Genomic DNA, 288,358 nt, shown 5'->3' on the forward strand with positions numbered 1-288,358 from the left:
TGGAGGCAGGACCCTTGAGAGTGATTAAGTTTAGATGAGGTCATGAGGATGGACCCCTGTGATGGCATTAGTATCCTTGTAAGAAGAGGAAGAGACAGCAGGATACAGTGGGAAGGTGGCCATCTGCAAGCCTGGAAGAGAGCTCTCACCAGCAACCGAACCTGCAGGCCCCTTGATACCAGACTTCCCAGCCTCTAGAAGTGTGAGAAATAGCTGTTGTCTAAGCCACCCAGGTGTTCTGTGATGGCAGCCTGAGCAGACTAAGACATGTATTTTAGTTAGCACGTTCTTAATTTAAATATTTAACATATATTTTAGTGAGCACTTACTTTCCATCTCCCTCACTAGATTGTGAGCCACATGAGGGCAGGAGCCAGCTCTGTCTTATCCACTGCCGGTTACCTGGCACCTAGCTGGGAATGCAGGAGTGGTAGTTGGTCAAAAAACCACGTGGAATGGATGGATGCGGAGGCCCATGACTCAGATATAGTCCCTGTCCTGTCCTCACAGGGTAGTGGGACATTGAAGGCAAATGGACACTTTCGATTATTATAACCTGAGTTACTATTTCTTGAGTAGCGTATGATGCCCCAGGCACTTTCCATATTTCAGCTCTCAAAATAACTTGATAAGGTAGGTCTTTTTTCTTTTACAAAAGAGGAAGCAGTAGGAGGGAATGGAAATGGCTCCCCCAAGACCCACTTAGAGGGAATCCCATCTTCAAACTCAGGCCCGTTTCTCCAGCACCTCTGCAGGGCTCCCACCTGTGAACATTTGTGCTCTCCCTTCTCTTCGTGCCTCAAGGTCAAGCTTTTCTGATTTTCTTAACTGAAAACTAGAGGAGATAGAAAACATTGATTTTTTTGGTAGAATTGGTACATAAAGAGGTTTGTATTTTAGTTGGTCACATGAGCTTTGTCTTCAGAATACCTGCCACAATTGGTTTCTTCCTGAGTGAACGAAGGTGGCGCTGAGCTGAGGGCAGTAAGTGGGGAAGAGGCTGAGTGAGCCCCCACTTCCCCCGAGCTGTTCTGACTGCCACCGTGGGTGAGCTGGTGGGACATGGAATGAGCCTGTGCTGAAAGTCAAGGAGGGTGGAGAGGCAGGTGGACTGGCCATCTGAGGATGGTGTGACCACATTCTCCTCTCACACCTCTGAGGAGTGGCCCGGGAGACTCTTCCACCACCAGCTCCCTGAGGAGATGTTCCAGAAAGCCTGAAGCCCATCTTCTCAGGCCCTCAAGCTCCTTAGAAGGGGATCAGCTGTGGAGGGAGGGGGCTGGGCTGTGGCAGCCTGTCTTCTGGCTGTGGGACCACTCTGCTGGAAGGTTCCAGGATTTGAACTCACCAGGGGGTTCTCTGGCACTGGAGCTGAGGTGGTTTCCATGCTCTGAGTTCCTCAGTGGTCTCCTGTGGAGAAGTGGAGAAAAAAGAGACCTACCATGCTGAGTCCTTGGCTCCTCAGCTGAACCTTCCCCCTCATGAAATTTGATTTGCTGAGGAAGTACCTTTAAGCAATGAGGTAGTAGAATCTTTTGCATTCTGCTTTGGCTCCCATATCCATTCAGAACCTGCAGACCAGGCTCTGGGGCACACTGATGATGTAGGGGCCCTCCATGCTGGATGGGTAAGCAGAGACACAGAGTGCAGGTTAACTTGAATCTCCATGCAGCGGTGGTTGAGACACCCTCCTCTCAATTACTAGAAGGCTTACAATCACCTTGAATTGCTGTTACTCCTGTGGAGTGGAGGAGGGGACTTAATCAGAATCACCTGGGGAGATTTTCGCCAAACACATTTGCAAACTCTGCTTACCTCCCCCACCAAAAGGGAATCCAAAAGGAAGAGATAGCAGCAGGCATGGGTATTTGTACTTTTTTTAAAATTGAAGTATAGTCAGTTTACAATGTTCTGTCAATTTCTGGTGTACAGCATAGTGTTTCAGTCATACATGTACATACATATGTTTCTTTTCATATTTTTTCATTATAGGTTAGTATAAGATATTGACTATAGTTCGCTGTGCTATACAGAAAAAACTTGTTTTGTTTATCTATTTTATATATAGTAGCTAGTGTCTGCAAATCTGGAACTCCCAATTTATCCCTTCCCATCCCCTCTGCCCTCTGGGAACGATACTTCTGATGTGCCCATCTCTTCCTGAGACCGGTGGTCCTCCCTGACAATGGGAAGCTCCTGGAGGGAAGGCCTTGTCTTAAGTGTCTACAGGTTAGGAGGTGGAGTGTCTGATTCACTGGGTATTTGTTGAATAGACGGATGAAGCAGATGGTAGTGGAGAGATAAGAACGAATCTTCTGGACAGAAAGGCCTGGGCCTTGGAATGTCAGGAGGCCGGAGGCTTCACAGTCAATACGTGTTTATTGAGTATGTTTAAAGGTGAGCCTGGCCATCTTCAGCCATCTTGCCATCGACCCTCTATCAATAAATATAAATACTGTTTTGCCCTTGACCTCAAGAGTTAAAATAATAAATAGCTTAATTGGTCATCATTAATTCCACTTTGAATTTATTATGGGTAAACGTGGCCTTGAGAAGAATCGCTCCCACGCTCAGCCCATGCATTTTATGCCGAGCCTCCCAAAGGTGCGCGGGTAGTAAAACAAATAGAATCGGCCTCCCACCTCCACCCTCCCATCGATAGCGCATTTGCTTTTGAGTCCAGGCAAATGGCCATTTGCAAGGTTGGATGAGTAGTTAAGCCACGCAGGCACAATGTAATATGACAGTATTCTTCATGGTAATATTGTTCTTCTCCTCATTACATTTGAATATAGATTGCCAGGGCTCAATGCGTCCAAACTTGCTCTCTATTTGTGAGCTGAGGAGTTCATCAGACAAGGTGAAGCCCACATGTGCTTCCTGGAAATTATTAGCTCATTTGTAAGCCTAAACAAAATCACAGCTATTGTCTCTAAGAACTTAATTTGCCAAGGCTCTTTTCTTCCTATCCTTAATTATGTATATATTTATAGACTTGAGCCACCTGCCTGCTCAGTGCTCGTGGATAACCGTATCTCTTATGTGCCACTTAATGGCTCAGGGCGCTTCCTTTATACTCTGCTTCAAACTCTACATTTAAATATCTGTACTCAGCTCAGCTTCTGAGGGTTAAAACATTTTTTTCTCCACTTCCTTAGAAAGCTGCGAACAAGCCTTTTAGCATTTTATCTGGACCAAACAGTAGTGGTTTTACACAAGAAACGAGAACTCTATAAGTAAATCTATGTATTTATATGACTAAAGTGCATTATAAAAAGAAGCAATAAATCCAGTCTTCTACATAAAAGGAATTAGATTTTCCAGTTTACCCCTGCACTGGGATTAATAAAATGTGCAACAAATAGCTGATGGAATGATCCATTTGAAGTTTGTAAAGGCATCTTGGGAAGCTGGCAGGAGTAGCCTTTTTATTTTTATTTTTTCAGAAAAAAAGGATGCCTGTTAATTTTTTTATTCAGTCTTGTTCCTGAATGACTGTTTTAAAATGAGCTAAGAGACTGTTACCTGCCCATTTCTGCATGACTGAGCAAATTCACCCGCAAATCCAAGTTTCTCTTCATTTCCATCACTATACATCTCCAAATTACAGAGAATTCATTCCTGAGCTGGAGAGGTGCCAGAAGTTTCTCATCTAGCTGTCTGTGGTCTGCCTTTTTCTTTCCCCTCTTTGAGGCTTTCTGATGCCTAGAGTGAGCTCAACTGAAAGGTTTCCAGCCTCACACTCGCCTTGCATTCCCCCACAGTCACACCGAGCTCTGGGATTCTGAGGAAGACCGTGTGCCAGCATCCTATTCACAATCTCCTTTTACCTGCAGGTGTTCCAGAAACTTCAAAATGCGTCTGGTAATGTATTTGCTCCTCTAAACATGCCACTTTGGCATGCATTATTTGCAGCTGCTTATTATTTTTTTTAAAAAATATGTCTTCTGAGTAACATGCATGCTAAATTGTCAAAGGGGGCTTGTAGGACAGTGTAAGCTTAATTACTGGTCTAGGTGTGCGTTTGTGTGTCCTTGTTAACATAGGCTTGTTTGCATAAATATGTATTATTTATGTATACATTTGTCTGCACAGGAAGATTTCACTACAGGAATCTCATTGAAAGCACTACTTTTTATGTACATCCAGGTTTTCTAATCAGATCTGTAAACATCTCACACAGCAGCAAGTAGAAGAAAAATACATTTTTTATTCATGCAAACGGCGTGTTTTAGGCACCTCTTTGAAAAACCTTCCTTTCATTCTTAAAAAAGGTGTGTGTGTGTGTAGGGAGTGTTGATTTTTGAAAATTTGGAGAGGAGTTATCTTGCGGCTGCATGAGAATTTCTACCCCATGTTACCTGCCTTCTTGAAACTCAGTAATCACTGAGGGAAAGAGCTGTGGTTCTGCTTCAGAGTAACCCCACGGGGACGTTGAGCCGCAGTGTTCAGCAGGCATTTTAGATATTCTAAATACAAGTGCTTGAATAATAAGTAGATGGGGTAGATTTGCTATCGCCGAGTCCTGCTATGTTTCCTGGTTTGTAGAAATCATGTTCACACCGTACATTTAGGGTGTGCATGCGTTTATCAGACTCTAGTAAAGCAGCATGAGAGTGTGGGCTCATAAATCACATTATTTATTTGCCAGTGTTGGGTGCTAGATTCTAAAATTAAGAAATTATTTAGCAATTAATAATACATTCAGCATCCCTTGTCTCATTGGGTGAGATTTACATCCTGGGGACTTGCTCTCCTAGTTATAGAGACAAATGATTTAAGGTTCAGACTTAATTGCTATTTCAAATCCTTAAGCTAGAAAGATGCCTACAGTACTTTATTTAAAAGACTTATTTTGAAAAATGTGTATATATATTTCTAACTGTGGCAGTTAGCTAATTATAACTCTAATGTGCTGTATATTTAAGATAAACAACTTCTCTTGAGTATTGCTCACTTGTGTAGTAAGAATTTGCTTTCTAGTCTTCATTTTATAATAATTTTACTTTGCATTCTTTCCTTGCTTTTTGAGAGATCAATTATTACTAACTGTTGTGAAGATAAGAAAATAATGAAGCAACTCAGAGTTCACAAAGAAAATTACATTGAATTAGCAGTTTCCTGAGAAATTAATGAAACAGATTTTTCTCAAGTGGGTTTTCTGAATGTGCAGTAGGTCTTGATATTTGAAAATGGAAACAGCTTAAATGTAAACTTAAGTAGAACAGGTTAGGATAGTGTTAATGCCTCACTATTTAAAATGAGGTAGTAAGTAGGTTAATTATTTTATATTGCTATTAATTACTTTTGCTTCAAGATATTGATTATAAAACAAATTAATTTTGATTTTCTTTGAATTTAGATGATTATAAACTTTGATAAAATAGTTTACTGAATTATAAACAATAAAAATGTGTATTCTTGAAAATCAGTGTGAAACTGTTTTTACTTCTTAGTGTTTGAGATCTAACAGTTTATCACTTACAGAGCTATATACTTATAGAGGATTAGGTGTATTTCCAAAAAAATTACATTAACTTTTATGCTGATTTTTATCAGCCACGTTTAATTGATAATTACTCAAAGCAGTACAGTGAAAATGCATTTCAGTATGTATGAATGGTTCCCTGAAAGGGCATATTATATTGGGAGCCATTAAAAACCTGTGCTGGCTATTAATATTATACTCATGCATTGCTCTGTGTGTAACTGATTTTATTTTAGGTACTATTCATTTCCAATTTTTAAATACACCTAATATTGTGACCTGTTTGAGTAGGACTCTTGCCTTTGTGAATAACTTGATGCAGGTTTCAAATTGAATATATATAGGATGACTGAAGATTTAGTAGTACTTTTTTGGTATATTACAGTATGCATTTATGCACACATACAAATATTAAGCTATGTAAAAACATCCACTGCATTCAACCACACTACAAAACAGTTTCATCTTACTTTTGAAGTTGGTTATTTTGTTTGAAGTCAGTTTCATAGGTGTAAAAAAAAGGTTTTATTTTTCTGAGTTTCTATGGCACTGCGTGGTAACAGGAAAATGCTCAGTGCCATTTTGTAGGGAATATTGTATGTACCAAACAGTGAGAGGAAAGCATGCTGCGTTCGCCATCTGTCTCTAATTATGATTTCTTACTGGCTTTTAGATGTATTATAGATCAGGCCTTTATTTTATAGAATAGATTTATATTACCTGCAATACCTAAAATGATTGTAAAACACTGGCTCCATACAATAGTTACTCCATTGTATGACTCAGGTTGTCTTAAGAAACATTTCATTTTTTAAGGCTCACATATAGGAAGAGGCTATAAAAATATAATTTATGGACTGACCATGCGTCCACAGCTGAAACATTCATCCTCTAAGTAAGCATTTACTGGGCATCACTTTGCCAAGCCACCTCCTAGCCTCGAGTAAATGGGTGAGTCGGGGAGGGGAGGTCTGTCTAAAGAAAGAGGAGATGCTGTTCCTGCTATTTTGTTATTAACGATTATTTATGAAAGCACAGATACCTTCAACATGGTTTGAGAATTACCTTTTGGGGAGGAAACTACCTTGTTTCAAAATGCTTTCATTCTGAGATTTTCCAGTAGAGATCACAGTTGGGGTGGGTAGGGCAGGCCATCAAGGAGAAGGTGAGTTCTCAACCAAGTTTTGAAGGAGGTTATTAGCAGCAACTGATAAAATGGAGAGAAATAGGCATTTTGGGTGGATGGAAAAGAAATATGGGAAGAAACAAATCATGGTAGGAGACAGAAAGGAGATGATATTATATGAGGAGAAAAGGAACCATGTTAGGAGAAATGGCAAAAGAAATAAAAAAAAAATTACAGGGTTGGGTTTGAAACAGTTTTAATTAACCTTCATTAGCCTTATTATATCCTTACTGGAAAATTCTCTGAGTAAGTGAACATTTCTATTTCATTGTATCCATCAACCTCTGTAAAACAGCATTTCAAAGTTTATGCAATAATGTTAATTAATGTTTCTTGAGCATTTACTGTGGGCCAGGCACTATGCTAAATACTTCAAATGCATTATCTCATGTATTCCTCATTTATTCATTAAAATCTTCTTTCTGTTTGTGAAGAAATGGAAGGAGTGAGAAGTTTCATAACTTGTTGAAGGTTAGGGTCGGAAGTGGATGAGCTGGGATTTGAACCCAGACTCTGAAACCCAGCCTTCTAACCACTGCATGATGGGGCCACTTCAGCTTATCACTTCATCTCTAGCTCCAGGTCCAGACTGGTGTGACCAGTTGCTGACTAGATGTGTCATTTAGGTCCCCTGGGAACAGATGCTGAGGCAGAATTACTGAGTAGGTGTTTTACTGGAGGATGAAGACAAAAGGGGTAAGAAGCAGAGTTGTGCAGGGAAAGGCTTCAGAACGCAGTGCAGATCAGACACAGCGTCACCCATCTCAGTGGTGATCTCCAGAGGGAAGATTGCCTATGAGGGGAGCCCCACATTGGACAGAAATGGCCAGGCCGAGTACCCCTAACCTGCTTGGTCACTGACTGGTGGTTCCCAGGAAAGGGCAAGAACTATCTTTTGACTCAAAAGTTGGGGCAGATCCTGAATGTTCTGTAACTGGAGAAGAACTTCTTGCAGCTGGACAGCAAGTTCTTTCTAAGAGGTGTACCTCCTTGGCTGCCAAGGTGATATCTCTTCAAAATATACCATGGAAACTCAGGGTAGGCAAGCTGGGTACCCAGGGTAAAGAATTTAAGGAAGTACTCACTCTCATGGTCATGCAAGGGCGAGATGGGCACCTGACAGGGAGTACCTCCTTAATTCTGCACCCTGTGTGCTTTGCCTATCTCACTCTAGTCCCCAGAACCTCAAACTCAGGGCATTTAGAATTTTGCTCATTATCTTCCCCTCCAGAACATGCCCTTCCTTCAGTCTTCTCTCCTGGGGAGATTTAGTAACTACTTAATGGGTCCTTCCATCTCTAGTGTCTTCTACCATCCAATTCAGTCTCTCCACTGCCATAGCATCATCTGAGTTAAAAGCTACTCTAATTTATAATTCCAGTGTTGAATACTCTTCATTGGTTCCCTATAGCCTAGAGAATAAATTCCAAGCTTTTTTCTCTGGCATAGAAAGACCTTGTAGGATCCGATTGTGTGGACAGTCTGGACCCAGGGCTGGTGGAATTTCAATACTACAGCTGAGGATTAGTGGAAGTGTTTATATATATAGATATACAGAAAGGTTGTATTTAACTTTGGGGTTGAAGGGTGGATAGGAATTTGTGGAATTGAGAAGCTATTTCACATGGGAGAAGCAGAATGAAGTGATTTGAGGGTGATTAAGGGAATAGGCAATTTGACTGGAATCTTGAAAATATATAAGAGGCTAATGGGAAATATGCCTGGAAAAGTAAATCATAATTCATCAAAGAACTGTAGCTGTGGAGTTGATGGTTTCCCCTGAAGGTTTTTTGGAACAGAGAAGTGACATGATCAAAATGATCTTGTGTGCAGGTGACTGTGGTCATGGTGTAGGGGCTGCATTGGATGGACAGAGGTCAGGAGGCAGGCAGATCAATTAGAAGGGTATTTTGCTATTCCAGGCAAGAGGAAGTGAAATCTTGAACTAGGTGTGTAAAGAGTGAAAAAGATAGGGGAAAATATAAAGTAAGGGTGTACCAGGTTTCAAGATTGATTAAAGAAAGGGGTTGAGGGGAAAAGAGTAATCAAAGGGGACTTAAGAGTTTGAACTGGGTTCCAGGAGGCTGGTGTCTGGGAACCAGAAGTGGATAGGAGGAGGCTTTTGTTAAGGGAGGGCGACAAAGGTGTAAAAATCACCTGCAGGTGGACCATCTCATTTGCTTCCCCAAACGAATGACATACAAATCTTTCATTTTTATCTCATCTCAGACACGGCTTTTTCAACTCCTCAAGTTTTGCCTAAATTTTAATTCACTTTCATAGTCCCTTGAACAAAAGATTAAGGCATAGAAGACAAAATCTATGTTTATAGGCACCAACTCTTCCAGCAGAATTTAGAGTCCTTTCTCTAAATTCAACTGCAAAAATACCTTCTTTGGATCCACGCAATTTCTAGCAGCCAGGTTGAGTGAATTATTATTACTATCAGACTTCATTTTTTAAGATGTCTTGGGTTCATATACACCTGATCCCAGCCAGCGGGACCAGCCCATCTCATTGAAGGTCTTTGTTTATAGGGCAGATAGAAGTGCCAACGTTGTTATCAGGAGACACAGACATGCACTCATGGAGAAAAATCTGAAGCCGCTACCTCCCACTGCCTACCTAACAAAGGGGCAGAAGTAAATAATTTAACATAAACAGAAAAAAAGACAAAATTTCTTTGCAAGTAAAGATTCACATTAATATAGGATTGTGATGTATAATTGAAAACCCAATTTTCAGTGAAAGGGAAATAATGGCAAAGACTTAATGCTAAATAAGCTTTAGGTACAGAAATGATAGAAAAGTTTTTTAGGGATTTGCAGTGTAATATGAGAAGCTCAAAGCGAATATTTAATTGCCTTTAAAACTGAACAACATAATGGTAAAATTTGCATATTCTTCCAGGCTTACTTGTTTTATTGTATAGTGCAGGAAAACCCTTGCTGTAATATTACATTAGCATCCACAGTGTACAAAAAAGTAAACTTTTATGAATTGATCAAATTAACCTCTAAAGGCTACTAAGTGGCTGTACACAGACTGGTACCTAACAAGCTGAGATAGTCAAAAGATAAGTTCTGGTAACATGAGGCTTGTCTCTCCTTCTCTGTTCTTCTTCTTTGTTCCAGATGTAGATATAGGACAGTGTTTTCCTGACTGCATGAAACAAAGAAGCAATAAGACACTGTAGCATGAAAGGTGGGGGGGGGGTGTCTGTCTATGAGGCCTTGGGTGATTCTGTACTACACTTTCAATGTCTAGGACACCGATCTGTACTGGACAGTGTTTAATCTTCGTGACAGTCTAACGAGGTAAGTACTGTTGATTATTACTCATTTTACAGATGAGGAAACTATGGCTAGAGAGGTCCAGTAAGTTGTCCAAAGTCCCAGAGCAGCTAAGTAGCAAAGCAGATCTGATCCCAGGGCTGGAACTCTCATACACTGTGCTGGGCGTGGTGACTGTGAGTGGAGCACTGACTGGTGGGGCCTCCTACCCGGAAGCCTCTTCTCTAAGCTCTCCTCCATCTTGCTACTCTTCTTATCTCCCTTGAGTCCTTCTGTATACAGTAAGGAAATACAGTTGTCAACTCAGGAACTAGTGCCAAACTTTTTTTTTTTCTTTTGATGGACTGGTAGTGAGTTGCTCACTGAGATAAAAATAAATTGCTACCGTATTCTAGTGATGTATGTCCCTGCAGTGTGGGCATCCATCTGCTCATCCTCACCCAACTATGTCACTTTTCTTAAACAGGTTTTGTTTATATTTGGAATTGGGAGACCTAATTCTGCCCTCAGTTTTGGCCCACACTGGATAATTTGAACTCACACTTTATGAGAGAGAGCACATTGCGTATGATTAAAAGGACACGAACATTCTAGCCACACAGAACTCTAGTGAAGGAAGAACTAGCTGTGATGCAGCCCCCAGTAAGCTCTGTTCATTGACGGAGATGACTCCCACTTAGCCTCCTTATACATCTCTTCCTGAAGACCTGGTGTGGTAGAAGAAGTACAAGCTTCAGAATCAGACGTGCCTGGGTACAAATCCTCCCTCTGTCACTCGGGCAAGCCGCTTTAATATCTTTGAGGACTAGGGATAATCCTTTATATTCCTGTGAGGATAAAGTGGTGCAGTTATTGTTTCTGGCAAAGAAAAGGTGTTTAGTAAAACATGTTCAGCCATCAATAAAAGTAGGTACATAAGTGGTTAAAAGCACCTGACTCAACTCAAACTTCTAGGTGCAAATTTGAGCTCTGTCGCTTATCAGCTCAATGACATTGGGAAATGTACTTAACTTCTCTGTGCCTTAGTTTTCTTGTCTGTAAAATGGGAATGATAAAAGTGCCTTCCTCATAGAATTGGTAGCAAAATGCATGACTTAGTGTAAGTAAAACACTTAGAGCAGTGTCTGGCACACAGTAAGCCCTCCAAGAGCATTAAGCCCTCCCTTAAGCGTTTCAGTGCACTTCAACCTTGTTTCTTCTCAGAGAAACAAGCCTGGCAATTCACAGTACACTTAGAGGCAGGCATTTGCAGTTTCTTGGTATCTAAGACCTAAAGATATTTATTTTAATCCAGTGTCCACTGAATCATTGATACCATGCTCCTCAGTCTAATGATTTCTTGTGGAGTCTGTACCCATTGTTGGTGAAGATCGGGCTCTTGCATGTCAATTATAGGGGGAAGAGTAACTTGGTACAGCCACTTTTAGATGGCAGTTTGTAATGTCATCAGCATTTTAAGCGCACATCTCTTTTGACCTGTCAATTTTACTTCTAAGAATTTTCCTACAGATGTTCTCACATCATGAAGCAGAGACATGGTAGAGTCAGTCATTGGTTGCAGGAGTGTTCGTGAATATTAAAAACCTACAAACAACTAAATATATATCCAGAGAAAAGTGCTTAAATAATTTATGGTATATCCGTGCAGTGGAATACTGCAGAGGAGATTTTAAAGCTGTTAGAGCCATGCAAGCAGATATGAAAAACTGTACAAACATACTTTTAGAAGAAAATAAAAGCATCTTTCAGAGGAAACTCTGTAATATGAATGATACTGTTTGTGTTAAAAAATAGATTGATGTACATATACATCCATTTGCTTATTTAATCATTGAAAAAATTCAAGATATGTATGAGTAATTGTGAGTAGTGTTTACCAATGAGAAGTGGAAACATGCGTTGAGTAGGCATTTTTACCTTCCACTTTTTGTATATTATTTCAATTGTTTAACATGGGCATGTATTGCTTTTACAATTTAAAAAATAGTCAGGAAAAATCTCTTCTTTCTCCTACAGCCAGATATTAGTTTTTTAAAAGATTAGTCCTTCATGCAAGCATAATCCTAAGCCTTGGTATATTTTTGAATTATTGAGCCAAGTATCACCCTAAGTTAAAACAGAACGTGTATCAACTCACTGCCAAAGCTCCAATTTGCTTCCAGGGAGCAGAAACCAAAATTACTAAGGAGATTTCCTAACATCAAGTCACAGGAGAGCCTTAAGTCCTGTGGTAAAAATTCCTGTTATTTAAAAGTTCATGCACTTAGAGAGTAAACATTAAATCAAAGAGCATTAGATGGGAGAAGGGAACACGGAGTCAATAGCTTTTCCTCAGGACTTATTAAATTGAATGCTAAACATGGGGAAACATTACACAAGGGATTTTTTTACATTAAGGTTTTTCTGTATTTCTAAAGCCCCTTACTCAGTCTTTTGCAAAATGCTGTATAAAAGTTACATTGCTTTTGGGTTTTGAGGGCAGAAGTAATTTACATGCAGGGGTTAATCAAGATTCTTTGCTCGTGCTTACACATACATTGTCTCCTTTGATGCTCACAAATGAGGTATTTAGGACAAGTATTATAAAGCTCATTTTCTACATAAGGACCTGAGGTTTGGAGAGGTTAAGTGTTAATCGTAAGCCAGTCAGTGTGGAGCTGAACATGCAGGGACCCTTGATTATGTCTTCATTGTCCTTGCTACCACCAGCCAAGGGCACAGCTGCGTAACAGAATCACTCCTATGGCTGTGAAGTTGGTTTGGTATTTTCATGGAGTCTGCTTTTCTGGTTTAGGTAGACCTAGGAATGGCCCATAGAACTTTCTCCCCATGGTGAATTACAAATATGCTCATTTAAAGGGTTTAGAGACATCTAATGAAATCCAGATGGATCCACACTTCCATTTTGACTCTACCCCTTACTAGCTACATACTAGCTGTTGTTCCCTCATCTGTAAAATAGGGATAATGGTAGCATTCATCTTCCAGTGCTGCTAATAAGAGTTTAAATAAAATTATGTATGAGAATGCTTGACAGAGTGCATGGGTCACACATGAAACATAGCAAAGGGTCAATACATATAACTACAATAATAATTATTAATAATATTATAAATAAGTCAGAGTCCAGTTCAGTGCAGCAGGCAGGGCTCTGACAGAGGCCAGAGCTTTTGTCCACTTGGAGGTGACTATAGGAGCTGCATCCCAGAGTTAGAAGGAACCAATCAGTTTTTCCTTCTAAAGGAAACTTCCTTGGAACCATGAAGAACTAACTATATTCAATACCTTGTAGTAACCTATAATGAAAAAGAATATGAATATGAATAAATGTATGTATATGTATGACTGAAACGTGCTGTACACCAGAAATTGACACAACATTGGAAACTAACTATACTACAGTTAAAAAAAAGAGCTAAACATGAGCAGAAAAGTTGCCTAGAACTTCACTGAGCCTCAGTGCTCAAGCAGGCGCTTGCTCTAAAGAGATCACCCCTAGACTGAAACAGAGCCCATTGATTTTCCAGTTTATGATCCGAGTGAGATGAGATAGGTAAAAAGACCCAAATCATCCAGCACTTTTACAAAGGGACACTCACAGCGCTAAGAGAGCAACCCTAAGATCTTCTTGCCCTGGGAGTCTGTCTTTATTCTTTTAAATTTCAACTTCTTAAATCAGATTTTAGGAGAAATCCAAAAAGCCAGAGCTCAGAATGCATACAATGAATGGTGAAGGGATCTATTTGCTGTTTAGCTTAAAAGTATACTTTACTAATTCTTCGAGTTTTTACAACTTATATGTCTTTACTATGCAATAAATTTATGCTTACTACAGAAAATATACAGAATTAAAACAAAAGGAAAAAAGTCCTTGGAAAGAAGCATTATTCATATTTCTTTTGGTATATAGTTATTGAGACTTTCATAAACAAATATATTTATTTTTATAAGAACTGTAAAACACTACGCAAATAGTTTATGACCTTCCAGATCCCAGTACATTATGCATATCTTCCCATGTCAATAAGTGTTTTTTCTATACCTTCATTTTCAGTGGTTGCATAGTATTCCTTTGGATGGATTTTTTTCACAATTTAACTAACCTTCTAATGTTGAATGCTTAGGGATTTTTTTCCCTCCTGCAAGCAAAATTTTCTTGAAAAGTTCTTGTAGAAATCTTTAATTCTTTCTTTAAAATAAATTTCTAGAAGTAGAATTTTTATGTCTAAGCACATTTTTAAGGCTTTTGGTATCACATTGTCTTCCAGTTAAATTTTTACTTTTATCCTTACTATTAGTGCAAGAGTGCAGCTAGATCAATGACTATTTAAGTAAATATGACTTCTGTTCATATACTGTAAAAAGTGAATACCTTTACAGTAGCCTGTATTGCTATGTCAAGGATAAAGAGTACTTCTAGTTAATGCCAACTTCTAGTTGTGTTTTTATACTCCAAACACAATATATCCATTAGAGAGTGTGTTAATTGTATTTGGGAGATTGGTAATGATATCAGTAAAATGTGGTTCGCTTTTGAGAGAGTGTAACAGAAAATGCTGAAATAATTTGGCAAACTTACTACAAGCAGTCTTCCACTGGAGCCCATTAATTCCACCCACATGCCCTTTTCAAGGTATAAGAATAAAACAATCAAGGGCGTATAAACCCTTCCACTGTGGTTATCATCACATCAATCTTCTCTAGGGTTGAAAGTAACCCTCCCTGATCTTTTCTGTACCACACTAGGATTCGCAGTGGAAACGGTAAGATTGGAACCTTTTCAGTAGAAATTACTCGTGATGACACCAGCCTTGCTCTCAGAGTAATTCCTGCTGGAAAGAAAGCGTCTGAATTAACGTTCTAATAAACTGAGTTAGTGTTTCAGCTTGGCAAAGGATTAATCAGGGGAAGAGAAACTAACATTTATTTGGCTTCTTTATTTGACAGGCCCTTTATTATTACATTATTGCAATTAATACTCCCTATAAATGTATGGGGTACGTATTACCGTGGGCATTTTACAATGAAGGAACTGAAATTCAGTCAAATAAAGTTTCTTGCCTAAGGCTGGTGAGCTGCTGAGAGGTGGGATTTTTAACCTGGGTTTCCTGCTTTGGGAGCCTGTGCTGTTTATACTGTCCTTCTCACCAGTTACACAGCAGTCCCAACTGTTTCTCTTCTAGAATATTCGTTGTAAGCATGAATATACTTTTAGCCAACTAAACTGCAGTTTCTCTCTTAAAAAATCAATGTGTTAGGCAGACTTAGAGACTCAATTCACTTATAAATGCTATGTCAGTTAAGGTGCTTTTGTAGACCAATAGCAGAAGATCTGCACTCTTGCCTAACAAGGTATCCTGTGACAGTGGGGTTCTGGTTGTGTTCAGAGGCTCAGTCATTTCATTCGGGCCCAGGTTCTCTCCATCTTGCTGTTCTGCCATGTTCAGTGCTAGTTCATATTTGCCTTTTATGGTTGTGTGGTGACCTCAGAAGCTCAGAGCACATCTTCATAGAACGAGAACTAGAGACAGGACAATGGAATGGCTCCCTCTCCCACATCTCTTTTTTTTTTTTTTTAAGAGCAAGACAAACCACCCAGAAGATTGTCTCTTGTGCCTCATAGTCCAGAACTGTCTCGTAGGACCTTTACCAAACCAAACATTGACTTGGAACAGGCTTAGGGCAATCAAGATTCACCCCCAGACCTGGGGAGGGAGACCCTGAAACTGGAGCCAGGCTCGGTGGCAGGAAGAAGCAACTCAAAATGCTACCAACATTGCTTTTGAGAGATTTTGATATTTCTTTTCCTAAATAATTGAATTTATACTCTCAGTTCCTTTCAGTGGGAGAAGAGTATAGTATTGCTTCTCTGGAAAGTTTTATTTTTATATAACCATCATCTACAAATGAGCATGTCATTTTTTCAGTGTGGTCCACCAGGTCTTTCCCATTTCCATCACTTTTCTCTAATAAAATTATTTTTTTAAAATCCTTTACCCAAGTGTTCAGCTATTCTAATTCTTCTGTACTAGTCCTTCTAGAGCCAACTTCCTCTAACAGAGAAGAGATAGTAAAATTTTAATGGACATTGAAGATGGCTCCGATAGTACCTCTGTACTAGAGCTGGCACAATATTTTGCTTAAAAAAATCAGTGTTCTCTTACTGGGGAGCATTAAACAGAAGAAGCCTACATTTTCTATCATGAGTGAATACTCAGATTATCTCATTTCAGCAAGTTTTAAAAGCAAGTTCTTTCAGTATCATGCTTGTATTAGCACAGTTAAAACAAAAATTGAAGTGGAGGTATGTCCATCAGTTGCCAGAATAATTAGCTCAATAAAATAATTTGTTGACTTACGAGGGAAAATCAGTTAAATAATTTTTAAGTTGAATTGGCTTATTAATTAAATTGAAACAATCAATTCAGTTTGACAATGTTTATCAAGAACCTACAATGAACTAATATAGAATAAGTAATATGTGCCATAGAAAGTCTTACAACCTGGAGGAGAAGAGGAGTACACAACCAATACAGAAAAAAGGGTCTCTAATAAATTACTACATGAGATGTAGCAAAAGCATATGATAACTGTACTTAACAACAATAATAACCAGTGCACTGAACACTTATCATGACCTGGGGTATAATTTTATTATACTTTACAGGTATTAGCTCATTTAATTCTCACAACAATCTTACAAGATAAATTTTTTTGACTAGCCCCATTTTACAAATGAAAAAAAAAAACAGAGATAATAGGGAATGATAAAGAGAGTTTCATGGAGATGCAATTAATTTTGTCTAGGGAGGTGAGAAGCACATGTTTAAAGGGAAAAGATATGGAGAAATGGTGACCTTCCAAGTAGGGTTGAAGGAGGCCCAGATAAAAAGGCTTAGCAGTGGGAAAAAATGGTGTCTGCAAAAACATCTCTGAAAGATCTTTGCATGTCTGGTGTGGCTGAAGCATTGTGAGGTGGGAATAAGTGGAGGTGAAGACAAGGAAAACTGGCTGGGTTTTCTGGACCGTGTATGCAAAGATAATGAGCCAGGGCTCTGTCTGTGATTGGTCAACACCATGTAGAGTATTCAAGAAAAATAATGACATGATAAAATGTGGCTTGAAGATGATTCTGGGACAGAATGGAGAGAAACAGATTAAGGTAAGAGGCTGGAGAGAGCTAGAGTGTACAAGATTATTGCAGTGATCCAGGACTGAGATAGTAAGTCCTCGACTAGGGGAGTAGGGGAGGAGACCCACAGGGCTTGGTAACTTCTCAGTGAATAGTGATATCATTGATCAAGATGTGAGAGAAATTGGACAGTCTTAAGCAAAAACATGAACCCTGACCAAAATACATAACTTATACAAAATTTGCCTTATAATGGATCATTGACTTGAATATAAAATGTAAGACTTACCAAAATTACAGGAAAAAAACAGGAGAAAATCTTTGATACCTAGGGCTAGGTGTAGAGTTCTTACACTTGACACTAAAAGCATGATTCTTTAAAAAAAATTTAGATCTTATCAACATCAAAATTTTGTTTTATGGAAGACAAAACATCTTTTCATCAAGACTGAAAAGATCAGCTAAGGACTGGGAGAAAATATTTGCAAGCCACACATCTAAGAAAGAATTTATCTACAATACATAAAGAACTCTTAAAAATTCAAAATTCAACCATAAATAAACCAAACAGTCCAAGTGAAAAATGAGCAAAATACATAAATAGACATTTCATTGAAGGTGATATATAGTTGACAAATAAGCACATGAAAAGATATTTAACATTATTAGTAATGCAAATTAAAATGAGATATCATTACACACCTATCAGAATGGCTAAAATAAAAAGTAAAGTAGTGACAGTATCAAATGCTGATGAAGATGCCAAGAAACTGGATCACTAGTACAGTTCTGGTGAGAATGTAATATGGTACAGCTATCATGGAGTAAATATGGCAGTTCCTTACAAAACTAAACATGTGCTTACCATATAAAGCAACATTTGCATGGTTGGGCATTTCTCCCTGAAAATGAAAGCTATGCTCACACTAAAACCTTTACACAAATGTTCATAGCTTTATTCATAATAGTACAAAACTAGAAATAACCCAAATGTACTTCAGTGTGTGGCTGGTTTACAAACCTGTGGTATGTCACATCATAGAATATTCAGTCGTAAAAAGAGAACTATTGACGTACTTGATGATTTTGAGTCATCTCTGGGGAATTAAGCTGAGTGAAAAAGTCAATATCAAAAGGTTGCATACTGTATGATCTCACATAGATAGCATTCTTGAAATGACCAAATTATAGAGATGGAGAACAGATTAGTGGTTGACAGGAGTTAGAGAGGGAAGAGGGAAGAAGGTGGTTGTAGCTATAAAAGGGTAGCATGAGGGATCCTTATGACAGACCTGTATGGTATTTTGATAGGGTGGCAGTTACTCAAACATATACCTGAGATAAAATTGCATAGAACTAAATACACACATATTTACACAGTACATTTGAATTTCATGAAATATAATTAAGGAAGATGGATTGCACCAATATCAACTTCCCTGCTGTGAGATTTAGTTATGCAAGATGTTATCATTGGGAGAAAGTAGGTAAAGGTATACAAGATCTCTCTGTATTATTTCTTAAAACTGCATGTAAATCTACAATTACCTAAAAAAATAGTTTTTAAAAAATGAGGAAACTAAGGCCTCCAAGAGTAAGTCATGTTGCCAGGGCCACACAGCTGGTAACCAGAGGAATGAGTCTGTGACTCCAGAGGTTACCCTGCCTCCAGCAGTTGAGAAGAGCCCAGGGTAAAAGCAATCCCACTCCTGGGCATACATCCAGAGGGAACCCTAATTCAAAAAGACACTTGCACCCCAGTGTTCAAAGCAGCACTATTTACAATAGCCAAGACATGGAAACAGCCTAAATGTCCTTCAACAGATGACTGGATAAAGAAGATGTGGTATATTTATACAATGAAATACTATGCAGCCACAAAAATGACAACATAATGCCATTTGCAGCAACATGGATGTCCCTGGAGAATGTCATTCTAAGTGAAGTAAACCAGAAAGAGAAAGAAAAATACCATATGAGTTCGCTCATATGTGGAATCTAAAAAAAAAATAAAAAGACAAATGAACTTATATATATAAAACAGAAACAGCCTCACAGACATAGAATACAAACCTGTGGTTGCCAGGAGGGAGGGAGGTGGGAAGGGATAAACTGGAAGTTTGATATTTGAAGATACTGACTGGTGTATATAAAATAGATAAACAAGTCTATACTATATAACACAGGGAAATATATTCATTATCTTGTAGTAGCTCATGGTGAAAAAGAATATGAAAACGAATATATGTATATTTATGTATGACTGAAGTATTGTGCTATGCACTAGAAACTGACACAACATTGTAAACTGACTATAATTCAATTAAAAAAAAATAGTGGAAAAAAAAGGCATAAGCAACATGATCATTGCAAGTCTTGCCAGGAAAATAAAAACTCACAAAAGTAACAGAAACAGTAACTCCATTTTTACCCAGTTTCTATACCTTGAGCTTTAATGGGGTTTTATTCTAGTCCTGTTCCTTAGCTTTCAGATGCATGCTTGCAATGTGTAATCAAGGGAAAATGGAGACACTCCACGTGCATGAGGTTGTTGGATGGATGGATTGGTTCTTATAAGTATGTGGTCTGCAGAGCTTATCAGTAGAGCTGGTACTGGGTCTATTTACAGAGTCAGTGTTTAAGGACCAAGGGAGGGAATTAAGACTAGTGATCAGGAGACTTGGCTAGCTCTGAAATGTGGGAAGCATGCAGTGGGTGTGTCATAATGGAAGATCTGGGAGTATGAGAATGGAGTGAAGTGAAGGTCAGCTGTCAGAAAGCCAAGGTGCAAGTGGATGAAATGAGATTATTCTGGAGCTGAGTCCAGGGCTGAAGAGAGCTTGCAATGACCTTCCTTTTCACAAGGTCTGGGACAGCCAGGGCCCCAACCCTCCAAGAGACAGAGCTGAGCCTGACATAGCCCATTTGTCTGATTTAGTCTCCAGCTTCCATCTGTTATTTTTACTAAATAGGCCGATTGGAAGGAATTGATCAAATTGATCAGTTGTCTGGGTTCATGTGGGCATAACATAAAAGCCTCTCTAGCTTTTAGGGGAAAAGAATAAATATGTTTTTTTGTCTTTCTTGAGTATTCTGATTTTCCTAGTTGATTTGTATCATAATTCCTACAAACATAGCTAAAAAATTAAATTCCTAAAGGATAGTGAAAAACATTAATGGAGGAACTTTAAAAATTATATTAATAATTAATATTGACACTTAGAAACCTTAATTTGAATTTTTGCTAGTACATTTCTGAGTACTTCAGCAATGTCCTCTTTATAGTTCATCAATTTATCAGTTTTGTTACTGTAACACTAATTAAAAGGAACACTCCTGGGATAAATGGATGATTGCAGATGTAGGGTAGGGAAAATACAAGGTAAATATATAGTGCCAGAAATCTAGGCAGTTCTTTTTGATCTCAAGTGACATTGCAGAGCTATAGCAATCAAAACAGTATGGTAATGGCATAAAGACAGATACATAGATCAGTGAAACAAAATAGAGAGCCCTAAAATAAACCCATGCATATAAGTTCAATTAATTTTCAATACAAGTGCTAAGGAAACACAATGGGAAAAGAATAGCCTCTTCAATAATTGGTGTTGGGAAAACAGGATATCCACATGTTATAGAATGAAATTGGACCCCTATCTTACACCATACAGAAAATCAACTCAAAATGGATTAGTCTTGAATGTAGGACCTGAAACCAGAAACTCCTAGAAGAAAACATAATAAGTAAGTTCTTTGACATCAGTCTTGACACCAAATACAAAGGCAACAGCAAAAATAAACAAGTAAGACAACATCAAACTAAATAAATTCTGCACAGCAGGAAACAGTCAACAAAATGAAAAAAAAAACAAACCTGTAGACAGAGAAGATATTTGCAAACCATATCTCCAATAAGGGGTTTATAATCAAAATATATAAGGAACTCATACAACTCAATAGCAGAAAACCAAATAACCTGTTTTACAAATGGCAAAGGATCTAAATAGACATTTTTTCCAAAGAAGGCATGCAAATGGCCAATAAGTATATGGAAAGGTGCTGTACATCATTAATCACCAGGGAAATGAAAATCAAATCTGCAATGAGATATCACCTCACACCTCTCAAGATGGCTGTTATCAAAAAGGCAAGAGATAATAAATGTTGGCGAGGAGGCAGAGAACAGGGAACCCCTGTGGACTGTTGGTGGGAGTGTAAATTGGTATAGCCACTATGGAAAAGACTACAGAAGTTCTTCAAAAAATTAAAAATGCGACTACCGTATGATCCAGTAAATGCACTTCTGGGTATATATCCAAAGGAAATGAAATGAAGATCTTAAAGAGGTATCTGTATTCCCATGTTTACTGCAGCATTGTCCATAGATGAATGGATAAAGAAGATGGGAGAAGATATTTACATATATACAGACAGACAGACAGACACACACACACACACAATGGAATATTACTCAACCATGAGGGAGCTGGAAAATCTGCCATTTTTGACAACATGGAAGGACTTTGAGGGCATTATGTGAAGTGAAATAAGTCAGAGAGAGACAAATACTCTATGGTATCACTTATGTGTGGAATCAAAAAAAAAAAAAAGTTGAACTCAGAAACTGATAGCAGAATAGTGGTTTCCAGGGTTTGGCAGGAGAGAGTAATGGGAATAAGTTGGTCCAAGGATACAAATTTGTCAATTATACCACAGCACACCTGGAAAAAAAAAAAGGCAGCTCTTAAAAACTCCAGAAGTCATTAAACACACACATGTACACATACCAACATCCACACACAAGACAGCTTGAAGGGGCACCCTTTGGCAAAATTTGGGACAATCTGAGCATCAAAAAAATAATAACACTAAAGGATTATAACTCATTAAATAAAAAATTTTAAAGCCCATGGATCCCCAGTGATACTAAAAGGAGGAAGGAGAGGTGAGGAAAACTATTCTTCACAGAAGAATGTCAACTAATTAATGCAGAAGAAATGATGGAGTTAAACAATCACTGTTTTGAAATTTCTAATAAATTAGACAAAGATCATCAATTGATGCTAAAATCATTTTGGAAGTAAAGGACATTCTTATAATCTTAAAGTATCACCCCTCAGATGACTCAGATTATTACAAAGGGGAAAATGTGTCTGTGTGGTGGAGTGGCCCAGAGGACACCACCTTACCCAGTGTATCACCCCTGGCGTCGTCTGCTTCCTCATACGTACGAGGAATGCAACATCACCTACACAGTACTTTTTACAGAAATGTTAATTCAGAATGTAGTCCTAATGAAACAGACCTACAAATTCAGAATCCATTTTGTAAGACAGGTGTCTGCTATCTTTATAAGAGTCAGTGTCGTGAAAAACAGACAAACGAAAGGCAGTGGGACGGTTCTAGCTGGAAAAAACTGAAGAGAACCACAGCGTCCTCATGCCTGGTTGGCTGCTAGATGATCTTCCCTACCACCCACCTTGAGCAAAGACTGTGAAAGACAGATTAGAGACAACAGGACACATGTAAATGTGGACTGTATGAAAGACAGTACTGTTGAGTTAATGTGATTTGTTGCTGTAGTTGCTGTTGGGATACTTCACAGTCACCCGTCCGCACCCGCGGCTCCTGTCTCCTCAGATGCGGGGCCTTCAGTGCTCCATTTCATATAAGGGACTTGAGCATCAGCAGATTTTGGAATCCACTGGGGTCCTGGAACAAGGTCCCCCACAGATATGGAGGGATGACTGTACAGTGGTCACGTAAGGGATACCTTTATTCTTAGATACACAGTGAAGCATTTGGGGGTGAAGTGCCATGATATCTACAACTTGACTTGAAAATAACTACATTTTCTCAGACTTATGATCTGGTACAATCAGCTTAGATTTTTAGTTTAGTGGTTATTAATTTGGGGTTTCTCATTTTTCAAAGTTATAACAGTTTATTTAAAATACTTCTGTGGTAGTTTGAACTTTGCCTCCCATTTCATAAGCATTTTGGTTTCTTTCACCTTTGTACCTTCTCAGCAATGATGAAGCAACTGCCTGGATTTGTATCAGTCTCCTTCAGAATCCTCTACCTGCATCTCAGTCAGCAGGTGTGGGTTAGCATATAAGCCTGCATGGTCCTTACTGTTATTTTTTGTTTTAGGTTCTTGTGACAATTTTGCAAGAGGCAAAAAATACCTCTGTGAGGTCTTAAGTTCATGGAATTATGTTTTGGGAGATAGGATTTGATCTTGGATGGGTCAAATCATGAATGATATTTTAAAGCCATCTTCCTTATTGTCAACAGTTGGTTGGCATACATTCCTCTTCATTAGAATTGTGCTGGTACTTGTCTAGTATGCACCTGTGCAGTGGGACCAGTTGTTACAATATTGAAATACTTCCACATCACTTGGTAATAACCACTGCTCCACAAGAACTGTCACCTCCACTCTCCCATCATCTTCTCCAGAACTGTCTCCACCACCCCCACCCCCAAAATCCAGCAACCAAAGAATTAATGCTTGGCACAGCAAGGAAACTGGCTGTTGCATATTTTGAATATCTTCTTTTCCCTAGTTATTATGATAGTTCCTAGTTTCATGCCAGTCAGTTACACAATTCTTCCTGTAAAATATTCTTATACCTTAGAACTTTGCAAACTGACTATCAAAACTATTTCAAAATTATGATATCAAGTGAAAACTCGGTCTTTGTAGTTTTCTAGTTAAAATAGTAAAAGTAAATGCATATAGATAGTGTTTATATTCCTGAATGCTTGAGAGAAAACTTGACTCTTTTTGGAATATAGAGACCATCATTCAAGAGGGAAACTAAGATGGAATCAAACACAATGTGGCTGTGCATACCAGAGACACTCCATGCATGTTGGTAGATCATTCTGTAGGGAATGAGGCAATGAGGCTGTTCCGTGGGCATCAGCTACCATGCCACTGTGTTTCGTTATAATGGCAGCCTTCCCTAGTTACTGACTACTTTTTACTCCATCTTTGTCAACAGAGCTAGCGACCTCCCAGGAAATTGTCCATAGCTTTCCCCCATGATGACTTCTCCTGGACCATGGTCTCAAACCCATTTAATGTCTTCCAGACCTAGACTCTTCTTGTCTTCTAGTTCCACCAGGTATAGCCCCAAGTCTTTCTGGGATCAATACTTCCTTAATGTCAATACCCTTTGTCCCTAGCTCATGTTCAGTTAAACATTTTTTATTCTTAAGTGTAGGAGAGGCTAAACTCATTAAGTTATTTTATAGTCCAAGTGAAAATATTTCTATCCCAGTCTCCATGAGAATATCTTTCTCACTACAGTTTCATTTATGCACTATTCACACATAGCAGCTGCACGTTTTTAGCTTCTTAGATTGCCTTTTAGATTCTGGAACAAGTATCACAGCTGGCTTAAGATCTGCAGAATGGCTGTCTTTTTATGTTTTCCTGCTCTTTTGCTATGATGAGTATCATACTAGCCAGTCAAAAGCATGTTCACCTGAAACAGTTCTTTTTACAAACAAGAAATATGACTGAGTGCTGTACATCAGTTGCCAAGCTAATAAGATAATCCTCTTTTCATTTCAAAGTGTACACTCTAATCTTAAAACAGAAGTCTCCTTTTCTCTTCTCTTTGCTGCAGTCACTGGATAAAGATTCTGTTATCATAATCCTATTAAAATGTATTCACTTTTGCAGTACACCTTGATAATAGTATTTATCCTTCTAAGCACCTAGGGAGAAGAGTGATAAAAGACAAATCTATTCAAAATTTCAGGAAAAAATAGTTGCAAAGAAGAGCAGATATGTTAAAAGCTTAGAAATGAATAGCAGCTAACATCCATAGCAGGAAAGAACAATCATTAATTCATGAATTACACTTCTGTTTTGCCTCTGATTGGGAAAGATGGTAATTTTCCAATTGAAATGCCCTGTACTGATCACATGTGTCCACACTGGCAAATGTTGGCCAGACTGAATTTCCTGAGCACTGAAGTAGTTACCACTGATCCTCACCTGTGGCATTTCTAATACGTTACCCTTTATTGGCACTAATGGTTCTGAAGTTTCTAACACCGTCAAAAAATAAACAAATAATTAGCTTTGACAGGATTTGTGCAAACAGAGCCATAATTAATGAGTTGATTCTGCTGAGAACATTAGCTGTACTCAGTCTTGTAGTCTGTGTAGATACTGTGCTTTCTTCTCCTCATTGTATGGGAGCAGTTAAAAATCCTGGTGACTTCTGACATTTTTGCCTTTAATGAGGGGATCTCTCGCTCTCTCTCTCTTTTAGAAAGAACCAATAGCAGTAAAGTTTGGTCTCTATTCCTGGTGTGATCATCCTGTAAAAGCTACGTGAAAGGATCCAGCTTCATTTATGTAAAAGCTACATGAAATGATTTACCATTTCCACAGGCTTTCCTCTAAAGTTTTTTGTTTCAAATCAAAGTACATTTCCAAGCATCTCGGTATGTTACCTCTAGCACTAGGCTTTTCATTTATTTTTCACACCAGAGGTGAGGCTGTCATGTATTTGTGGTATGTTTCAGGCATATCTGTAATTCAGATCACTGAGAAAATACCCACTTTTGTTCACAAAGATTCCACCTGAAGTGACATACAAGATAGTATAAACTTAATGTTTAATATTATTAAATGTCTTCTCAGTGTAAAATGTGTACATACTTACATATTTACAGAAGATCTATACAGTGTCCATTTTATATTTTAAAGCCCTGGAGAATTACTTCTTTTGTAGGTAAATTGACTTATGCTTTCCACTCTTAGGCACTGACATGTGATTTGATAGACACTTACAAAGCTTCCTGGAAATGTGTCATATTCCATCCTGGAGGTATTTTGTGAGTAAATTAAACACAAAATGGAGTTGTAATAGCTTATGGCTTGACTTAAGGGTGTTCTAGGATCTATATTCTCTTTGACTAAAGAGCAAATATGTTTTATAGGGCAATTTAGGGCAAAAAGTCCAAACCAAACTCACCATTCTGAAATCAAACACTTATAAAACAAGTTTTGTATTTTCCTTTCCTAAGTTTAAAATTCCTTAATGCTGGTATTTCTTGTAGAAGTCTGTGAGGGATCTCCTGAGAGCTGACGTTTAATCACTCACTTGTCTGCAGTGTTTTACATCTAAGTTGTTGGTTTGCTGGGATGGATGCAGTGCTTGTTTCTCTGTATACCAGACAAGGGCACTTTAAATTCCTAGTAACTGCTGAAACTTAAATATGGAATAGACATGATTTTTCTGAGAAGGACTAATGCTGCATAGTTTTAGTTTCCTATTTTTGAAAAGGAAACCCTGCAATGATTTAATTTAATGCATATTAAAATTGCACACACCTACGTGGATTTCTATTTTTTATTATTGGAGTATAGTTGATTTACAAGAATATATTAGTTTCATGTGTGTGACATAATGATTCAATATTTTTATAGATTATACTCTGTTGAAAGTTATTACAAAATAATGGCTCTATTTCCCTGTGCTGTACAATGTATCCTTGTAGCTTATTTATTTTATACATAGTAGTTAGTACCTCTTAATTCCCTGCCCTTTTCCTCTCCTCCCGCCTCCCCTGTCCCCATTGGTAACCACTAGTTTGTATCTGTGAGTCTGTTTATGTTTTGTTATGCTCATTTGTTTTACGTATGTATGTTTTCATTTTGAGGCCAGGTTAGTGAGGCTGAGAGAGGCTCCATGCCGTCTCCATGCTTCTTGGCCTACAGGCCTCAGCAGGGGACTGGTTGGTAGGGAGTTGACAGTTTAGAAATGAATAAAGCAAATGTAGCCTGTGACCTCAGAGGGAGAGCAAGGCACAGAGGACCACTTGCGCTTCCTGAGGTGTGCGGTAAGTGTTCTCTCCTTGGCCTCCTGGTGATCCAGTCTCTGACCTTCTCCCACTCCATGCCTCCTTTCATTCCTTCCCTTTGTCCCGAGATTCAGAATTCAGAATTGAGTAATTCCCATTGCTCATTTCATTGGACACTGTTATCAATATAGTCCATGCAAGTTCCCCTTCTTGTTCTGTGAAATTATTTTCTTCTTAATCCCTGATCACCGTACTCATTTTGCCTCCTCAGGACATCCACTCAAGTGTGCTTGTATCTCCTGTTTGGTCCCCATGCTTACCACCTTGATAACACCTACTAGTATACATTCTTATGTTTCTCCTTAAGTCTAATTTAATTCAAGAAGCCATTCCTGATCTCCCCTCCAGAATATGCCTAGACTCCTTTGGGAAGTACTCAGTACTTCCTTTATTGAAACCAAGAGGATACTTATATAATGCTCTACTAGCCAGTACAGTCTCAAGGGTCTGGATCATGTCTGCTTTGCTCACTGTGGAATAGTTAACTTCTTGGTAACCAGCCCAATGTCTAGAATGTGGCAGATGCTCTATTAAAATGTTGTAGTTGATTGAATGAGCAAGAGCATCAGTGAAATCAAGACATGACCACTGAATCCAAGAAGCTCTTACTGCTCCCAATGACACAGTTAGTAGTAGCATCCCCATTTCATTGGAAGCTGAAGCTCAGAAAGATGGAAGAATTTATTAAAGTTACATGCAGATGAGTCATGGAGATGGGATTCGAACATACATCTTTGACTGTGTTTGGTGGTGTTTTAAGATTCAAAAGCCTGTTGGGACCAGTCAATGGATTTTTCTCATTGATGATTTTGCTATGATCAATAATCTCTTAACTTCTAATACGTAGCCCACATCTTCTGGAGCTGTAGGCTGAAGGGTAAGATAGTAGATTAATTCATCAGGACATCTCTGTGGAGCAGGAGCTGAGAACAGTACCACATTCTGGGCTCTGTCTTAGGAGCTGAGGACAGTAGTGGATGTAACGTGCAAACGTGCAAAATCTCTGTCACGATGGAGCTTATATTTCTCATGGGGGACACAGAGAACAAGTAAACATACCCTTTCAGGTGCTGTTAAAGGGCTTTAGGGTGATCTTGTGGCCATAGTGGATAATTTAGATTAGTTGGTCAGGACATTTGAGTAGGCGAGAATGAGAAAAAGCCAGTCACAGAAAAACCCAGAGCAAGAACATTCCAGGGGAAGGAGGAGGAAGTGTGAAGGCCGGGGCTGGGAACCAGCCTGGTGGTTTGAGGAAGAAGCAGGAGGAGGCCCCCGACGCGGCAGCTTGGAGAACCCCGGTGCAGGAGGGGAGGAAGCGAGGTGGATGGTGTCCTAGTCCATTCGGGCTGTTGTAACAGAACACCACAGCCGGGGGCGCTTATGAACAGCAGAAATTTATTGCTCACAGTTTTGGAGGCTGGAAGGCCAAGACCAGGGTGCCCGCAGGGTCAGGCTCTGGCAAGGACCCTTTTCCGTGTTGTGGACTGCCAGCTTCTCCTTGTGCGCTTATAGGACCGAAGGGTGAGAGCTCTTTGGGCCTCTTTTACAAGACAGTAATCCCCTTCATGAGGACAAACCCTCATGACATAATTACCTCCCAAAGGCCTCACTTCCCTATATCATTACCTTGCAGGTTAGAATTTCAACGTATGAATTTTTAGGTGGACACAATTCAAATTATAGCAGATGGATAGGCAGGTGACACATCACATAGGGCCTTATAGGCCACAGTAAGGACATTGTGACTGTGTCAGGAAGTCACTGGAAGGTTTTAAGCCAGGGAGTTACTTGATCTCACTTTTGTTTTAAAAAGACTCTTTGGCTGATTATGGGGGCAAATAGAGAAGAAGGAGACAGATAAGTTAGGAGACCTTTGTTAGGCCCAAGATGGTATCCATGGGAATGGTAAGAAGCGATCAGATCTGAAATGTATTTCAAAGAAGAACAAATAAGATTTGCTAGTTCACTGAACGTGAGTCTGGAGGAAGAGGGGAGGTTGGGGTGGTTGGGTGGGGGAGGTGAGAGAAAGGAAGGTTGACTTAGGGAATGATGGAGCCATTGACTGAGATGGGAGACCCTGACGAAGGGACAGATTTCAAGACAAAAGCCAGGAACTCTGTCTTGGGCATGCTTGGTTTGTGACATCTGCTGGAAATCCAGGGGCCTTGTCAAGTAGGGATGCAACCCAGGGCCCAGAGGAGAGGTTAGTCCTTGAGATATAAATGTGAGGGCTTTCTGTGTATAGATAGTCCTAAAACCTGACCCCAGGGAGTGAGGGGAGCTTGAGAGGGAGGAGGAGAAGAAGGTGGAGAATTTAGCTCCAGGTCACCCCTGCACTTGGAAGTCAGGATGAAGAGGAATGCCCAGCAAAAGAGACTGAGAGTGGCCAATGAGGTGGGAGGGGAATGAGAGTGAGAGAGAAAGTGAAGAAAGTGTTTGAAAAAGCTAGCAGTCATCTGTTCCCTATGCTGCCAAGAAGTTTCATAAAATGAGGACACTGGTCACTGGATTGGCAAAAACTGGGCTTATCAAAGACTTTCCTGAGATCCACTTCTCATAGTGTAGCTGAAAAGTGAATGTGCATGCTTTTTGTTCATTGTTTGTATTTTTATAAATCAAGTTCTGCTTTATAGGCATAAGAGAATCCTCTTACTTAGAATGACTTTCCAGAAGGGAGTCCTTTTGTGAGGTCAAATATTCTCTTTTATTGCAAATTATCACCCCCTAATTTTTCTAGGAGTTGCTATTCATACAGCAGGCATCTTTCTTTCTTTCTTTTCTTTCTCAAGTAAAACTCTCCTTTGTTTACCTGATGTACCTAACTGCTTGATATGCTTAAAGTCTAAATTTATTTTCTGAAACATTGCCATCTACCAGCTAAGGAACCTTCTGTCCAGTTTGTTTAAGCATGGTGCTCCTAAGTCTGATAGTAATATTAATTAGCTGAGAAGTAATATTAACAAGACTGGTAGCAATATTAATAATAATTTATTAAGCATTTACGATGTATCAGATGTTGTTCTAAGTGCTTTACATTTATTTACTTATTTCATCCTCATAGCAACCTATGAGCTAAGTACTGTTATTACTGCATTTTATGGATGAGGAAACTGAGACACAGAAAGAGGGTAAGCCAGTTGCCAAGGTCAGGCACCTAGTAAGTGGAGGGCTTAAGCACCCAAGGCCTCACCTTTCAAACCATCAAGATAGGTTGTCTTCATTCATTCACTCTTTCATTGGGTGCTGTTGAGGTATTGGGCACTGGTGACAGGGAAAACAGGCTTCTGCCTCCCGAGAATTTGCTGTCATCCCCAACTCCTGCTTACCATGGCTTTCCAGAATATTGTGAACTGGGAATGTGCATGTTACCTCTGTGGTTTTTCCAAAAAATTTTCTAGAAAACAACTTGATAGGCAAGGAAGGAATGTTAAAATTGGATTGATGGAGATGACATCCATCTCTAATTCAAGTTAGTGAAATGAGAACTTGTATAATATCAGTGCCTGCCAGGAACCCTGAGCAGCTGCCATTGTGATTGCTGTTTTATTTAGAGCTTGTACATATTGACAAATTGAGATTAAATTTCCTAGCTCCCCTTTTCTGTCAGCAGTGAGGATATGGAAGATCTGGTTAAAATTAATTACTTGATTTGCATGGATTTTGTTAATCACTCATTCCCTACATACATGAATATTTTCTCATCCTGTAGAATAAAATAAAAAATTTTAGATGGCAGTAAGACTAGAAGAGACAAAAGCTTAAATTTATAATAGGGTTTGCTTACTTAAATGTAAAGGCAGTTTTTTTGCCTCTTCAGTGTTAATTTTGGGGGTTGAGAGGAGTGTCTTCTTCCCTACATAAAACAGGTGATGAGGAAAGAAAGCAAAAGAGAGGGTTTTTTGGTTTGTTTGTCAGAATGCTTTGTATTCTATTTGGTTACTTACATCAAGTCTTTCAAAAAAAAAAAAAAAAGACTCAGACAATGATTTACATACATGTATTAGGCTATGAAACTCTGCTGCAGTAATTTATTGGTGAATTTCACGCCCCAAGATGGAACTCAGCAGTAAATCCCCGTCATCTTGGCCTACCCTCACATGCCTCACATGCCTGCCACTTAGTCACCGAAGCAACTATCTGAAGTTGCAAAAATATCAAATGATTATGCCATGAACCCCTTGTGTTTTATTGTTTTTTTTATTTTTGTCTTCAGATTTGTAAGAAAGCCCTATAATGAAAAATGCTATGGTTTGGCAGTCTCCACCAGGTGATAGGGGGGAGTTGGGCTGGTGTGGGAAAGGGTTTGGGATCAATCGTATTGGGTGCCTCTCAGGTCCAGGACTGTGATAGACTTTAAACACAGCATCTAATTTAATCCTCCTAGTAACTCTGTGAGGTGGGTATAATAGCTCTTAATTTACCAATGACAAGCACTGAGCTCAACCAGAAGTCTTTAGACATGGGCGTTTCTGCCTGTCTCTGGTCTTACGGCAGCCTTGAGCTGAGTGGAAGCCCAATGGAATGAATCCTGCACCTGGCACTTACTGAGTAGGTTGATGGAAACTCGTTTCCATGCCTGCTGTTTCTGTTATGATTTTTCCCTTTGGTAGGGTAGAAGGGATTAGCTCCCCCACAAAGCCCTTCTCCAACTGTGGTAATTTGAATATGCAAATCCACCCTTTCTGTAGGGCTCACTTGAGGAGAGCAGGACATTTATAAGGAAATGATCACACACTTACACAACTCAATAGAGTTAACTCTTGGTTTACTACGGAGCCTACATTAATGATACTCTCTCTCAACTAAGGAAACTGTACTTCAACTCTCAAAGAGCCAAACTTAAAAAACAGCAAATAAAATTTCTCAAAGGCCAAGAAAGCCCATAGTGCCATAGACAATTTTTAATTGTATTAACAACAACAAAAAAGATACCAGTTGTTCTTGTTGCCCATTAAAAGCTCTGTTTCCAGCAAGAGATCATATTCTCTGTTACTCTACTGATTTCTAGAGACGGACTCAAGAGTCTGTGTTTACTATAGCTGGTGTGTGTGTGTGTGTGTGTGTGTGTGTGTGTTGATTTCTAAACATGAAAGTGGGACATGTGGACTAATAAAAGATTTTGTCTAATTCGTGAATTTATTTACATGTGAACATCTTATGAAGACATTCATCACATCCACTTGATTATTTAAAATCAAAAATAAGCAAAGAAACAAAAATTCCACCTTTTCTGAGAAGGATGAAATCAGAGATTGGTATAACAAAGGTCTCTAATACATATAAACATCAATAACATAGTTTGTGTAGGAAACATCAGTCCTATCCTTTGCAACAACATTTGAGAGGGTGTTACTGTATTTCATAGTCACCCATATACATGTTGATAGAAATGTAGGACTTTAGCAGTCAGATGTGTTTTTTCTCTCTGCCTTCTACTTCATGCTTTGGCACTATCAGACTATTGATAGCCTTCCCAACAGAAGATTGGAGGGATGAAAAATACAGGCTGTGATCTTGTTCCTGGCTTGACTTGAGCTTTGCCGCTTATTAGCTGTAGGATCTTGGGCAGGTGAATCTCCCTAAGGCTCAAATTTCTCATCAGTAAAATGCAGCTAAATCTGTTGTGAAGATTAAGTGAAAGAGAAGCTCTGAAGTGTGTCTGGTATCATCCTTGTCATCACATTATACCATTTGCATTTGTTTCCTCTGCATCTTCTCCCACTTAATTTTTTTTAATTCTTATTTTTTATTAAAGTGTAGTTGATTTATAATGTTGGTTTCAGGTCTACAGCAAAGTGATTCAGTTGTGTACACACACACACACACACAATTTTTTTCAGATTCTTTTCCATTACATCTCATTACAAGAAATCGAATATAATTCCCTGTGCTCTACAGTAGGTCAGTGTCATTTATCTGTTTTCTATATAGTAATGTGTATCTGTTGGTCTTTTTTGTAGTGAACTCCTTTTCATTTTTTGAAAGCCTGTCTGGAATATCACTTCCCCTAGAAAGCCTTTTCTCACCTCCAGCCCAGATACAATGATTTGTTCCTCTTCAGTGCTCCTTCCTCCTCTTGTGCTTGATCCTGCTGTAACATTAGATGCCCTACCTTGATGGTTCTGAGCCAATCTCCTCTCCTTGTCTAGACTGTGACTATTATGAGGAGTTGTCCTTCCTTATTTGCAGTTGTGTCCCCAGCACACTACCTGGCAGACAGTGGGTGCTCCGTGGATGATTACCCAATTGAATTTCTAAAAGATAAAGGTGGTGCTGCATCTGGTGTTAAGACACCCAGGACTGTGAATCTGAGAATTGAGGGTGTTTAACAATAAATATTCTTCTCTTTACCTGCTGCATCAAGCTGAGATCTGTTTACAGACTGAAAAAAACACATCCAGTCTGGAATTGTGGTTAAAGGAATTTTATTGTGACATTAGTACACAATGGCACTGAAAAGTAAAGGACTTACATAAGAAAATGACTACATCCTTTATGACAATAGAAGAGGCTTACAGCAAACTTTGTGGATGTGGTTTTTCAAGTTATACTTTCAAATGTTTGCCCTGGGCCTCACTGCTCTTGCTGCAGACCTCCAGGCTGCTGACGCTCCTGTCCTGTGGCTTAGCCCTCACTGGGGGCTTATATGTTACTGCCACACAGCTTTGATTTACATTTATGATTTTCATATTCTACCAAGCTCTAGGACAAGCCTTTATGAATACTGGGAGTGTCCTCTAATCACTTACCAGCAGATGGATGGAGTACTTTTCATCGTAGGGCATGTTTAAGTATTAAAATGATGCTCTAACTTGGAATGACATAAAACTATCCAATAAAACTCTTTGTCTTAATTGAATTATATAGAGTATATTTCTATTTGAGCCAGCTTTGTCTTCTGATTCTATGATTTTAAATGGAAAACAATGAAAAAATAACTAAAAGTGATAAATTGACCAGAATCCCTCAAACTGATCTGGGGCTGTGTTCTGGAGGTTACAATGCATGTTCTATGAGACTCTTTAAAATTATCACCTTTTTTTTTTTCAACTATAGTCTGAAAATTGATCTAAGCATCTTCTGGGCCATCCTGTAACTGAACACTGGGCTTGTGTTCCTGCTTGTGTTGATGCCAGAATTATCCCAACTTCCTAGTCTGGGCTAAGGAGGAAGACCAGAAACTGGCCAAAAGGCAGCCCCCACACACAGTGGAATGGGTCTGCCCAGCCCAGAGAACCTGCCCATTAGCAGTCAGCACCACATGCACGTTCCCAGCGGTGACTCGGTTTTGGCAAAAGCACATAAATTTGTCACATTAAAGGAAGGCTATTAATTGGATTTTATTGGTCTTGTAGTTTTATTTGCATTTAATTTGAAAAATTTGCTCTGGTTTGATAGTTGCTTAAAAGAACAATAAAAGAGGTTTAGTTTTACATTTATACATATTTAAATAACACTATAATTTTTTAATGTAATGCAGTATTAGGTCTTGAGTTTTGCTTTTTTCTTCTAATTCTTTGAAAGCAAACCATATAATTAGTCCATTTGGAGAAATGCTAGAATGGCTCCTACTTATGATACTGATTGTATTTGGGGGGAGAGTGGGTGAGGGACCTCAGAGTCCCATGTTGTACAGCCTACTGCATACCTTAGTTGCTTACTGAACTCTTAATGACCCGACAAGAGCCCTGGGTTCTTGCTCTCATTCTGCCACCTGCTTGTTGGGCAAATGTGAGCCAGTTGCAGACTCAGTTTCCTTCCCTAACCAACTTGGTGCTTGCATTTAAGGATCTCTTTAGCGCCTTCCATCTCTAAAATTAGAGCCTACAAACCCTGCAGATTTCTGCCATTTGTTTACTCTTTGCATCACATCACCCAACCTGACCCATAAAATTGGATTTTTCTTCATCTTCTTAGACATCACTGACAACACTGCCATGCTGGAGTTCATTCAATCAATTTTCTTGAAACATGAACTCACCTTTCTTATTGGAAGTTGTAAAGTCTTTTTTTTCCCCTTGAAAGAAAAGAAATATAAAAGGAAAGCACTTAACCCAGACCTTTGGGCTTATAGAAATAATATATCCCCTTTGAAAGGACTTTAATATCTCTGACAGAGGCTGCCAGACAGAATGCTGAGGAATGGTAACTGCCCCCTCCCTCCTGCTGATCCTGGGCCCATCAGTTCTCTTAATTGGTGTGAAATCTCTCCAGCACTATGATCTACCTGGGACCTGATCCACAGCCTTGCACATACCTGTGCTGGGACCCTGAGGGAGCTGGAACAACTCAACTATGGGCAGCACAGTCAGGGTGCTTTGGAACAGACCTTGTGCTTAATGAATGGGGGAGCTTGTTTGAACAGTCTTAATATGGTCTCAATATTAGCTTCCTTAGTCTCCGGGGGTAGAACCTGCAGAGCTGGAGGGAAAATAAGAAAAAGAGGAACGCTTTCCTGATGGAGCAGAGTGGGACCACCTCCGAGGTGATCAGCTGGCCCCAACTAGAGGCCTAAGTCAACCCTCAGAAGTTCCTGAAGAAATGGCCCATTTAAGAAAATTCCTGTCTACTGTGTGATTAATTTAGGCTACTGTGTGGCAGATTGGAAAAGGGGAATGTAATCTTTTTTTAAACATTTTCTATTGAGTTATAATCATTTTACAATGTTGTGTCAAATTCCAGTGTAGAGCACGATTTTTCAGTTATACATGAACATACATATATTCATTGTCACATGTTTTTTTCGCTGTGAGCTACCACAAGATCTTGTATATATTTCCCTGTGCTATACAGTATAATCTTGTTTACCTATTCTGCATATGCCTCAGTATCTACAAATTTTGAAATCCCAGTCTGTCCCTTCCCACCCCCCGCCCCCTTCCTTTGGCAACCACAAGTTTGTATTCTATGTCTATGAGTCTGTTTGTTTTGTATTTATGTTCTTTTTTTTTTTTTTTTTTTAGATTCCACATATAAGCGATCTCATATGGTATTTTTCTTTCTCTTTCTGGCTTACTTCACTTAGAATGACATTCTCCTGGGACATCCATGTTGCTGCAAATGGCTTTATGTTGTCATTTTTGTGGCTGAATAGTATTCCATTGTATAAATATACCACATCTTCTTTATCCACTCATCTGTTGAAGGACATTTAGGCTGTTTCCATGTCTTTGCTATTGTAAATAGTGCTGCTGTGAACATTGAGGTGAAGGTGTCTTTTTGAAGTAGGGTTCCTTCTGGATATATGCCCAGGAGCAGGATTTCTGGGTCATATGGTAAGTCTATTCCTAGTCTTTTGAGGAATCTCCATACTGTTTTCCACCAGTGGCTACACCAAACTGCATTCCCACCAGCAGTGTAGGAGGGTTCAAGGGGAATGCAATCTTAATAATAACTTTTTGGTTGATGGGCTGTAGGTGAACTCAGGTTTGATTTGAAGCAAAAAACCATGCCACAAAGAAAAATGTTTATTGTTGTCATTTGGTTTAAAGAGCCCTGTGGCTCCATCTTTATTATGAGATATAGCCTTTAGAACACAAATATTTAGCAGCGCTTCTGTAAATTAAAATCTAGTTCCTCCTTAGGCTTATGATTTGAAGTCCAGTTTCTGAGCGAAGTGAGATAATTAAAAGGAAAACAGAAGTGGAAGGATGACAGATGCGGCCCGTAGCCTTGGTGAATGGAAAAGCCCCAGCTATTTGTCTTCTGCTCAGCGTAGACTGCAGATTTATCATCAGGACAGCAAACATAGTCACGGGGAGGAGAAGAAAGAGAAGTCACATATAAACCTCGTGACAGCATCTGTCACAGAGAAGCAAATGGATGTTCTTATAGGGACATTCCATTTAACGAGTTGCTTTTTATTGTCATCTGAGTTGCTTTATGTTCATTTAATAAAGCAACACTGAGCTCAAAGATAGCTCTGCCCTTAAAACACTGACAATACGAAGGGGTAGTCTTGGTACTGGATATGATGGCTGAGATAGTAATTACATTATCGGTACCTGTCAGAAGCCGGGGCCACTGAGTGGCGGGGCTGGGTGGGAAAAGCACTTAGGGATGGAAGGCTCGCAACTCTAATTAACTACTGTCGACTCAATGATGTCTGACGGTATAAACTGTACTGACTCGGTGGAGCCTGAAGTAGTGTATGAGACAAATGGCTGTAATGGGGGGAAAAGTTGAAAACATTTATTTTTATATATTGAAAAATTAAGAGGTAGCGATAGTTTAAGAATAGATGTAAATATTTGACAGCACAAGCTTGCTAGGAACAGTGGAAAGTCAGATGACACTTGTAGTTAATATTGCTTTCCACGCCATACTTGGCTGCCAGGAGTAATTTTGTTATTATTTTCTTCTCCTTGTCTCCACCCTGAAGAAAAAGAAGAAATTAGTCAGAGGTTTGTGTACTTCAGATTGACACTGGTTAATTTTCGGACCTCATTTTTAAGAGTCGAGGAGTGGCTGACACAGGCCCTGTGTTCCCTGAATGCATTGGGTTTCCGGGTGGTCTTGCCATAGAAACAGGGCGCTATATTTTCTGGGTTCTTTGGTGTGTCAATAATTCTTTTGTATTTCTCACTTATCAGTAACACAGGTTTAATTTCACGCAAGACTTCTTGTTTCTAAGTGGTTTTAAGTACTTTCTTTGGACTAAATTCTCGGCTCCTTTGCACTCTCAGCCTGATGAAAGAGGAGCCAGGTTACTGGGGAGGAAACCATGGCCTCTGCTTGGCCTTTCTGTGCACCTGTAAGCAGAAGCCCGGGACGTCGAAGCTGCTCCTGGTTTCTCAAACTGCCCAGGAAACGATACCGCTTTATCTTGGCTTTGCCATCTCCTCTCTTTTTCTGCCTCCTCCTGCTCTGTTCCTGGAGCTTAGATGAAGGTGAAGAAATTTGGCAGTAGCATCAAGCAAGGACAGGTGGTCAGGTCTCCCAGCCCCCTTCATCCTCAAGGAAGAGCATCAGTGTGTAAGTGGCCAATTCAAACCAAGAAACAGGAGACTAGGATGTGTCAACTATAAAGGTCTTTAGAGTGTTGTCAACATTGCTTTGCTCCCTGGAGTCTGTAGAGCATAATTGTTTTTAAAAATTGAACAATATGATCCTCTTTCTACTCGAAATCTTACACAAAACATCAATACGAGCCTTCCCCACCTTCCCCTATGTAGCCTTGTTCCTTCCAGGGTCAAGCAGAGAGAGATGGGGTTTGGGGCCCCCACTCTCATTAATCAGAGCAGCAAAGCCATCACCTGTTTTCTGTAGTGGCCTCACATGGAAGTTCTTATGTGAAAATGAGTTTTGTGGCTTAAAAATGCTTTAAAACTCCTGTCCTCGAACAATGATATCCACATTTTTTTTTTAGAATTTTGCATCCCATTCAGTAAAAAACATTTTTGAGCATAATTTCAATATAAGCATATTTGTTTATACATACAGAACTTTACTAACATACACACATTTAAAAATGGCCAAAAAGTGGTTAAATTCATTAAAAATGTGGCTAAGTAGAATCTGTAATACTTTTTTCACTGCTCCTCCGTGGATCAGCTACGTACTTGCTACAGTGCTTGCCCTCGTCCACTTTGGAGACCATTCCTGGAGTTACATTTATAGTAGGCTGGCTATTGTGATAGAAACCTCAAACGCTTGGCGACTTAACATAAAAAACAGTTCTTCTTGTGTGTTGCTGTTCTGTTCCAGCGGGTGCAGGGCTCTGCCCCCTGGGTAGGGGACCTGTGCCTCTTCCTTTGTGTGGCTCTATCATTTTCCAGGAGCTCGTCCTCCTTCATGTTCTGCTGGAGGATGGGAAAAAAGCCAGCACAGTGAATGGTGGGGAGGGTTTTATGCAACACACCACTTCCCTGTTTCACTGGCCAGGACTTGGCCACATGGACTCATCTCATGGAGAGGATGCAAAATGTACTCAGCTGTGGAATGAGGAGGAAAACAGGTTTGGTGAACATCTTCAACACTTCTACCACCAGACAGATGCTGCACTGAAAGGGAGATTCTCTTCTGCCCAGTATCCCTGGACTAGAAATCTCACTTTTACGTTTAGTTTGTTGAAGGAGGCATTTAGAGAGGTAGGTCCATGCCTGTTTTTTAAGTAGGGATTATGTTCTGCTGATTGTGACAAAAACTGGAGTGGCTAACTAAAAAGGGGTTTATTTTTTCCACTTCATTAGAAGGACAAGAGGAGGCAGACCAGGGATGGTGGAGCTGCCTGAGGGAGCCATCAGCACCCAGGCTCTTTCCACCCTCCTTTCGGTGTTCTTATCTCTGGGATTTATACTCATTGTCCCCACATGGCTGATCTTTCTCCAGACAGTTTGTTTACTTTTAAAAAAGATGAAAGACGTAAAGCAAGAAACAAAATGCAGGTGTCAGCTGAGCCCCCATTTAGCAAGCCTCCAGAGGCCCCTCCTGGTAGACTTGGCTTGTATCTTCTTGTCTGTAACTGTGTCCCAGGACCAACATGCCCAGCCATTGCCGCAGAGGAGTCTGGGAAGACTCCTTTCTACTACTTAGAAAGAAGAGAAAAATTGCTGTCTGCAGCCATTTGAGAATTCAAAAATCTCAGTCTCTTTGTAAGTCCAGCCTGGTGAAAGGAGGCTGGTATGCTACTAGGCTGAGTATATCACAGGCATAACTTATGATTTTCCTGGTTTTTTTTTTTTTTGTCTGAGTTCAAGTTGGTTGCTGAGCTCTCTTATAATTGGTGTTATAAATTAAGCCATATTTGCTTGGAGACTGAAAATTTTTACATTGTGTATTTCCTCTTAGTTAACTATTTTATAGACCTTTTGAAACACACTTTTTAGTTAACAGGAGTGCAAGCACTTAAAGCTCAGTCTTGTATTGGTTATCAGATGCTCCTGAGGCAATTGACATGTGGCAGACAGCATCAGGGCACACTGGCTCTCCATGTTCTGAGTTGCTTAATATTGAACCCTACAATAGTCCAGTTCTTCGGGAAGCATGTGTTTGGCAATAGCTTATTTTCCACAGATGTCTTCTTGTTGCACATTTAGATCATGTGCAGGACTAATAATGAAATGAAGAAATTTTTGCAACCCTTGACATTGCTACTTGGAGGCACTGTTTGATACGACTTTAGTGGCAGGGGAAAGCATGTCTCTTTTAAAGAACTGAGAATATGCTCCTTAGCAGGCTTTGAGAGATTTATGACCTTCCTCCCATTTTTTTTTCTTTCTTTGCCTTGGCTCCTAGGAAACTCAGAACCAATTTAGTGCTTATATGAATGATGTCTGATTTCAGATTCATGATTAAATTGTTTCTTTTTTTTCCCCTCTAAACAGCTTCTCATATCTTTTTATTCATTCTTAATGATCTGCTTTTGTATATGGATTTTTATCATAAGCTGCCTTTTGAAATACAGAGTAGAAATGACAAATAAATAACGTGAAAATAAATGAGGAAAATCCAGATTGTTTATTAATGTCCTGTTCTATCAAAGCCATTTCCTTTGGTAGGGAGTAATTTAGGCTGTCAGATTTGTCTTAAAGTCTTTCAATTGCAGAATGACACTTTCACTTTAGAAGTAAATAAATAAGCTACATTCTTCAATCTGTTCATCTGTCTGCATTTTAACTAGAGTTTAAATCTTGAGGGGGGTTCGCATGAATGGGTAATTACCACTGAGATGAATGGTGATGATGTTTATTATGATGATGGTTTTTCCTTTATTTGAACTTTTAGAGGGAAGCAGCATTTATCTCAGTCAGTCATCCGATTTGGAAAGGTAAGGGCATGACATTCCCCCCTTCTTTCAAAACAGTAAATTTTAAATGTGACAGGCAGTAAGTGCGTTATACTCAAGGTAATATAGCAGTGGTGCTAATGGTAAATGTAATTGAAAGAAAGTAAGTCCCAGGTGAGAGGAGAGTTCACCCCAGTCCCCTGGAATACGTGTCCCTTTTACAGACCTCCCTGCAGATGTGCAGGGTTCTGGGCACTTGTACACCGTTGGCTTCTAGGATCTGTGTGGGGTGGTCAAGGGAAGCTGCTTTTCCTGGGGGTGGTGATGGTGAGTGGATTGGAGCTTGAATGAGTGGGCTGAGCTGTCCATAGACTTGCACTGGAGGTCCTTGGTGGCACAGGGTCGTTTGGGGGTGGGAATAGGAGGAGCAGGCTGGCTGGGGCCTAGACACCAGAGTTAAGGGCTGACTCTCCCCACATCGTTGCATTCAACTGCCAAACTCCAGACAGTCTGAGAAGTGTAAATTTTAATCTTCCATCCTCAGGTTCTTTTAAGAAACCTAAAAGGACATTGGTGACAGTGGTGAGTAGCGGGGTCCCGTTGAGGGCAGAGGTTGCCTGTCTTTGAGTTGTGGGGTGAGGAAGATCTTTAAGACACATGGAATTAGAAACTCAGTCTAGACTCTTGACTTGGGCCATAAGAATGTTAGGAACAAGTCAGCCTAAAATGTTTCCTAGGTTCTACTGTACGAAGTCCAAACTCCTGCAGGTGACCTGTTGGGTCCTACACCACCGGGCACTCCAATCTCTTTACACTCTTGCCTCATCCTTTCACTAACCCTGTGTCTCAGATCTGTCTTCTCTCAGTGTTTGACTTTCCCTAAATATCACTGCCTGCCATCTGAGTCCCCAAGACAGAAAGTTAAAGTCATGCTTCATCGTTCTGGCTCCCTGCCCTTTCATTTCCAGTTTGCAACTGGGTGCTCTGGAATCCTTCCACTTCTCGTATCTTTGTGATCACCTGTGTGGTGTGATTTGCCATCATATCCATATCTATGTGGATTACTGCGGTAGCTTGACCTCCCCACATCTACTCTGACCCCATCCAATCCCAACTCTATCCTGTGGCCAGGGTGATCTCTTTGAAACTGATATCGAATTGGATTTCTCCTTTCTTGAAAGTCTGCAGTGGCTACTATGGGTAAATACTAAAGGTGTGACCCACAGGCTCCACCTGGTCTGGCCCTGCCTACCTATCCAGCCTCCAATCATCTGCCCTCCTCCTCACTCTCTACCTGCTAGTCATACTTCCCTTCTCACAGCTGCTTCCTTAATCATGTGTCCCCCAGGGCTCCATCCTTGAGCTGCCTGCTCAACTGCCACTTTCTCAGAGAAGTAAGCAGGTTCCCCTGCAACATGCCCTCATAGCACCACGTGACTTTTCATCATTGTGCTCTTCGCTGTTTGGAAGTGTATGTTCATTTGTGTGATTACTTTATTACACAAATGAACATACATATTGCTTTATTCTGTAGGTCAGGGGATGTGTTTGTTTTTGCTCAACATAGTAGCCCCAGGGTCTAGCACGGTGCTTGGCACATAGCAAGTGCTAAAAACATCCATGCTTAAATGGATGAATGAATAAATGAATGAATGACTATCCCAGTTTACTTTTCCATGAGGAAGCTGATATAAAAAGAATATGACAATAGGAGTTGTTAATATTTACTATTTATTCTGTGCTGGACACCGTTCTAAATGCTTTGCATGTATTAACTTAAGATGTGCAACATATCTACAAAATACTTTCTACTATTATCCCCAATTTTACAGATCAGGAAACTGAGGCACAAAAAAGCAAAATACCCACTTTTTTAGCATGGGCTGCACATAGGGACTTCCTTCCAAAGAGTACATTGTGGAGAAGGGGAGAAAAACTGTACCTGTATAGTGGAGAAACCTGACAGACCCGACCTCAGCCAGGTGGTCAAGGTCAACAGTCATCAACATCAGTAAGTCATACTGGTAGTATGTTCCCTTGGTGTGATGTGATGAAAATGGTGCTTTGCCACTGTGATCTTTCTCCCTAAAACACCAGCCAAATCCCAACTGAGAAACATTCTACTAAATACCTGATTAGTCCTCCTCTAAACTGTCAAGGTCATTAAAAATATGGAAAGTCTGAACAAGTGTAACAGCTAAGAGGAACCTAAGGAGACATGGAGACTAAATGTAGCGTAACGTCTTGGTTGGGATCCTGGAACAGAAACAGGACATTAGGTAGAAGCTAAGGCAGTCTGAATGAGGTATAGGTTTTCACTAATAAGAATGTATCAATATTGGTTTATTAATTGCATAAAATGAACTATACTAGTGTAGATAAGGAAAACTGGGTGCGAGGTATATGGGAACTCTCTGTTCTATATTTGAAATTTTTTGGTAGACCTAAAACTGTTCTAACATCTAAAGTTTATTTAAAAGAAAAGGTAAGGTCACAGAGCTGGCAGTGGACATAGCCAACACTCAGTCCCCTGTTACATGACCCTATTCCCTGCCCTTAACCTCTGCTCTACCATGTGAGGTGTTCCTTCAGGCTACCCTTGGAAGATAGAGCAGCACTCCTAATTCCAGGGTGCAGATTTGGCCCAGCCAGTCCAAATCTGGACCTGATTCATGGCAATAATGACACACACAGGAGACGATCTGGGGGACCTCCAGGTGTAGCAGAGCCACCGCTGTGCTGTGGGAACAATATTGTAATTAGGCTGGAGTAGGATAGGAGGCAGAGACTAATAAGAAGTGCGGGACTCATTACACTGGGCTGGTCTGATGCCACAACTATGGCAACTTCCCCAACAGCTTATGCTGAGAGAAAAGATGGGCTCATTGCTGATGCCTGCACAGCCCTTTCCTCAGTCTCCCTCTGTTGAAATCCCACCTATAAACTCTGACACCCCTGTCATCCATGAAACTATTCTGATCCTCCAGAAAAAAATTAACCGTGGCAGTGTGAAGTCAGCAGTGGAAAACATGGGTTTTAGAATAGATGGCATCCTGGCTCTGTCAGTCATGGTCATGTGACCTCAGGCCAGTTATTCAACCTCCTAGAGGCTCAGTTTGCTCCTCTAAGGAATAAGATAGAAATTCTTAGCTCTTAGGGTTGTTGTGAAGAATGAAAGTGAAAGGTGAATATGAAAGCACCTAGTTCAGTGCATTGCACATAATAGATACTAAGTAAGAATTAGTTCTTCTTCCCAGTGTCCTCTTTATGGGGTCATAGCACATTTCTGATGTCATTATTAAGCACTGGTTTTAGTCTCCCCTATTAGTTACAAGCATGACTGTGTCCCTACAAGGCTACAAACTCCTTGAAGGGGAGAAACATTTTTGATTCATCTTTATATTTCCAGTGCCTGAAACAGAGCAGGGTAGGTTCTGAACAAATGATCCATTTACATGAACTGAGTTGGCTTGAATTAAACAGAAGGCTGACTGTTTTTTAAGGGATGCTTACTTGTAAGGAATCTGATAGGATTGGATAAGCCCACCTGATGACTCCTGGGAGCTACCTGAGGCTTCCTTTCAACCTAGGTGAGAGTGTCTTGACCAACATGCATTTACTTCCATTGGTTGAGAAAGGACTTTGATCATCAACTGTTAAAAAAATGCTTCTAAACTAACACCATAAATCAACTACACTTCGGTAAAAAAATAAAATAAAATAAATGCTTCTAAGCTAACAGAGATCAGCTCCCCACTACCTTAATGTATGTATTTCTGCCTGGGCTGAAACTGCTTGGAAGGCAAAAAGCTAGGTCAAGACAAATACAGGTGATTAACAAAGGTGGGTTGGCCAGTGGTTGACGACCCCTGGCTGGAAGTCCTGGGCAGATTTGCTTGGCCACTGACCACCCTGGGCACTGGTGCTGTGTTTTTGGCCCCTGTGTGACACAGATTAGAGGGCACAAGAGGTGAGGCAAATTGGCATGATGTTGACATGCCTCTGTTAAATTGGTAACAGGGAACTTCATGCAGTTAACAAACATGTTTTGAGTGCCTGTTGCTGGCACAGCATCATCATAGACAAGTGGATGTGATATTATCCAAGCCACGGTTCATCTGGAGCCAGTTACTGCTGTCTTCATTTATCCAGTGAGTGGACAGCATTTCTGTCCTACAGAGGGAATTGTGGGCTCTGAAGAGGATACAGGCTTTAGGATTCTGGCTCCACTGACCAGCTGTGGGACCTTGGACCAGGAAGCTAGTCTCTCTGTGTCCCAGTTTATGACTGTATATTGTATCGATTCTTGCAGTGAGCACTCCTAGCACAGTGCCTGGTATAAGAAAAGCTCTCAGGAAACTGTAGTTGTTTTAAATCTTGGTAGTACTTATTCTTTTAGCCATAAAACAATCTGTTTGTGTTTCAGGACTGAACTTCCCAGTTGTATATTATTCTCAGGGTGAACATCAATTTCACATGATCTGTTTTTATTAAGGGTTTAGAAATGGAAAGACTGATTGTTCTTGAATACAGAAGGAGTAGTACATTTAGTTGTGTTAGTCAAGAAGAGGGTGGCAATTAGAGAATTTTATCAAACCTATTATCAGTAATTACAAAATATAGCTTGAACAATTATTATCAAAACTTGAAAGGAAAGTCGTATTATAGGTAGCATGCTTATTAACTCAGTGGGAATGACACTTAATTAAAAACCAGTGGGGGGCTGCCTTTGGGTTTTCTGTACAACGTGTACCAAAGATTTTGCTGCAATGCAGAAGTATAATAAATGCTTCTCATTTAATCTGGGAGTTCTGTAACTCCACAGTGCTTATTTATGTGATAAACGGTTACCATTGATCTCTCGTAAGTTATTACTGCTGTCTGTTTAAAAAGAGACTTCGGTTACTTTTATTATAGTGTATTTGAAAGGCTGTAGAGGGAAATATTGGAAATCATTGCTTCCTGGTTACCATCTTCATAAACCTGTAGGGCAACACTCAGAAAAAATTTTAATTTCATTTTGGCTGAATAAACCATAGTCTTAATGAGATGTTTCTGTTTTATTTTCAGGCAAAGGTATGTGTTAAAATTCATGGGACAAAAAACTGAGATTACCAGAGAATACAATCAAAAGAGAAATGTTGGAGCCAATGAATCTGTAATACATTATAGGACTGAAAATTAGTAATAACTGAGATTAGAATTGGTTTTGGCTATGTCTGTATATGAGGCAGAGGCATGGATAGAAATCCAGACGTAATTTCAGCTGCTTCTGTGATTTCACCTGGTGTCGACTAGAATATTCTTATCCGTCTGATAACAGAATGGAAGTCAGAAATACGTGTTTTTCCTCGTTTGTTATTTAGGAATACACAAGCAGAGTTCATAAATACTCTTCTAGAGATGCCTGTTGGAATTTCCCTTCTCAAGTGTGAGTTTTATCCGCACACCCTGCAGTCTTTGCAGTGCTGGCACATTGATCCTTTGTTTCTAGACTTAATCCGTCTTTGTTAAGTCTTGCCTGGAAGTTCTCATCTTCCAGTCCACAAACATTCTGGTCTATCCTGCCTGCCAGTGTGGCCAGACCTCTTTCCCCAAAGCTCCACTCTGACCTTATCACTTTCCCCTAGTCCCCAAACACAAAAAAGACACTGTTCTTCCCACAAGGCCTTCAGAACAGACTTCCTCTTCATGATACAGCCCATCTCACCTTTTTCTGCCTATCTGGCCCAAGCTCCTCACCGACTCCTCCATGTTCTATCCACACGGGGTTTCCTTTGTTTCCTGAACACACGTGTCCTTTCCTTTTCTGCCTCTGTGCCTTTAGTCCTCCTGCTCCTTCAGCCTGGAATATCTTCTTTCTTAACCCCATCTCCATTTGCTTATGCTCTAGCTATTTGTAAAATCAACTCACATGTTCAACAGCCCTTTTCTTTTTCACTATAATTAGAAAAATCACTAGAACAACATTGCTGATAATTTGGAAAATAGAGAAGAAAAATTTACAACAAAGTCTATGATATAACTATTAATATTTCCATTTACAATTTTGAGAGAGTTGTAGATTCTCATGCGGTACTAAGAAATAATGCACAGAGATCTCATATGCCCCTCACACACTTCCCCCCAGTGGTAACATCTTACGTAACTATAGTTCAGTATTACAACCAGGAAACTGACTCTGCTACAATCCACTGACCCTGTTAGGATTTTACCAGTTTCACATGCTCTCATTTGAATGTGTGTATCTGTGTGCACGTGTGTGCACTCACATGTGTGTTTAGTTCTATGTACTGCTAACACATGTATAGATCGGCGTGACCACCGCCAGAGTCAAGACATGGAACAGTTCCACCATCAGGATCCCTGGTGTTGCCCTTCCACAGCCACAGCCACCTCCGTCCCATGCCCCTCCCTAGCCTCTGGGAGCCACTAATCTGCTCAGCAGCTCTGAAATGATTTTGTCATTTCAAGAACGTTGTGTAATGGAGTCATACGGTAAACAGAAACCTTTAATGGGAATTTTTCAGTTGTTTGCTGGGAAGTTTTGTGATGTAAGCATCCCCTTGGTCTTCCTCGTGACATCTTCCAGACAGTCTGTGTTGCTCACGGTTCCCTTTACAACTGAGGCCCTGCGTAAACTGTGTGTGAGAGAATGCAAATTCCTGGGAATTAGCAAAAGTTCTAGGGAGAGCTTTGACTTTCAAAGACCACAGATTTGGTGGCTCTTTGAATCCATGATACCTGGGTCTCTGAGAGGCAAGAGGGGTACAGATGGCACTGTATCAAGTGTATCCTGGCAACGCCGCTTGCTAGCTATGTAAGCTCAGCTTCCTCACCCGTAAAATGGGGATGATAGCAATGTCAGCCTCCTAGCGTTGAGGAGAGGATGAAATATATATGTTGTGTACCTTCTCTGGCACAGAGTTTGAAATAAAGTAGCTCCTCAGGTGTAGACTTGATCAACAGTGATTGCAATCCCTTGCTCCTAAAGGGCTAGAGAATAGGAAATAGTTTTGCCTCACACCTTTAAGTCATATAGTCTACAGCTTTACTGGGTGATCGTTTTTAGAAGGCGCACCATTCAAATAGCAGCACTCAGTTGGCCAGATGTTTATTTTTATCTTGTTTATATATTTTTAGGGAAAAATAAAATTTAGGCTAATGATGAATGACATAGGCATATTTAAAGATTATCATAATAAATACCTATTAGTGCCTTTCTCATTTTAATGTTCACAAATTATTGATCAGCACTTGATCTCTTCTATTTTGCTGGTTTATGTGTCAGGTGGCCCCCACCCTCTATTGCTTGTTTTCTCCTTTTTGATCAAAGCCATTCATTATCGCCTACCTTTTAGAAGAAAAGTGTTAATTGCTTCTTTGATCCTTAGCTCCTTCATCTGTAAAACAGAACTCAAATCTGACTTTCTTACTGCTCAGGCTTATTCTAGGGAACAAATACAGTCAGGTATGTGAAAGAATTGGTAAATAGCAAAGGGCTTGCCAATGTGAAGTATCATGAGAGTCCTATAGAGGAGTGAGCACGTACTTGGTGCCAGACAGTCCTGGGCTCACATCCCAGCTCAGCTACCTTGTGCTGGAAGTATGACCTGGAACAAGTGACTTAGCTACTGAGAGCCTCAGTTTTCTGACCTGTCGAACAAGAATGCCATTACATATAACATGTCTGTCTTAGGGTTGTGTCCTGGCTATTTTCCAAGCCTCTTTCCTTCCTGCCCCAGTCCCTTCTCTGCTTTTCTTTGTGCCCTGGGTGTCTGATCTTGATGAATGCATCACCCAGGCTACCTTGTCAGTTGGCCACCAGTTGAATTGGCCAGTAGGAGGCACTGGCAGATCAGTTGGTGATAGGAAAGAGAGGCTGGGCATTTCTTTGCTCTCTCCTGTTTCAGTGCCTCGTCTTTGGCAAGGAGTGTGTCCCTCCTGTATCTCAGCTGCCTGGACCGCCCCTCCCTGACAGTTCCAGTTCTCACTGGGCTCCAGGAATGCTGCCTTTTCCTAGGGGGTGCTGACTGCCACCTACTGTTGCTAGTCTCTGGGTGCCTTGCTGCCCCTCATTGGCTCCCTTAATCCTGTCTGCACCTCTGTACCCTTCACTGAGGTCTGTTCCTTTGAACCAGCTGTGCTGATTATTATTCCTGCTGAGATCCCAGCTGGTACAGGTGGGAAGGGATTACATTTAAACATAAATGAATGTTATTTAGCCTTGGATCTGGCACACAAACAGGGGTTCCCAGGGTCTCATTTGTCTACATTGTTTTGCCTCATTTTTGTGCAGAGAGTAACCTCCTTATATTCCTCATGGCTTACATCCAATCCACTCTTTTACACTAAACCCACAAAAAATGGAGCGAGCCCGATCCCCTACGCAGAGATTACACTGTCACTAATTCTCCTCTGCCAGCCCTTCCAGCCAACCTATAGATCTTCACCCTCACTCCAGTTTATAAATTATGTATTTCTTGTACCAAATGCTCAAGACTGTGTTAGCCAAGCGCCTTCCTGGAGTTTTTACAGACTGCTTTTTGGTTGAGAACATTCTGTTGTTATTGCTTTAAGATTCCGCCTCAGAACCGGAAGCTACCGTGGGGTCATTTTCTTCAGCTTCCCTCCTGTATACAGTCTCCAAAACAGTCATGGCAGATGGGCACCCAGGCCATTCAAGCTCTAGGTAACTAAGGAATATGATTTGAGAAAAAAAATAAATAAAAAGAAACCCAGTCCTTTCTCCCATGATATCCAGGCATGGTTTAAGATGCTGCCATTTGAAGACTTCCCTGGTGAGATTTGTCTTCTTCACCTAAATACTTGACTGAACACCATTACTTTTACAAGTCTTTTTTCGGTGACCACAAATGATTTTTTAAAATTATATAATTTTCAGGAGGAGAAGGATTGGTGAATAATGAAGTTGTGTGGCCAGAGACAACATGTTTGTCAGTATTCATAGTGTAATTCAAGTCTGTTTCCTGCCTTTGGAGTCTTAGACCCCTGGGGCTTTAGAGATGGAAGGAGCCTTACTGACCACCAGTCTGTCCCTCCTACTTACAGATAAGGCAGTGGAGGTTCAAAGTCAGGAAATGACTTGCTCATTTGGAAAGATGTCATTTCTATTTTTTAGGGATAGTAAATTCAAAAGCATAATCTAAGTGCTGCCATTGGCCTTGGGATCCTGAGTAGAAAAACATTCCCATTTACTGACTCTTTTGGAAAGAAAAACAGAAGCTTGAGTATATTGATCCACATGGTCCTTAGTTTAAAATTAAGAAGGAAATTCTGATGTGTGTGTATGTGCATGTGCTTGCTGGTTTTTTTTTTTTTTTTCAGTAACAAGCTCTAAGAACTATAATCATTGGTTTCAGTTTCCCTACATTTATATGTATGCGTTCTTTTATTCTTTTCTTTTCCTTTAATAGCATTATCTTTGACCTATTCATGGCATTTGTTTGAATGAAAAATTATAAATTTAATTTAAAAAAGATGTACACAAGAAAGGCAGGCTTTTTTTTATTCATCAGGTATTTCTGGCACAAGGTCCGTGACACATGAGGTTCTCGGGAAAACAGAACAGATTGAGACCTGAATAATAAATCATGTGCTCCAGAATTCTTAAAGAACCCTTCAAAAATGAAATTAATAAATATTTAAACATCTCCTAAAAATAACATTATGTCAACTTCATTAAGTGTTCAATTTAGTATGTATGAAAATTTCATTATATTGGAAAACATTTGAAGGTGAAATGTTCTTTCACAGTTGCCTAAGTCTGCATGGTAATTGCCAAGAAATCATTGACATTCTAAATTAAATGAGTTTTTGAGCCAGATAATTTCAAGGTAAAATTGCAAATTAAAAAATTTCATGTTCATTTTCATTTTCCTGCAGAGAAAATTATACTTACTATGTGACATGGGTACGATATGATATTATTTATGTGATGTGGTTGGAGGCCTCCTAGACTATCAAAATATGTGGGGTCTTTGAGGGGTTTAAAGCCTGTTTCAGGGGATAACAGAGGAAGTGGGAGAACTATAGTATAGTTTGCTAGGACGAGATTCTCTGGCAGTGCCCCCTAATGTTACAAGAGTTACAAGAGTAACATTAATGGAGTGGAAGTGGGGGGCTGTGGTCACTGTTGCTATGAACAGAGTGTATTAGTTATCTACTGCTTTGTAACAGATTACTACACATTTAGCAGCTAAAAACAACACATTTATTATCTTACAACTTTTGTGAGTCGAGAATCAAGGTGTCAGTTAAATGGTTCCTCTGCTGAAGGTCCCACAGGCTGCAATCAAAGGGTCATCCAGGCTGTGTTCTCATCTGGAGCCTCAACTGGGGAAATACCTACTTCTGAGCTCATTCAAATTGTTGGCAGAATTCATTTTTTTTGGTATTGTAGGACAAGACAGAGGGTCCTGCCTCCTTTCTAGCTGTCAGCTGGAGGCTGCCCTTGGCTCTTGGAGGCAACCCACCATTCCTAGAAGCTGCCTGCAGTTCTTTGCCATGCTGGCTTTCCCAGTGCTTACTTTATCAAATCAGCAAGGAGATTCTCTAGAGTAAGTCTGAAGGCAAGAAGGAGTCATATATCATAATGTAATTATGAGGATGACATTCCATTACCTTTGCCACATTCTGTAAATTAGAAGCAAGTCATAAGTTCCTTATATATTCACGGGGAGATGACTACACAAAACTGTGAAAACCAGGAGTTGATGGTGCCACCTTAGAGTCTATTCAGCACACAGAGAATGCTAGGACTCTATTCATTTGAATGAACTGATCCAGCTTTTCTGATTAGGCGTTTAGAACAGTTCTGTTTTTGAAGAGAGTCACAGAACAAACCTAGAAGTGACCAGAACCACACTTCTATATCCTCCTTTCAGTGGCCTTTTCTAACCTTCCTGGGACCCTCTGCAGATGGCTTGCTAGCTCTCAAATGGTTAGCATTTCTACCAAAAGTGACGTACCCAAACTTGCCTTTCTCCTCTCTCAGCAACAGTCCATGCAGACGACTAGCTCCTTTCCCACCATCAAAAAATTACCCACACCTTGTTTAACTTCCTCAAGTCTCTATCAGCAGTTGGGAAAATGTTCTTATACTGTTAAATGTTGCCTTATAAGACAACACAAACCCAGAAATTCAGAGTTGATCATTTTATTTTTGTCCAATTTAGATTGCATTTCCATGCTAATAGGGGCCACACTGTGTCAGCTCAGAGTTAAAGGAATTATGGGGATTTTTGTCATCAAGGCAAATCCACTTGGAAAGATGTTTGGGTGGATTATGCCAAATGCAGGCCACAAAATTACACTTCCTGGACAGTTGGCTTGTGTTCATGGGGACAGGAACTCTGGCCAACCCCCCCTTCAAAAAAACCCAAAAGACAAAAAACAAAAAAAGATTATTTTGTGGGAATTATCTGACCTGATTGGATGTGCTTGGTTTTATGCCTTTGGCACCTGTTTTGAATGCAGCCATCTTTCAGCTGATACTTTCTCCTAGATTTTCGTGCTTACCCTTTGGGTTTGACGTTTCTTACAAAATTTCCTTGGTAGCAGCCTCTGGCCTCTCATAACTCTACTTTCCTTTCTGGAAAAAGTTTTTCTGTGTTACCCGTGCTCCTGGCATCTGGTTTCAGCCCAACCCCATCCCCTTTATTCACTTGAGATTGTAGTGACTTTACCTCAATCTGCAGCCCCATGGAGGAAATACTAGACTGTGTGGTCAAGATAGCATTGCCAGCTACTAAAACAATATTTCAGGAGCTGAATAGGGTAGGAATTTACTTCTTACTGATATAACTGGATAATACAGGTGTTCCTGGTCAGACAGCTCTCCCAGAGATGCAGTGATGCTAGGACCTAGGCTCCTTCCATGTCGTAGCTCTGCCTTCTTAAGCAGATAGCTCCCTTGATCACTGTGCTTATCTGCATCAAGCCATTGAAAGGGAAAGCTTATGAAAGATTGTGCATAAAAGGTTTTTATGGGCTAAGCAATGTCCATCGTGCCTCACTTTCACTGGCCACACCCAAATGCAGAGGAGTCTGGGAAATGTGATCCGTGTGGCTAGGGAGAAGGGAAAAACTTAGCTCGCAGTCTCTGCCATGTGGAATCTTTTGGCAACCATGAAGCTATACCCACATGTGTACTGGGAAAACTTAGTGGGCAGCACTTTTGAAAAAAGGACAATAACCAGTGGGTTTTTTAAATTGAATATTGCATTGAAACGTAGAAAACTTAGTATGTTTCAGATACTACTCTAAGTGCCTTTCAAATAATAACTCATTTAATCCTTATACAACCCTATGGAGCAGTCCTGTTATTATCCTCATTTACGGACGAGAAAACTAAGGCACAGAGTAGTTAAGTACGTTGCTCAAGGTAGTAGCACCAGAAAATGGCAAGAGTGAGGATTTCCTGGCTTCACAGCCTGTGTTTCACCGGTATGCTACACAGACTGTCCAACTTCATCCCCACTGTGATTCTTTCATCAGAATAGATTTTTTTCATTGATAAGGAGATGGGGTATCTTCCTTAGCACGGCCCTCTGAGGAAAGACAGGATTATTCCCATTTTATTGGTTGTGCAGTGCAGTTCACAGAAATTGATGAGCCTCCCCAAACCACACAACCAGAGCAGCAAATTGCTATCCCTGTGGGAGGAATTCCGCTTTGTATTGAATTCGACAGTTCTCACAGCCACATCTGGCTTTTATTGGTGGAGCTTTGAACGTGCTCCTTTTAGAGAGCATTTTGGTGCTACTTTTATAGCAAAAATGTGAATATCTGAGGCAGAAGACTTAGTTAATCCAAGAAGGGCAGGGCAGGACTATGAATTAACTTCAGTTGTTGTTCCCTTCAAGCCGTCAGGAGGTCTTCGGCATGGTGTGAATTAGCAGCGCAAGTACCAAGAATCTTTCCCCGTCAGGTAATGCCAGCAACCACTCATATCAAGGAATGCAGTAAGTGTTAGAAAATCCTTCACATGACTCAGGTTGACTTACTGTTGAAAAATAATACATAGAGCTATTGATGTGACCTTCAAACTTCTTTGTGAGTGAAGGTTACAAAGAGTATGAAAGAATATTCTACAGCAGTGATCTGACCTTTACACTTCATGTAGCAGTCAATGAACAATACCTAAAGATCTGTCTTTTAAACTTTTGCCTTGAGTTTTCAGATTTTGTCAGATTTATCATAGGACAATGATGCCTTTAAAAATGTAATACAAACAAAAAAATTTTGGACAGTATCTCTGCTTTAACGTTTTAATTATACTTGTAAAATAATTCTGTAATTTTAGCTGTTCTTAATTTTTGACTTATTGACTATCTTAGTCCATTCAGGCTGCTGTAACAAAATACCATAGACTAGGTGGCTTATGAACAACAAACATTGATTTCTCTGGAGGCTGGAAAGTCTAAGATCAAGGCATTGGCAGATTCAGTGTCCGGTGAGAGCTCTCTTTCTGGTTCATAGAAGGCTGTCTTCTTGCTATGTCCTCACACGGTGGAAGAGGAGAGAGCTCTTTGGGTCTCTTGTGAAGGCACTAATCCCATTCGTGAGGGGTCCACCTTCAGGACCTCATCGTCGCTTGAAAAGGCCTCACCTCCTAATACCATCACGTTGAGGGGTAGAATTCAACACACGAGTTTTGGGAGGATGCAAACATTCTGACAACTGATCCTTTTATTTGAATTCCAAGACCATGTACCTGTTCTCTCTGAGTTAAGTTATGAGTTTATTAGTGCCTATTTTATAAATGACAAGATTCTAACAGGTAAAAAATGATTCTGTCTTAAGAAGTCTATTTTTCATCTTTAATGCACTCAGTATAAAAAATATAATAAATCTCTTTTTAAAAAGGGGAAAGGTTTTTAAAAAACCTTTTAAGATTTTTAAAAGGAAATTGTAAACACAAAACAAATGGGCCTAGAATTTTTATTGTTCCAACAAAACCCTTTATATTTCTGCATATCTCTCATCTATACAAAAACTAGTATCTTAAGAATACTTTGAATTTGGAGGTGAATTTCATAAACATCATTCGATTTAATGTATTCACCACAGCTATGGGAAGTGAATATAATCATAATCCTGAGTAAGGATAAGATTAAGAGACAGAGGCCCCAAGATGCTCAGGGACTCGAGTGTGTTTCACCGCACGCATGGGGCAGCTTGAGGCCCCGTTTTTTCACAGGGACTCAGGGTCTGGGCTTTCCTGCCTCTTCTTCCTGCTGGCAGAGAGTTAATGTGACTGTTTTTACTAAAACATGGTCACTTAGGGTCAGTATAGGAGGGAAGAGCCTTCTGCACGTTCCCAGGAATCTGCCAGGCATTCCAGCCTCCTCAAAAAGAACGGCAACCTCATGGTAACTCTTTGTGGGCAGTGCTACTATCCTTCTTTCTATAGGTGAACCCCCTGAAACTTACAAAGATTACATGACTTACCCAAGGGTTCATGGTTAATAACAGTAAAATCAGAATTCAAGCCTCCATTCATTTAGACCAAAACTCTCTGCTTTCCCTATATGTGTTCCAAAATAAAACTTCTGTTTTAAATACTGTGTGTATGCTTAGACCTACCTATAACAGCAAATATTAGATAACTAGGATCTGGTACCTGCCTCAGGCTTACCCATTACCTGAATGAGGAGAAATTGGTCATTAGCATGGGCCTTGTGTCGAGGTTGTATGTGAGCATTGTTGGATCAGGTGGGTGTGTTCATGTCCACTTTATATTCCTTCACATCTACATCTGAGCTTTCCTGGTGGGTGGGTTCCATTGCTTTTGGATGAGACTATTCCTTTTCCTATTTAGAAATAATACCTTTTTTTTTGTATATATATATTGTTATTGAAATATAGTCAATTTACAATGCTGTGTGAATTTCTGGTGTACAGCATAAAGCTTCAGTCATACATGAACATATATATATATATTCGTTTTCATATTCCTTTTCACCACAAGTTACTACAAGACACCATTCCCTGTGCTATACAGTATGAACCCAGTGCTTATCCACTTTATATTTATTAGTATATGCAAATCTCAAACTCCCAATTTATCCCTTCTCACCTCCTTCCCCGCTGGTAACCATAAGTTTGTTTTTTTATGTCTGTGAGTCTTTCTGTTTTAAAAATAAGTTCATTTATCTACTTTTTTTAGATTCCACATGTAAGTGATATCATATGATATTTTTCTTAATCTTTCTGGCTTACTTCACTTAGAATGTCAATCTCCAGGTCCATCTATGTTGCCGCAAATGGCATTATTTCATAATTTTTTATAGCTGAGTAATACTCCATTATATAAATATACTATGGCTTCTTTATCCAGTCATCTGTTGATGGACATTTAGGTTGTTTTCATGTCTTAGCTATTGTAAATAGTGCTGCTGTGAACACTGGGGTGCATGTATCTTTTTGAGTTAAGATTCCCTCTGGACATATGCCCAGGAGTGGGATTGCTGGATCATATGGTAAGTCTGTTTTTAGTCTTTTGAGGAATCTCCATACTGTATTCTATAAGAGCTGCACCAAACTACATTCCCACCAGCAGTGTAGGAGGGTTCCCTTTTTCCCACAGCCTCTCCAGCATTTATCATTTGTGGACTTCTGAATGATGGCCATTCTGACTGGTTTGAGGTGATACTTCACTGTAGTTTTGATTTGCATTTCTCTGATAATTAGCGATATTGAGCATTTTATCATGTGCCTATTAACCATTTGTATGTCTCCATTGTGGAGTTGCTTGCTTAGGTCTTCTGCCCATTTTTGGATTGGGTTGTTTGTTTGTTATTAAGTTGTATGAGCTATTTGTATATTATGGAAATTAAGCCCTTGTTAGTCTCATCTTTTGCAAATATTTTCTCCCATTCCATAGGTTGTTGTTTTGTTTTGCTTATGGTTTCCTTAGGTGTGCAAAAGCTTGTAAGTATAATTAGGTCCCATTTGTTTATTTTTGCTCTTATTCCTATTGCCTGGGTAGACTGCCCTAGGAGAACATTGCTGAGATCTGTGTCAGATATGGAATTGATACTCTTGACCTGATACTCCATAGTTGATTTTGTGTATATATTTATTTGTAGTGTGTGTTAAGAAAAGTAATTGCAGGGTTTCTTTATAAAATAGTGATTGATTTTTATATGAGAAGCAGTTATTTGCTTCCAACAATGAGATCCTGAAAACAAGACCTAGGACTTATTTGTCACTTGGCCTAGAATTGAACAATTATCTTTTCTTTGAGATCTTGAAACAATGCCTTTATTTACTTAAGAAGCCAAACTAACATTTAAGTAAATCTATACATTTGCATTTATATCTTTATAAAATGGATTTCCCTGAGTAAGGGAAGAATATGAAATCAAGGAGCATTTTTTTTTCTTCTTTGTGTTCTGCTTAGTAAGAATGTTGGGTTCTTATTTACATTTATGCTTACTTTTATTTGTACTGACATATTGATGGAAAAGTGAATTCTGTTAGTTCTGTCAACATTTTGGTCCTGAAGTAACATAATTAAAAAAATAAATGAATTAACTATTTTTGTCTTAATTTCCTTCTTTATAGAACTATATTTGAAAACATCACAAAAATGTATTTTGTATGATGGCATATTGTTGGCCCTTTTACTGTGTGATGTGTGCCTTGAATGTATCCCAACTTCTCACTCTGGTGTCATGGACTGTTTCTTTTTCCCTGGTGTTACTAATTATATCTTCCCTATCAAGCTGCTAAATGATCCCATTTCATGAGGTCTGGCTCACTGCTGTTCCCCCCAGGCTGAAGTCTACTTGCCAAAGTCCTGCTTGGATGGCTGACTCTACTCAGCAGCTGAGGGATAACAGGTTGCCAAATGTTGGGGCAATTGCTACCAAGACCAGCAGGAGAAATGCCCTGTGAGCTTGCTAAGGAACCCAGGAACCCAGTAGCAGTGGGTGGGGATACCTGTTGCGGGTCAGCTCAGCAGAAAGGTCCTCTTTACACATACATCCCCTTGAAGCTACTGCCAACGAGGCAGGTCTTAAACAACACTTGCTGAAACTCAGTCTCACTTGGCTCTGCATGCATTGTTTTCCTATAGCTGTGTCACAGACTGTGTGGATTAGATTTGGAGGCAGCATTATGCCCATTTTACTAATGAACACATCATATCATTATCATATCATATTGTATATTATATCGTATCATATCAGACATGTTGCCTAAGTTCCACATCCAGTGGTGGACAGGGCCAGGATCAAAACTCAGGTCTTCTGACTGAGCCGCCTAAAGTCATTGTTAGAGAATGGTAGGATATAAATTAAACATTTTTAGTAGACTTTATTTTTAGAGCAGTTTTAGATTCACAGCAAAATTGAATGGAAGTATAGCTTCCCCTGCCCCTGTTCACACACGCGGCCTCGCTCAGTGTGCACGGCCCACCGGAGTGGTGCACTTGCTGCAGCCAGTGAGCCTGCATTGACACATCATCACCTGGAGTGACAGTTTACATTAGAGCTCATTCATGGTGTTGGGCATTCTGTGGGTTCTGACAAATGTATAATGAGAAGAATCCTCCATTTGTGGTACCACACAGAATAGTTGTGAATTTTTTAAAGAGTAATGAAAAAGGTCTTCTGATTCTAAGTCTAGCGACTCTTCCATGGACCGCAGCTGCGCCAGCAACATCAGGAACAGCAAAGGCAGGCCCAGAGATGGAAAGCTGTGGCTGGGCTGCAATAGAGAGGCCGCGTGCAGAGATCTGTGGGTCGCTCACTGGGTTGCTACAAACCTCTAGCATCTTCCAGATTTTGAATAACACTGTATGTAAGATATGATCACACTTTAAAAATTCTGTCCCATGTCTATAGTGCTAAATCATTAGGTGGTTTCCATAGAGACACCTCAGAGCAAAGTATGGGATGTGAAAGGAAGTGTTCAACACCGGCAGGGTTATATAGGGGTTCTCAGTGCAGGCTGTGGAATGAAAGGGCTTGAGCTTCTCTCTTGCTTCTGCCACACACTAACTGGGAAACATTAGACATATTGTTCTGCTGTCCTGTGCCTCACTTTTTTCATCTGTAAAATGAGAGTGGTGGTGCCCACCTGTGCCAGTTTCCTACGGCTGCCACAACAAAGTACCACAAACTGGGAGGCTTAAAACAATAGGAATTTATTCTCTCATGCTTCTGGAGGTTAGAAATCTGAAATCAAGGCATCAGCATGGCTATGTTCCCTCCGAAACCTGTCGGGGAAAATCCTTCCTTCCTTCTTCCTGGCTTCCAGTGGTTTGCTGGAACTCGTTGCCATCTCATGGCTTGCCACTGTACCACTTCAAACTTTGCCTTTGTCATCACTTGGCATTCTCCCCTCATGTATTTCTGTCTCTTTTCTTCTCCTCCTCTTATAAAAAAATCATATTGGATTAGGGCCCATCCTAATTAATTATAACCTCATTTCAACTTGATTACACTTCAAAAACCCTATTTCCAAATAAAGTCTAAGTCATAGGTTCTAGGAGTTAGGACTTCAACATTTTGAGGGGGTACATAATTCAACCCATAATACTCCCTCATAGATCTGATGTGATGAAATAATGTGCATGAAACTGTACGTGTTTTCCATCATCATTATCAAATCCATCCATTCAATCAGCAAATACATATTGAGGGCCCAAGAAGTGCCAGATATGGTACCAGAGGTGGAAGATAAAATTACAAATAAAACAGAGTCCCTGACCTCATCTTAGAGTCTACTTAGAAATGTAGACATCAAGTGACTATTTTACTACATGTGAAGAAGAGACACCAGGTGCCTTGGGGAAGAATAATAGAGAAATGTCAAAGAATAACACAACCTTGTAGAGGATGGCAAGGCATAAACCTGCTATCACCCCCATAAGTGACAAAAGTAGATCATGAACCTTAATGGATAAGAGCAAAACAGCTTATTAATCATGGCACATTAAACAGCATAAATTTCAGTAGAATTGCATTGTTCCCAAGTCCCAGGTGGTGATGGTGGGCCCAGATGAATGCTAAGCACCCAGTAGATTTGTGTCACAGCTGAGAAACCCATGGTCAAAGGCCCAGCACTTTTTACAGCAAGCAGTAAGCAAGCCTGCTGTTTGTCTAGAGGGACGTGCTACCTCATCTGTCTAAGATAGCCAGCTGCATAAACAATCCTGAGAAATGGTCTGGGTGAAAGCATGGTCAAGCGCTTTGCAGACTTGGTCCATTCAGGATGATACATAGGAGTGCCAGAGGTCCAGAGAGGACTGCTTTCCAACAGGGACAAGATCTCACCTGGGGATTCTAGGAAGGCTTCCGTAAGGAAATTATATTTAAGAATGGGATTGGAAAAAAAAGATCAGGGTGTTAATCAGGCAAAGGAGAATGTGGGTGAGAAGACCCTGTGCAGAGAGGAGAGCCTGAGCAGTCGGGTTGTGATATTTGGAAGTCCGGGGAGGCTGAGGGGCATCAAATGAGGAGCTGGGGACGGACAGTGAGATTGGAGAGCTGGGCAGGGCAGATCCCACAGAACCTGGTAGGACATATTAAGGATTTTGATCTGCATACAAGACTGATGGGAAACCATCAGAGAGCTCTAAGTGGTAGAAAATGGAACTGTTTATTAGAATAATAAAACTCCTCTTTAAAATGTTGACAATCAAGAAGAATTTTCTATCTGTAATTAGGACTATAAATAATGAAGTAGCTTACATCATTTGCATTAGAGCCCATATTTACTTTGAGAAATTTCTGATTAGCCAAGAGAGTAGAACAAATATTGTTAAAATATAGTAAATATTTTCAGGTAATTAAAATTGAAAATTGATATTTGAATAAATTCTCTTTACAAGTTAGAGATAAGATTTTGATAAATAAATTACCAACCAAAGTCGTATTTTCCTTCCAGATCAGCTATATGCAAAGCACAGTGATAGACCCTGCTAGAATTATTTAGATATCTCATACACTCAGATTTTAATTATATGTTAAGTCATGAATTTGTCTACTTTTATGAAATAAATTATTTATGATGACATATTAGAACATGTTCCATTGCCCTTTTATTACTTTGAATGTGTGCAGTTTAATCAGGTCCAGTTGTACCTTTTTGTTGTTGCTAAAGGAAATGAAAATGAAGGATTAAGGTCCTCCTTTAGTCTGTCTATCCTGTCTGTTCATTTGGTTGGAGTAACTCGAGGCATGGAGTAATTGACTATATTGCATTTTGCAGAGTCCTCACCAGTCATGTCTCTGCAGTCTAACTATGTTATTATTCTGTTTCCTCCATTGAACAGCTGGTTGTCACAGTTCCTTGAAATGGAGGGTAATTATTTGACTCAATTTTGTTTTTCAGTTTTCAGTCTTAGTCAAAAACCAGCGACTGCCAGTTGAACTGATCATGGTTCAGTCCATTTCCTGAGGGTTCCCAGGGATCATTCAGAGGTGAAAACTGCTTGTTATTGGTACCCCCAAGAGAACATGGGATCTAGTGTTCTTCACAGCAGGTACCCACGGCCCCAATAACTATCAGTGAGAAGGCTGTGTTGTTTAGATATTGATGATGGTAAATGCTTGAAGAGCTGGTTGTCACCTAGAGGCCATGTACTAGGGACACAGAACTTTTATTTTAGGACTTTATTGCCAAGTGATGGCTCAAAATTTGTAGTATTGGCTTTGTCACATCCTAGTGAGCCTTTTTATACTCTTAATGATTTGATCCTTACAAGTGATTTTTTAAGCTACAGACATACAGTCTGAGAGGATCCAATTATTGGATATCTCAATAATTGGATCCTCTCAGACTGTATGTCTGTGTATATATATATATATATATATATACACCTTCAATATCTATTTCTATAACTGATACATATTAGGTTTTGGTAGTTTAAGGGGCCATGTGTTTGTCATCATTGTGCCCAAAATGATTTCTGTGAAAATACAAGATTCAGTCATAGTTGAACAAACTGCTTTGGCTCTGCTATTGCTTGTATTAACCAGCAGACTTGTACAGTCATACCCATACATCAGCTCTTGGGAAAGAAAACCTGTGTTTTGGAACAAAACACTGAAGTCACCATCCTGGTGTCACATCGCCCATGGTAAGATGTGAAGAAGTCACTCATGGCATTTGGTATGCAATGCTTATAAAGCCGAGTCATGTGGCCCAGAGCAGGCTGCATTTAAAAATAAGGGCCGAAATGAAGTCTTTATTGGTATTTCTCCCATTTAAAGAAATCCAAGGACTTGTCCACACAGATTCCTAAGGTTCTTTCTATTCTTCAGTAGTCTGAACCTTCTGATGGCTTCTGACCTCCCCCTGCTCCCTGCCATCCCAGAAGAACCTCCTTTCTCATCTGTGCTGACTTTTGTCTTCATCACTCAATTCCCCTTGCTTTCACTGCGCTTTCCTGCATGCTACCTCATATCGTATTGTACACCCTCCACAGACAATTGTCATTGTTCTCAGAGAAGCAGGGTGAAGGTTAGGAGGGGAAGCTAACCTATGCATAGATGCCTAAGTGGTCTTCACAAGTTGAGGGAAGAGAAGGCTGTGAAACTCCACATGTAAATGATTACCTTCAAAATAAGTAGGAACAGGTGTTTGCTTCAAAATTCTAATCAGTCAATTCTTAATGTGTTCTATAGGAATATTGGAGCCAGGAGGTATAACAGACATCCGGGACGAAATAGATGCTGTCATAGGTGAAGTGAACCACACCAGCTTGTACATTTATTTATTCGCAGATCCAGGACCAGAACCCAAGCCTCTTGACCCTTCACTATTACTGTGATTATGCAAAATAGTTATTTGAAGAGTTTTCAGTTATGTGCAAGCACACATTAGACGTGAGGTTTTGTGTATGCAAGTGCAGGATAGCTAGCAAAACTTTGGCATGATTTGGGAATCAAAGATCTCTGATACTGACCATAGGCAGAACAATGTTGTGTTGGACAAATCCTTCAATGCACATTATCTCATGTGTCTTCACAATAACCCTGTCAGGTAAGCTGACAGATAGTATGAGCCTTATTTCACCAGTGAAATATTGAGGATCAGAGATGCTACATGACCTGTTCCTGGTCACACTGCTGGGTGGGTCACTGAGCCACAACTCACTCCGAGCTCTTTTGACCTCTGGTCTGTTTTCAGCCTTTCTGCTATATTCTATCTGTGGACACACACAATTCCTGTTGTCTCTCGTACCATTGTGTGTAATGGGTCTAACTCTGCAGGATCTTGCTATCTTCTTTGGGTAGAAAAGACAATCTTACTACCTATAGGAGAAAATAAATCAGTGGCTCTTATCATTAAAAGAAATTTCTTTATTTTAAGATAATTGGATATGAAGAAATGAATAGCTTGATTTCACATAAGGAAAATGTTTGTACTCTTTTAACTTGCTTAAATTATTTCTACCTTTTCTTCCAGCACTGCTCACAGATAGTTAAAAGTCTCTGCAGTAGGAAATCTGAGTGATCATATTCTTCTTCTTTCCTTTTTCTTTTTTTCCTTTTTGCAGCTGTCTCACTCTGAGCTTGAAGCGATGAGATCACCCTCTGGCACCTTTCATTGGTGTTACTCAGGTCAGCAGAAAGTTCTGCCTCCTCTGTGTGTCAGGAGCTTCAGTCTTTTGCTCTCTTTGAAATCTGACCTCTGAACAAGGCTGTAACATCCAGGATATAGTAGCTGAATGGATTTATTTCATATTGTTGCTATGGTGATTCCCTACCAGTATAGACAGAAAATGAAGAAGGGAAAATAGCGTGTTGAAGAGAACAGTGGAGAAGCTGGTCGGACTGCAGAGAAGCCTTGCAGGGCTGTGGCAGCATGGGTGGCCAGCCCGTCTATTCATGGGTAGAGTCATGTCTCTTTAGTTGACTGTTACTTCATCCAGAGTGATCACCTACAGCCCATTTGCTTTTGAGAAGGAGCAGTGAAGTGTTTTTGTTACCTGGGTAAAAAAATGTATCCATCAGCAGCCTTAAAATTTCCCCCTCAGTTTTTTCCCTCTTTTTTTGAGACAGGAAGCATTTTGATTCTTGAAATAACTCTCAAGGTTATGCTTTATTAAGTATGTTTTTTGCAATCATAAGGGAAAGACTTTCATCTGGAGAAAAAGTAGGTGAATCAGTCCATTTTTACTGTGTTTATTCATTCATGTCTCCAACTTTCTATCCATTCTTTCATTCAACAAATATTTTGATCCTCTATACCAGGTTCCAGATATATATGAATAAATTCAATAAATGTTAATAAATGTAGCAGGTATTTATTGGGCTTTAACTACATGCAAGACAATGTCAATATACAGGTTGAAGTAGGATGCACAGCTGAGCAGTTTGCCCTCAAAGTGATTATATCCTGGGACAGGGTGGAGATTTTAGACCCACAACCACCATAATGCAGAGTATATAGTCAACAGAGCGGTTGAGTAGCTGCCTCAAGGAAGGCTACATGAAGGAGATACTTGGGAGAAAATTAAGGGCAAGTAGGATCTTGATAGGTGTGTGGTGGTGGGAAGGGTAGAAGAATAACTGGAGGGAAATGCGTACAATTGTGATGGGAAAGGGTCAGTTACGTTGGCTTCCTCTAGCCTTGGATATTGATGATGTTTGTAGAAACACTCTTCACTATCCACTTACATTACTGGCCTTTGGAAGGTATGATCTCAACTTGAAATGTGGGAAGACTGGGGCAAAACGAAAACAAAGGTGCAAAATAAAAAAAGAACTAGGTACTAGCTCTAGCTTGAAGATATGGCAAATTGATGCCCTTGGTTTGGGTGGAGGTGCGGTTGAGAAGGCTTTGGAAGTAAACATTTGGAGCAGCTCACAGAGTGTGGAAAAAAGGAGGAGGCAGTGTCAGTGCAATAAAGTCGAATACCAAGCAGGGTACAGCCAGTCCTTTCACACCCCTAGGCACTGTTTTCCCGCCTTCCTTCCCTCTTGGAGCTCTTGCGACTTTAGATGGCAGCCTTAGGAATAAATTAAGAGAGGTGAGTTCCACTCCTTCACTTCGTAAGACAGTCTTCCCGTAACCCTGCCCTCACAGTACTGATGCCATAGACAGCGAGGGGCAAAAATCCAGAGTACATTCAGGTTCCAAGCCTGGTTCTGACACTTACTCTGTATTTAACCTCAGGCAATTCTGTGAACTTCTCAAGACTTCAGGTTTCTCATTTATTAGGATAATATAATGTCTTAGCCAAAACATTACACAGAAGCACGACGTTAGAATCAGAAAGGACTGTAATGGTTTAAAATATATTTTCAGGTACATAAATAAAAGCCTCAGACATAAAGGAAGTATGTTAATTCTCGCTTCATTAATTCAAAAGCTGTGTAATTCTGAGCACTTTGTGATTTCATCATATTTCTCACCCAGGATTAAACAGTCAAGGGCTGTCAGGTGGGCTTAGCGTCTCAGGACTTCATTACTATTAAAAATACACTTTGAAGAATTGTTATAAATAATTAAAATCAGTGTCAGCCATTAAACAAACAAAGGCCGCATCCCTGTTTTTCACATTTATGAATTCAGTAACATTCCTCACTCAACGCCAGGATTTAGCCTTGAGAAAATTCGATTCATTTTTCACGTTTGTATAATTTCCCTTTAATATGTCAATGTAGAATTTATGCTAATTTTTACTGGAGTCAAACATTCATAGCAAAATGAGGTTTCACTTGCACTCCTTTAATTTAAGGATGGGGGAGCGGACAGAAGTGCTTGTTTCAGTGAAAGGGGTGTGATTTATTTATTTGCTCCAGGAATTCGGACTGAATTTAAAATATTCATTAAGGCATAAAGACTATCATTTCCAGCAGGTTGTAAAGCATGTGATCTGCTGAACCCAAGGGCTTTACTTTTTAATCACTGCCTTTGTCCCTCCCCTTCCTCATGGTATGCCGAGCCAGAACAATAGGTTATGTTCCCACATAACAGAAAGTACAAGATCTCCAAGAACAAGTGTCAGTTTCATTAACGTTATCTGCCCTCTCTCAGAACTTAACACTCTTGTTAGGGGACTGAGCTTGACTTTGTGACCTTAGACAAATCTCAGCCAAAACTTCCCCAGCTTTTCTTCCATTTTGGTGAAGGTTAAATTAGGGGTGGGGAATTAAGGAGGGAAGTAGCATAATAATTATTGCTAGGAAATAATCACCATGATTGGATTTTTTTGTCAACTGTCTCAGTTTATTCCAAGATAAGCAATATATGAATTCTGCATGGTGTTTTGTCTCCTTAGTTTTTACATCTGCATCTCTCTCTGAAACTTACTAAAAAAGAAATGACGTAAAGTTTCTAAGGATGCTGACAATAGTGAGAGAACTGTAGAAATGCAAAATTCGTTTGTACCAGTGGTTTTCAAAATGTGGCCTCCGAACCAGCAGCACCCATAGAACTTGGAAACTTGCTCAAAATGCAAATTCTTGGGCCCCAGTCCAGACCTACTGAATCAGAATCTTTGTACCTATCCAGCCTCCCAGGTGATTCAGATACGCACAAGGTACAGCTTGAGAGCCACAGATTTACAGCATTCGATGCATTCTGATACGTTCACTTGAACTAAAATTGAATGGCATGTGACTATAGGAAAGTGAGATTACCTGGCTATATCATTATATTTATTTTATTCTTTACTTCCTATTCTTGTTTCCCATGATTCTGTGACTCTTATAACTAATCTTTAAGAAAAAATTCATTAAATTTTAATTTGAATGGTGGACACTTATTCAAGGATAAAAGAAGATGGTAGTCAAAAGTGATTAGAAACAATTATGTAACAATTATGTGGCATAGACTCTATCTGTGTCTTAGCAGGAATATAACTAACCTTAAAAATGAATGTTTTCTCTTTATTTTTGGCTGCTAGGGATCTCACAGCCAAATCTCAAGATCTAATGGTCTCCTTCCTAGTTCTCTTTTAATTTTCCACCTTTATTTTCCCTTTGCCCCAATTTCCCCACACAATGATGTTATCACTTTTAATATTTTGAAAGGTCAGATATTAAATAAACAGACTTGTTCGTTGGCATGAGTTGTATATGAATATCCCTGATACCATTTCCTTGTGTCAGTTCTCAATTTATTTACTTTATGTACAAAGTGAAAACTTCATTTGGGATGTACTTGAGAGAACCTGTAAAACATGCTTAAATATCTAGGCTCATTTTTATCTGATAACTCCCACGTACTCATCTTTCTAGTACAAAGTGATCCATTAACTTAAATACATTGAAACTGAGAAGTCCTATTTACCTCTTATAGGCACTGTCTTTCCCTAATGGCAGTGAAATTTTTCATCAAAGATTCCCTTGCCTTCAAAGTCATTCTTTTTGACATTGCAAAATCACCTCTACCTAATGGCTTTATTAACCCGTTGAGAACCAAATTGATGTAAAAGAGGGATTTTTCTTGCAAGCGCTTTTATTTAAGATGGAGAATATCATAAAATTTTCAGCTTTCAGGGAAATTCGGACGCACCGCGCCCGCTCCTTCAGGTGGTCTGACACGTTCTGACAGCAGCGCCGTCGTTAACAAAGTCAGGGTGGAGTCTGATGTCGGCCATGTAATCTGGGGCACCAAAGCCCTGTTTTATTTAACTTAGGGATGACACCTCTAACAGTTCTTAATTGTGTCAGATCTGTGCAGCAAACACAAATATTTAGGGGAGGATTCATCCTCCTGTATGTTTTGTAATGAAGCTTGTGAGCCCACTAAATAATTAAAATAAACAAATGAAGACTAATTTGCTTTTAATTTTTACCCAATCCACATTAGTTAATAATTTACAAGGTAAAAATGAATAGAAGATCAAAATGACTTCTCTTCCAGCTCCCACACTGGCAGGATCGCAGAGATTCTGCCTTATTGACTGTTCATTTGTAGTAGAAATAACCCCAGAGAAAACAGTGTTCAATGTGAACCAGGCTTTAATAAAAGGAGCAGCAGACTCCGGAGGTTTTTTCTATTTCCATATAATCCCAGGATCATTTGTCTGGAGCTGTTTTTGAATTATTCATACCAACGGTAGCTCTTTCAAATATTGCATGTGAACGGCTTCTATCGTACAGTTTCATAGGCAGTGTCTTTTTTTGCTGGCATTTTAAAAATAGAATTTTTTTCCTATTCCAGATTGCACTCAGGTGCTTCCGGGTGGGGTTGTACTAGTAAAACATTAAACATTAAGAGGCTGTATGGGGCCGATTCTAAGACTTCTCTAGGTAAAAGAGGAGAGAACTATGAGAGGAAAGTAATATTCTTGAGAAAGTGTCCTTTGTTTGGACTTAACTTTTGAACATCTCAGCGTAGTCTCCAGTGTGAGCATTGTTCAGGAGACTAGCGTTAACATTCATTGCAGTCTTAACTCAGGTCAGTTGGATTGAAGGGATTTACTCTGCTGATCCTATTGTTCTTATGCCCCATTTGGCATCAAGCTTTGAGTCTGTTTGCAGCCTTCAAAAGAAAAACAAGGCTCTTTATGGAGGCCTCCCAGGGCAAGGAGACACAGCTACCCTGTACTCCTCCTAGGTCATCTCTGCCCACCTCTCCCCTCCCTTTATAGGTCAGCCATTCCCGGGTCCTTGAAATTCTCCATCCACCAGGAAGATTCTTGGCCTCTTTTTTTTCACACTCATCACATTTGCTTAGGATGCCAGCCTACCCCACCCCTGACACCCCATTCTCCCTGTGGTAACCTCCTTCCTGCTCCTTTAGACTTAGGTTAGAGCTCATCTCCTCTTCCCCAGAACTGGTTGATGATTGCCTGGGGTGGAGAGGTTCCCCATGAGCAAACCCTAAGCCAGGGATTTGAGTGCAAGTAGCCTTTTGGGAAGTAATTCCAAGAAGGACTGGTAGGCAAGTGGGAGAGAGAGGGAAGTGAAGGAAGCCAGTGCGAGGTGTGTTATCAGCAGTTTCCCATGGGCCTGCTGGGGAACTCGGAGCCACATGGGGAGAAGCAGGTTGAAGTACATCCTCCAGTTCCCATCCATCACTGGCTGAGGGCCACTCATGGAGGCACTGAACCCCCGCCAGTTCTGGCCTGTGCAGGTCATGGGAAGAAGACTGGTAGGGGATTGCAGGTGTGTTCAGTAGGACACATAGCATATCCTGGAGCGTGAGAGCCAAGGAGCTATATGTGGGCACCAGAGCATATGTTGCATTGCCCCTGCCTTACACACACACACACACACACACACACACACTCACAGTGCTGTGCTTCTGTGCATTGAGAGTAAGAAACTGCTTCTTGCCTCTGCATCCTCTGTATCCTGCACAATGCCCAGGACACAGTAACTCTGCAGTGAACACGTGTGGAAGCAGTGAGTGTGGAACAACGGGGTGATTCTATCAGGCAGATGCACCTGCAGTTTTGATTTCTGACCTGCCTCATGGGCACACTCTGTCCATTCTCAAAGCACCTTCCCCTCTTTCCTCTGTCCCCGGTTCTCATGGTTCGGAGAGAGTCACGTCCAGTGTCCCAGAGACTACCCTGGTGCTTTCTTATTTCTACTTTTAGAGGAATGCTGCAGCCAGTCCCACCCGCACTCTCCAGTGTGCCGGCTCTGTCAGGCCGAGTGAGGTGGGAAAGTGCTGGGGGAGCTCTGTGGTGGGGTGGACATGGAATTGGTGCCAGGGTTTTAGTCCCTGTGCTGCTTTCTACCTTCCACTTCAAACACACTGGAATTGGATGGCAGATACCCCCAGAGCCCTGCTCTTTGTAAGGAACACAACCTGTCTTCCACCAAAGCAATGGGCAGGGACCCCTTTACTGGAAACAGTGATCTTAGCCTGGAGGTGTGGGGAGCCCACTCACATCCTCTGTGCCCTCCCTAAATGCCGCCTGCCCTGTGCTTTGGGCCACAGGTCCTAGATCCAGCCTACTGGGCCTGTGCCTTCTAATTGGGTCTGACTGGCTGGGCTCTGTCCTTAGAATTGCTGCAGCCACCCAGTCGTTTTCTCTCAGAGCTCATCCCCCCAGGGCGGCCAGCCTGTCTTTGTTTCGCCACCTTCCACCTGCTGTGCTGGCTGCTCTTTTACCTGCTTCCTGTATCCCCAGTCTGTCCTCTGTGGAGCTGCCTCTCCTGGGGCCACAGCCCTGAGCGAACTCCCATCAAGTCACTTAACAAAAACCCCCCAAAACAGAGGGACTCCTTCCAAATCTCAGATTCAAATTCTGTGACCTGAGGCTGTCTCCCGCCACCCCTCCCAGCCACGGATGCACCATTTCTAAGTTTGCAATCTGAGCTCACCTTGGTGAACTCTGAAGGGTTCAAAGTCCTCTGGTGCATAAGGGGGTTGGGAAGGCAAAAATGATTCCTGCCTCCAGGACCCACTGTCTGTTTAGGGAGATGGCCACCAACTGGCCCTGCTGGCAGAAGAGGATGTGAAGACCTATTCCTAGACATTGTGCAGTCACGATGTCTGTGAAATCAGGGCAAAGTGGCTGTAGGGGGGATTTTGTTGTGCTGGGAAGTAAGTGCTGAGCTGAAAAAGGCTGCTAATTCTGGCTCCCTGAGGCCCTGGTCTCCCTTTTCTGAAGAGCCCAACCTCCATAGTCGGGTTCTCTCGGCATCCTGCTGGGTTGTAAGGGAGGCTGTAGGGGACTCTTCAGGTCCCTCTAAAACCAGTTACCATGTGTCTGGACTAGGGGAGACCACGGGTAATTAAAGGCAGACTGAAAACCTGGGGTTAAATACTAGCTCAGCCATTCATTGTGTGATTTTTCCTCTTCAGACCTTGATTTCCTCACCTGTAACATGGGACGAAAGACTGCTTTTCAGTGTCACGTGAGAACTAATTCTACATACAGTTATTGCGTACTTACTGCAGTCCAGGTTGCTGTGTTAAGCTTGAGGGGAGGAGTGCACAGAAAAATTAGACACAATCTTTGTCCGCATCCCCAGTTTACATTCTACTAAGGAAGGTAGAAATGGGGACAAATAATGACACCATAGTCTGATAAATGCACCAGTGGATAAAGTGAATTAATAATTTGCTTGGAAGTTTCTGTAAGATTTATTTTTCTCCTCCTAAGTAGAAAAGGGTCTACTGCAAAGAGGTGAGATGAGGCAGTACACCACAGGACACCGACCTCTGGAGAGTTGTCAGCGTTGTTCTGTGCAAAGGCAAGTGTAATCCATACCTTACAGCTGAAGGAATTATGTTGTATCCTATAATAGGAAGTCAGATTAATAACCTTGAGTCATTATGAAAAGGTTATATTCATGTTTAAGTGTCAGAGAAGTATAGAGTATATTTTAGAACATGTTCTGTCTCCAAACATTCAAAATAATTTTTTAATTTTTAATTTTTTAGAGAATATTTGGCACATCCCCCTTCCTCCACCCCCTAGTTTGGGAATGTGGACTTCTTTTTTAGTTCTGTATCCCTAGGGCTGGCACAGTTCTGGGCACAAGACAGGTGCTTAGGAAATATTAGATGGATCAGTGAATGAAGCAAAAAAAGTGAATAAAGGCTTCAAGGTAGATAATTTAAAAGCTGAGTTTGGGTAATCTACTAGACAGTGAGGTAGAAAGAATACCAACCACGGAATGCATGGGTCTGGGAGCTAGTTGGCTCTGCCAGTTTTTAGTTACATAAATATTGCAGGCAATGAGCCACATGGTTTAGTCAGATGTAAAATAGGATGTCTGTTGCTTTATCACAGGACTGTTGTGTATGTTAGATACAATAATATTTTGATGGAGTTATGAAAAGTATATAGAATTAGATAAAACTTTCAGGGAGAAACAAAATCAAAATCTTACCATGTATCCTAAATGCATCCTGTACCAAAATCTTACGGTGCCCTTTTAATAGTAGATTAAGAAAATTTTCTGTGGATGATCTCTTAACCAGCTTTCCTTTTATCAACTCCCCAGTAACTGAAACTCTCCACTCCCTCTATAAAATATTCTGATAGATGCACACAGCACAGTGAATGTTCAGAATTACTATACCTATGACTGTCTGCTACAACAATTGAGTTGTTTGCTTGTCAAGAGTGCTGATTACTGTATCTGTTTATTCCAGTTTATTCTTTTATTCAGCATGTATTTCTAGATCATCTGCTCTGTGCTAGATATTGTTTTAAGTATTAGAGATATGGCAGGGACCAATGCTCATTGTATTCTAGTTGTATTTATTTTTGTAATTATGTAATTTAGTTAACTATTTCATCAACTAATGAAAAATAAGTGTGAAAGGAGAATGCTGGCTTTTATGAAAATGAGCAGTTATAGTGGACATCTGTCCTTTATGACCACACAAGATCTTTAAAATTTCTGTGTCTAAAGTTTCCATTTCTCTTGCCACCTGGGATCTACCAGTCAGATGCTCCTGTAAATAAAGGACATGAGACTGGATATGGGGCATCTGTTTTGCATTGTGTATGGTTCTAGGATTGGCTGTGGTGTCAGTTGCTCAGATCAGTTCTGTGATGTAATTCCAGAAAGTTTAGTTTGAGCCTACTTTTACATCTCCTCCCTCCCCAAATTCTGTATGTCTCCAAATATTTCTTAATAAATTCCTTTTCTTAATGAATCAGCCATAATGAATCCTGTTGCTTGCAACCAAGAACCCCAAGCATTACAAACCCTCTCTCCATTTCCACACTTCTTCCTCCAGGTCAATGAGACCGAGATCTCGGTAAGAAATGAAGGAGAAATTCCCTGTAAGGAGTACGAGAGGGCAGTTTCTGTAGTGGTCCTAGCTAGCTAGTGTTGCTGGCTGGTCTTCAATGAAGAACAGCAACCAATCTGTCATTTCTTCCTGCCAGACACTTAGGTAACATAGATCCCACCTGTACAACCCCAGGAACTTTACAGAAGACTACATGTACTGCCTCTGAGATCGTAACCCTGTTTTCATGTAGTCTTTCATGGTATTACAGAAAAAAAGATTTGGATACAGGACATTTTTAAACAAGATAGTTTTTATCTCAACTTTTGATATGAAAAAATAAATACTGAATTAGGCCTAATTTTAATATGTCAATTTTAATTTGCCCTTTTTAAGGATCATTGGAGAGACTGAATGACATAAGCCTTTAAAAATATACAAATCATTTGAAATTCTAGAAAACAGCTGATATTTTAGGCAAAATAAAATAATCACTAACTTCTAGCCTTATAGAGTCATCTATTACTCATTTAACCAAACTATCAATAGACAGGCACCAGACTGGCACTCAGTGAACATTTATTTACTAAGTAATTGTAGTTCATCTCTGAGATGGTGAAATTTGGCTTTTTTGGCTAGTGTTAAAATTACCCAACCTATTTTGAAAATTGAACTGTAGCCATAATATACCTGAAAGGAATGCTGGAGACACTGAACACGTGCTGTCTCACTTCTAAGTATATACACACGTTTAGCACTCTTGATGCATTTCAACAGCCTTGGATTTTATCTAATTCCCTATCTGTTTTCATCAAGTATTTCTTAAGCCCTGCTATGCGCTAGATCTTGGAGATGAGAGAAATCTAAGCCAAAGCCGGATTCTATTCTGGAGGAGCTTCTAATTTTATTGGGAAGATTGAATAGGTTTGTAAGAGATGAATAAAATGGCCAGTTCAAGTGAGTGCTGCAGAGGTGTGAAGACTTCCTGAAGGAAGTGGGCATTGATAGAGGCCCTGGGCTGGGCTTACAAGGCAGTGAAGAGTTCTAACACTAAAATAAAAGTGTGAAAACCATTGCCACAGTCAATGAAAAGACATTTAGAAAGTATAAGCCCATTCAGAGAGACTAGCAGCACACAAAGACTCACCTCCCCGCCCTGCTACCAGAAGGAGGCCAGCCAATGGCTGTTCTCCATTCTCTTTAAGTCTTTACAACCTACACTTGACTATTTTTACCAGTGGACTTGGCATTTCAAAGCAGCTGATAATCTAGCAGTCAGCTATATTTGGTTTTGTACTGTGAGGCCTGATCATTTCAGTGGCAGATTAACTTTTCTGATTGTGTTTTACTTAGTCTAATGTTAAACTTAATTTGCATTCCTTGAGCATGCAATGGTTGGACCTTTGGAGAGAAGGGGAGGAGACTGAGGATAAGAAATGAAGGGGCAAGGATTGTTGTCCAGGGAAGCTGGCTCAGGATGTGGAATTTATCACACAGCATTTGCTCTGTGGACAATCCCCTCACAGGTCATTACGATCAACTGTGGTAGGGTCAACCGACCAGGGTCGTTTTACAAATTGTGGTAGTCTTCTCAAAATAAATGTGTTTGTTAAGTGACTCCCTTGAAAATTCAAGAGTATAAGGTTTATATCTCTTGCCTCTGTCCTGCCTGTGCTTATTTCTGGTGATTGTCTTTTTCTTCTTCAGTGAAAACAAACATTAAATAATGTCTGCTCGGAGGAAGCCTCAGGCGATGTTGTCTTGTGAGTGAACATTTATCTTTATACAGTGTGAGCAATGAACTCATTCGAGCCTATTAGCAGGTGTGAGGTCAAACCATGGGGACATTCATTTAAAGGTTCTTTGAATAGGTGTTATATTCATATGGTTTTAGCTTGAGTATATGTCTCTCAGTATAGATAGAAGCACGTATAAATGTAAAAGGGAAGAATTCCCCTCTCACCGTGGTCTGCCGCCACGTGAGTCCCATGGCCCCACATACAGATAACCGCTGTTCTTAGGTTCCTGTGTGTCCTTCTGATTCTGAACAGGTACTCACAGGAAGTCTTTTTGTTCAGGGTCGTGAAACTTCTTAGTGGTGTCAGCAGCCCTCCTTCCCTGGTGCTTGTCTAGAAGGGAGGGGTCAGGAAGTCTTGACACCCTAATGTGACCTGAGGTTTGGAAAGATGCTGGCCTCAAAATCAGTGCAGAACAAGTTATATCTGTTTACAGAGGTTCTTGCCGTAGGATCCACAGGTCACAGAATTCAGGGACCTGTGAACGTGGATGAGAAAAATCACATTTTTTTTTTTTGACTAACCTCTGTCTGAAATGAAACATTTTCTTTAATGATGAATATAGGCAGAGCTACAGTAGAATTGGCAGGACCTGTGACTTTGTCACTGAATAAGTCACAGATACGACCATATCACATTATAACCATTGTAAATATTCCCAAATGTCATTGATACTTATTATTATGTTGAAATAGTGAATTTATTGATCCTCTGCTCGTGTTCTAAAATGTGTAGCCAGGGTTTATCTTAATTAGGTGTGATGAGACATACAGATGTGGAAGTATTCATAAAGGAAGAAGTTTATACCCAGATCTCTAGAAATAGAAGGCATACCACACCATGCAGGGCCATGTGGAGACAGTCCTGGATCGATTAGGTGGCAGAAGCAAGAGAGGGAAGAGTGGGGCTCAGAGCCTTCATTGGGATTTTCAAGGGAAGGAATAAATGAGATGGGGTAGGTATGCTGAGTAAGTCTGGTATTTGATAGTTTGAGTAATTTCAGCAGGCTCTGGGCTATGCAGGTGGTTCCTAGTTAACCTGTACCTGGCCCTGGGGTGATTTTGGATAAGGGGAATATTGGCTCGGTATGTGAGAATTTGTTAAAGCAGATGGTTGGGGTGTGAGCTCTGGATTGGTTGGTTTGTGTATCAGAGATGTGCCTACAGGGGAATAATTTGCTATCTCTAGGAATTAGCTAGCCCTAGGAGGGGCAGGCCCTCCAGGGTCAAGGCTCCAAATGCCACAGCATCAAAAATACAGAAAGTGAATATACTCGGTACAGCTAGCTATTTATTTAATGTGTTAATAAGAAAGCACAGGTACTACATAATCACAGTTACGCTTAAAAACATTTTAATTACTATATTTCAGTAATCAGATTCCTATGTAACCCTATGTACTTTATTTTCTATATATATGAACACTGTTCTGAGAAGGAGACCATGGTCTTCAGTGGACTACCTACCATGAGATCCATGGCTCAGAGATATTAAGCTCTGAAGAGTGATTCAGTTTCTTGCCTTACTAACTGTCCTTCATTTTCCACCTTTCTTTCTTGTGGACCTAAGTTTAGCCAAATTTAGGACCAGAACAAATTATTGTGAGAGATGCTGGCCCAGCCCACCACCACCACCCACACCTTCACCTGTTCTTGCCCCGACCTTCCCACATTGCTCCTTACACTGAATGGAGGAGGTGTTCATGATGGCTGTGCGCATGCCTGACACCATTCTCTACGTTTTTAACGTGTCATCTCAATTGACTCTTATGACAATTCTATGAAGTAGGTGTGGTTACCACCCTCATTTTCCCTTGGAGAGGAAACCAAGGTATGGAGTGCTTATAACTTGCCCCAGATACCACACCATGGTGGAGTCACGTTGAGGTTGGGTGGTGTGGCTCCAGGCCCCACGCCCTGAACACTGCCGCCATACACTGTGCTTGCGGTATGAGCATGATTGGGATCTGCGCTCCGAGTATGTGTACCAGGAAGAGGGCATTTTCTCTGACCAAGACTTCATAGTGATTAACTGTCTGAACTTACGAAAGGTTGAAAGGCAATCTGAGTGCATTTCTGGGAGTACTTAATTCTTGGGCCCAGAAGGTTCTAGGTCTATGATAATTATTCAAGTGATTTAGGAAAAAAATCTGGAAATGAATTCAACATGTGATTAAACTATGTTTGTCAATAAATTAATTGGCAAGTTAAATTCACCCAAGAGGTAACCTCTTTGAAACTTACTTTATGTGAGGGGCCATAAAATCCCAAAGTGACTGAGTCGTAGCAAAAGCTTGTTTCTGGTTTCTCTGCCAGAGCCATGATCACCACTAGCTTTTTTTTTTTTTTTTTTTTTTTTTTTTTTCCTACCATAAGAAAGGAACCTAGGTCTCAGGTTAGACTTTTTGCTTCCCTACTGACCTGCCTTTTATAGTCCTGGGTATATATAGATCAGGTGTTCATAAAGTAAGGCGTGGCGGTATCTTCTTTGCTACTGAAGTTCAGGTATATTGCTTCCTATTATTGTTTTTAAAAGTATAAGGGAAAAATAAATTAACACTGTCTCAGTCAAGCTTTGCCTTATTGTGTAAGCCTACTGCAATTAGCCTTAGGCTCAGCTACATGAAACTGAAACCCAGAATAATAGTGCATTAAATACAAGAGAGTCTTATTATCCTCTAGTCATTCCTGAGAGGTTTTGGAAGGTGTACCTCATGGTCTAACGTGGCTGTCGGAGCTCCAGCAATAACATCTTTATTCCAGGAAGTTGGATGGAAAAAGAGAAGAGAGCAAAAAGTGTCTTGCAGTAGTGTTTTAAAGGAAGTGTATTGCCACACAATAACTTGTGCTTACATCTGATTGGGCAAAATTAGGCACAAGGTCACATCGAGACAAGGGAGACTGAGAAATGTACCAAACTAAAAATTGGAGGTTTTATAGTTATGGAAGAAGGAGAAAATGGACGTAGGCATGCAGTTAGAAGCCTTTGTCATATATACTATTTGGAAAACTTCAGTATGATTTAAGCATCACTAGGGCAGCATACCATTAAGCTCAATTGCCTTATGAGATAAATAAATCTCCTGGACGTTATATGTGCAAGCCCAAATACACAGTGTGACAATAGCACATATCACAAGGTGTTAAAGTGGTGGCCCTCCCAGATGACACACCATGCTAACAGACTCTTCTGAATACAAATTCTCAGCTCAGAGACTGCCTCCAAGGGTGATAACTTCAGGTACTGCGTGACAGTGGGAAGTTTGGAGGATGTAAGTTTTTTGGGGTTAACCTTCAGATTATATCACATCAGATTATATGCAACTGCATATTCTGTCTGAATCTAAAGCTGTTTCTGTATGTTCAGTTACAACAGAAACTATACTGAAACAAGCCTTATTTTGGTAAGCCTGTGCTATTGTTAAATTTTATTAAGGTGCATTTTGTAAAATACAACATTTTTTAAAAAGGAAATGCATATATGTCTTTGGAAGTCTTTGGAATCTTGAAAATGTATTGTGCATTCATTTGAGTTACTGGCTCATTTTCCCACTTTTCTGATTTGCAAAGAAATAATTTTATTGATGTTTTTTTCCAGCAGGTGGAAATCATAACAGCATCATGCATGCAGGATGCAGTTGCTAAGCAACCATTTTCAGTGTTAAAAAAAGTCCAAACAAACCTTTCTTTTAAATGTCTGCAGCATGTGAAAAATTAGATAACTCTCAATCCAACTTTAAATGAACTCATACAACTTACAAAGATTACATCATCCCTCTTTGTTCCTACTCTTGTAACTTTCATCCACAATGCCACAGTCTTCAAAGATGCAGTTTTAGATCTGGGTCAAGCTAACTGTGGAACATAGCAAATACAGTTGGAATTCCTGCTCCACTTTCAATTGTGGCTTTGCCACTCTGACATCCATCAACATGAGGATTCTCATAATTTGTTTTTGATGTCCTTTGAGTTAAAATTATGTTAGCACAGGTCTTGGGTGCTTTGGAAAAGTGGGTTTTTTGTGGGCACTGGATTGTAACTAAACTTTACCACTAGCTCCCTTACTTCCCAAAATAAGTCAAGTGATCTGGTATAAGAGAATTATTTCAGGGATTTGGAAATACTGCCCTTCCCCACACCAAGTACAAAGACATCATTGGGGACATTTATATATATTTATCTGACCTGCTTCTATGTGAAGGCTGGAGGATGATTTCATAGGGTTGCAGGTGTATTTTGTGTGCAAAGGGAGAGCTGAATGGCCCCATCTAACCAGTCTAGTTGATTTCAAGACCCACAGAGGATCAGAATTCTTCCTGGAAGAAAGATAGAAGAATATTTTGGTATCTGAGTTGTGCTCCCCTGGCATGCCTTCCTAGAGGTCACTGGGAGTGACCCCTGGCAGGCTGGGACAGATCTGAGTGCAAAGGGACATGTGTCTAATACATGTGGACATGCTAGGGGTGATGGAAACTTACCCCCAGCCATGCCATATAATTAAATTCCATAGGAGGCGACCTGGGCATTTTCTAGTCTGGCTGGTGGTCTCGCTGCCTTTGATCAAATGATGATGTAGATACTGGCAGTAAAATCCTGGGAAGTGACAGAGTTTGTCTTTGACCCCTGTTTATTTCCTCTGCCGTGTCCCCTTCTCGAATGTCCTTAACTGACATAGTTACCTAAAATCCTAGCACAGGTATCTCTTACCATCAAAACATATGAATCCACTGGATTCAGCTTGTAAGGGATTCTCATATTTCCATAGCTCTTTATAAAAGGAGTTTTCACATTCTTCATCTCGTTTGCTTCCCACAGCAACCAGGCCGACAAGAGAAGGCCAAATCCTTTATTTACATTTCCAATAATGAAAACCACCAACTTGGAGCTGAAATTGGAACCCAGAACTTCCTACTTTCAGCTTAGGGCTCTTGCCACAAAATTGTAATTTATAATTTCTCTGATTTGCTTCTCTTTTTCAGTGGGCTCTGCTAAGTGCTTGATTAATTGATACATTAAAATAAACTGAGTTAAAGTTCCCATTGGGTCTTCTTAGCTTAAAGTGTCCTTTATAGGGAACATTTGAATCTCAATTGTGGAATATAATTCCATACTTTAAAAAAACAAATAAGGTGAGGATTTCAGGTGTCATGAATTGTTTAGAAGATGAAAGATGGTATTTCCAGGCAGAATTTTTGAATTAACCAATTCATAAGTCAATACTAATTGAGTTTCTACCATTCTTGGCGTTACAACAGGAAACCAAACAGACGTGATTCCCTACTCTCATGGGTCTTACAGCTCAGGCAGCTCACTTGTATCCACGGAATCGGTGTATTTTGTCTGTAGCTAAAACTACTTCTGATGTGAAAGCATGGACAGGAAGGGTGAGGAAGATGAGTAGATACTGGCAGTAAAATCCTTGGGTGGAGGCAGAGAACTGGCCTTTTATTTTTTCATTCTGGGACTATGCATGGCTTCAGAAAGGAGGATGATTGCAGATGGTTGCAGGGAATAGCTGGAGGGTGTCCATGCTGGCTCTGAGACCAACAACCAACCCTGATTTTTTTTTTTTAATGATCATCTACATTCAAACTTTTATTTAATATTTTTTCCAGGGGTGGTAATTAGGTTTATTTATTTATATTTAATGGAAGTACTGGGGATTGAGCCCAGGACCTCGTGCATGCTAAGCACACACCCTATCACTGAGCTATTCCCTACCCCTGACCAATCCTGCATCGAGGCCCATGGGTAGAAGTGATCTGCTATTTTGGATCTTTGATTTACCTCTTACCTTCCAGTGTGCACTGTGAGTTTGAGTGGAGAGGCCCCAGACAAAAGGAATAGAGTGGGAGTGAACTTGAGGACATTTCTTGAAGGAAGTCTTTCTAAAAACAGGAATCTGTGGAGCGCAACGACTCCTTTCGCACAATCCTCCCACAATATACGTACTGTGTAAAAGTACTAGTGATAAGTGGTTTTAAAACCTTTTTTTCAATTGTACTCGTCATGTAAATTTTTATATTAAAAACTCAGGGAAATATGACTGTGGTTGCCCCTTTCCCACAACCACTGCTGTGAAGTGATCTTAGAAATGGTTTCATTGGTCGTAGCTGCTTACACATCAGTTTTTCAAAATCACTGTATTTTGAGAGGGGATGTAAGTAACTGACTTTTTCATTACGTTTAAGTGTATTCGTTATTTCATCCATGAGATTAATAATAGTTACTCAGCCTGTCTGCTTCTCATTCTTGCATCAAACAGCTTATTTCTAACACTGAGACGGGTACTGGTGTAGCGAATAGTTTGATTCATCTTCATGGAATACTCCACATTTATTCCCATTGGTTACTACTCTTTACACAAAATATTTTGCAGTCATGTGTTAAAAACAAACAAACAAACAAACAAACAAACTAAAACCAAACCAAAGAAACAAACAAAGCAAAACCAAAGCAAAAGACACCCCCAAAATGTAGTTTGAGCCAGTGGATTGGAACAGCTGAAGTTACTCTTGCATGGGAACTGGTCTCACTGCCCAGCAGACTCTCCCAACAATCCTGATAATAATGATGGTGATTATGGTGTAATATTTGCCATTTATTTTGGCACATACTCCTACCACATGTCTCAAGGGCACGGTGGCACTGTACCAATCTTTTTTCATGCACTGTATTGAGTCCTCATATAAAGGAGATACTTTGGGTGTTCCTTTCTTATAGTTGAGGAAACCAAGGCTCAGGTGGCTAAAGAACATGTCAAAGAATGTATAAATCTTGAAGGTGAGCCAGTTTGAAGTTTATGCAGTTTTCACTGTAAAACTGAGTTTGAGCTAGTACCTCCCTATAGGAGTCTTGGCCTAATGTTCTTTCACGCTCCCAGATCCTTGCTCTTTCCTTTCCTGTTTTGACTTGACTGATGGTCTGAATCAGAGGTTGCTCCAGCTTTGGGGAGATGCTGTGGCCATCAGGGGAAGCTTGGCCAGGTTGTGAACCTCAGGTCCTCAGACATCCTTTGCCTGGTGGCAGCCTGGCCCCAAAGCCTCAGCTGTGGATTCCTCACCAGTGTTCTCTCAAAGCTCAACTTCAGAAAAAGAGCAGTGAAAGTGAAGTCATCTGTCATTTTAGTATCATCTAATATTAGCTTTCCCTTCCCAGTTAATTAAGGTGCAGTGTTTCCCTTAGTCATTCTCCTTGGCATGATTGTATTTAAATAACTTTTCTGGTCTCTCCTTATGCTTGTGGAAAGTTTTGCCTCCTTCTTTATAAGTTAGTCAGTCATTAGTAATGCACTGATTCTTTAAAACTTTTTTCTACAGATCAAAACATCCAAACTTTATCTATGTTTAAAGTCATTATTCTTGGAAATCAGTAGGTGAACAAATATAGATCATGATTAGTCTTACTAGTAATTAAAGAAACATGATAAAACCAGCAATGAGCTGCCATTTAGCACTCCCCCACCTTGAAGTCAACCAACATCTCCATCTCTGTAAATCTGTATCTGTCTGTCCATATCCATGTATCTATGTACTTTCCACTTTGTTTACATACATGACCGTGTTTGTGTGTGTATATATGTATCTCCAAGAGAAAGTGATTGGTTTAATATATCATCCCCATAGTGGAACAGTTATTAGAAATGATAGCTGTGAAAGTTGGCATCATGGAAAAGTATGTGATTTAAATCCAAATAAAAAATGTATAAATGCTATGATTCCAACCATGAATATATATAATATATATTATAGGCTGAAGATATATATATATATATATATATACACTTCCATACATATATATATAATGGCTGTATAAGTAATATATGAATATGTAATAATATATGTATGTATATTACATATATATATGTATATATATATATAATATATATATTATATATAATATATATATTATATATAATAATATATATATAATATATATATATAATAATATATATATATATTATATTATATTATATTAATATATATATATAATATATATATATAATATATTATATTATATATAATATATATATAATATATATAATACATATATAATATATATATATATATAAGACTATCGAGGCATTTGTGCACTGGAGATACTGGACACTGCTCTTATTCAAACAGATTGTTAGACAGGTGGTTCTCAAACTTTAGTATCTGTCAGTTTCATCTAGGGGGCTTGTTAAACACAGATTCCTGGACCCCATCCTGAGGATTCCGGGGTGGAGCCTGAGGATTTGTATGTCTAACAAGCTTCCAGGTGATGTTGATACAGGTCAGTCAGCATTGCTTGAGGTAGGTGGTTCTCAGCTGAGGCTACGTATCACTTGAGGGGACCTTTTCAAAAATAAAGATGCCTTTGTTCCACTCCGGACAAATCAGAACTTCTGGGACTGTGTCCCAGGGCTCACAGCAGGTTTTAGAAGCTCCATAGATGATTCTTATGTGCAGCTAAAGTTGAGGGCTGTTGCTTTTAGACCACTGGTTCTCAGTCTTGGGAGTATAGTAGAGTCACCTAGAGGCCTTGTTAAACCACAGATTGTTTGGCCCCACCCCCAGAGTTTCTGATTCAGTTAGTTTCTGACCAGAGAACTTTCATTTCTAACAAGTTCCCAGGTAATGCTGATGCTGCTTGTCCAGGGACCATCCATGGAGAGACACTGCTTTAAAGAATAGACTCTCATGATGGGTGCTGGCAGACTGAACTGTAACACTTTCACTGATTGTCACTGCAAATTGCAACATTTTTGTAAAATATTGAAGCAATATATATTAAGAATTATAAACACCTTCATGCCTTTTGAATGGGTAATTCCACTTTGGGGAATCTATCCTAAGAAGATAGACTAGATACGGAAAACGGCCATAAGTTCACAAAACTGATTTTTATAATTGTCAAATATTATCTAGCTAAAAATGTCCAAGAGAAGATGATTGGTTTAATAAGTCATGATACATCCCCATAATACAATAGTCATTAAAAATGATAGCTGTGAAAGTTGGCAACATGGAAAAGTGTTATGATTTAAATCCTCATAAAAATGTATAAATGCTGTGATTACAACCATGAAAAAGCACACATAGGAAGAAAATACCAGAAGGAAATAAACCAAAACAATATATGTCATGTCAGGATGATGGGTTTTTTTTTCTTTCATTTCCAAATTTTCTATGACTGTTTATCAGTTTTATAACTATAATTATAACTACACCACATGTAATATACATGTATATTGCATCAGATTACTCATTACCACTTCTCTTTATGATAATGTGGTTTCATCTCGGTTTGAAATAAAATTTCTAAGAATTCTGCATTTGCCTGCAGATCCTAATTGCAACTTTTCCTGACTGACAGCGCTTGCTCTCTCTCCTACAGCTCCTGTTCAGATATTTTCTGAGTGATGCTAATTACCTCAGAGGTGACACAGAAAGAGCTTAAGGATTCCTATTAGGCGGAGAGCAGCCAGAGAAAGAGGCAGGGGGCATGCTGATGTTTCCTTCTCATGATGAATGATAAAGCATTCAAGTGAAACTCATCTCTATTCACTATGCCTGCAATATCTAAAGGCTTTATAAGAAACTCCAATTATACTCTTTGGTTCTGTGCTGGTTCATCAGAGATGTTCAGGGTTATTTTCCTAAGTCACCATGTAAGCTGATATACAACAGATCAAATCCTATGACTGGGAGTATTATTTCAGGAGATTTCTCACTATAATTAAAATAGATCTAAGACTCAGATAGCCAGGGGCAGTCTTGCTTTGCAGACATTATTAAGACTAGATTACCTGCCATAAACACCACTGCCATCCTTAGGATCAGACTGTGGGCAGCCCTTAGGTTGGCACACAGAACTTAAATAGGCAAAACTGAGTATATTCTACATTTGGTCTTTTAAGTGTTTCTTAATGCTAACTTCTATTTTTCTTTTAGTTGTACTAGCCATTTTTAGTTTTTTCTCTAAGCTCTTAACATTAACACAATGTTCAGAAATGAGATGTTGGGACTCAAGATGATATCTTTAACCAAAGTGTTTTTTGGAAGGTATATTTTCTATTATTATTGTGTCGTTTATAGTAGAAATATATTTAGATCTGTAAACACATTTAACCAATTATTTGTTCACTTTGGTTCCTTTTATTCTATTACCTTCCAGGATAATTTATCTTCTTGCCAAAGCACATCTCTTCTTTCAGGGATCTGTGGGTAATAATTCTCTCTTATGCACATGAAAATAGCATCATTTCCACCCTCTCTAATTAATCAGGATAAAGAATTCTAGATTTCTCCACCAAACTCTGGAGATAGTCTCCATTGTCTTTTGCACCTCTTTTTGCTGTTGAGTTTGCCATCAAATGATTGTCATTCCTTCTGGATAATCTTTCTTTTCCTTCCACGCCTTTTTTCTGCTGATGGTCTAACGTTTTACTACAGCACGCATTGACGTGAATTCAGTTTTATTTGTTCTGCTTGTGGTTCATCTTTTCAATCGAATGCCTCATATTTTCCTCCCGTTCTACTTATCACTTACCTTCTCCTGAAAGTTCCATTAGACATATCTTGCAACTCTTCACTAAATCCTCCATAATCTTAATTTTTTCATAATCTTCATCCCTTTGTATTTCTTTGCTGTATTATCTGAAATTTCCTCAAAGTTCTAATTCATTAATTCTTTCATTGCATTTTTCTCTTTTTAAATCTGCTTGTCTACTAAGTTTTTAAAGTTTCAATTAACATATTTTTCATTTATAAAATTTTTAATTGCTCCTTTTTAAAAATCCTCCAGTTCTAGTTTTATATTCTCTTGTTTTTATTTCATAGGCTCCTGTTCATATTTTATGGTTGCTATTTTCTCCTTGACCTCTAAAGATTTTCAAAGGAAAATAATTTTCTGATTGTTCAAATATTTCTCTTTTCCTGAGTGTAAAGTCTCATTTGGTTATAGTTTTTACCTATGTTTTGTGGATAAAGATAGCTGTAAAACATTCTTTACAAAAGAAATATTTCCAATGTACACGTAAGCACAGAAGTTAGAAAAAACCACTGGTTGTGGGACACAGTATGGGCCAGTGACATGTGGTTAGTAAAAGAATTTACCAGAGATGAAGGAGGAGACAAGTAAAGGAGTTTATTAGGGGTACGCTGTCATAGACAACAGCGGGCCACACAGATGAGAGGTGTCTGTGTGAGCACCGAGGGCCAGTTGTTGGTGTGTTTCATAAGGTTGGGTCACAAGGTGCCTGATTGGCTTATGCACAAGTCCCTGATGGGTGATAGGTGAGGTAAGAGGTTTAGAGTCCATGAAGGGCGGTGAGGTTTATGACTCTGATAAAGAGGGCTGAAACAAGCCAGCCTGAGCTGTGAGATTAGGCATTACCTAGGGCTATTAGTTTGTTATGGAAAACACACCCAGTAAAGAATGTACTTTTATCTGTTGAGGGACCACAGGCAGACATCTGAGAGCCCAGGAATGGGGGTTGTTGGATTTTGATGGACATCAGTTGGCCCCACAACAGCTATATTTCCACCCCAGAAAAAAAAAAACAAAAGCTGAAACTGTATCATAAATATTTCAGATCATTTTAGAGTAATAATCATTATAGATACTTAAAATTTGTGTTTCCTGTATGCTTAAAATACATGCTTTATTTATCTTTAATTTTTTTCTCTTGCCTTATAAAGGCTGACTTCTGCCCTAAAGTTGTGGGTCATATTGATGCAGGAAAATGGATGTGGGGCGTGAGGAGGACGTTGGGCCCCTGGGACATGCCTCACCAAGTGTAGGTCCTTGGCTTCACACAGGAAAGAATTCAAGTGTGAGCCACAGTTGAGTAAAGGTAGATTTCTTTAGAGGGATACATACTGCATAGAGTATAAGGCAAGAGAAAGGTGAGGAAAGAGGTGTGGGAATTGGGTGCTCAAGTTAAAGTAGAAGTAGGTACACACTCCATAGACAGAGTGTGGGCCTTCTCCGAAGAGGAGGGAGTGAGAAAGGGGCGGCTAGGCGTGGTGTTGCCTGTTTTTATGAGCTCAGTAACTTCATACGCCTGCATGTGGGACCATTCCAACTACCCTGGGGAAGGGGCTGGGATTCCCAGGAATTGGGCCACTGCCCATTCTTTGGCCTTTTGCGGTTAGCCTTGGGGCTGTCATGGCGCCTATGGGCATGTTATTTATCACGCTGTTACAACGAGCATGTAATGAAGCTCAAGGTCCACTAGAAGTCACACCTCCTGCCAACTTAATCCTCAAGGCCAACTGGGAGTTGAATCTTCCACCATTTTGGTGTTAAATTGCTGTCATTCCTTGAGTGGCTGTGCCCTGCCCCCTTCTGTCCGGTCTCATTATTACCTATCCATACTTATCCATATTTATGCGCATATATTATTCATGATAATATTTAATATTGTTTGATATTCTTCAAAAGTTATAAAAATAGTATGTTCTATTTTTCAGTGTCCCTTTTTTTTTAATCTTAGCTATGTTTTTTAAATCTGTGTTGATGCATATAGGGCCCACATTTTTATATATATCTCACCATGTACATTATTTGGAAATCTCTCAAGAGAATATACTCAAAGTAGAATGGCTGGATCCTGAGCTGAGCTCATTATCAACTTTGCTAGATAGTGCCAAGTTGCTGTCGAAGTTGTTGCACCAATTCATACTCCCTTCCACCAGCAGTGTATGAAAATTTCCATTTCTTCACATTGTCAATTGATAATTTTATTGCTGGTTTTACTTTTTACATCAACTTTATTGAGGTATAATTTGTAGACAATAAAATTTACTAATTTTAATGTACAATTCAGTGAGTTTTAACAAATTGTATACAGTCCACTGTTATTAAGATCGAGAACACTTCCATCACCTGAAAATTCCTTCCTGTCCTTTTATGATCAATTGCCTTTCCCACCCCAGCCCCTAATAGCCACTAGTCTGCTTTCAATTATTTTATTTTTTCTAGAATTTTGCTTAGCATAATGTGTTTGAGATTTATGCAGTTTGTTGCATGTTATCAGTGTTGTATAGTCCAAGTTCCTGTGTCTGTACAGTGAGGCCAAACAACCAAAACATCAGAGTTTTGAGCCAGGAAAGATTTATTGCAGAGCCAAGCAAGGAGAGCAGGTGGCTTGTGCTCAGAAGACCTGAACTCCCCCGTGGTTTTCAGGGAAAAGTTTTTAAAGGCAAAATTTCGGGTGAGGGCTGTAGTGTGTATGACTTTCTTCTGATTGGCTGGTGGTAATAGGGCAGGGCTCTGTGAATCTTGTACTCAGCCTGAAGTTACCATCCTCCACCCAGGTGGGGCCTTAGTTCCTGTAGAAGAGCTCAAAAATATATTGTTACGTATATCCCTTGAGGAGGAGCTAGGAATCCGCTTTATCACTGCACTATTATTTCTTGACTGTGCCTCCTTAGTTTCTGCATACCTTCACTTCTGTAATTAGTAACTATTTGAATCTGCCCTTTGGAACTCAAGGAAGGTCTAGGAGGATGAAGCCTTTTTCCTACAAACAAGAAATGGGGGCATGGAAAGGCTTTGGTATCCAGGTAAGCCACACAGGATCCTGCTTGATTTCATCAATAGTCTGTTTCTTTGTATTGCTGAGTAATATTCCATGTAGATATTCTACATATTGATGGCACATTGATGGAAATTTGGGTTGGTTCCAGGTTGAGGCTATTATGAATAGAGCTACTATTTACCTACAAATCATTTACCTACAAGTCTTTGTGTGGACTGGGTTAAGACCTAGGATTAGAATTGCTGAGTTGTGTGGTAAGTACATGTTTAACTGTGTAAGAAACTGCCAAAATGTTCTTCCAGAGTAGCTGTACCATATCATTCCTACATCAGCATGTAAGAGTTCCAGTTGCTCTACATCTTCATCAACAGTTGAAATTGTGTTTTCATAAATTTAGTTATTTGGTGGGGGTGCATTTTGCTAATGACTAATGCTGTTGAGCATCTTTTCATGGACTTGTTTACACTGGTGTGTAAGCGTTGGGTGAAATTTCTGTTCAAACTTTTTGCCCATTTTAACCAAGTTGCTTCATTCCTTAATATTCAGTTGTAGGAATTCTTTATATGTTGTGAATAAAAGTCTTCAATAAGATATATATTTTGCAAATATTTTCTCCTAGTCTTTGAAACACCTTTTTATTTCTTTACACGTCTTCTAAATAGCTGAAGCTGTCTTCAATTTTTAACTTTTCTGTTTTAAATTTTTTATTATTTTTATTTTTACTATTTTGATTTTTATTGTCTATGTAAGTTTTTTTCTTTAAAAATTGATATGTCTATTTTAGAAGAATATTGATATAGAATGAATGAGTTTAAAAATATCTAATATTTAATTAGTAAATATCTAACTTATCTTATTACACTTAATAATGGTGTGCATTTATTTGAAAGTAACACTAGGTTTTGAAATTCCCCACAGATCTTGGAGATATACCTAAAATTTAACTCTCTTTAGCAATAGTCCTATATTCTAGAGTACTGTTGCCTAATAAAAATGTAATGCAGGCCACATATATAATTACATGCGAAACTTTAAATTCCCTAATAATATATTAAAAATTAAAATAGGCAAAATTAATTTTAGTAATATATTTTAACCCCAAAATATCCAAAAATGCTATCATTTCAACACATAAACAATATAAAATTAATGAGATATTTTACATTTTTTCTTTCATACACTGCTTTAGTTTAAAATTTTAAAATGTGGCACTAGCCACTTTTAAAGTGCTTTGCAGCCACACGTGGCTACGAGTGTACCATATTGGCCAGTGCAGTTTTAGAGGAAGGGCAACATTTATTTCAACTGAGTAATCTCCTATGGTGTACATAGCACTGTATGAAATGTTGATAATAAAATAGATGAGATTTAACTGTGTAGCCAGGAGAATATCAAAAAGCAATTTCAGCTTTGAAGATTTCCTGGAAACACCATTGGGTAGTTCATTAAAGCTCTATTTGTTCATTACATCCTGGAAAGTGGATATAGGTCACAAAATTGTGTTAGTGACAGGAACACTTTTACCATTAAACAGAAAACAGTGGGGAAGCTTTTGGTCAGAAACTGCACACCCAAGTTTCTTCCTCCAGGCAGAGGAATGAGTAGTTTAGCAATGTTATTTTTCAGTGACCCGTATCAATGGGGCTCCTTCTGAAGGGCCTTCAATGGTTTAATTATCACAAAATTCCTACACTATATAAGAGTCTGGGTGTGTCCTCTTCCTTCCTCCCCCTGTTCAACGGTTCACATGTGATGAATTACTGCATCACTGCATGCCCTTAGAACACCTGATGGAAAACAACAATGGACAATACCAAGCGCTGGCAAGGATGTGGAGCAGCTGGGACTCTCCTGCACTGCTGGGGAACAGAAGCTGGAGCAGTCACTCTGGAAAACAGTGTGGCAGCTTCTTATAAAATTAAATACATATTTACTACATGACCCAGCAGTGCCACTCCTAGGTGCTTATGAAACTGGACGAAAGTTCAGGCTCACACAAACCAGGGATTGTCAGGAACTAGAGGTGGGGGGAGGCCATGGTTATGAAGAAGCACAGGGGACAGGTGATAGAAGTCTTCTTTACTTTGATAGCATCCGTGGTTACACAGCTGGAGGCATTTGCCAAACTCATAGAGCCATGCACAAAAAGGAAGGACTTTTATTATACATGTTACAAAGAGAAGAGTGTATTATGTAACTGTTAAATGCTGGGACCAAAAGAGGTGCAGAGGTAAGAGAACATAAAGATGATACAATACTAGTTCATACAAGTAGTAGAATTTGACCTAGAAACCAATATTACTTCAATTCAATTCAGCGTCATCAATGCATATTGAGTGCCTAGCCTGGGTTGAGCACAGTACTTAGAGGAAGAGATGGTGAGTGACACAGCTGCGGACTGCAAGAAGCAGTGTTCTTTTTTGTGAGATATATGCAGGTGTATAATGAACATTCTTACAATTTGTGCTCCTCCTAAATGAAGGAAGTTCAGCTCTAATCATGTTTGGTGCTTTAGAGCAAATCCAAGGAAGCTATTCAGAAGGGACACCAGGCAGTAGTAGCTTTTGAAGCATTTCTTTGTTTCTCTCTCCTCTCGTAGTGGGGTTGTCAGTACCCTCAGAGTGAACTCACTGAGAGGTGGCTGATGTGAAGTAAGCGAGTGTCTTGCAACTCTCAGTAGCAGTTGGAAAAGGACCCATCAGGGAGCAAGGGCATGCTAGGGTATATCACACGTCTCTGGGACTGACAGTTCCATCCAAGCCTCGACTTGATTGACAGCCACTTAATCTTGGGTGAAGGACTTGTTACCTGGTAATGAAATGACTCACTCTGAGAACTGAAGCCATTGCAATCCTGCAATCAGCCGGAAAAGTCATTCTTCATGGGAAGGCAGCAGGAGTCCTGGCACAAGTGGATATTCAGAGACCGACAAAAGTGTTATTACCTCAATGTGCAATACCCTCTAAGTGGCTTAGGTTATACACACATATGCTGTATACCAGTTCTCTTTTTCTTCATCATCCCCTCACGTGGGACCCCTGTGTTGTACTCTGTCTCCCGTTTTCACTGTATTCTGCTCCAGTGGGAGGGAGCAGGCCTGTAAGACATTCAGGTAGAGAATAACCCCTACGTATGCATAGCACTTCATAGCTACAGAACCCCTTAATCCTCAAAACAGCTCTGTGCAGTAGTGAAGGGCAGTATTAGTATCTCCGTTGTAGAAGGAAACAAGAGCCCAGAGGAGCTGTAAGTTATGCAGGTTGCCTGACCAGAGAGGTGTGGAATCAGGTCTCAAGTTTGGGTTTTCTGATCCCTAGCCCAGCATACTTTTCCCTCTGTCATGATGCCTCATCACTAATTGTGCTGGGTTTTGGTTTAAGAGGCAGTAATATAGTTTTGTTTTGTTAAGTAGTATTCTTGAGGACAGTGCCCACGATCATCTGTAATGCAGTGTCCATGAATACAAGTTACACAACGCTGATGTGAAGTCGGGGAATTGTGTTGCTTTCCTTCTTCGATCCAGATACTGTATAGCAATTGCTTTTGTGTTGCTTGATTTGTTAGTATCAGCTCAAATGGATGGCAGCTGCCTGGATTCTGCACTTGAGAGGCCGTTCTGTAGCATTGGTTCTGAACTGTTTTTACATGGTCAGAGGTTCCCACAGAGGTGTCTGTTCCAGCCGCAGTGATCCTGGAAGTTTTACCTCCTCCATGAGTCTTCCTCCTTTCAAAGGGCTTTCAAGGAATCTAATAAACTGGTAACTGGTGGACTTGTAGCAATACCGATCTTACGGCTGTAAGTGAGATTTCCCATGATGCAGTTATTTGAGGGAAGATGGAAAAACCCTCACATGAATTTTCACTGGAATCTATGCCTGTTATTAAAATTATCATATTTTCCCATTTGAGTAAAAATATGTACTATAGGGGTGTGTTGGAGGGGGGCGGGTTGTGAGATATTTGGCCAGTATCAGCTGCTAAATGAGTTATAGTATTAATTAAACAGTACTTAATTGTATACTTCTATGAAGAGAGACTGTGATAATGGCTATAAAATAGCTACCACTTATTAAGTATTTAATAAAGATCCATCTTTAACACAGTATTTCCTTTACTCCCACAACAACCTTATGAGAAGGTTTTGAATGAGGGACTGAGACTTAGAGATAAAATAACATGTTCGACTAATGAGTGAAAGGGCCAGGATCCCAATCCAGATCTATCTCAGCTATGACTTTATGGGCAAGACAGAGCCTTTTTATTCAAGTAGATTAAGGTAAACAAGGAATCCTGATTAAGACTAAGCACGTGGAGAAATAGCAACTCTTGGCAGATATGATGGGAGCTGTAGATGTGCTTTGAGATTTGAGAAGAAGCAAAACTCTAACTGGTTGAAGGGACTAAAGGCAGAAGAGGCTTCTTGGAGGATGTGGCATCTGCAGTAAGTTTGGAAGGAAAGGTAGGACTCTTGTGGCAGACAGAGATGTTTATCTGTAGTCTGTAACAATGCTTAAATAGAAACACTGATTCTGCATTATCAGCAGAGAACAGCACATGCAAATTCTGGCTCTTGGAGTTTTATTTGAAATCCTTTCTTGACCCATGGGTCAAAACTCAGAGCTCTTCCTCTCTCCCAGTATATCTCTCTCTCTCTCTCTGTCTCTCTCTCACACAACACACTCACAATCCTAGTGATTGTGTGAACACATACACACATAGTATAATTAGTATAATATTTTAAATTATCTTCCTCAGAATATCCTTGTTCTCAGAAGAAGTACTTGAAATCAAAAGCAAAGTGACATGATGTCTGCCACTTAAAATGATTCTTCACTGCACCTGAAAAACTCTGTCTGCAGACCTTCCTGTGGTTGGTTCCTTCATGTAGTTTGAGTTTTGGCTTATGTCACCTCTTCAGAGAAAACTTCCTCATTACTCATTCTAAGTAGCCCCTGGATCATTTTCTTTACACTGATACCTTAGCCTAGCTCTTCTCAATGTTCAGGATTTGTAATCAGCTAACAGAAGCTACAGTCAAGAGCAGGTCAATAGCCCCACATGCTGTAGATACTATTTAAGGAGGCAACCACTGCTTTGGAGCAGCAGAAAATGTGCTCACCCTCTCGGCTCAGCAAATTCAGGTGGAAGGAAAGGTGACTGTTACTGTTCTATCTTACTTCCTTTTTTTCCACCAGCCTGAATTGCTAGCTATTTTTGAAAAGTTGCTTCCTGTCTAGCAAGATGCAGTTAATGGCAGAGCAGCAGATTTCTCACTCATCAATCTGAACTAGCAGGTCTAAACCAGCACAGCACTTTTGAATGTCTTGTTGGAGAAAGAAAATGAAATGTCAGGTTGGCCATCTTTGAAGGGCTTTTTGGAATCACATGGCTAGTTTTCTGAAGAGTGAAAAACAAGCCTCAGGGTGACAGTATCCCACTGTTCAGGCAAGGAGTTGTGAGGAGTCCACTGAGCTCCCCTTTGGAGTGTTGGTGTTAGGCATCCAGTCTTGTGACTGCCCCAGGGTTTCTGTTTTGAAGACACTGGATTAGACATGCTATTATAGCAGAATATTTCTTTCAGTCTAGAAAACTTAAGTCTCCAGTTAAATAAAGGCAATTTTCAGCAATTTTTTTTCTAGCAGACATTCATTGTGCTCTCATTAGACATTCGCTGGTGTGCTAAGCCCTGGGGATACAAGTGAACAAGAGAGAGGTGTTCCCTGCCGCCATGGCTGTTGAAGTCCAACTTTTTATACCTGACTGAAAACTCGGTATCAGACTCAAGTAAAGCCTGACCTTTTGACCTGTACTTAGTCTTGCCTAGAACTGGAAGGTAACTTGATTGTGACAGATTTTTTGGAAAGAAAACAGAAAATCAATCAAACCAAAAGCTGTTTTTTTAAAAAAGTAAGTAAAATTGACAAACTTCTGGCCAAACTAACAAAGAAGAAAAAAGAGAGGGCACAAATAAGCAAAATAAGAAAGGAAAATGGAGAAATTACAACAAATAACATGGAAATACAGAATATCATACGAAGATATTATGAAAAATTATGAGGGCCTATGTATGGTCTGACACTACCTCACTTTTTTTGCTCCTCTGTTTTCAAACTTAGAAACAAGCACCATGAAATTGTGAGTGTGTGTGCCCCTTTAAGTGAACGTAGCTCTTCCACAAGGCCTGCTGACTTCAGCAAGGCTGGAACCTCTCTCCGGGGGTACCCTTCCCCGCTCAGACAGGTGGCCACCACGGGCAGCACTGTGACCCGTGTATGTCCATGAGCTTGGTTACAATTTTTCATGCTGCAATTGGCAGAAACCCAAATGCAGTGTCCTCATGAACAGTCATAGCCTAGGAAGCTCAAATAATGGCGCCAGGACCTGCTTCTCAGCTTTGCTTCCTTTGGATGTGACTGTCTCTTAGCATCCCTCAATCTCATTCTCTTCACGGTAGTGAAATAACTGCTGCATGGAAGCCTCAGATTCTCACAGCCTGGTCCAGAGGAAGAGTAAAAAGGCTTTCTCTCCTAAGGCCCCGGCAAGCAGCTCCTGGAATCCTACTGCTCTGATTGGTTACCTGCCCATTTTTGAACCAATCACTGTGGCTGGGTGGGTGGGATGTTCTAATTGGCTTAAACCAGGAGAGCTCTTCACTGGACCTGGAAGGGGGACAGTCCCATCCGAGCTGGCCACTGAGGTTAAGGGAAAGGTGATTTAAAGGAAATCTGGGCACTGTTAGGAAAAGGAGGGGTTGTAGATGCCTCTGCCATTGTCATTAGTGTTTTCAGCCTTCCTTTCTTTTCTTTTTTGAAATGGGCTTAATCTTTTAGAACGGTTTTAGATTTACAGAAAAGTTGGTAAGAGTATAGGGTGTTTCCATATACGCCACACCCAGTTTCCCCTATTTTTAATACCTTACAGTCTATGGTGCATTTGTTATAATTAATAAACTAATACTGATAAATTATTAAGTAAGGCCCATATTTTACTCAGATTCTCTTATTTTTACTTATTATCCTTCATCTGTTCCTGGATCCCATTCAGGATACTATATTACAATTAGTTTTCATTCCTTCTCGGTCTCCTCTTGATTATGGCAATTTCTCAGACCTTCCTTGGTATCCCCTTCCTTCACCCTGTGATTTAAAATCAAGTGTCACCTTTATTAAATCAGTGTATCCAGCTCATAGTAGAAATTGAAGAAATTACTTGTTGGATAGTTGAATTAATAAAAGCTGACTTTTTATAATAAAGTTCATTTAATAGTTTCAGGAATTGTCCCTGTAAGAGGATTTATATTTTAAACTGGAATTTGATTTAAGCCAGAGGGGATGATACTCTAAGCATGAAATTACAGGTTTAGTTGGGGAAGGTGGTGGTAATGGGATTGGGGGAGAAGGAATTTAGCCATGGGGGACTTCTTGGCACTTCTGAATTCATATTGTAGGGGCAAGCTTATGTCAAGTCCCATGTCACGAGTAGAACTTTTATATAATAGAGGGTAGGATGCAGAAGATAGCAACTGTGGTGGGATGTTTGGGAGGGAAAATTACTAGTCAAAGATATAACTACTACAGCTAATGTGCTTCTTTCTGTCAAAGGAAATTTGGAAAGGGAAGCTGGGGCTATAGTGGATAAGAGGTGATTTTTATTTTATTGTTTATTTTGTATCTTTCATACCCTCTAGAAGATGGGGAAAAGGAATCTACATACAGTCCTATGGGGATGTTCCTATTCTCAGGAGTTCTTCAATTCAGTGCCTTCACCATCCCATGGAATGTCAAAGCCCCTGGCATGTATGTAGTCAGTGGATGGGAGTGGGAAAAATATAACTCCTCTTAACCTTACCCAGGCTCGAAAGGGACACCTATCGCATAGTGAGAACAGGTCCTGTGGCCCTACCTGGCTGGCAGCTGCTTCCCAGAACAACTTTATACTCAGGACAGGAGTGTGGATTTTGGTATACAGTTAGCTCTCCCTGACTCTGTAAGTTAAGAGGATGAAGAGGAAGGGGAGAAGGCTGAGGTCTGATCATGAGCATCTTGGTTCTAGATTGAGAATCTAGATTTTGTCCAAAGACATAATGATCAGGGGGAGGGAGCAGCAGTGGTTACCTCCCCGCCTTCCCCAGTGAGGCACCACCTGAAATTCACTGCTCAGTTTCTCTTGTTCCCCAGGCTGGGAGTCTGACACTTCCCAAGGCCCAGGGAGCAAGTGGTCATCTTGTTTTCCCTGTCATCACCAATATGAAGTGGGCGATGGGATTTATAGCTAATATAAGGCTTTTGAGTTGGTTTATTAGAGTGAGTTCATGCAGAAGCTTAGCCACATAGCCCTCCAAGCTGAAAAATAATAACACTGTAGCCTTATCTCTGCTTTTATCTGAGGCACTACAAAGCACTTTGCAAAGCCTGACAGCATCCCCCTGAGGTGACTAATATTATAGCTATTTTAACAGGGAGATTTTATCTCCGTTACAAGTTAGTATAAAGCCTTTCTGAAAACACCCTGGCCAAGGTTATAAAGTCTATTCGGGAAACAGAGGCTGTCGGGCACAAGCTCTGTTTTCTGTTCTCCCCGTCAGGGGCTGTATGGAGGTCTATGTTTTATCATTATGATGACTTTCTTGTCAGTATCTCTGGTACATTTCTCCCTACAGGAGACCAGCAGGGCCATCGAAGCCCTTTCAGATATTTTAGCAGAAAATAATTTCTCTTATGAAGCTGACATTTCCTCCCCAGAGGAATGACACTGTCCTGTTAAAATCCAGAGGGCGAGAAGAAAATCCTCCAACTTAGCTAAGTTCACACGTGAACTTATGCTGAAAGCACTGGGGGAGTTTGTTTTACAAAGCATCTTGGTAGGTGACCTTGTTTGGAAAAATCAGAATTTTGGCTCCTTTAAGCATGCTTTCTCCCTGACATGTCTCTCCTTTTGCTTTTATTAATTAGTAATTACATGCTTTGGAGGCAAATTTCCTTTAGAATCCATGCTTTGCCACTCTCATCAAGGGCAAATTTAGGGTTGAGGGAAGTTTCTCTTTTATCCATTAAGTGCAAAACCTTTATTCTCGTGCTGTAGATTTATTCCCTAAGACTCTGACATAGATACGTGCGTCAGGACACTCCTGGGAGGGTTCCCTCATCAGTCACCTGTATGAGGGAGCGAAGGAGGTAGGGTTGGGCAGAGGGAGGAGTTGAACTGTGAGGGAGTTGTAATAAAGGCCTCAGCTGGGAACTCGCGGACTAGAGTGGCCTATCAGAGTTGTCTGGAGTTGAGGTGAGAGCACCTGGCTTTTGCATCCCTGCATTATCAGCTATCGAATATGTACCGCCTGTGGGAGGTGGTGTAACTTTGAGCAAGGAGGCCTTCTTCAGCCAAGAGCAGTTCCTGGGAGGGTTCTGCTGTGTGCCACCAGTGGCCGACACGCCTGGCATCCGGGGGCTTGGGTGTCTTGCTCCTGAAGGACCACCTGGGCCATGCACCACAGCATCTGCAACAGTTCACCGCTTTCATGCTCAGATCCACTGTCTTCAAATACTAAGTTCCCCATTTGGGAACAGGCCATCAGGAATTCTGGTTAGCCTCATTCCAGGGGAGACTTACAGTAGAAGGTTAGAAGATGAACCTCAGCCGCTTCACAGCAGCTGGTCTCAGGGCCATGCTGATATGCGTCAGTTCTCTCCTCTACTATCCACCCTTCACCCTCAGTCAGCACTTCTGCAAGTCAAAGTGGCTTATTTTGTGAGGCAAACCAGAATGTCATCCCTGCAGGATCTGATTCCGTGGTTACCATGCCCTTCTTGGTCTGTGACCTCTACTTTTAACCTTCAAAATTGGGTATGAGAGTACCAAGGGACACCCCAGTAGACACTGGTCAGAGGGAAGCACTCCCTCTCTGTTGGCCAGGACCTGTGGACCTGATGAGCGTAGAGTTGTGAAGATGAGACATCATTTCCCCAAGTAAGTCACCGGGAGTAATGATAGTGTGGCCACTCCTACTTAACCCCCCTTGGTGCCAGATCCACGTGTTCTGTTGGTGGCAGACAGTACTTGAGAGCTGCCGTCTCCAAACTGAAACCTCAGTAAGCCTTCCAAAGGTCAGCGAGTCCAGCAGCTTATGGCTTGTGCAGTAAATGGCAGGAGCACTGGATCCCACACTTACACGCTCACTGCTATACTTCCTTTGCTCGAAAGTGGTTTCCTTGGTTCGGTGTGGTACTGTGTGTGATTCTATATTGGTGGACCAACCATTCTGTAAGCCCTTAAACAGTAGGGCAGGCTGAGACCCTGTGGGCAGAGAAAGCAAATCTACAGCTAGAATATGTGTCATTTCCAATCAAGATAATCACTGCCACTTTTAAATAGAAGGGGTTCAATGTAATCAGCTTACCCCTAAGTAGATGTTTGGTCTTCTCAAGGGATTGTGCCATATGGAGGACCATTGGGCTTTTTTACTGGCAGGCGGGACATTTGTCAGCAGTGAAAGCTAGGTAAGACTTGGTGCAAGGAACCCCATGCTGTTGGGCCCGTGTGTACCCTCCATCCCTGCCTCCATGGCTATCTGTTCATATGGCCATTGGCCAGAACTGGTAGGGTCCAGTGACAGAGGCTGACTGTCATCAAGTGCTTGAGTCATTCAGTCTACTTGATAGGCAAGTGGTATCAGTGTCCAGAGTCCTCAAAATGCCTCAATATTTCTCTTTCTTCATTGTATGGATACCTGAATAAATGCTCATAGATCCCTTTTGGGAAGGACTCAGGAAATATTACCATATACAGTTATTCAATTATTCTTATTAATTAATGATTACTTTCCCAGAATTTATCAAACATATGATATATTGCATCTGCCAGTACATTCTCTTCCTCTGGTATCTCTTCCAAGTTCACCACTGGTTGAAAATTTTAACAGTTGCACTTGCTAAAACTATTCATTCTTCCCCTACTAGTAGTGATAGAATCATCACTGCAGTGGGCAGATGACCTCTCTCCAAAATCCCATCTTGTAATCTCCTTGGTTGGGTCACTCTTGCACCAACTGTCTTAGCTCATATGCCCTGGAAAACAACCGTGAGATGGAGGTTCTTGTGCAGAAAATTTTTCTGGGTATGCTTTCAGGAACAGTGTCCCTGAAGGAACCACAGCAGCAGAATTGGGGAGAAAGGAAAAGTGAAACAGTGAAAAAGCTGGAACATGAGCTTCAGCTGATCCCACCAAGAACTCTGGAGTGCTGATTTCCCATCAGAGATGTCCTAAATTGATGCAAAGGAACCAGGACTTTCCACCTCTACCTCCATGGTCATTGGATGTGGATGGCCCCCAGGGGAGGGTGTGTGCGTTTCCTGAAAGCAGTTTCTTTTGGCCAAGGGCAACGCCCAGCTGTGAGCCATCAATAGCCAACTCTCTGGGCGTCAGGGAAATGAGTGCCATTGTCCTAAAAGTGCATCCAGGGAATGTACTGCAACATCCATCACACCTGGTATAGACCAGCTCAAGTCTTCTCATCAGGCCTGACACACAAAAACTGTCACAATCCCTCCCCCTCAACAATGCAAGTGAGCACCAGTCTCGTAACTCAGTGGTGTATCAGATCATCTCTCGAAAGGAAAAGAAACAACCTTTATTTTTGCTGATGGGTCCTAAGCATCAGAAAGACTAGATACCAGCTACTATCTCAGTAAACCACCCTATTGCTTGTAAAGTACAGAGTATATAGTAAAGTGCCTAGTAGAGGATAAACACTCAATAATGGCAATAAGGATAATAATAGCAAATTGTTATTAAGTGCCACTCTGTGCCAGGCACTTTTCTAAGTTCTTTTCACGTATTAATGCATTTACCCCACAAATAACCCTCTAGGATAGACAGTGATGTTATCCTAAAGCATAGAAAGGTAAGTAACTTTCTCAGATTCACACAGTTAACTGGCAGAGCTGTGATTTGAACCCAGGCCTAATTTCAGAGCCCATGCGCAAAATCAGTACGTTATTTTACTCTAATTGCTAGTAAATGGTAGCTATTATTCTTCTAACAAGCCCTTGACATACAGTAATGTTGTAAGAAAGGACTTTATTGGAATTTACATTTAGAGCTACATTTTGATGGATGGAGCCCATTTTAAAATGAGAAATTCTTTCCTTGGGAATGTGGTTCCCAAAACTGTCTTCATATTAGGATCACCTGGGTGACTTTTAAATCTCTTAACACTCAGGCCACGTGCCAAAACAGTTCAACCAGCATCTCTGGGGGGTCAGACCAGACATTAGTATTTTTGGAAGCTCTCCAGGTGATTATAATATGCAGCCACATTTGAGAACTGCTGCCCTAGGGCCCCATCTGCCTCTCTGCCCCCCCAGCAGAGCTCTACACTTGGCTTTCTTCCCTCTCCAGTGTCTTCCCAAGGGAACACATTCATTGTCCATGCCTGAGATGGCTCATGTCTCATTCTGAGATCCCATACTCACTCCTGCACTACACTTATGAAGCAGGCACAATGATTAATTCCCATTTTTCAGAGGAAATTAAGGCTCTGAGAAGTTAAGCAGCTTACTTACTCAGTATCACATAGCTAGGATCCAAACCCAGCCATTCTGGTTCTAGAGTCGGTGTGATTGGCTATTATCTTATGCCACTACTTACTGGACGTCACCATCCATTGCTTGATTCTTATGCTCCAGACTAAACCTTTTAACTTCCCCCACCTCCAACCTTCTCCCATGCCCCAGCCTCTGAAAAAGAAAACAAATATTGCCCATTCTCCTGCATTTGTTGTCTTCATGAAAGGTACCCCCAAATCAGACTCAACTTTGATGCCTCCTTTTCCTTTGGCACTCATGTACAAGTGGCCTATGAGAATGTTAGGCAGAAATGAGAAGGTGAGAATTAGAGCCTGACAAGTGGGGAGCATGGGATGTGGAAAGTTCAGTCAGATCCAAGGAGTTGGTGAAGGATAGGTAAGTATTACAGTCCAATCAACTGTTAGCTCCTGTTGATTCTGCCTCCTCAAAATCTCCTGCATCTGGCATTTCTCCATTGCTGCTACCATTGCCCTAGTTCAAACCACCATTCCCTCTCTTCTAAATGAATGCCCTGGTTATCTAACTGTTCTTTCCCACCTTCAGTCTACCTTAGACCCAGGTAAAGTGGGCTGAAACACAGCTCTGATCATGGCATCTGAGCCCACCTGGGATCAGCTAGTGAGAAGTACATTCTCAAATGTGAGAATGATTTTCGTAGGCTATTAGAAAACTTAGAAAATCATGTGACTTGCTTGATCCAACAGATTTTCTCGTTAAGGGATAGGAACTATGCAAGTGACAATCTTGGTTGTACCTTACAGACCATAGGATCCAGAGCATGGGGCACAAGCTCAGTTGCCTACGTGGGCCAGGCAGGGAATGCTGGTAAGTATGGAGCTGAGGGAGGCAGGGAGCTGAGGCAAACCCGCATTGTTTCGCCTGTGCAAAAAGCACAGCTACTGTCAACTGAGCACGTCATTACCTGGTGGTACCCCGGGCCTGGTGTGGCCAGTACTTCCCGTTTTTCTCCAGAAGCCAGAACGTGCAATATAATATTGTATCTTTTAAATGCTGGAAACCAAATAAAAAATTTTGACTAGCATAGTACTTACAGACAAATCATGCCCCTGGGCTGGTGTGTCCTGTGGCCCCCAGCTTGTAACCAGTGGTCCAGGGAAGGCTGCTTTCTCCTTTGTGTACTCTGACTCTCTGGTTGAATTGTAAACACCCTAAGGCCTTGAATTGTAAAAGTAGGTCCTGTAAATCCTAATGAAAAGTGCTCTCCAGCAATCTCCAAAATGAGCTTTATCCTATTAAACGAAGAATGTGTGGCAGAAATGGAGACATTTCCTCAATGGTTATAGGGTAACTAGATGGACTGTGAAATTTTAATCAAGTAGAAAAACATGTATACTTCACTGCACCAGCGTTTCCTCACAGAGGCAAGTTTCTATGATTCTAAACAACTGGAATGGGGAAAGGAGAAAATCATGGAATCTAACATTACTGAGCATCTAGTATATACAAAGCATGCTGCTGGGTATAATAAATACAGTATTAACTCTTCTGATAGCCTAGCGATGTAGCTGGGTGAGCACTCACTTCCCCTGGGCATGTTCTCCATGAGAGTAATAGGTTGACCTGATGATGTTAAAGGAATGATGAAAAGCTGTTAGCTTTACCGTTGAGATGTTGGTGGTTAGACTATGAGACATATGGAAAAGGTAATCTTGAGTAAAGTTTTCTTTTTCTCTTGAAAAAAAAAAAAGAGAGAGTTCAAAGACATGAAGTAACTAATCAAAGATGAAATAGCTAGTGAAGAGAGAAATCTAGGAGTTAAATACAACTCTAATGCGAAAATCTGTGTCCTTTCCACTGCACTCCACTCCACCGTTTTTCTACTTTTAACGAAAGGACTTTGAAAGTTGGGTGATACTACAGTGATCTGAATAATATTAAAAATGGAAAATTATGGAATCTCAGAGGCATAGCTCCCAGGAATTTTTGACTACCTTCTAAAACAGAGTAGAGCAAATGGATCAGTCACCCCGGAATGCTCGCTTTGGTGAGATTAAACCAACCACAGTGTATACTTTATAGAAACAGATGTAGACTACACTCTCTGGCCTCCCTTGCAGGTTGGCCAATGATTTTGACCTGTGGAACCTGAGCTGAAGAAAAGTGTACCACTTCTGGGCTCAAAAACTTAAAGATGTGTCAGTGGTCCTCACTTGTTCTTTTCCCCTTCAAGTGAGCTAGTTGTAAATGGTGGCAACTAGGACCTGGGAACTGAAGGCAGAGCACAAAGAACCCCGGGCCCTGAATTACCTCGTGAATTACCTCACCAACCAGGAACACTCACATTGGCCTGTATAAGAAATAAACTTCAGTTGAGCAGGCGACCCTTTGAGATCAATTTGTTACAACAACTGATACTACCCTAACGTAGAAATTGGTACCATGAAGTGAGTATTGCCATAAGGAGACCTAAAATATATGGTTCTAAATTTGCAATTAGGGAGTAAGGAAATAGATATTACAGGCTGGAAAGGTGGAAACTCGGTGGCAGGATATTTGGTAATGGTTTTTCTTGCTACATTAGACAAGATATTCAAGCAAAAATTGGCTGGTTTGAGACTAAAAAAGGAAGATGATATAGAGAATCCAGAAATTTAGAGCTTCACTGGTCTTGAAAAGCCAACTGCTTCTGAATTTAAACAATAAAAGGTAGGCTGAAAAAAGCATTGAGAAATAAAAGCTCACACAATTTTTGCTTTTGTTAATCAAAGGGAATCCCAACTTGTGAGTTTCCCTTCTTCTGGATGTCTGCCTCCATTTCCTGGCACAGGATTAGATCCTTTAATAAATTTTCATTTAGAATAGTCCAAGAAATGTGGAATTCCCACCGTTATTTCTGGATTTAGATGTCCAAAGTACTTCCCATTGTTACGACAGATTTAACTCTTGTGTATTGAAACAGTGTGGTAGGTAGAATAATGGCCCTCAAGGTTTCCACATCCTAATCTCTGGAACCTGTGACTAGGTCACCTTACATGGCAAAAGGGACCTTGCACGTAAGATTAAGTTAAGGACCTTGAGATCAGGAGATTATCTAGGTGGGCCTTAACTATAACAACAAAAATGCTTAAAAGAGGCATAGAAGTTGTGATGACCAAAGCAGAGAGTCAGAGTCAGAGAAAGATTTGAAAAGATGGCACACTGTTGGCTTTGATGTTGGAGGAAGGGGCCATGAACCAAGGAATGGAGGCAGCCTCTACAAGCTGGAAAAGGCAAGGAAACCGATTCTCTCCTTGTGCTTCCAGGAGGAGCATAGCTCTGCAGCACCTCGACTTTAGCCTAGGGAGACCCATTTCACACTTGTGATCTCCAGAGCTGCAAAATAGTACCTTTGTGCTGGTGTAAGCCGCTGTATTTGTGACAGTTTGTTACAGCAGCAACAGGAGCAGACAGTTTAGTTGAAGATCGTGGATGTGGCAAGAAGAGAGCTCTCCTCTGTCTTGGTTAAACGGGCTCTGAGGGCATAACTCTGACCAGTCAGTGTGAGCTGAGGAAGGGACCAGGGCCCTCAGGAGGGGGCTAGTGCTTCAGACAGTCATGGCAGAGCAGCCCTGGACCCGTGATGCTGGGTCACTGTGGTCCACAGTTAGAGCATGAATCTCTCTCAGGCAGAGACTGAGAACCTCAGAGTAGTCCAATCACAGCTGAGAGGGAAAGACACCAGAACCCAGGAGGGCAGCACAGAGTAGTGGCTAAGAACAAACGTCCTTCAGATTTTCCGGGTTCAAGCTGCTTCCCAGTGACTTTGAGGATACTAAGCCTCTCCATGCCTCAGTTTTCATCTGAAAAAGGAGAATAACTGTAATATCTGCATAAAACTGTTGTGAAGTAAATCGCTCACATGTAAACTATTATATAATAACTTATTAACTATGACTATTATTATCAACTGTAAACTATTGTGTAAGCATTAGAACACTGCCTGACACATAGTAAGTGCTCAGTGGATGTAAGCCGGTACTATTTCTTGCTCCCTAGAGGGTGAATGAATAGCACTGAGACTCATAGGTGGTTATTGGCATAGCCAGGGCCAGTATCCAGATATCTTGTCTCCTGGTTCATGAATTTTTCTACCAGTAGACAGGGTGACCTCCTGAAATACCTGGGAGAGGAGAAGCAGTTAACTGCCTAGTGGTATGCTGGGGCTATGGCGTCAGGGAGGAGGTGGGGTGACCTGGGTTAACCTGCTCCCTTGGTTTCCTCATGAGTTAGTCAGGGTTCTTCGGTTGCAACCACGGAAGCTGCTTGGGCTGATTTAAGTGAAAGGGAGCTGATGGGCAGGATTGGTAATGGTGGGGCTTTCAGAACTGATGGGAAGAGGGAACCTCAGCTGTGGTCCTTCAGCAGGAAGGGCCGGGGTGGGGTTGTGATCCCTAAGTGAATCTGATGCTTTTGTCCTGTTCCCTTGCTGAAGATTCAGAGTCCTGGAAGAGAACACCGGATTAATTGCACTCTATCCACATGCCCTTTCCTTGGCTCTGCTGGGCAGAGAGGAAAAGGATCTGGCTTCTGGCCTTCCCATCACATCAAGGCTGTGTTCAAGACTCCACCACATTTTTTTTTTACTGACTTTTCAAAAGCCTTACAGATAGATGAAGGAAGAAAGGGGAGCCTGTCTAGGCTGAATTGAGTGAAATGGCAATGTGCCTGTGAGGGAGGTGGTTAAAGAAGGACGGGGGAGGAGTTCTGTGCTCTGATGAGGATCTGCCTTGGTTTAATGACAGTTGTAGAATCTGAGTGCAGAAAGAAAGATACGTGTAAGAAAGAGGTGAAGAAGGCAATGAATTAAAAGCTAAGAAAAGTGTATCAGTGATCACAGGGAGGCCTTGAAACTGACCTATGGGGTATGAAATGAGAGAAATAGGGAACATATGTTTTTGCCAGAAGAAAAGGCAGTAATATAGAAACTGAAGAATAATAAGCTGATTACACTCAATACTTGTACACTTGGGCTTATTGTATATATATACATATAGAAGTTAATATTAATTATAACCTGATTTAATAATTTTACATCCAACAGATGTAAAAATCACTCCAGGATTCCTTTGAAAAGTGAAGATTTGGATTTTCTGTAATAGTATGATTTAGAAAAATCCAACCAAAGGTATTTTGTGTACAGTTAAACATTCTGGTGGGTAAAAATAAGATTTGGAAAAAAGTTATTAAAGTATGATTCTATGATATACTTAATGCTGGTGCACTTATGTAAGAATGCCCAGGTGATTCTTTATGGAGGTCAGTGTGTGCATGTGTGTGAAAAAACATTGCTTCAAATTGTATTCAAAACAAGTTGAACAGAGGACCAAATCTGCTGAGAGTTGAAAGTATAAAATGCCAGTATTAAGAACAAAACTACTGACAGTCGTTTTTAATCTAATTTTTTCACTCTTCTCCATGAGTGAGTGAGTCATTTATGGGCTAGGTTGGAAAGCAGAACCACTATGATCCCTGCCCTCATGGGGCTCACAGTTTGACTCACTTGGCAAGTCTATTTTCCAGTGCATAGAATGTGAGAGCATGAAATACACCACACCAGAAGCTGGGAGACGGGTTCTTCCCCAGTCCTGTGTAATTAGTGTGTGACCTTGGGCAAGTCAGTTCACTTCCAAGATCCCACTGACTTATAGGTTACTCAAAAATGTGTGTAAACATGTAAGTTCATGTTCACATTTTCCAAAGGAGAATGTCCATAGCTTCACTAGCCTCTTGAAGATCCATTTGCAACTTGAAAGACTGTTTAAAGTTCTAGTGGTTAAAAGTTATTCTCATCTATAGACTCTGGTTTTCCTTTTGGAATGTTCCAAAACAAGAATACTTGCCAGTCTGAGAGCTAGAAGGGTAGGTGAAATGATTTGATGGGTCAACATCATTTTCTGAACATGAAAACTAAGGGCCAGATGGTTTATGAAAGCAGAAGTGAGTCAAAATATGAAGACGTGATTTAACAGCAGTTGCTGTTTCCTTAGGGAGTTTCCGTCCTCTTGTCTCTGTTTCCCAGGTGCCTCTTGGGGATCCCCTCACAACCTCAGTGACAGGGTCCAACGTGCTTCTCTCTTGAAGCAGATAAGGATAAAATGGTGGCCACCCCTTAATGGTTCCTCTGGATGCTCCTGGCCCCCAACTACCAAAGCAGAGGGAGGATCTGTGATGGCGAACCAAGCAAATTGTAAATGCCCAATCACCACGCTTGTTCTGGGGCCGTGTGAGCGGCAGTGGAGCATAATTGTGCAGATTGCTGTGTGTGCCGTTTGGAAGAGGGGGAAGCCGCCTCAGTCAGCTTTCTTTTTAGCTCGATGATTACAGCTGAGCCCACAGACAAGTAACACAGATTCTTTTTGATAAGGTACAATGGGTTTTTAGTTGACTCTTAAATTTCTAACTGCTTTTTGACCCATATGTGATAGCTCTTCGAGAATCTAGCATTCTAGGAGGTGTGTCATTAACTCAGTCCCTTTCTGCTGGTTGTTTATTCTTACTCAGAAATTAAATAACTTCTGATAGTGTATGAAGGCTTTTCCTCCTTTGTTCAAGATGCAAACTTCCAACATCACCGAGCAAGTTAAAGAGGAGATTCTTCTCCCGTTTTATCTGGTTGTCTAATATAGGATTGTGTACTGAAGGGACTCAGGGCACTGGTTTGAGCAGGTCAATGACAGTGATGGAGGATGTGGTCTGGGTAGTGACTCTGCCCACTATAGTGACAAGGCACCTGCAGTTCTGTAAAGTAAGTCCACTTGTCAATTTCACAGTGGTGATGAGAGCTGGACATTCTGGGTCTTGGGTTTTCTGGTTTAGTATGTGCTCCTTTTGTCACAGCATGGCCCCAAATATCACTCAACCCTACTCATTTGCCCAGCAGTCTACCCCACCACGACCCCCTCCCTCCTAAGAGGTCTGACTCACAGCTCTGCGTCTGAAGTCTGCAGAGGACATAGCTGGATGGCTCCTCTCTGCCCCTCCATGACTGTGGCCTCAGCGGGGGTGGCTCAAAGGACGGTAGCTGGCGAGCATGGATCCCTGGGGCCCTCTCAGTTCTGGCTCTTCCTTGTGTCTCTAGATCACATTTGCTGTGGCTGGAAGTTCAAGAAGGCTTCTTCACTCTCAGGGCTGGCACCTTGCTCAGATGGCTGGAACAGTTGAGGCTGGCCGGCCATCTTTCCTGGTGGCTAGCTTGAGCTTCTTATGGGGTGGCTGGCTTCCCACCGAGCTAGAGCTCCAAGAGACAGGAAGTGGAAGCCGTGTGTCCCATCCAGAAAATGGCTCAGTGTCATTTCTGCCATACTGGCTAAAGGGCTCATAGAGCCTGCCCAGATTCAAGGGGACGGAACAACCCATGTTTCAGTGGGAAGAATGTCAGAAAATATGTGGCCATCTTCAGTCTGCTGTCATGATACATGAGCCTCTGTGTGCATAACAGGCTGGGTCCTCAGGGATTTGAGGGGACAGGATCTGTGTGTGTGTGTGTGGAGAGGAAGGGATTCCTGTTGGGCAGACTCCAGAGAGGGGCGACCAGTATGGGTGTGTGCTGGAGGTTGGAGAATCTCATGGAACAGGGAGGTTTCTGAATGGGCCTGAATAAATTCTGTGCCTCTGCGTTTGCGACATTACTGATTGCACCTGTCACCTCTGGTGTCATTGGGTGGTAAACTGATGCTCTGAAGGGTGCCAGGCCAGGCAGGTCCTTCTGTGGATCTCAGACTGAGAATTGCCAAGTGGCAGGTCTTCCTTAGCTTCCACTCTGGGCTGACTACCCTGGCCTCACACGTTTGTTTCCAGGTTGGCAGGTAGCAAACACTTCTGCACAATGTGGAGGAGTTTGGCCAACTGTAAACTTAGAGGAAATAGTCTTCAAGTCTGCCCTCACTTCTGACACCAACTACAAGTTCAGGGGGCTCCCCAAACCACTCCCAATTTTGCTAGAAGGACTCACAGAACTCACTGAAAGCTGTTATATTCATGGGTTATGGTTTATCACAAGGAAAACATACGATTAAAATCAGCCAAGGGAAGGAGTACATAGGGCAGAGACAGGGAAGTGCCAAAGGCACAGCTTCCACTGTTTGTCCCTGGTGGAGTCATGCCATGTTACTTTCCTGGCACCAGTGCATGACAGTACGCACAGAGTACTGCCAACCAGGAAAGCGCATCCAGGTCGCGGTGCTGAGAGTTTTCATTCAGGCTCCATTACATTGGCATGATTGACTAATTTCCCATGGGGTTGATCTCAGTTTCCAGGTCAACTAATACTGTGTGGCTCAAATCCTCCCACCCTAAATCACATCGATGGTCTTTTCAGAGTGGCCCGCCCCTGCTCTTATTCATATTGTTAATAATTTGGCTAGCTCAAGGACTACAGCTGAGCAAAGATTATCTCACAGGAACTGTAGACAACGGCCAAACCCCTTTTTTCAGTAAAGTTAAATTCTTTACTATACAATCTCATATAGAGAAGGCAGACAGAGGCGTGGATGGGTTTCCCTCACGTGAATACTCTGAGTGGAATCCAAGAATTAGGATGACAGTGCTTCTTTGCAGTATATGAATTCTGGCAACTTTAATGTTTCTACTTCCAAATTGTAAAATGTTTCAGGTTTTCTTTTTTTCTCCCCCCCAGTGTTCTCTATAGCCCTGCCCCCACCCCAAACCCTAGGCACCACCTTTCTTTTGTTAGAAGCATTAAGAAAATAAATGGGTGGGCAATGCCTCAGCTTCTCTCTGTTTCAAGTTTTCCTTGTTTCCTTTATCTTCTCTGTTCCCTCCTTCCCAACTGGAGGTGGGAGTGTTAGCCTGGGCCTGTCCCTCCACGCTGGAAATTCCACCCCTGACCCACTCGTCCGGATTCTTGATCCTCAGTCATTCCCGTTTTCAGTTCCAGTTTCTCATGCTCACACCCACCACCTCCCCTTCTAGCCACCATTTTCTGTGTTTTGGTAACCTTCCAGTTTTAAACTAAGACATTTCTTTTTTTCTAAATCTTTCCACTGATAGCATCACAATGACTGCAGTGGGCGTTTACGTAGTGCTGTGTGGTTTACCAAGCACTACTGCATACCATGATAGGTCCCTCGTTTCTATGTACCTAGTAGTTGTTTCCCTTTCTTTAGGTAACAACAGCCCAGTTTTGTAAAATAATATTTTCCGTATTTGGGTCTTGCTGGGACTGGCAGTGAGGATGCCTACTCTGTTCTTGCCAACGGGTTATTGTGTGACCCTGGCCAGTCAGTTAGGTGCTCCCTCCCTGAAACAGGAATCTTAGCTGAGTAATACAAGATTGAAAGTGAATAGCGTGCATTCATCCCTGTGAATGATGGAACATGTAGACCATTGGATTCTGCTACCTGCATCCCCTAACTCTGCCTTGGTCCATGCCCTTTCCCAAAACCTAATTCTTCAAGCTTTTCTCTTAATTCTATGAGCTACTCTGTATCTTTTTGATAAACTCTTCCTTTCCCCCAAAATTAGCCTGTCAGTTTCTGCTGCTAGCAACCAAAGAACCCCAATGGAATCTTGTATTTGACCTTCCATTAATCTTGTAAAGTTACATGGAAGAGGAAAACTAATATTTACCGAGTAAGTTTTCTAGTTTTAGCTACTTTAAGTAATTTAAATTCACAAAGGTTATGCACCTTGTCAATGGTCCCATGTGGCTTTATCACTTGCAAATTTCTTGACATCTGTATTTGCTGACTCCACTTTTAATTCTTGAACTCTAGTAAGTTGATTTCTCTATCTTGCTCTCTTCTAAGATCCCAAGACGTTAATCAGTGGTCACCATCATAATAAGACTTCTACTAAACTCTAGGATTGCCCTACAAAGCCCCTCAGCCCAGCAGCCTTTGTTCCACATGCAATACTAGAAGGACATTTATACATACAGTCTATTTACATGCCCTATTTTATAACTCCTTTTTGTTTTCGTGTAATAGACCTAAAGATTTAATTTCATAATATTCTGTGATTTTTCTGCAGGTTTCAGAACCTTACTTTAAAACCCAAGTGGTTACCACATTCAATTGTGTGTAGTCATGAAAAACTGTAGATTCAGGTATCATTGTTTCATTTTCCATCAAAATTTTCTTCTTATTAATAAAATATGGGAGTTAAAAGGGATGGCATTTCAAAATGAAGAGCTATGGGGAAATTCAAGATACCATTGAGATGATCAAAGAGAAAAATAAATGTCCAGTATATTATTTTGAAAAAAAAATAAGTAAAGAGATGACTTGAAAATCACTTGACGGTGGCATTGATGACTTTCAGAGCTACTGCCACTCTGGTGTCATGGGGGTAAGCAGGCCGAAAGGAGTCCTAGTCTCACTCACAGAAGTTGTAAATAAGATTTCTGATCATTCATCACAAGATGATAAGAAGGGAAGTTTACCATTTGGGGAGTATAGCAAACAAGGCTCAGAAGTTGTTTTCGAAAAGATCTATCTTTTTGGGAAAATTTGTGGTGGTTATTAGAAACCGAGCTCCATCTGGGCGATGTTGGGAGGGGTAATAACTAACTTCATTCTGAACCTTTCGGGCACTTGGAAATTGCCCTGATTTCTCCAGGATGCATCCCCATCTGAACAAGCTGAAAAACAAATGCAGCCAGGTCTTCTGACTTCATTTGTACCCGTGCTAAGAAAGCAAACACAGTTGTTCGGAGGCAATTAGGGCTGTGGTGCAGAGCACCATTATTTTAAAACTTACCCTTTAGCACAGTTGTGACAAGATAATGAACGTGCATTTGCTAGTGTGGGAGTGGAGCAACTGAGAAGGGAGGAAAAATGAGTTCATTGAGTTTTCATGCACCATCAGGTCCAGAGACCTTTCAGTGTGAAAGGGCCCTTTGTTAGTGCTTCTGGGGAACTCCTCACAGACGAAAGACTATCAGACTATTCCTCCAGGACAAGCCATGACCAGAACAACTGTGCTGTGCCTGCCTCACCCTGCCCAGCTAGTGCCACTGATGCATTGTGGCTTCCAAGCTGCTCTACCCACTTCCTTCCATCGTGAGATGGACCAGGTCGGCACTCAGCTGCCCCAGCTCATGAGCCTTCGGGACCACATACTGTCCTGTCCATTCTCTGTCCTCCACCTACAGTATTCTCTGCAGTACTCTTGGCTCCCACTGCTCTTCTCTGTGGGGAGGCCAGGCAGAAACCTAAGCCTCTTTTTCTCTGTCTCTTGGGTTTCTGATATTTTTCAGCCTCCTTCCAAGACACTTGTCCCCAAGGGCAGAATTCTTGGCCAGTGGACTGGAATCTGTTCAATTGCTAACAATCCTCACTTTGCCAGGAGGAATTCTCTTTTCTCCGACTTCTTATTTGTGGAAGGTGTTGGATTAATCAACACTGTCACTGTCCATGGTGGGTGATGTAATGGCCCCCAAAAGATACATCTGTGTCCTAACCCTGGAAACCTGTGAATGTGACTTTATTTGGAAAAATAAGGTCTTTGGTTCTTTTTTGGAAAAAGAATCATTACAGATGTAATTAAGGATCTGGGTCTCTTGAGATGAGACCATTCTGGATTAGGGAGGGCCCTAAATCCAATGACAGACGTCCTTATAAGACAGACACGAGGAGGAACAGAGAGAGAAGGCCATGTGAAGATGGGAAGATTGGTTGGAGTCATTATCAAACCAGACCTGGATTTGCTTGTCTGCGCAATAAAACCAACCCACTGACACCCGGTTGTGGTGAAGGAAAGTGCAGTGTTTACTATAAGGCAATAGCAGTTAGTGCTCAGAAAGCCCCAACTCCTCGATGGGTTTTTGCAAAGCATTTTAAAGGCCAGGTGAGAGAGGGGAGTCCTGGGGCATTTGATCAGCTTGTGCACAGTTCTCTGATTGGCCGATGGTCAGGTAACAGGGCAGTGTCACAGGGATTAATATTGTCCATTTCTTAGGCACCAGTGGGTCTGGGTGCTACTGCTCATGGTTACCCAGTAGTTAATTTCTTCCATGTGGTGGGGGTTTTAGCATCGGTAAACTCAGGAAATGTGCATCAGAAACTATTATCTGGGTACTTCAGCTTCAGAGAGGGGTTAAACCAGAGGATGTGGGGCAGGGGTCTGCCCCGGGAAGGCCCCATAGGTCGTGGTTACAGAGTTACAAGCCAAGGAATGTCTAGAGCCATCAGAAGTTGGAAGAGGCAAAGAAGGATTCTTCCCTAGAGCCTTGAGAGAGAGTGTGACTCCGCTGACACCTTGCTTTTGGCCTTCTGGTCTCCAGAACTGTGAAAGAATAAATTTCTGTTGTTTTAAGCCATCAAATTTATGGTAATTCATTATGGCAACCCTAGGAAACTAATAAGCTGTTTTTGCTTTAGCCAGGGATGGGCTTAGATGAAAATGCTCAATACTAACCTGGATTTGTACTGTAAAAGCTGGGTTTGAGGGTGATTCTTGACAGTGACCATAAAATAGATGACACAAGTGAATTCTCACTCTGAGAAGGAGAGGATTAATCTACTTCTCCCTTGGGGAGTTTATATATTAGTTGTCAGCACAAGGCTTAAACATTTTTTTAAAATGTTATGTTATTACATCATGAGTCATCTTACCTGTAAAGACAGACACGCGACAAAACAAACTGACAAAGCTAAGGAAGAGTGAGTCCAGAGCTCAGAGGGAGGGGTGGTTGAGTGGGCTGGCAAGCTGCCATGGCCTTGGGGAAGCTGTGTCTGACCAAGAGTGGGCCAGGGAGCGCTGTCTGCCCAGTGCAGACAAGAAGGGATGGATAGTCTGTAGGAAATTTTTAAAAATAATAAAAACAACTGAAAGTCAATCTGCTTTTTATTATCATCATGGGCCAACAATTAGAAATAATGTCGGTGACAAAGCGCTCTTCCCCGTAAATCTTCCATTGGTATTTTTTCCCCACTGATACGTTTTAAACAATTGCTGCAATACTGATGAATTTGACACTATATATATATATATGTACACACATATATATGTATATATATATATATGTTTCAAATGAGCACATTTTTATTACCCTTTTTTTGCCTTTTAAAAAATTATTGAAGTGTGGTTGATTTACAATGTTAGTTTCAGCTGTACAGCAAAGCAATTCAGTTATATACATATATTTATTTTTCAGATTCTTTTCCGTTATATGTTATTACAAGGAATTGAATATAGTTCCCTGTGCTATGTAGTAGGTCCTTGTTATTTATCTATTTTTTTAACATTTTTTATTGATTTATAATCATTTTACAATTTTGTGTCAAATTCCAGTGTTCAGCACAATTTTTCAGTTATTCATGGACATATACACACTCATTGTCACATTTTTTTCTCTGTGAGTTATCATAACATTTTGTGTATATTTCCCTGTGCTATACAGTGTAGTCTATTCTACAATTTTGAAATCCCAGTCTATCCCTTCCCACCCTCCACCCGCCGGTAACCACAAGTCTGTATTCTCTGTCTGTGAGTCTATTTCTGTCCTTTATTTACGCTTTGTTTTTGTTTGTTTGTTTGTTTTTGTTTTTGTTTTTGTTTTTTAGATTCCACATATGAGCGATCTCATATGGTATTTTTCTTTCTCTTTCTGGCTTACTTCACTTAGAATGACATTCTCCAGGAGCATCCATGTTGCTGCAAATGGCATTATGTTGTCGGTTTTTATGGCTGAGTAGTATTCCATTGTATAAATATACCACTTCTGCTTTATCCAGTCACCTGTTGATGGACATTTAGGCTGTTTCCACGTTTTGGCTATTGTAAATAGTGCTGCTATGAACATTGGGGTGCAGGTGTCATCTTGAAGTAGATTTCCTTCTGGATACAAGCCCAGGAGCAGGATTCCTGGGTCATATGGTAAGTCTATTCCTAGTCTTTTGAGGAATCACCACACTGTTTTCCATAGTGGCTGCACCAAACTGCATTCCCACCAGCAGTGTAGGAGGGTTCCCCTTTCTCCACAGCCTCTCCAGCATTTGTCATTTGTGGATTTTTGAATGACGGCCATTCTGACTGGTGTGAGGTGATACCTCATTGTAGTTTTGATTTGCATTTCTCTGATAATTAGTGATATGGAGCATTTTTTCATGTGCTTTTTGATCATTTGTATGTCTTCCTTGGAGAATTGCTTGTTTAGGTCTTCTGCCCATTTTTGGATTGGGTTGTTTATTTTTTTCTTATTGAGTCGTATGAGCTGCTTATATATTCTGGAGATCAAGCCTTTGTCGGTTTCACTTGCAAAAATTTTCTCCCATTCCGTAGGTTTTCTTCTTGTTTTATTTTTGGTTTCCCTTGCTGTGCAGAAGCTTGTAAGTTTCATTAGGTCCCATTTGTTTATTCTTGCTTTTATTTCTTCTAGGAGAAAATTTTTGAAATGTATGTCAGATAATGTTTTGCCTATGTTTTCCTCTAGGAGGTTTATTGTATCTTGTCTTATGTTTAAGTCTTTAATCCATTTTGAGTTGATTTTTGTATATGGTGTAAGGGAGTGTTCTAGCTTCATTGTTTTACATGCTGCTGTCCAGTTTTCCCAACACCATTTGCTGAAGAGACTGTCTTTATTCCAATGTATATTCTTGCCTCCTTTGTCAAAGATGAGTTGACCAAAAGTTTGTGGGTTCATTTCTGGGCTCTCTATTCTATTCCATTGGTCTATATGTCTGTTTTGGTACAATACCATGCTGTCTTGATGACTGTAGCTCTATAGTATTGTCTGAAGTCTGGGAGAGTTATTCCTCCAGCCTCTTTCTTTCTCTTCAGTAATGCTTTGGCAATTCTAGGTCTTTGATGGTTCCATATAAATTTTATTATGATTTTTTCTAGTTCTGTGAAATATGTCCTGGGTAATTGGATAGGGATTGCATTAAATCTGTAGATTGCCTTGGGCAGTGTGACCATTTTAACAATATTGATTCTTCCAATCCAAGAGCATGGAATATCTTTCCATTTTTTAAAGTCTTCTTTAATTTCCTTCATCAATGGTTTATAGTTTTCTGTGTATAATTCTTTCACCTCCTTGGTTAGATTTATTCCCAGATATTTTATTACTTTGGGTGCTATTTTAAAGGGGATTGTTTCTTTACTTTCTTCTTCTGTTGATTTATCGTTAGTGTAAAGAAATGCAACTGATTTTTGAACGTTAATTTTGTAACCTGCTACCTTGCTGAATTCTTCAATCAGCTCTAGTAGCTTTTGTGTGGACCTTTTAGGGTTTTCTATATATAGTAACATGTCATCAGCATATAATGACACTTTTACCTCTTCTTTTCCAATTTGGATCCCTTTTATTTCTTTCTCTTGCCTGACTGCTGTGGCTAGGACTTCCAGGACTATGTTGAATAGGAGTGGTGATAGTGGGCATCCTTGTCTTGTCCCAGATTTTAGTGGGAAGCTTTTGAGTTTTTCACCATTGAGTACTATGCTGGCTGTAGGTTTGTCATATATAGCTTTTATTATGTTGAGATATGTTCCCTCTATACCCACTTTGGCGAGAGTTTTTATCATAAATGTGTGTTGAATTTTATCAAATGCTTTTTCTGCATCGATTGAGATGATCATGTGGTTTTTGTCCTTTCTCTTGTTGATGTGATGTATTACACTGATTGATTTGCATATGTTGAACTAGCCTTGTGTACCTGGGATGAACCCCACTTGGTCATGATGTATAATCTTTTTTATGTGTTGTTGGATTCTATTTGCTAAAATTTTGGTGAGGATTTTGGCGTCTATGTTCATCAGTGATATTGGCCTATAATTCTCTTTTTTTGTAGTGTCTTTGCCTGGTTTTGGTATCAGGGTGATGGTGGCTTCATAGAATGAGTTTGGGAGTAATCCCTCCTTTTCAATTGTCTGGAAGAGTTTGAGAAGGACTGGTATGAGTTCTTCTTTGTATGTTTGGTAGAATTCCCCAGTGAAGCTGTCCGGTCCTGGACTTTTATTTGTAGGGAGGTTTTTAATTGCTATTTCTATTTCCTTTCTAGTGATCGGATTGTTCAAGTGTTCAGATTCTTCTTGATTCAGTTTTGGTGGACAGTATTTTTCCAGAAACTTGTCCATCTCCTCTAGGTTATCCAGTTTGGTTCCATATAGTTTTTCATAATATTCTCATATGATATTCTGTATTTCTATTTTGTTTGTTGTAATTTCTCCATTTTCCTTTCTTATTTTGCTAATTTGTGCTCTCTCTTTTTTCTTCTTTGTGAGTTTGGCCAGAGGTTTGTCGATTTTATTTACTTTTTCAAAAAACCAGCTTTTGGTTTGGTTGATTTTTTCTATGGTCTTGTTAATCTCTATTGTATTTAATTCCTCTCTGATCTTTATTATTTCCTTCCTTCTGCTGCTTTTTGGGGCTTTTTGTTCTTCTTTTTCTAATTCATTCAGGTGGTGGGTTAAATTGTTTATTTGAGATTGTTCTTCTTTTTTGAGGAAGGCCTGTATTGCTATAAACTTCCCTCTTAGCACTGCCTTTGCTGTGTCCCATAGGTTTTGAGTGGTTGTGCTTTCATTATCATTTGTCTCAAGGTATTTTTTAATTTCAGCTTTGATTTCCTCATTGATCCATTGTTTTTTCAATAACATATTGTTTAATCTCCATGCTTTCCTTTTTTTCTCCTTTGTTTCTCTGTTGTTGATTTCCAGTTTCATGGCATTGTGGTCAGTAAAGATGCTTGAGATAATTTCTATCTTCTTAAAATTGTTGAGGTTTCTTTTGTGCCCAAGTACATGATCAATCCTGGAAAATGTTCCATGTGCACTTGAAAAGAATGTATATCCTATTTTTTGGGGGTGTAATGCTCTGAAAATATCCACCAAATCTAGTTTTTCTATTGTAGTATTTAATTTCTCTGTTGCCTTGTTTATTTTCTGTCTGGAAGATCTGTCTAGTGATGTTAATGCAGTGTTAAAATCTCCAACTATGATTGTATTCCCATCAATATCCCCCTTTATCTCTGTTAGTAATTCTTGTATGTACTTAGGTGCTCCTATATTGGGTGCATATATATTAACGAGTGTAATATCCTCATCATGTATCACTCCTTTAATCATTATAAAATGTCCTTCTTTATCTTTCTTTATGGCCTTTGTTTTAAAGTCTATTTTGTCTGAAATCAGTACTGCAACACCTGCTTTTTTGGCTTTTCCATTTGCATGGAATATCCTTTTCCATCCTTTCACTCTCAATCTATATGTGTCCTTCTCCCTAAAGTGGGTCTCTTGTATGCAGCATATTGAAGGTTCTTGCTTTATTATCCAGTCTGCCACTCTGTGTCTTTTGACTGGAGCATTTAGTCCATTAACATTTACAGTAATTAATGATAGATGTGTGTTTATTGCCATTTTGAACTTATCTTTGCAGTTGAATTGGTATATCCTCTTTGTTCCTTTCTTCTTCCTTTTGTGGTTTGGTAATTTTCCTTTGTATTATCATGGATTTTATTTAATTTTTGTGACTCCTTTGTAAATTTTTGGCTTGTGGTTACCCTTTTTTGTAAATCTATCAACCCATTACTATAACTGTTTTTATTAAACTGATAGTAACATGATCTCAAACCCATCCTACTGTTAAAAAAATTTAAAAAAGAAAGAAAAAATATTCTATATTTCCCTGCCTCCCTCTCCCACTCTCAGTGATTTGTATGTCTTCTTTTATAATTTCATGTTTACTTTATTTGTAATTCACGAGTTATCACCTTTCCAGTTGTGTGTTTCTCATTTCTGTAGCATCCTGCTGCTTTTCTATTTAGAATAGCCCTTTCAATATTTCTTTTAGCATGGGTTTAGTGTTGCTAAACTCCTGCAGCTTTTTTTTTGTCTGTGAAACTCTTTATTTCTCCTTCTATCCTCAAGGATAGCCTTGCTGGATAAAGGATCCTAGACTGCATTTTTTTTTCATTCAGGGCTTTGAATATATCTTGCCACTCCCTTCTGGCCTGTAGTGTTTGTGTAGAGAAATCAGCTGAGAGCCTTATGGGGGTTCCCTTGTAACTTACTCTTTGCTTTTCTCTTGCTGCCTTTAGAATCATTTCTTTATCCTTGACTCTGGCCATCTTGATTATGATATGTCTTGGTGTGGGTCTATTTGGGTTCTTCCTGTTTGGGACCCTCTGAGCTTCCTGTACTTGGATATCTGATTCCTTCTTTAAGTTTGGGAAGTTTTCAGTCATGATTTCTTCAAAAACCTTTTCAATCCCCTTTGATCTTTCTTCTCCTTCTGGGACCCCTATTATGCGAAGATTGGGACGCTTTATATTATCCCATAGGTCCCTTATGCTATTTTCATTATTTTTTATTTGCTTCTCTTGTAGTTCTTCTGAATGGGTGCTTTCTATTGGCCTGTCTTCTAGATCACTAATTTGTTCCTCTGCATTATCTAGTCGGCTTTGCACAGCTATTAGATCATTCCTCATCTCTGTCAATGAGTTTACCCATTCTACTTGGCTCTTCTTTATAGCTTCAATTTCATATTTGACATATTTTATATCTCTAAACACTATCTCTTTTAATTCCTTCAGCAATTCGATCACTCCTTTTTTGAAATCTTGATCTAGTAGGCTATCGATGTCTATTTCGTTGATCTTTCTTTCAGGGGATTTCTCTTGTTCTTTTAATTGGGAAAGGTTTTTCTGCCTCTTCATCTTGCTCATACCTCTTTGGCACTGTGGTTTATGGAGTATCAGTTGTTTATTTTGGTCCTTAAAGATTTTATCTATCTGATGCCTATTTAGGAATAGAACTTAGGAAAAAAAGAAAAAAAAATAAGAGAGAGAAAATTTTAAAAGAAGGGAGAAAGAGGGTTTGAAAACGGTGTATAATGAATAATAGAAGAGTGAGTTGAAGCAGAGTATTAATCGGGTTGAGACATCCTTTTAAAACCTTTACAAAAAAAGAGGGGGGGGGGGAGATGAATAGATGTATTTGAAACCTGTGTCTAATCAATAGCAGGACATCAAAACCCAAGAGAAATAGAAATGAATTAAGAAGTAAAGATTAAGAGAGTAATAGAAAATAGAACAGGTAAAAACAGATTAAAAAAAAAGGGGGGGGGGTCAGTTTGTCGGTGTTCTCCTGGAGTCTGTGTGCTTTTACTGTGAAGTCTTTCTGTCTTCGTCCTGTTTTGGAAGCTCAGCTTGCTGTTTTCAGAGGCCCTCCGTTGGCGCCCTCTTCTGTGCTGCTCCCAGCACCTGTCGGCAAGCAGATCGCGCCTCCTCCTAACACGGGGTCAGGTGCAGCTCTCTGCTGTGGGCGGGCGGGTCGCTGCCCCTCCGGATGCCGCAGTCAGATGTTGCAGACTGGCCAGGTAGGAGGGCGGGTCGTGCCCCCTCCCAGCACCTCGGTCAGGGGCTGTGTTCCTGCCCGAAAGGCGGGGGGGGGGGGGGGCGCTCTCCCTCTACCTGCGCCGCCTGTAGTTCAGCTCTCTGTGCGGCTGCGTGCTCCGCCCTGGTCGGCGCTCCGCAGGTGGGCTTGGGGAAGACCTGTCCCTGCTCTGAGCCAAAACCCAGCTCCTTGTTTGTCTTTGTGGAGCAATTTCTCTGAGGGACCAAGATGGAAGGATCCTATCTGCCCTGTGCTGCAGGCCAGTCTCGGTCTGGCTTTTGAGGCTGCTAAGCCCTTCGGTGCGGATGCAGGTTTCGCCCCCGCCCCCGCCTGAGTGCTCAACGCGGAGGATATGGCGGCTGTGCCTGAGCCCCGCCTCTCTTCCCCCGAAAACTTTCCGCGGGTTTTCAGAGATGGGGGTGTGCACCCTTCCCCCGAGAGCACATCAACCTTGCTGTTTTATGGAGGGCCCAGGTTGTTCTGCCCTGTGCACCCACAGCCACCGCGCGCAGCCACTTGCGTTCCCCCGAGGCTGCCTCCGTGCAGCCACTTCCGTCCTCCACCTGGCTTGTGCAGCCTGGCCCTGCCCCCGCTGCCGGCCCGCGTCTCAGGCTGGGTGTTGGGGGGACGCTCTGTGCCCGTTTAACTTAGTTCTGTCAGTCAAGGGCTGCTCTGTACAGATCCGAGCCTCGGAGGCTCCCCCTCCGTCCCGCTGGCCTCTCAGTTGGAGAGGGGAGACCCAGCGAGCGAGCGCCAGTCCTCCTTTGCCGCTCCCTCCCCGCGGGACCCATCCTGCGTCCCACGTTGCTTTGCCTTTTGTTCTTTCTTTTTTCCTTTTCTCCTACCAGATTTTTGGCGTCTTTATCTTTTGAAGAGGGCGATGTTCTGTCAGAGTTCCACAGGTGCTCTGGTTGGCTGAGTGGGTCTGTAGATGTGGGTCTTGGTGTATTTGTGGGAGAGGGTGACCTGCGAGCGTCCTTCTACTCCGCCATGTTCGAGGGAGCAGAGTATTTATCTATTTTATATATAGTAGTGTATATCTGATAATCCCAAACTACTGATTTATCCCTCCCTCACTTCTTTAATAAACACTGAAGTTAATTCAGGTTATGCAGTTGAACCCTGAAAGGCAAAGTCAACTACATGTACTTGTTAGTCAGTGTATAAGCTCGGGAATTGTTTGAAGTAACTTTGGGACAGTTCATATCTTCAGCACCTGGGGCTGCATATTTCTGTCTGTAAGCAGTAAATTCATAAGAAGCATTGACAGTAGGTGGATTTTAAAGACCGAGAAACAACTAGAGTTACTTTAATTCTGTCACTCTATGTAAACACTTTGAAATTCTATTTGCAACTGAGTTTTAAAACAGTGAAATTGAGTGAAAATTGCAGGGTGTACTATTTTTGTGTGGTAAGTACAAGTTGTATTTCATACATGAATTAATTCACTGAATTTAAATATCTTTAAAATTGAGATGACTTACTTTTAAATCATGAATTGTTTCAAAAGTAAAGAACAGTGCAAGGAAATACAATTATCACTGATTAGCAAGATTTTTTTCCCTGAAAATAAATTTTATTGTATTGGGTGAAGTATTAAAAAATGACCCACCATGGGTGTCAAATATATGAGTTATGTCATTATGTGGATGAGGAAGAGCAGATGTAGAGTTTGAGGAATGAAGGGTTTTAAGTTCACTCCTCCAAATTGAAATCCTTCGCTTACAATTACCCTCATCGATTTGAACATTACTTTATCAAACATTTTAAAGCAAAAAAATTTATGTAGATAATTAGGATGAGCAGATGTCCTGGACACCTCCAGTTTAAGCCTGTTGCCCAACATCATGGTTAATGGAGCTCTCTTCCACTCTCCAGTGTGTGCCATGGGTCATCCTTTAGATGAGGGGCAAGGTGTGCCCACACAGAACAGAGTTTAAAATCTGAAATACTGTTTGTAGTCCTAAATAAATGGACATGAAGGATCCTCTATTAAGAAGAATGGCAATTGACAACTTTACTGTCAATGGTGAGTTATAAATATTGAATCACCAGTGAATAGTGAAAGGAGATTATGAGTCTGTTTAAATGGCAATGTTAAGTGAAGTAAGCCAGAAAGAGAAAGAAAAATACCATGTGATATCACTCATATGTAGAATCTAAAAAAAGAAAAAAGAAGACATGAATGAACTTATCTACAAAACAGAAACAGACTCACAGACGTAGTAAACAGTCTATGGTTACTGGAGAGGAAAGGGGGTGTGAAAGGATAAATTGAGAGTTCGAGATTTGCAAATATTAACTGGTATTTATAAAATAGATAACAAGTTTCTTCTGTATAGCACAGGGAACTATATTCAATGTCTTGTAGTAACCTATAATGAAAAAGAATATGAATATATGTATGTATGTTTGTGACTGAAACATTATCCTGTACACCAGAAATTGAAACATCGTAAACTGACTATATGGTCAAAAAAAAAACCAAAACAGTAAATTTCAACTTTCTTCACTGGTTGAGCTTGCAGATGAGGAATTTAGAAGGAAGGCACTGAGGTGGGCATCACACTTCTGTTTGTTTGCTTAAACATTTTGGAAGGGATGCCGGAGTGGTGACACACAGACTAGACAGAAGAGAGGTTTTAGAGTGAGATCTGGAAATTTTTGGAGCTGGGATCAAGTCAGGCAGAATGAAAAGGAAGACAATGGTAAGTGCTGAAGGAGGTAGAGATGTTCTTGTGGTGGACCCTGCAGTTAAAGACAGCTGGGGTTCAGTAAAAGAGTGTCTGACTATAGAAAGAATAAGTTAAATAAAAAGCATAATCTGAATTAGATACCAGATAAGACTGGGATGATGTAAGCCATGAGAGAATTTTTCCCCCGGGTAGTTGTGAGTGAAAGCCAGCATAACCATGCATGTTCCTCCATGTTTCATTGTCTTAATGCATGCCCTTTTTTAAAATTAGGGACAACCTTTCCTGTCTCATCCATTGAACAAATGCTGAGCTGTCTTTTAAAAGGCAGTGCAGTAGAGAGGTTTTAAGCACTAACTCAATCAGCACTGTCACTTTCTATCTGTGTGATCCTAGGCAAGCCAACGTCTGTGCCTCTGTCTCATCTGTAAAATGTGAGTCATGATAGTGCCTACCCTGTGGAGTTCTTGTGAAGCTGAAACGACTTACCTGTTGAGTACTTGGAATGGAACCTGGCTCCTGGAAGCACTACATAAGTGTTCGCTATTATCATTTAAAACTCAGCTCATGAAATCAGTTCCTCTTAAAAGTACTTCCTGACTCCACTTCCAGGCTGTCATGGGGAATCCTGCCGTAAGACCCTGTGCACAGCCTGTCCTATGCTGTAAGTATTTATTTCACTTTCCAACTCAGTTTAAACTCCTTCCACTAAAGATTAGGTCTAATACATGTCTACATCCCACTGCCTAGCAGAATTCTGTATGATAGTACTTACTCAATAAATATTTATTGAATAGATCAAGGAATGAATGTTGGCAATTCACCTCTCCAAGTCTCAGTCTTTGAAAGGGATTTCTTAGGGAGTTAGACATTTCTTAGAGATTTCTTAGGGAGTCTTAGTTTCTTAGGGAGAAACTAAGCCAACTTTAGTGGCAGGGGGCCCTGGAAAGAATTTACTCCTCAATGACTGAAGTCTGGCATCTGCCCTCAACACACCATTAGACCAGAGGAGTAAACCTTGCTGCTGCCACAAACAGCCTCCCATCTGCGAAAACCAGGAGACGGTTTTCAATGCTAATCTTCTTGATCATCTTTTGCCTCTTATTGGAAACTCCTAACTTGGCTTCTGTGACTCCATTTCCTCCTCCCGTTTCATTGGCTAGGGATTTTTGTTCTACTCTGTAGGTTTCTCCTCTTTAACTCGTTCTTTAAATGTTCATGTTCCTCAGAGCCATCCTTGTTCCTTTTTAATTGTCACGTGACACACTTTCCCCATCCTTCCTGTTACGACCCGCTGATTCCCAAAGTCTGTCACTATCCTTGACCGTTCCTTGAGTTGCAGAACTGCCTTCTGGACATACCCACCTAGACCTTAGACTCAGCATGACCAAAACACAAAACCGGACCTGTCATCACCTTTATCCCCATCCCCATCCCCAACCTGTTTTTTCGCTCACTCTCTCTCTTTGTCCATTCTCATTAATGACACCTGTTAATGAGTCAAAAACTTGACAATTACTATAGATAGTTCTCCCTCATTCTTTGATTAGATCTGGGAGTAGCACTAGCTGTTTGGCCTCCTGGAGATCTCTTAGCTGCATCCCATCTTCTCCAGGTCCTCACTGCCACTGACCTAGTTCAACTCTCAACATATCTTGCTTGAACTATTCCAGGATTTTCCTATTAGGGTCCTCACAGGATTCACTGGTACTGCACTATTTTTAAGTTTAGTTTTTTGGCTTGATGTTTCTAATTAAATGAGTATTTCAAATTCAGGCCTGTCACCTATCTATTACAGGCTTTGGGTCCCCATCTGTCAGTGGTCTCAATTTCTCCATGTGGCCAGAGGCAGAAGGCTGGCAGTGATTTCCCTTCACTCATTCTCCCAGCCCTAGAAGAGAGACCCTTTCCACCTTAGCAGCAGGTACAAGGCATTCACAAACACAGAAACCCACCCGTGAGGGAGGCACTAACCCAGTTTCTCTGTGCGCAGCATGATTTCAACTCTGGCGCATAGCTATTGCTGTTGTTTCCTTCTTTGTTTCTGGCAGCTGGAGCTTTTCCTTTCTTAGTTTTGAGCTTGACTATGAATCTACTATTTTCTTAAAAAGAAGTTTATCCAGCAAGTCCCTGTGTATGGAGCCAGAGTGGATATTTCTACTACATCTTCACCTGTCACACTGAAGGGAAGTCAGCTGTTAAAAGATCATTTCAAAAGGATATAAAGTAACTCTTAGACCAATCTACAAGTGAACACATGTTAAAGATTTTATGTAACTCATTAATGAGAAAATCAGCAAAGATGTTTCACCAACTCGAAGAAGCTGAAAACCACACATTACAGATCAGGAATATTGAAAACTGAATGTGCAAATGAAGGTAAAACCAACTTCTTCCGTAGTGCAGAGAGAAGTCAGTTAAACCTCTGCTGGACAGGACTGAGCCTGCAGTCTGTGGACAGGGGTCGTCTGGCACTGTTATCAGTTATCTACAATTTGCAGAGTTGTAAACCAGCTCAAAGGCAATGAACAGCTAGACAAGATGACCCAGAGGGTGTGTGGATTTAGATAAGGTGCAGTTTTCCACTGAAGCACAATTTTTCCCTACACGAGGCTGTAATTATTTGTTTTGTGTTTGTTTCAAGTTTCTCTCAGAAATAGGGGTTGGGTTTAAATTAGCGTTACACATCCAGGGCCTAGAATAATTTACGTTACTTGGAAATGACTCACTAACTACAGATGGAATGAATAAATGTTGTGTTCCATATAGATTTTCTCCCCTGCCTTAAAGAGGGAGAAATTTTGAGAGACAGAATATTTATGTATGTGTGCATGTATTTATTTATGTGTGTCATATACATGTGACTCAGAAAAGGAACTGAGAAGCTTCTGTCCTCCACTCTACTCTTTCCATAAGTCCAGGCCTTCGTGGGCACGTTCATTGCATGGGGTCCTGCGTCATCAGTGCATCACCTTGTTATAGGTGAACATCGAAGTTGTCCATCAGCTGGGTCTAATTTCCTAAGACATCTCTGCCAAAGCATTTTCCTTTTGATAAGTAATGCCAGTTCTCCTCCTAGAATACATGTAACGAAAATTCTTAATTACATTCTTTTCAGATGCTTCTGTATCTGAACTGCTTAATGGCTGCCACCCTTTAGGTCCGGCCTTATCAGGGGGATCTCAGGGGCCTTGCCAGCAGCACCGTCAGTCAGGTAATTTGCATGAATAGTGCTTTAATAAACATCCAGCCCCCTTATCACTGTTCCCTGCAGGACCCTCATTAGTCAGTAACCTAATTCAAGCTTGAAAGATTTCCTTCATGATGCCCTTTGTTTCCTTCCTATTGCCTAATTTTCTGTTCAGCAGGACATTTTTTCTGCAGCTTGTGACTTGTTTCTTGACAGACAAACATGAATTTTCTTTTCCTTCAAAATAAATGAGCACGTAAATGCACACAGCCCATGTCCCATGAATGATGTGTTCAGTTAGGCAATACAATAAAGTGTCAGAGGGGCATTATCAAAACAGCCCCTAAAGTTGCCTTTAAAAACAAAATACAGTGACTTGTGAAAATAAAAATCAGTAACTAGACTGTGCATATACGTGAAGGTAAATAGATAATCAAAACCACAAAATCAATTTAGTCTTTCAAATAATAGTTCCCATTTTACCAATTTAACAATGTGATTATCTCTCCCTTTTTTCCCAGCAAATTTGGGTTGAAATAATAATCGAAACTGGGATAGATCACTGAACAGAAATCTCTAGGAGTAATTCAAAACTCTTAAACTCTTACAGAGAGTGTGCATGATCAGGCCACTCAGAAGGCTGTCCTCTTGCTCTCTGTATGTTCCCTGCTCGACCAGTGCCTACTTCACCCACACCCTGCTCACATGGCTGACCTTCCTACATGCTTGCCCCCCGGCCCCAGCTCAGTGGTCAGAACGTCTCCACCTCGATAGCTTATCCCAGGGGCGGTGAGGTTTCCCTGGTAACTGATGAACCAACCTGACACCAATTCCCCCTGTAACTGGTAGCCTCCTCCCTGCCCCTGGGAGTGGAGACGGCTGCCTTGCCCTGCCCGCCATCTGCCACACCAGGTGAGATGTGGCTCCCGGACCTTGCTTCTGACATGTAAAATCCTGCATCCAGTAAACCACTGATGTCTCTGTTGCTGACTCTGGGCTCTTTCTATGGTCTTCAGGCTGGGCAAGCACAGGGCTTGCAGGTCTGCGGGGTGCAGCCCAACATAGTGCTAAGCCAATAATTTTCATCCCCGGCTGCATATTACCATCACTTAGGAATGTTTCAAAACATGCCGATGAACTGGTCCCATCCATAGGTGTTCTGTTTTAATGGGTTTTAAATGAGGCCTGCGAATAGGTAATTTTCAGAAGCTCCCTAGGTAATTCTAATGTGCAACCAGGGTTGAAAATCTCTAGAAATTTTGCTCAGTAGAACTTTTATAAATAACATTAAATTGTGCTTTTCTTATTGTGAGATGACCGAGTTGTCATCTAGATTTCAAGGTGGTCCTTCAAGACATTTTTCTTTAGAAAAATAAAATGATATCTTTTGTGTTTGCTGAGCAGTTACGACATGCTTGGCTGGATTTAATCATGGTCGCCTAAAAGTTTGTAAGATGTATAATTTCTGTCATGTAAGAATCAGCAGCATGGATTCCTACTCAATCTCTATTACTTAGGAACAATGATCTTCAATTTGCATATTGTATTAAAAGCAAGATTCAACTTGCAGGGTTCCAGTGAATCATGAGTTACTTCTAAGCCAGGATACTCTCCTGTACACGTCCAGTCCATCCTGCAGCAAACATCCTTTGACTTAATTCCCACTGCGCAGAACACTCTTGTCTTTTTCTCTTTTTTGCCTGCTCCGCATCACAGCTTTCTCCCCTCAATTCCTCCGTTTACCTGGCCAACTCCTTTTTGCTTTCCGGGTCTCAGCTGAGGGATTACCTTCCTTAAATAGCCTGAACGTGACTGCCTTTCCACCCCAGGTTCTGCACCCCACTGTGTGCTCCCAGAGCCTGTCCCTTGAAGCATTCACCCTGTGTCCCACTGGCCTCTTTTCTGACATGGATCCCCTGCTAGAAAACTCCTTGCTGACAAAGGCTGTGTTCTCTTCACTATCGCCACTTTGGTAGCAGTTGCTGTTCTTAATATTTTGTATAATCTATCCCGGTAAGTCTCTGAAACAATCCTATCAGGTAGTTATTGTTATTATTCCCACTTTAAACATGATGAAATGAAGCAAAAAAAGGTTAACTCGAATATTCAAATTCACACAGCTACTAAGAGGTGTTGCGGGGACTTGAACCCAGGCAGTCTGGCTCTGGAGTCTGAGTTCTTAATGAATATGCTGAGCAAACAAGTATAGCAGAATGAGTACAGAGTCATAGGGGCCTAGGGTCGGGTCAGTATGGCTCCCACTTCGGTGCGCTCTAAGTGATGATGCTGAATTATTGAGACAGTAGTCATCACATTTTCCCCAAAGAGAAGTGTGTGTGTGTGTGTGTGTGTGTGTGTGTGTGAGAGAGAGAGAGAGAGAGAAGGTGAGAGGGAAAGATTCATATTATCAGAAGTTTAAACACACAACAAAGGTGCAAGATTATGATAAGTCAATCAATGTCATGTTTGGGATGGGCCCAGGAGTCAAGTCAGACAGGTAAATATGCAATATGATGTCATAGGATTGTGTAGTGTTTTTGAACCATCTTCTCTTTATCTTTTGCATAAAAAGAGGGGGCAAGCAGTAGTGTCCTATCTACCTGTGGCTTAACTGGACCATTTGAAACACCCTAGGTGACCTCATATGGAGAAAAGGATTTGAGAGTTCAGAAGTCTCAGAATTGTTTATCTTGTCAGTGGGGTAAATAAAAAGCAGGCAGAATTCTCTGTTTCAAACCCTATTTGGGGGCTGTATGGATTGAACCTTTTTATTAGTTTACTATTGCTGCTGTAATAAATAATTATAAATGTAGTGGCTTAAAACAACACAAGTTTATTATCTTATAGACCTGATGGTCAGAAGTCTGAAATAAGTGGGTCTCACTGGGCTAAAATCAACTGTATGGAAGTTTGCATTCCTTCTGGAGACTCCAGAGGAGAATATGTTCCCACCTTCTAGAGACCGCCTGCATTCCTTGGCTTCTGGCCATGTCCTCCATCTTCAATGCCAGCAACATAGCATCATCAAATCTCTCTCTCTTACTCTGACTCTCCACCTCCCTCTTGTAAGGACCTGTGGGATTACATTAGCCCAGCTGGATAACCTAAAATAATCTCCCTATCTCAAGATCCTTACCTTAATCAAATCTGTAATGTCCCTTTTGCCATGTAAAGGAACACATTCACAGGTTCCAGGGACATCTTTTGGGGTGGGAGCATTATTCTGTCTGTTAAAACCATTAATAATCTCTAAGAAAAACGTATGTAGCCGAAGGATGTTGTTGTATCTGGTTGAGGGATAGTGTAGAAAATAAAACCAAAGGCTCAGATTTTTTTTTTTCAAACATAGAATTCAAAAAGAAACTGCTTTTTATAAGAATTGTGTTGCAGGAAGGATGGATGTAGGTCTTCCTCAGTCAGAAGCTTGGGACTACTCCATCTCAATTCCATACACATCGAAATTACTTGCCTTCTCTCCATGAGAATAGCCTAGGATGCCCCCTCCCTCCCCGCTCTGAGCAGTGACGTGTGGTCAGAAGGGAGCACAACCTCTTGACGTTCAGGAGAGACAAGACCATTTGATGCTCAGCAGAGGAGGTGAAGGGAAATTTTGCTGTCATCAATTAGCAAACTTCAAAAAGTTTATTTGAAAAAAAGAGACAATTCCAAATCTTTCAAGAGGATCACAGTGTCTTTCCAATAAAACATTAAAGAACTCTCCTTTGGTAGAGATTTTAACATTTTTCTTCTAACTGTGTTGGCTTGTATCCCTGTTGTAATGATGTGGAGGAACTGGTTTCATTAGGAGATACATGTAAGGTGGCTCATATGTCTGTATTTGAGAAGTGACTTCTGGCTGGAGCTAAAAAGGCTTCTCCATAACTCCCACTTCATGTCCAAGTCTGCAATATTCTCCTGTTGTCAGTCCCACTGGATGAGGCCGTGGGTGAGTGAAGCAGAAAGCCTCGTTAAATGGGATGCTTTTCTCTGCACTCAGCAGTGTCTCTGGAGACGTTTGACAGGTTTCTCTTTGCCCTTTGTGTTTTTGAAACTTTTCTCTAGTGAGGCATGAACAAAATCTAATGGACAAGCAGTGAGTCTACAGAGGGTCTGTTTCCATTCATTCTGTATCTCAGATTTTCATGACACGTGCTCCCCGATGTTTTCTTTTTCACTCTCACATTGTCAGATTTTAAAAGGCAGCCTCTGCAGCAGGTTAAAAATGGGAGTAAGGTTATGGGATCAAAGCCCATGCACGGTTCTCTGTACTCTCTGTATTGGACTGAATTTTGCACCTCCTCCCAGCCAAAAAAAAAAAAAATTCCTTATTGAAGCCCTGGCCCCTAATATGACTATATTTGGAGATAAGACTTTTAAAGAGGTGATTACGGTTAAATGAGGTCATAAGGTGGGGGCCCTAATCCAGTAGGACTGGTGTCCTTATAAAGAGTGGAAGAGACACCAGGGAAGTGTGCTCACAGAGAAGAGGACATGTGAGAACACAGCAAGAGGAGAAGCCTCAGGAGAAACCAACCTGCCAGGACCTTGATCTTGAACTTCCAGCCTCCAGAATTGTGGGAAAGTAAGTTTTTGTCGGTTACATCCCCCAGTCTGTGGTATTTGGCTATGGCAGCCCTAGCAAACAAATACACTCTCCTCTTTCCTGTCATGGGGGCTAGAGACACTTCAGATGGCGACTGCTCCACTGGCCTGGGCCCCCACTTCAGCACAGCAAGGACACAGCAGCCCAGCAGTGGATCCACTGTGAACATGGAACGTAGGCGAAAATGTTACCTTTGCAGTCGCAGAACACTGAGACTTGGGGGCTGTGTATCCTGGCTGCCGACGATGGTGGTTGTTGTTACTTTCACCTTCAATATTGGAAAATGAAGCTGATGGTTCAGGTGACTTGCCCAAGTTCTTCTGTCTCCTGAGCTAAGTTTCTGTTGCTGGACAAGGCTCCTACACCAGCTGTCATTTACATGTTTGGCTTGTAAGAGAAGGGAAAAAGTCTTTCCCCTCTACTCATCTTAGGTTCTCAGGCTTGGGCTCTGTGTGTTAGACTGACAAAAAGACAGATTAACGAGAGAAGAACAGACAGACATTGATTAATGCATGCACTGAACGCACAATGGGAGCAATCAGTGATGAGAAACTCAAACGGGTGGTTAGAACTTGGGCTTCATACATAGCATCTGAACAAAACAACAATATATTTTTAGAGAAGTGATAAGATGAAGGAAAAGAACTCTGAGTTTCTAGGGCAGCAAACTGAAAGCAGTAAACAGAACTAATGGACAGGACATGTTATATAGATTTTTCTGGTGGTCTCTGGGCTGACAAGGGTCTAGAATTATCTCTGGGAATTAAATTCTGTCCTTCCTGGTAGAGAGGAGAGGAGAGGTAGCGTTACAAATTGATGTCTTGCTTTTAGGCGAATAGGGGAAGGTCAGAGCTTTTCTTGTATCTGCTTCATCTCGACTGCTTTCAGCTCAAAAATCAAAATGCCAAAGTGGCATATTTTTGGGTAGCATATTCTGCTACCCTTTAGGATCTCAGAATTTGGAAACCTAATGATTCAAAGGAAAAAAAAATCTGTTATGGGGAGAATAACAGCTAGCATTTGAAAGGTAATTTGGAATAAGACAACAGAGAGCAGGTAAATTAGAAATTCTGTTAGAAACAGCAACAACAACACCTGGTTTTTATTTTTGTTTTTTTCAAGTTTCAAACAGAAGGTAATATTATTTATGATCCTGGAGCTAAAATAGGCCTGAATTCAAATGCCAACTCTTCTGTGTGACCCCAGACAAGTGCTTAACCTCTAAAAGTATTAGTTTCTTCCTCTTTAAAATTATGATGATTAAAATAGTCTCATCAGCTTGTAGGGGAGAGTTTAATTGTATCATAAATGCAAGGTTCCTGAGGTGGGGGAGATGTCCCATAGTTCCCAGACCCCTTTCCCCAACACCACAGGTGCTTAACGAGAGACCTTCAAGGGTTAAGTAATGCTTTTCTGAAAAGTTGTTTTTAAAATGGTCTCTGCAGCAGCCCTAGAATTCTGAAGGAGAGGGCCTGAAGGTGATCGTCCCTGCAGGGAATGAAGCCATTATAAATTATGACAGTTTCCTCTAAGTAGAGGCAAAACACCAGGGCTTTAAAAGACCCATAATGTCCTGTTCTACATCTCAAAGACTTCATGGAGACATGGATGTAGAATGCCTGGCAGCTTTCTGCTTGGTCCAAATGCTTCCAAGTGTTAAAAGCCCTTGCTGTCTCAATCTCTTAAGCCAGACCAAAGTAGCACATAAAAGAAGTTTTAACTCTATCCACTCTTCCAATCTGGGGGGGCATATGCTAGAGCCAGCCTCTCTGCCAGGGAGGTGACAGAACCCAAGAAAGCAGTAAAAATAAAAGAAAGAATTTTAAAATTGAACACCAAACAAGACACACAAGTGAATAAGCACACAGATAGTGCCTTGGGAGAAAAAGCAAAAAAAAAAAAAAAAAAAAAAGCTTAAAATCAAAAAGAAATGAAGGAAAAGAGAAAAAGGTTTGAGAGAATATGATGAACACTGAAGACATGCAAGGAAGATCCAACATACTCAATCCCTAAAGAAGAAACTCAAAGCTAGGCAGCCAAATAATAAAATTATAATTCATCAGGAAAACTCTCCTGAAATAAAGAAATTTTTATTTGGAAGTGCTTTGAAACTACGCTTTGAAGGAGGACCCTGTGTAACAAATACCAAGTAACAAATACCCAGACATATTCTAGCAAACTTTTTCAACTAAAAGGAAAAAGAAAAACAGCCATTGGATATCTAGGCAAGAAGAACATGAGACTTATAAGGGAAAAAAGATCATCATCAGATTTTTTACTAGTCCAAAGAAAATAGGTAACATATTTAAGATACTCAAGGAAGGAAATGTGTTCCAAAGATTTTATATACTTGGAAGCAAAACTTCCAAGTATAAAGAGCACTGTAGGGGAGGAAGGAGTCCCCTCTGCCCTCCAAGGCTTGATAACTGGGGCTATGAAATAAGCTGACAATAAGCAGATTAACAGGAGACAACTAATACAATAAATAAAAATCTATTAAATTTTAATCTTACATGCACAGGGGCAGCACAGGGGAAAAAAAGTGAGTCCTCATAAAGACAGTGAGTTTTGAGAGTTTATATACCCTCTTAATAAGGGAAGGGGAGGGGAGCTTTAGGCGACTTAGGAGGGCAGATGATTTTTAGGGAAGATGAATGGGCTCTTAGAAGAATAAGTGCAAGATAGGATAATGCGTGACAAAGTTTGGGTGTGCTGTGGACATCAAGTCTTCTCTCCAATAATGAGAGTCAATCTTCTCAGGTTGTTGAAGCTCCCAGAGAAGGGATTTATAATAGTTCGGTTCCTTTTGGAGAATCTGTCTTCAAGCAGACAAGGGGACTTCAGAGAAAGCCTCTCCCTACATTTGCTGTTTTTCAAGTGCTTTCAATTCAAAATAATCAGTATAACATAGCAGCATGTTTTGGGGTGGCATGTTCAGCTGATGGGCTGAACTCCTTCAATACGGACTCCTACGGAACTAGGGAACTTTGTTTCTACGAGGAATTTACTAGAGAAAAAGCTTCAGACAACCAAAATGACTAGAGAGACATGAGCTGACGGAATGGTGGGATGTGTTAAATACAAACTTACTGAAAAATTAAGATTAAAATAAGGATCAGAAAGAGAGACAATCGGAAAGAGCCATATGCAACAATGTAGACACAATAAAAAATTAAAAGAAGGGAGGGATAGAAAATTTAAAAATGTAAAAATCTTTATTGTTTTTAGTAATCCTAGTGGGTGGTAGCAGTCTTAGCGATGTTACAAGTGTCAGTTCTATGTGTATAGTGTAATTATGGAATGAGTAATTACGCAGTATTCTAATTCTATTACCTCCTATGTCCTTGAGAACCAGGACTTCTGTGTGGGAAATGGAAATAGAGACATTTATGAAAGAGGTTAAGTTAAAACTCTGCAGTCCTGAAATTGAATTGGAAATCTCAATGTGAGCCCATGAGGTATTTTATTATATATCCTAGCTCTGTCTGCTGAAAAGTCCTTGAAATAATGACCAGTGCAGTGATAATGAGCATTCCTACTGCCCAGATTATGATATTAAAATACCATTTCCCACTAAAAGCAATCAGGGCTTCTTGAATAAATAGCTGATTCCTGGTCTGTGGCAGGAAATGTATAAGCCTGGATTATTTTGTCAGAGCAAGTAGCCAGGAAGCTATCAGAGGACTATCAGGACTCAGGAGTCAATTGGAAGGAGTTCCCACTGCTCCAAAATGGAACAATTTGAGTTTTAATAATAAGAAAAAACAATAATAATTAAAATACCTAATATTTAATAATAAGGAAAAAACCCCATCAAACTTGTTTACGTTCATGAATTCCTACCTTGCCACATTGCAGGATGACAGAGAACCACTTCATCTTGAAAACTAAAAGAAAATAATCAGGATTTATCCTGCTTCTTCTATATCAATTTACCAGTGGGTAAGCAAATAGTAAATAAAGAAAGGTCTCTTTATAGAATTATTTTATATAATAACTACAATAAAATCATGTAATTAGCACACAATCATTTTGCAACCCACCACTCTCACTTAACAGATGTAGGCTAAGCTGTGAGCTTCAGTGGTTGCTATCATCAGAGATGTAGAGACCATCAGACCGTTATGAGCCTCCTGATGAAGGAACACTCCACTATCTAAATCTTTGCCAAAGGGATCGAACTAAAACCTGATCAAGCCTCTAGGTACAGCTGCATGCATGAACTTCACCATGAACATATAAATCAGTAAAATCCAGACTAGCAAACTCTGTAGTTCAACTTGCCTGGGTTTTTCAACAAACATATTTTTAGGAACAGAAAGAGATGGAGCAGGAATCTGTAAATGAAAAGAAATTCAAGTACACATCACATTTTTTTTAAATGGGAAAAACAAAATGTTGGCAACAGTGCAGAGAAACAGGCTAACTCATGTACCACAGTGCAACTGTAGAACACAGTCACTCTGGACAGTAGTTCAACAATCTTTTCTAAAATTAAAAATGCACTAACCATATGACCCAGAAATCGCATTCTTTGGCATTTATCCCAGAGAAATAAAAAGTTGTGTTTACACAAACATCTATACATGAATGTTCATAGCAGCTTTATTCATAATAGCCAGAAATTGGAAACAGCCTAAATGTTCTTCAATGGGTGACTGGTTACAAACTGTAATACATCTGTACCATGGCATACTACTCAACAATAAAAAGTCTGTGTATTAATACATACAACAGTGTAAATAGACCTCAAGGAAATTATGTTGTGTGATAAAGTCTCTCCAAAGGTTACATGATTTATAGATCCACTCTGGAATATTCTTGGAATAAATTATGGAAATATAAAACAGATTAATAGTTGCCAGGGGTAAGATTTGAGAGGGGCGGAGATGGTTGTGGCTATAAGGGGGTTAGTATAAGGGAAACTTGTGGTGATCTAAGAGTTCTCTGTCTTGATTGTGGTGGTGGTTACCCAAAGCTACATACATGATAAAAATTGCATAGCACTATAAACACATACACACACAAATGAGTGAGTATATAATTGATGAAATTCGAATAAGCTCTGTAAATTGTATCAATATTAATTTCTTGGTGCTTATAGTACAACTGCTATACAGGATGTTAACATTGGAGGAAAAGAGTGAATGGTGCTTGGAACCACCCTGTACATTTTTTTGCAACTTCCTGTGAATCTATAATTATCCCTCAAAAATTTTTTTAAATGGGCAAGGTTAGACAATAGTAGTTAAGAATGCACAACTGGGTGAGAAAACTAGCAAAATGTAAGAAAGTGGTTACTATATAAGTTGTGGTAAAGGTAGTTCTGGAGGGACTGCGGGAGGGAGTTGTAATCAAGATGGGTGTGTGAAGGGGCTTTGACACGTTTGGTGAAGTTGTACGTCTTGACTAAGGAGATGGTGTTAGGAATTTGCATCATAGTAATTCACCAAACTATATTTTTTGTAAAAGTGTTTGTGTGTGTGGTGTACATGTACACGTATGTGTATATTCTCTGGATGTGCTTTTGTTTGTGGAGCAGAGGAAAAGGTGAACAGGGACCATTTAAGCACACACAGTAGATTACTTTCACCTAATACCAGACAACTGCTGAAATTGGAAGGCTTAATGAGCTGGTGTAACGCTCTTAGGTTTATGTCTTTGCATCAACAGGGAAAAACCTCCAAATGATCCAGGTTTAAGTAATGGGATGCATTCTGAATTGTTAAAATTAGACTATTTTGGTAGCAATGAACATAGACAATTCCATGCTTCATCTTGAGAATGCATGTTTTTAAAGATAGCAGGAAATCCATAGTTTGGGCTGTGGTGAATTATAATCTAATGAATTTGCAATGATCATAAATTATTAAGCCACCACAAAATTGTAGCTAATTGGATTCCAAGGCCTGTTAAAGCTTATAACCATTTCCACTGATATTTTCAAGACCTTCTTACAGAGTGAGCATCTTGACTATTCTGTGTGTAGGATGGGTGAGGAAGGAATGTCAGGACTCTTTTCCCTAAAGGGAGTGTCCCAGAATGCATTTGGTCTCTCTCACCTTGCATCTGGGGAAATGCTGCAATATATTATAATGGCCTTTAAATGTGACGTGTGGTGTGAGGTGATACCTCATTGTAGTTTTGATTTGCATTTCTCTGATAATTAGTGATATTGAGCATTTTTTCATGTGCCTATTGATCATTTGTATGTCTTCCTTGGAGAATTGCTTGTTTAGGTCTTATGCCTATTTTTGGATTGTGTTGTTTGTTTTTTTCTTATTATATTATATGAGCTGCTTATGTAGTCTGGAGATCAAGCCTTTGTCGGTTTTGTCTTTTGCAAAAATTTTCTCCCATTCCGTAGGTTGTCGTTTTGTTTTATTTATGGTTTCCTTTGCTGTGCAGAAGCTTGTAAGTTTAATTAGGTACCATTTGTTTATTCTTGCTTTTATTTCTATTGCTTGGGTAGTCTGCCCGAAGAGTACATTTTTGAGATGTAAGTGAGATAATGTTTGCCTATGTTTTCTTCTAGGAGGTTTATTGTATCTTGCCTTATGTTTAGGTCTTTAATCCATTTTGAGTTGATTTTTGTACATGGTGTAAGGGAGTGTTCTAGCTTCATTGATTTACATGCTGCTGTCCAGTTTTCCCAACACCATTTGCTGAAGAGACTGTCGTTATTCCATTGTATATTCTTGCCTCCTTTGTCGAAGATGAGTTGACCAAAAGTTTGTGGGTTCATTTCTGGGCTCTCTATTCTGTTCCATTGGTCCATATGTGTGTTTTTTGTACCAATACCATGCTGTCTTGATGACTGTAGCTCTTTAGTATTGTCTGAAGTCTGGGAGAGTTATTCCTCCAGCCTCTTTGTTTTCCTTCAGTAATGCTTTGGCAATTCTAGGTCTTTTGTGGTTCCATATAAATTTTATTATGATTTGTTCTAGTTCTGTGAAATATGTCCTGGGTAATTTGGTAGGGCTGTGGAGAAAAGGGAACCCTCCTACACTGCTGGTGGGAATGCAGTTTGGTGCAGCCACTGTGGAAAACAGTATGGAGATTCCTCAAAAGACTAGGACTAGACTTACCATATGACCCAGGAATCCTGCTCCTGGGCATATATCCAGAAGGAATCCTACTTCAAAAATACACCTGCACCCCAATGTTCATAGCAGCACTATTTACAATAGCCAAGACATGGAAAGAGCCTAAATGTCCATCAACAGATGACTGGATAAAGAAGATGTGGTATATTTATACAATGGAATACTATTCAGCCATCAAATGGCAACGTAATGCCATTTGCAGCAACATGGATGTCCCAGGAGAATGTCATTCTAAGTGAAGTAAGCCAGAAAGAGAAAGAAAAATACCATATGAGATTGCTCATATGTGGAATCTAAAAAAAAAAAAAAAAGAACATAAATACAAAACAGAAACAGACTCATAGACATAGAATACAAACTTGTGGTTGCCAAGGGGGTGGAGGGTGGGCAGGAACAGATGGGATTTCAAAATTGTTGAATAGATAAACAAGATTACACTGTATAGCACAGGGAAATATATACAAGATCTTATGGTAGCTCACAGCAAAAAAAAATGTGGCAATGAATATATGTATGTTCATGTATAACTGAAAAATTGTGCTCTACACTAGAATTTGACACAACATTGTAAAATGACTGTAACTCAATAAAAAAATGTTAAAAAAATAAATAAATGTGATGTGTGGGTTCCTTGGCTGTCTCCCCACCTTAGTACTTCAAAGCTGCTTGACCGCAGAGAATGACCAGGTCCAGAGTGGACTCTAAACAAGTGCTAGCTGAATGGAGCCTATTGTGTGCAACAGGTTTTTCTCAAAGATTCTGGCTGGGAGCATTCCTCAAAGAAGATTCTACCAGATTTCCACATGGTAAAGGAGAAACATTTACCCAAAGAGTATGGTATAAATGTTTTATCAAAGAGGGAATGCATTTGCAAAAGAGCTTCCCAACACAGGTGAGAATATGGAAGCTACAGAGCAGGTGTGTATGAAGTCTAAGAACACAGTCATTGGAGAGTTCAGGGTGGAGTCCTCAATTTGCAGATTTTACAGGTACTGAGAGTGATGATTTCATATTGAATGGGGAGGGCTAAGTGATGATTAGTAAGGCAATTTAGTGGAGAAGAGAGATGTGTGGTCTCGTCACCAGGTTGGGGATGGGCGTGGAGTGAGCTGTGCAGGGGAGGTGACGACATTTGTAAGTTTAATAACCTGGAATAGCAGAGACGCCAGTCCATATTTTGTTCCAATAATTTCTTACTCTGTCTCCTCTTTTCTTCCTCGTCTTCCACCTTTAGAAAACCACCCCTTTTTCCCCTGTTTATTTCCTCTTGATTTTAAGGTAACAGTGTCATTATATCTTGAGTGTCTAAAAGATGTAACAGTAGTTCTAATAACAGGGAACTCAACTGAAGTTTAATTTCCTCTTTGGGACTTTAGTGTTCCTTCTGAACATTCTGCTGTAGCTCTTTGAAGGAGAAATATCAATTCTGACATATCTTGGTTTAGAATAAATTACTTACCAAGTTGTTCACACGCTTGTTATGAAGCAATTTGGGCAATCACTAAAATCATGAAATGTAATGGTATGAATCTAATAATGGGGAATTTCTTATACGACCAGAATAAAGTCATCTCATTGGGAATTTATTCTGGTTTTGAAAAGTGATGCTCTGTTTAGTTGCCCTTCTGTAATATTTGTCCTTCCATATGGTTTTCTCTATTCAAGAAAATTAACGGTTGACTTAGAATGGATAGTCAATGGAAGGAAGCTTTATTCTTCTGCATGATCTGCCTTTGGTGTTGCTAGCCATATGTGGTACTCAGCTGTTAGTAGTTATAATATGGAAGGAGTAAATAGGCATTCTTATTTGTAATGGTGTCATGGCTCATCACACGGCAAAGCAGATGTGGACACACCATCTTCTGTTGCCTTGTCTGTCTGCCTGCTTTGTCTCCATCTCCCTCAATAAAGGTCATCCTTATGGAGCAAGCCCCTAATCCATACCTTGGAACTTTGCATTTCAACTTCGGTGCCATTCCCACCGCCCTCTCCACTCTCTGCAGGCAGGCACGCCATTCAAGCTGGCCAGAAGGAGCCCGTGCCCCACCAGGAGCACATGGAGCCGTTCACCTCCTTTCCTTGGGCCTCTTGGGACATCAGCTTTCAGGCTCTCTTGTCACACACACAAGAGTCAGGCTTATTTCACTGATCTGCCTTCAGTCCTGAATGTCAAAATGTTTGAACCAGTTTTTGAGTAAAAACAGTCTTAGACAACTCCTTGGCTACTTAACACTCATCTTTCCTCCTCTGGTTGTTTTGGCCCTTTCAAGGGGCAGGAGGACAGGGCTGTGTCTGCTTGTCTTCTTCCCTGGCCCCCTTGTGTCCTCATCCCTAGCACAGTGCCTGACACAGATGATTATATTTTTACTAAGTCGTGAGTGACACCATGAATAAATGCAAAAGGGAGGCATGCTGACTTGCAGCACCTCTTCTTCATGTTCTTTCTCAAGTTCTGTTTTCAGTTTCATGCTTTCTGTGTTGTGGCCTCCATTTAATTACCATATGATCCAGCAATCCCATTCCTGGGAATATATCTGGAGAAAATTCTAATTTGAAAAGATACATGCACCCCAGTGTTCATAGCGGCACTATTTACAATAGCCAAGACATGGAAGCAACCTAAATGTCCATCGACAGATGACTGGATAAAGATGTGTGTGTGTGTGTGTGTGTGTGTGTGTGTGTATGTCTGTGTGTCTATATCTATATATGTATATAGAATACTACTCAGCCGTAAGAAAGAATGAAATAATGCCATTTTCAGCACCATGGATGGACCTAGAAGTTATCATACTAAGTGAAGTAAGCCAGACAGAGAAAGACAAATATCATATGATATCACTTATACGTGGAATCATTCATCTTTTAATGAATATTTATTGAATATTCCTCTTAACACCGAAGTTATTGCTGTGTCCAGAATTATGCTGGATGCTAGATTTATCATACTTGATGTACTCGTGAAGTCATAATCCAAGCCCAGAAAGTTCAGCGTCCATTGGGTCTGGTGGGCAGTCGGGTATAGAAGTAAGTTTTCCCTTCCCTAAGTATATTATGCCTTTTTCATTTGATCTCATATGGACAGATATACATGGGTTCCCCTTCCCCCTTCCACAACCAAGGAGTGCCTAAGAGAACTAGAAATAAAGTCCCACGGTGTCAAAAAGAACAATGTTACCCTTACAAGTACAGAATTTTTGGAATTGCATCCAGCATTGCTAGAAATCATACTGTTGCACACCTGCCAGCAGTCTTAATTTTAAAAACACATGATACTCACTTTCCTTCCTGACTAGGGTAGTATGTATCAAATTCTCACCCAGAAGTATTGAAAGCAGAAAATGCTTAGCATGGATATTATTGTTAGGGGATGTGGGAAGAAATAGCCATATAGAAACCTAACCTTTATATTAGGCCTTCTGTTTTCAGTTTAAAATTAACACAAACTTTGGACTTTGTTCTAAAATCATGCATTTGTTATCCATGAAGTAAAAATGAACCCCTGGAAAATGCGCCCTAATCTTAAGCTCTGTGTGCCCCTGGCCTGTTGCCTGCACACCCCAGTTTGCTAAGTTCAGAAGTAGGATTTGCAAGTTTGAAAGATACTTTAAAAGTTCAATGAAAAAAATAAATTCTACCCTTAAACGCTTAGGTGATATTAAGAAAAATAAAATACGGGCAATATAAGGGCGATGCTGAGCATAACACATTCACACAAGATTTCAGAGAAGCAACATTTACTTTGAGAGGGGGAAACTTCCAGGAAGTTTTCAAGAGAAGGCAACATTCCAGGCAGTAAGAATCTTCCTTCATATGTAAAGTGAAAATATAGCTCAGGATCTACTTTTTAGTTTCTCTGTCTCTTCCTCCCACATCTAGTCTGAGAACAGCTCACCTCACAACTTCTGATAATCTCATCCTTTTGAATTCTTTTATTTGCTGCAAGTTAGGAAACAATAAGATTAAATTTGCTAAAGAATTGTTTTCTAAAGGAAACCCTAAATGAAGACTTTACAGGTGAAATGGGTGGGTTCAGGGACTGTGGGAGGGGTGTTTGGAACTCAGAGGACCTTACATCCAGCTGTGTTCCATGTAGTGCAGTGTTTTCTGAGGGACCACTCTCCAGATAATTGAGATGATGCTGTATTATTTGAGGATAACATATGCACTATAATGCATTATTACTATTTTGTTTCTGTTTTTAAAAATATCTTCATCATTGTTTTATTTCAACTAATGCATGGACTGACTCATTCCCAGTTTTGGAATGCCCAATCTTCAGTTGGGGTTTTAATGACATGTTGATGCTCCAGGAGGTTTAAGTGGAGTGGAGCGTGGGGTAGTCAGGGAAGGGGGTTGGAGGAACAGATGGGGCCGGTCACACAGAATCTCAGTGAAATCTTGGCAGGCCCAGGGGTAAGGGCTCTATCTGCTAGGAGAGGAGAGGTGAGAAGTGTTTCAAGCAGGTGATGGACTTAAGGACGAGGTTAGCATTTGGGGTTGCTTATTCCAGCAGGTGATAAGTCCTTAACAAAGGGCAGTGGAAACAGAAAGGGTATGCTGTGGAGATGATTAGGAAGTCGAATTGGCAGAGCTGGGTGACTAATGGGAAACGGGTTTAGAGTGAGCCAGGAGAAGGTGTCGAGGTGCACACCTATGTTTTGGAGGGGCTGGAGAGAGAACACTAATAAACATTTAAGAATAATGAAAATAACAAACATACTGAGCACCTACTATGTACCCAGTGCAAGACTGAATGATTTACATGAGTTTTTAATCATCAAGTCTCATAGTAGCGCTTGGAATTTGGTACAATTAGTGTCTGCATGTTAAGGGTGATGAAACTGAGGCTCAGAGGGGTCACCCAGCCCAAGATCACACAGCTAGAATGGAGCAGAGGTGGGCACCACAGGAATGACAAGACAAGAGAGACATAATTGTAGTCTATAGTAAAACAGGCACTTAAGGAATGTCTTTATGGGTGGCTGGCAATTTATTGTATGTAAAACACTTTAAAATATGTTATTTTCGTGGATCCTCACAAAACACTGTGTAGTAGACATTGTCATCGTTTCAGAAATGATGAAAGCGAGATGCCAGGGAGTCAGTCGGTTATCTAAGGTCACACAGTGGGTAGATGGTACATCTGGTTCAGATAAGAAGTCTGAGTACTTTGCAGAGAACATTCCGACTTCTTTTTTACAGGCACCATCCGTGCTATATCGCGGCTGCTCACGCTGTTGCAGGCTCCACGTCATTCATGAGGAAAGAGTGAAGAGGATGAAGTTTAGATTCTGGAATCAGATTGCTTTGATTGGCATGCCATTTCTCCTTTAAGACCTTGGTCAAATTACTTAATCTCTTGGAGTCTGTTTTCTTATTCAGGTCATGGGAATAATGATTGCATCTTTTGCTATTTTTATGGGACTGCAGCCATAATTTTTAAAAGAGAATTTACGCAAAGTGCCTGGCACCTAGTAAAATTCAATAAACGTTAGTAGTAATAACAGTAGTTCAAAGAAATGACACACAATTAGCTGTGGAAGGAAATATTAAAATACACAAAATTGCATTTGTGGTGAACTTTTTAAAGAATTTCAGAAGTTTTAGAAAGAGCAATACTGGGGTTAGGAGATCAACAGTATTTTTAACCCTAATAATTATTTTTGTTCACGCTGGCAGTAGGGTTTATGAACAGGAAAGTTAAATGACTGGAAATGCACTTAAAGAAAAGCAGTTAGGCAACCCAATGCAACCCAGTCCTGGTGATGTCAGTATGTTCCTGAACACGGCTGGTAGTGGAGGGAGCAGAAAAGGTGAGATGGGCAGGCCTGACGTGCTGCAGAGCATGATAGGAGAGCTCTTCCCAGCATGCATTTGAGTTCCTTCATCACAGTCACTTGGTGAATGCATAAGAAATGCAAACTCGTTTTCCAATTGGACTAAACAAAAAATCTAATCTGAACAGCATTTGCTACACTGCGTTGAAGGGCATTCTAGAATCAGGTATAACTGATTTGGGAGTTATGTGTTCTGATTGCTTGCACTTTGTTTTTGTGTCCTTTGGCACAGGACACCTGGAGTTGGTGTATGGGCTTACCCTTCCACCTTTGCTATTCGGTTTGCATTCTGACACGTGTTTATTTGCTGGCTTGTATGTATACGTGTATTTGAGTTTTCTGCTTGAAATGTGGTATCTAGAATTTTTTTTCAAAAAGCAGAAATATACAAGATGCAAAAATATCTACACCCTAGTAGTTGAACCTAGTATTTCAGTCTCAGTTGAGTTTTCATGGTTGTCCTAGTGTTAAGCTGAAATAACTTTTTTTTTCATGAAAGTATAGTTGATTTACAAGCTGAAATAACAATAGAGTGACCAATTTAAAATTATTACTAATAGCGTTTTACTTTCTTATTTCCTAGATTTAGTAGAAGTGGTTAAGACTTTTTGTAATGAGTTCATTCTGTAACAGTAACCTTAGAATGCCTGTGATTTAAAACTAGCAAAAGTTCTTGAGAACATTATGCACACTTAGGGAAAGGAGAAGGGGTACACTTAAGCCTAACGGATATTTTTCAACATAACATTGGGCAGGCTTCCCCTGTCTGACAGTTCTGGGTCCACTGGGGCTTTCTAGTACAGCCGGATGGAGTTGTAGGTGCTTATTCAAATTAGGGCATGGGATGGACTTGGGTGATCAGGTTGTAAGTGTACCCTTCCAAGTTGGTACCCTCCCCCGCCATCTACTCCAGGAGACTCTTAGCAACTGAAATCATCTCAGATCCAAGGTGACCAATGACTTAAATGGTCATAATTGGATTTTCATGTAGAATGTTTCTCTTTGGCATGTGTTCAAATGAGCTCACGTGTTTGGCACCCTCAGATTTGGCCGTCAAAGGCATTTATGTCCTCATGCCTACAAACATAGCCTGGTTGGTCAAACAAGAATAAAGAATGAGCTATTACAGCAGTTCCCATGATCATATTGTATGTGTATAAGTTTGTAATTTTCACTGTGTATGAGGCAATAAATAATCATGCTACTGAGACCTTACATAGTGAGGCCAGTATCACCTCACTCAGTGATTGTCACCATAAAACCACAGCACCTCTGCATCTCATCGGACATTCAGAATGTTCTTAAAGGGCTAGAAATAGGCAAATCAAATCTCTTTTGAACTCTACTACCTCATATATGCCTCATGTGCCCATAACTTACCTGAATGAAGCCTTTAAATGAGCTGTTGATGTCCTATTAGCCATTTTTTTTTTCCTCCCAAAGAAATTCATGTTCAGCTGCAAGGTAACTGCCCTGCCTGAAATTTACAGGTCTGTCAGCCATAAAAAACATTAATGCATAATACATAAACAAAATGTATACTCTTTTTGCAAAAAACGGCAAAAAAAAAAAAAAAAAAGAGGGAGAGAGACAAAGGAGTTTAGTCTCTGCTTTCCAAAGGGAGAAAACATGAATGTTGCATTTTTATTTTTGATGCCTTTTTGCCTTTAAATGTATGAGATGACTATTAATGCCCATATTCATAGCAGGGGTAGGAGGGAAATGCAGTAAATTGTAAAGCACATTTACATTATAACAAGGCCCAGGGAAGCACTGTAATTCACACAGTTATTTCAACAGAGGTTTGGACTCCCTCCAATTTAATTTTCTGAAGTTGGGCTGTGCAGCTGGGTCATTCCTGGTCTAATCTGGGAAATGTATCTCTTAAGGCTGTGGATCAGAATGCCAGTCTCCCAGCTGTCACCAAGGAACATCATTTACAGCCACTGAGGTCCGAGGGCAGAGCATCAGAATCACTTTATGTGGACCCAGCAGCCTAGCTAGCTTCATAAATTCTGTTGCAAAGAGCAATAATCAATATTTCATGTTTAATGATGCAGGGCTAAAATTAGTATAGATTTTATGTCTTCTACTTTTCCAAATTATGCAAACATTAGTAACCCCTTTTTTAGTGCCCTTGTTACACTTCCATTAAAAAAAGGGTGATGGGGTGGTGATGGAGGAGATTGAGGAAGCCTGGTGATGTTTAACTGAATGATTGAATAGTCAAAAGGGTCAAAGTAATTTTGGCTTTTACCTTTTGTTAAATACTTACCCTTAGGTTAATACGAAATTATTCCCAGCTCAAAAATGACGTGTGTAAGTGGTACAGGCTTTGTCACCTATAGCTACACAATGAAGCAAATTGCAGATTGTGTTCACGTGTTTTAAGTTACCTTAAGTGCTCCGGGATATGCTGAGAATAAAATGGCCAGGACATAAGTTGGAAAAGTTAAAAGTTTGCCATTTAGCTGCAAGTGCACTTTAGAGAAAAAGCAATTTTGAGTGGATTTCTGATTTTAATCTTGTCCAAAGAACATACCCTGCTTGTTTAGACAGTAGAAGTAGCAGGAACAGGAAAAAAAAAAAAAAAAAAAACCAAGAAGAGTGTTTTGTTAGTGGTCAGGTTACGCGGCCGGCTAAGTGGCCGCAGAGAAGAGCTCGTCTAGCCTCTTAGCTGTACTCTCCTGTTTGTGACAGGAGAAGAACCTGCAGGATTAAAGTGGGAGGGGGAAGCCAGACACAAAAGAACAAGATCCAGAATCCACCATCCAGCGTAAGGGTTCACACCTAAGTGACTTCGGAACAGTTCTAATGACAGTGGGAAGCATGGGCTTATTTTGGCAAGCGGTCAATTATTCCCGCTAATAGTACAGCCTACAGTTCACAGGCACTCACAGCACAGATTTCATTTGGAAAAATGAGATTAAGGAATAGGGAATGCTCTCTGTCTGGGTTATACTTGAGTAATTCACTTGTACTTGCAGAGGGGCTTAGCCAGATGTCAAAAAAGTTAAATCGAGCATGGTAGAAATTGTCCCCTTACCTGGTGAGTCAAACTGAGCCAGAAAATTGAGGTTAGGCCCTTGAGTTGGGACAACTTCTCTGATAGGGAACAGCCATCAGAAAAACATGTTCTTCTGTTAATTAATGTAATTAGTTAATACTATTAATTGAATTTGTTGGATTATAGAAAATGAATTGCAAGGATAGGGCAAACAAAAGCAAACTTACGATCTTTGAGACTTATGAGCCAGAGTTCAGGGAGAAGACAGAGGACTCACTGAAGAGGGTGAAGGATGTGCCTGTGGATATGGGCAGGGTGTAGGGAGGACCACGGGGGATGGTGGAGCATCTGGGGCTAGCAAAAACTGGAAGCGAAAGAGGAGGGAAGGGAACAGTGGGAAAGAAATGTCTGGGAGGGGTGAGAAAAGGGAGCAGTTATGGGAATGTGGCAACAATGGCCAAGTGGCAGAGGCCGTCCCACGGAAGCTGTGGCCTTCAGTGACGCCAACCTGTGCTCTAGGAAGAGAGGGGAACAGAATAAATCCTCCAGCTGCTCTCTTCTGTTCCCCTCTGATCTCGTGCCAGTGCCTTCCACTGCTCAAACCCTATCCAGAGCCACAAAACTAAGAGGTTTGCTTGATAAAGTCTAATTTTGAGTCCCCTGGAGCACAGAGGAGAGTGGAGATGAGCAAAGAGTATAAATGGGAAGTCAAGGGGGACCAAGTGTCAGTTATGCAAGATGAGTAAATTCTGGAGATGTAATGTGCAACAGTGTACTTAGTTAACAGTACTGCAGTGGGAACCCGAAATGCGCTAAGAGGGTAGATCTTAGGTGTTCTCACCATACTCATACACAGAAAAAAGAAAAGAAAATGGTAGTCTTGTTACTAATTTGTCCATTTCTTTTTCTGTTTTTTGTTACATCTGGGATACCGTCTAACTCACCTGATGTAATATGCATTTTAAAAATGCCGTAACTATTACACACCTTGTTTATAGACAGATGAAATAAGTTTATTCCAACCAAAAAAAAAAATATGTGAGATGATGGATGTATTAATTAGCTTGATTGTGGCAGTATTTAACAAGGTGTACAAATGTCAAATATACACCTTAAATATGTACAATTTATAATTGTCAATTACACCTCAATAAAGCTGGAAAAATATAATGTTAAATAAAAAAGAAAGCTACAGAATGAGTAAAAAAAAAGAGAGAGTGAGTGTATCTGGAGAGACAGAGAAAAGTCACCAGAGGACATATAGTTTCTTGGGATTTGGGGGCTATTGAGCTGCTAAGATTTCTTTTCCTCTCAGTCAGATCAATGCATTCAATTCATTTATTCTACAGATATTTATTAGGTACCAACTAAATGTTTCATTGGGGGAATAGGCACCTCAAGGTGAGTGAGTCACCATCTCTGACCTCAAGGAGCTCAGTGGTGGGCCTGGGTGGGTAAGGGGCATTGCTAAAACAGGGATCACTAGGAAGCAGGATGAGGTACCAGGCCCTCATGCTAAGTTAGGAAAGGCTCCATGGAAGAGGGAAATGTGGGGGGCCTCTGAAGGAAGAATGAGAGTGGGCCGGTAGCAGAGTTGGGGACACAGCTGTCCTCGAATGTCCAGTAAGAGAGCATGGGAGTTCAGGATTGGGTGAAGTTTCATCTGGAGAGACAATCGGGCTGTGGCTGAGGTCCTGGAATCCATCTGAAAGCACCAGGCAGCTGCGTTGGTTTCTAGCAGGGAAATGGCACATTTAGATATGAAACCAGAAACAATGAAGAGTAAGGGAAGAAACCAAGGATGAGAAAGACCAATTTGTATATGTTTTTAATGGCAAATTAAAACTTTCTCAAAGAGTGAAACTCTGGGCGAAGATCCATTGAGCAAGCCAAATTCCTATCCATTTCCCAGAAAACAGGATGCAGTTTGGAACTTCCAGGCCAGTTGAATTGAAGTGCTTTTGTATAGTTAGCTTAAGTAACCAAATGATGAAATCAATCCTCCAAATTGTCAGCAGAGCAGCTGTTCAGAAAGCTCTTGTTAGTCATTGACCTTATGTTTAATATGATTTCCTAGAATGTAGACAGTTAGATTGAATAAAGTACTGCATCAAAGCCCTCCTGCCCCCTCCCCACAGCTCCCTGCAAATGAAGGAACCAAGGCAAATAGAGTAGCTGGCACGGAGTGCAAAAGCCCGCGCCTTCTTGCCCCCCAGATGCCCAGGGAAAAAGAGGAGAAGAAAACACATCACGCGCATGTGTAAGAGAAGACGGCTCAGTCTCTCTCCTAATCGTAATGCAGGGGGAGAGAAAGAGCAAGTTCACGACCTAAAAATCCACTTCTTGTTTTCAAGAATATCTAAGGATTCTTATCCACCCTATTTCCTTTCTGTGTAAAAGTAGCTTTAAACCTGACCTTTTATATGACCTGAATTTATTGCTTATGTCACTGGAGGAAGGATGGGATGTGCTGATGTACAGTGTGGTATGAAGTTGAACAAATGGGGAATGGGGATTGACCTAGGGATGGCCTAGGAGACGTGGATGTCTGGTGGGTTAGAAGCATGCTGAGACCAGTCCTGATGGTCTTTTAGGGGCGAATGAGTGATTAGTGCTAATTGGGGCTTCCTCATGACATTTCAGCAGTTTCTGATGTGAGACCAGTGGGGTGACCTCAAGGAATGGTTGTCTCCCCAGGACCAGACTTCTGTGGATCTTCCTTAAATCCTGCTGTGACTAACAAGACTGGGGACAGGCAGTCTCACCAGGAACCTGGGCCAACTTCTTTCATGTCTCTGAAGCTGAGGCAATGGGATTACGGGGACTGTGGAAGCCCGACATTCAGAGCAGGAGTGTGTGCACATTTGTGTGTATGTATGTGTCTGAGCACTGGGGCTCGGGGATGAGGTTACCAAAAGAGTTACCAAGAGACAAGAGAGGATGTTTGCTAAATGGCCAAACCCATCTCATGTCCCTTAGCGTCCGTCACGCAGCAACTGGCAAACAAAATGCTGTTAACAGAGTAAATTTGGAAGAGTGTGGATGGATCCACATAAACACATCCTTACTCTGGAAGAATAACAGGAAATATTATCTTTAGTGATGGGAAAAAAATCACACAATTCGATTGGCAGTATTGTATTTTAATTTGATCAAGAATCAAATTGTATGTTTAAGCACTTATCCATTGCAGAGCCCAGAACTCTTAATGGTGATTATCTCAATTTTGTTAACAGTTGTCCTGAAATATTATAACCCATAAGTACACGCAATCAATTTGTAAGACACTTCTTTTCTTTTTCACAGGAAGAACTGAAAAGATTGCAGAACCCTTTAAAACAAGTTAATGATGGAAAATATTTACTTGAAAAGTAAGTAAAAATACTAACAGAAATTAAGGTTGATGCTGAAAAGCTTACATTAAAAAAAAACTACTTGACAAAGACAGAAATAAATAAGTAAATTTATTTTATGATATCATTTTGGCCAGGAATGTGGCTCATTTGAGATGGATGTATGGCTAGTTGAGCTACAATACACAAGCTGTACTGATTAACAGAGTAATATGATGCCAGAAGATGTCCCTGATGGTATGTCGGAGGGCTTGCAACTAACCCTGCCCTGTCTCTGGCTTTAAATCAGTGAGGTGTATAGAAGGAAGTCAAAAAATTTGCAGAAAGCACAAGGGTAACACCAAGACTAATGGAATGAACATTTGAAACAGCACTGCAGAATGGAACGAAACTGAGCTGGAATTAAAAGCAAGAAAAAAAGAGATGAAATTGAACAAAGTTAAAAGTAAAGTCTTCCATGTAGGTTTTTAAGAAAATTGTACAATTAGAGCATGTGAAAGATGTATTCTGATTTCAGATCGTGGATAAATGCTTACAGGTTTTATCTGATATTAACATGAGACCATAGTTTTATGTGGCTTTTAAAAATATTACCACAATATTACTCTGACTAATAGGCATACGTTGTCAAGATAGAAAAAGAAAAAATGAACTACCATGAATTGAGTATGTACAAAGCACTCTACCAGTTACTGAACACTTACAGATGTTTCCCCATCGAATTCTGATCATGGCCTTTTGACGTAGGCATTATTGTTTCCATTGAACCGATGAGGAAAGAGGCTCAGAGAGCTTTCAGCACTTGTCTCACTACACTCAGCTGAGAGTGGGGAGGATGAGAATGAAGCTCAGGTTCACTGCCACCAGAGCTCCTGCTCACAACCACTCAGTCCCACTGGCAAGTCCCTGTGAGCGTCACCATGCTTGGGTCTGGGTGCCCCATTAAAACGCACTTTGACCTCCCCAGGAGCACCAGAGGAGGTCATTTAAAATTGTGAGAGTTCTGGAATCATGCGAAACTATGCTTCAAAGAGCTGAGGATGTGTAGCTTGGGGAAAAGCAACCTCAGAGGAAACATAACAGCTGTTCTTAAACATCTGAAGGAATTTTCCTGTAAAGAGGGGCTAAATTGCTCTTCTTGCTCTAGCAAGCAGAACAGGAATCAATGAGCAGGATTTATGGAGAAACAGCTTTGTGACTCAGAGAAAAAAATATGGTAAATTTTGTAAAGATTCAGCCTGCCCACCAGAGTGGACTTCTTTGTTAAGGAGTGAGCTGATACCAGAAGTACCCAAGGGGCGTGCACATGACCAGCCATCTGAGATGCTGCGGAAAGCATTCCTGAAAATGGAAGACCCTGGATTTGATTCCTCTTTCTGCTTTTTCCTGGCTTTCTGAGTCTAGAAAAATTACTTAACCACCTTGAGCCCATTTTCCCACCCTGGCTTGACAGTCTTCTTGAGCGCATGAAACGAGGCTCGCATGATAGCGTGGTGCCTTCGATGGAGCTCCTTCCCTACCCGCCTGGGGGGCTGTTTGAACCAGGCGGACTCTCAAGTTCATCCCATGTCTGTGATTCTAAGAGTTTGCCATGTTAGCACTTGAAGAACAGGTTCATTTGATCAAATGAAGTTTCTGGCTTACCTGTGGCTTTCATTTACCCTTGTTAATTTACCCTTGTTTAATTTACCTGGTTCTCATTAATATGAATAAATAAGAATAAAATAGTTTGATGTTCCTCCTCCCTCTCGCTACCACCATCGCTAGTTATATGTAAACAATAATACCTGAAGGCTTTTGGCTGAAACTGGAAAGAAGGTTTTGTGTTCTATGGTGATTAGTGTGATAATGACATTAGATCAGTGGTTCATCATCTTGACTGCACTTACAATCACCAGGGAGTTTAATAAAAATGCGCTGGCCTAAGCTCCCCCAACCCCAGACAAATCAAGTATGAATCCCTGGGGGTGAGGTCCTAGAATCAGTATTTCTTAAAAGCTTCCTTCATGTGATTCTAATGAGGATCTGGGGTTGAGAACCAGTGGTCTACATGCATTTTAGATTTTTTTTTTGGTTGTTCAGTAACCTCATTTAGCTTAATTGTCTGAAGACACACTTTCTCTGCGGTATTCGGCTCAGCTCATTTATTTATTAAATCTGGCTATGCTGTTTTTTTATTATTGATTTTAATATAGGAAGTGAACTGTAGAAGTTTTTTTTTTTTCCCCTGCTAATTGACCACAATTCTATATTAAGTCCCTCACTAACACCAACATGTATCTTTCCCAGCTCTGTGCTGACAGGAAGATATGTGAAGATTAATGGTCTACGTGTGGACTTCTGCCTCCTCCCCCTTCCTCTGTTCTTTCCCTCTGATTATCTAGAAGCCTGAGAAAGCTACAAAGCTTCTGGAAATGGCCAGTCTGCTTTGTGTGCTTATTTTTCCCAGTCCTGATTGAGGAATTCCAGGGATGGAATTTAAAGTCTTCCCTCAAAACACACAGGACTTTCATGCTTTGTCCTAGCAGTGGCTGCCAGTTGGGACAACCCTACCCACTTGCCTGGAGTTCTGAAGGTCTTCCTGGTCTGCTTCAGGACAGGCCTGTGTCCTTCAAAGCTGTCAAATTTGATTGAAAAATTGGTGTGCTTTGAGTGAGCAGATTAGGCATTTCATTACAGCTGTAGCTGACTTAGGTGCTGATGTAAATCATCTCAGCTACTTGAAATGACTGTAAGTTAAGCGATAGTGGTGTCATAGCAGTTGATCGGTTATTCCCCCTTGGAACATTACAGTTATTCTGAATGCTCAACAGGGCTTTGTGGTAGACAGTCAGTGGGAAGGGCGGGGAGGCTGCGACTCCGTTCTATTTGAGACCATATACTGGGCCACTCTGGTGCATTTGTGTTCTCTCTCTCTGTGAAGCTTGGCATGTGCCCATACAGAGAAGAGTAATTAGTCAGGCCATTAATTAGGAGGCTGCTTATGACTCTGTTGTTTTTGGTAATCATCATTAACTTCAGTAAGACCTTAGGCTGACTGCTATGCTTGGTAAATGCTGAGTCAGGCTGGGTACCCGACACACATTCTTCTGACATCGTCACTTTATTACCCACAGGCAATTATGGATAGAGTGAACGAAAGCTACCCAATTGAAACCTACATATATTCGTAGTATATAGTTTGTTGAGAATTTATACATTGTAATCCCAAATTAATAAATTTGTTAATATTATTAAAAAATTTCTCTTTGTGATGACTTGAGCCCTGTCTTTGGTTGCTATATATCAGCAGGGCCCACAACACCTCACTTGTATCTCTGTTGCCCAATTTGCTAATTTGTTATTAAGGAGTATAACTTACAGCACTTAAAGTATCCTTTTTCTAAGGCTGTTGTTCCTACAAGACTACAGAACTATAAAAATGAGACTTTCCATGCCTACCGACACTGGATTAGGTCTCTCTGTGTTTCCCCTTTAATAACATCCATCACATTTAGAATTACTTGTTCAATATCCATCTTCTTGGACCGTAAGAACAGGAACCACGTTTAGTGTTTTCACCATTGTATCCCCATGTTTTACATTATTCCTAGCCCATAGGAGACATTTACTATATCTATAAATGAGGGAATGAGGTTAAATTAATAATGGACCCTGAACACCAACAGCACAGACCAGATGAGACGGTTTTTTCCCTTGCCTCTCAGCATCCCATCTGGGCAACCACAAAGCTATCTTGGGCTGATGGCACCACCTAGTGGCCATGTGCACATACATATGATCTATCATGTTTTCCTCATCACTTGGTTATTCCTTTCTCAGGAGGAGAGAATACAGTCATTATCCTAATGATGCCTTTGCATGTTTTTTTTCTTATCTTTTCCTTTTCTTTACCATCACTGTAATACTGGTCCTCATTACCTGGCCAATTTGAATACCCACCTAAATAATTTCCTTCATTCTTCTTGCTCACTCCCACCACAAACCATTCTTAGACATCCCATTCATCACATTTTCCTGTTTCAAATGCTTTATTTCCCTGCAGCAGTGTTTTTCAAACACAATCCATTGATAGTTTCTTAAATCGATTTGATGGGTCACCACTAGCACTTAAAAAAACTGAACTATAATTGAAAATATCAGAGTTGGTGGACATTTAGGTTGCTCCCATATCTTGGCTATTGTAAATAATGCTATTATGAACATTGGGGTGCATGTATCTTTTTGAATCAGTGTTTTTGTTTTCTTTGGATTCTACTCCTTTGTTTTAATATCTTCCTCATATGTATTACCTTTTACGTCTCAACTTGTCTAATTCCTGTCCATTCTTCAAAACCCAGCACAACTGCCATCCGCTCTGTGAAGCCTTCCTTGACCACTGTAGTATCCAGTGACTGTCTTACATAAACTCATAGGAGCAGTGACCATATATTCATCATCATCTGTCTTTCTCCAGGGCAGATTCAGGCTTTGTTCATAGCGGGAGCTCTGAAAAAGTTTACAGAATGAAAGGAGGAAAGGTTCACTAGTGGTAGCACTGTAGGGAATGAATTAAGTTCTTTCTACTACTCGCTAGTTGGACGATACCAGGAGATTTGTAACACTATACTTACTTTCCCCCGAAACGGCCTAACGGTCCGCTTTCCTCTTTGCTTAAAGTAAATGACTTACATGCCTTAGATGAATGTTGAGCTGAGTGGCAGAAATCAAGAACAGTGATGTTAAAAAACAAAACAACATTTTCTTTCTATGTACAGTTATTTATCCACCACCCATCAATAGGAACTTTTAGGACCCTATTAATAAATTAAAGTGAATAAAATTGAATATATATTTGCCTTTTCAATTAAATCTAAATTGGCAGTATTATTGATGTAGATGTCAACTTTATGGGTTCAGCTATATTGAGGCATTATTTCTGTTTGTAGTCACCCGCTGGCCACGGATGTGGAGAATAATATTGAAAAATATCATCTCAATCTACAGCCCTTGGAATCAAAGGTGAAAATGTAAGTTATTTCAAAGTTTACTTTAAAGCACTTGTTTTAAAGTTCTTGCTTTCTTAATCTCTGAACTATTCTAGAATGTAGGGATACAAGAATTACACATTCATTTGTTTCACATTTATATGTTATACATTGTTTCCTCCCTGTTCTAAGCAGCAGCAAAGCCATTTGCTTCATCATTTCTTGGTTTTTCCCTTTTCGAGTAACGTTCTTCAGCTTCTACTAGCATTTCCACTGTCTCTCTTCTTAGTAACTTGTTAGTTCCACCTTGGAACAACTGGGTTATTTCTTTTACACACACTCGCACGCACACACACACATCTTTTCAACCCTGTTCCTTCTTCCTGCTTCCAGTCCAGCTCTTACCCAGTTGTTTTGGGAAAATATCTCTTCCCTTTCTTCCTCACTTCTTATCCTTTTCTTTCTTATTCTCTCTTAATAGGGCCAAATGAGAGTCCTTTTCCTCCACTACCAATGACTATTGCACAAAAATACTGCTAAATACACCTCAATATTAATAAAAGTGAAACTAGTAAGACCCAAGGTGAAACAGGTGATGTGGTATTCTAGAACAAAATAACGACCTTCTAAAACCATTACCAAGTAGGGAAGGGGCCTAACGTAATCACTGTAGATGTACTCTTAAACTGTGCTTGTTCTCTGTGATCCTTTCCCATTCATATTTCCTTCAGGGGTGCATGTAAGTATTGCCAGTGAGGGTGTGTATAATCTCTTCCTCCCGCTCTCTTAAACACACACACACACACACACACACAGAGCTTAACACTCTGAGAAGCACGTATCTGGAGAATTTAAACATGACAGCTTGGCCAGGGTCACTGATCATGTGCAAAAAGCCCAAAGAGGAATCTTTTAGAAAAGAAGTCCCCTTGAAGAAAGGCACCTGGAGGTGTACGACAAGCCGTTGCTGGATTTAGGAATTGCAACAGACATGACACAGATACACAGTATCCTGGTGGATAAAAGCAAACATTAATACACACCCCTGTAAGTCTACGTTAACCTTGGTTATCAGTAAAAAGCTTGTCTCTGAGCGAGCACATAGTGCTACCTCTCAAGGTGAAATTCAAACGTGGCTTCTGAACCAGTTGGGTCCCCTGCTAGGTCACTCTGCGTCGTACTTAGTTAAATGAATAATGAATCAGGCCCGCAAATCACTTTATATAAGCAGTGTGTCAGCCTTACTACACAAGATGTTGGTTTCCAAACATAGGTTGCCTTATCCTAGGAATTTTCTCATTAAGATAACATCCTCTTAACTGAAAAAGCGCTGGAAAGGAAAGTTGGTTGTGTGAAAAATTGGAGTGTTTAATTTGAATGCTGAAACGAAGTTAAGAACCCTCCCTGGTCTTTTTTAGTCTTCATCATCTCCAAGCTGTAGGGGCAGAGCGACAGGTGCCAGGAGGAGGAGCAAGCAAAGGAAAGCTCTCTGTGCCCGAGAGCCCAGCCAGCTCAGAGATTTTATGTGTAGCTGGTTTGATGGGGGAGTCTCAGACCAGTGAGGTGCAAACAGAATGGTTTTCTCTCTCCTAATAACTCTGAACCCCATTTCCACTCACCATAGGGGGATGAGGGAGAGAAAACTTAATCTTGTCCAATAATGGAATTTGAGTCCCATTGGAGAATTTAGTCCAGTTCAGTGACTCTTGTCTAATCTGGTTATTAAATTCTTAAATCTCATGACAGGCCGAACATCTCCTCTCCACCCATTAGACCTTTCCTACAGCTGTGCAGCTAGCTCCCCGCCTTCCCCCTCATCTCCTCTTTCCACCCTCCCCAGCTCCCCTCCCTTCCCTCTCCCTTCCTCCCCTGCTGTCACTCACCTCTCCCACCCTCTGAGTGCTGAACACCGAAGCTGCCCCAGGTTTCCTGTTGATGGTGAGCGCTTGCACCGCCAGGCAGTTCTTTCCTTAAAAACAGACCTAAGGATTGGGACTCTGTGGGAAGGGTCACTGGGTCTCCCCTGAGCCCCCACCAGTGGTGTGGGCTGCACCCCTCAATGTATCCATTGCTTTGCTGGGGCTGTCTCCCCCAGGCCGACCTTGGCATCCTCAACAGGGAGGATCTCAGCATACCCCCATCCCTGCTTCCCAGGGAACCTTCCTTAGGCCTGCGGAGCACTGGGTATGAAAGATGGGCCTTGTCCCACATTCTGGAGTCACTGTCAAACTTCACAGGCTTTCTCGTAGAGTCTTTTGTCTTCTATTAGTGGGAACCAGCTGAACACGTACCTTTACCAGGTAGAAGGCGGGGTAGGGAGAAGTGAGAGTTATGACACCACAACATCTGCTTTCCTGGAAACTCTCCAATCGCCACCCTGATGTGGGGAGAGCAGCAGGTTCCAATGAAGGTTTTCTGGACAGTCCAGCTCCTGCAAGCCCCAAGGGGGGTGCACCTTGGCAGGTCAGTCTCTGAATGTCAAAGATGAGGTAAGATGAGAACTCTTCTCAGGTGTGGGCGCCTCCACTGTGACCCTGCTGCTAGTGCGAACCTGGTCGGGGTCAGATGGGGCAGGAAAGGGTCTCGGTTGTTCCCTCACACTCAGGACAACATAAACAGGAAATATTTTGATAAGAAAGCCTAAACCTGTGTGTGGCCATGCAAGGAATCAGTGGAAAGAAGCAGAGGTCTACAGGGAAAGAACATGTGTGTTGAAGGGTGGAATCGAGAGGACATGTCGGGAAGGGTGCATTCCCTGGCTCACGAAAGCCACCGTTAAGAGGTTATTTTGAGTTTTAGACTTGGAGGATCAAAGAACTGCATCAAAGGGGTGAAAACAATCAAGATTGCACAGCTATTAATAAAAAGTCACTTTGGGGAGGTGAAAGGCAAGTTTCCTGAAGATCAAACAAAAGCAAGCCTCTTCTGTCAGAAAATTTGGTGCAAGCAAAAGTAATAGTGAAAGCACCACAACGGAGGCTGTCGTTGCGACCCTTAGACTGAAGATGGGAGTGTGCTTAAGGGCCGAGGCTGGGAGTGCGCACACACATCAAAGGGGTGCAGGCTTTAGCACCGAGGCCGGACTGCAAAGGAAGGAAACAGACCCTCCAAATCCCACCAAACCTCTGCCCTTCATGCTGGGGTCACCCCTTGCCTGTTGCCGCGAGATCTAAAGCGCATCTTTCGAATACAAACCGTCATTTAAAAGTTGCTCATTGACTCTGTGCAATCCCTCTCTTTATGTTTTAACAGTATGTATATTTTGTGATGGAACAACGTAGCGATCTTTTGGATATGAATCATCTTTTAAAAGTCTGCTCATTAAATATGTTCAATTCCTCTCCTTATTTTTTATTAACATATTTTACTTAGTGATCAAATAACATTTAGATTCTATAAGGGAGAGACAGAGACAGACAGACACACTATTGAGAAGGAAGACAATTCCCAAGAGAATTGCAAAGCTCGTTTTCAATGAAGCCTTGTTAAATTGCATTTGTTTGAGAGTAATACCTGTCAACTGTAGTCAAAAGTTTAATTAAAAAGATATGAGAGAAGTGGGATTGAGAGCACAGACTTTGGAGTTAGAGCACCCTAGGTTCAAATCCCAGCTCTGCTCCTTACCTGCTGTGTGACCTTGCAAGCACTGCTTACCTCTCTGGGCCTCAGTTACACTTCTCTATAAAATGAGAACACTAATCATGTCTTAAAGGATTGTAGTGAGCTTTCAGTGAGAAAATCCAAGGAACACATTTAGTCTAGTGTGTCTTTTCCATGCAATTGTACCTTTTCCAAATATATTTTGTGTCAAATTGGGCTACTAAAATATTGTCTGTAAAGATCCTTAGGAATCCAGTGTATCATATCAATGTATATGATTTCCATGATTTCCTTAAGTAATTATAATAATTTATCTCAGACCTCTATTTGTCAAGTTTGGGGCTAAGTGACTTAAATACTTTATCTTGACTCTGCAAGAGTTACAAAGAAGTTATTGTTATTCCCATTTTGTGCATAAGCAAAATGTAGGCCGGTAAGTTTAGTATTTTGCCCAAGGCCACAGCTAATGAGAAGTAAAACTGAACAAGAATCCATATCACTCTAAACACATTTAGTTTTGGGGAAGTCCTGGTTTAAGATAGGGATGTAGGAAGACCCTGTACCGTTTTCTCCCACGGATGCATTGAATCTACAGCTACAATTCCATATATTAAAAAAAACCCAAAACACTGGTGGAGTGACCCCTTCACATTGGGCAAACAAGAGGGAAACCACATCAAAGTGCATCGGAAAAGCTGAGACACAGTCTCTCCATAAGCCCCACCCCCGGGGTGACAGCCCACCATCCCGAGGGAACTCCAAACCCAGAGCTTTCCTCTGAGAAGCAAAAGGTTTATACCCCACATTGAGCACACCAACTTTCAAGGCTGGTACCCGAGAGACGAGCCCCCAGACCCCTGGCTTTGAAGACCAGCGGGGCTCAAGGAGATCCTAGAGGCTGTGGCGAACTGAAGATCATCCTTTAAAGGGCCCACACGCAGACTCACCCACTCCAGGGCCCAGTGCAGAAGCAACCCTTTAAAGAGTGCCCAGACTTTATGTGAAAGAAACTCATTTGCTGATTTTGAAGCGTTGGTCTGAGGGGCAGGGGCCTGCTGGCATACCCTCCAGGCCTGGGGCTGGTGGGCGCCATCGTCCCACTCTCTGTCTGGCTCCGGCTGGTGGGTGCTGTCTCTGCGCTCTCCCTCTGCTGTGCTTCACAGCACCTGTGTCTCCTGCAGGGGAGGCTCTGCACACATCTGGTGCCGCAGTTCTTATCTCTGCTGCCCTGGCCTTTGCAGCTGCCACCCAGGGGATGTCTCTTGATTGCCTGGCTCTGGAGTCCAGGGGAGTGTCATTCCTGGGTCCCATGGGACTATAGCCTCCAGACCACTGCACAGATAGCAGACTGAAGCACACCCCCTGGTATTCCTGAGAAAGAAGCCTATTTCCTTGTCCGGGAGCTTTGGCCTGAGGGTCAAGCTTCTGATTTGGCAAAGCAGGGAACAGAGGCCGGTGCGTGCAGTCTTGGAGCTTTTCCTCTGCTTCACTCCATATTGCTGGTATCTTCCAGAAAGGAGCATGTACCCTTGCATGATGCCCTGATTTTTGCGGCTGCTGCCAGGAGACACTTCTACGCTGCCTGGCTCTGGGTGGCCTGGCTCAGGGCTTACACTCGTGGGTCCTATAGGACTGTAACTAATGGAGAAAGAGGTGTTGTTGTTTTGGAGAAACAGTTCTTAAACAGCTACCACTCCCAGGGCACAGCAAGAAGCAACACACCAGGAGCTCAGAAGCTCAGTCTTTCTGTGAAAGGGTCAGGCTTCTAATTAAATGCTTCTAAGGGCCAACTGTAAGCCTTTCCTGAGACCTTGGAAGGTGGGCACTGTCTTCAAGCTCTCCCTCTGCCGCACTGCAGAGCATCAGCATCTCTTGGAGAGGACCTTTTATACGTGTCCGGTGCGCTGGTTATTGTGGCTCCCCCCCAGCAGACCCCCCTCAATCTCCTCCTGGCTGTGGAGGCCAGCAGGGCTTATGCTTGTGGTCCCACAAGACAGTATCTATTGTGTTTTTTAAAAGCTGCTGCCTGAGTGTCTGGCTTCCATTCAGCCTAAATCTAGGTGCTGCTGAAGATCCCCCCCTTTGTGGCACTGACTGGTCTTCGCACACCCTTACCTACTGGGAGTTATTAAAAGTAGAATAGGTTACTTGGATACTCAGAGATTTGAGGGACAACCAAGAGCTGGGGCAAGGTTGAATGATAAGTTTCGCCTCCTACCCAAGGCCAGCCCTTCAAGCTGAGGAGGGATGGCTGCTTCATCTAATACATAGAAACCAACACAGAGAATCAAGCAAAATGAAGGGACAGAGGAATATGCTCCCAATGAAAGAACAGGATAAAACCTTCATGAAATGGAGATAAACAAATTATCTGACAAAAAGTTCAAAATAAGAGGTCATAAATATGCTCACTGAGTTCAGAAGAATGGGTGAACACAGTGAGAACTTCAACAAAGAGATGGAAAATATAAGAAGGCACCAAGGAGAAGTCACAGAGCTGAAGAATACAGTAAACATACTTGTGTCTAACCACACCTCCTTGTGAGGTAAAACCTGTTCTTCTTTGAGCATTTATTGAGCTATTTCTGGGACATAATCTAAGGAGAATATATTGTTGGTTACCTACTTACCATATTCCTAGAATGGTAGAGAGATGATGGGCACACATGGTCATTGCCTTCCAGGGCTTCACAGTCTAGTGGAGGAAGAGGACTCATTGGAAAAGAGGTGTCTGGACCGGGCTAATCAGATACTCTTCTTTTTGAGTGGTTATTACCTCCCGGAGCTACTGATCTCTTTCATAGACTCAGTTGCCTCTGTGAGCCTCATTTCTGAAGTGCCTTCTCAGTCTTCCTAAAGAAAAGAGCCAAGACCCCAGTGGCCCAAATTCCCATCTGTGAAGGAGTCGGGGGTTGCTGACAGTTAGGGTGGTCATAGATGTTGGTGAAGAAACTGGTAGAAAGATCCAGAAGAGCATGACTCTAAGATGCTTAAGACGTACCAACAGTCAGAGTAGGGAGCTGAGGTCAGGAGTTACAAACTGAGCAGAAACTTCAGTCTGGGATGGCGGGATAGAGATACGGGCAACTGCTATGGAAAACCCGTCTGTTGCCTGCAGTGGCCCTTTCCTGGCATTTGGGAAGGTCTGTATGAAGATCCAGGGTTGCAGCCGACACCAAATCATACAAACATGACAAATCTGTTAGGGTACCTTTTAGTTGCTTGTAGAAAATGTAACTAACAGAGGCTTAAACAAATAGGGGTTCTACTTATCACTCAAGCCAAACCCACCATCTTGCTCCCTTCTCCATCTCTCCCATTTGCCAAACCATGAGGAAGGAGTGCAGTGTAATAGGGGAGACAGGGAATCTGGTCCAAGGGTTGGGTAGGTCAGTTCCCATATTGTTCCACCAAACTTGGCCAGGACTCTTTATTGCAAGTAACAGAAATTCAACTCAAACTAACTTACATATAAAAAGAGATGATATTAGATCACCCAACAGAAACCCCCAGGGGCTAATGTGCTTCAGACAAGGTCATAAGGCATCTCTGTCTCTTGTCTTCTGTAAGCTCTGCTCTCTGCATTATTGCTTCTTTCTCTCCCAGCATTGTGGCAAAGTGACCACGAACAGTCCAGGCTTACAACCTACCAATTGGAGGTCTCCAGGTGCAGGAGGGGGCTTCTTTCTCAGTAGCTTCTCATTGGCCTGGCTTGAGCCAAGTGTGCATCCATGAACCAATCACTGCCTGCTGGTTGGTCAGCCCCAGCACACGGACTGCTGTCTACAGTGGAGGGGTAGGATCTGCTCCATCCAAAGCTCCTGGGTTGAGGGTTGGTGGGTCCCCAAGGGAAAATGGGCACTGGAACCAAAAGAAGGAGTAATTAATGTTGGCCAGGCAAAGCCTACCACTGTGACAATACCAGTGCCTTCCCTCAGACCACTTGTGGGCAGGACTGAGTGGGAGAAGACAGACAGAAGGAGCTACATGTAATTAGCTATTGTTTCCCAACATACTCAGACTTGTGTCTTCTTTGATGGCATCCTCTTTTTCCCATCCTCAAATTCAGCTTACTTGGGAAATAATGTATTTTGAAATTTAAAAAATTATTTAGTAACATTTAAGAATTAGGAACTTTCACACAAACAATCCAGATGTCTGACTACTCTTGAAAAGCTGAAAGGTCTGTCACCCATCAGTTGTGCCAGGATGGGGTTCCCCCTCACAGGGGCAGGTACTGCCCAGTCTTCCCCCACCCGGGCCCCAGGCGACATCGGGATTCTTCTCCTGTCTCCACAGCCTCATCCTGCCTGGTACCCTCACTTTCATGCCTTTGCCCAAAGGTCTTCCCTCTTCCTCCCTAGCAATCTAAACCCCATCCATCCTTGAAAGCTAATTAAAGTACCAGGACTCCCTCAAGCCTCCTCTAAGCATCCCAGCCCTCAGAGAGCTCTCCCTTCTGCTCCTCTGTGTAAGGACGTCTGCTGACAGCCAGAACTGCACAGGCTGAGTCCCCAAGTAGCTGCGAATGCAGGAGGGAGCCACCTGCACCATAAAACTGACAAGGGCTTCTAGAAAGGGCAGAGGCAGGCGAGTATGCCATCCCTGAGATGAGAGAAGATAAATTGGAATTGACCTGGCAAAGAAATCAAGAAAAGTATTTTATATCATTTCTTTTGAAATAAACCTCAATACCGTATTTATAATTCAAAATATAGGAACACACACAATGTGCCTTCTTACTGCAACCAGCTTTTAAAGAATTATATTGATGCCATTGCTCGGTTTCAGAAGTGAAAATGTCAAGGTTGTTGGTGTTTAGGGTTTACCCTGCGTCCGTGAAGGTGCCTTGTGAGTAGGAATTGCAGTAAAGCTGGGGTGAATAGATGACACGTGATTCCCTTTGATTGAGGGATGAGGTGCTTCTACATTTTAATTCTGTCATACAGTAAATAGTATGTGGAGATGGTATTCTGAGAGCTAATATTAGAATCATTTAATCTGTGAACGTCACATCAGTGTAGTTAAAGGGGAGTAAGTATATGATATAAACACTTTTCTACGATTCAGAGAGTCATAAATAATAGCACAGCTCCACTGTTTAAGGAAAACAGTGTAGCAATTTAGAGTAATAGCCTAATATGACGTGACTGTCCTTTCATTTTTAACCCTTAAATTAAAAAAAAAAGAATAAAATACAATGTAATATACTTTCAACTAAGTAAAACTGTTTTCATATGTGTAGGCAAGGATAGTGAGATAACTATTCAAAAATTAAAATGACTTTAGGGAAGTGAATGGCTTATAGATGGCTTTAATACACATTTTAAAGGTATTTAATATTTTCACATTTTCTTGTCAGTTAACAAAAGTAGAGGATATCCATTCACTTGGAAGAAAAGGATATTGTCTTCTTAATCTCTGACTTAAGGAAACTGACATGTCACTGTAAAGATCCCATAGAACTAGAAGGGGAAGGTGATGCTTTAAAGGCTTTGCAAGCTTTCACTTGCGCATCCTTTTGTTTTTTAAAGGTGTCATGCTGCCCCCTGGTGTTCAACAAGCTAAAATGTAACATCTCAAATGGGGGCTACGCTTTTCATGTTTTCTGAATAATCAAGGCGATTCAAAAAGGTGGCGTTGGGGGGAGAAATACCTCGTCCTATAATCTTGTGCATATTCCATATGTTGTCAGTATTTTCTGTTTTTAAAATCACATTTAAAACGTCACATGTTTCTAAGCCCTTGATGGGCAGGTTTGCAGGCTTTAGGTGCCCTCAAGTTGCCGGGACTTGTCAGCAGGGCTCTGGGAGATGCCCGGTACTTCAGGCACTTCAGATGACATGGAAATCAGCCTCCAAAAGTTTGATACTTTCTTAATAAAATGGATCCCAGAGGAAACAACAGGATTACCAAACTCAGGCCCATAATCTTACAGGACCTTCTCTGAGGTTCTGTTTAAAATCTTTAAATCCAAGGAAAATAAATAAATATGGATGCGTTTTGAGTAGACATTGCATAAGAAAACAGTGACCACATATGACCCAAAGCAAGGTCAGGTCCTGCTTTAATGGGGCCTGCAGTGTGCATATAATTTGGAGAGCCCTTAAAGAAAAACCTAAAAAATACATCCTTTTGCAATTTTATACAAGCCACCAGAGGAGCTCCTAGAAGAGTCTGGAAGCTCTTGGCCTCTAAGTAAGGGCCCCAGAAGCTTCAGTGTCATAGATTCAGGGAAATTGGCCTCTGACATCACCAAGGTATTATTTCACTGCAGGTTCTGGACTTTTCCTTGAGCATTATAACTCACAGCGCCTTGATGAATTAGGAAATATATACAAATTCAAGAATGTGATAGCATTTATGTATTCTTTATATCCTCTGACCGCTGAGAATTGATGGTCTTTGAACCATTCTAGCCAAATGAAAATAAATCAGTTCATTTACACAGAAACATCTTTAGTGACTTTGGTTGTATGTGGAAGAATTATAGAAGATTAGAGGCTTCCAGGAGTCGAGGAGAGAGTGATGGAATCAGTGCAGTCATTTAAAACTATTTTCAAAGGCTGAATCCTGACAATCGGTTTTCATTTCCAGCTAACCCCCAGGAGAAAAGGGAGTGTGTTCCCTGATCACATGTGAAAATCTAGATGTTAATCTCAAAGATTAGAAGCTAGTCCAAATGGAAAAAAAAAGTCACTTGGCTTTCACAAAGAAGGGGTTTCTGTATCCAAATCAGAACATGGCTTTTTTGGGGGGTACTAATCACAGGAAATAAAAAACTTCCTTGGGTGAAGTCTCAAGCAGCCACCTCATCGTGGGTTACTTTAAAGTTCTGAATAGCACGTAACACTTCCAAATATTTTGTCTTCTCCATCCACTTCTTTGTTTATTTATCATACATTACCCCAGTTTCCTTCCACAGGGTGTAAAATTTGTGACCACAGGGCTCTTGCCTGTCTTGTCCCCAGAGCAGGACCCCTGCACTTGACCATGTAGACTGCGCTATCAGACATCATGGGACGCCCTTGAAGTCTGTGTGAATGGCTCCCATAGAGCTGCAGTGCCAAGGGCTGACCTTGGCACAGGATGGTCCCCCAACAGTGATGTATTGAGTGAATGAATAAGTTGTACATCAGCCTGTTTATTATTCTCACTTGAAAAAAGGATGAGAAATGGAAAGATTTTGTGTCTCATGAATCAAAGTACGTACATTCCTGGGTGCAAACTAGTTTCACTTTGATGACTCTTTCTGACTAAGTTGACTCTTGTAGACTGATTTAGCTTGGGCAAGTCTATGAAAGTCACATTAATGAAATAGAAAGTCCAAGTCTTCCGATTTCCCGTGTCACATTCTATGTGTTACAGTTTCCCTGTCCCCAAATCCAGCTTCCCAGACTCCTTGTGCTTTTCTGAGTCTATGAGCAGGGAATGACAGTGGATGCACTGTTCCCTGTTTTTTGTTTTGTTTTGTTTTTTTTGGCAGCATCCAGCGAGCATGGCGCGAGTACCTGCAGCGACAGGAGCCCCTGGAGAAGAGGAGCCCGTCCCCGCCCTCCGTGACCTCAGACAAGCTGAGCAGCTCCGTCAGCATGAACACCTTCTCAGACAGCAGCACACCCGTGAGTGCCCGTTTCCTTTTCATGACCTTGGGATGTGAGCAGGTGGTTTGTGATGGATCTGCAGGTGCTTGTTTGCTATATGTGAACCCATGGTGAGGGTTTTGTCCTCTCAAAACCAAGACACAATTCAAAAACACAAAGTGAACTTTATCAAATCTGAGGGAATTGATTGTGTTTGAAATCAACCTAAACTACTCATTTGTGTGTTGGCATTCTTCTATTACTGAGAATATCTTTCTGCCTTTCTTTACAGAGTATGCTTCTTTTAGTCTGTGTCGTTGGTAGCATTTTGAGGTGCAAATAGGATAGAAGATTAGCTTGGTTACAAGGATTTTAAAGAGAACTTTCATAGGAAGAATTGAAAGGGGTTACAAATTCAGGGGTTGCATCTCAGATGCCTACAAGACCAGGTAAGTAATCTATGTGACTGATGCTAGCTGAGTTGTGACTGGCTCACTGAATGAAGGTGTCATCTAAAGAGGCAGCCCACCTTGCCTCCTGGAAGTATGTTGCCAGGTGGTAAAGCAGAAAAAATGTTGCCAAAGGTCATTTTCTTTCTTCAGATAATGCCAGAAATCCAGATTTTTAAATGTTGGCAACCAGTAAGAAAAATTTAAATGTAAATAGACCATGCCCATGGACCGCAGTTGTCCTGGGGGCCACCAGTTTAAGAACTCGAGTATAAGGCTGAATGATGAAAGAACCTGTTGAAAGCCTTTATTTGAAAAACAATACGCAGCAACTGTGATGGGAAATAAATGATGAGGCAATTGTACTGCAGAGTTGTGTGGATTTAGCCCCTGGGATCACTTACCATAGTCACTGCAGTACTGAAAGAAGTTAGGAAATGAAGTAACTACACAGGTATATTATTTCCAAAAAAATCTTCCTTGAATACTTTGTAATCATGTTTGTTCAGTGGTGAAAAGGCTTCCCAACAGCCGAAATAACATATTCATGTTGGGATCAAGCAAAGGTTGTTTTGAAATGTTTTCAGATGATAGCGTTGCCTAGTCTTTAGGAAATGGCTTCATCTAGCTACGGATTCTAAGGAGAGGGCAGTAAGTTAAGTTTATGGCTGTGCAAATAATTGTGGCAGAAGATCTATTTTTAGCTGACAGCAGAAATTGAATACTTTAGTGAATCTGCACTTGTCAAAGACAGTTTTGTGGGGGAATGAATTGTCTTAAGGGGCCTCACTGTCACTAGAGGACGCTCATGAACCAGTTTGGAAAATGTCTGCGTTTGTTTAGTCAAGTGTATTTAACTCATGACTTGTGAGTGGAAAAGAATGTGAAAATGGAGTGTTTGGGTTGCCTTCGCTGTGAATGCCAATACAAGGTGCAAATTAAATGGCTTTGAAGACTCGATTTGAATGATGGAAACTGAATATCAAATCACTCTGCCAGTGAGTGAAAGATTTGGGTTTCCTGCTTTTGTGTCTTCTCACAGTTCCCATTGTGGACCATGTCAACCGTCCTGGGATGTCTAATGGCTTCAGTGTTGCTTTGGGTGGTTAACCTTTTGGCTTATTGGAATTCAGGATGAATCTATCTTTGCTTTATATTTATGCTGCCACACCACTTGGATTCTGACACCTCAAGTGTTTCTGTGTAAATGCACATAGTTCCCCCTTGTGGGTCCTCATGTTTATGTATAGTTTTGCTCAGCTTTGCTAATAGTTTTACCTTATTTAATTAAGCTGAGCCTCCAGGTCCCCCAATGTTTCTTACGTAAGGAGATTTCCTCCCTCAAGTGTCCCTGGCAATTTGGTTTCCCATAAGGTGTGTCCGTCCAACTGAATTGGGGGTGGTACCTGTTCCACCACCGCATCGTCGTGTCTTGACTCTGTGCTTGTGGGACAAAGGCGACTCTATTCCGTGTGTGAAAGTTTGGCTCACTCTTGATTGTCTACACACAGTGAGAATCAAAACAGACTTTCCAAAAACATTATTGGAATTAGCTTCAGAAAGAAAGCAGACCCTGCTCAGAATTCTAATAAGGTTATTGATTATAAGGACAACTTTGATATTGATGATGTCAGTGGGTGTGACACTAAATGTACAGAATAAAATATGAAAATATAAGATGTTGGGGCATTCCCAAGTCTTTTGTTTGTCAGGCAGGTAAAATACCCAGGCCATCATTGTTTAAAATTTTATGCCTAACTGTTTGGAGTTGGTATAACTAGCTAAGGTAGTTTAATCTCCCATGATTATCTGTTCGCTGAGACTTCTTTGATGAAGATCCATTCTTACATCTTTTGTTGGTCGCAGCCCCGTGAAAGGAAACTGACTCTACTCCACCTTGACGAGCCTGCCAGATGCACTGGGTTCATGTATATTCTCAAGGAACCCCAGATAGAAGACTTGCTTTTACCCCTCTCTGAAGTAGACCTCAAGTTTGTGGAGGGGATAAGGAAGACCCCTGGTCTCCCTTGGCTAAGCCTGTCACAAAGAGATGAGCTTTCTCTAATAATCAGTGAGTGCATTTGGAACTTCAGGGTTAAAAGCTTTCAGTCCATGTCAAATGTTCTCAATATGGTGTCTCCCTAGGGGGTTCTCTGGGCCTCTGGCTCCCACTAGATCCCCTCCAGCTTGCTGAACCTCAGCCCTCTTTCTCTGGGCTTCATCTATCACTGTTGCTGCCTAGACCATGGTCTGTCTTCTCTCATCTGATCAGCTGCCTGTCTCATCCCAAGTACTAACCCTCTACTAACCTCTAATGCAGCCGCAGTTGGAGGCCAGTCTGCCCTTGCCTAACCCATGGGCCTTGCCAGCTGCTTCACGAACCCTGTGCGCATAATAACTGCAATTACTGCCTATGCTAGCTGTCTGCCCCAGGCACGCGACGCATGGGAAGCCAGCAACCTGATGGGAGGAGGTGGGGGAGGAGCCCTGTGCTGAGCTGAGAATGATGCTTCTGCGTGCTCCTGCTCTCTTTAGGCTAAGCATGGTGGTTAATAAAGTCCTTAGAATATTTCTCTAAAATAAATAGCAACAGCAGTGTTTCAGTGTGAGCTCTTAAATTCATCGTCTTAATAGGAGCTGAGCACTTGTTACGTGGCGGGGACTTCGCTAATGCTTTCCGTGGATTATTTCATTTAATCCTCTCTGTGACCATATGAAAGAGGTACTGTTATTATCTCCATTTTACAGATGATGAAAATGAAACTTAAAGAGAGAACTGACTTGCCCTGGGTTACTCACTGGGCTGGAGCCTGCAGGCTTCACTATTCTGCTGTATCGTAACACTTGAAAGTAAGCCTGCATTTAGATGTGGTCAAGCCGTGAAAGAGATAATCAGTGCATTAGTGCCTTTCTAAGACTATTTTACAATTTAGTAGGTACAAACAGTGAATGAAAGAATACTCATTTGATTTTATAAACTGCCTCATTCAATGCTCTTTGATTAAAACCTCAAACCTCAGCTGCTCAGTACCAAATAAAAGAGCAACAGGAGGGAAGATGATATTAAGTTATGTTAGCAATTTGCATATTAAGTGCCCTTATACCACAGTGTATCATGTGGTAACAGAAAAATTTGTTTTGGAAATAGCAATTTTGATTAGCAACTGTTATTAGGAAATGGTGCTTGTTGGTATCAAATTGAGAAAAAAAGAATAACTCTTTTTAAAAAACCATAAGAATATTAGTTATTGCACAGAGGGAAACACTGGAAAATGCTTTGTTTATTTTTTATTAATCAATTTCATGTGACCAAATACTTACTCTTTTAGTTCCCAGCTTCAAGAAATCTGTAACTTGTCTAATAGCATATCATGGAAAGAAATTACAGACCAGTACATTGTAAACTACTAGGTTAATACCTTTTTTACAAATAATTAGCATATCCATGCAGATAAATCCAGAAAAATCTTTGGATTGTTTGGGAACATTCTCAGCCCGGTTTGGTTTGAATTGATTCTGTCTGCCTGGGCCTGCCTTCCTGGCCACACCCACTTTCTCCCATTGGTTCCCACACTATTGTGATCTGGCCTGTAGGGGGCAGCGTGGCTCATGGAATGAGGCCCTGGCTTGGTGAGAGGACCTGACGTAAAATAGCAGCTCTGCCACTGTTTTTGTGAGTCCAAGTTATAAATCACTTGAGAGGCCCTTCTTCATCTGCAAACTGGAAACAACACCCACCTCAGAGATGGATTGTTATTGCGGTGAAGACTGAATGGCACTCCATATGTAAAAGAGCACAGAGCCTGGACCCTGAAGGCTCTCAATAAATCGTCAGTTCTGAATCTGCTCTTGAAAATACTCCATGCGTTTAAAACACTGTGGGCGACTTGTGAAGAGCAGAGGTGAAATTTTTACCTAGGTTCCCACTGGGGTGAGGGGTGCAGGCACAGAGCCTGTTTCCAATTCACCAAATGAATCCATGAGAATCAGATTGTGTCCTAGAATACCTGTATTCATATATACATGTATTCATAGTATATATGTGCACATACACATGTTCTGAGATTGGAGCTGTACAAGAGTAATAAATTAAACATTTATTTTAGTGTTTGTCTTTCCTTTTAAAGCTAATTTTCAAGGTCCAAAGTTTAAGCCAGGTGCAAATACTTTTGCCTCTAAATGAGTAGCCCTCTTCTAAGAGCCCACACCCACATACAGAGTGAAAGAAAGCCTAGATTGTCCTCTCACTTCTACCTGAGAAAGAATAAATGGGAGGTTCTGCAGCGTGTCGGGGAGAACAGGGATCCGTGGCCTCACCTCTCAGGCGAGTGAGTGCAGAAAGCACCGTTCCAGCAGCTGCACAACCCCGGCCACAAGTCCTTTCTTCACTCCTGGTCAGGAGGAATTACAGTCCTTGTAATTCTTGAGCAGTTTTTGTAATTCTTAAAAATCTTGAGCAGATTCCCAAGCAGTGATCTGGGCCCCTGAAGACCCTGTTACCTCAGTTGTCCTGGAGCAAAGCCGTAGAGTCTCATATTTCTAGGCTGGCTTGAGTGGTCCTGGCTTTTAGCAAGAGTATCTGGGTAGTCAGCACCCAGCAGCACCCAGACCTTCCCAAGTACTGTGCCTGCCTGCCAAACACGGCAGGTGCACCGGTATTCAAAATGCTTAATCATCCTCAAGTTTTATTGCCCTTTTTTGAGATTTAATACCTCCAATATATCAGGAAAAATCTAGTGACTAAAGAGAGAAAGTCTTCCTGTAAAGTTGCACTTGTGTTGGGAGGAAATTCAGGCTCTGAAAAAGGATTTTCTGGGACCCCTTCCAATACTCTCTTGAGAGCTGCAAAATTATAGAGAATGTAAGCTTTGTGCTACTTAATAATTTAATAACCTAGATTTTCCAGGTCAGGGACAAGTTACAGTATTATGCCCAGCTGTTACAAATTTAGGTCCCGTGAGTTCTAATGTTTCAGCACCCAGGCTCTATCTAACATCTAGCCTTTCAGACCTCGAAATAGCACTTTTTTTTTTTAATCATTCTATTTGTCTCAGATTTTGGTTCAGAGAATACCAATAGTCATATGTCAAAAGAGAAAGCTTCTTGGTGTTTGCATAGAAGTAAATACATTTCTCTTTTCTTCTAACCACGGTCTTAGAGAACAAATGTTTTCTGTTACAAAGTTTTAGAAATTGTATAATATATTACCATATATTATATAGCCATATAATTATAACCAGTTTAAATGAATAAAATGGAATTGTATAAAAATATCTGTATACCACAAACATTTTCCTTTTTACATCTTTGAACATTGATTGATCATAAAGATTCCTCTTCCCAAATCATCCTTTTAACATAATGATTTGAGGACATTTTTCTTGATAGGTTTAAAAAATGAGCATGTTGTTTCAGTTTGGGAATTAAAAAATTTTTTTTAAGGACTGCTAACATCGAACATTTCCTGGGTTCAGAATGATATGCAACATTGACAGTTCCTTGTTTGATAACTGACTCATTCATCCACAGCAGTATACTAAATCCTCCTAAGCAGTCGCAGTCATTGACCTATGAGCACAGATGCAAAGATCTAGATATGAAGCACCTCACTCTGCACAAGGAGAGCAGAGAAAGAATTTGTTCTCTTTGCAGTTTACCTTGAGTCCAGTCTCAGCGTTTGTCCTCACGGAGGTCCTGTCCTTATTCTGCAGCTTGGGTGAGATACAGCGCTGAATCCCTAGTTTAGACCCAGAGTGCACCCTCTCCTACAAAATCCAGTTTCACCATAGCTAATCAGCATTTCACTCTTTGGATGAGTATGAAAGATGCTTTAGGATCTGAGAAGAAATTGGATGTGGCGGAACTGGCGTGAGGTCTACTATTGTATTCCTTTTGTTTCTGGAAATTTCATTGGCCTCAGCCTGTTTAGGACGTTCTTTTTGTAAACAACACATCTTTGGAGGGAAGGGGAGTTATTCACACCCATGGATTAGATCTACATCATTCTTTCACTCATTCAACAAATATCTGAGCGTCTACTTGGTGCTGGGCCTTTGGAGATAAAATGATCACCCCAATACATGTAACCTCTGTCCTTACAGAATTTTCATAATTCCCTGGTCATGGTTGGCAATTCTTGTAACAGATGTACTGGCAACTTAGAGGGGATACTCAATAACATTTCACTGATTAATCATATAAAAGGTTTAGGTGTTATTACTAACAAAAATCTGGCTGCTGAGACATCTCCTGGAGCAAAATTTCCCAAAATGTGGACCCTAGAGTACTAGTCTCATAGGGTATTGATGCTAATTAGGGGAAGAGTGAAATAAACCGGTCTGTTTACTATAGAACTTCTTAGAGCCTTACTAAGATAACGCACATTTTGAATTTGCCGGAGTCAGGGGTCACTGTTTTCTTGTTTCCCAGACTTCTTTGACCATGAGACTCATTAAGAATCACATCTTATTGGACTCCTTACTAATGCATAGAACACTTTGGGAAGTGCTAGCTATTTTAGCGTTAGTTGTTGAAGAAAGGTCCCAAGAGCTGGAGTCTCTAAGTGGCTCAGTAATAAAATTAATATGATTTGAACATTGCATTTTGAAAACTTCCAATGAAATTTTTACACATGACATCTCCTTTTTATAGGTCTCTATTTACAGCTGTATTAAGCAAATTTTACTAAGTTAGTTCACATATAAAACTTGTTATATTAACTGGCTGATGGAGTTTACATATAAAACTTGTTACATTAACTGGCTAGTAGGGTTGTCTAGTCAACAACGTAACAGTGTTGCAAGATGGGGTTTTAGGGAGTCAATAAATAACTCCTTTTCTGTTCTTGATTTGGAAACTTATTTTGAAAGGCGGAAGATTTAGGCAGAGGGATATCAAAATCTCAGCCTTATTTCCTGTCAAAGCTGTATTTGAGGGTGTAAATTGGACTTGTGGCCATTGGGCTTTCTACTAGTGAACTTTGGATTTAGGGACTTACCAATCATGAGAAGCACCGAATACTGCTGGCCTTGCCCAATGGATCTTGCAGAGAGGTGGATCCCATTAAAACTGGAGGGAGAATGAGCCTGGGATGCCTAGTTCCTTTTCCTAATTCCTCACTTAGGGTAACTCCTTCCACCTTCATGGACTGGATTAAAGGGTGGAAATCAGAGACTGGGAGTATTTCAGAAAGTGCTTCCTAATGGAAATCTGAAGAGTTGGGAAGAAGGGAGCCCTCAACATTGGACATTTCATGTAGCAACAGTTTTTGGCCTTTCATTATAGCTATCATAAATATTTTAAACTTATTTTGATTTTTATATGATTATATACTTTGTAATATATTAATTATTGCAGTTTTTTCTAAATAAGCATCACTTGGGCAGCTTTTTAAAAAAAATACAGATTTTAGAACCACAGTAGATCTTTTAAATCAGAATATCTGGGAAGAGGCCTGGGATTCTGTATTTTTAAAAAATATCTCAAGTAATCCTCATTATGGCTAAAGTATAGAAAACACCGAGTTAAGGAAATTGTAAAAAAAAAAAAATCAATTTTATTTAAGAAACTTACATGATCCTCCAGGTGATAAATATTTTTTCTGATTTTTCACTTCTATGTATTAGCGTTGTAATGATGTGCCTTGAGAAGGTGGCTAAGCAAAATTTTCCTGGTCTGATATCAAATGTCTACTATTGTTTTAATAGAATTTTCCCAGTGGCACTGGTTGTGTAGAAAATGCTGTTTTCTCATTTTAAGATTTATTGTTCTTTTCTTTCTCAAAAATATAAGTACTGTACTCATCAAGGAAGGTTTCTGTTGTTGGATCCATTGAGGTTTTTATTAAAAGAGGGTATATTCAATAGGCACTGATTAGATTAGCTTCAACTTATTCTTCACTTTGACTGTGAGGATTTTTAGTTGGTGTGAAAAGAGATTAGATGATTTAAAAGTTAGCTGACGAGACTGTCAGCTATGACTGAAAATCCTAAATTATGATATATGACTGCATAGTTGAGAAAAGGCAAAATACATTGTACAGAATGGAAATGGCTATTTATTATTATACATTCTTTAAAATAATATCTGTGTGTACTATTTATTACCAGTTACATATAGAAATTAGTTATAGTTAAAACTTTGTTTCTTTATTCAGAGCTGAAAAACATCTAGAAATAATGAGTAAAAGAAGTTTCCTACCAGTATTTGAAAACATACTCAAAACCTTTCAGAGATAGTGTTAGTAAAATTTTTTTGTCTATAAAACATTCTTCAGTTCTATTAAATAAAATGTCTCCAGTTGACAGTTGCCTTTATTTGTATTTTGTAAACTTCATGGATTGATGTTAAACAATAATGTTTTTAACTTGCTAAAAATTCTGAGAGACATTTTAGACGTAGATTCCATGTCTCTGTCATTCCTCTAGTTCCCCTCACAGCCCATCTTCACTATATTTACTACGAGTTAATGACAACTATTCATTTCCTAAAGCAGCACCAGAAGCTGATCTTAAAGAGAAATTCTGCTTCTCATGTGAGGATTACATTGATTTCCTCTTCATTGCACTGTATTGATAGGGTTAAGTATATTGATAGAAGACCACACTATTTAATGCAAGTAGATTTTCAAGGAAATCCCTTTGCCAAACACTTCACTAGAAGGACTTCATCTACATACAGCAGCAACTGTGACCTGCTTTAGAGATGACATCACTGGGTGTCATGTGGCTCTTTATACGTTTCAGCCTCAGAAAGAGATAATCTGTGAAAGCCACAAGAGCCTGATTTCTGCTGTGATAATCTTCAGTAGACAGGGGCTGGGGCTAAAGCAAGGCATACCTGTTTACACAGTGTGTGCGGTGCATTGTGGAATTCTGAGCTATATTTCGTTTTATTATTTTTTTTATCAAAAAATAGATGCAATGATAGAATGAGGTGAATTGGCTTCTTCCGACTAATGGGAGCTTGCTTTTTGCATTAAGATCAAGAACTTTTCTGGAATCCTCTGTTCTCTGAGTAGCCTTGTATTCTGTGTCTTTTTTTGAATTTGAATAAACCGACAAAAATCAGCAAACTTCATTTTCCAAAGAGCTCTCTCTCTTTTTTGTCAATACTTGAAGATTTCTGCTCCAAAATCTTCTTTGAGCTGCGTGAGCTTCGTAGTTGATAACTGAAGGGCAAAGAATCTCCTTTGTAGTATGTGTTACAGAAATTCTTCAGATAACTTCACTTGCTAACAGAGACAACTCTTATGGATTTCTTGCAAAACCAGTTCAAATAAACAACTCTTTCCTCTCAAATGGGCAAAAGTAACTCTTCAGCACCATGGAGAGGTCTGGGCAGCGAGCAACGGCATGGGACTGTGACCAGGGCAAGCAACCTGACAGTGTAAGTTTTCCAAATGCCTGTCATCTATTTTAGGTCTATCATATTTTTACATACGGGAGAGGAAACTCCAAACTCTAACCGAGGCAGTTTAAATTTAAGCTATAAAAAATATGGTCTTCATTTCAAATAAAGGATTAGTCATTTAAAAATACTAGAAAGTGTTAATATGTTGATTTGAAAAATTATTTTCTCATTGCATCGGTTGGTATGTGAATGTTTGGTGCTTTGAATGTTGATCATCTAAGTTTTTGTTTTAATTTGCCACAGAATAATTGCATTGCTGTTAGACAAAATGCTTTGGATAGCATTTTTATATACTCATTTAAATAGTTCCAAATGTACAGTTTGTTGCCTTTTGTGAAAACAGGGCTCTCTTTGGAAAGTAGTTTCTGATTTGTGCACATTGAAAGGACAGTTTTAAACTTTTTAACTGCAAATTATTCTTCACTTACAAATGAGCAAATGTCTCGGTATTCTAATGTTGATACACATAGGGGATATTTGATGACTTATGATATTTTAAATTTACTGGTATAAAATATATACAATAAAAGCCTATAGCAAGTTGCAAGTTTTATAAAAGATCCTTTTATAAAATGATTTGATATGGGCCACTGAAGAGATACTTTGAGGCATCATCGGAAATACTTAGTTTCTAAGTAGTCCAATCTTAACTGTTCAAACCAGAAATTTTAAAAATGGTTTATTTAAAAAAAAATCTTAACACCTCCTTAAAATCGTCAAAGGTGTAATGTAGTTCTATGATATTATATCACACAGCCAGTGGAGAAATGATACTTTGAATTGCTATGAAGAATGACCTCCACAGATATTTTGATTAACTATTCAAATTTGTCCAAGAGAACAGTGTCATAAAAAAAATAATTTAACAAATAATTATCTTTTCTCAAGCCAGTTAAGGAACATTTATTTATGTTGAACCATTTATTTTAAAGTCTAATAAAACTATCTTTTTATATTATTCTAATACAGAATTTATTTCCCTCAGTAGTTCTCCTCATATGTAGAAACCACTGTAAATGCAGTTTACTTAGCTAATCTTCTAATTCAAATATAACTAATTCTTTCCGTTATATATAATTTCAAGTGAATTTGATGTTGCTTCTTAACTCTTTAGTTTTGGGATATTTGATTTTTGGATAAATGGCACTTAGGTTTTGACAGTATATTTTGTGCAAAATTTTGGAGGCTGTGACTAAATTTTATATTAAGGAGATCTTATTATATATTTTTGTCAGCCTTGCTTGATAGATCTACTGATGAGTTCTTTAATTGATGTCAATATTTAAAAGAACTCTGTTTTTGAAAAGAATTAAAGGTAGATTTATGATTCTTTTAATTTAATTTCCACAAATTTGGTAATTATGCTTTGATTTTTAGAGATGAATAAGTAGGGCCTTTGACACACTGTTGAGCACATTTCTGTGATTTTAAAACTATGATTGTTCCTTTATAATAAACTGTATCCATTTTTTGCTGGTGGTAGACTTTGGACAAATCACTCTGGTTGATTAGATTGTAACATCCTAATTTAGAGGATTTGAGGTTCATGTCGTAAGATGCATTTGCTTTATATTCTGAAATGGGAGGAAATCTACCTGATTCAGAAATGTATTTTCTAGCAATCTTTGTCTCTATCTTTAAGGAATGTGATTTACTTACGATATTTTCTGAAGTGTGACATTTTATATTTCTTGCTCTTTTGCACACATTTCAGTGATGTATTTATAACAACAGCTATCTAACATATACATTTTCTTGTTGAGATATGGTTGTCTATGTATTTCTTTAACCAAAAATTGTTGCTATATGACAGACCACAAATGTGTTTTGGCTTCTGCCTTGATAGCCTTTCAATCATTGTTGAAATAGCGTAACTCATCTGAACAACAGAAAAATGTCCAGAACTATTTAGACTGTGAGCTAATTCACGTTTCTTTCTTTTTCTTTCTTTCTGCTGCTTCTTCGTCTTTTTTTAATATAACATTCTGGTGGTAGCAGATGTGTGTGAACAATCTTAAATTTAGTTGAGTGACATTTTGCTTTTCTTGCCAATGTAAAAATATGCTCGTGTTATCTCTTTTCTGTGGTCCACCCACCCTTGCAAAGGCTTTGTAACCTTTGGTTACGAAGGATTTAACGGTGTATTTACTTAAGGAAAACCACCCTAGTTAGGATGCTTTGCAGGGTGGCTGAACATAGAGGGAGCTGACTGACAGGTGTGGTTCTTACTGCTGATTTCAACCTTTTTTGTCACCAAGAGAGAGAAGCTGGTTTTGTGAAATAGTTCTTATGTCCAGGGTACTCACAGACCCACTCTGTTGCATGTCTCCATCACGGCTTTCGACCAGAAGCAGCTCTTTAGCTACAGTCCCAACAGGGACCAGTTTCAGTAGGGGAGAGCTGAAAGTGGAATGTGTTACAGGGAGTTCCCAAACGGTAGCTTCTTAGAGGAAAATGGGTGTTCCTGGGGTTATTTCAGTCAAGCAGGACCCCGACTGGCTCCCAGTGGACTCCAGGCTTGTTTCAGTATGTTTCTAGCATTATGTGTAGGGCTCAGATGACATCAGGTGCCCAAGGGCGGATCTCCAGCTTCCTAGAGCATCATCTTGGGCTGACGCTTCTGCATAGAGATTTCCATCACACGATTTTTGTCCTCATTATTTTGCTTTATTGTTAGTGTTCCTTTCCTCCCCTTGTACTCACAAGGGATGTTCCTACTTTATAGTACATGGTGGGCCTAAGTAGATATGACCTGACCAATTTGAGATTTATATTAAATGTTACTAGAGACTGTGGAGTAATCTGAACTGTTTCAGAAAACTAAACAGAGCTTAGAGACTTTCCAAGGAAAGCTGAAAGATCAGAAATATCCTCCAAATAGAAGTAAATCCGTACCATGCTTTTCTCATTTTAACATAATCTTTCAAATTCCAGTCCCTGTATATGAATCTGGCTCCTTCCTGTAAGCAAACTCAAGCCAGAGCTTGTAAAACACATCCAGGCAGCCAGTCATTGGGATGGATTCAGACCATTTCCATCTTGCCTGATTTATCCTGTGCTCCTAATTCTCATCTTACTTATGTCTTTTTCACCATCTAATCTGCACTTAGGCACTTGACACAGTACATTACACAGCACCTGAGTCCATTAATAAGACCCACCTTGATGGAAAACCCAGTTTGAATTCAACATTCGGTTGTTATCCCCGAAGCACACTTCTCCAGGATGCTGTTTTGGTGCTTGATGCATTGTGCACCACAATGGCAGGAAAGAAACATCTCTGCACCTGGAGTTTCATCTTGGGTGCACTGGAACTGATGGAACTGTACTGGGCAGATCATGGTATTGGCACAGAAAGCATGTCCTTTGACTATCCGTGATTAAGTATCTTCATATTTTTAGAACTGGTTAAAGATAGACTCAGCCTAATGATTTGAGGATAGTTAGATAAGAATGTCAAGTATCAATGCCTTAAAGCAAGTCATACACATTTACCCATATTTAACTTTTGTTGGGACTATGAAGAATATAAATACAGGCATTGTATATGGACTTCAGCACAACTATGAAGATATTTTCTGATATCTCTGTGGAGAAGATAAAAAATTGTGGGTGGAATAATAATACAAATTGGTGATTTTCTTGACTGGTTAAATAACCTTACCAAAATTGTGTTAACTAATGAATCAGAGCTAGCCTGGTGGGAAGTGTCTAGTGGTGTGTGATAAGCAGGTTTCTGTTATAAGCATTATTTTAATCAGTGATCTTAAATATAATATTTTTCCTACCTCTTACTTCATAGTTGAGGACATTTCATGCAGGAGAGGGGAAACAATTTGCCTGAGGTCAGCTAGCTGGTCAGCTGCAAAAGTGGAGCTGGAAGCCATATTTTTCTAACTCCCAAGCAAGGAAATTTCTATTGGAATATGTAGTATCCAACCCAACACTTAGCAATTAATGAAAGTTTTATGGAGAAATTTGTTTAAAATTTAAAATAAGACCAACTTTTTAAATTTTGGAGCTGTCATTCAGTGACATAGGCTTTCTCGTAAAGCAGTAAGCTTCTCGTCACCAGAAGTATGCATGCACAGACTGGATGGGCCAAGTCAGAGATGCTGTAAAGGGAATTCTGTGTTGTGGGAGGGTGAGTGTGAGTGTGTGTATGTGTGGTGATTGGACTAGATGACCTCCAAAGTCCCTTTCAACTTGAACATCAAGAGGAGACTGTGCAGTATTGTCCCATTAAAAAGAGGAAACAATAATGATTTCTTTGTTCAGCAAACATTAGGTTCATGTGCAAGGTACTGTGCAATTCTAAGAACTGATTACCCAAGTCGGACTGAGCCACCAGGAAACCACCCATTTGAGAAGGCGTGAGAAGGGGGGATATTGGGAAATGAATTAAAATTAAAAGGATGGGGACAAAAAGACCCAGGAGGGAGAGTAAGATGCATCACTTGAATCTATTTGAGAAGGAAAAAACTAGGTTAAAGGGGTAAAAACAGAACCAGAATTATACCTTATCTCTTCATTATCTCTAGCATGGAGATACTTCAATGCATGAAGAAGAAACAAAAATTTAGGGTTTATTGATCTCTAATAAATGCCACGATTCTGTTCAGGATTGCCAAATCTGTAAGAGCCTTTTTGGCCTTCATCCTTTCAACCTGTGTAGCTGTAGCTGCATAATCGACCCTTAGAGATTCTATCCTGGTTGTTATCTGTCCTCTACCTATTGGGAGGAATTCCAAAGCTGCAGACCATCAGTTCAGGGGATCAACATCAAGTCAGCCTTGCTGCTGGCCCTGCTCTGAATTTGAATCTGTCCTTCAGTAACTGGGTTTATACTACACATTGTATATTTAGGCTCTCTTGTTATAAGTAGATCCCCATTAGTATAACAGCTCAAACACAACAGAAGTTTATTTCTTGATTAGGTTTCAGTACTGGATAGTTGAGCAGGTCAGTGGGGTGGCCCTTCTTCACACAGTCTTTCAGAGAACTCAGGATGGTGTAGGCTCTGCCATCTTCAATGTGTGGGGTCCAAAGCCACACTAGAGTCAAAACTTAAAGCAAGCCAGAGAGGGAAAAGGAAATGGAGCAGCACACATAGAACGAAGCATTTAATGGGCCAGGCCTAAAGAGACACACGTCACTCAACTCGTATTATTTTTATTAAACTCAGTCACATGACGTACCTAACTTCAAGGGAGACTGGGAAATACAGTCCTATAGGATACATAAAAATAAGACAAGAAAATGGATTTTAGATAACTTAGCATTGCCTGCCATACCTGGGAGGAATTCTTCCTCTGAACCTATAGTTCCTGCTGCTGCAAAGTTAACATACACCTCCAGATCTGCTTAATGTTAATTTCTCCACAGCCTTGGCCATCGCCTATTTCGGTCTTCCAGGTTGCAAACTACAGAATCTGACCCTAGTTAATTTCAGCTAAAAATGAATTTATTAGAAAGATATCAGCTATCTCCTTGAATTAACAGGAAGATTAGAGAATCAGGCTCAGGAAACAAAGGCACTAAGGGAAATTGCGCACCTGAGGGACAACATTTTTGGAGTGCTGCTGGCCTCACAGGCCACTGGATGCAGTGGTCATAAGGAGCTCTAAAATGTGCCTTGCTTCTCTGACACACTTCCTCCAGATTCAGAGTCCTTAACGGGGCCATCCTATTGACTGGTTTAGATCATGAGTTCAAAGCCAGATTGCTAGGATGCGGAGAAGGGAAGTTTCTTGTGTAGCGGTGGGTAGAGCCCTGTTCGTTGCTGTAATTCCCATAATAGGTGGCTCAGTTGCACTAAAAAAAAAAAAAACAAAAAACGACGAAAAATCTACTGTGCTTGCTGTTGTAAGATGCCCCTAGTGCCACGTTAGATCTACTGATGACCCACGCCAGTTCTCACTGATTCCAGCTGGCCACGTGCCTAGGCTGTGCCTTATTGCTGTGCCTAGACTAGACCTCGTTGTCCCTCCTGGGATGTGTTTTGATTGCTTTTACCAGTTTACTACCCAAGCCCACTTAGCATCCTGTGTGAAACTTGCTTTTGCCCTTTTGGAGATAGCTTTTCAGGTCCTCTCCTACAGCGCTTGGCATTGTTTTGAGAACTAAATTCAGATCTGTGACCTATGTGCTAAGTCTGCATGGCTGTCGCCCAGACATTTGACCCATCTCCTGTGGGGTTTTCTCATCTGTAAAATGAATAAGTCGGCTCAATTCCCATTAGTCTCAAAGGGACGCCTAGAGGCTTAACAAGATGGTGCTTCAAGATATTTGGAACACAGGGTGGCATTATCACATTATTATTTTCACAAGCTGTTCACCTGAAGGGAGAAAATAAAGAGTGGAAATTTAATGCCAGAGAGATTTTTGGCACTTTGTCATTTCGACATTAGCTTTGAGGGCTTTTGGAATTTTGCCTGAAATTTTCAGTACCAAGCAGCTAAAAGCTCTGTTTTTCCGGACTCGTGATATTCCTGTCCCCGGGGATGGCATTACGCATTTGTGAGGGATGAGCTGTGCCAGACCCATTTTCCAGTGTGCCCCCAACAGACACAAAAAAGCAATAAACACTCTGTACATTGCTGCTCATACCCCCATTTCACACTTGGAACAGCACCTCTGACCTGTGCTGGCAGAGAAGGGATGGGAGAGGCGTGATCCACGCATGCGTGTGTGATGGACGCTCCCTGTCTGACACGCGGGTCGTTTGTGTCTGGGCAGCTTCTATTTGAGTGGTCAGATGGATCCTATTGGAGGTCCCAGAACCTTTTTAAGACTTTTCAAAATCACCCACATCACAGTTGTCTTTGAAAGAGGGCTATTGGTTATGCAAATGTCACATTTGCCAACTAAACTGAAAAGTGGGCTACTTAGAAGTACAGAGAAGTACATACTTTTAGAACTTCATTTTTATGATTTTGGAAGGAAGAGAAAGGCAAAGAAACTTTTCGGGATCCGGGGACACATTTGTTCATGTGACTGAAGTTTAAGCTTCCTGATCATGATTACATGGAGAGGTTTTACATGGTTTCCTTTATTTGGCTCAGAATCATTTCTGAATATATGGTGAAAAAGAATATGAAAATGAATATATGTATGTTCCTATGTGACTGAAGTATTGTGCTGTACACCAGAAATTGACACAGCATTGTAAACTGATTATACTTCAATAAAAATATATATTTAAAAAAACAAATACATGGGCTTCCACATATGGGTCTGAAATACATATTTATGTATATTTTAAAAGTAATTATGTGCCATCCATATATTAGAATAAAAGGTGTTAATTGAAATTGTTCAGTGCCAAGAGCTAAAAAGTACAGTTTTTGAACCTGTTTACTCTTAGTAAATATGTCTTGCATCTTCGTAAGACCAACAGACCTGGGCTTATTCAGTGACAGAAGGAAGCTACTTGCATTTTAAGACAATGTACAGTGACCACTAGTTCATCTAAAACTGTTAGGAAATGAGGTTCTGCATAAATGAAATGTACCAATAATGGCAAGTTACTATTTTTTTAAATCAATATATTTTGAATGATGTTTTTAAGATACAATATAAAATTGGCTGTTCATTTTATAGCAATATTTATTTGCTTCTATAATATGTATCTATGCTCATTTTAGAAAATATAGAGAAAGTTTAAAAAATATTTCTCACCTTTACTCCAATATTCAGAGACCACCAATTTTAATATTTTGGTGAATTTCCTTAGAATTATATACATATATGATTATATGTATATATATATATATATATATTTATCTCTTAAGAAATATTTCCAGTATTTTGAACTTTGCTTTTTAAGCTCAGTGTTTTAATTTGTCATTAGAATTCCCCAAAGTCTAATAGTTTAATGTGAATATTTGCATAATATTAAATCATATAGATGTATGAGCTGTAATTCATTGAATCATACCATTTATAGTATCAATAGTATCAACATTGGGGCGTTTATATATTTTTACATTTCTATTTCCTTCCAGGAGATTATCATAAGTAGAACAAAAATTTGTATAAAGTTTTGTTTAAGTGTCTTGATACATATCACATTTCTGGGACTGTTCTGCCAATAGTATTAATTTGATAGATTGAAAAATAGCATGTGTTTTAAATCAAATTTATTTTTTTAAGTGATTTTACGGATTTTATTTTTTAATGTCTCTAAAGTTAAATGTGGACATTATATAAATATTTTTGCCGTCAACTAAATGTCTAGATAATTGCAGTTGTCAGATAAAATTTAATTCTGCAAAAATTTGTCTTTCAAATGCATATTCTTCCCTTCTGTATCCCAGATAGCTCACTGAGTCTCAGTCCACAAAGATTTGATACATGATTCTTCACCATTTAGGATGACTGGGACCTTCTGTTTCCCACAGTATTTTTATCTTTATTTTTATTGAAGTTTAGTTAATTTACAATATTGCATGAGGTTCAGGTGTACAGCATAGTGATTCAGTTTTTTCTTTTTGCAGAGCATATTCCATTGTAGATTATTACAAGATACTGGATATAATTCCCTGTGGTATACTGTAAATCCTTGTTGCTTGTCTATTTTATGTATCATAGTTTGTATCTGTTAACCCCATACTCCTAACTTGCCCCCCCATTTCTCCCCTTCAGTAACTGTAAGTTTGTTTTCTACATTTGTGAGTCTGTTTTTGTTTTGTATAGAGGTTCATTTGTATTATATTTTTTAGATTCCAAATATAAGTGATATCGTATAGTATTTGTCTTTCTCTGTCTTATTTGTCTTATGCTGTCTGACCAGCAGTCCCACTTCTGGGTATATTTCTAGAAAAAACAGAAACTCTTAATTCAGAAAGATATATTCACCCCAATGTTCATAGCAGCACTATTTACAATAGTCAAAACATGGAAACAACCCAAGTCCCATCAACAAATGATTGGCTTAAGAAGATGTGGTACGTATTTGCAATGGAATATTGCTCAGCCATAAAAAAGAATGAGATACTGCCATTTGCAGCAACATGGATGGACCTAGAGAATACTATACTTAGTGAAATAAGTCAGGCAAATTTCTTTTTTAACCATTGTGATTTGACATTTTCACATGTTTTGTGGCTATGTTTTTGCCTACTGTTTTATTGATGTTTCATTATTTTTCTTAATTACTTCTATAAAATGAAATCTTTTTAGTGTCTCTTTCTATTTATATCATTTCCAGCTTTTTTATGATTTCATTGTAAGTTCACTTGGAATTTTGGCATGTGCTAGGAAGAGACACAGTAGTCTTATTTTATTCCCAGTAGTTAAGCCACTGCCTGAGCACCATTTACTGATCAGTTCTTTGTTCTCCACTGGTTTGTGACATGATCTTTATCACATGTTAAAATCTATCTATTAGAATCTCTTTCTGCACTATTTTCCTGGTTACATCTACCAATTCTAGGACCTGATTCAGACTGTCTTAAATATTACATTTTGATTATAGATTTTAATGTTTGGTAGAGAAATTCTTTACTTCATTTCTTTTTATGTTCTTTGTTAGTCATACTCATTCCATATAAACTTTAACATTGTGTAAACTTCCAAAAGAAATCTTTGGTGACTTTAATTGGAATTTTATCAGAGTATACACTGATATCACAAGAGTTGATATGTTTACAGATTTGTTTTTCCTCTCTAGGAGCATAGCATGGATATGGATATGGAAATAAATATCAGGAAAAGTTAGAAATTTCATTATATACATTTCCTGCTTTTCTTATTATGATTATTCTTATTACAAATCAGTTCCTTCCTTCTTTCCTCCATGTCTAAATGGATGTCACTAGAATACAGAAAGCAGTGACTTTTTTCATGTTGATTTCTATTTGTTCACATTATTGAAATCTCTTATTATTACTTAGAATTTTTTAGCTGATTCTTTTGGAGTTTCCAAGCATTGGTAAATAAAAATATTTAGTTCAGATATTTATTTATTTTTTACCACCTCCTCCTGCTATTCTTACACAAAAAGTAGTATTATATACATTATATATATATACTTTTCTGCCCCTTTCTTTTGTTTTGTTAGCATTATACCCCAGAGATACTTCACATAAGTAAGTTAAAACCTTCTGCATTCTTTTTTTTTTTTTTTTTACAGGTGTTATAGTATTTCATACTGTGTTATCCATGTTTTTCAGTTGTCTTCAGTGGGAGGAGTATTCCAGATGACTTAGTCCCCATTGCCAAAGTCAGCTGTCTTCTTTCTGGGTCTTTAGGAAAAGCATTTGTTTGGGAAGCACAGCTCCATACTCATATTCGGTGGTAGGAAGCAGCTGTTCAGTGTGGCTTCACTGGATGGTGGCAGGATCTCTTCTTACCCCACTGATTCGAACACACTAACTGAGACAGTCAGGAACATTTGAGCATAGGTAGGTGTTAGATGATACCAAAGTATAATTATTACTTTTCTTATGTGCAATGATGACATTATAGTTAGAGCATAATTATTTTAGAAAAACCTCCATGTTATTTTAGAGACCCATATTGAAATTCTAGGGGTGAAATGAGCTGATTTCTGGGATTCTCCTTAAAATAACTGAGGTGGGAGGAGAAGGAAAGGAAGAAAGGTAAAGGAAGAGAGGAGGGAGGGAGAGAGAGAGATGAAGTATAGGAAATCTGGATATTTGATCTTTGTTAAATCTAAGGATGAATAATAGGGGTTTCTTGCTATATTCTTTACTTTTTTATGTTCATATTTTTCATAAAATAGGCAATAATAGTACATTTGTAACCTGATAAATTAAACAGAGTCTTGGTTAGTTGGCTAGTCAACCAAGACAAATAACTTAGCCCTTATTATAAGTGATATGTCTCCTTTGTGTTTGCCAGTCATTCAGTACAAAGACATTAGGACTTTAGTGCTTTTAAAGGGGCATCAAATAACTATCAAGAGAGGGAGGAATTTGTTTGACAAAATCTAAGAGAAGGTGGAAACCCAGAGGGTAGAGCTCAGCATTGGCTGTAGTACATTTGTTGTAGGAATGTTACGAGGACTGATGGGTTACTGTTTGTCAAGTGCTTTTAGCAAAGCCTGGCACATGGATAAGTGCTAGCTGAATAACTAAGACAATCTTTCAATATGTTCTTGGTTAACTCTAAAGCATTATACATATTTTCTGTTTTCTTTTTTCAATATATTTTTATTTGCTTAGTGGTATATTACACAGTGTGCAGGGATTTCTGGGTATTGGCCTCCTATTTCAGTTTGGCTTTGTTTTAGGTTAATCATGGGATGTAGACAAGGTCTCTGTTCCAAGAGCACCAGCCTTTCTTGGGCTGTGCAACTTTCTCATCCTTCCTGTAGCTTCCCTTTCTGGAGTTGATTGCCAATAAAGGGCATTCACTCAATAACCATCTCATCTGATGGTACTCTCAGTACTATATGATGATGTTTGTAATCAGTAGCCCTTTGTATGAATTGGTAACAATAGCTGTTAAGCAGTCTTTCATAAGGGCTACATGATAGCCAACAATTAAAATAACTTTTCTTATTTAGTTGATTGCTTTGATATTTTGTAGATATGGCCTGTGTTGAATGGCTGCACTTTGCAGATAAACTAAAACAAATCCTAGCATTACCTTTGAAGTTCCTTCCTTGTTTGACCATTTTCTATGACCTCTTTAATAGAAAGAATGACCTCAGATCCACTGCCCAGCCATGCTCCCCATGTGTAGATGGGTACTAGGTCAGAAGGGAAAACAGCTATTCTGAAAAAAAGGCTGGTGAGATCATGCAGGAGCATCCTGAGGCCTTTGTGAACTTATCTGTGCAACCAAATCTGTTCCTTCGTTCACCTTGTTGGATGCCAGTGTTTGTGTGGAAGCCAGAAGGTGGTATAGAGGTGGGAAGGTGTTGCTGAAGTCACAGTTTTGTTTCTTGCTCTGGCCTTTGCCTATTCCAATTTGTGATATGAAACTACGCTGCAGTTCTGACAGGCCATTGTTGACAATGCCAAGTAGAATCTGTCTGGAAGAATTATAAATGAGGCAAAGAGCAGGTGGTTAATGCAAAAAAAAACTCAAACAAATAGGTGGCATGTGTCTTTTCTCCCTCCAGACCTCCTTTTCTCTGTTGTCTGGGATATCAAATTAGCTGCTGAGCTTTCTTGAAAGCCTATTATTCTCAGGATGTCATTTGGACAATTTGACTCAGTAGTTATTGGATGGAAAATAATTCTTTTTCTCTGTCTCCTTCTCTCTCTCTCTCAGAGGGAGAGAGGTAAAAGGGAAACAGAGAGAAATGTCTTTCAGATAATTATTTTCTTTAGAGGAAAATTAAAGTAACACAGGGGACTTCCAAGAACCAAATGGCACAAAGATTAGAGTTAGATACATGCTAAGAAATCAAGGTCAGAAACTACGGGGCAAGATGTTCTTGGTTTCGCCCTAATGCCAAAGAGAGTACCCTGTAGATGGCCTGTCTGTGGGGCTGTGTGATCATCCATCTTGAATGGGCCACCTGGTGCTGGACAGCGTGGACGAGTACCGGAACACTCTAGGACTTGGTTCCCACGTCTGCAGGATGAGGAGGTTGCTCATTAGGATCTTTGGGAAGTACTGCTCTGATGGCTTCATGTACTAGGGCAAGCAGCACGCTTCCCAAACCCACAGACACACAATAAACGTGGATTACTTTTATCTGACCAGCAGCAGAATGTCTGTGCATTTCCATCTCTGCATCAGCAGTACCTGGCAAACGTTGGTATCATCAGTTTGACTTGGAGTGTTCAGTGAGCTCTCACGAGCTGGCACTGCTAATGACATGCTTTTAAAACATCCCCCTTTGTATGGTGAGACCACCTTGGAAGTTGTAACTTGAGAATGCATAGGTATTTATTTATAGCCTACCTTTTGGCTGAGGTTTGAGATGATATTTTTCTTCAACAAACCTCTCAAGTGGCACACCGTGATCTATCATTTTATTTGGTTATTGTCTGCATATGCTACAGGAAGTTGAAAACTTATTCAAGTCCTGCCAAAATGTATTTACAGTATTTTTTCTGCTGCTGAGACTACCACCTTCAAAACATTTTGAAGTCTTCAGAGAGAATCAGGATTGGACTTTTCACAGAAAAAAAAAAAAAATGAGAGAGAGAGAATGAGAGATAGAATGAGAGAGACCAAGTTTTTGTCTTTACCCAGAGAAGCCTAAAGTAGATTTTAGAATCTTAAACTAATGGAATCTAGGGTGGCAACAAATCTGTTTAGCAACTTGAATTGTCCAGTCTCCAAAGGTATTTCATGCCCCTGTCCTGCAGGGGCATAAGAATTAGGCTTCTCTTATTAAGCATCGTAGAATGGATCAGAACCAAACCATTCCTGGAGGGAAAAAGGTAGTCTTCTCCTCCTTAATTACCTTATCAGAAAGTCCTTTGCCAGGCAACCTGAATTCAGGCTTTGGGGCTGGAAATGGCATATGTCCTCAGCTAGTTTCTTTCTATTACCTTCAATGATGCAAGGTAGAAGTCACGCCCCACATAAAAGAAGTGTCCCATAGGGAAGTTTACAGCTGCCTCCAGCCTGTTCCCATTCAGTTTCATTCCGGATTTCAGAATAGCACATTCAATACCTGCCCCACTTCATGTTTTTCCTTTGGTTCCTTCTGCCTCCAGCAGAGATCCTCTCCCATCCCTGCTGACATATTCACCTGGAGAGCCCTTCCTCTCCTCAGGCAAGGTCCACTTCAGGTCCCCACCTCTCAGCCTCTGAGAAGTAGCACGTAAGCCCCTTCCCTACCCCCCCCCCCGCCCTTATGGCATTTGCTTTGCACACATCTATTGCTGTGTTGCCACTGCCTTGTGTCAGCTATACAGCCAGCCCTCTGTATCCGTGGTTCTGCATCCATGGATTCAACCAACCGTGGATTGAAAATATTAGGAAAAAAGATTGTAGAAAGTTCCAAAAAGCATAGGCAACTATTTAATAGCATTTCATTGTATTAGGTATATACATAATTTAGAGATGATTTAAAGTACACTGGAGGGTATACATAGATTATTTGCAGATCCTATGCCATTTTATATAAGGAACTTGAACATCCCCAGATTTTGGTATCCACAGGGGTCCTGTAACCAGTCGCCCATGGATACTGAGGGATGACCATCTGTGCTTATGTTTTTCTTTCTAGAGGCAGATGTAGTTGCTTTTGACCTTTGTATTTCTCTTAAGATATTTATACAGAAAGATATCCTATAACTTTTTGCAATTGAATTCACTAGTATTTAGTCCTTCTTAATATTTAATGCATATTGTTCCTGTGCATGTCAATGACGGGAAGAAAAAACCAGTGAGTAAAATGAGGTTTAAATGTGAAGAGGGTAGAAACTTTAGGTATCATCAGTGTTTGCTTTTTATACCAGGTTGCACCATTATGTTTCATTGTCTCAAACCTCAATTTCCAATAATCAATAATTTCTTTCCTGAGATAGGAGCCAGAAGAGCAATGACTCTACTTGGTGCTCTAGGACAGAGATTTCCTTTCTCATTTTTAAGGGAGGTTAAGCCATCTGTTCAGCCCTGCACAGTCAGTAAGGGCTGGAACCAGAATCTGAACTCAGGGAAGTCAGGTGCCAAAGGCCTGGCTCTCCCATCACACTTTACTCATTTCCTAAACAACGACCTTAAAATATTTTTTAATAAACAACGACCTTAAAATGTTTTTTTTTAAAAAGAAAGAAACAAAGAAAAGAAACTGTGCAGACAGCCACTGCCAAAGAGAACCTACTTTTCTTTTATAATTTTGCTGCTGTATTCCAGAGATTGCAAATTCACTGTAAGTTCAAAAAGGGTGGGACTTGTTGTTTCCAATCAACTTATTGTCACTCTAGGGCCTCTCACCTTGTCAGAAATACCCTCCTGACCACCTTTTGCAAATTAGCAACCCCCTCCCCATCACCAAACTCTATCTGGTACAGAGCTTTCCTCAGCATTCATTCCCATCTGACCCACTGTGATACATTTGTCTCCTTGTTGAGTGCCTGTCTTCTCACTGGAGTGTAAGCTGCATGAGGGCAGGGACCCTCTCCTGGTTTGTTCACTGATGTTCCCCAGCATCCAGATGAGTCCTGGGCACATGCACATGGCAGGCTCCCAGTACGTATTTCTTGAATAGATCAACAAACACAGAAGAGGTAATTCTACAGCTTGCTTAACTGATTCAGAATCGGTGCTACTGACAGTTTCTCAATGACTGGGGAAATTTTTTTTCCAATTTGCTTTCTTATAGTCCAGAAGTTTCTTGCGTCTGTTCCCCCTACTACTTCCCATAACTCCTTCTCTCTTGTTTTGGCCACAGGTAATTTTGATCACAAGTCACCCATAGAGACCTAGAGACATGAATACTTGTTGCAAATCATATGTGTCACCCATGGGCTCCCCAGTGCCTTAACGGTACTACTGCATACAATTCATCACACAATTTAGAGAGTCAAGAAAAATTTTCTCCTCATTGTATAACTTTATACTCTAATAGCTTATGCTGGGAACATTTATTAGGGGCCCTTTAAGTTAGATGCAGATAGAATAATAAAGAAATGGGCGCTCTCTCCCTGCTTGCAAAGCCCCAGTCCTGTTCTTGTGGACGCGGTCTGCACCCAAAGCCACTGAAACACTTGACACTCAAAACCAAGGGTGCGGAAGCCTCCATGGAGAGCAACATAGATGTGTTTATAAAGGACCCATGACATTGAAAGACCAGTGTCAGAAATCGTGAAGGAGACTCAAAGCATAAGGAAACAAAATCTAAAAAATAAACATCAGTCTTATTAAAATAAACCTAGTTGGCCCATGCCACAGAATTACTAGAATTAAGCTATATGGGCATTTTGTTAAAGTTAATTTTGAAGACCTTTTTGAGTTTACCCCCAGGCCATCTACTCCAGTCCTCACTGCGTCTCAGTGAATGTCACTGCCAGCATCTACCAGATGCTTCAGCCAGAAACCCCAGGCTCTCTGCTTCTCTCCATTACACTCAATTACCAAATCTTACTGTGTTTTTTCATTTTTAAAACTCTACCTGGCCAGTACTCTAGGAAAAAACCTAGACTACTGCAGTAACCTCTAATTTGGTCTTCTCCCATTGTTGCAGGTTGTGTTGTGTCTTCTTCAAAACATGTTGAAGTCCTAACCCCCCTCTACCTGTGAATGTGACCTGATTTGGAAATAGGGTCTTTGCTGATGGTCAAGTTAAAATGAGGTCATTAGAGTGGGCCCAAATCCAGTATGACTGGTGTCCTTACCTAATGGGGAACTTTGGATTCAGAGACAAACACACACACAGGCCACGCAGAGATGAAGGCAGAGATCAGGGCGATGAACCTACAGGCCAAGGGACCCCTGTGGGTTGCCTGCAACGCACCAGAAGCTGGGAGACGGGCATGAAGCAGATTCTTCCTCACGGCCCTCAGGAGCAGCCAACCCTGCTGACACCTTGCTCTCAGACTTCCAGCCTCCAGAGCTGTGAAACCACACGTTTCTGCTGTTTAAGCCCCCTACGCTGTGGTTCTCTGTCATGGCCACCTTACAAAACAAAACCAGCCCTCTTCTGTTATTATCTCAGACTCTGCTTAAACTAAGAAAACATACAAGTAATGCATTCTCTTTATAAAAATTGGAACAGTTAATACCTAGCATGTATTGAAAGCGTTTTTAAAAATGTACCAGACGCTAACTGATTTACATGTGACTATTCCATTTAGTCCTTATATCAGCCCAATAATCATCTTCACTTTACAGATGAGGAAACTGAGGCACAGCAGGCTGAGTGACTTGCCTGTGCTCACATGGCTGTTATGTGAGTTGGACCCAAAACCATGTATGTGGCTGCAGAGCCTGAGTGCCCGACACAAGGCATAGCCCCTTCGTTACACCTGCGAGCGTCGTGCCCTTTCCAAGCCCTTGGAAGTAACTGCTGTCAGATTTAGTGTGTATACATTACCTGCATGTCTGTGCACATGTGTGTGTATGTATGGGTCTCTAGAATCACACATATTTTCCTATAACTTGCTTTATTTTCATTTAGTTTATCTTAAATATTTACCCATTTTAATGATATATATACACACATACACACCCTTGTGCTTGGTAGTCCACTGTACAAAGTGTGTGTTTTAAACAATATGTTGTTTTATATCATGAATGTTTAAATTTGTGTGCTAAGATGGGGGCAACAGCTTTCCATGTCCCTGGAAGGCCTTCCCAAGAGTGGTGGGAGCAGGAAGACACACATTAATGTCTGTGATGTGGGAGTTTGGGGGATGGAAGGTCAAGAGAGGGCGCGAGGTGGCTCCAGCTTGGGTGGCTGCTGGTTCCTCCAACGCTAGTTTCTGTTGAGGAGAGACTTTCAGAAGAATGTGGGCCTGGAAATTTCAGTATTTGGGATTGGTTGATTGAGTCAGTAAACTTCTCTGAGCTTTTATTGTTTTTTTATTATTTTTATTTAGAAAAGCAGAGATAGTAGTTCCTCTCCTTCCTTATCATAGGATTTCTTTGAGGAAAAAAATTAAATGACATTATAAAAACGGTTTACGGACACAATTGTTACTATGGTTATTATTATCTTTGCCTTGTTTCCAGGTGCTAGATATCAGAAATGTTGTTTTGTGGAGCCTTTGGAATACAAACCACTATATATGGGATGCTTTTTATTGGTTTCATGGGATTGTTGTAAGGAGGAAATCTGAATGTCTTCTCTTCTCTCCCGCAGCTCTTTTTTTTCCATACGTTCAGTGCATGAGTATCCTTATCACCTGTTTGTTGAAAATGCTACTATCTATCTTCTCAGGATACGAATTCTAGCAGATTTATAATGAATCAAACTTTTCGAGCTTTCTAACAGAGAGAGCATTAAATCATTATTTAATTTTAAAACACATGGTTTAGTGAATTCTTCATTGATTTTACAAACAAGATTACTTGGCTGCCTGCAGGGTGTGTGTGTGTGTCTGTGTGTGTGTGTGTGTGTGTGTGTGGACTTTGCTCTCAAAACCATCAAATTAATTTGCACAGGAAGACACACCCCTTACATTTCAGCGACTCAGATCCCCTTTTATCTGATAGTATGAGCTTCAGCTAGGACTGTTTTTCCCTTTCACCCACATGAACGTGAATTGGGAGCCTGAACAGGTGCTGCTTCTGCTTTGAGTAAGGAATTTAGCAAATTAAGAGGATACAGATGGCTCTTTGAATACAACAAAAGATGAAGGCAAGAGAATAAAACCTGAAGAAACACCCATCAAGCCATGGCCTGGCGTAGGCATTTACTGCACCAAGAAGAGAGGTTCCCGAGACTGCTTACCAGAGCTTAACAAAAGAGAGATGTGTGTTTCTCGTTTTCCTGGCTCTGCAACTCATATCCTTAACCCCTTTGTCAGTGTTCCTGTTGCCACTGCATTATTTTCCACATAACATGGTGTGACTTGTCCCAAGTGATCCCTCTCTGGAGGGTATCATCTCAGAGATGTGGGCTGAGGGGTCCTTGCACGGATCCGCGATTGTCTGCAGGTCACTTCTGACTCACCACACATGCTTCTGATGCCAACCAATGACCTGAGGGTGATTCCTTCTCTGGTGTGACCATGGCTCCTGTTTAAGGGAGTGAGCTTCTATACAGTGGACCACAAAGAAGGTTTAAGCACCTTCAGGTGTGCATGTGATTATTGCAAACCCCTGGGGGAAGGCTGGAGAGCCATCAGTTCCCTGATCTCGCTGCCTCATTCCCTGTAGCTTACAGTGAAGGGGGATCTCAGGGAGGTGGGGTCAGAAGCAGGAACTTAAGAAGATGATGACTCTGAGGTTGTTTTCTCTTCCCTGAGCACCTCCTGCCTCCTTTCTCTGCAGCCCTCTCACTTCCTCTCAATATCCTCCCTCCCTCCTAAGAATCTGCCTTTTAAACTAACACCATAATAGAGTCTAAGGGAAATACTCCAAGGAGGCCACACAAACACAATGAAGCTGGTTCCTTAGCGTGGTGTCCGTGTACTTGTTGGCCTTCCCCAGCCTCCCCCCACTGGCTTCTTCATCTTCCGCTTCTGCTTTTCTCCTGCATCCCTTCACCTAGCCCTCAATTCCCTACAGTGAGCATTTGGCCAAAACTGAACTCTCACAACATTTTTCCAAACACACAGCTTTTGCACTGCCCACCTGGCCTGTCCTCCCCTCCAGGCCTTACCGAGTGGTCCTCATCCTCAGAGAGCCAGTGAGGAGCCATCTGACTGGATGTGGCCCCCATCGCTCCCTCCCTGCCCCCTCTGCTGTCTTCCTCCTCAGGTCCTAAAGCCTCACCTCTCCCTCTGCTGGGTCACCTCTCCTTTTGCTTTATACATCTCTTATTGTCCTTGTCACCTGACGTAAAACCCATCTCACTTCGCCTTTGAAGTTTGTCCTGCTCTCCTGAGATGTGCTCTTTCTTAAATATCCATTGCATGTCTTCTCAACCTGTCTTATGTCCCCTGTAACATTTTATCTTAAAAGTAATAATAATAAACACAAATACAGCACTTGCTATGTGTCAGGCCCTACTCTAAGCACTTTATGTAAATTAATTCACTTAAGCCTCACATCAACCTTTGAAAATAGGTGCTGCTCGTACCCCTCATTTCACGGATGAAGAAACGCAACCCAGAGATGCTAAGTGATCTATGAAGTCATACCTCTGCTCAGTGGCTAAGCCATCTTTCAAACCTGGTCAGTCTGGTTCAGAGACCATGTTCCAAACCATTATTCTGTGTAACCGTTCATACGCCTTATGGTTTGTACTTATCTGTGTACTTATCTTATGACTTTGTTCTTCCATCTTTGCATCCTTGCGTCACCTAGCACGTGGTAGGTACCCTGCAAACACTTGCAAAATGGAATTATATGGGGATGACGTTTTCTAGGAGGTCCTTGAATTCTAAATTTTGGGAACCCTTAGGAAGAGCTTTCAATATACGCGGGAATGGAATTTCTGGTGGTAAAGGGTGAAGCATAAATCCCTCTTGGCAGTTAGCATTTTCTCATGATTTTTCTTCTTCTGCATACCTTTCCAGGCAGTTTTCATTTTCATTTGTTTTACAATTCTTAAGCTATGTTCACACTTATATTTTAAACGATGGAAAGAAAAAGATCACTTGCAAATGCCGACTGGGAAGAGTGTTTATTTTAAACAGTGCTGTTCCGCTGCACCAGCTGCTGTTGCTATGCTTGCATGTTGGCTGCTGGGGGGGTGGTGGTGAGGAGAATGAAGCTTGGGGTGTCAAGATGGGAAGTTGCTTCTACCCCGCATTCTATTGGCTGGGATTTTCTGGAATGAGGAATCCTCAACCCTAAGCAATTAGAAAAGTAGTGTGCTTCAACTTGCAGAAATAATTTAACCTACAGAGAGAATTCACCACCATCTAGTTATGTTCCAAGGGCAGAAGGAAATCTGGCTGTTAACACAGATTCCAATTTTGAACAAAAGTTTTTAAAAGTTTACATCTCACCAAAGGATGATATAAACCACTCTAGAAGGCTAATGTCAGTGTTTTAAAATGGTAAAAAGGAAAAGCTACCTTTAGTATGGGATATGTTATCTGGGTTAAAAAGGGTTTGTTTAAATATGCCAGCGGCCATATCAACACAGGAAAAGAGAATTCACTGTTTTAGACTGAATGCAGATTTGTAGATTTATGTTTATGCAGGAAATGTCTGTGTGTATCATGATTTTGCCTGTATTTTACATATGGACTCGTTCAATAAGAATTCCTTAAATACCTACTACATGTGAGCCATTCTCTTACACATGAAGGCAGGGTGACCAGCCGTCTCAGTTTGCCTGGGATTTTCCGTTCTAGCACTGAAAATCTCATGACCTGGGAAACCCCTAAGTCCTGGGCAAACAGAGACAGTGCTTCTCACACGAAGGGAAAACGAGTAAGAGTAAAATATCCTTCAGCATTTTTCACTGTGGCTAGGAAGACAAGTTGAAACTCAATCAATCAAGGAACACAAGTAATAAACCACTTGTGTTCATTGAGCGCTTGTGAAGTGAGTTCTATTACTGTCCCCATTTTAAAGATGAGTGAACTGAGACACAGCAAGGGTAAGCAGCCTACTCGGTGGAGGAGCAAGAATTTAAACCTGGGAAGTCTGGCTTTAGAGCACATACCACATAACAATAAGTACTGTACCGGAAAGTTCTCTGGGAGGAAAGATCGGTAGAGGCAGGAGCATCTCAGGAGCTGGATGACTACACCTGGGCTCAGGGGAACAGGGTTAAGAGAGTTAGGAAGAAGGGATGTCAGTTTCCTTAAAAAGGCAGGCAATGGTGTAGAGTAACGAACAGGCAGGGTCTTGTTTCTCCAGACAGGAGGGAGTTAGCCTGGGGAAAGGGGTGGAGCCCTCTGTCTGATATTGTAGATAATTGAATGCAAAGACAGAAAGAGGGGATGACAGAAAGCAAGTAGTTTTCCCTGGAGAGATTTAGCCCCTCTGGTCAAAGGCAAGGTCACCGACTGGGCAGAGGAGGTGGGACTGAGCCTGAAAGAAGGGAGCCGTTTCAGGAAGCCCACAGATGTCCAACAAGAGGATTCCTAAGCAGCAGGAAGGAGCTGAAATTGAACATTAATAATTTTAAATTTTAACATAGCCATATTGTAAAAAAAATTCTAGAAAATAGAAAAAGGAAATCTCCATAAAAACCACTGCAAGTTTAAGTCTTCTTCTTGTTTGTTTTTAACACATTTGGAATCATGACATACCTGTATAATCTGAATCCTATATTTGATTTTTACTTATTGCATTTCCCATGCTATTGTGTAGTCTTAATAACCATCAGTTTAACAACCAGATAATATTCTATCATAGGTATATTCCACAATTCTCTTAACGATTATACTTTGTTGATACTCAAGTTTCCAGTGTTTTCCTTTCATAAATGAATCTTGAACAACGTCCTCATTCTTCCATTTTTTCCCGCAGTCTCACTAGTTCTCACGTGGGTTTTATATATTGTCTTTCTTTGGCCGCCATGTGGCTGTGAAACATCAAGATTCATTTCTCACACAAACGTACGCGTGCTGACATATCCAAGTGCGTGTTAACTCCTTTAAAGAAGCAAAAAGTATTTTCTTGGAGAAATATTTACTCATTTCATTGGCATCTCTAATGAATTAGAACTTTGGGACTTGTTTTCTTCTTTGTCATTCCTTCAGATACAGCCTGAGTCACCCAGAAAAATTAGGCTTGTATCTTCTCTATAACCTCAAATCTTATTCGTCAGCCATATCATGCTCTGCTTTAGAGGACTTGACTCTGATCAGCACTGGGCTGGACCCAAACTGTTGTTACTACCCAGAGGAGTACACCTAAGAAATCCTTGCCTCTGCCTTGCAGCTTCTGACAACAGCCCAGCCCGGCTTGACTCTCTCCTACCCCTATCCCTCCCTGGTTGTTGTACCTTGACTCATACCATTCCTTCAAGACTTTAAAACAGTTCTTTTCTTACTGAAGTATAGTTGATTTACAATGTCATGTTAGTTTCTGGTGTACAGTATAGTTATTCAGTTATACATATACATAGATATATATTCCTTTTCATATTCTTTTCATTATAGGTTATTATAAGTTATTGAGTATAATTCCCTGTGCTATACAGTAGGACCTTGTTGTTTATTCTGTACATAGTAGTTTGTATCTGCTAATCCCAAACTCCCAATTTATCCCTCCCCCTGCCTTTCCCCTTTTGTAACCATAAGTTTGTTTTCTATGTATGTGAATCTCTTTCTGTTTTGTAAATAATTTCATTTGTGTCTTTTTTAGATTCCACATGTAAGTGACATATTATATTTGTCTTTCTTTTTATGGTTTATTTTACTTAGTATGATAATCTCTAGGTCAATCCATGTTGCTGTAAATGGCATTATCTCATTCTTTTTTATGGCTGAGTAGTATTCCATTGTATATACACACCACAACTTCTTTACCCAGTCCTCTGTCCATAGTGGACATTTAAGTTGCTTCCATGTCTTGGCTATTGTAAATAGTGCTTCTATGATCATTGGAGTGCATGTATCTTTTTGAATTGGAGTTTTCTCTGGATATATGCCCAGGAGTGGGATTGCTGGATCATAGGGTAACTCTATTTTTAGTTTTTAAAGGAATATCCATACTGTTTTCCATAGTGGCTGCACCAATTTATATTCCCACTAATAGTGTAAGAGGGTTCCCTTTTCTCCACACCCACTCCAGCATTTATTATTTGCGGACTTTTGAATGATGGCTATTCTGACTGGAGTGAGGTGATATCTCATTGTAGTTTTCATTTGCATTTCTCTAATAATTAGCAATGTTGAGCATTTTTCTATGTGCCTGATGGCCATCTGTATAAGACTCTCCCATCTTAAGAGTAAAAGGAATACAAACTTGTATTTAGTGCCTATTATGTGTTGGTTACTTATCTCATTTAATCCTCATAACAATTTTTTGAGTTAACTGTTATTATCCTCATTTTTCAGATAAGAAAACCAAGACTCACAGAGGTTAAGTTAACTAATGTTTTAAGTTAGTAAACTGGCTTGATCCAATGGCAGAACCATGGATGCTACCTTCATTAGCCCATTCCAAGTTCTCCTCTTTTTCCCCTCACAACCATATTTATTAACTAAATAACAAATTGCTTACTTAAATTTTACTTCCACGTGATTTACTAGTGAGTCATCTGTGTATGAGTTATTTAAAATGTAGCTACACACTGAATATACAGTCTGTAGCTTCTTAACCAACCTAAAGCATTCTTTACTAGTCAGCAATACAGAAAGAAACCCCGCTGACCACTTATTTCTTTAACTACTCACTTAACTTGTGGGTATAGTTCACCATCTGTAACAACCTTCTCCAGGGAAAGGGTAATACGTACGTGAATGGTAATAGTGGTGTGCTGGTGAATGTGTATTAACAGCTGTCTGAATAAAAGTCTTGATTACTAATCAAGTTTGTGCCAGCTTCTGTGGTGTAAATAGTCCCACCATGAAGAGTGTTTACTAATGCCTGTGTCTAAGGACTGTCTTTCAAAATTCCTAAAAAATTAGCAATCACAAGGTCATCTGAGCTAGTTTCAGGACGTCACTGAATTAGCTAACAGTTACTGAGCGCTCACTAGGTGGTGTGCACCACTCCACATGCTCAGAGGTACTATATCAGATAATCCCACAGTACCTTATTTCCATTCCACACATGTGGAAATTGGAAGAGTAAGGAAATTGCCCAAGGATGTGTCCTAAGTGTGGGAGCTAGGATTGTCCTGGATACCTAAAAATGAAAAATATGTAAAACTCTACTATTTTAGCCTTCTTTATTTCTAATAACTTAGAAGAATCTGAATTTTGTCATCATATAACTTATGAAGAAAATGTATTTTTAAAATAAATATGTAATTTTCTACCATAGTAGGATTAAGTACCAGGAAGGCAGGATTCTGATCTTCTGGTGTGTTTGTATACCTACTGTTTAGTTCAGTGCCCAGCATGTAGCGAAAACTCATGCAGGATGTTGAAAGAATGGAATGTAATAATTCTTATCCCTTCATTAACAGTTGTCTAAAACCTCTGTAAGTTATGTACATGCATTTAAAATAATTAACTATTTTATGTTTATATCTCTTGATAAAGTAATATCATTCCTGGAAATTTATCCTTAGGAACTAATTCGAAAGGAGGAAGAAAAAAAGCTTTAGAAAGGAAAAGTCCGTTGTAGTTCTAGCTACATAGCAGAGAAATATGACATACATAAATGTCCAATAATAGGAAAAAGCTAAATTACAGTACATTTCTTCAAATGAATTTTGTGCAGCCAATAAAAAAGATAAGAAGAAGTTAATTTAGCAAGGCAGAAAAGTAAAGCAGAATACATTTGACTTGATCCCATAACACAGGGGCCATGTTACAGAGTGGCCAGCAGTACAGACTTCAGATTTGGGGCCCACCAGAACTCAATTCCAGGATCTTTCAACTTGCCACACCACCTAGTGCAAGCTGTTTAACCTTCCTAAGTCTCAGTCTCCCCTATGCAGTGGGGACATTGCTCTCAGGGTCATTGCGGAGATTAAGTGAGTAACTATGGACAGTGCCCAGGACAGCACCTGGCGCCCTGATCTATGCAGATGGACAGGGACTGGCAGAGAATATGGACCAGGGAAAATAACTGATGCTTTTGGGTAGGGAGATTGTGGATTAATTATTTTTAGTTCAAAAATTTTTATTATATGACACATATGCAACATGTAACAGCTAATTAAAAAATAAAGTCACTTTTAAAATATCCTACAAATTAGGTTTACCTCTAATTTAGACAATCTTCCTTCAAAACAAGTGAGGTCACTCAGTTATTAGGCCATGACTCCTCTCAGGGATCCCACGAGCAGAACAGATGCTTCTACATTTCCTGCTACACATGAACTGTTGAGACTCGCCACCATTCACTGTTTCACCCAATTTCTGCCAGACACGTGGAATAGACTCATTTACATGCTAGCAGGATGCACATAGAGCTGTGCTTATCTGATAATGATGATGATGTTGGCCTGGTCCTTTGGATTCCTGCTCACGTATGGGTGGAAGGTATCTTGTAACCTTTCAGGGTATCAGTTCACACACTCTTGTTTCTCTTCTTTCTTGTTCATCTTCCTCTTATCAAACTAAAATTGGTAAAGATGAATTTAAGGTGTCTGCATTATCCCTTGACCTGCAAACAGCTCAAAATGTTTCCACACCAAAACTTTCATTCTCATAAATCTTATTTAGGTGAACACATTGCTGGATCCACAGTGCAATACTTGGATCAAAGTTATACTCAAAGCAAGATTGTTGGGTACATAATACATCTGAAGTCATTATGATAGAGTTCCATGTAGCAAGAATCAATACTAATTATCTTGGTGTAAATTATTTTCATTCTTCAGGGCCTCAAGACTCAGAGAAATTTTTAGAGAAAATAGCCTTCTGAGTCTTCAGCTCAAGCAGAAGGAAAATCCAGAGTTCAGAGTAAGCTCAAGGCTTGCCACCACCTGCTCAAATGTGAGAGCAGCGCCTTGGGCCCACCCAAGTCTGCTTAGATTCCTCTTATTAGTGGGAGCATTTAATTAAACCAAGACAGTCTTTCTCCCTGACCAGGGCAACTACTGATGAGAATAAAATTGATGGGAGATGAACAGTTAACAGCAGGAGATACATGGGAACAAGAAATAAAAGAGCCATAGTCAAACTGAAGAATATTGCTGTAGTATATTATATTTGACATTTACTGCTGTGTCTAATAACGCATCCCTCACTTCTCTCCAGCAGCCATGTGACTGACTTCATTATTTTAAATTTTGGAAGCTTTTGTTTTTGAAAAATGACAAAAATCTCAGTTCTCCATTCCTCATTAGGGTGCATATTTAATTGTGTTCTTCTGTTCATTATATTTGAATGTTGCCATTCAACCAGAGGAGCACTGGCAAAAATCATGTAAATGGCTATGCCTGGCTTTTCCAAGGTATTTAAAATTCTATCGTGGTTTCCATAAGCCACAGACAGTGGGTTATTTTTCATGGACAGACAGTGCATTCTTCTCTTGGGGTTTTTATGGACAGACTGTATAAAATGATAACACAATGAATGGAGGACCAGCTCTACTATATCAAAGGCTTAAATCAGCTATTTCAGACAGAAACTCAATGTGGGAGAGCACGCTTCAAATAGGTTTGCAGGTACAGCTAGAACACAAAATTTCAGCATCTTTTGTGATTAATTCTCAAGAAAGGTTAATGACATTTTTTACAATTCATTAGCGCTAAGGTGAGGGAGATTTCAGTAATGTAGGTTCAGGTGTTGACCTGCATAAAATCCTTAAGATTTGCATGCCAGAATTAAAATAGAGATGTGATTCATCTTCACAATAGCAGGGGTTTGGATTACTGTGGAAGGTATAGCAAAGGTGAATCTGCTACCTGCCTGTTCATAGTCCCTTCTCTGTCACATGATAGTTTTGATGAATTTTATAATACCATATTCACTAAACTCATTTCCACACTCTCCTTTCCTGAAAAGGACATTTCTTCATTGTAATTGTTTAAAAAGACGCTATTTTGAGGTTAATTTATAATCAACCCTAACTTAATCATAGTCTTCAGAGCTTCCACTCTGTTGTGTCTTTTTTAAACCTGTTGTGAAAATGGTTGAAACTAAAGTGATTTCTTAAAACTATCTCTAAGGAGTGTGAAGAAATGTCTATTTGCAGTTAATGATCCAGAAAATCAAGAATTACCCCCAGTTTGCCAATAAAGAGTATTTTTTATCAGTTTGAAATTCTTTTTAATGGAAAAAATTCACATGGAATTAATTTTTATGCATAGCCTTTAATACAAACCTAAATTCCTGACAACCCAGGTATGACATGTGATCAGATCTCTTTTCTAGTTGTGTTTCCTTGGGAACCCTAAGTTTGTACATAAATTCTCTTTATCCAAAACTGTTATGGCCACACTTTTATAATGATTAGTATTTAATAACCAGATTCACTATTCAATAAATTATAATCAGGTTATGTAACACATATGAAAATAATTTTTTTAAAAATTGAAAGAATTTCAGCATCATAGTCTACAAGCTTCCCATTTCATCTTTTTCTAATCAAAGTGATTGATAAACCTGTAAAGGAATTATATTGTACAATACACTGGAGAGAAGGTACCATATTTTTGGCTATCCAAAAAACAATAGGGAGAAAATGCATCTTCACTTACTCATGAAGTACAATACTCTTCATGATAAATCTATTTTATTCACTCTTTTATTTATGTCTCCTTTGCTCTCAAGAGGGGGGTAAGGTGGTGTATCATTAGGATGACCATATAATTTATCATCCAAAATTTTGAGATTAATATTAATCGTAATACTGGGACAACAGGCATAAACTAGCACTATCTCAGGAAAGCTGAAACACTTACCAAAAAGCTGAAAAAATAATAAAACCATAGCTTAGGCAACATAAGACAAAAAGAAAAAGAAGGGATAAGAAGGAAGAGGTAAGTAAAAACCATTCCAGAATGTCTGCTTTACTTTGATCTGTCTGGACACAACATATATCACTCAGCAGGTTAAGAGTCGGGAATCTCCGATATCACTGTTTGCTAAATAATTAGAAATACTGTCTTAGTCAGGGTAGGGTAATTGTTGTAATAAAGAAATCCAAAATCTCAATGACATAAGACAGTAATTTTTTATTTCTCACTCACATCACAGTTCAGTGTAGATTGGTGAGACAAGAACCTAGGCAGACAGAGGTTCTTTTCTCATTGAACTTGGGGCAAACAATGTAGCCTTGTATATAAACATCCAGTAAAAAGACAAGAGTTGAATGAGACTGTGGAGAATCTCATGGAACTCTTGTCATGTTCCAGTTCTGAAAGTGACATGCATCACTTTCTCCCATGTTCAATGGCCAATCCTCAACTGCATGACCCCACCTAACTTCAAGGGAGACTGAGGAATATGGTCTGGCTGTCCACCAGGAGGAAGTGGAAATGGAGTTTGGTGAACACAACAATTCCCATCACTCTCCACCATTTTGGTTACCAAGTGTTTTCACTCTTCCTCCTATATATGGAGTAGTGAAATCTCATATAGTTCCTGCATGGAGCTCAAACTCTAGAATCTCTTTACCAGCTTCCGATGTGGCTCCTTATGATCTGCTGACCTATGATTCAGAAAGGCAAATTATCAACTCCCCACCCTCCTTTTCCATACATTCAGTAAACCATGGTGGAGCAGGGATAAACACCATAGTTGACATTTTCTGTAGGGAAAACAGATAATCAGTAGTCAGCTAGAAAGCATTTTTCTTACCTTTGCTTTTGCAGAACCTTGCATTTTTCTTTAGCTTCTATCACAAATGTCATCTTCTTTCCTTTTTGCTGTTACTCCTCTTGAGAAATCACCAGTGTTTGTATAGTACTAAGAACACATTAAATCTGTTTGCTCTTTTGTAACTCAGATTAGCAATTTTGCAGCTACTTAGAAAGACCCTCTACAATCCTCATTATTTAAAGCATATAATGGAGTTAACAAGAAAAAGAGCTTTTTTATCAGTGATTGTAAGGATTATGGAAGAAGATTTATGAGCTCTAAAAGAGTTGAGAAAATTACTTCTGAACCAAAATATATAGGAAAGGAGGAAATAGTATAAGAGCAAAGTTATTTAGTTTCCTGACATTCAAATTATTGTTAACTGGCTTATCTCTTCCTATGTCTCCCTAACCATTGGTACTTTCCACTTGTTTGTTTTTATATTTAGTGCCTAGCAACCATAATGATATCACTTGATTTCGTTGGCGCAATACCACCACTGTAGAGAACTGGGAAAATGTGTGAAAGTCTGATAATATTTACTGAAGATTTAAAATCCTGAAATGAAAATAGGAGAATAGCAAGTAAGCAGTTTTATTTCTTAATTCTTAATCTCAAAATAATTTTAGACTTACAGAGGCGTTGCAACCAGTGTATAGAGTTCCAGTATAGCCCTTATGCAGTTTCTCCTAACATTAACATCTAACACAACCATGGTACAGTTTTCAGAAGTAAGAAATTAATTTGGTGTAATTCTATTAAGCAAACCACAGGCTTTAGTTGGCTCTCATCATTTTCCCACTCATGTTCTTTCTCTGTACCAGGATTTGATCCAGGAACACATGTTGTCGTCATGTCTCCTTAGTCTCCTCCAACCTGTGTCTGTTACTCATTATTTCTTTATCCTCCATCACCTTAACTCTTTTGGAGAATATTTTCAGGTATTTTGCAGAATGACTCGAACTTTGGTTTGTATGAGTTTTTCTCCAGGTTAGACTAAGGTTATGGAATTTGGGCAGGAATACCCCAGGGGTAAAGTGCCTGTCTTGCTGTGTGGTATAGGGAGCCTCATGACATCCACCTGACTTCTCACTAGTGATATTGTGGTCGATCACTTGGGTAGGTGGTGCCTGTCAGGTTTTTTTCATTGTAAAGGTACTTTGTCTTTGATAAACATTTTGGGGGAGACACTTTGTGTAGGGTCTGCATCTCATCTCTCACTGCAGGCACCTGCCTTCCCCCAGGTTCTGGACAGTTAGTTGCCCTGAAACCTCAGCACTCTGATTGTTAAGAGACAATTTGTGAACTTTCTGTTTGTTCAGCATTTTTCTCATCAGGTTGAGAGCTTCTCTGTTTTCACCTCTCAATGGAAACCAGAAATCCAATATTTGAGGTTTAAATAAATGGTCTTCATATTAACGGTCACTGTAAGTTGTCATGGTGATCAATACTCCACCATCCATTCTTTTCCAGAAGATCAGCCTTAGTCAAATTTTATCATCCCACTTCTCCTGCCAGTGATTGGTTCTGGGGTAGGATGTGACTCACTCTTGTCCAATGAGATAGGAGGGAAAGTGTGCTACAGTCCTCCTAAGGGTAAGTTCTTTCTCTTAATAGAAGGAAATAAGGAAAAGTAACCTTCTTCTACCTTGGGCATAGCTATTTCTTGATATATTGCCTGAAACTATGACCACCATCTTGTTTCCAGTATGAAAATGAAGCCAATACAGAGGACAGCAGAACAAAAATGTGGAAAGAGCCTGGATCTTTATGGGCATTCCTCAGCTGCTGTGCCAGTCAATCATGGAATCAAGTCTATCTGTGATTTTTCTACCTATGTATTACTGGTTTATTGTTTAAGCTCAATTTGAGCCTTGGTATTTCAGTTACTTCAATCCAATGACTTGTAACTCTTATCACCACTTTAAGTGAAGTATGATTTTTGTGCAAATTTATGCTACAATCTTTTTACCCATGGACATTCAGGTTGTTTCCAGTTTTTAGCTTGTAGGAACAGTATAGCTATAGATGCTCCAGTTTCACATCTTCTAGTGAATATGTCCACACTTCTTTTATGTGTATACCTAAGAATGAAATTGCTCAGTTATAAACTCTGTGCATGCTCAGCTTTAATAAAATACTATTAAATACTTTTCTAAAGGGGTTATATCAATTCACCTTCTCAACAGAATTGTGTGAGAGTTACAGTTGCTCCATGTCCTTGTCAACTCTTGGTTTTATCAGTCTTTTAGGCATTCTGATGCATTTGTACTTGTAGTAGTATCACATTGTGATTAATGATATTTATATACATATTAATATTTATATTCATATCCATTCTATATCAATTTCTATGTATTTTGTCATTTGAGAATCATAGTCTGAGTGTAAATTGTTGGAAGACCGCCAAAAGACAATTCATATTCATACAAACTATAGGTCCTTATACTGTACTTGAAAGTCAGGTGGTGAAAAGGGAGAGATTAAGCTTAAGTGTATGTTGTCCAAAGATTAAGCTCTAGTCCATTTCTAAGGGTAGATTTGTTTGTAAAGTAAAATAACAAGGTAGAACAAGAGGCAGAAGCTGCTTCAGCTGATAATGTGAGAGATGAAACATACCAGTGGGAGAGACATAATAAAAAGCACAATGGAAAGAAGTCTTCAGTAGATGACTACTCTCTTTGGGCTCATCTGTAAAGTGAAGAAGAGTTAGATGATTTCCATTTTCTTCTTCCTCCCATCTGTAGCATTCTATGGTTAGTGATTTTCTCCTCAAGAATTTTCTTTATATCCTTTTAATACAAATATTGATTGTCATCCACACAAAACCCTGAGACCAAGTGTGGTATCAGGAGGGTGCCCTGAGGTTCAAAGCATTGCCCCTGATCATTGGAGAACAGGTGTTTTGATGAAAGTATCTCTTTGGTTCACATCTAAATGTGGGCTGTGGTGATATGGACACTTCACTGGAGAAAAAGCTTCATTTTCTCTCATATTTGTGAACAGTAGTACTAACCTGAAATAAATAGATGCCCAGATATTGCTCCAGCAAAGATGGAGATCTTTATTCAGGATCAGCAGAGAATTGCAGTTTGGGGTCTGTGACCATCAAGCCACATGCAAGTTCCCCCATGGCAAGGGAAGGAGAAATCATTTTATAGAGGGGAAAGAAAGTTGGCAGGTCTACAGTAAACAGAAAGTCCATGGCTTTTCATTGGCTGAGTCCTCGCCAGGAAGGAACAGTCTTTCTTATTCCTGTTGGGCTCTGCTGTAGTTACAGGGCATGAACGCTCTCCCTTCTGGTCTCCTGACTCTATTTAATTGAGATTTCTGTGTATTAATTTTTTTTACGGTAATAAAGGTCAATATTTCAAAAGTTGGAGCATGAAAAGCCCTAGATGTTGGTTCTGAGAGGAGAGAGCTAGCTGTAAAACAGACGGATAGCTATTCAGGCCTCAAAACGCCTTAACAAAAACACATCTACATGTTGGTAACCTGAATACCTGTTATAAATGTCTAGCAAGTCTATGTCTTTATTTGGGGTGCATTATTTAGGGTATGTTTTTAAAATCGTGAATTATGGTTAAGAACTGGGCCAGATCGTTTGTCCAGTGAATATGTTAACGTTCTATTAAAATGTCAGTGGGGGCAACTTTCTCTTGTGCAGTGATGTTAATATTTAAAATCTGTTTGTATAAGCAGTTATCTTCTCTGACATTAATGCCTCATTTTCCATTTGCTTTGAAATCTGTTGCTCTTTTTTTGAAAACATTCATCCACGTGTTGTTTTCTAGTTTTTAAGTGTAATTAATGATAAAAGCATTTCCTCCTCTTTTATAATCATGGTTTACTCTTCATCTGAATCTATCAGGCAGTACTTACTGTTGGCCAATTAAGTGTTACAGCATGTGACAGGTTTGCTCTGTTGATGCTCTAATAGCATGTCCCTGTGGCACAGATAATGAGACATGGGTTTGCTTGGCAACCTGGTTCCAGTGGTTTCCCTCTGACTATCAATCTAATGCAAGCTCAGAGCCTCTTGGCATTTTGAACTTAAGGGCCATTTATTTTGGACATATGGTGGTGAGTCCTCGGTTTTCTTTAAAAGTAGTGTGCTCTTGGCTGGACATTTTTATTTATGAAGTGCATTTTTGTTTATAGGACACTTTCTTAATTTCTGTAATTTTCAAAAATGTGCAGAGGGCAGCATGGAATGACTGTGCACCATGCAGTATCATGGCTGTGCTTCCAGCACCAGCTCCCTTATTTACCAACCAGGTGGCTTTTGAAAATTCATTTAATCTCTCTCTCTCTCTCTCTGCCATCTGAAAAAATAAAGACAATGGCATCTACCAGGGAGGGTTTTTGCAAATTTAGATATAAGAAATTTAAAGTATCTGGCAATAAAATGATTATTTGGTGTTATTTTAATTACAAGAAGCACCCCTCTTCCTCACGCATGTGTTGTGTCTTTAGAGACAAACCGTCCATCTTTCTGCAGTAACCTCTCTTCATTTCAACTGGATAAATGACTGGCAATCTGAGAAATAAAGACCAATGATAATTTAGAGATGCCTGATATGTTTTGCTTCTTTTATGAAGCAGACTCTGCTAAGATAAATACTTAAATATAAAGATATTATGCCAATGATTTATTCTTTCAGGGAAGACTTGACATAGAAAAAAAGTAGATTTTTATTTTTAAAAACTAACTCTTTTTTATTGGCTTTTAATTTCCTTTCTAGGAAGCCATACTATTTTGAGAAGATAAAGTCATTGTCCACTCAGATAAAGTAAAATGAACATCTTTAAGGTTTCTAGACAATGGCATGCATCCTAAATATTGTTGTTGAATAATAAAGGTTTGAAATTTCTTTTAACCATCCTCTTATAGTGATGTAGTTTTGACCTTGTACTTGCTAATTCTTCTGACACCTGGGACATACGTTACTTAGTGAGCTACTCTTTCTAAGTAGTGCTTTAATCAGGGAATACATAAATGTCTTTTGCTCTAAATCCATTTTATCTGCATGAAAAGTGTTATTCTACACTATGTCTTTGCAGATAGTTCCTATCAGTTTGCCCAGGCAGAAGACACCAGAATTGTGCCACATTTGGGGCAGAATTAGAGGACTAGATTTAAGTGGTTAATAAAAAATCTTAAGTCTAACTTCCTAACCCTGAGTGTGAGACACTAGGGCTCCTGAATTGCCTAATTTGCATTGAACACCTTGTATGTGGCAAACACCATTTAGGTGCTTCAGAAATAACAGTCAACGAAACAGACAAAATCTGCAGAGTCTGTATCCTGACGTGAGGGACATCACTTTATACTTGTAGTGAGACTAACATAAAGTCAAAATTATTGGGTACCAGCAAGCACTAGCATCTTAACATGGCCACTCTGTCTCTGACATCTCGCAATTTACTGGAAGCCTTGGGATCCCAAGTCCCTTTTGCTGCCTCTGTCTTATAACCCAGCTCTGTTGTCAGAGTCCAAGGGAGCAGTGCCCCTAGTTGCCCCCTGCCCCTAACTAGCACCTAGAGTGCTGAATGTCTGAATGTGTCTGACAGCCACAAGGTCACACCAGGAGGTGAGACTGAGCCTGTGTCCAAGTGTCCAAGTGAAAAGTACATTCAGCAGAAGGTCAGGCCAGGTCCCAGCTGAGCTCATTCCTCCGTTGTGGCCCCGCTAGATAATTCTGTCCTGAACAGCATTTGTCCTCTTTGCCAAGTCTAAGAATTATCGGGGATTCTTGTTAAACGTGCTGCATCGGGGCAGGAATCTGTACTTTTAACAACATCCTCCCCAGTACTCCCCCTGCCCTGGTAATTGTGATGCGGAGCATCTAACTGACCTTTGAGAAACGTTTTGGGCTCTGATCCTCCCTAAGGTGGGAAAAAAAGGGCTGGGAGAGGGATAAAGTTCCCTTGTAATAATATGGCTATTAGTGAACAGACTCGAGGCTATGGAACTGTTTTGAATGCAAAATTCAGGAATACCAGGAACCTCTCCGTCTGTAACACAGTGATCACCAGAGTTCGTTTATCTTCTTTGTCACTGACTGCTTCAGATCTAACTGCTTTGTTCATAGGGCAACATTCCTGATAGTGAAGGACGGGAAAGCTCTTTTCTATATAATTATCTTGGGTCCCCGCACAAGGGATTAGCATTAAAGTTACTTTTGTAAAACATTGCTATTATTTTTTAAGGCTGTATTTTATATATTGAATCAAGTGTCTTTATGGGAAAATGGCCACTCTTCTGTTACTCCAAGTGTTGCAAAAATTAGATTTAAAAAAATCTATTTATTCATTTGAACAGATAATTCATAAACATAATACAAAATTCAAAAGAAGGATATACATGTATAGCAATTTTACACTCCATCTTTATTTCTTCACTTCATCTCCCTGGAACAACCATCCTTAGCAGTTTCTTGTATTTAAGCATATATGGCTGTATATTGCATTTTTTTTCATTTATTTTGTTTTCTTCCTTAACAATGTGATTGGTGATACCTGGTGATTGATCCGTGTATATACACATATCTACTTCTCTCTCATTAATGGTTACACAGTGTTCCAGCTACAGATGAACCATAATTTGTCTTACTACTTTCTTATTGATGGACATTTGAGTTGTCTTTAGTTTTTTGCTATTTAAAGCAATGCCAGGATGAATATCTTTTTGCATACATCTTTGGACATTGTGGAAATAGACGAAGATCAACTAAATGAGAAAAGCAAACGCTATCTACCCAGGCTTGCAAGGGTAGATAGCGTCACTTACTTTGTGGCAGAGACTCTCACTTACTTTGTGGCAGAGACTCAAAGGCAAGTGGAAGAGTAGGAAAGCTTTATAGTGGAGAACAACGAAGCCTTCAGGTATGACCTGATTGGAGGCTGTTGGCACGAGGAAGCTGGAGGTGGGCTAACTAGAAGTGGGGCAGTCTACGTAATTGGTCAGGGGAACAAATTTGGCTTTTTCTGATTGGTCCAGAGTTGGATGTGGGGACAAAAATTAGGGGAGCTGTCAGTTATTAATCAAGTCCTGGACATTTCGAGCTGATTGTTACAGAAGTTATTGTTTAGCTTCCTGAATTGTTACTAAAGATAACTGGCTTCCTGAAAGTCTGACTTATAGCAGGTTGGCTACCTGGGCAGGTTGCTGCAGGCTGTGGGTCAGAGTTCTAACTTTATATATGGCCCAACCATTGTCCATTTGTCTAATCTCTTAATACATATGAGAATATATATAAGATGAATTCCTAAAGGTGGGATTTCTGAATCAAAGATATATGCTATTTAATTTATATATATTTTGTCAGATTACTTCCCAAAACTTTTGATGAATTTATAGTCCTCACACCTTTGTGGGGATATAACAGGTATATTACCAACTTTTTCATCTCTGCCCAGTCTGACAAGTTGCTATCTCAGTGTAGTTTAATGTGTACATGTGATTGAGTTTTTTTTTTTTCATCTGTTAACTCATGTTTTTTCCTCTCTCTGGATTGTCTATTTATAAGGCATATTTTAAAGTGCTCCCAGGTCAGGGAAGGTACTGATAAGAGAGTAAGTCTTTAGTATTTAGAATTATCACCTTGAAAATTCAAACTAGAAACGGGATGGAGCAAGGGATCTGCTCTTAGCAAATTTCAAGTATGCTGCACGGTATTGTTAACTCATCACCATGCTGTCTATTAGATTCCATGAACGTATTAATCTTATCATTAAAGGCTTGTATCCTTTGACTAACATCACTCCCTTCCCTCACCCCCAGCCCCTGGCAACCACCAATCTGCTCTCTATATCTATGAATTTTACTTTTTTGATTTCACGTATAAATGAGATCATACAGTATTAGGTTTTTTCTGTCTGACCTTTCTCACTTAGCATAATGCCCTCAAGATTCGTCCATGTTGTCACAAATGGCAAGATTTCCTTCTTTTTTATGGTTGAAAAATACTCCACTGTGTATACTGAATATGTATAATTTGTATATGATGATATATGTATGTATGTATATATATATTTTTTGATATACCACACTTTTTTTTATCCATTCATCCATCAACATTTAGCACTTAGGTTGTTTCCAAGGACATGGGCTTTGAAGTTGGGCAGCGGAGGCTGTATTCCCAGCTCAGCCACTCATGACCCTAAGGGATGGAGTAGGCTTTCTCATGCTCATTGGTTCAATAGAACCATTATTATGTGTTCAGAAGTTCTTGGGGGGGGGGGTTCTAGCACAGTGCCTGGAAAGTTGTAAGTGCCCAGTGACTGCTGGCTCAGGTTCTCCTCTTGGGTGGAGGACTAGAGGACTTTCCAGTCACCTGGAAATCTAGGCAATACTTTGATTTTTAGCAAAGATTTCAAGTCAAGCCCTCATGAACACGAGTCATAGACCCTAAAGCTTTCTAAGTTGGCAGGATTTCTTTAATTAAACAGTCCTAGTAATACCCTGGGAAGGAGCGGGGGATGGGAGCCATGGCAAATGTGTGTGCTGTAATTTTGTTGCAAATGCAAATTAGTTTTCCTGTCATTTGCTAGCAAGCCCACTGTTTATAATAACTGTTCATAATGAATCAGGCTGATATTTTGTTCATACATTTTCCCTTGAGGCTTTAATAACTCTGCTCCTATGTTTTATGGTTACATGTTGTGGAATGAGACTCTGGTGGAAATACAATCCTATTTTATAGCCTCCATAGAAATGAGAGGCAGAAAAAAACAGCAAAGGAAGCAAATTAGTGGTCAGAAAGAGAGGAGCGCTCCTCCAGCCAGGCCTGGAAAGTAACTGAGGAAGATGAAGGATGGTCCTGAAAGTCTCCATCAATGAAGTGGTTGAGCAGAATTAAAAATATACCAAAGGTTATATTGGTTGGGCTTGGTTAAGTGAAAACCTTAGGTGACCTGAACTGAATAAATACTTACTGATACTTACTATGTCCCAGATCTTGTATAAGGTCTAAAGCTGCACCATTCAATATGATAGCCACTAAAAAGAACATGAAAACATGACTGGGACGTTGTGCTGTACACCAGAAATTGACACGTTGTAACTGACTGTACTTCAATTAAAAATTGAATAAATAAATAAAAATGAAAAAGAGAAAAGAAAAAAATATATGATAGCCATTAGTCACATATGCCTATTTGAATTTAAATTACTTAAAATTAAATAAAATTTAAAAATTCAGTTCCTCAGTTTTGCTAACCACATCTCAAGTTCTCAAACCACAAAACACATGGCTAGTGGCTACTGTATTGGGCAGCACAGAAGAACATTTCATTCATTACAGAAAGTTCTGTTGGGCAATGGTGCTCTGGAGATACATGGACAGGTAAGACATGTCTCCTGCCCTTGAAAAATGTATAATCTTGGAAGGCAGATGAACATGTCAAGAAGTAAGTTGATATCTGGACTGTGTTAGAAGTATGTCATGCACTGTTGTGGGGATTGGGGTAGGATGAGGAGGCTTAAAAGAGAATGGTGGTCAAATATAGGAGGATGAAGGAAGGGCAGCTGTTCATAGAAGGTGGAGAGAAGACCTTAGTCTTAAAGGTGAGTGGGTTTTCTCCAGGTGGGCAAGGGTGGAGGAGAGCATTATGAACAGAAGAAGTAGAAACACAAGTGGAGGCGGGTGAAGCAGTGCGGACCACTTAGGAAGATGCCCCCGGTCCAGTACGGCTGGAGTATGTATCTAGCACGATGCGGCCAGAACTAAGCCCAGGGAGGTGGGCGGGCCAGACTGGGAGGGTTTGGGCATCATACCAAAGGGGCCAGGGTTTTGTCTTCTGGATAATGAGGAGGCAGTGAGGGGTTTTAAACAAGAGAGCGAATTATATGATCAGATTTATGTGAATTAGAATGAAAAAAGTTTGGGGTTTGTTGCCAAAGGGTCAGTGTCATTTTGAACACTGCATTTCACTGTGTATTTGGTCAAGCTGTTTAACTTTCGTGAGTCTCAGTTTCCTCATGTGTAAAACAAGACTTAATTGCACCTCACACGGATGATATGAGGCTGAAGTAATGTCATGTAGGTAAAACAGCACAGTTCTTGGTACCTAGAAAGTGTCTAACAAATCTTAGATTCTTTTCTTTTGGCCTTCTCATTGCAAAAGAAACAAAGTAAGTGAGGACCATCTGTGCCTTCAGAAAACCATTAATGTCTTAATTAACTAGTTAATTGATGTCCCTTAATGCTGAGTAGGAATGTGTGGATGAAGAGGACAAGGACACAAGTACCATGGACACAGACAGACAGACACAAGTCTTGCCTGCCCAAGGAGACATTCTAAGCTACACGGGGGTACTAGCCTCATGTTACCTATGTGTGTGTGGGGGCGTTTGTTGGGGATTAGTTTTCAGTGAGGAAATGCACATGTTTAAAGGAGAGAATTGATTGAACCAAGGAGAAAGTAATGTTGACACAGGGAAAGAAAATAAAAGTGGTCCCTAGTGGAGTCATAAGGTAGGAAAAATGAAATCTGCAGCAAAACACCCACTGACCTTCCTCCTCTCCTAGAGGCTGTCCTGGGGAATCCTTGGCCAGGAGGTCACAGAAGGAAGGGCATGGCGGGTTCAGTATGAGGATGGCAAGTCTGGGATGTGGAGCACTTGCTGCTGAGTTAGTTGAATTTCCTATTTATTTAAATAAACACCTTCTATACTCTGATTTTACACCAAATCCTCGTTTTCATTTTTTCTTTCCCACATTTCTGTTTTCTCTTAACAGTTGAAAATGGCATTTAGATAGTGGATTAGAACTCTCGTTCTGATTGTATAACTATAGCAGCGTTTCCCCGTGTTTCCTCAACTTTCACGTGCCAGTGGAAGAAAAAGCGAGAGCATAAGCACCCTTAGTATTAGCAAAACAAAACAAAAATCCCAAAACCGTTGGCTAGAGTTCTTATCCAGTCAGGAGTGAATGCAATGGTTATGTCCTATTGATTAAAAACTCTGAATAGATTTGTTTATCTCTTTTTAAAAATTTAAAAATTTTTTTAAATTTTAATAAAACATTGGAAAATTAATCGTCACTATGTTCAGTTTGTTGCATAAAATCTTTCAAAATAGCTGGTCCCTGGAGGGAAGTTAAAAGGGACATTAGGAGGTAAACAGCCTGGGAGTCACTGGCCTGTAGCAGGACTGTTGTGGTATGTAGAAGGGTAAAACTGGCCACAGTATTTTTTCTTTAAAATTGTGGAAAGATGCTCACAATTTTATACATTTTCTTCAGATTTTTGGAATAGACTGTTATTAGAGTATGCAGAGCTCAAGAATGCCTTTTTCTGTTTCTGTGTGTTGTTTAAATATGTGGTTGGAGCGATGGCATCCCCTACAATTATGCGCTAGTCTGGAAATCATTTGTCATGACACATGTAGTAAGAATGGCAGGTAACTCCAAGGACCACAAACATGTGAGACCTGCTGTCGTCCTAGGATTCCAGAGCTAAATTTTCTTCGAGTCAAATCAGTAGTTTGTTTGTTTCTTCTTTTGGTGCAGTTGAGATATTTTAATAAATATTCGACTTAGAACATTCCACTTAAAATTTTTAATCTTTGTAGATTTATAGTATTGCAATTCCTGTGTCAAAATGACAGATACTGATACGTATTTTAAGGTAATCTAATATGAGTATTTTTCAGTGCACCGTATCAATCAATGCCCTGACAGGCCATAAAATGCTACAGCTCATAAAGAACCAGTAAATACTCAATTTTCAAGGTACAGCAGGAGAACTGTAAATTAAACTGGTTACATAACTATAAAATAATTAGTCCTGTACTTCCAGACAAGTTTGAGAACTTCTCTGCCAAGATGACTATTTGAAAAGAAACTGGTGCTGATAGTCTATCTGGTTCCACGCTGTGCTTTTTTTACTTTATATCCCAATATCTCTCCTCTTATTCCTTTCTCAAAATGAGTTTATTTCCTCTTCTAGCTTCAAAAATCTCATATGTGCTGATAGCTTCTAAGTTTATATCTCCTACCCAGACATCTTGTTCACTACACAGATCCGTATGCTCCAAAGCCCCTCAGGAGTCGCTTGGGTGGGATCTCCCCTTATATACAGACCCAGAGACAAGGGTTTGAGTGTGAGTAGTTAATTTGGGAGGGTTTCCCCAAACGCTCCAGCAGGGGAGTGAGGAAGTGATACAGGAATCAAGGGTTTGTCAGGAAGCAGAATACCACTTATGTACAACTGGGGTTCAGTCCCGATGGGGAACTCTGGGAGACAGCATAGAAGACACCTTTGATTTATCCTCCCCCAGAGAGATGAAGGGGCTGGAATGTGTGTCCTTCAGCTCCTCTGTCACTGCCTGAAGGCTGCTCCAGGAAGTAACTCCCCATCGCATTGGCTTGGGTGCCCATGTGCACGGGGGTGAGGAAGTTTGCAGGTGGAAAGGGGGCATGGGCAGTGCAGCACAGTGTCTGGGACTGCCCTCTCCACGGAATGTCACATGGATTCATCAGGCTCCGCGGTTCCAAACCTGGCTCCCCAAACTTGTTTTTTTTCTTCACACCCTGAGGAATGTGCTACAATTTACTGCTTGATTCAGGCAGGAACCGAACCCCCTCCAGGCTTCTCAGGGACCAAAGCTTATTAATTTTACCTTCTCCATAGATCCTGACTCTGTCCACCTTTTTCTCTCATCATTGGCACTATGTTACTTTATTCCCTCATTATTTTCCCCATACTTGCCTACATTGGCCTCCTGACTGTCTCTCTGCTGCTCTCGCCCATCTACCAGCCTTCTTCCTTCCAGAGGGAGAGTTCCAAAACCTAGATCTGACCGTGTCCCTTCTCCGCATCCCTGGATGGAGTGTAAACTCCCTGGCACTGCACGCAAGGCCCTTCAGGGTGTCGCCACTCTCATCCCATGTCACTGCCTCACCTCACCACGCACCCAGGCCACGCAGAGCTGCAGCAGCCCTGATGCGCAGCATGGCCCTGTGGGGCTGGCTCATCGTGAGGCATCCCCTCCTGAGGGTGCTGTATCGTGACTCGTCACCTAGCAGGTCTGCACCTGCTCGCATCTCTTACCACTCCAGTGTTACCGACTACTTACTTGTTCGTCTCAACTCCACTCTAAGTGCCCTGAGCGCAGGGGCTCTTTGTTAGTCTCAGTCTCTGGAACCTAGGACAGTACTTGTGGGAACTCAATGTGGGTGTTCAAGAAATATTTCCTGAATTAATTCATTTGCCGAAATTATTTTCTTTACTCCTCAAAGGAGTCCTATAAGATTGTATTATTATCTTGACAGATAAAAGTGTTGAGGTCAAGTAGGTTAGACACCGTGCTCAAGATCGCAGAGCTAATAAATGATCAAATCAGGATTCGAACTCAAATCTGCCTCCAAAGTCCATACTCTTTCCATTAAATAATGTTCATTTTTACCATCATAAAGCACTCCACATTTTCTTCACCTTTTATGAATTTAAAGAAAATAATGTAAGTTTAAATTTTTTTCTAGAAATGAATGTGCTCACGGTTAGCTTCTTCTAGAAATAAAATATTCAGCCACCAGCCATAGAAGACCTGCGAGGCTCAGTGCAGAGCTTGCTGAGAATAGCCTGCGACTTTGTCGTGGAACTTCAATGTATGGGGGTTGGACCATGGAAATGAATATCCACGGGTAGGTTGTGGTGCCTCTGAGCTTGTGGAATTTAAATAAGCATCAGTCAGTTTGACAGTCAGGAGGATATATGTGAGGGCCTGGAGGGTGGTGGGCAGGGTGAGGAGATTTGGAAATATAAGCAGTAAATTTTCATACATCACTGATTGTGGAAATGAAATGATTATCCATCAATTACAAAGCAGTTAAATGGCTATGTTTCTGGGTTTTGACTGCACTATTTATGTATCCAAGTCTCCTGCAAGAGCTGCTTATGCACCACAGTCCATGCTTGACAGTCAGCGTCAGTTTCAATTGGAAATACAGAGTGGTCTCTGGATTTAGAAATAAGTAAGCAACAAAAAAGAAGGGATGGTACTGAAAGAATGCCACTTTTGAAATAAAGCAGGTACCTCAGAAATTATAAGGAAATAATTTCCAAAGATAAAATTAGGTCAGCCTTACAGGAGTATTTTTTTATGTTGTGAAACTTAAAATACAAACTTATTTATGAAAGTTACTAAATTATCCATAAATCCAGAGTTGCAAAAATATGCTTTCTTTACATTCATTTAAGCTCTGGGTCAAAATATAAAACTTTGGATCCCTGATGCAAAATATAAGACTTGGAAAATTCAAGCACTTTATGAGAATTTAGGAGTGGAAATAAATGAGGAAATAAATGTAAGACAATTAATATAGTACATGGAATATGGTAAACAATCAATAAATATTTGCTGCAATTATCATTAATTTAACATAGTGGCCTCATTTCAATCCAAAAAATATATTATGTCATGGGATACTTCTAAATACTGTCTGTGTTATGAAATCACTATCATCTCCATCTGATGACAACTAGAGTGCTTTCTTATTGTTAGTAATTAAACATATAGTGCAATTGTGCAGATGAGCATTCAGATTTGCTTACATTGGGCCCAGCTTAAGTAGTTAAATTGAAAAATATCAAAGAACTCAACGAAAATTTACATATCCTTTGCTCTTATCTTCATTATCATTTGTGATGAAGCAGAAGCCTCCTTGCTTCCTCTCTAGAAACTTGCTTTCAACAAATATTTGTTGAGTTCCCTCTTTGTGTCATTTTCTAGGTGCTGAGGGTACAGCAGTGAACAAAACAGACACAAATACTCACCCTCACAATGCTAACATTTTTAGAGCAGGTCAGGCAATAGAAAATAAATAGTTGAAATAGGAAATATTTTAAATATTTTAAATGCAAAGTAATATAAGAAATAAAGCAGGGAAAGAGTTTAAAGTCTTAAATAGAGAGGATAGGGAAAGCTTCAATGAGAAGATGATGTTTGGGTATAAACATGAGTGAGGTGAGGGCAAACCCTGCAGATATCTCTGCAACCATGTTAAGGCAGAGGAAAGTAGGGCATGGACTTTGAGGTGGGAACATACAAGGAATGGTCAAAGAGCACCAAGGAGCCTGGGTGACTGAAGGAGAGGGTGAGCAAGAAGATGATACAAGATGAGATCAGAGAGGTAATGGTGGACCATATTGTGTGGGACATTGTAAACCGCTATAAATGTTTTTTGCCTTTACACAAGGTGGGAAACCATTGGAAGGTTTTGAGCAGAGAAGTGATGTGATGGGACTTTATATTTTGTGCAGAGTATAGACTTGGTGACAAGAGTGGAAGCAGAAAGACCAGTTCAGAACAAGCTGGGGATGATGGTGGCTTGGACCAGGGTGGCACCCAATAGCGACATGAATGCAGCCAAGCTGAAGGAGTACCTTTTCTTCTAGACATCCTAATAATGTATTGGATGCTATTGATATTTTAAGGCAAAGAAAACTCATTTTTAACATGCTGGCATATTACTAATGTTTGGATTTTGTTAAATACAGACGGCTGTGCTTGAAGAATTGATACAATGCACATTGCATTTCCAGGCAAAAGAAGCTGCAGCTACACTAATCATAGAATCTTGAATCCACATACTCTAGAAAATGCTGCATTTACACAGCTGAAGTGTTGTGCCTCAGTAGAGGACCCACTCTATCCCCAGTATTGAGGACATTTCTCCTAACATTTTGTAGCTGATTATGGAGATATTGGCAGGTTCCATGGCCATTCGCAAGCAGCCAGATGAAACAATCAAATGAAGCTCACTCAAGGCTTTCGTGTCTTCTGTGCATGCCTATTCACATCAATGAATTATTATATTCTGAGCCCGTTTCAAGAACTATAAAGGCGTCTGACATATTCAAAATGAAAACAGTCTTTGCCAAATAAAATGTGATTAGAAAAAAAATCTTAGTGTTCTTTATTCAGAAGGCAGCACTGTGATGTTAGAACGCACATCTTTTTTTTTTTTTTTTGGTTTTTTGTTTTGTTTTGTTTTGGTTTTTTTTGGCTATTTTGGCAAAAAAGAGAGAAACTCCTTGTTTCCACATCAGCCAGTACTGGTGTTAGTCTCTGACAACAGGCTTGAATGAAATCTTGTCCAAGGTCACAAGCATCACTTCCTTCTTCACAGCTGATTTTTTAATAGTTTCATCATGAAGTGGGAAGAGAATATGAAGTTTTTCTCCATGCATAGAGAAATTTTCTCTGGCTTTCTACTAAACATCTTGAAACATGAAACTGCATTTCAGGCATCAGTTTTATTTATCTGAGATAAGAACAAAGTCTCCTTTGATAACAGTTTGATAAAGAGACCTGAATTCATGTATTGATTTACTTAATGGATGTTTTAGGCCCATAGTATTCAAATTGGGGATCCACAAAGATTTCCCAAGGAGTATGAGGACTGGATGTATTTTAATGAACAAAAATTTCCAGAATTTAAACTGTCTATTAAAATTTCTTTAGAACTAAGCTGCATGAGAACATACTTCAGGTTATTTCTCCTTTCCCACTTTCTCTTTTATAATTGTGATTCTTCCATTTAAAAAAAGGAAAGTATATCTCATTTACCCAAAATCTAATATGCTGCATTGCCCAGGGTGTTAAAAATGTCCAAGACATAAAACATTAACACTGATTTTGAGAAAGGGAATGATTCTAATGACTCGGTAATAAATTGTTTTGCAAGTCAGATAGTTTCCAATTCTTCATTTCTAATGAAATTGAAGAAAGATCTAATCCAGTTGTCAGCTGATAGATCATTAAATATAATGTTTGATGAAAGGCACTGTGATTTTAAGAATATAACTTAGAAGGAGTTTAGACACTTTGAGAAACAGTTTCTAGAACTGAATTTTTAGCCATTCTCATATATCTATTCATATAAATCTCAGGCTTACATCTATAAAAATGATAAATAGAAGTAGAATTGATACAAAACCCTCTCTCACTCTACTGGGAAGTAATACTTATTCAAAGGTAGATGAACTAATGTAAAAGGGATTCATCTCATTAAATGATGCAATTTCAAAAAAAAACTTAACTTTGATAATTATCTATCAAAATTTATAATATATTTATGTTATTTTAATAAATTATGTACTAATAATTTTAATAATAATTAAAACTAAAATAAATTTTAAGTGCTTAAAACCTTTAAGCCATAGAAATCCATTCACATTTTATGTGGAGAAAAAAGATTAAGTAATCAGTAAAAGGACTTTTAAGCATAAAATTTACATTAAATTTAGATAAAGTTCTTCAGGTGAAATAAACTGTCAGATTTCTCATCTTCTCACTCATGTGTCTTTTTCCTATAGATCTTTCATAATTTTTATCATAATTATTTTCACCTCTGACCCTAAAAATTCCAATCTCTGGACCACCTGTCAATCTCTTTCTGTTGATTGTTTCTTCTCTTGACCATTAGTCACATGTTCTTGCTTTTTTGTGCATAGTATAATTTTTCTTAGGAAGAACATTTTGTGTAAGAGATCAATATAGACTGAAGAAAATAACATTTATCTCCAAAAAGGGGAATGCCCATTTTCTATCAGGCCCCTAGAGTGGGAATTCAGTCAATCTGAACTATATTTGAACAGACTTGGGACTTTTTGCACCTGTAGTTTGATTTGGTTCTCCACCACTGGCTTCAAATATTTTGAGGGCATGATCCTGACTTTCCTTTCAACAAGGTCTGATGTCAGAGAGTTGGAAAGATTCCAGAAACCTTCCTGTGCTTTGGAGTTCAACTGCCAAATTTTGGAACTATGGGTGATATCTTCTTGCTTATGACCCAGTTGGTATGGTTTTGAGCCACTGGGGAGTTTTCTCCACTATCTAGTCCTGCCTCTGTTTTCTGCACATATGGAGATTGAACCTTCAGCCTGATTGACTCTTCTTTTGCTTTTGGAGTGCTGCTGCCCTATGCTGTGAAAACTAGGAATGCCCTGGAAGAGCTTCTCTTACCAGCTATTAATCTTTGGCAGCTGAAAGTTTGGAGTGCCTCTGATAATTTCTCTCAGCTCTCCTCCTATGTCCCCCTTCATTCCCTGCCTTTGAAAGGGGTTTGCATTTGGGAACATCTCTATGGACCTCAAAGAGAAATGTTTCTCAGCTTTCTTTCTCTGGGCCCTTTGCTTTGGGCATATTACCCTCCGTACCCAGTAGAGATCTGTGAGTAAAAGTTGGTAGGTAGGTGCATATTAACAGAGTTGATTGGAATTCCCAGGTATATAATCCATCATGTCACCCTACATGTGGCAGCTCAATGTTTGTTTAATGTTTGACTGGCTTTTGTTCTTATATGTCTTACTGGGAGGAGACATAGATCACTTCTCTCTCAGGAAGGGCTTGTCATTTTCTGAAATTTAGTTATTTAGGTATCTTAATAGCCTATCTAGCTTTTTTTGTAGCTTATTTTATTATTTTTATTTATTTAGGATTTTTACTTGTTAAGATAGGGGCAATGATCTGTTATGACTTTCTGTATCCAAACCAGAAGTCCTGTTCAAGTATATATTAAAACTGATGACTGTGGATATCACTCAGTATTTAGATCCTGTTAGTTCCATTCAAAGGGATGCTTCAACTTGATTTTAAAAGATTAATTTATACAATATGCCAAGAATCATATCCTTCAGAACTTCGTAAGCTTATGATGAAAATTTTTAGATGTCAACTTTAAAGATGTAAGATAATACATAGTTTTTTTTAAATATTCTTTTAGGAGTAGTACATAATGATAAAGATGGTCTTTTTATTCTTTCTTGATCATGGGAGTTGGGTTGACTGGCCCAGCTTTGCTTTAGGCTGTAGGTTCTCCAGGCTTGGCTCCAATCCTCTTCTTGCAGGAATGAGGTTAAAGTCTGGCCAACCTCTCTCTAAGAGGGAACTGAAAACATTTGGAACAACCTAGAATTCTTTTGAAGAATAGATCCTAAAAGCTACCACTTATTAATTTTGTAATTTTCATCTCAAAGATAAATAATTTTTAAACATCCCTGATTGAGATAAAGCTACATTTCCATTTCCAACCTAAATGTAGTACATTTTAGAATTCAGAATTTCTCCTGGAAAATTTTTTTAAAAATTGTTACAACAAATTTTTCTTTACTAAGTCAGCAATTTAAAATAGTATGGTCCAAAATAAATTAATACTAATTAACCTTTAGTATAGGCAACATCTTTTGCTTTTTTAGTATATCACATGTAAGTTAACTATTCAATTTTCCTTCTTTTAATCCTAAGTTTTCAGTATATAACATTCACTTTGGCACTGGACCCAAACAGATTTAAAAGATTATAAAATTGCTTTTTATTGCTCAAATTAAAAAAAAAAAAAAAGGTAATCTCTTTTGCACAGGTTGCTGACGTTGCCGCTTGATAACTAAGAGCAATTTTGCAAGATTAGTTGGATGTAAATTTTGGCTTCACTGCTTATTTTTTTGGCACACTTCCTATGGTGTCAGTGATTAGATAATCCACAGTGCAAAAGGTCATTTTTTTTTAGTCTTTATCAATTCAAGACTTGTAATTATTTGGACAGAAAATAAAATGAAGTTTGTTTAGTATCAGTCCTTTGCAGTGTAAGTTAACTATGTAATCATAATTACCAGGGAACTAAAACTAAATGAAATAGTTTTAAATCCTCAAATATTTCAGAGGTAGTCGGACAAACAATTAAAATGCTGACTGTAAGTTGGTCTCATATTTTCACTAAAGAAAGTTCCCTGAAAGCTGAAGGACCCTAGTTTTCCTGATTACTTTATATATCTATCCAAACTATATGTAAAAACAGCCCACAGCTTCACACTGTATGCAGTAAGTCAGGATACTCTTCCTCCACAATTAAAAATAGTTTATTGTAGGTCATAAAGCTCTGAATATGGTAAATCTTTTCTTTCATTTCTTTTTTTTAATTGAGGTATAATCAATCCATAATATTGTGTTAATTTCTGATGTACAGCATAGTGATTCACTTATACATATATATATATATATTCCTTTTCATATTCTTTTCATTATACGCCATTACAAGGTATTGAATATACTTCACTGTGCTGCTATACAGTAGGACCTTGTTGTTTATCTGTTTTATATATAGTAGTGTGTATCTACAAATCCCGAACTCCCAGTTTATCCCTCCCCACCCCTTTTTCCACCCTGGTAACCGTAAGTTTGTTTTCTGTGTCTAAAATGTAAGGCCAATTTGCAGATACATGGATGGACTTGGAGATTGTTATACTAAGCAAAGCAAGCCAGAAAGAGAAAGAAAAATACTATGTGATATTGCTTATATGTGGAATCTAAAAAAAAAAAAAAAAAAGACACAAATGAACTTATGTACAAAACAGAGGCAGACTCTCTGAAAATGGTAAATCTTAAATTATCTTATGACTTTCATTTGATAACTAATAATAGCAACTAGCATTTAGTGAACAGTTATTCTATGCCAAGCCCTTTACAAGAATGATCTCATGTGACTCTCATAACACCGTATTAAATAGGCATTATTATTATCTCCATTCTGGAAATGAGGAAGCTAAGCTTAGTAGACTCAGATAGCTTTTCTGAGACATAACCAGTAAGTGGCATAGCAAGGATTTGAACCCAGATCTATCTGATTCCAGTATATCTGCCAATACTACTTCCCTAGTATATTTTATGTGTTGAATTGTCATATACCAAGTATCAAATGTTGCTCTTGACATACTTATATTTTGTTTTAGTTAGTTGTTTCTGCAATAATGCCATATAACAAAATACTCTAAAACTCAATGTATCCAATAATTAGCATTCTTTTTCTTGATCCCAAGAGGGTGGGACAGCCAGGAGGACCCTGTTTCAATCTGTTGGTCAGCTGGGCTTGGCTTCAGGCTTAGAACTCGGTCCACATCTACTCTGTGGGTCACCATGTCCTTCCTGACCAGCAGCTCCCTAAGGTGTGTTGTCTCACGGCAAATCACAGGAGTGTGAGAGTACAATGTAAACCACACAAGCATGCTGCAAACTTCTTGTATCAAGTCTGCTCACAGTCCCTTGGCCAAAGGAAACCACAGGGCCAGGTTCCAAGTCAGTGGATCAGAAAAATATGCTACATCCCATGGGAATATGTATTTCTTCCCTGAGAAAGAGAATATTTCTAACGCAAATTCAGTCTATCACATATTGCTTGTGCAGTGCTAGATGTAGGCTGCTTTCCTTTGTTATTACCAACATTGTTCCTGCTACATCCATGCAGTGATGGTGTGTGTATATCCCAGATGCTACATAGAATAGAAACAGAGGCATGTTTTAAGTTGGCAAGTGGTTTCAGTTTTTATAAATAAAGCTTAAATGTTTATATTGATTCTTTAATTTGTTAAATAAAAGATCTAATGCTATCATGAAAAAATAACACTAAAAAGGCTTAAAAGCAGTTTAAAATAAGGTGGGTTATTTAAAAACACACACACAATAAATAAAAATTAAATTGCATCTTGGTTTCTAATGCCATTGTCCAATAAAAGGAAAAAGTATGAAAAAGTAGGGGGAAATAGTAACTTTTCAGTGGAAAAGCCTGACAAACAACACTACTTCAGCCAGGTGGTCAGGTTTAATGTCAAGAGTGATATCATGCTGATGTGATGAAATGGCACTTTATGTCTGTGTCCTTCCTCCCAAAACACAAAACTCAGATAAACATTAGAAAAATCCCAATCAAGAGACATTTGAGAAAATATCTGACCAGTACTTCTCAAAACTGTCAAGGTCATCAAAAGTAAAGAATGTCTGAGAAACTGTCACAGTCAGGAGTCTAAGGACATGATGACTAAGTGTAATGTGGTATCATGGATAGGATCCTGGGACAGGAAAAAGTACATTAGGTTAAAACTAAGAAAATCTGAATAAAATATAGACTTTAGCTAATAATAACATATCCATATTGGTTTATTAATTGTGGCAAATATACCATAACTAATATAAGATGTTTTTAGGAGGGAAAACTGGGTGTGGGTTATATGGGAACTGTGTACTATCTCTGCAATTTTTCTATAAATATAAAACTGTTCTAAAATGAGCAAGTTTATCTGTTAAAAATTAAATTGCAATGATATAAAACAAAGAAAAATAATAAAAACAAATTAAAAGACAAAACCAAATACTGGAAAAAATATTTTAAAGAAGGACAATTACAATGATACTTAATAATTGTGGCAGTTGGGAAAACCGATCAGAGCTAAAAACTGACTCTTGCTAAATATGTGTCAGTGTGATCATTAATATTTGACCTTTAAACATTTAGAGCTGAATCCCCTGAAGGAATTGCCTTGGGACTGCCTAAGACAAAGCAAGGAGGGTTCAAATGCCAGTCTTATGGTATGGAAGTCCAGTTGGCTTGACAGCATTCTCTCTCTCTGTCTCTTTCTCTTTCTCACACACACACGCACACGCACACGCACACGCACACACACAGTGTGCGAGGTACTATCCACACTGTGGTTTCTGGTTCTCTCTTCTGGCTGTTTCCGGACCCCCATCTGTCACCCTTACCCTCTGCACTTCTGGTTACGCAAAAGAAATCTGCTGTTATTACTTCGTGCTTCTCAGAGAAGGAGTGTGGACAGGAAAGGGTTAAAAGGGAGTGTCTGGGTAGTGAGGCGGGGTTTCAGAACATCCCAGGGTCTCTAGCAGAAGGCTGGCTAAGAATATTTAGGAACTTTTCCAAAACTATTGCTGGTAGGCAATGAAGGCAAAACTCTCTATTAGTCACATCAAAAAGTGAAGAGTAAATACCCTTTCAATTTTTAAAAAAACAATAAAACATTCAAGCAAAGATTTGGTTGGATTTTGATAAAGCTGAAATGGCTTCCAGAAGCAATCCTCTCTTTCTCTCTCTCTTCTGTATTTTTCTGTTTCTCTTGAGAGAAACCATGACATCCCATTTCTGGTTCACATGTTTTAGAAAAAAAATCGAAGCATATTGTCAGTCATGTAATTGATATACAGTGCTTCTTGACATGTCTATTTTTAATTAAAACACATTTTAATTAAAAAAGGAGAGAGCAATTTTAAGAAGAGAAGCTCTCTGCCAGATGGTGATTCCTAATTTACCTCGAATGTGTTGGGAGCCACATGATTCATTTTTGATTAGCCTGTGTTTGTGCATTGTAGAGAATAGTAATTTTGTTATGAAAAATATCCACCCACAGCACTCCTTCTAAGTGAGGTAAGTGGGTGTGTGTGGTCAGGGTCATTGGAACTGGTGTGTCCTACAGCTCTTCACCCAGGAATTCTGATGCCATGAGTAAGACTTTTGTGTAAAACTTTCACTCATGCACTTGTGCTTTTCTTAATAAATAAAATCCCTGCGGTATCAGATTCAGGCTCGCAAATGCAGGGTCACATTTGAGTGCCAAGGCTCAGAGCCAAGAAATACTGCTGGACAGGGGTCCACTTGCAGTGGTGGTCGGGAATTCCAGTGAAGCCAGATGGGAGGAATAACACTGTTCTTCCTTTGCTTTTTTCTGTGATTTCACACCTCACTGGCTTCATCACCAAACCTGAATTCCGTACAAGCTCTGTGCTCCACAAATACATACACCTCACATGTTCCCCATCTCTAGGCCATAGTACATGTGTACAGTACATACTGTAGAATGGCCCTGCGTGTAGAATACCGTGTACTGGACCACAGGTCTACATACTGTAGTAAGAGAAAACACGGTGACCAGAGGGTAGCAGTTGTTCTAAGCAATTTGTCCCTGGTTAGAGGGGGAGAGTGAAACTGACACTGAAGCACTCTAAGTCACAGTTGGAGCGTGTAGTTAAGCCAAACCTAAATTATCAAAGTTTAAGCATCATAAAGGAGACCAGTAGTCATATTCCCTTGGGGTGTGACTTGGATGAGCCATTTAACCTCTCTGAGTCTATTTTCCCAACTGTGAAAAAGAAATAGTAATACTTGCGTGCTACAGTAAGTGCCAGGAATAAATGGAGTAATGACAATTAAAGCATTTTGTAATGATTTAAGAGTAAAATATACTTTATTAAAGGTGAATTCAACAACACTATTTTTCTTGGATTTGTCTGCATAAGAGTTTAGTGGTAGTGTTGTTGCTTGTTGTTTGTTTTTTAATAGTCTCTCTGAGACCAAGAAGGAATAAAGCAAACGAGAAAATGCTCTGGGTATTTTTGTGCCTTAAATGAACCAATATAGTTATTTTTAATTAAGCTTTGGGGTTTATAATTTTAATCATTCATGAAAAACTCAGAGTTTCCTTTTTCTTGCCCAGATTCAATCCCTGAGCCATGATTGTTTAAAATAGCTCTAAAAATGAGAATACAACTTGAAGGCATTGTCAGACACAACCATAGCTTTCAAAACAAGATGCCATTTATTTCAAAATCCTGGGATGAAATAGATCCCAATTTGAAAAGAAGAAATAGTTCAATGGACTCAGATTAAGCTTCCTAGTGTCTTTAAAAAATGTTTTAGTGTTTAAGCACTGAGTTTCTGACCACAATTGTAAGAAACAACAGGATCGGGATGTCGTATTGATTCTTACAAGTTACTATAACGTAGTGCGATATAATGGATCGATAAATTATAGAAACTTAAATTTCAGACTTGACAATCTTCAATAAGACTTTAATCCTCTTGTAATTCAAACTCACTTGTGACCTGTGCCTCAAATTTTCCACTGAGTTCTGGATACAGCAAAGAGAGCACATACCCTACATCATAGAATTTGTCAGCGATGATAGTGAGAAAGTGGAGTAAGAAAGTGAAGTATCTCTGAGTGCACCTCTTAGAAGTCAGATATTTGACAGATATCACATATATCTTGAGGTTAGTTAACATTAATCTTGCCAAAACACAGTTTTACTTCTAAATATTAAATTGTATTTACACAAAGGCTGTAAAGACATGGCTCATTACTTTTACCAAAATGCAGTTGATTTGACACTGCTCTAATTTATCTATCTAACTCCTACTTTTTGTATTAGTTTACTGTGCATTGGCATGATTTCTAAAGTGTTCAGATCTTTTAAATTTGCATTTCAAAGTAGCTATAAAATATGTATTCCATTGCAAAACATTAGCATGAAGCGATTCAGTATTATATATTCTGTCGGAAATGCCAGGAAGGATTCCACAACTATTGAATTTCCATCTGGCAGCATCTTCCTACACTGAATATTTGCATAAATATTTCAGCAATAAAGTAAAATTACCAAACATAAACTCTTTAGGTTATATTCCAAATTGATAACCTCTTCAAAATTTAATAGGCAAAAGAACCATGCAATTGCGAAGAAATTACTATAGTGCTTTCCACCTATTTTGAACTGTCTTGGGGAAATAGTTCCTTCCTCAGTACGCATTTCACTCATATCTTACCTTTTCTGTCCATAAGGAATGAGTGTTGAGTGGTTGAAAAAAAATGAATTCGTACCCAATATATGTATGAATGTTTAAGTAGTCTAGCTGCCTTCTCCAGAACATTATTCAGTCTGAATGAAAGAGTTACGTGCTGAATTAATGACAGGTGACTATAGTGGAATTGGGATATTCTCGAGCAAGAACCTTCTATTTTATTTAAATGAATGCCATCTTTTTTAGTGCAAAGATAACATTCATCCTCAGAGCTACATTTTCCAAGGCTGGTGATGATTGGTGTGCTAACCAAATTTCCAGAAGCTCCTTTATTTTTCACCAGTGATAACAGAGAGCACCTATATTTTCACCTATATTGTGCAAGGGCTGTTCACATTTTCAAGTGTAAATGAGGCTAGAAACAGGAGAGATGCTTTATATGCTACTTTATGCAATAATCTAACTCTGCAGGATTATCATACACTGGGTGGTGGCTAAGAGTCCCTCACGGGAGTCAGACAGAACTGGAGGTCAATCTGGCTCTGCCTTTTATTGATACTGTGACCTTGGGCAGATTGCTTAAAATCCTTTTAGTTCTTTTGCTCATCTTGGAAAGAGTGGTAACAGTAATGCCAATCACGGGGGATTGTTTTCTGAGTTAAGGAAAATAATATATGTTAAGTCTTCACTCCAGTGCCTGGCGTGGGTAAAAGCTGAGAAAATGTGAGCTATTACTATGAAGACGGTTCTTGTTTTATTGTCGTAGTTACTACCCACCTGTCCAGACTTTACTAAATGGCCTCTATCATAGACATGTGATGTATATGCACATACGTATTATACGCATATAGCATCTGTACACATATACACATCTATGTGTGATTTAATAGAGGGAATAACAGCCTGGGGGTCAGGGCACCTGGGCTCTAGTCTCAGCTTTGTCACCTACTGGGGTCTTTGGGTCAGTAGTTCATATCTCTGAAGCCCATTTTCCTTATACTTAAACAGAGGGTTAGGCTTAAAGATGACAGCCCAGAAAAGGCTCAGTTCTAACTTTCTAGAAGACTGATTCTTGCAAAACTAAGCAGTAGTGTTGGCAGCAAAAGCATCTCCGCCACCTTTTCTCTTTGACTCTGTGAGCACTGGTCCTTTTCCTGTAGGCATTTAAGTGATTCCATGGAATAGTGCTTGGCCCTCAAAGTAAGGAGATTTTCAGATTGTCAAGAAAAAAAAAAATGGTAAGAATGCTGGGTGAGGCTGCCTCCACATGCTGCACTGATTTTACTAAGATGTTTTTGTTTTTTAATGTAAATCAGCACAACAGTAAAATCTATAGATAGAACGTCAGTCAGCCAGTTTGCCTTCATAGTTTTGCTTTTGTATGTCAGATTTTGGCATCATGTAGACACCAAGAAAGAACTAATTTCTTGGAGGATGCTTTAAGACACCCAAGTTTATGTACTGACAAAGCTGTGTAACTTAAACTTCCTTTGCCAGCACACACCTGGCTGTAATACTGTTCACTGAGAACGGCCCACTGTTGTCTAAAGCTCACGTGTCCTCCAGAAAGGACCCTCTGTGTGTCAGAATGAGAGAGATGGGGCTGGTGGGCTGAGCCCTGTGATATTTACTCGCTTACTTACTTGTTGCTTTATAATTTTAGGTTGCTTGGTCATAGAGTAAACTTGAGAACCGTAATGTTGCAGGGACATAAATATGACATTGTCACCCCCTCCCCCACTAAGTATCTGCACATTTTTTAAAAGTAATCTTGCCATTTTTTCAACCAGGGAGGTCGGAACACGATTATCAAATGATACTGCTAGCCATCATTTAATGACCACCCACTGTGTGCCCTCACTGCGCTTCACATGCCTTTTGACCCAGCAGTCCTACTCCTAGGTGTGCACTTAGCAGAAGTGCATAACATGTGCGGCAAAAGACATTTATGGAAATGTTTGTAGCAGCACTTTTTGTAATAGCTTCAAACCGTAAATGAGCCGAATGCTTGTTGGCAGCAAGGTGAATAGACTGTAGTGTGGCCACGCTGTGTGTAAAGCTCATAGAGGACGTGCTTTCTGTGTCCTAATTACTCAGTAATCTTCAAAATTCTGCAAGTATTATTACTCTGTTTTACAGCAAAGCAAGGAAGTCTGAAGGCTAAACTGACCTGTCTGAGAGTGCTCGCCTAGTAGGTACTGTACTGCATCCAGATAAAGCTCTTCTGGATTCCAGAGTCCAGCCTCTCGATCACACCTCACTGCCACTTAATAGCTGCTATTTACAGATGCTTTACGTATATCAGTGCGTTTCATCTCATCCCGTTTTAACCTCACAGCAACTCTGCAAGGTTAGGAAACTGAAAGAGAGAAACAAGAAAGTGGGAAAGTTGAGGTTAAAACCTAGCTCCTTTTGACTTCAAAACTCACGTTTGTTCTGTCAGGATACAATATCTCACGTGGTATAAGCTGTATTCTTTTTTTCTATAAATGAATTTATGCAATTTTTGTGGAAAGTTTTTTTGTGTGAAATCGGAGATTGTATAGTAAAAAGGGTTTGACTGTATTGTAATTATTTATCCCAAAGTGTAAAATTGGGACTATTAAACTTGATAGTCTGCTTTGATTTTTCTCACTTTTAACTAAAAATAGTGATGGGGAAAAAGTAATTGGGGAAGATGGATGTTTCCTTACAGTGAACTCGATATTTTACATGTTTACTTTCAAAGAGTAATAGTAAGATGGCCTGATGTTTTTATCTGAAATTTGTCAGGAAGAAATTGATGAATATGTTCAAGGTTATTTTCATTTTTTAAGAAACAAAATCCATAAATTGACTAAGAAAAAGTACCTAATATAAAGATACGAAAATTTTGAAATATACCTGTACAGTATTGCAAAATTAGGTCTCTAAGTAAGTAAAGCATTGTGCCAGCTCTTTAGGGACCCAATAAGGACTCTCAGAAAACTATTGGAGGAATTGAGGTATCAGCTTTGCTGTGAACAGTTCCTGAGCCCTTCCTGCTCTTCCAGCTCTGTAGGGCTGAGGAGGTACAGACTGGTGGTAATCTTGCCTCCCATTTGTGTATGACTACCCAGGCAACACTGCAGTTTCCCAGTGAGTCAGCTGTGCAGATGAATATGCCCATTTTACAGACGAGGAAGCCAGTGTTTGAAGGTGAATGATTTACCCGAATTCTTGTGGCTGGTGTGTGACAGAGCCAGGAATCAAACCCAGATCTTCTGAATCCCAGTCTTTCCCCAGCACATACCATTTATTCTTGCAATAATCCAACACATAATTGCTGATGCTTTGGGGTTTTCAGGGAGGGGGGCGGAAATGGTCGACATCCTGTGTCTGTGATGGCATAAGTACCACAGAGTAACTGTAGGACTTAGATCATTTTTAATACTACTGCTGTAGCAACTGATGCATGCCGTGGTGCACATTAGTGAGTAGGAGGTGAAAGTGAAAGATAACTTTTTGCATCAGTTGTGTTGTAATATCTCCTATTGGTTTAGACCCAGTTTACAGTACACTGAATGCACAGAAAAATGGGTAGAGAAATCATAGACCACAGGATCTGGGAGGAACTTTAGAGTTTGTCAGACCCCTACTATAAAAGAGGGAAGCTGAACCCTTAGACCTGAAGGGAGGAGCTACAGATTACACAACTTTTCCAGGGCAGAGTGAGGCAAACTCATCCATTGTCTCCAACAGTGTGGGAGATGCAGACTATGACCAGTACACTGGATAAGTTTGTGAGCTACTGAGATGAGAATTTTTTTTTTTAAATTTACTGATATATTTATTTGTTTTTTACTCTCACTGTTGAAAAGACATGGACAAATAAAAGATATTTTCCCAGTAGCTGGCCAAGCCTTGCCTCATCTGAGTCCAAACGGCCTCCTTGCTTCTTCGTTAAGGGACTTTGGGTCTGACGCAGACATGACAGTTATCACATCCCTACCCTGTTTTGGAGCCATACCACAGGAGCCGCAGGTTCTTATCATGTCTCATCTTGCTCTGTTTCCCACCTTGCTCACAAGGCTACCTTCAGTTCCTTAAATATACCCAGTGCTCTCTTACCCCAGGCCCTTTGCACATGTGATTTCCTCTGCCTATAACACTTTTCTGCCTTCTGTCTACACAGCTAGCTTCTTCTTTCAATTGAAGTCTTAAGTTAAATGTAGGGTTGCCAGATAAAATATAGGTTTCCCAGCCAAACTCAAATCTCAGATAGATAACAACTATTTCTTTTGTATAAATATCTCCCAAATATTGCCTGGCACATACTTATACTAAAAAATTACCCATTGCTTACTGAAATTCAGATTTAATGGGGCACCTGTATTAAAAATTTTTTTGACATAAGTGTAGATCACATGTGGTTGTAAGAAATAATACAGAGAGATCCCGTATACACTTCATCTAGTTTTCCCAGGGGTAGCATCGTGTATACCTGTAGTGTAATAGCACAACTAGGAAGCTGACAAGGATACAACCACTGATTTTACTCAGATTTCACCAGTTTTACAAACAGTGTGTGTGTGTGTGCACGCATACTTCATCTATGCAGTTTTACCACACGCAGATTTGTGCAGCCATCACAATCAGGATCCACACCAGTTCGATCACGAGGCTTCCTCCTGTCACTGTTTATAGCCATAGCCACCTGTCTCTCTCTCCCCCTCCCTAAGTCCGGACAACCACCCCTCTATCCCCTCTCCCCTAACTTTGTTAGGAGATGAGCATTTCTAATAGTTCTATTCTTACTTTAACATGATGGTAAAAAGTGAACACATCAAAACCATGATTTCAGAGAGATTGCTTCAGATAAAGGCAACCTGGGTGTTTGAGTTTTGTAAAAGAGCCAATTTAAAGAAACATAGTGCATAAGCAAAAATTCTGGTGGTGCACAGTCATAACAAAGATCGTGGAGGTGGTAGATGAGGTGTTGGGAAACAGAACACTTAAGCAGGATAGAAGAAGCAACTTGAAGGGAGGGAGACCATCTGTTTACCCCTTTTAATTCTAAAGGTTACCATTAAATGTGGGCTGGTCATTCCAAGTCAATACCTGTAGTCCAGTTTTCAGGGCTCAATTACAAATTCAGCTAACTGTCCCCATACATTTGAGCAGGCGTAAGTGATTAAGTACAAGATAGCTCAGACACACTCTGGCTGATTCTCTGCTAACAGAATAGAAGTTACTATGTGACAAGCAGAATCTAAACTTTGAAAGTTTTTGTTAGACATAGTTTTGTTTTTCCACTGGTAGTTCATACTCGGTTCTTAAAGAATCAAAGGAAAGAATAAGGCAGAAATTAGAATACCTGAGCAGATTCTGACTTATCACATAAACGCTAAGGAGAGAAGTTTGCATAAACCTACAAAACTTATTTTTATCTTCATGTGCAACAAAGTGGGAGGAAGAAGCCAGGCTGAAAATGTCTGGCTGTGTGGGTCTAAGATATTATTATTGCTTACTTCATTCTTCCTGTGATAACAAAGAAAATAGAGTTGAAAAAAAAAAGAGCTTAATTAAGTACAGATATCTTAGCATTTTCTTCATCAAGGGAGTCTTTGACTTACTAAAATAGACTCTCCACACCCAATGTATCTATTTATCTTCTACCTGATAAACTAAAACCACAACAAGGGATCTGTAGGAAGTTTTTATCCAGAAGAAATGCAACATCAATTCCATTAAACACTGTTTTCTACCCTTCTATTCACAAAGTAGGCATTCAATAAATGTTTGTTGTCTACTTCATTGATTTAATTTAGGATAATTTACTAGTTTAACAGTGAATCTAAAGGTTACAGATTGTTTCATTTCCTAGTGAATTGAATTTTATGAAAACAAACAGTTACCAGTAGAGTTATTTTAAATTTTTATTTGTGTTTTCCTTTCCCATGAACTTCTAAACAACAACAACAAAACTGAATGAAAAATTCTCTTACTCACTGACTTACCACACTAAAACAAATCTGTTATTTGAACTAGATTCACTCCATAATTTCATTACTCTCTAAAAAAATTAATTTAGACAGTTTTTACTGAAAATACACAGAAAAAATGGGTTGGTGCTACAGTTAGTGTAATCTTTAACACAAGTTATTCTAATTCTGGCTCTTAATATAAAATAACAATTTTGTGTTTGAGAGTCTTGCTGCATCCTAATTAGAAACATCCTGTTACTATATATGTAGAGGCTATATCTGTAAAATTCATTACTGCATTAATTCACAGGCGTTTCCCCCTGAACATTATGGAGAGAGGCAGTGCATATTCTCTTTCAGAAAAATGTAGCTGAAGTTTCTCAATGGCCATTTTGGGAAGGGAAAAAAAAAGCTTCATTTCAGGTTGTAAATTTTGTAAACCAGACTTCTATAACATTCTTCTTATTGGGAATTTGAAGAATGTAAAGTGATTGTTCTCCAGAGGAAAAGTACGGTGAGCGTAGCTTAAATGGCGAGTTAACATTAAGTAGAAGGACGATTGATATCAGGGAAGCTCTCACTTTTAAATCTGGTGGAGGTAAAAGGAAAAACTTTACTAAAAGAACTAGTACAGTTAGCATTTTTAAAAACTTTATGCATGGGAAATACAATAGCGATTTATAAGAAACGATCTTGTAGCATTTATTCCACGTCTAGTACCAGAACTGTGTTAGGAAGGAAACTGCAAATAAGACTCTATTTTGATTCTGCGTGGCAATATTGAAAGAGAGGAACCACGGAAAGAAATGGATTCTATTGCAAGAATTTCTTGCCTTTTCTATCCTGCTAATGTGCTAAATGTAAACAGATTGGCAAGGCTGAATCTGTTTCCTCCCAAGGATAGACTGAACTTTTGGCTGTGTTTATTGACAAAGCATTTGCAAGTCCACCAGATCTGCCAAGTTGTCTCCAGCTTACAGGTAAGGGGGGCTTTGGGTCACATCAGCAGCTCTCTGGAGTTGTCCCATCCTGCAGACATTACAACAAAACAGGCTGGGTAGTGTGAACTAGATGCTTTTAGACACACACACACAGACACACATGCACACACACATGCAGTGTTGTATTTAGTGGGGAAGAGTTTAAAGAAACTGAACAAGCCCTCTAAAAGGATGAAAAGAGACCTAAAAATTTACTCCCTAGAGGTCTGTCAGAGGATATAAATCAATGACACTCATCCCAACACAGCATCTCTCTTGCACTGAATCCTCCAACACCATTACCATGTCAGGGCAAAAACAAGGAAATGACTAGATCAAAACAGCCGGTGCTGAGGACATTTATCTTAGTCATTAGTGCACAGGAAGGTGACATTATATAAGATCAGATAGCTATGTACTCAGAAATCTGAAAATCAATTTCCTCAGATGCATGAAATAGAAACTTGATAAGCATCTATTACATTTCTGGTACTCAGTATTTATCCTGGACTCAAAATTACATTCGCTTTCTTGAAGAAAGCGTTTCTCCATTCCCTACTCATAATAATCCTGATCCTTCCTGACCTCTCTTCTCTGCAACCCTCCAGCCCACCCTCAACACCCTCATCCACCCACCATTCATCCCCATTACCAAATCCCTGCCATTTCCCACCTTGCTATATTTTTCCAGATGAGGATAAATTTGACCTGGACAATTTAAATTAGAATTTCTTGTGGGGAGGGTTTAGCTCAAGTGATAGACCTGGGTTCAGGTACCTCCATCGAAAAACCAACTAAATAAATAAACCTAATTACCTCTCCCCTGAAAAAAAAATAGGATTTCTTTAGGGAGATTATAAACCTTAATGGGTCAGGAGACTACTCTTTTTACTACTGCTTCATGAAGTCATTTTTTTCCCCACTACTTTATTTTAGAAATTGGAATTGATAGTTTAATTCGGAATTCTTTGGTGAATGCCAGTTCTATTCATCAAAAAAAATTCCTTTTAAAGTTGAGGGGTTTTTTTAATTGTTTAGTCCTATGCTATATTTGGAATGTGTTCTTGCAGGCCATGAAAAATCTCCATATACGCACTCTACCATGTGTCCTTGGCCCTGCCAGACTGCCCTCTGTCGCAATGAAGCCATAGTTAATTCCCTCAGAATGGGAGATCCTTGCTCAGGTTTTGGTGCAATTTTTGTTTTGTTTTGGAAGTGGTCTGCTATTTAGCAAGTCTCTGTTGCTAATTCTATCTTGAGAGTAGTAGATTGATAAAACTGATAAAAATTTGATTTTGTTGCTTGAATTTGGACTTGGCATTTTCATATGGGGAAGAAAAATGGTCTGAAGAGATCCTGAGCTTAACTACTCCTCATTAGCTAACTAGAACACTTTGACAGTGGAATCCGGCTTCCTGAACCATCAGCAACTTTTAAAAAGATGCATCTTGGGTTCTGAAAGAGTTAAGCATCCAAAATGCCTCATTTACTCCCTAGAAGCACTTTGGACCCTGGGAGAATTTTGACTCATTACAGTTTTTAACTTTCTGTCTGGAGGAACAATTCACAAGGAGGCAGACAGATAGAACAGAGCCTTCATTATAGCAGAAACATGCATCGTGAGCCCCCTTTCTGTCTGGCAGAGGCTACGCCAAAGAGAGAACAGTTCTAAATTATACTCCTCACAATTCTTCCCAAAGAGAACATGGCAAATGAATTCAATTCTTTTAAACCAAATTGAATATCTAAAGGCAAATAAATCTGAACAACCAACCTGGTTTTATGTGTTCCTTTTCCATAATTTCACTGCATTCCCATTATTTGAATTGGGTAAGATCAAATTTCAGATAAAACACCTTAACACAAATTTGTAGAATGAGTTTTTAAAAGAGAGAGAAAGAGACTTGTTTCGAGATGGAGAGATAGCCTTCCTGTATTTGAATATCACTTGTATTCATAATGTTTCACTGTCTCACGATGGTGGGTTTTGTTATGAAAATAAAGTGGAGAACATCTAAGTTCAGGAGAGAGACCTCACAGAAACTAGGAAGATATTATCAAATGTCCACATGTGAGAACACAGCGCAGACTAAGGAGAAAGCTCTTTTTTCTTATTCATTTCACTATTAATGATAAAACTGAAATTCTAGGGAGATGTGTATTTTTCAGAGGATGAATTTGGCACAAAATCTGCACACATATACACACACACAAACACACACATGAGCTGGACGCCCAGTCAAGACAGACTCAGGTGAGTTTTATCAATGAGAGGACAGGAACAGATTGTTTCTGGGGAAAAATGACTACGTAGACTAGGATGACTCAAATATCTAACCAAAGGGTATGGATGAATTCTAATGGGGGATTTTCTGAAAGTGTTTCATTCATCCTGATTTTGGAGTCAACATTTTTATTTCATTGAGGTTTTTTTCCTCTCTATTATATTAATATACATAGCATCCTGTTAAGAAGGAATAAATAGCCTTTACTTATTTACTGAAGCAATAAACATATACTGAGAGTTTGCTGAGCACCAGGTACTATCCTCGAGATGTAGTGAGAGCATGGATTATAAAACATAGACATGACCATTGGAATCTGACCTTCCAGGAGGGCCACATGGTATAATGCACTGGGGGAGAACGCGAGAGCGCTGTGAGGGCTGATGGGCATGCGGTCATAGTCATAGAAGATCAGGTGAAGAGCAGCTGGTTCTGCCCCCTGGGGTTAGGCACAGGGGTAAGCTTCCACGTGTGGGAGGGTGGGAGTACTGGTATTTAAACCAGAATTCAAAGGATCAGACTTGGTACCTGGGGAATGTTGGTACATGAATGGCAACCAAAGGGCAGAGTTAGAAGGAGATTGATTTAGGTACAAAACCAGGAACCAGCCGTGGCTGTCATGAAGGCAAACACAGAGTCTAAGGAGAGGGAGACGAGGAGGTGGGGGCAGGCAGCTGGGAGATTTCTGTTGGACATGCCTGGCTGCTCCACCGTCTTTTATTATACCCAGTATCTATATGGGAACCCCCCATAAAGGTGGATGGAGGTCTCTGGCAAGTTCCCAGGACCAGTAGGAGAGGAAGGCAATCCAGACAGAGGGAACAGCCTATGTAAAGGCTAAACTGTGCAGCGTGATGGGAAAATGGCAAGTAGTAGAGGTGGCTGGAGTGTGGAGTGCAGGCCTGAGGTGCAGAGTCACAGCCTTGCCTAATGGAAGACCTGTCTATGACAGGAACCACCTCCCTGCAAGGCAGGGGCTCCAAGGGGCCAGTGAGAGACCCAAGGTTCCAACACAGTCTGCATTTCTCCAAAAGAGCCAGCCTGTTATTGATGAAACTGCTTCAGTGAGAACTTTGTTGACTTTTAAGCTTCCCAGGCAAATACTTCACAGAGAGTCAAAGACATGTACCAGAAACAGGTGCTTAAAAATCGGGTGGAACTACAGTTGGTATCTCATATAGGCTTAAAATTGTGCAATATATGAAAAATCCACAAGGCAGCCTAGAAGATAGGTGAGAGATAGGTGACTAACAGATACTAAGGTATGCTTATGAAAGGGTCCCTTGATAGGGGAAGTAAAAATGCAAGCATGGTATCGTGAGTTGAAGTGCACATGGAATTTCATATGATGTTTGAGTCAAATGTCTACATAACTTAGTGCTCATCAATCTTTTAAAGGACAAGGCAAAAAGGAATGTGATTATATGCTGATAGGTTTCAGGGTCACATAAGATGGAATGAGAATTCATTTTTCATGAGAGAAATGAGGATTACTGGTCCCTTACATAGAACAGGAATGAATCTAATCTAGTCCTCCCCACCTCTGATGGGTCATATGACCTTGAGAAAGTTCCTTAACCAACTTGAACCTCTGTGTCTTTATTATTTAAATGGAAATGATGCTACCTGCCGGTCAACTTAGTTGATTACTATGAAAATTAAAAGATGCCGTACAGATAAAAGTGTATGGTAAACTGTAAGATTACAAATTAAAGATAAGGCATTATTAAAATAAGTCATGTGATAACCTTAAAGTTTCCAAGATAGAGTTTATTTGAAAGTGAACAACTGGGAATTAGAGTAGAATAAAAATGCAAGGTGGGTGTGGAGTAGGGATGGTCAGAGTCAGAAAGAAGCTTATTCTTTACACTGATAATCAAAGGACTGAAAGCTTCTCTAAGAAAATATGTCCTTCTGTGAAAGAACAAGTCATCTGATTCATGAGTTGGTAAGTCTTATAAAGGGAAAGGAGATCTAGCCTCACGCAGTTGTTGTGAACAGCAAGCCTGTTGTAAAAATAAGAACTCATAGGTGTGACTATTGTGCAGTTCCTTTGTTAGCTGACAGCACAAACACGGAGGTGACAGGCCAGGGTGGGTGTAATAAATGACACCTTGGAGCAAGCACATACGAGAAGTTTTCACTGCCAAATAGTGCATGACTGGACAAATGTAAATATCTAGACCCAGAGGAGCACCCCCTGCTTTTCGAAAGATGCACAATGAAAACATCACAGAGAGCCCCCGGGACCATTAAGCTTCTATTTTCTTTCAAATTTATGAGCATGTAGCCTTACAGCTTAGATTTTAGCAGAGCATCAGCAGTATCTTGTAAAGGGGGAATGTCATTTTAAAAATTTACATACAATGGTATTTACATTTTCTAGTGCATAGTTCTGTAAGTTTTAACAAATGCAGAGATCTTGTGACCACCATGACAAACAAAAACCAGACCAGTTCTACGACCTTCTGTAGTCAGAGTCCTCACCTCTCCCTCACTCCTGGTAATCACTGATCTGTTCTCCTATAGTGCTGCCCTTCTCAGAATGTCATGTAAATGGGGTTATTCAGTATGTATTTTTTTTTCTGGTTTAGGTTTTGAGCTATGACAAGTTATTATAAAAGTGCACCTAGACCAGGCCATCAAAAGAAAGCTAAGCGCAGATTCGATTGGAGATGGAATTCGTTTTAGTGAAGCATGTGCTTTCTCTTCATTCTTTATTATATCAGGATTATGTTCTCATAAATGCTTTCGGCATTGGGTTTTTCCTCTACAGGGCATCAGTAGCTTTCTATCACCAACAGAGCCAAATATTATTCCACAGTCTTTCACTGACCACTTACTTTTAAACCAGGATGTGGTACACAATGCTGGTGATTTGGAGGAGAAACAAAAATACTTGTCCTAATAGAACTTATAGTCCAGCTCGTGGAGACAAATCAAAAACCATTAATATAATAAATAAGTATATTAAGTGGCATATTAGAAAGTGAAGAATGATATGGAAAAAAGAATAAGTCAAGTGAAATAAAGTGGAGGAGGGTAGAGTTACTATTTAAATGATTTATTTTTAGAAGAGGTGACATTTACTTGATAAAGGTGAGAGGATTGGTCATGAAGTTATCTGGAGAAAGAGCATTCCAGGCAGAAGACATCTGCAGTGCAGAGATCCTGAGGTAGGAGCGTGCCCAAAGTGTTTAAGGAAGAGGAAGAAGGACAGATTAGCTGGAGGAGAGACAGCAAGGGAGTAGGAGATGAGATCATAAAAGTTATTGGGGGATGGGGTTTAAGAGCACGTGGGACCACGTAGACCATTATGAAGTACCTAGCTTTCACTCTGAAGGAGAGAGGAACCATTGCAGGGCTTTGAGAAGAGGCATTACTTGACCTAACTTACATCGTAGAAGGATCTCTCTGGAAAGTGGTGTTTTTTGTTTTTTTGGTTTTTTTAAATTAATTAATTTTTTTGTGGGGGGAGGTAATTAGATTTATTTATTTATTTATTTAAATTATTATTTTTTTAATGGAGGTACTGGGGATTGAACCCAGGACCTCATGCATACTAAGCACACATTCTACCCCTGAGCTATACCCTCCTCCTTGGAAAGTTGTTTGCAAATTGGTTGTAGGAAGCACTGGGGATGCAGGGAATCAATTGTAGTACCCCCGAAGAGAAATGAGGTGGTAAGGACCACGATATTAGCAATGGAAGTCAGAAAAGTTGGATTCTGGATATATTTTTAAGGTAGGTCCAACATGATTCTCTAAAAGTTTGGATGTGGGTTGTGTTTTTTTTTTTTTTTTAAAGATATTAAAAAACAACTCCATTTATTTTTGGCCTGAGGAACTGAGAGGCTGGAATTCCTATCAAATGAATTAGCAGAAGGCATGGGTATAATATATTTGGGGGAGAGATGGTTAGCACATACTGAATACAAGATATCCTTGCAGATTTGGGGGAGAAGTATGGGCTAGAGAGATGCATTGAGAGTTCTTGGCATGGAGGTGGTATTTAAAGTCATATGACTAGATCACACAGAGAAAGTACCAGATCATCTTCCTGTCTTGGGTTTAATAGTTTAACTGAGCTAGAAACCTGAAACTGGATGAGAAAGTTTCATTCTTTACAATATTCAGTGTCTCTTGCAGTTTGGCCTGGGTTTTTCTGGGCAGTGGTTCCCCTTCCATCTCTCCCTCCATCTCTCCCTTCATCCCACCTTCCCTTCTTCCTTCCACTGTGTCTTCTCCTTCATCATCACCACCACCTTCCTCCATTCAAAGGAGAGGAAGAGAAACAAAGAAAAGAGGAAGGAAGGAAGGGGAAGAGATTTTTGTATACTTCTGATTTTTGATCATTAATCCCACTTCTCTTATTTTCACAATGGAATACTCACCAGTCACTATATATATGTATGGATTAGTTAACAATGAAAATGATTTTTAATTACTCACATATCTGATGAGCCAAGGAGATAAAATGGACACTTTTATCTGTTCTTTAAATGTGTTTCCCTACTCCCAAATTTCATTATAAGGATGGTGAAGAATTTTCTAGTCTTTGCTGTGAAAGAGAAGACAGCCAGCGAGCTTTACTGAACAACCTTTGTACAGCGCAAGGAGACAGGTGCTTATTTTCATTGCATTTTCCGATTCTCAAGTGTTGGGACTGCTGAAGTTGCCCAATGGGATCAAGATTCAGGAATAAGGCAGAATTTTCATAATGGGATATATGACTAGGTACATTTTACCAAGAACTGCTTTTTCTTCCCTCGTAGATGAGCTGGGAATCATGTGGAAAGCGTTCTTGTAGTCACCCTGCTGCAGTAACTAGTCCCTCTCCACTTCATCTTGGTGCCCATGGGAACCGCTCCCACTCATAGACTAAAGCCAGGCATTTGCATATCCGACCATGAGCCTGTCAGTCTGAACACTGAGCACGTATACACCTTGGTCGGGGACCCTGACCCTCCGCTTTCGCCCTGTCCGTGGCCCCTCTCCAGATGGCTCTCTCTACAGCACTGGGCCCTTAGCGCTGATCCCTCTAACAGAGCTCTCCCCAGTACTGCTTCTACCTCCCCCACCATCTGTGATGCTGATCACCTTCTCCTGACCAGGGTGAGTGCACCCTTTGGGAGAGAAGTGGACCAACAGAAGCCTAGTTCTAAGAGCCTCTGTAACACTCGCTTCTTACCCCATTCACCTCTCCCCGATCTCTGTTTCCTACTTCCAGATATTCCCGATTACAACTCTTCTGAAATTAAACTCATACCACTCTTCTTACTCTAAGTGTATACAGATGGTAATAACCAAGGTCTGGTTTAGGGAAAGTTGACAAGGAAAATAAATAGGTACAATAAAGTGATGTTCATTAAAAAGTGAAAGGAGTAGAATAAAGAATTTAGAAAAAGAAATTTGACATAATAAGTAAGTAACTCACTTTAAGAAATAATATTTATCTTTAAGTGGTATGTAAGACAGTAAAAAATAAGCAAGGACCCTGTCTAGGTAGTAAGCTCAATTTCCTCTTTTATAAAGAGCAGAGGGAAGCCTGGATGGAGAGATGATAAATGAACACAGCAGCTGCTACGTTGGCTTGAAAGCGAGTAATGCAATAGTAATGAACCCAAAGGATGATGGGCCCGCGCAGGTTGTCCAGTAATGAAATAGTGAATAAATATAACAGTGGTGGCTCCTCCCCACCAGACAGATACACATCTGTGCAAGCAGCCATCTGGCTGGCTGTGGTAGATACAATTGTCATGCTTCATTATCTGGGTTTCTGTGAGACCCCCAACAAAATGCTCATCGCCCAGGCACCCCTCAAATAACTATTTTTAATCTACAAACAGGATGATTGCCTGGTATCTCTGCTCCATAGACCCTAACGTTTGGTCAGACATTACCAGCTCAGGGCAAGGGTGATGTTTGTGGTTGCAAATTGACGTCTTGATGGAGGTCATTTGTTTGGTGCTGTTTAGCTCTCTTCTGACAGAAAAATCAAGGTATAGTTTTTGATATTAATAATGAGTTCTATTTTTATGTGATGCCTGGGGAAGAATAAAAAAGGAAACCTGAATCCAACTAGGAAAACAGGTGGAGACTCTTCAACTTTTGTTTAATGAAAACTGAATTTCTTTAGACAAGTTAATTCTAAAACAGCCAGTGTTGCCTCTTACTTATCTCAGAATACTGCATACTTGTTTTGCATATTGCTGGTTCCAATAATAGTTTCATACAGAATTTGGGAACTTCCCAAAGGAAGAACACTTTTTACTGTTTTCTGTTGTTAGCACATCTTGCTATCAACAGTCTACTTTCCATTGATCTCGAGATAAGAATTGCATATTAACAAAGTTGGGAAACAAGTATTTGGAGTTTGATGCAGACTTCTAAATGGTCCATAAAACAATCTATGAAAAGGTTATTTTTATAAGTTGAGCACATAGTAGGTATTCAATAAACATACAGATTTGTTACAAAGGACTCTGTGGTCTTAAAGAAATGGATTTCCTAGGACTATTGGTATAGGAATTAAAACAGCATACAAAGATAAATGGGAGTAAAAAATCAGGGCTCATAGAGAAAAATCTTCGTTTCTGTTCCTTGCACCGCAAAGAGAAGTTTGTATCTTTAGGACTCTGTGTCTAGCACATAGTAGGTACTCCATGAACAGTCCTTCAAGGAAACTATAACAGAAAATAATTTTAATACTTTCCCTGTAGCTCTCCCAGAGGCAATATTTCCTCACCTCTACTGCTAGAGATTTGAAAGTGCTCTGTGGTTTGTAGTGGAAAGAAATTGAGTGTCACCACCGCAATTTGGGCAGCAGAAATGAAGGATACAGCTAGTACAGAGAGTCGGCCAGAGCGATGTGGGTGTGACTAATGAGTTCAGAGTTCATCTGAGATCCTCCACTTGACTAATCAATCCACACATCATGCAGGGGTTTATGTGGCCCTTTCCCTCTAGGGTGGAATAGAATTGAGATAGTGCTTATCAAATTCAGGGTCATCAGATACTTTTGTAGCTTATCCACATGTGTGCACAGGATTGAGGTGGCGGGGGAGGTGGGGAGTGGTATCAATTCATTCTCTTGAGTGTTCCTGGTTTGTTGATAGTGTTTCAAAATCATTTAAGTGCAGAATCTTTAAGCTTAGAGTTAAGGCATCCTATACACAATGGCTCTTAAATCTGGTTACTTAGTCTTATGTCAAGAATTGAGCCTGACAGTGATGTTGTGGAGTGATGCCTGTTTTGTGCTGAATTCATTACCATCTAAACACCCTGAAGGGCGAAGGATTTAGGCAGGTACCCAAAAGATGGCAGTCTTGACAGAACTGTCTTCTGATATAAAGTACAATCGTATTGGTCTGTCTCTATTGATACTGCCCTGCAGGCTGATATTCTACTTTTAGAATATTCTGTAACAGCAACTCTGTGTTGCAGGTTATTACACGATGTTGCTTTCTTATAGGGTGGTATTTTGAGATGTGCTGAAGTTTTCGAGAGTGGGAGTTGAGCGCTGGAGTGTACGATGCATAGCAGCACTAAGTGTCATTCCCTCTATCGCTCTATCTATCCCTTCGTCTTGATTCCTTCCTCATATTATATATATTTAATGTCTAGTGTCCCTTGCCCACACTAGAATGTAAGGTCCATGAGGGCAGGGAGTTTGTCTGGTCTTTAGAACAGTGCCTGGCATGTGATGAGCATGTGAGACATTTGCTGAATTAATAAATGTTGTACTCTGTGAGACAGAGTGCTGTAGAGAATCCTAGGTCTGACCATGGGTCTCTTTGCTTTGATTTCTTTTCTGTGCAGTGCTTCATATTGTTTAGCTGGTTGCTCTGATCTAGACCCATCCATTGGAATCCACTGGTGCGGTTTGGTTGAATCAGTAGCCCTCTCTTCTTCCCAGTATGGCTTCTGGCCAAACAACTCCATAAATAGCTCATTCCTGTTGCCTGTTGTGACCTCAAGTTGGCCCAGAGCAATTGCTCCAGTGCTTTAGCGACCTCTCACATTGGACAGAGTGAATTATCATCTTGCCTTGCTGTCCTGCCTATACTTAGCTAAGGACGCCCTCTCTTGGTTTTTAATTTATCTTTCCATAGTGGTCCTCTTGGCAGGCTTTTCTGTACTGAGGGATTTTAACAACCACTTACACATTAATGAAAGTCGGAATAGCTCAGTGAGCAAGAACTCAAGCATTGAATTCATGCAAACATGAGTTCAAATCCTGGTGTCAGCACTTGCCAGTTTGTGCCCTTGGACAAGTTACTTAATCCCCCTACCTCTCAGTTCCCTCGGCTGTAAAATGAGTTAATGATAATATCCACCTCACATTGTGGCATAGGATAAGCATGCAATAACTGTGGCCTAATAATTTGTATCTAGACCTGCCTCTTCAGGCTTAACCATTTGCTGACTCTCTGAGCCCATCTCTCACAGGCCCTACTCATTTTAAAGCTAAGAATCATCTAGCAAAAGCCATGCTATGTTGTCTCTTCTACCATGTCTCCTACCATGCCCACTGTCCTAGGGGTGCTCATCTATAATTTGCATGGGACAGCAACATTTAAAAACACATTTTTGATAGGTAAAAAAGTTTACATCATGAGAATGCTGATCTGTACTTAACAAATACTGACATTAAAAAAAAGACCAATGTCTACTATCACCATGTTCTCATCAAAAACTATTTTAACTACCCCCAAATCTAGAAAGGATAAAATCTTGGAATACAGAACAGTCCTTCTCAAAAAAGAATGTCTAGCAACTATACCTGTCCTGCGCCATCTATAAATTTGTATCTTTATCACTCTGCCTTTGTTTTCTTTTTCTCATTTCACCAGAGACCTGTGAATATTTTGTACAGACAAGCACTAGTTGATAGTCCAGCATTTGGAAACCCTTCTTTATCATGTCAAAACTGTCTCAAGCTACTTTGAAATTTTCTGGGGAAGATTCTGTAGCCTCCTTTGAATACTCTTCTAATAGTCACTCCTACTCTCTGTCAGAAATTTTAATCCCATATGAAACCTTATGACCTCTATGTGGTGACCTGCTGTAGTTCACTTAATATCTCCTCACTGTCAGTCGAACAATAGAGACATGCCTACATACTAGACACTCTGTTTGTGTAGTCTACATGGAGTTGGGGCATACTGGCTATCTTGGATATTCCAGATAAAATTTGTTCACAAACCAGAAATTTTTCCCTTTCACAGAGAATTGTAAGACTTCATTCCTACCAGCTAGCCTCACCCAAAACGCTCTCACCCCTAGAACGTCCTGAAGAGTGTACAATGCATAGCACCACTAAGTGTCATCAACTCTGTCACTCACTATCCCTTCGTCTTGATCCCTTTCTCATATTATATATATTTAATGTGGTCAGATAAGTTAAATAATGCAAGAGGTAATAACTGTTCAAACCATATAAAGAATATCACGAGACAGCATATGATTAATTGCCAAATTAATGGCATTGAAAATCTATAGCCCAGAATTAGTGAGTACTCACTGTTGCTTTCAGTGTCTATGTTCACTTACTCATAAAATGGCACATTCTTGCCTTCACCACTTTTTTCAGATACCTCTCTTTATTTCTATTACAACCTTCTAATTCTTGCCTAATTCCTGATCCTACCAGCAATCTTTCTAACCACCATCTCCAGCATCTCCCCTTTTTTCTTATCTTGAGTTCTTCTGACTCCTTTGATCAAGCTTCTTCACTTCTCAAAGTGCACCTGAAACAATGATTTTTATCAAGCACCACCTTATGTTTGACATATCCTCTGTAATTTTTCACAGAATCCCAGTTACTGAATTACCTAATGCCCCTTTTCCAGTGGTTTTGTGCTACCGTTTAAGTATGTTGCCTCTCTCTTCTTCAATGACTAAACCCCTCTCACCTACCAGTTATGCCCCACCTCCTCGCTTCTCCCCCTACCACATTTTCCCCTTGTTTCGGATATCTGATCATGGTGATTTTTGGTTAGTAGCCCTAAGATTCTTTTTTAGAACTTAACTGTAATCCTTAACACTGGCCTGGGAGTCAGAGGACTGAGGCTGAAGTCCTGAAGAGCTCCATACTAACTAACTTTGAAAAAGTCACTGACCCAGTTAAAAACCATAGAGTAAAATGATAATTCTAGAAATTAGTACTCTAAAAAATGTTATTACTTAATTAAATAAAAATAAGGCAGTCCTATGAAGTAGCCTTTGTCCCTAACAACAGCAGCAAAACTGTCTTCTAAAATATTGCTGATTCCTGCAATCCACATGTCTGACAATGCCTAGGGTAGCAGGCATGGTGGGAGATGTGGGCAGAGAGACAATGTAGCTTAGACTTTATCAGATGATGCTTAACTTTAAATTCAGCAGAGCCTGTGAGAGATGGTCTGGATGGTCAGTGAGTGGTTAAGCCTGGAGAGATAGGTCTAAACACAAACTACTAATTTTAAGAATAGGTAGGTTATTGAGTATAACCAAACTAATACATCAGCAAATGAGATAATGTACATGACTGCACTTTGTAACCTCTGAACGTTACATAAATAAATCAGTTCTACTACTATTCTGCAGCTGATTACATCCTACTAATGTTTCATCTGAGTGACAAGCAATGAAAAGAAGTAACAGCATCTGGGTCTAGATCATAGCCTGACCCTAACCCACTGGAGGGCGTATCCCTGGGATTTTTTATTTTTATTTTTATCTGAAAAAATGGGGCCCTTTTTTCTCATTTCAAAAATTTAATGATATCTGCCACAAACTATAATATGCCAACAAATTTGACAGCCCAGAAGAAATGGGTATATTCCTAGAAGTGTACAACCTACCAAGACTGAGTAGTGAGGAAATGAAAAATTGAAAATAGTGAAGAGATTGAATCAGTAGTCAAAAACCTCCCTACAAACAAAAGTCCAGGACCAAATGACTTTGGTGGTTAATTCTACCAAACATTTAAAGGAGAATTAATACTAGTCCTTCTCAAAGTCCTTCAAAAAATAGAAGAAAGAATACTTTCAAACTCATTTTATGAAACCAACATTACCCTGATCCTAAACCAGGCAAGGATAGTACAAAAAAAGGAAATGATAGGCCATTACCCCTGATGAACACAGATGCAAACATCCTCAACAAAATTTCAGCAAACCTAATTCAACAATATATTAAAAAGCTCATACACTATGATCAAATGAGAGTTATTCCAAGGATGCAAAATGGCTCAACATCCCACTAATCAATCAATGTGATACACCACGTTAATAAAATAAATGTTAAAAAGTATATGATCATCTCAATAGATGCAGAAAAAGCATTTGACAAAATTACACATTTATAAAAACTCTCAAGAAACTTGATATAGAGGGAACATATCTCAACAAAATAAAGACCATATATGTTAAGCCCACCACTAACATCATACTCAGTGGTGGAAAGCTGAAAGCTTTTCCTCTAAGATCAGGAACAAGACAAGGCTGTCTGCTCTTAGAACTTTTATTCAACACAGTACTGGAAATCTTGGCCAGAGCAATTAGGCAAGGAAAGGAAAGAAAAGACATGCAAAGTGGAAAGGAAGAAGTAAAACTGTCTCTATTTGTACATGTCATGATATTATAACAGAAAATCCTAAAGACTCCATTAAAAAACTGCTAGAACTAATCAATGAATTTAGTAAAGTTGCTAACAATGAACTGTCACTTAAGTTCACTAGCAGTGAACTACCAGAAAGAGAAATTATGAAAACAATCCCATTTACAGTTGCATTGAAAAGATTTAACCAAAGAGGTGAAAGATACGCATATTGAAAACTATAAGATATTGATGAAAGAAATTAAGGACACAAAGAAATGGAAAGATATACTGTGCTCATGGATTGGAAGAATTAATATTATTAAGATTCCACACTTCCTAAAGCAATCTGTAGATTTAGTACAATCTTTATCAAAATTCCAATGATATTTATCACAGAAATGGAGAAAACAATCCTGAAACTTCTATGAAACCACAAAAGAACCCAAGTAGCTAAAGCAATCTTGAAACAGAAGAACAAAGCTGAAGATAACATGCTCCCTGATTTCAGACTACATTACAAAGGCCTAGTAATCAAAACAGTATGATGCTGGCACAAAAATGGACACACAGATCAGAACAGAATAGTGAGCCCAGAAATAAACCCATGTACATATGGTTGATAAATTTATGACAAAGGAGCCAAGAATATACAATTGGGGAAATAATAATCTCTTCAACAAATGATGTTGGGAAAACTGGACAGCCACATGCAAAAGAATGAAATTGAATCGACCTTACATTGTACATAAAAATCGACTCAAAATGGATTAAAGACTTGAATGTAAGACTTGAGACAATAAAGCTCCTAGAAGAAAGCACATTGAGAAATAGCTCCTTGATGTTAGTCTTTTTGATAATTTTCAGGATATAACACCAAAAGCAAAGACAACAAAGCCAGAACAAAGAGATCAACTACATCAAACTAAAAGCTTCTGCACAGCAAAGAAAACTATGGGCAAAATGAAAAAGTAAGCTATGGAATGGATAAAATATTTGCAAATCATATATCTGATAAGGAGTTAATATCCAAAATATATAAAGAACTCATACAACTCAATAGCAAAAAAAAAAAAAAAAAAAAAAAAAACTGATTAAAAAAATAAGCAAAGTAACTGAATAGACTCTTTCCAAAAAAAAAAAAAAAAAAAAAGTCATACAAATGGCCAACAGGTACATGAAAGGAGGCTCAACATCACCAATTATTAGGGAAATACAAGTCAAAATAACAAGATATCACCTCATACCCGCTAAAATGGTTGTCTCCCAAAAGACAGGAGATAGCAAATGTTGGTGAGACTGCAGAGAAAAGGGAACCCTTGTGTACTATTAGGGGAAATGCAAATTGGTGCGGCCACTATGGAAAACAGTATGGAGGTTCTTCAAAAAATTAAAAATACAACTACTGTATGATTCAGCAGTCTTATTTTTGGGTATATGTCCAAAGAAAATGGAAGCAGGATATCAAAGAGATATCTGGCCTCCCATGTTCTTTGAAGCATTATTCACAATAACCAAGATATGGAAGCAGCCTAAGTATCCATCAACAGATGATTGTATAAAGAAGATATGAGATAGACATAAAACGTTGTTCAGTCATGAGAAAGAAGAAAACCCTGACATTTGCAACATGAATGAAACTTGAGGGCATTGTGTTAAGTGAAATAAGCCAGGCAAAGACAAATGATGTATGATATCACTTATATGTGGAACCTAAAAGAATCAAACTCAGAAACAGAGAGTAGAAAAGTGGTTGCCATGGGCTGAGGTTTGCAGGAAATAGGGAGAGGTTCGTAAAAGGTTACAAAATTTCAGCCGTAAGATGAGTAAAGCCTGAAGATCAAATGTAAAACATAGTGACTATAGTTGATAACACTTCATTGTGTAACTGAAATTTGCTGTTAGAACTAAATGTTCTTACCAAAATAAAATAAAATAATAAAATAAATACATGAGGTGATAGATGTGTTAATTAAGTAGATGGGAGGAATCCTTTTACAGTGTATCCACATCAAATCACCTCAGTGTACACTTTAAATATCTTACTATTTTATATGTCAATTATACATCAAAAAGCTGAAACTTAAGAAGATTTAATGGTATCAGTGACAATTTTCAGATTCCTAGTCCATTGTCTTCTGTGAAAACCTGTTAAATATTTGTAGCTTTTACTCTTTAAATCCCTAGTCTGGCATCACTTTTATTTATTTCAATAATTTAACTATCATCCATGATATCCTTTTGCCAATAAAATGGTAAACAATATAAATGTGCTATCCAGGAGTTTTATTTCAATAATGGCAACTTAGCAATACTGTAATACGGATAATACCTCATGTTGTGTATCACTTAGCTGTACATGTGGATATTTTTTCTCATTTCAAGAATGAAATAGTATTTCAGGGAGATAAGTGGTCAGTGTTATGTCTATATGACTTAACATCTGTAGCTAAGGATCCTAATGTTGGGGGCAGGATGGGAATAAAACAAATGTATTTGATATTATTTATGTGCAAATATATGTAGGATTGATTTTTTTTTAAAGAAAAATCTTTCAAATTCATGGATAACTGCCCCCGAGTGATACTTGTCATGAACATAAATAAAACTGAAGAGACCAATTTGGTATGTAAATAACCCAAGGGCAGCTAAATGAAAAGTGAACAATTTATCTCATATCCAGATGTATTGTCTGGACAATGACAAACATATGCACATGTTAAATATTCAACATATGTAGAAAGTTGGGGTGATTCAGTTAAAATATTAGGATTGATTGATTTCTTTTTCTTTTTGTTGTGAGTAATCAACTGACCCTGGACATAATCCATGAGCAATATACAGGGAAACAAAAATCGTTCTTTCCAACCACGTTCACACTCCTGAGAACTATCTGTGGGTGAACAGTGTCAGAAAAAGAATCAGGCTAGGAAGCCTATGTTCTGGTCCCATATTTTCCAATTACTATGTGACTTTAGACACAATGCTTTCTTCTTTATGCATTAGTTTCTCCATGTGTTCATTCCTTTCATGAGTGTGATCTTGCTGAAACCTAAATTGAGTATGTCACTACTCTGCTCAAAACCCTCCAATAGATTTCAGTTGGAGTAAAGACCAGTCTTTGCAATAACCTTTGAGGCTGTGAATCTGGACCCCTGTCTCTCCTCTGACCTCCACTCTCACTGATTCTCGCTTGCTCACCCTATACCAGCCACACTGGCCTCCAACAGACCAAACACATTCCCTCCCTCTTTCCCCCAGTTATCTGTGTAGTTGATTTCCTTCTTTCCTTAAGTCTTTACTCAAACATCACATTCTCAGTGAGGCTGTCCTGTCTCAACACTCCTTATGCCCTTTCCTGTTTGATTTTTCTCTGTGGCCCTTGTAATCATCATACTGTGCATTTTACTGGTTTATTTTGTTGATTGTCTGTCTCCCTTCATAGAATGAAGCACCACAAAAACAGAGATTTTTTTGGTCTGTCTTGTTCACTGTTCCATCTCCAGCACCTAGAGCCATAGCTGGAACCTAAAAGGCATTTAACAAATATTTGTTGAAGGAATAAATGAATCGATCATTTACTTCTTGAGCAAATGTAACTCAGTGTACATTATGCTGGCTGTTGAGGATCCAAAGGTGAATAAAACTGCAATCCTAACCCTTAGGAAGGTCACAATCTGCAGATGTGAACCAACTCTTGCCAAGTACCTAGGTAAGTTTAATGAGATACAGGAATATTGGTCATATGGAGGTTGGAGCATCAGACTTCTATAAAGACTGGGGAAGATTTCATGGAGGAAGGGAATTTCAAGCTGAGATGTGTAGCATTCACCAGTTGGCCAAAGCCAGAAGTACTAAGGGGGAAAGAAGTCAGATATAAGGTCACAAAATTTTAAAAATTAAAGAAACTGTATATATGGAAGTGCTTTGCAAACTAATGTAATAATAGAGGGTATGTATTACTATTATCTACCTATGTTTTTTCTTTTCCCATTGATCATCTCACAGGATATTCTATGGTACAACTTTATGGCAAAAGACAGTCATACACATTTGGATTTGAATAGATAATCAAAATTGAGATATTCATATTGACCAGAGAATATCTGTCAAAGAATATATGAAAGTTTTGCATGCCAAAGCATTTTAAAATCTGTTTTTCAGTAATTAAAAACTGTTATCTCTAATTTCTCAGGCTGAGTACAAATTAAGTAGGGCACTGAAAAAAATTAGTCTTAAAATAAGGCATGCTATATTTCTCAAGTGCACAAATTGTTAATTAGAATTGGCAAGTGAACAGAAGGTGCTTAAAATAAAGACCTTCCATTTCAAATTAAAACTGAAAATGGACCCTACTTGGCACTGGCATTAAAAAAATCTAAGAATTATGGGGGCTGATTGAGAATTTCTGAAATCTTTAAATAATTTTGATTTAAAATTTTTATAGTTAGTGATTGAAATGTGTATTTTGTCTTTTTATTTTAGTAGTCAATTTTTAATAGTTTAGAATGCAAATAACTTTTTAGAACACACGAAAAATGACTTATTTTTGTATTTTTATTTTATTTTATTTTAATTTACATTTTTTATAATGGACTCAAACTTTGTACACCTTGAAATCATTGGATTTTGGCTTTTAATCATTTAAATCAGGAGTCAGCAGACTCTGCCCTGCAGACCAGATCTGCACCTGTTTTTGTGGTCTGCATGCTAAGAATGTATTTACATCTTTAAGTTGTTGAAAAAACTCAAAAGAACAGTAATATTTGTGGCATATAATAATTATATGAAATTCTGACTTTAATGTCCATAAGTAAAACTTCATTGGAACACACTCACTCATCTGTTTAAGTGCTGCTTATGGCCGCTCTCCCATGACAATAGCAGAGTTGAGTAGTGGCAACAGAGACTGAATGCCCCACAATGCTGAAAATATTTCCATTTGTCTTTTACAGAAAAAGTATGCGAACTCCTGCTTTTAATCATTACTTTCAGTAGAACACAAATTATGTGAAGAACTTGATTATAATAGCATAGTATATCTTCAAGCAAAATAACTTATTTATATTTTAAATAAACAACTTATCAATCATATAGTTTTAATTTTATTACTCTTCTAAACATCACTGGCCCATTAGTAGAACATACAAAAACTATAGCTGTCCATGCATATTTTGAATTTTGGTATTTTCAGTGTGCGTTTGTCAGTAGTGAAAGAATGAATATATTTTATTTAACAGTTTGTTTACTTGGCTTATAATTTTAAGTATTTAGATGTGTATTAGGTGGGTCTCCATTTGTGTTCTTGCTCCCAGCTCTGCAATGTTTGGGAAGCTGAAAACAGAGCAAACACAGAGAAACAGAAAGGTGCAGGAAGTAAGCAGGGTGATGGCCAAGCAATCGATTTGACAGAAGACACTTTTTAAAAAAATGAGCAATAAATAAAGTAATTAATTAATGAAAATTTTAAAATGAGCAAAGTAAAGTCAAAGAAGCATTCATATCTCTGGGTCTTATGGGAATCTGTGGGTCCTAAGAAAAAAGATTAATTTTAGGAAAAGCTATCTCTTCCTAAGAAGAGAAGGAGCAAACTGACCTACAATAAGGTTATTGGTCATACTGTTACTTATGATGAGACATGACTAACTGCCTCAATCCATGTATTAAGGAATTATTAAGAATCCAGAGGTTATAGAAAGATTTAATTTCAAAATTATTTATCATAATGACCTTACATGGAACTTTCAACCCTATGGCATTAAAGATGCAATAATTAATGCTGCTTGTGACTGAGACTCATTTGTCAGCAACATTTATTGAGTACCTTTTGGGTTGCAGACATTGCACCAGGAGCGATGGCATAGAGCTATGTAGTCCAATATGGTGACCATTAGCCATGTGTTGGCTATTGAACTCTTTGACAGTGGCTGGTTCAAACACAATTGTGATGCGTGCTCTAAATATAAAATACACACTGGATTTGGAAGATTTACTATGATAAAAAAAAAATGTGGAAGTCTTCATTCATAGTTTTTTATATTGGTTACATGTTGAAAAAATAACATTTTAGATATATTGGTTATATAAAATATTATTAAAATTAATATTACTTGTTTCCTTTTACCATTCATAATATGACTACTAGAAAATTTTTAACTACATATATGGCTCCCATTATATTTCCATTGGATGACATTGAAATAGAAGATAGAATGAGTGCCCTCAGGAGCTCATGTTTTAGGAAGACTGATAAATGAACAAACAATGGCAGATGACAGTCATAAACACGGGCTGCTTTGGCAGCATCCAGGCAAGATGCCCAGATGATCCTGGGAGGGTCACAGGAGACTGCAGCAGGAGATGAGGGTTGCTCTGAATCTTCATATATAAGCAGGAGAGAAACTTTAGTCAGGGGAGAAAATTCCAGGTAAAGAATACAGTATTTGAAATAGCTTATCTTGTTTGGTAAAATGTTACTAGTTGGGTATATGTAAAACTAGGCTGGGTTGTGGGACTGGGAGAAGCAGAGGTAGAGAGGTAGACAGGGGCCCCTGACAAAGGATTTTGAAAGTAGGCATTAATAAACGTTTGGAGGAAATTGGACCTGGTCTCATGTCTAAAAATGCGCTGGCTCCCAATAATGTTGAAAAAGCACTTACAAACTTTTGAGTGAACCTTTTCCAAAATAGCCTAATGTGAATTCTAGAAATGATATTGATTATTTGCTTTTGATCCATAAATCAACTAATGTATCATTAGACAGCCAGAGGAGCAGTGCCTGTAGTATTGCTGTGTTGTATATAAAACATAAATAATGCCTAGAAAGGTGCTGAAAAGTCAAAATGCCCTGTTAAGTAACAGAGAAAACGGTTTTTTTGGAGGATGCAAAAATGTATTAGACAAAGGCTACTGTATCCTTCAGTTGTAATTCACTAGTTATTTATGCAAAAAGCAGGCAATATTTCACTGTCTAGGAGACACTGCAACTTTACGTGTTTTATGCAATCTTCGTGAGAAAGAGACAGATGACCATAACATCAGGGACTTTGTAAAGAAATCATGTTTCAAGGCCAGTTCTGTGCTGGGAGCTTACCATCCTGGCATAACCATGCTTGTCTCCTGATGGAAGAGCCCTCTTTGCCAATAACTGTGACCATCTGACTCCCCAAGAAACGTTTCAGCTCTACCCCTTATCCTGGAACCAATTGGTTCCTAAGTAGAAAACAATTTAAGGACCCTTGATTTAGCACAGACTAAATATCACTTCATATGGGTTCCGAGTTTGGACCCCAGGTCTGGTAACTAGGCTTTGAAAAAGCCCTTACTTTGAACCTCAGCATCTCCTGAATGGGCACCTGCCATTTTCTTTCATCTTACCCGGGTACTTGGCTTCATACTCTTGGCTGGACGTTCTTTCTCTCCTTGCCTGCCCTTCTCCAGTGACTTGTCCTACGTGTCTCCCTCTCTGTGCCTGTCTAGGTCTGTGCCTGTGAACATGTTGTGGCTCTTGGTCTTGTTCCACCCATGGGCCAGTGCACCACTGCTGACGGGCCTGGGCACCTCTGTCTCTGCGTCAGTAGCCCTAATTTTAGACCCCATGTTGAAAATGCTCAGTGAGAAGGGTATACCGTTGAAGACGTCAGAAAAGCACAGGCTTTTGTAAAGGCTGTTTTTTGAACCGTACTATTAATAGTTTTCAGGTGTGGTATCTGATTAATTTTATGAGCTTATACTTTCTCTTCACAGGCTAACTACTCCATTGTAATGCCGAAGTTGAATTTTCAAAGGTGGCTGAACTTTTTAATTTTCACTTTATTCTTTTTCAATTCCTTAATTCTTTTGGCCCAAAAAGTAGACTTGATTGCTGGGGGCTGGAGGTAGATTAACTAATTGTTCTGCGGGATTGTGGAGAGTAGCATGAATACTTCTGAAAGCCAAGCACTTCCACTGACACAACCAGCCCACTTGCTCTGTACTCCTGCTAACTTGCCTGGTTTCCAGCCAAGACAAACTTGGTGACTTTAGCTTGTCACCTAAGAGCCCAGTGTCTGATCCCGGTCCTCATTCACCAAAGAACATTATGTCTGAAGTACTTTCTCCCAAGTTCTTTCTTGGTGGTCAGATCCTGGGTTTCACAGGTTTTACTTTGGTCCAGAACTGGGCCTGCTTACTTTTTTCTTTTGCAGGTGGTTTGTTGTATCCTACAGACTCATCCCCTATAAACATGGGATAATGCAGTTAAATAGGAAAACTAGGCAATCTATTGCTTTGTTCAGGTGTGGGCTGTCAGCTGCATCTCAGCCATCTATTTTTTTGGTAGTCATTTGAGAGGCTGAGTAACTCGAGGAAGTGAGTGGTTTTTAAGTAACTGAAGAACAATACCTCTCCTGGGGCTAATGAGTCATCTACATTGGAGCAGTTTTTATTTTTTCATCTGGAACTATATAATGCAAAATTAATTCTGTGTTTTTAGCCTTTCATCATCTTGTGGTAGTGAAACACTTTAAAAAAAAAAGTGTATTATTAACAAGCCTGCTTCCTAGGAGAAAGCTCACTGACTTAGAATTTATAAACCCCAGGAGGGGCTGTATGAACCACAAAGACAGTAGAGGAGAGGAATGATAGGAATGACCACGGCCGTCCAGACTCGCGCAAGATGAACTCGTATTGCATCGTCTGCCCTCTTAATCGGTCACCGTCTTTGGTCAGTTGCTGCGAGGCTCTGTCAGGCGAGCTGAAGTATGGAGCCAGAGACCAGGGCTGGGTTTCAGGAATGGTTAAGAGCTTAGGAAGGCAGAATCAATGACTGTAACATTCTCCCTTTGAAAGCAGGATCCATTCCTAACAATGAAAACTCTTCAAAGGCAAAACTATTTTCGTCCATGATTTGAAGCTGAAAAACCTGCATCAGCAGCCCTGCGCCTCTGCATTCTTCTCACCAAACCTGTAGTGTTGAGGGGGCAGCCCAGACAGTGTGTAAGGTTAACCTCAGTGTTTGTGTGTCGTCAGTAATCACTCCGGAGAGCTGGGGTTTGCTGAGCTTTGCCACACAAGGCAATCAGTTCCCACTACAGTAAGGTGGCAGGTAGAGGTCTTTGAATAAAAAGCATCATTCTTCCCGAGGGGAGGTTGCTGATTTTCAGGAAACCTTTCCTGGAAATACTGTATCAAACAGGTCATTGACTCCTGGGATGGTGGTTTCTGTTTGTTTGGTTTTAACTTTCAAAATATTTGGGAATTGTTACATCTTTTGAACAATCTCACAGACCAAGCTTCTCTGAGGAGGAAAAGGTACTGAATTTGCATCTTTCTGTTGTGTGATTGCCCTAATTAGTGTCAGGTCATGGGGCTTATGAGCACAACCTTGTTTTTATGTCAGGCTTCCATGGTACTCTTTGAACTCCTGGTACAGCCCTCCCAGGAAACCTCTGAGCTCTCTCAGGCAGGAAGGCAGGTAATTGAAAGCAGGTCTGGAAGCTGGATCTGTTCACCATCATCTGTTATTATCACCTAGACACAGTCTCTTCTAAAGGCTTTATATCTGAGAAGTCTGCCTCTAAAGTCGCAGAGGCAATTAATAATGTCCACACCTAAATCAAAATTCCTACTGCTGCTCTTGCTAGTAATATAAGATTCTTCCTGTTTCTTTCATAAATTAGTGGATAACTGTCTCTGCTTCTCTTTTGAGTGAAAGGATTTTAATTACACAACGCACAGGAGCACAAAGCTTCATCTCACGGGCAGCAGACAATGGAGGCTTGTGATAAAAGCACATTAAACCTTCATTGAGGTTGTTTACACATTTGTAACGGTGGCTGTGGTCGTCTCTGATAGCAGGGGCAATAAATCAAAACCTTAGGATGTTCTTTTCATTAGCCAATGATTTTATAGCCTGTGGTGGCTTTTTAACTATCCATGCATAAAATGGAGTGATATAATTTGTAATTACTGGAAATAATTAGTTTTAATTCCCCCAACAGATACTTAGGGCTTTCATATGATTTGGAAGACTCAAGTTGACTTCAAAATAGTGCATTGATAGTCCTCTATTAGTGGGTATATTCCCACTGTGTACCCAAGGAACTATAGGCTTTTTTCTTAGCATTTACTGGGGGTTACATTACTTCTGTAACTCAGAGTATGGCCGCCATAGGGCTGGTGTTGATCCCAAAGAGATGACAACAAGAAAAGCTGCCTAGTATCCTGGGGAAAAGGTGGGATGGGAAGAAGAAATGAAATGTGAGGAGAAATGTGGAGACAGCAGGAGAGATCTGTTCTCATCCTCACTGTGCCGAGTACCTGGTATGTGGACTTTGTCTTGTTACCTAATCCCTTCTGGCATCAGTTTCCTCATCTGTAAAACAGAAGTAATAACATCTGCCTTGTTCCAAGGACCAGTGAGATGAAGCCTAGGACAGTGCTGTGCACAGTTGCTGGTTCAGTAAAAGGTGCTCAGTGTATTGAGACTCTGTTCACACATCTGCAGCCTGTGCCAGAGAGTCATCTGATACGTCCTGAGCTTTTCCAAGAGAACTGCATAAAAAATCAGGAGTGCTTTGACCCATTTGAAGTCCCCAAATATCATCTTTTTATTTTCTGGCAGGGAATCACCGATTAAAGTTTTGCACTTCAGAACCCACATTTGATGCTAAGGATGTGAATCCAACTTATAATTTGAACTCACATCCCAATCTAATCAATCAATGTTACAGAAAATATAGCAGAAGGGAAAAAATTTTAAATCATGCATATCTAGCTTGAAATTCTAAGTCAAGTTTCCTTGAGTGTCAGAAGGTCTCTGGAAATATTTGCAAAGTTCTTTCATTGAGAAATGCCATGACAGAGATAGGCAGTCCTAAAATCCCGAGAGGGTGGTTGACAGTACAAATCCTGTTTGCAAGTGGGCCTTGGAGAGAATAGTCTTTCTCACTCCCAGCTCTTGCAGATTCATCATCACATCAGGAAACAGCTTCTGGCTGCTTTGTTAACCATCAGTTGTTGATGTGTTTAAGGCTGACACATTTTTATTTTGTGTATCTCCTTTTCATCCAAGCAACTAGTGATATATAGGCCACCAAAACTCTTGACGTGACATGTCAGATAGAACTTTCCTATGTCTTCTAATAAAATATATAGGATCAGTTCTGCTTTGAATCTGCCTTAGATAACACTGTCATGTTACTACTATTATTATTATATTAATATATAGAACTTACAGCAATGCCAATATTAAAATATAATAACTTTATGTAACAATATATAATAGCAGACATTAATAATTGTATATCATGTACTATGATAATATCTCTATTTGCTTAGCACCTGCCAGGTGCCAGACACTACATACATTGTTTTAAATCCTCACAATATCCAATCAGAATGGAAATTGTTGTCCCAAGATTACAGATAGGAAAGTGAGTGAGAGATATGTGCACCCCAATGTTCATAGCAGCACTAAGTACAATAGCCAAGACATGGAAGCAACCTAAATGTCCATCAATAGACCACTGGATAAATAAGCTGTGGTATATTTGTACAATGGAATACTACTCTGCCATAAAAAATTATAAAATAATGCCATTTGCAGCAGCATGAATGGACCTAGAGATCGTCATTCTAAGTGAAGTAAGCCAGAAAGAGAAAGAAAAATACCATATGATACCACTCATATGTGGTATCCAAAAAAAAAAAGGGGGGGGGGACACTATGAACTCATCTACGAAGTAGCAGACTTAGTAAACAATCCTATGGTCACTAGGGAAAGGGAGTGGGAAGGAATAAATTTGGGAGTTTGAGATTTACAAATGTTAGCCACTATATTTAAAAATAGATTTTTAAGAAAGTTTCTTCTGTATAGCACAGGGAGCTATGTTCAATATCTTGTAATAACCTTTAATGGAAAAAATATGAAAATGAATATATGTATGTATATGCACAATTGAAACATTGTGCTGTACACTATAGATAGACAATTATAATTGTACTTCCATTTAAAAAAAAGGAAGAAGAAAGTGAGTGAGGTTCAGAGAGGTTTAGCATCTCTTTCAGTGCTACACAGCTAGTAATTATCAAAGCTAGGATCCAACTACAGTCTGGTCTGACTCCAAAACCCAAGCAGTTTTCACCAGCTCCCGTTGCATCTTTCTTGGAGAGTGGACCACATACTAGTAAAAGATGTGTTATGTGTGGAATTGCACAATCTGCAGTGGTTCATAACTACTCATAAGTGTTCATAAGTGTCACTTTCACGTGGGCAAATTTTAACTGCCTCATAAACTACATGTACAAGGAGATGCTTAATTTACTGTGGATTGCTTACAAGTACTCTTGAGTGAGGTGAATTATTTAGGACAGTTTGTTTTCACGGTTACACAAAGGTTGGATTAATAAAATAAAAACAGAAAAGTTTCAAGTGAACAGCCAGCACAAGGTGGACACAGTGCATTATGAGTGCTAGAGAGCAGACCTCTGAACTTAACAAGCCCTGATTCCTGTTTGTCACCCTGATGCATATATCACTGGCTTGCATTTCTTGGGACCAACTGTTCAGTGAATATAAAGCTTTTTGTTTTAGAAAATCGAAATTGAAATTTATTTACTATAGGCTTGCTTTCTTCCTAATTTTTAAAAATCATATTTGTGTTAGGTCCTCAATTTGGAGTCATCCTCGACACCTTTGTGTTACATCCCATAGCTAAGCCGCTCAGAAACCCTGATGCCTTGCCTTACAGATATATCAAGAGTGAGAGCATGTCTTACCACTTTTGCAGTTATACTCGGTGAGCCATCATCATTTCTTGCCTGGATTTCTGTAATAAATTTCTAACTAATTTCCTTGCTTCAATCTTGTCCCAGTGGTCTGTTCTCAACACAACAGCCAGAATTATCCTTTTAAAACTTTAGTCATCAAGTCATTCTTCCTCCCCAACCCTCCATGGCTCCCCATCTCTCTTAGGGCAAAAGCCTACACATACTACAGGATCTTCCTCCTCTCATCGCCTCTCTACCCTCGTTCCTACCATCCTCTCACCCCCTCCACTTCAGCCACCTGGCCCCCTTGCTGTTTCTTGAGTTGCCAGGCGTATCCTACCTTCAGGCCTTCACACTGGTTGCTCCATCTGCCTGGAAGACTCTTCCCCAAATATCTGTCTGACTAATGAACGACCTTACCTCTTGTAAGTTTTTGATCAGATATCACCTTCTCGGGGAGGCTGACCTGCCGTCATATTTAATATTACAGCCTGCCTATTTACCCTGTTCTACTACTTTTTTCCAAATAGCACTTATAAACTTGTGGATTGATTCCATCTGCCGGAATGCAGGCCATATGAGAGCAGTGACCTTTGTTTCTCTAACTGACCTATTTCAAAGGCCTAGAAAAGTAGCTGGCACAGAGTAGGTGTTCAATAAATGTTTGCAGAGTGTTTAATAAATCAAAGTGAGGTGCCAACATAGGGAAAGAAAATCATGTTCTACCTTACATTTCAATAGTTTATCCATCTGAAAACAAATAGATATAAAGGCATATCCTGTTCTCATACCATATACGAAATAAATTCCAGATGGACTAAAAATCTAAATGTGGAAAAATTTATAAAGCAGTAGGCAATATTTTATAAGCTTTGATTGAGAAATATCTTTCATGGGAAATCATAATACCCTGGGCCTAGGAAAGAAAATACTGAGAGATTTGACCTAAATGAATGTGTGTTCACACACACACACATATTTCACTGAGGTCAAATATCTCAGTATTTATATTGGACAAAGGTTTAATGTCCCCAGTGTAGAGAAAGGTCCTAAAATTAATTAGAATTTAAAACATTTTTCAAAAGAAAGTGAATGAAGCCTACATATATACTGTTTTATTAAACGTCAAGGGCTGTTTTAAGTGCTTTACTTATTTAATCATCACAACAATTCTGATATATATTTTTTTCCCTACATTACTAATCATCATGGAAAGACATGTAAAAACAAAAGTTTTCCCCTATCAGTCAGAAAAAATTTCAAAGATATAAAGTATTAAGTGTTAGCAATGTTTGGGGATGTGGTGACCCCCCCATATACTTTTTATTGAAAATAAGATTGACACAGCATTTTGGGGGGACAGTTTGGCTGTTTCATCTCTCTTTAATGGTCATGCCTTTTGACCTAGTAATTCAATTAATAGGAAACTCTCCCCTATAAATACTAGTAAATATGTATTAAAATACATTTATAAGGATAATCAGTGAAATATTACTCCTTACAGGAAAAAATGTTGGAACAATCTAAATGTTGCATTACTGTGACAAACCAAGGGTAAGGCAAGGAAATATGATGACTCTCTTACCTTAAGTTGTTTGGAAGATTTGTTCAAGAGTTGGAAATAGGCAAAGGAGATTACTAGGTGTTCTTTCAATGGAATATAGATATCCAGTGGACTCTCCGTGGATCATCTGATTTCATAAGGTGTGTGTGCCTTTATATTTCAATTGACTAGGCTATTTTATAACTCTGAATGAGTAGAACTTAAGTTGTAGAAAACATATATTAATGCAAATGACTCTTGTCTATAAGAATGTAAATTAATTATGTCCTGTAGAAAAGCAATTGATTTCTACCCTATGGAAAAAGATAACCTCAAACATTACATTCAGTTGCCCTATGGAATATTAACCAGTTTTGCATCTGTTAGCACATTCCTGGCGCCCAGCTAGCTCAGTCGGTAGAGCATGAGACTCTTACTAGCACATTCATTTCACCATTCCTGCTTGCCTATATATATATTTATAATGTTTATTCTTCAAATTCTCCTTTGAACTGGTCTTAAAACATTACTGATTCCCCTGTTAATTTATGAGTTGAAAGCAATCTTTGACATGTGGTCACTTTATATCTGCATGAGAGTCAGGATTATACCTTTTTGAAAATTATATATCAGCATAATATTAAAGTCATTGCTTTTTATGAGACAAGAAGTTCTTTATTGCATGATCTTTGCTATGGCTTTCACCATCTGTTCTTATTCAAAATCAAAATAAACTTTACTGTGCCAAAATAAGATTTTACTACTACAAAATAAGATTTTATTTGGAGATACTGTGGAGCTCTACACTGGGACAGTGATGAGGCTTAGCTGTTGTGCACAAAAACAGGGTGAACCAGAGAACGTTTCCTGGAGGTTCTGTATAATCTGACCCAAAAGTCCTTCAGCCCAGGTTTCACACAGAATTTTTGCTAAAGAAGGGGATTATGGACACCAAACAATTGAGGGATTGAAGTGAATTCAATAAGAAATAAATAAATCCAGCTCCCATGATAATTTAAAAGTATTAGGAGTAGCCTTTAAAAGATTAAAAAAAATTTTTTATCTTTAACCTTTTTTCCTTTTGGCAAGGTAAAATGCATTAGGGGTATTCAGTTTCAACCAAACAGAATTGTGCCCTGTTCTAATCCATGTTGCCACATGTGGGCAGCTAGTCCTGGCATCTGTTGAGGCAGAAGGGAAGGCACAATAGTTTAGGCTTTGTCATGTGGCCAGCTCATTCTTCTTGCCATGTATGCAGTGCCTCAGGGAGGGGGAAAATTCAGGGGGCTTAAGGAAGGAAAAAAAATAAAAACAGAAGAGAGAACTCAATCTGTAGAGCTCTGTGAAGTACCACTTGCTTTTTCCCTTCATACAATCAGTTAATCACCTTATAAAATGCCGAAATCATCAGAGCCTGAGCTGAAACAGCGAATTCAATTTTTTCCTCTCCTTTAAATGTCTCCTTTTCAGTTATACAGTATTTTATGAAAAATTGATGTCTTGCTAGTCAACATGATGAATGTTGGGACATGCAGGGAATAGTTTAAAGAGTTTGTTTTAACAGTTATGCATTTAAATTGTCCCATTATAGTGGACATGTTTCCTCTGCCAACAAAAAATCAGTTCTTAAAGGTCCAGTTCTCCTAGAATTTTTTTGCTGCCTTCAATCATTTTGATAGCAATCCTGATGAATTCATGAATTAAAATTATTTCATCCAAATGTTAGATTTCAAGGTGGCAGTTCAGGGCCTCTTTTTCTTTTATTGCAGGGCTTTAATACATAATACAGAAGCCATTTAAAGTTTAAAAAATATGATACATTCTCTAAGGAAAACCTTTAGATTTCTAGGCTCAGTAGGGCATTTGTCTGAAAGCAATTAAGTTGTGCAATGCATATCTGTATAAAAGCCACTTCTGGAACTCAATGTACTTTTGTTTAAGTCCAGTCCTCAGGTCAAGGTCCTAGCCTCTGATCTTGCTCATAGTACACACGTAATAAATATTTATTGAACAAATGAGCACATAGAAAACATTATCCATTCATCCATTACTCTGTTCCATCAGCAGAAGAACAAAGGTTTTTTTCTTTCCTTTTGTTCTTCTTTTGCTGTTTACCCCAGAATCATAGATTTATAGAATAACATAGCTGGACCTTAAGAGCCATTAAAGCCAACTTCTACTTTCTACAGATGAAGCAACCAAGGCCTAGAAGTTTGGAGTGGCTTGAATACTGATGCATAGCAAGTTAAAGGCATGGCAACCAGATGGCAAACATCTGTAAATCCAGGTGCCTTCTCATTGTTCCAGGTTGCTTCTCCAGTGTGTTCCCACAATACTGGTAAAAGGTAACCTGGCCAGGCCTATTGACTTTTCTTCTGGAGGAGAAAGAGACAGGTCCCAAAAGACCTTTTGTTTTTTTTCTTTCGGTGCTGTACTTCTGGAAGCACCTCAGAGCTGGTACACATCTCCTTGGCTGCCTGTCGTGAAGTCTTACCTATTTCAGTTCCTAGCAGGCAGTGTCATTTCTGAGCCCTCAACAAAGCAAGATTAGTGGTAATGCAGTCAGGCCTGTGTCTGAAGTACTGTTCTGATAAAGACAGGTAAATATGACTGAAATTTGAGAAAATTCCCCTGTCAGAACTCTTCTCAAGGATTTCTGTGATCACAGCAAGTTAGCAAGGGCTTTGAGAGCCACGATGAAGGTTCTGGTAGGGCAGGGATAGTCATGAGGGAGTTTTAACTTGGAGAATCAGCTGCCTCATTGGCTCTTTCGATAAAGTAACTTTGGAAGAGTAACCATGGCAGTAGAATGGTAGCAGGAATGCGAGACTGCCCGCTAGGAGAACAATGAAGAGGCAGTGCCCGTGATCCTGGTGGTCTCTGCAGGTGAGCCAACTCAGAGACAGTGGAAATGCAGAGAAGTGAAAGGATTTGGAAGGTATCTTGGGATACTATTTTAATCCTCACACCATCTGTAGATGATAGGTACTATTTTTAGCCCTACTTAAAAGAAAACATATTCCAAAAGGTTAAATAGCTTGTTCAAGTATGGACAACTAACAACAGCTAAAACCAGGGCACACAGCCAGGGCTGCATGACTCCAAAACTCATGCTCTTTTAACCGTCCTCTCTGCACACATTGTGAGTTATAGTAATATCTCTCGAATATCCAAACCTTTATGAATGTGAGAGCCCCACACACACATGGGTGATCTTGTACCCAACTGAGGAGTCATGGAAGGCCATGGGCCAGTGACTCTCAACTGGACAGAAGCCCAGTGACAAGGGACAAAGATCTCATGGCCCACCAGCTCTCTCCATTCCTTTAATAAGCAAACAGGACATAGGGATAACCAAGAAGTGTTTCTGTAGAAACAAAAATTACAAGTAATTTTGTATCAGTTAATTAATTATAATTTAACTCTACATTAAATTTATATATAAATTAAATGTACATCTGCCGTACCAGTAAGAGTATAGGTGACTCCTACTTGCACTGTAGCATGTACCTTTTAAAGAGTATTGACTGGAAAATAACAGGTCAAAAATTAATGTTGATGCCCCAATATACAGAAGAATTATTTGGTTGAAGAATTAACCAAATAATCCAGAACAAAATAAATAACAGCTTTTAAAAACTGTTACTAAGAAACCTTTAATTCTTTATTAAACAGAAGCCTATGAAGTCACATGTCATTAATCCGTAACAATAAAATGAAACACCTGCATGTTTGACCCAGTTCTCAGGCCATTATGTGGACTCTCCTGGCTTGGCACTGGGCCACAGATCATACCCTGAGAATTACTTTCATGTAACCCTGAGACAGCTATTAAAATTTAGGTGTGTGTTCATCAGACCCAGAAGTCACTTTGTAAAGCTCAAGATCTTGAACCAGACCTCATTCATGAGGCATGAAGACCAAGACTGTGACATCTTTTATTATATGGAAAATGAAGTGTAGTCCTAGAGAAAAGTCTAGAGTTGAAATGAAAGAGAATAGCAAGACGAGGGCAAGAAAGGAGACCACGTATCACTTGATGCAACTGTCAAAATCAACTATCAATTATCAAATGCTTAGTACATACCTGGGTTTGTGCTAACTGCTTTGTATATATTATCTTGTTTAAACCTCGAAACAAACCAATGAGGAAGTTACTGTTATCAAGCCCAGCTTACAACTGAGGAACTGAGGTGTAGAAAAGATAAACAATTCCACTCAAAATCATTTAACTAGTGAGTTGTAAAGCCAGATTTTGAACCCAAAGCTGATGTTCTTAACCACTAACCAAGTTCATCACTGCATACCAGGTTTAATGTCCTATCAGCTAGTGTCCTATTAGAGATTAGACTGCATCTCTTAACCTAAAGGTTGTTGCTCAAATTGAGTTACTTTTTTACAGTGAAAGGGGGCTCTTTTCTTGGGCATTCATCAGGACTGTCCTGTGCAAACAGGGACATATGATCAATTCACATCCTGACATGACAACATATTTAGCAAGAATTCAACATCAGTACATAGTTGCAGTTGGGAGAACAAGTTTAGATGGCATACCACAAACGCCTGCAGGGCAACCATTATGAAGTATAGCGATGTGTTAACAGACCTCTAGCGCACTTGGAGAAAATCTGTTTTCCTGGTTTGAAAGGAACCAATCAATTGCAGGGGTCCAAAATGGTGCTTTGGGGCTATGGGGAGCAAGGTTGCACTATGAAATTTCACAGAGGCAAGAACTTTTGTATCAGTAATGAAAGGCTGGGACCTAGTTACAAAGCCAGCTCCTAATGCCCCATGGCCTAGCAGGAAGGCAGTTCTGCTAAGCAGGGGACAGGCACAGCTGTAGCATCTGCAGATGTTACCTAGGTCCAGGCCGGGCTGGGATGTCAGAGCAGAACCACAAGAGAGGTAGAGGCACAGAAGTTGGGATGGGAGTGGAGAGAGCAAATGAGGCTGCAAAGACATCCTACTTGCTAGTTGTGTGGATTCCTTTCAGATAGCGATCTTTTGTAGTAATTATTTTTCTGAACTGAAAAAAGAATTTTTAAACTCTTCTATTTGGATATTCTTTTAAACCATCCCAGGGCATGTGGTACTCTTCTCCAGGAGCTGAAGATTTCTACATTCATTTAACAGATATTTGTTGAGAGCCTATCAAGTCTTCTAGGAGCTGGGGGGACATAGCAGTGAACACAACACATTCCCTGACCTCATTCTTGTATATGTCTACATGCTTTTATGGAAAATGACACTTTAGAAAAGGTATTTATATAGACAGTCTTTTTCTAAGTCATGAAAATTATATCCCCTCTTTAGCCATAAATTCCCTTGAGTGCAAAATGAGGGCACTGACCTGGATGCCTCTCCAGACCTCCTCTGGCTCTCAACTCCCATGACCCCATTGTCACGTTCATCAGGTCGGTGTGAAGGGCGATTTCTTCAGCTTTTCCTTTCTCTATTCAACTTTTCCATTCTTAATATTAAAAATCTAAATCTGTCTCAAAGCAACACATTCGATGTTTTTTTCCATACAATGAATATGAATGAAAAGGTTAAACACATAAATCATTTTGGGAGATAATCAGCAAGTGTGTTTGTGCATCCAACATGAAACAAACCCTTCTTCTGGCCTCTGGAAGGTGCCTCAGAGAAGACTTACTCTGCTCTTCGTTGGGCCTCATGTAAACCAACACCCCAGAGAAATCACGCAATGCATAGCACCATGGTTAAAGGAGAAGTGTTCATTTCCTTCTTATTATTCTTGGTTCAGAAATAGAGAAGTAGACTCCAAAGACGACTGCCCTTTTCCAGAATAAGAAGAAAGTCTCACCATTTCAAGGTCAGGGCTGGCAGCAACTGGCAAGCTAACGTAGGGAGGGGAGAGAGAAAATGAACTTGAATGCTCTCATTCTGCATGTCAGCACTATGCAGTGACCTCTAACCCTCACAGGAAGTCCATCGGGTAAGCCATGTTAGCTTCCATTTTAGGACAAGGAAACTAGGGATGAGAGAGGCAAAGTGAACTGTTCGTGATTACATGGTTAGGAAGTGGCAGAGTTTGAGATGCTATTGGAGTCTACAGCCACACTACCCTTAAGTATTTAATCCAGTTTAAAGACTCCAAATTAATTATATATTCATAATTCTAACTGTTGGTTCTTCGCATTTAGTATCATAGTATTATACGTAAAATAACATATAGAAGTGCTCCTGATTAAAGAATATTTCTTTGAAGTCTTTGTCAGACAATTCTGACATCTGGGTTGTGTTTTCATTGGCATTTACTCATTGTCTTTTCCCCTGTGAGTTGTGATTTTCCTGATTTTGTGTATGTGTGTTGGGTAATTTTAGATTATGTTCTGGATATCTTGAACATTATATTTTGAGCCTCTGAGTCTCATTTAAATCCTTTGGATAATGTTGATATTTTCACGCTAGCAGGATTCAGGCGATAGGTTCCTCCCAGCCTTCTGTGCGTTATGGTTTAAATGTCAGTCTGTTGTTCCCACCCCTCCTACATGTATGCCATTCAGTTGTGAAGATATATATAAATGCATCATGCTCAGGACACACAGATGGTCAAATACTGCTGGCTGTTCGTAAATGGTCATAATTCATGTCTGCCTAACTTGGCTAAAGCATATGATTGAGGATTAATTGGTTTTGAGACCAGAAAAAAATTAGGTCACATGAATGAGGAAACTGTTGCTTTGGCACCAGCATGGTGAAGAAAAATGAACAGAGTCTATGGATTCAGAGATTAAACTTGAAGCCCAGTTTGGATGCTTAATAGCAATGTGACTTTGGGTGAGTTATTTCAACATCCTCCATAAAATCAGATGAATATACATCGCAAGATATTTTTGAGGATTAAATAAAATTATACAAGTTAAATATTGAAATTAAAATATGTAAAACCCCTAGGACAGTACCTAGGACATAGTAAGTACTCAATAAGTATTTTATTATTAATTAGAAAAACAAATACTTCAGTAATAAAGTTATTAAAAAGAAAGAACAATAATATTTCCAGTGCACATGCCAATTTCTACTTTTGTTTTGCTTTGCTTTATAGCTATACTCTCGTTAGTGAAAGATGCTGATGGGGTGATAATGGGCTATAAAACCCTTTTGACGGTAAACAGTCAAACTGATGTCCTCTGGTATTTCACATGATCTAGCCCCTCCTATCTCTCTGATCTTACTTCATTCCACTGTCCTTTTATTTACTATTCTTGGATCTTTTTTATAGCTCCCCAAATTCTCCAACCCCAGGATCTTTGCATCAGCTATTCCTTCTTTCCCAAACTCTGCATATGGCTGGTGCATTCTCATTATTTGGGTCTCAAAGCAAATGTAATCTCTCCAGAGAGGCCTCCTCTGACCACCTTCTCATCCTGGCCCCACCCCCACCCATCCCTGTCCATCTGAATTACCCTGACTAATTTTATTCACAGTGTTTGTCACTATCTGAATTATTTTAGCTATCTATTTATTTAGTTTTTGGTGTATTGTCTATTTTCACTCAGAAAAATGTCAGCTCTATGAGGCAGGCATCTTTTTATTCCTCCCGTGGTATTCCCAGAGCCTACAACAGTGTCTGGAACATAACAAGCTTTTAAAGACTTATTGAATGAAAGAAGAAGCAAACTTTCATTTTGTTGTCCATAATTTCTTGAATTTTTTTTACTCTACTAGAAGAAAATCTATAAATATTATTTGTTCATTTAATTGGACTTTTTTCAATTTCTGGTCCCCCTAAACATTCAATAATTCATCAACCTACCTGAGTAAATTTTACATTTGGATTGATTTCCACATTTAAAACCCTGATTTAGTATTTTTATTGTAGAAGAATCCAGTGAAAACAGGAGGCCATTAATTATGCAACTTCTCAGCATCTGACACATGTGTGTGGTGTGGCTACGTGGGGCTCCCTGGCAGGGCACTAAATTATGTAACGGTCACAGAATACCAATAACACATCTGAGCTTGCATCAGACAAGATGATCTGTTCCCATGTGCTTAGTGCCCTTGCTCCCTCAAGGGAAAGCCGTCTTTAGTTTTACCTAAGGCCAGTATGGATCGCTGACAGAAACCTGCAGCTAGACACAATCACATTTAAGAAATACAAACTCTGCAATGATTCTGGCCAACTTCAAGCTGTATGTGGCTGAAAATGAAGAAAGGCTGGCTGTTGGATTCCAAGCCAAGACAGGTGGCACAGGACTGACTTTTAACATGTACCATATTTCAATCTCTCTGGCCCACTTCGCCTGGCAGGGTTTGTTCAAGGCAAGTCTTGGGGTCATTTATCCTGCTGACTAATGTGCTCTCCCTCCATCAGAGAAGAGCCTCCCAAGCGGGGGCCTGAAGGATCTGGGGGGCCTGAAGGATCTGGAGGGCCGTTCAGAGCTTGGGAGACTGAATTGACAGAAGGAATTGAGGCTCAAAGTCACCAATTGTGAACAGCCCCACAATCACTCTGAATCTCATAAGCTTAATGCCTCAATAAAACAAGTATTTTTTAAATTTTAAAATTAATATTTGTTGATGACAAGCATGTGAATGATACAGTCCTGGAGACTGGGAAATGGATTTAAAAATTTATCTCACCCATGTCTATAAACCTACATTCCCAAGAGCTAACCGCTAGTGAAAGTTTTCTTGGCATCCTTCTAGAAATATTCTAGGAATGTATGAACATATATTTATCTATGTTAATGTATAAATAAATAGGTGGATAGTTGGATAGTAATAGGATCAGTCAATGAATATGATTCCTCAAGTTACATAGTGTGGCAGGTGGCAGCGATGGCCCTGATTCTTCACTCTTTCCTGTAACTTTTCAGTGCTCTCAAAGTTATATGCTGTGGGTAGTTGACTGCTCCATCTTTGACACTGGGCTCAGCTATGCTGTTTGCTTTGACTAATGGGATAATAGGAGATTTCAAGGAGCAGTGGTTTCAAACAGGGTTGTGCATTGGGGCTTCCTCTTTTGAACCTCTGACACCATCTTGTTTTCCCCTTCCAATTTTATTGAGGTATAAATGACATATAGCACTGTGTAAGTTGAAGGCGTACAGCATAGTGATTTGACTTAACATATGTCATGAAATGATTATCACAGTAACTTTAGTGAACATTCATCATCTTACATACATACAAAATTAAAGAAATAGAACAAAATTTTCTTTGTGCTGAAAACGCTAAGGATTTATTCTCTTAACTTTCATACACGACATATAGCAGTGTCAATTGCATTTATCATGTTGTACATTGCATCCCTAGTACTTATTTATCTTTTACTAGAAGTTTGTAAGTTTTGACTCCCTTCATCCAGGTCCCACTCCCTCTACCCCTCACCTCTGGTAATCAAAAATCTGATCTCTTTTACTATGACTTTGTGTATTTGCTTTTTTTTTATAGTATAATTGACCTACAGCACTGTGTTAGTTCCTGTTACACAACATAGTAATCCAGTATTTCTATATATTTCGAAATATATGATTATTATTATTATTATAAGCTAAAGTTAATAATACTTAGAAGTTAGTAAATATCAAATTCCTATAATGTTTTTGCCTTCAAATTATACAAAATATTGACTGTAGTCATCATTATTTATGTTTTGATATAGAGAGCCTTTTCTTTTTATTTTATTCCTAAATACAAGAAGTTACATCTTCAACGTCAGACTTCATTTGCTCAGAATGTCTGACCTGGAAAATTCCCATCAAGGACCATGAGCCCAAGGCTTCAGTTCCAAGACCATGGTAGCATGAAGGCTCAGGGGAAGTTGATGGCTGAACTCAGTGGCCACCAACATTGCATTTCTCTTCATAAGGTTTTTACATCTTCAGTTTTTGGCAATGGAAAGAATGAGGGCTTTGGATTTCACCCAAATTCAGTCTGAATCAGGGTTTTGCCCTTTCTGTACTGTGTGAATTTGGGCATGATACACAAATCTGTGGCCCTCAGTTTCCTCACCAAGAAAACTTAATCAAGAGGTTAACGATACATATACTTATCATTTTGTGAAACGTAGTCCACTTAGCATATCTGTTGCTGCTTGAGGACAGATGGAAGCAGGAGGCAGCCACTAGGGCAGCTCACACCGTGGGATGAGGAAGCATATGGGAGTGGAGAGAGTGCCACACACCTGAGATGAAAAGCTCGACACGCCTCCTACTGGCTCAGTGACCTTGAGTGTAGTCAGTTAACCTGTCTGCACTTTTTGTCTTCTCTTATCAATGGAAATATAGCTCCCACCTTGCAGGGCTGATGTGAGGGTGAGAGGTCCTGTGTGTGAACACCTAGCACAGGGCCTGGCACACAGTAGGCACTCAGTAGTGGTACTGAGCACCTTTATCTGTGTGACTTCCCTAACCCGAAAGGAGTGGTTGTTTCCTTCCCTCACTGTTCTCGCCTGCTGTGTTTTGTCTGATTTACGGAGCACACTCCTCACGGTTTCACGTCTCTGATAATGCTCTGTACCTTAACATCGATGATATTTTGTAAGTCAGCCAGGCTGCAGTCATAGAGTGACAGTCATTGCCTGTGCATGGGGGAACTGGGTGATGTGAATGGACAACTAGAACCTCTCTGTGTCTCAGTTTGGAGACCACTGAAGGCCTAGGAGTCCCACTTATCTTCTGAAAACTGGTTGTTTCTGCTAGTGTCATTGTCATTATCATCAGTTACACCCAGCATTTATTAAACACCTAACAGGTGAAAGAAACTGGGCTAAGACCCAGAAATGCAAAGCCGTTGAGGGTCTTACAATATCACCAGGGAACTAGGGCACAGACGTAAAGCATAATTAACTGTACAAGGCAGTCTGTGTCTGGTGCCAAGAAAGCACAGACACTATATAAATGCTTCAGGAGGCAAAGAAAGGAGAGATGCCTGGGAGGGTGAGGGTTCAGAGACAGTCTCACAAAGAGGAAAAGCACCATGAAACTTTAAAATGAGGATAGGACTTATGAAAAAAGGGAGTCTCGCTGGCATGCAGGATGGCTGGAACAAAGAAGTAGTGGAAAAACCTCAAAGGGTATGAAAAAAATACAAGAAGTCTCTTTCAGTTAAAGTATCAGATAAAAAGGACGAAGTAGTGTGGTCAATAAATAGGGTGAGAGAGTTGGGGACAGGGTAGATTGTGACCTTAAAGTTGCATTGTATGTCCCTCCTTATTTTTAACTCATAAGTTAATGATGTGAATGCTTGTGGATGATTGCCATTTAGGCTACTGAGAATAGGAAGGAAATTTCTTCTTCATGGGTGATTTGATTGTTCAGAACTAGAAGAGGTCTCAATAGACAATTTGTCCTGCTGACTATTACTGGAAACAATGGAATAATTATCAACCACTCAGAAATGGAGATCATTATTTTTTGGCTGATATCCTTTCAAATTGATAATCCCAGGAAACAAGTCAGTTTGCTTGGTTACTAAGAAGTTTTGTTGAGACATTTTTATGGTCATGGTGGGCAACTGGCAACACTTGAAGATCATACAAGCCCATGTCATCCTGGCCGTATGGTACACACTTTTAAGATATAAGCAGTTATTTGTTTAAGTAGTAGATCAGGCCATTTCTTAAGACAAACCTGCTTGATGCTGAAAAAAGGACCCCATCAATCTAAGTGAGAGTCTTGCCCTATTAATGTCCATGAACCTCACCTTTTCAGTAAGACCTGAGTTCTGGACCAATCCATTAAAAATTGCAACCTGCCTCCTTTCCTATCATAACCCTACACTCTAAACCCCTTTCCTTGCTGTGTTTCTTCCTATAGAATTTGTCACCTTCTAACACACTGTATACTTGCTTACTAAGTTATTCGTGATGTGGCTTACCTGGCTAGAATGTATGCTTCCAAAGGGCAGGGATTTTAGTCTGCTCTGTTTATCACTGTATCACACAAGTCTAGAGCAGTGCCTGAAGTCTGAAAACTTCAAGTATTTGAGGAACTAGTGCTTGGATGAGTGACCTCAGTAACAGAAGCCTGGGGTACTGTGGAGAGGATTGTTGCACACGCCGGGGATCAGTTCCACATCTGATTCTGTGGCTCCATTGCTTCTTTGTTCTTGGAATCTAAGACACTATACTACAAAAAGGGAGAACCATTTAAGTTGTAAAAATTTTAAAGTATTGGTTGAGCTGTGACACATGCATACCATTGTGTCATGGGATGTGTCTGCTGATCCCAAGCAGGTTCCTTCACTCTACAAATATCCAGGATGGCGATTTGATTTAGAAGAGTTAACAGAAGAGTACCCGAATAAACTCTTCTCTCATGTACGAAAACTGACTCTGCCTATTGCTCTTAACCACTGGAGTTTGGAACTGAAAGTATATATGCTGGCAAAATAACCGAATTAGATACACCAGTTCATTCACTGGACTTGAGCTCTTAAAAGGAATTCCTACCCTGCCAACACCCACCCCCTTAAATTAAATTCACATAGAGACCACTGCATGTTGCTCTCAGGCCCTTCAAGGGCACTAGTAAGTCATGTTGCAATTTTATCAGCATCATGATACTTCAAAGAGAGGCTTGTTACAGAAAGCAAGTTACATGGAGACAAAATTTTCCAATGCTAATTGACTTCTGAGAGTGAATGCCATATATTCAGGCGAGAGTTGCATTGTGTTCTGTTATTCAGTTGGCCAAATTTAAACTCTAAAGGTCATTCTCAGCATCCTCTTCATATGGGAAAAACATTCTGTAGACCTTTTATCCTGTATATCTCTCCACCTACCATGCGTGAACAGTAACTTGCCAAGCAGAAATCTGAGGATGCCTTGTTCAGTTTCGCGGTCAGATTGCTAGCTGTCGAATGGGAAGAGTGGGAATGTGTTATTTATTCTCTGACTTAGATTTTTTTGAAAACTTCTCTAACTTCACAAAAAGTCTCCCAGTTTATATCGCTTTTGCCAGGTACATCTAGCAAATGCTTCACTATGCTCAACACGTTACAGGCCAGAAATAAGGGGCACCTGGTACTTGGAAATCCAACTAACCTAACACTGGTGGACGGATTAGGAGTATTCTTTTTAAAGTCTTTTATTGAAATTTGTTATTAAAAAGTGCTTAAGCTTACATGAGCTTATAGCTAGTGAGTTTTCCCAGCATTAACATCCCTGTGCAACAGCACCCAGGCCCGGAAACAGAACATTGTCAGAAGCTCAGAAGCACCCCTTCGCGATTCCTTCCCACCACTACCTCCCCACCAAGGGTGGTCACATTCTTGACTAGTAAGTAACAGCAAGGGTTAGTTCTCCGTGCTTTTTTTGTTCTTTATATAGATGGAACCATGCAGTATGTATTCTTTTGTGTTGACTTCTTTTCATTTTTTTCTATGTTGGGGGTATTTTTTTTTTCGTTGAATTTAGTTATAGATCATTCATTCTCATTGCTGTATAAAAAGCCACTGTGTGACTATACTGTAATTTATCTATCATCCCAACTCTTGGTGAGAATTTTGGACAGTTTCCAGGGCAAGACTATTGCAGATAATGCTGCCATGAACATTCTGGGGCATGGACTTATGCTGGAAATATGTTAAGTATTTCTGTGAGATATATACCTAAGAGTGGAATTTCAGGTTCTCATGCTTTTCTATATGTGGACTGTTTGTTCTCTAAAAAGGAACACATACATAGGCATCGAGGAGAAGAGAACATGTGATGGCAAGAGAATCTGGTGATAGTCATAAACTTGCTGCTTTCGTAAGATGACGAAGCAGCTTCCCTAGAGGCCCCCACTTCTGCTGCCACGCGGAATACGGTGATCTGTCTTCAACACCTTCCCTTATCTCCTCCATAGAGGGGTGGGGCAAGGTATAAATACTTCCATCACCACAAACCCACAAAGAATTTCACTCTCCAAAATCAAAGTGTCTACGTGATACGTTAGACCATTGCTTCTCGTTCCAAGAAATTATCCTATTTGTATCTGCCAAGGAGGGCAGGGAACCATAATTAAAATTCACACTTGCATATCACTCTCCATCTGCAAAGTACTTCACTGATATTAACTAATTAATCCTCCACCTTTCTCCCCTGCTCTCCCCCCTTCCTCCCCACCACAAAGCAGGTGGCATCTCCATGTTATGTCGCTCATTTGCAAAAAGATAAACGCAAGAACAGGTTACGCAGTCCCCCGTGAGGTCCAGGAGTGTGAAATAAATACTTTGCTGCCTGGGGCTTTTGTGAAATAAAATCACCACATACTTTAAGCCTAGGGATCTAAATTGCACAAATAAAGCCTCTGAAGAATTTTTGTCACATATGACAGGGAAGATGGATTTATCGTCAGTTTGTTTACTAAACTGTCACAGTGGTTGCTCATGAATATCAATGACACCACAGCTCCTGGGAAAGCTGTGTATGAACCCTGAAAAGGAAAAATCATTGCGTGTTTTCTAACGTGGAACGAAGGAAGGCTGTTAAGGTGGTTTTTCTGTTTTCTTTTTTCTCCCAATCCAAAGAGAAAACAGTTTTAAATTGGTTAGAAAGGAGAGCAGGGGTGAAATAACATTTACATTTGTAAATATACAGAAAACAAAGTGGTATGTATTCCTTTATGTGTTTGTGATTAGAAATGAACATTTTGTTATGACTTTTTTTCTATCTAAAAAAAACCCGATATTCTGTGTGAGTCTTAGTTGTCTGTGTTCAGACACTAACCACTAATCAAGTTTGGTTTAGGTTATTATTTGCTAATGGGAAAAAGCGTAGGCCTGTGGAAATTTTCTGTCACTTTACAGTGGTGATTTATAAAAATGGAGTAATCTGCTTTAATTTTAGATACAACCTACATTTGAAAAACCAGGAGCCAGGAAAGTCATCAAAACCAGTAATTATACCAGAGAAAAAAAGGATTCTTCCTGAGGCTACATTCTGCTCTGGTTCCGTGCATACAGCTTGTGCTGGTTTCCCGGGACTTTCTTGTGCGTATTGAGGGCACTATAGGCTCCGTTGGGCATTGAATAAAAGAAAAAAATTAAAGAGGGGAAATAAACAATTATGAAGCTTAGTAAGTTTGTTCAAAAGAGAAATTAAGAGAAATTAAGAAATTTGATTTTTTTTCCCTCTCCATCCAGGCGCTGCTGGGGTGAAAGCCGCGTATCAGAAACTACCTGAGAGTAACGCGGAGCACTGCCCTGGGGGTGTCTCCACAGCGGAAGGGAGGAGTCAAGTAGGCGTGTGTCTGAATTACGAGATAGACCAAGAGAATCATCTGCAGTAGGGTAGACTGAGCTGCTCAGGAGGGCCCCACCCCAGTTGCCCACACAGTATATAGAAATGGCTCCAAATAGCAATGTGTTGAACAGAAATGCAGAGCAGTGCTCCGAGCAAGCAGAGGTTATGCTGAGACGTGGAAATGAAGAGGGAACTCAAAGCTGGGATGAGAAGTGAGATTCCAAGCCCAAGTCCCACGGAGGGAATCTCCCTCCGGGCTGGGGCCTTTAACACTATTTTGAGGTCTGTATTGAGGCTGTCCTGTGGAGAGGCTTAATGAGGGTTCAGGGAGTAAAGCATTTGATTCAGGGAGGAAAACAAAGCAAAACTGGGTGAGGAAGAACTAGCAAAGGAGGTAGGAGAGGACCCGTGGTGAGGTGGGGGAGCGGACAGGGCTGAGCTGTGAGCATGGCTCGTGCAGGCATCCCGCAGCCCTGGGACGAGGGGCTGTTGTCCAGTTTTGGCTGCCACTGTGGACGGTGAGGTCGGAGAGCTCCCTGGGTTTGACAGGAAGTCTTTGATGATGCTTGGGAGAGTGGCTGAGTGTATGTGTGAGGGGAGTGGAGTGGACCTCAAAAGGGAGTGGGCTGTGAAGGAGCAGAGGAAGCTGAAGAGGAAGGGGAGGAGGGGAAACAGGCAGGAAAGTGAGGGGAAGGCAGACCTGGCAAGACTCGCACTTGGTGGTTGTTTTGCTATTTTAATATAAAAGAGATTTTTATATGCTTATAGGCAAGAAGTCATAGAAAGAGGGAAAGACACATTGAAACTCAAATGGCAGTAATAGATGGAGCAAAATCCAGGAGGAGGCAGGGAAGATTGCACTCAAACTTCGACGGAGGAGTTAACATTGGGAAAGGATAGGTGAAAGCAGTGACTTTTTCTTTAGTGTTTCAAGATATTTTATTCTCTTCAGTCATTACTATTGCTGATGAGAAATCTGCTCTCAGACTTTGTAGGTCATTGACCTTTTTATCCGGGCAGTATCTTAATTATCTATTTTTACATAACAAGTTATTCTCAAAGGTAGTAGCTTAAAACAATAAATGTTTGGTCTCCCACACAGTTTCTGTGGATCAGGAACCTAGGAGGAACTTGGCTGAGTGGTTCTGATTCAGGGTCTCCATGTGTTGGCTGGGACTAAGAGTTTGCCTGGGGCTGGAGGATGGCTCGCAGATGGCTCCCTCTCACACCTGGTGAGTTAGTGATGGTTGTCAGCAGGATGTTTAGGAACTCCACATGGACCTCTGAAGAGGGCAACATGGCAACTGGCTTCCCCAGAGCAGGTGATCTGGGAGGGAGGGAGGGAGGGAGATAGAGAACCAAGAGGAAGTTACAAATCCTATAATGGCCTAGACTTGGAAGTCATACCCCTTCGTGTCTCCCACATTCTGTTTGCTGGAAGTGAGTTCCTAAGTAGAGCCCACACTCACGGAGAAGGGAATTGGGCTCTACCTTTAGAGGAAAGGAGTGTCAGGGAATTGGTGGTCATCTTTTTGTTTTTTAATTTGTTTTGAAGTATAGTCGGTTTACAATGTTGTGTTAATGTCTGGTGTACAGCATAGTGTCAGACTATATATATCATAGTGATATATATATATATATATATATATATATAATATATATATATATAAATATATATATATATATATATATATAAATATATATATATATATATAATATATATATATATTTCTTTTCATATTCTTTTTTTATTATACTCTATTAGGTATTGAATATAGTTCCCTATGCTTTACAGTAGGACCTTGTTGTTTATCTATTTTATATATAGTAGTTAGTATCTGCAAATCCCAAACTCCCAATTTATCTCTCCATCCCTCTTCCCCCCAGTAACTGTAAGTTTGTTTTCTATGTCTGTGAGTCTGTTTCTGTTTTGTAAATAAGTTCGTTTGTGTCATCTTTTTCAGACTGGTCATCTTTTTAAACTACAGCTGGCAGTTAGAACCTGAGGTGCATGCAGTTAAGAAGTTCAGGGAATCTGACATTGGAAATGTTTAATTTATTTAGATGAGCTAAGATTCATTAGGTGTGAAACGTAATGAAGTGTCTGTATACCGTGCCATGTTACTCTCCTCTACGTGCCTGAGAAGATCTGTGTGATTCTGAGCGTAGTAGCACCACATGGTGTCTGCAGCGATGTCTCAGACAGCACGGGCAAGGGCTGGCGTTGATAACGGAGTGGATGACAGGGGAGGGGGTGGATGCCTCCGTGGCTCCATTTGTTCCTTCATTTCTTTGCAGTTCTCCTCAGTGAGTGCTCTTAAGTGTTGGCTTTCACGGGAGAGACAATACTGTTTAGTCACAGAGTTTCTGTAAGTTCTGACCTTGCCTGTCCAGCTGGTCAGAGCAGGGTAACCCTGCATAAATGAAAAGAGCCAGGTTTGAGGTATAGTTCCTAACACAGATGCATTAAAAAGAGGAGAATTTGCCCCCAGTTTTGTTTCCATGTCCCTTCCGTGCGCTTGGAAGGAAGAAGGAATTGATGAGACTCGTTGTGTATGCAGGTAAGCACAGTTAGTGTTGAGCTGAGTCTAGCAGAAGCTGAAAGAGCTCATCTGGCACAGCTAAGTAATTAGACTTCCCATTTCTTGAGTTTTGCAAGAAAAAAAATGTCTTCAGTGGAAAGTGTCTTTAAACTCATTTTCCTCAGACAGAGACTTTCTCAGCCCAACCTCAGGCTTGGTCCTTTGCGGACCACATTGAAAATGAAGGTGGAGATCAGTGCCGTCACGGGGGTAGCAGCGCCGTCACAGGACAGGTAATTTGCCTGCTCTGCGAGGATGGGGTGACTGCTTGAGGAAGAGAGAGCCTGGCTGATGCTATATTTTTGGCTGGAATCGAAATCCAGCAAAATGTGTGTCCAGATCAAATGCAAGAACCAGGGCAGGGATGAAAGCATCTGTTTCCATTTCTCTCAAATGATTGGAAATATCTAGAAAACAGTGAGCAGGTCTTCCATATCCTGGCTAATACCTGGTTTCTGGAGACAGACAGCCTGGATTCAGTTCTGACGCTGCCCCTTAGTCTCTGTGTAAATTAACTTCATCCTTCTCTGTCTCCGTTTCTCCATCTGTAAAATGAGGAAAATAACAGTACCTAACTCATCGGGCTGTTGTAAAGAAGAAAATAAATAGATATATGTAAGTCACAAAAGAACAGTGACTGGTGCACCATAAGCATTATAAAGCTATTTTTTAATGATGATTAATAATTATTGCCAAGAATAATGACATGCACAGAGTAGATGCTGAATAAACATTTGCTATTTGAACTGAACCCCAAGACTGAAAATTAGAGCAGGAGCTGGGAGGAGAGGTTACAAGTTCATCCTCACTCTTCCCCCCACCAGCATAAGTTCCTCCACTCCCCATGCTCATAACAGTTACAGCACTTCTCTGTTCCAGCACTTTTCACACTGAGTCCCAATTGTGGTCCATATCTGCCTCCCCCACTTGAACTGCCAGCATATTAAGGACAGAGTGCACATCTTATTTATCCCTTTATTACCAGCATCTATGTTAGGGCCTGGCTTATCCTAGGGATGCATAATGAATATTTGTGGAGAGAGTGATTAATTAATTAAAATTAATCAGCAAATACTTGTTAAAATGTACTTTCTGCCAGGCACATTGCAAGGTACAGGAATACAGCAATGACCAAGACAGACACTGTCCTTACTCTAATGGAGTTCACCATCTAGTGGAGCTATTTTCAGAATCCTGGTTCCCTCCAAGACACTGGGAGAGAGGAAAGAAAGACAGGTAATAATGTCTGCTGATTCCTGCTCCACATCAGTCCACATGCACTAGACTGCAGATATTGGGAAACCCCAACACTGGCTTAAAACTTAAGGACACATACTATTCAAGTAATAAAAAGTCTAGAGTTAGATGGTTCTGAAGATGGTTCACTAGTTTCCTGAAGGCAGGGTGATGGGTTAGTGTGCCAGCAATTCTATTGGCCTTCCCCGTAAGGTAACAAAATGGCTACCAAAGTTCCAGCCATCATATCCTCACACCATCATCTCCAAAAGCAAGAAGGAGAGGGTTTCCATGTGGCTCTCTCCTTTTAACAGGGAGAGATTATCTTTCCCCGTACCTCTTCATCAGATTTCCCCTTACATATCATTGTCCAGGATGCTGGGGTCACATGGCATCCCTACCTTCCAGGGAGGCTGTGGAATTGAGGTTCTAGTTTGTGCAGCTTTTATAAAGGGAAGTAGCAGAGGAAAAGGAGGTTGAGAATGGCTTTTCAGTGGTCAACCAACAGTGTCTGACACTCTCAGACTGCCCCTGCTCTTTTCCTTTCCCTTAACCTTGAGAAGAAAGTATGAACAGGCATTCTTTGATACTCTGTCCCCTAACTCTATCCTGTCCTCCACCTGTAAAATGAGGCGATAGAGTGGATGGTCCTAAAGAGTTCATCCAACTTTGCTTTTCTAGAATTAGCTAATCTATGACCGTGTATGGATAGGCCTGATCACAACCAGCTTGCGCTTGTGTGTGGAATTACTATGCACCAGGGACTGTGCACACATTCTTGCATTAGAACTGAATATTTGGAGTCAAAAGGTCTGGGTTTTAGTTGTAGCCTTGGGTGTTGCCAAGTCACATGTCTTCTCCAAATTTCAGAGTTCTCATAATTTAAATAGTGATAATTACACCCAGCAAGATTGCTATGAGGGTTAAATGAAACGTTCAGTATAATTTGCATTTTCCTTGTTTACCTCTTTTTTAATAAAACAGATGTATTGAGGTATAATTGAGACACAAAAATTGTACATATTTAATGTGTACAGTTTGACACCCATGATGCCACCAGTATCAAGATAGTGTACAAATCCAACACCTCTCAGAGTTTCCTTAAGTCTCTTCTTCTTTTGCCTGTGGTAAGAACACTTAACCCGAGACCTACTCTTGAAACAAATTTTGAAGTGTCCAATACTGTATTGCTAACTACAGGCACTATGTTGTACAGCAGGTCTCTAGAATTTATTCATCTAGCATAACTAAAATTTTATACCCGATGAATAACCCCCAACCCCAGTCCTGTCAACCACCAGCCTATTCTGTTTTTACCAGTTTGACTATTTAGATACCTCATGTAGGTGGAATCATTCAGTATTTGTCCTGTGATTGGCTTGTTTTACTTGTCCATGTCCTTGAAGTTCATCCACATTGTCACAAATGGCAAGATTTCCTTTTTTTTAAGGAAATAATATCTCACTGTGTGTATCTACCATATTTTCTTTATTTTTTCATCTGACAATAGAACTCCTACAACTCAATAGCGAAAAAATAATAATAATCTGATTAAAAATTGGGCAAATGACTTGAACATGTATTTCTCCAAAGAAGACATACAAATGGCCAACAGGTATATGAAAAGATGCTCATCAGGGAAATGTAAATCAAAACTGTGAGATATCACTTCATACCTATTAGGATGGCCATTATTTAAAAACAAAAGATAAGTGTTGGTAGGGTTGTGGAGAAAAGGGAACCCTTGTACACCGTTGATAAGAATGCAAATTGGTTCAGTCACTATGGAAAACAATCTGAAGATTCCTCAAAAAATTAAAAATAGAACTACCATATGAGCGAGCAATCCCACTTCTGGGGATAAATCCAAAAGAATTGAAACCAGAGTCTCAGAGATGTTGTCACTGCCGTGTTCACTGCAGCACTGTCCGCAATAGCCAAGATACAGAAACAACCCAGGTGTCCACTGACAGATGAATGGATGGTATCACCACTTTACACAACTCTGCTACCAAAACAATCAGAAGACTAGCACCCTCAAAACAAGCCCCACACCTTCCCCCTGCACCTGTAGTGACGAATGCCATTCCCACTCCCACCCTGGGGAACATTGAGATCATTGCCATCATAGTGGTCAGTTTTCTGACTACATGCGTAGCACGTGAGCTCTTGTTTTAGCATGTTCCCTTACACTTCGGAGATCTTCAAGATGATTAAATGCAAGCGGAGAAAGGCAGGTGAAGAACTTTGCCATAGGCACTTCGCAATTTCAAGGTTCATTCATAACAGAAGGTACATTATTTTAAACATTATGCATGTAAATGCTGTCTGGATCTTGCTAAATATTTGAAACATGCTAATAAGAAGGCCGTGTTTGTGTTCAGTTGCGCTCACGGAAATGCCACACTTTACACAATGCCATCTTCCCAGACCGAACGCGGGCCGCTCCTCACACCAAGCGGATGCAAGTTTCTCTCACAGCAGGCTCAAAAATCCTTGGAGATATGTGAGGGGAGGTGGAAGTGTAATAATTCTCCAGCTCTAACTCAGTTTCTTTAAGAGACAAGTTTATTGAATCATATCACCCAGCAGGAGATGCAGACAGCCAGGCCAAATGGAAGAAGAGCACATTAGTCCTGTGTGCATGATAAAAACCACCTAAGCGCATGTCTCCACTGATGGACTCTGACAGCCCAGCCTGGAAGCTTCAGCTGGAAAATAATAGAGACAGGAAAGCTGCTAAAAATGCTCCACAGGTGTGGTCACCTTAAGTAACCCCTCAATAATATAAGAGATTCAGTCAGCACTGGTATCCAAATAATAGTGCTGGAATTTTCCACACATCCATGCACATTCTCACACATAATTCCTTTAACCTTTTCCAATCTTTTCAGATAAACTGTGCGTGGAGAAGTAGTGGCATACACATTGCAGTCAAGCAGACCTGGGCTCAGATCCCTTCAGCACGACCCGAGTGATACTTCCCTGCACGGCAGTTTTCTCATCTGTAAAATGAGAATAGCTGCCTCACCAGGTTGACTTGAGGATTAAGGGAAGCAGTCCCTGGAGAGATTGTAGCAGACAATCTGCCTCCATCCTAAGTGATCGATAACCATTCTCTTCCTTTTCCTTGTCAGGGGGACTAGAGGAGCTTGGTACCTTCTCTTGGCTGTGCTTTCTTTTTCCACATATTAATGGCAGAGCTAATAAACACTCCAGTTATTTTATTGGGCCTTCAGTTTGGAGGCTAGCATCTGTTTCGACCATGTTCTAGAAGATAAAGAATGATGGGAACTCAAGGTTACCTGAAAGGTATTTGCAAAAGGAATGCAATCCTGAGAGGGCAAGTGGCACATTCATGGTGTGAGCAGTAGGGCTTATGCCCCAGATACAGTGGAATGAGGTGTTCTCTGTCTGGATGTCAGTTTGCCTCCTGGTCAGTGCATATGACATGTGCCAGGAGTCTTATGGGGCCATCTGTCTCAAGGATCCTTTATTTTTGAAGCATTTCTAAGGGGCTGTGATGTGAAATGATCCGTGGCGAGCATGACCAATTCCCACCAGTTCTTAGCTTTGAATTACATATATCCAATTACTGATTGGATTAGTCAATTGATTAGTAATGGAAATACTGTTTATTCTTTTCCACTCCCATCTCCTGCAGCCCTTTGCTAACTCCATCCTATAATTTATGAGACTCCAAAATCCAAGCTCCTTTGTATGTAGTCTTCCCTTACGAAGTTCTTACTCTTCTCTTGAGGCGTCGTCACTGCTAGCTCAGATACCCGATAGTTTCCAGGCACATTAGCTATTTGAAGAGCCCTAAGAATGCCGTGTAATCGTGCATCTACATGCCTTTGAATATGTTCTGTCTTTACCCAGAATTAGCCTTTCCTTCTCTGTCTATCTGGCTAAATCCTCCTGTGATCATCCTCAATTATATAAAGGTTTCTCCTGTAGGAGTCTTTCCTGTCTTCTTCTTTACTGACATGTCATCCTGGCCGGTGGCTGCCTCAGGACTTCTTCTGTGAATTATAGATTTTCATTTCACTCTAGACTCTGAGGCCCTTCATGTCAGGAACTGTGACTTCAATTCCCTTGTCTCCACTGCTTCATTTGGTTCCTGGCCTATCACAAATCGTCAGTAAATGTGAGAAAAAGGAATGGAAGAGTGAAGAAGGAAGATTAATCCCCATTTGTCTTTCAAAAGCCTACTTCTTGTGAAGGGAATCCACAGTCGTTCTCTTGCCCATCCTTAGCTAAAGGGCCATAGCCTGAATTCTTGCTCAGAGAAAGCCCCTAGTGGGGAGTATTTTGGGTACCAAAATTAGTTTTATGAGAGCAGATTTATATTTAAAGATGAGACCAAGTTTCTGATACTGGAATCATGGACTCTTTGAGAAGGAAAGATGCTGGGGAGAAGTAATACAGGATCAGCATTAAGAACACCAATCATGGAGCCAGACAGCCTTGGCTCATACCTCAGCTCTGCCACCTACAATCTTTATGAACTTGAGCAAATTGCTCAATCGCTCAGTTTCTCAAACTATAAGGTGGGTTTAATAATAGCGCTTTATAGGAGTTGTTGCGAGGATCAAATGCTTTGATGTATGTAAAGTGCTTAGAAAAGAGCCT

The 288,358-nt window shown here is 39.9% G+C and overlaps 1 protein-coding gene across 1 annotated transcript; it reads left to right on the forward strand.

The window, feature by feature from the left end:
* Nucleotides 1-3,603: 3,603 nt before the first annotated feature.
* Nucleotides 3,604-168,101, forward strand: IQCJ (IQ motif containing J). Its single transcript, XM_064476898.1, has 5 exons — nucleotides 3,604-3,864; nucleotides 149,311-149,375; nucleotides 154,286-154,366; nucleotides 165,411-165,545; nucleotides 167,768-168,101. Exons 1-5 carry the CDS (start codon nucleotides 3,856-3,858, stop codon nucleotides 168,099-168,101), a joined length of 624 nt encoding a protein of 207 aa, XP_064332968.1. The 5' UTR covers nucleotides 3,604-3,855.
* The last annotated feature ends 120,257 nt before the right edge of the window (nucleotides 168,102-288,358 follow it).

The sequence above is a fragment of the Camelus dromedarius genome, chromosome 2 (assembly GCF_036321535.1).
Source record: "Camelus dromedarius isolate mCamDro1 chromosome 2, mCamDro1.pat, whole genome shotgun sequence".
Taxonomy (NCBI): Eukaryota; Metazoa; Chordata; class Mammalia; order Artiodactyla; family Camelidae; genus Camelus; species Camelus dromedarius.

Excerpts from the sequence above, each read along its gene's own strand:
- IQCJ (XM_064476898.1), top strand. Across the intron at positions 149,376-154,285 it reads GGAAAATATTTACTTGAAAA|TCACCCGCTGGCCACGGATG; the intron begins GTAAGTAAAAAT and ends TTCTGTTTGTAG. Across the intron at positions 154,367-165,410 it reads TTGGAATCAAAGGTGAAAAT|CATCCAGCGAGCATGGCGCG; the intron begins GTAAGTTATTTC and ends TTTTTTTGGCAG.